The sequence below is a fragment of the Sarcophilus harrisii genome, chromosome 3, assembly GCF_902635505.1.
Source record: "Sarcophilus harrisii chromosome 3, mSarHar1.11, whole genome shotgun sequence".
NCBI lineage: Eukaryota > Metazoa > Chordata > Mammalia > Dasyuromorphia > Dasyuridae > Sarcophilus > Sarcophilus harrisii.
Genome location: NC_045428.1, coordinates 558,267,367 through 558,488,632, shown reverse-complemented (window position 1 = coordinate 558,488,632; position 221,266 = coordinate 558,267,367). Strand labels below are relative to the sequence as shown.

The 221,266-nt window shown below is 40.5% G+C and overlaps 2 protein-coding genes and 1 long non-coding RNA gene across 19 annotated transcripts; 2 read left to right on the top strand and 1 right to left on the bottom strand.

Moving 5' to 3' along the window:
• The first annotated feature begins 9,676 nt into the window (after positions 1–9,676).
• On the top strand, positions 9,677–96,395 carry NCMAP (non-compact myelin associated protein). Its single transcript, XM_031961533.1, has 6 exons — positions 9,677–9,748; positions 13,791–13,848; positions 58,873–59,031; positions 91,063–91,155; positions 92,799–92,883; positions 93,523–96,395. Exons 1-6 carry the CDS (start codon positions 9,677–9,679, stop codon positions 93,668–93,670), a joined length of 615 nt encoding a protein of 204 aa, XP_031817393.1. The 3' UTR covers positions 93,671–96,395.
• A 2,118-nt stretch (positions 96,396–98,513) lies between these two features.
• On the bottom strand, positions 98,514–102,092 carry LOC116422819. The gene is made up of 2 exons (XR_004233354.1): positions 99,477–102,092; positions 98,514–99,176 (listed from the first exon to the last, which is right to left on the bottom strand). It is a non-coding gene; the product is annotated as an uncharacterized LOC116422819 (long non-coding RNA).
• Positions 102,093–132,901: 30,809 nt separating this feature from the next.
• Positions 132,902–170,532, top strand: SRRM1 (serine and arginine repetitive matrix 1). Of its 17 annotated transcripts, XM_031962588.1 has the most exons (19): positions 132,903–133,549; positions 136,083–136,172; positions 136,818–136,940; positions 137,235–137,363; positions 139,070–139,240; positions 142,043–142,158; positions 143,393–143,596; positions 143,830–144,024; positions 144,363–144,482; positions 146,837–147,111; positions 155,736–155,816; positions 156,209–156,295; positions 157,778–157,922; positions 158,286–158,327; positions 162,088–162,207; positions 163,627–164,091; positions 165,488–165,683; positions 168,066–168,260; positions 169,569–170,532. In XM_031962588.1, the coding sequence occupies exons 4-19, from the start codon at positions 137,343–137,345 to the stop codon at positions 169,671–169,673; spliced, it is 2,538 nt and encodes an 845-aa protein (XP_031818448.1). In that variant the 5' UTR covers positions 132,903–133,549; positions 136,083–136,172; positions 136,818–136,940; positions 137,235–137,342; the 3' UTR covers positions 169,674–170,532. The 17 variants fall into 17 exon arrangements, with proteins under 17 accessions (XP_031818441.1, XP_031818448.1, XP_031818438.1 ...); XM_031962581.1 differs by lacking the exon at positions 137,235–137,363 and having other exon boundaries at positions 132,902–133,549; positions 144,378–144,482; positions 157,802–157,922; XM_031962578.1 differs by lacking the exon at positions 137,235–137,363 and having other exon boundaries at positions 144,378–144,482.
• Positions 170,533–221,266: the final 50,734 nt, after the last annotated feature.

Below are 221,266 nucleotides of genomic sequence, written 5' to 3'. Positions count from 1 at the left end.
CACCACTGTTGTCCTGAGGATTAAATGGGATCATGTATAAGAAGTATTATAAATATGAATCTGATGATTATGATGATGGTGTCGGTTGCTTCAATTCCAGAATTGTTGACTCTTAATGAAGTGGTATTTTTACATCTTGAAGAGAAACATGACCAAAGGGACAAATCTTGGCAGGAACCTTAGACCTGAGATCATAGAATGTATATTTGGAAGGAACCACAGTAATCATCTGGTTCAACCCATTCATTTTACAGATAGGGAAACTGAGGTCCACAGAGGTGGGATAATTTCCTAGGGTTACTTATGATCAACAAAGCCTGGCAGGAAATCTAAGACTTTTAATTGCAAATTTAGGCTTATTTCCACTCAATGCATTCATTTATGTACAAGGTAGCATTTGTGCTGAACTTTGAAGGAAATTTGGTGTTTTCAAACTAGACATGAAGGAAGAATTCATTCCAAGTACTTAGTAATGAGGAAAGGGAGAAAGTTGGGAGACCTGTGCAACAGTTTGGAGATGAGAGATAAGATATCACATATGAGGAACAGCCAAGAGGCCAATGTGACTGGACTGGGAAATGCATTAAAGGAAGTAATGTATAAGGCCAGAAAGTTAGGTTGGAGTCTCATTGTGAGGGTCCTTCAATGTTATGGGCCAGAACTCTGAAACAAGGATTCTTACAAGGTGTTAATTCAGTGGAATTGATGAGACAGTGGTTATCTAGTTTAGCATGGTGATTAATAGTTCTCTAAGTTCAGTATGATTGACTTAATCTTACAACAAATAATGGTTTCCTAGTGATATAATGATTGGTTTATATTCAGTGTAGAGCACATAAGCTCAGACTCAGAGCCAGAGACAGACTTAGAAGGGCTCAGAGAGAGACTCAGAAGGGCCACCACAGACTCGGAAGGGACGCAGAGATAGATTCATTCCATCTTCATCAGCCTTGTGGTGGCTGGCCTGTCCTTCTGCTCCCCCCACTGAGACCAAGGCCAGTCTGAAAGGCTCTCAAGACTTAAATGCCAAACAGAATTGTCTCAGCTTTCCTTAAGAAGTCTTTTCTCTTCTTTTGCATTTTTTTCCCTTTTTTAAGCTGATTTTTCTTGTGCAGCATGATACTCCTGGAAATATTTACAGAAGAATTATACATGTTTAACCTAGATTACTTGCCATTAAAGGGAGAGAGGAGAGGAAAGGGAGGGGAAAAAATTAGAACACAAGGTTTTGTAAGAGTGAATGTTGAAAATTATCCATGTATATATTTTGAAAATAAAAAGCTTTAATTTAAAAAAAGAAAAATAAAAAAAAAAAAGAAGCCTTTTCTAGGCCTCCTTAAGGACTGTGAACCCAGTTGATCTTGTTTGTATGTTTTTCCTCACTTAGATTGTGACTTCCCTTAAGTGGACTTTTCCTTAAAATAGTAGCATCTATTTAAAACCATCAGCAGGCATCATATGTAATGGGGATAAACTAGAACCATTCCCAATAAGATCAGCGGTGAAACAAGGTTGCCCATTATCACCATTGCTATTCAATATTGTATTAAAAATGCTAGCTTCAGCAATAAGAGAAAAAAAAGAGATTAAAGGAATTAGAGTAAGGTAATGAGGAAACTAAATTATCACTCTTTGCAGATGGTATGATGATATACTTTGAGAACCCCAGAGAATCAACTAAAAAGCTACTAGAAACAATTCACAACATTAGCAAAGTTTCAGGATACAAAATAAACTCACATAAATCATCAGTATTTTTATACATCACTAACAAAATCCAACAGCAAAAAATACAAAGAGAAATTCCATTTAAAATAATTGCTGATAGTATAAAATATTTGTTAATCTATCTTCCAAGGGAAAGTTAGGAACTATATAAGCAAAACTAAAAAACACTTTTCACAGATCTAAACAATTGGGAAAATATCAAATACTTATGGATAGGTCAAGCAAATATAATAAAGATGACAATACTCCCTAAACTAATCAATTTACTTAGTGCTATACCAATCAAACTCCCAAGAAACTATTTTACTGACCTAGAAAAAAATAACAAAATTCATCTGGAAGAACACAAGGTCAAGAATTTCAAGGGAATTAATGAAGAGAAAAGCACATGAAGGTAGCCTAGCTGTACCAGATCTAAAACTAGCAGGAGTCATCAAAACCATTTGGTATTGGCTAAGAAATAGATTAGTTGATTAGTGGAATAGGTTAGGTTCACAGGACAAAATAGTCAATAATTATAGCAATCTAGTGTTTGACAAACCCAAAGGCCCCAGCTTTGGGGATAAGAATTCACTATTTGACAAAAACTGCTGGGGAAATTGGAAACTAGTATGGCAGAAATTAGGCATTGACCCACACCTAACACCATATACCAAGATAAGATCAAAGTGGGTTCATGATCTAGACATAAAAAATGGTATTATAAACAAATCAGAAGAACAAAGGATAGTTAACCTCTCAGATTTGTGGAGGAAGAAGGAATTTGTGACCAAAGAAGAACTAGAGATCATTATTGATCACAAAATAGATAATTTTGATTATATTAAAAAGTTTTTGTACAAACAAAACTAATGCAGACAAGATTAGCAGGGAAGCCATAAACTTGGAAAACATTTTTACATCCAAAGTTCTAATAAAGTCCTCATTTCTAAAATATATAGAGAATTGACTCAAATTTTTAATAGTTCAAGCCATTCTGCAATTGATAAATAGTCAAAGGATATGAACAGACAATTTTCAGATGAAGAAATTGAAAGTGTTTGTAGCCACATGAAAAGGTGCTCCAAATCACTATTGATCAGAGAAATGCAAATTAAGACAACAACACTGAAATACCACTACACATCTACCAGATTGGCTAAGATGACAGGAAAAGATAATGACGAATGTTGGAGGGGATGTGAGAAAATTGGGATACAGATACATTGTTGGTGGAATAGTGAACAGATCCAGCCATTCTGGAGAGCAATTTGGAACTATGATCAAAAAGTTATCAAACTGTGCATACCCTTTGACCTAGCAGTGTTTTCTACTGGGCTTATATCCCAAAGAGATACTAAAGAAGGGAAAGGAACCACATGTGCAAAAACGTTTGTGGCAGCCCTGTTTGTAGTGGCCAGAAACTGGAAACTTAGTGGATGCCCATCAGTTGGAGAATGACTGAATAAATTGTGGTATATGAATATTATGGAATATTATTGGTCTATAAGAAATGAGCAGCAGGATGATTTCAGAGAAGCCTGGAGAGACTTACATGACCTGATGCTGAGTGAAACAAGAAGAACCAGGAGACCATTATACACAACAACAAGACTATCTGATGATCAATTCTGACAGATGTGGTGGCTCTTCAACAATGAGATGATTCAAACCAGTTCCAATTGTTCAGTGATAAAGAGAGCCATCTACACCCAGAGAGAGGACTATGGGAAATAAGTGTGGAACACAACATAGCATTCTCATTCTCTCACTCTCACTCACTCACATAGCAAGCAAGTTATTTGCTTGCATTTTATATTTTTTCTCAGTTTTTCTTTTTCTTCCTTCTTGATCTGATTTTTCTTGTGCAGTAAGATAACTATAAATATGTATACATAGATTGGCTCTAACATATATTTCAATATATTTAACATTTATGGGACTACCTGCCAGCTAGGGGAGAGAGTGGGGGGGGGAGGGGAAATTTGCAACAAAAAGTTATGCAAGAGTCAATGTTGGAAAAATTACCCATGCATATGCTTTGTAAATAAAAACTTTAATTAAAAAAAAAAAGATTGTGACCTCCTTGAGAGTTTGTTCAGTTCCTGTTCAGTCATGTCTAACTCTTTGTGACCCCATTTGGGTGGCAAAGATACTGGGGTGGGTTGCCATTTCCTTCCACAGATCATTTTACTAATGAGGAAACAAGTTAGCAGGGAAAGTGACTGGCGCAGGATCACACAGCAAGGAAATGTCTGGGGCTGGATTTGAACTTGGGAAGATCAGGGACTTTATGCATTATGTGTCCCCTAGCTGTCCTCCTTAATAGAAGGGGATAATGCTTTTGCCTTTCTCCGGATCCCCATCAATGATAGTCACTTAATAAATGTTTATTAACTAATGGATAGGTGCTAGTAGACTGACTGCTAATAAGGAGCTATTTGAGTTTAACAGTCCGACCCCTGCTTTTAAGAATTTGTCTTCTGATAACTGTGGAGATGGATTGGAGCTTGAGGCAGGAAGAGCAACTAAGAGGCCATGGTACTCGTCCTGGCGACAGGTGGTATGTTGGTGGAGATGCGAGATAACAGGAGGCACTGAGGGAAAGGAGAAGGGATGATTTGTTAACTGACAGGACCACAGGACTGGGAAGAGAGGGATCCTGGGTTCTGGCCCTTCAGAATTTGGAAGGCTATTATTGGCTTTAGAAGGGAAAGATAATAGAGTTGAGATACCTGCATCCTTGAAATGTCCGTTAGGAAGATGCTGGCACCAAACTGGATCAAAAGAAGGGACTAGGATTGAGACCATAGGGAGTCATCTGGGGGTTCTGTTATCATATAGATCCACGAATGCCGAAGAAGCCATGAAGGCAGAAAGAGAAAAGGGTTCCAGACAGAGCCCGGAGGGGTATCCACAGTTAGCTGATGGGATTGGGCAGTGAACAAGTAGAAGAAGAGGGAGTCCCATCAGGGAAAGCCAGAAGGGGAGAATACTGAGGGCCAGTTGTGTGAAGTGCTCCGGGCCCTGGCAATCAAGAATGGGTAAATGAAGACACTGCCAAAGAATCCCCGATAAAAGATGCTTTTCCTCCCCAAAGAGAGAGAACTAACAAACTCTGGATGCAGATTGAAGCACACTTCTTTTTAAAACTTTGTTTTCTTATTTGTGTATTTTCTTTTGCAATATGGCAAGTATGGAAATGTGTTTTGTATGACTTCACATATATAATCAATAATCTATTGTTTACCTTTGAAAGAGATGGGGGAAGGAGGGAATTTAGAATTCAAAAATTTTTTTAATTTATGTTAAAAAAAGGTTTTACATATAATATTTTGTTTAAATATATTTTACATATAATTAATAAAATTAAAATGAAATTTTGAAAAGTCACTGGATGAATAAATAAATGAAAAAGCATTTATTATGAAAAAAAAAGTTCCAGGCATTTCTGGAAATACAAATACACAAAAAAGATGGTCCTTTCTCTCAAGGATCTTACGTTATAAAGGGAAAAATAATATATATAGGAAGTTAGTAGCCAGAGAGGGATGTTGGGTCTGGCATGTTACTGCCCTCAAAGATCTTATGTTCTAAAGGGAAAAACAATATATATAGGAAGTTAGTAGCCAGAGAGGGATGTTGGTCTGAGATGTTACAGGGGAGGTGAGTGAAAGGGACAATTAACTGTCCTTACCAGGAATGGTAGGGAAATTACTATTTGAGAATTAGAGATAGAAAGAAACTCCAGGTGCCATCTCAGAAAAAAAGATTGAAGAGCAGGACTGGGAGTCTGGGATGGATGAAATATGGGGAACTCTTACCAGTTAGAAGTCAGCCCAGTGCAAGGCAAAAGGTAGAATACATTTACAGATGAAGATGAAAATCTAGCAGAGAAAACAGTCTCTAGGAGGTTTTCCCAATATTTTTTAAATATTCCCAATATTCTGGTGCTGATCAATTGACGACAGCAAAGTCAGTCTATAGGATGTAAGAAAAAAGCACTTCGTTCAATATGATGTGGGAGGTGTTCAAGAAATCAGTATTTCTTGGTTACTCATTAGTTGGACTTGGAAACAGACACATGGGGCAGCTTATCACTGTCCCTGGATTAGGATGGTTCTCCATGAAATGTTGATAGCTCATGGCCACAAGGGTGTTTTATCCTGGCCAGAGCCATGTCCATGTTGCCAGGAAAGCAGTCTTAGCTGAGTGGTGAAATGGCAAGGGAGAATCCGCAATTAGTGTGGGAGTGGCATCCATGAAAATAGGCAGCTGCCCATTCTAACTATTATTAGAATAATAATTATTAAAAGCTGTTTTAAATATATTAGACCAGATAGGTTCTTCTCCTTTTTCCGGGATCACCTTGGGAAATAGTCCTAATAGAGGTATTTCTGGATCAAGAGTTTTATAACTCTTTAAAACTCTATATTGCTCTTCAAAATGATTGAATCTGTTCATAATTCTGCCAACAGTGTATTAGTGTCTCAATTTTTCCACGTCCTCCAAAATTTTTGTCCTTTTCCCTGATTCAGGCCTGGCACTCTCTCCACTGTACCTTGCTGCCCAAAATTATTATTGATAAATTTGTCAAAACTAACATATTACAGTGGAAGAGGTTAAGTTCACAAGACACAATAGTCAATGACCATAGTAATCTAGTGTTTGATAAACCCAAAGACCCCAGCTTCTGGGACAAGAACTCACTATTTGATTAAAATTGCTGGGGATTGAATATGGATCACAACATAGTATTTCACCTTTTTGTTGTTGCTTTTTCTTTTCTTTCTGATTTTTTTTCCTTTTTGATCTGATTTTTCTTGTGCAGCATGACAATTGTGGAAATATGTATGGAAGAATTGCAGTTTAATATATTGGATTACTTGCTGTCTAGGGGAGGGATGGAGAGAAGGGAGGGAGAAAAATTTGGAACACAAGGTTTTGCAAGGGTGAATATTGAAAATAGCTTTGCATATATTTTGAAAATTAAAAAACTATTCTTAAAAATAAATAAATATTAATGAATTAAAGTGATTTTTCTTCAACAAATTCATCACCTTCAGAGTCTGTATGGGTTCATCTCTCAAAATGTTCTTAGGACATCACTTTTAAAATCGACTCTTTTAAGCCACGTGATATCTTATTACCTTATAGTCACAATCTGGTTGTTCATTTTTCCAGAAATGGTATTACACAGTTTTACTCTCCTTAATCACCAGACTGGGCTTCAGTTGATTTTGATTAATCCTCAAATCAATTCCATCTTCCCAAGGCAGACATTTTCAACTGGTCAATGTATTCAAAGTTCTGACAACATTTTAATCGATGGAAATGTAATGGGAACACAGGTGTGTCTTTCTAAGGTGCCTGATAAAGGAAGAAGACAAGTCAATTCAACAAACATTTATTAATTATGGAAGATGCTGTGTGCTAAATGCCGAGGACGTGAGGAGAGAACAAAATTACACCATCAGGGATGTCCAGGAGTTCCTATGGCATGGAGAGCAGATTTTTTTTTTTTCATTAAATGAGTCTTTAGAAAGAAGTAATATTTAAAAGTGTCCATCTCAGTCTAATTGTAGGGAACTTACCCATATATCCCACCTGAAAATAACAGTTAAAGAAAATATTAAGCTTTTAAGATGGAACATAGATGTTCTCAGAAATATAAGATTGTGAATTTAAATTCCTTTATGTTCTCTGAAAGGCAAAAGTACAAATTTAGAATAAGCCACTAGAGGGAGTAGCGCAATAACTGAATGATGCATGTTGCTCAGATCTGCATCACTTCAATTCTGCATTAAAGGCAATTTAAAATTAAATATTTCCCCCCTATTTTATTGCTCCAATCAGAAAAAATCTGAGATGTTCTTTTTAACTAAATTTACTTTTCCTTTTCAGAAGCTTTCCTCATAAAAGGAAGTGACCTTGAGTTCCCAAAAGGTCCAGTTTTCTGAGTGCTGGAGTAGATTTACTAGATAAGAAAACTTTTGAGGACAGGTTGCATTAACTCACCATGGACTTGCCATCTCTGAAGAAGGTCAAAGGCAAAAAGTTTGGCCACAAAAAAAGCACCACTGGATCAGCTTTCTTTGTTAATGTTTTTGCATATGATTTGATAGCAAGGCATTCAGCAGAAAATCTTCGATGCTGCATGTGCAAAGTAAATATTATTAAGAAAGGGACCTAGATTTCCCAGTAGATTTGGCCCTATAAAGATGAAAGGAAGATGACTATTTGCTTTTAAAGCATATCCTTTGGAAACAATTTATTTTGTTCTGCTTTGGTCCTATTTTTAATGTCATTAAAATAATAAGTTCACAATTTTAATTCGACACAGAATCAACCAAAAGTAGACATTTACATTCATCATACAAAGAGATGAACCAACTTTAAAGTGTCTACTGACACTTTTGAAATATTCTGTATGGTCTGACTTGCAACAGAATCCAGGTTTGTACCCTTTCTTTGTTTAAGTAATAGAAATATGGGCCATAGTTGACTATGAAAATAGCAACTAATAATAAGAGTAGAAAAGAGAGGAATATATATATATATATATATATATATATATATATATATATATAGAGAGAGAGAGAGAGAGAGAGAGAGAGAGAGAGAGAGAGAAATAGCCATTTTCTTTATATTATACACCCATGTTTAGGGAATATATATATATATATATACACATATATATATAGTCATTTTCTTTATATTATACACCCATGTTTGGGGAATAAAGATAACTACAAGGTCAGTATTCATAAAGTGATTTTCTAAGAGTGAACACCTTTTATTTTAGGAGGTATAATGTCTATCTTTACTTCCTTGTAATTCCCTCCCCCCACCCCACCTTCCAAATGACATTCTTCCTTGTGATGAAAAATGATTCAGTCAAAATATAAGCTATAGCAGCCATATCAATTTATACTACATCTTATCTTAATGGTCCCTCACCCCACGGCTATGAGAGATAATTATGTCGTATTATCTGTTCCCTAAAAACTAAAGTGATTTTTCCCCCTTATTCAAAGTCTGACTTTAGTGATCTTTTCACTTATATAATTGTAGTTATTGTGTACAGGGCAGCTAGGAGGCACCATAGAGCTGACAGTGCCATCTTTATGAGTTCAAATCTGGTTTCAGACACTTGCTAGCTGTGTAACCCATTTGTGTAAATTTCTTCATTTGTAAAAGGAAATGGCAAAAATATTCCAATATTTCTTTCAAGAAAACCCCAAATAGGGTCAGGAAGCCTCAGAACACCACTGAACGACAACAACTTCTGACTCCAAATCTTATCCACTCTTTCTACTACCTCTCCAATCCTAACATGTAATCTTTTGTCATCTTTGCCAATTTACACTGAGTAAAGTGAAACCTCAGCGTTGTTTTAATTTGCTTTTTCTTGCTATTGTGATTTGGAGCATGTTTTCATGTGATCATATTTAGTCTGAAATTCTTATGAAAATAGTTCATTGCCCTGGATCAATTATCTATTGGGAATACCTATTGCTGTTACATATTTGTACCAGTTCCTTGTTTATATTTAATATTGGACTTTGTGATATTTGATGCAAATATTTTCCTGTTCTCTTATTTCTTTTCTAATTGTGTTTTTTATGATCTTATACATGGAAAAGCATTTTAATTTTACAAATTGTCTTTTATTTCCTATGACCTCTATTTCTTATTTGGTTAAAAATTCTCTCCCTCATCAAAGCTACATTATAGTCATATGAAAAATGCTCTAACTCACTGATCTGAGAAAGACAAACTAAAACAACTCTGAATTACTATCTCACACTTATGAGAAATGACAAATGCTGAAGGAGGAGGAGGTACACTAGTGAATTTTAACAGGTGGAGTTGCAACTTGGAACAAGGCTATAAAAACCCTTTGATCTAGTAATATAACAGTAGGCCGATAGCTATAAATTATTTACCATCAGTGCAGGAACTGAACATGATGCTGTGTTCCTCTTCATTGAAGGTGTCTGACAACATGAAGGAAAACATCCTGCTAAAAACCATGGAGGTAAATACACAGCCCTCGTTGGTAATTGGGCAAGTACAAGAGCATCGTCCATTATCCAGGACCCAGGCAAGCAGGCTTTGGTGAAATTGATGTACAATATTGATGAACTTCTCTAGGCAACCAAATTTTGACGTAATTTTCACAACTTACAGTACCATCGGCTTTGGACAGATTGACAAACTTTGCGTGTAGAGCTCTGTTCTCCTGGATTTCTCCTGGAGTTGTCCAACAGCAAACACCATCTACCTGGTAGATGACCATCCTCCGGGTGAAGGGCCAGCCTGTAACAGGAGGACTCTGGCAAGCAGCAGTGATTAAAAGAGAGACTACCCTCTCCCCCTGCCCTTTCCCACCTTCCATCCCTCCATCATTACCCACTGCGATTATCACAGGACAATCTATTTCCTTTGCCTTTATAGAGATGAATGGAGACCAAAGTGGAGGGAGAATTAGAATGACTCTTTGTTAGGAGATGATTTTACACTCAATTTGTAAACTGAGTAAAAAATGTTTAAAAAACAAAACAAAACATGGGTGTAACAAAGTATGGGTTGATTCTCTACAGCTTGTGCTTATTTTAGTCTTACAATTAACACCAAGAAAGCAGCCCCATGTGTGGAACCATCAGTTACAGCAAATGGAGAAGTTTTCAATGCTGTGGGCAGAGTTTGCTTTCCAGGAATGTATTCATTGATAATGAGATTAATGCAGGTGTTGTCAGTGTTTGGGAGGCTCCAAAGGAAAGTGGGAGAGGAGAGGGATTAGACTGAGGACCTAAGAGAAAGGTCTACAGAACCATCTGCTGACTCTCCTGTCGAAACTTGTGAATCCAGGGCAGAATATCAGCGCCGTGCCAGGAAAATGAATCTCCTGGGAAGATTGGGAAGATCATTTGGCAGGATGAGATCCTAGATACTAAAGTCCTTTCTCCAATTAAGCTGCCCAGCATTCAAATTCTGCTTCTATGAGTTGGCCATATTGTTCAAACGCCTAAAAGAGTATTTTATGAAGAACTCACAATGAGCAAATGCTCATGTTGTGGTCAGAAAAAGCGATGAAAGGACACTCTCAGGAACTTAAAAACTTTGGAATTGATTGTATGACATGGGAGACACTGGCACAGGACTGCCCAGCATGGCGTGCCCTCATTAGTAAAACAAAAGTGAAATTCAAAAGAAAAATCTGGGGCAGCAGTGGATAGAGCACCAGCCCTGAAGTCAGCAGGACCTGACTTCAAATCAGGCCTCAGACACTTAACACTTCCTAGCTGTGTGACCCTGGGCAAGTCACTTAACCCCAACTGCCTCAGGGAAAAAAAAGAAAAACCTGATGCTCAGATTTAGAGAATCCCCAAATGTTCACATGAATTATTTGTGCCTGATTTGTGGTAGAGCCCTCTGAGCTCTTATGGTTGATCAGCCCCAGTCAGATACACTGTAACTCGACTCTAACATAGCAATGTCATTTTGGTCCTCTTTGAGAACGAAACGCAACTACTAGGTCTGTATTCTAAGGAGATCAAAAAAAGAAGAGGACCCATAGATATATAGCAAAATTTTTATAGCATCTCTGTGGTTGCAAATCACTGGGCATTTGAGGGATGCTCATTAATTGGTGAATTGCTGAACAAATTGTGATTTGTGATTATGATGTAATATTATTGTACTGTGAGAAATGATGATTTCAGAAAAACCTGGCAAAACTTATACGAACTGATGCAGAGTGAAATGAGAAGAAACAGAAGATTATGCACAGTAACAGTAATATTATAACAATAATCAACTGTGAGAGTTGGCTACTCTGATCAATACAGTGATCCAAAGGATTTGTGATTAAAAGAGAGAGAGAGAGAATTATGAACTCTAAATACAAATTAATTTTCTCACTTTCTTTTTTGGGGAAATTTGACTAATGATCAAAATATGTTTTTCAGGAATACACATTTATCATTGATAGCATATTGCTTGCTTTCTCAGTGGATGGGTGAAGGCTGAGAGAGAAGGGGAGAATTTGAGCCTCAGAATTTAAAAAGAAAAAATGTTAAAATATATAAATAATAAATTTAACAATAATTTTCCCCTGCCATAATCAGTTGAGAACTTTGAAAAAAAGAACTTTCCATCCTGAGTGATATGGCTATTTGCACATCTTTCTAGCATGTTATACAATAGACCAGATGCTCCTCAAGAGTCACTTTCAGTGATTCCTCTAGTATAGGCAATAAACATAGAAGTCTAGGAAATTTCCTCTAGATCCCTTATTCCAAAAGATCCTCAAGCTCCTTCTCTTTACCCCTATGGATCATTGCCACTGCCAGGGTAAATCTATTGGACCTGGAAACTCATCCATCAGAACAAAAAGGAAAGTAGAATCAGTTAGAAAAGATGCAAAGAATATTGCTTTTTATGGAGCTTAAGGCTCAGGTGTTTTCACCTAAGAAGTTAATAGACAATTTTATTTTCACAAAAGGCAAGTAATCCAAGTAATTTATTTAAATGTCCAAACAAAGCAAAACCCAACCCCAGTAGAAACCTCTCTACTAGATAGCAGCAAAACCCAGTGATTCCAAATTTCTCACAGCAAACTTGATACTTATACAGGACTCAACAATGGGCCTGCATAGAATGGCACAGTTTTTGTGCAGACCCCAGTTAGATGGCCTGATGAACTCAAGGAATCGTTAGATTTCCACTTAGGACAGGTGAGAAAGGGGCGAGACCAAATTGGCCCCAACTACCCAACTCTTGTAGGAAGAGCTCTATGGAGACCATGTTTCTGTGTGAGATGGAACCCAGGTGCAGCTTTTTCTTGTCTCTTTTGCTCATGGGTTGTAAAAGACTATTAAGCTAAAGCTATCTCAGAAACTTCTTCAGATTTGGGGGACTACTTTGGGGAATTTTGTGAAATGTCCCATGTTCTGTAAATATATAATAACTTTGCATTTGGAGAGAATTGATTTTCATCTGTACATATGGGATTGAATATGATATTTGTGCTGTGCTGTGCTGGCAAAACAAGTGATTAGAGGGAACTGTTCTGAATCTGGGATGGAAACTATGAAAAAAATACCCACCTCTGCCTGGTTGCTGGGGATGGCAGGTTTCAGACAAGAGGAAACATGCATCATAGGTTTCTCTCAAAATGCCCCCTTCTCTTAGTATGGAGATTTTTTTTGGGGGGGGGTTGTTTGTCCCTGGTTCTCAGAGAGAACCAAGACATCAAGACAGGCAAGTGAATTAGATCTAAGGGAGGGGGGGCTGTGCAAGGTCAGCTGTCTCACTTTCTCCCCCAGAGCCATCTGGGTCCAGTGACAAGATTTGGATCAGGAAGACTGAAAATGGCCTTGGATACAGTAAGAAACCTTGGTCCAAGGTTTCCTTGGTCCTTTTAAGTTAAGGTCTTTAATAAATCTCAGTTTGACTGAAGCAACACCTATTTAGTGATTCAGGATGGGGAGGAAATGAGGCTGAGAATGGCATAAATAATAGGGAATAAATAACGCACAGCAATAGGCTTCAATAGGCAGCCTTTCTTAACCCCTTTTAATTCCGGTGCCTTTCCTCTATTGTTTATTTATTCCATGTGTAGTTTTTATTTATTTATTCAATCATTCATTCATTTATTCATTCGTTTGTTTGTTTGCTTATTTATTTATTTATTTACATCTTGTCTTACCCATAAAATTGTAAGCATCTTGAAGGCAGGGAGTTTTTTTGTCTTTCTTTGTGTGCTTAATAAATGTTTATGCTCAGTTTGGTTAACATGGAGCCCTCTGTGTCCCCTACCACAAAGGAGGAGACCTGAACCTTTCAAATTTTTGAGACTGAGCCCTTCACTTTCTCTTTCCATTTTGCTCTCTTCAGAAACTCTTACCTGCTGCTCCCAGTCCCAGACTAGAGGCTATGAATTGAAGGATGAAAGGATGCACTGAAGGGTGAGAGGGAAAACCTTTCCCTTCCCCTTTTTCTTCTCCTTTACCCCGCCTGTGAGAAATGGGCCCAGAGATGTCTGTTTCTATTCTGTGTTGTTCTCCTCCTTTCAGGTGATCTTCATGAGACCTGAGAGTTTGAGCTGTGGTGGCCATGGAGCCAGGATTGCAGGTGGGTCGGTGCAGCCAGCCAGCTCTGCATGAGAAGCCCGGGCACCTGGGACAAGAGCCAGCACAGGTGGGGGTGAGGGTGAGGGTTTGGACTTGGAACCGGAGCTGGGTTCTCTGGGAACAGAGCTAAACTATGAACCTAATCCTCTTCCCTCCCCAAAGATTGAGGTGGTGAAAGGAAGGAGAAAGATTATATGTCTCCCATCTTTCAAACAGTAATTTTGAATACTTATGATTATACCTTCTAAAGTAAATATTTCTGTGTAAAAGCTATTTAAAAAAAAGAATCACTTCCAGCCCTTTGGTTCCATGAAATATTAAATCTCTTATAAAACATTGATTTATTGCTTACTTTCTGGACTGATAGTTACTTTCCAGTGATTCCTAATAGGCTTTGGGTTAAGAGGGAGGGTTGCCTTCAACATTGAACAGTTTATTCTTGTAGTTTGCTATATATTCATTGAGAAGCATAGTAAAAGGGTATTCAATTCCTTTCTGCTGCTGTTCAATTCAGGTCTTTAGTTTTCCTCAGCCAAGCAAATTAGTGTGAGACATTAGGAGATGTATATTATTTTCGTAATTGTTCTCAGAGGAGAAGAGGGACCATTTTAGGGAAATCCAAAGAAATTCCTAATTGGGAAGAAAGGAAGGAGGCTGGGAAATAGAATTTGTAAGTAGACAGAGGTGGCCATTTTGTAATACCTCTTTCCAGTGTACAAATGACTGAGTTAGTGGTTTTAGTTTCCAAGATTTCGTTTTCCAGTTTCCATTTTTAAATAGATGCTTTTGGACCCAGATCCCACTTCTCATCAGCTGTGCTAGTTTTGTTTTGTTTTTTTGTTTTGTTTCTAATCAAAGAGGTCTGTCTTCAGAGTGAGTAATGAATCTAAAGAAACTCTAACCTCTTACAGATTTATTCAAGCAAATATCTTTGCAGTTTAAGAGGACTTGTCCCTGAGATGACAACATATGTCAAGTCAAATCAATAAATATTTATTAAATACCTACCACTGTGTGGATTAGTGTAGATACAAAGAAAAGCAACAGACAGCCCCTGCCCTCAAGGAACTCATAGTCTAAAATTGGTTGCTCTTATAGCCTCCTATATACTGATGTATTGAAACTTCCCCAACCAGTTAGTTGATCAGCCAATGCTAACTTCAGGCAGATGCCTCAGTAGATCCATGATTTTTTTTTTAGATCCATGATTTTATCCCTGTGAGTAATTCCTATATTCATACAGCTCACAGTCCATGCACACCTGCTACTGCATAATCTCCCATCAATTTTTTTTCTTAAGTTTTCCAGGGATCTCCTACTTATCTTTAAAGGTAACTTGGACAAAAAGGGGAATAGCAAAGAAGGGAAGTGACTTGGTGTGGGATGGATGGAACAACAACCGACTGTGGGGAGGGTAAAGATGCTCAATACTTTTTTCTTCTGGATTTTTTGTTTCTGTTGTATTTTTTGCTTCTGCCAAGGAAGAGGCAAGAAAGGGCAGAACAAATATGACTAATAATAAGGAGTTGATATCTAGAATAAATAAGGATAGAAGTCATAGAGAATCCAGCTACTACTGGTGACTTCAAGTCATCAGCATCCAAATCCTTAGATCCTAGCTGTTAGGACTGTTTAGTTACTATCTAGGACCTTGAAAGGCTATGGAGACTAGAAGAGGAACTACAGGATTGGGAAAGAACCATTGTTGTTCTGAATTAAAAAAAAAAAAAAAAAAAAAGAATGGAATGGAGCCTGCAAAACTGGAGGTTCAATTCCTGGCAAAATTCTAGAACCCATTGATAAAGAAAGGGTTAATGAACACCTTAAAAAGGAAGTGGCAATTACAAAGTTCTGGCAGGGCTTTATCAGTAATGAGTCACGCCAAGGTCACTTCATTTCCTTTTATGACTGTACTAAACTGGTAGATAGGGAAATACTGTAGATTTCAATTACCTGAACTGTTTTCTTTTTTGTGTGTGCCAGAATTTTCTATTTTGAGTCTTCTCTCATTTGCCCAAACCAAATAAGAAGTCAGTGGTAATGCATTTTTGATTTCCTTCACAGGCTAATAGTACACTATTTCAAAGTCTGATTCTTTTTGTACAGCAAAATAACTGTTAGGATACATATACTTGTATTGTATTTAATTTATACTTTAACATATTTAACATGTATTGGTCAACCTGCCATCTGGGGGAGGAGGTGGGGAGAAGGAAGGGAAAAATTGGAACAAAAGGTTTGGCAATTGTCAATGCTGTAAAATTACCCATGCATATATTTTGTAAATAAAAAGTTATAATAAAATTAAAAAAAAAAAAACAAGTCAGCGGTAAGCCTTTGAGACATGCATATGAACACAACTCTAGCCCATATCCAGTTTGTGTTTATAAACACATTTATTGTCATAGAAGCTTACATGCATACAGCTCACACACTCATTCCCATACTTATCTGTTTAGATGTATTCTTATTCATTGTACCCCTGTCTGGCAGCTGGATGGCACCTTGGTGCCAGGCCCACCTTTTTGTGTAGCTTAAATTGGGGCGAGTGAATAGCTTGAAGGAGCAGTAGTGAGTGTGTGTGTGTGTGTGTGTGTGTGTGTGTGCACATGTTTGTAGAGGACATGGCTAAGAAGAGAAAGGTTTGTGACAGAACAGGTCACCTGCAAAAGGGCCTTTCTCTCACTAACCAGAATTTTATGGTGGGATTAGGGCTGAGGGAAGGCTGGCCTCCGCAGGTAAAAGGAAGAAGGGACAGAAGGTGAGTAGGAAGAGTTTCTCCCCTCACTAGAGTTATTCCCAGAATCCCAAGAGAATTGGAGTAGAAGCACAAGAAGGTGGTCCTTGTACCTGCCAGAGTGAGAATAAATGTGATTCAGTAGATTCCAAACACCTAGGTGAGAAGTATGAGACCTAAAGGGTGGGCTGTGCCCAGACACAACTAACATTTACATTATCCTTCTTCTTCTCATTTAATTTCCTTGAAAAAAGAAGTCCAAACTTGGCTCCCCCCATTTCCCTCATTCTCTTCTAAATCCTCTGCATGCTGGCTTCCTTCCTCATCATTCAGCTGAAGCTGTTTCCTCTAAAGTTACTAATGATCTCTCTCTCTCTCTCTCTCTCTCTCTCTCTCTCTCTCTCTCTTTCTGTCTCTGTCTCTCTCTGTCTCTCTGTCTCTGCAATGTTTTTCTCTCTCCTTTTTTTTTTTTTTTGAGACAATTGGGGTTAAATGACTTCCTTAGGGTCATACAACTAGTGAGTATTAAGTGTCTGAAGCTGGATTTGAACTCAGATCCTCCCGATTTCAGGGCCAGAGTCCACCCAGTGTGCCATCTAGCTGCCCCCAATGATATCTTAATTGCCAGATTGCATAGTTTTTCTCTATCTTTATAATAATCTTGATACCATTGACCATTATCCCCATTAGACTGTGAGTTCCTTGAAGGCAGGGACATTCCCCCCCTCCCAACTTAATAGCACTTTGTTTTTGTTGTTTTTTTCCCCTCAATTACATATAAAGATAGTTTTCAACATTCATTTTTTCTTTTCTTTTTTCTTTCTCCTCCCTCCTCCCCAAAGCAATTGGGGTTAATTGACTTGCCACAGTTAGGAAGTGTTAAGTGTCTGAGACCAGATCTGAACTCAGGTCCTCCTGACTTCAAAGCTTGTGCTCTATCCACTGCACCATCTAGCTGCTTTGGACATTCATTTTTATAAGATTTTGAACTCCAGATTTTTCTCCTTCTCTCCCTTCTCTCCCCCTCCCCAAGACAGCAAGCAATCTGATATTAGCTATACAAGTACAATCATGTTGAAGATATTTCCATATTAGTTGTGTTATGAAAGAAGAATAAGAACAAAAAGAAAAAACACAAGAAAAAAAACCAAATTTAAAAAGTGAAAATAGTATGTTCTAATCTGCTTTCAGACTCCATAGTTCTTTCTCTGCATATGGTCAGCATTTTCCATCACAAATCCCTTGGAACTGTCTTGGATCATTGCCTTGCTGAGAAAGGCTAAGTTTATTATAGTTGATCATTACACAATGTTGCTGTTACCGTTTAATGTTCTGGTTTTCAGAAAGGCACCACAACTTGTTTAGCCATTCCCCAATGAGTGGACATCCCTCAACGTCCAGTTCTTTGCCACCACAAAAAGAGCTGCTATAGTTTTGTACCTGTCCTTTTCCCTTTTTCATGATTCTTTGGGATAGTGACATTGCTGGATCAAAGGGTATACACAGTTTGATAGCCCTTTGGCTATAGTTCCAAATTGCTCTCCAGAATGTTTGGATCAGTTCACAACTCCACCAATAATGCATTATGGAACTTTTTTTGGACTTTTTTGTAACCCCAAAGCAGATCCATGACTTTATCCCTATGAGTACTTCTTACATTCATAAGCTCACAGTCATGTAAGCCTTCTACTGCATAATCTTCCACCATCTTTTTTCTTAAGTTTTTCAAAAATGATCTACTTATCTTCAAAAAATTAGCATAGTGTCTGTCACATACTAGGTGATTAATAAAAGTTTATCTTGATTGATTTTCCTCCTCATTTTCACAACATTGCTCTCTTTTGGTTCTCTTTCTGCTAATCTGACCACTCTTCTTTCTCTTTGTGGATCTTCACTCTGGTCGTGCCCATTAACTATTGGATCCCAAAATTTTGTCCTGGGTCCTCTTTAGAGAAGAAAACCCATCTTCCATGGGCTCAGTGATCATTTCTTCCCAGCTGACTCCTAGATCTATATGGCCAATGCTATAGTCTCCTTCCTAAGTTCCAGTCTTGAATCTTAAAATGCCTCAGACATTTTGAACATAGACATCTCAGATCCAAGAATGGTTCCTCCTTAGTCTGGGATATGAAATGACCAAACTATGTTGTCCCCAGAATCTAGAGTAGATACTCATTAGGAGGCAATTTGCCTTCCCTTGAATATCCTCAGAAAAGCTAGAGTCTGAGTTTCCATGCCCATCAACCAAAATCAAGGGAGATTCATTCCAGTGACTCATAACCTTCTCATTTGGCAAATTTGGGCGGTCTAAGCAGTTAGCGGGTGCCAAAATGCATAAAGTACCAGGCCTGGAATCAAGAAGACTCCTCTTCCTGAGTTCAAATCCAGCCTCAGATACTTCTTAGCTATATGATCCTAGTGTATGAAACACTTCACCCTGTTTGCCCCAGTTTCTTCATCTATAAAAAATTAACTGGAGAACGAAGTGGAAAACTACTCCAGTATTTTTGCCAAGAAAACCCCAAATGGATCACAAGCACCAGACACACTGAACAACAACAGAAAGGCCAGTGCAAGGGCTCATCAACTCTCAGAGGGTCTCTATAGAATGCAGAGAGCATGAGGAGCATGAAAGATAGAGGAAGGGAGGATGTAGAGAGTTCTTGTCCTTGTTGTGGCCTCATGTTTCAAAGTTTGGGCAAACTTCATGAAAAGCTGTCCTTTTTATTAATGGGTTCCCCCCAAACCAATCTTGTCCCCCTCCTCTTCCATGACTCAGTCACTCATGGTGGAGAGCAGCTCTAGAAAATGGTCCTCTTGGATGACTCATGAACCCTCCTCTTCCAAGCAGGTGAAAACATTCTAGGAAACATCCTGGGCATCAGTCTCCAAATATAGTCTAGGATGTGGTAAAACTTATAGGACAAGGACCTCAATCATCATTCTCTTCAGATATTTGTCTGTGGGGTTCTTCCTGAATCTTCCTGCCATGATTGCCTGGTTGATCCTGTTGAAGACTTCCTTGAAATCTGGGACCCATCTGGGACAGAAATATTGGCTGTGGCCTACTAAAAGCATTTCTTTCCAGTTTTGGTCCATTGGCTCAACATCTTGGCTTCTTGGAAGAAGTATGTCTGTCTGAGTTCCAGGATTTAGGTGGAGGGAGCAGAGAAGGTAGAAGCCTGGGTAGCTGGAGAAAAGAAGTCGGTTTATCTAGATTTTAGTTTAAAAAATTGATGAAATTTCTCACAATTAACATGGAAAAAAGAGAGAGAGAGATAAGCTAAACAGCAGTATAATTTGATGAATTCCTAACATTGAAATAGTCAGAATTGACAAATAGGTGATATTAATTCAATGTCATCTTAGAAGGTAATCTGTAATGGATTTCTCTCTCCCCTCCCCAGGAATCTGGACTTGACTCTGTACTCTTGAACTATTTATCAGTGATTTGTATAAAGTCATGGATAGCATATTTATCAAATGTACAGATGATACAAAGCTAGGAGAAACTGCCCAACTTCCCCCTTCTCCCTCAAGCCCTCCCTTCTTCATGATTTTCCTTGTCCTGTCCACCATCCTTTAGTCAATCAGTAAATACCTATTATGTGCCAGGCACTATGCCAAGTGCCAGGGCCACAAAGAAGGGCAAAAAGCAATATTTTCTTTCAAGGGGATCCTTTGCTCAAAGGACTCACACAATCTAGTGAGAGATAATATGTAAACCATGCACAAAGACGATAAATCCAAGGTAATTTGGAGCTAATCAGCAGAAGGAAGGCACTAGAATTAAGGGGATCAGCAAAGGCTTGTCATTAGCTAAGATTTGAAAGAAACCAAGGAGATGGAGAGATGGAGATGGTGAGGGAGAGAATTCCGAGCATGGGGGATACCCAGAGTCAGGAGATATCTTTTACCTAGAGCAGCAGTGAGGATATTGTTACCAGATCAGAGTCTGACATAGGGGAAGTACCTGGGAGCAAAACTTAAACAGACCAGAAAGGTAGGAGGGGGACCAGGTTGTAAAGAGCATTGCATACCATATAAAGTTTTATGTTTGATCCTGGAGGGAGTAGGGAGCCACTGGAATTTATTGACATAGTCAGAATTGCACTTTAGAGAAATCAGTTTGGCAGTCGCAGGGTAGGCGGACTAGTGTGGGGAGAGACTTGAGCAGGTGGACCCATCAACAGGCTCCTTGCAACAGTCCAGGTGAGAGGATCTGCCCTGGGATGGTGATGATGTCCAAGGAAATTCATCCCATCATTCAGGCTGGAATCTACTGTCCTGATCACCACCTTCGCCTCCACCTTCCCCCAGACCCACCCCATAACCAATCCATTGCCAAGACCTGTTGATTTTACCTTTCTGACTTCTCCTTTGGCACTCCCATGATCCCTGGCCACCACCTTCCTTTCTAGATTTGGCCTAACAATGCAATGCAGCCACTCCCCAGTGATATACACCTTCCTTAGAAATATCTTGTAGAGCAGGTTGGACCTTGTCTCTCCCTGCACCTCCCCCCAGCTCCCCACCAAGCTCTGGCCATCAGCTTTAGCTGTCCTAAGTAAATTATATCCTTTGTGGTCTCCACTGAGAATTCTCACCTACCCCACCCCCTTTCTGCAATCTTTCACTAATGTTAACTCAGTTATTTCTTCACAAATCTCTTTGTCATGAGCATATACATATTTCTCCTTTCACACCACCCACTTCTCCAGCTCCACACCTCTTTTAAACCCCAACACAAATCAATCTGCAGTTTTCCTTCATCATCCATCATTGCTCCATTAATTCTTCCTTGGACAAATTTTTTTTTAAAATAAATTCTCAGTAAGTCCCTCCTCACTCCTCCCCTACTCCTTCCCGACCCTATTCTGGTCCCCATTTGTTCCCCTTCTTTCACCAGCTATTATCCTCAAGAATCTGTTTTTGTTCCATCCATATGACAAAAAAAGTAATGATAATAGTATTCTAATCGTGATTGACAAGCAGAAGAGTAAATAACAACTCACATTTCTTTTTTTTTTTTTTAATTGTAACTTTTTATTGACAGAGCCCGTGCCTGGGTAATTTTTTACAACATTATCCCTTGCACTCACTTCTGTTCCGCCTTTTCCTTTCCCTCCTCCACTCCCTCCCCCAGATGGCAAGCAGTCCTATACATGTTAAATATGTCACAGTATAGCCTAGATACAATATATGTGTGCAGAACCAAACAGTTTTCTTGTTGCACAGGAAGAATTGGATTCAGAAGGTAAAAACAACCCGGGAAGAAAAACAAAAATGCAAACAGTTTATACTCATTTCTCAGTGTTTCTTCTCTGGGTGTAGCTGATTCTGTCAATCATTGATCAACTGGAACTGAACTGGATCTTCTCTTTGCTGAAGAAATCCACTTCCATCAGAATACATCCTCATACAGTATCGTTGTTGAGGTATATAATGATCTCCTGGTTCTGCTCATTTCACTCAGCATCAGTTCATATAAGTCTCTCCAAGCCTCTCTGTATTCATCCTGCTGGTCATTTCTTACAGAACAATAATATTCCATAACATTCATATACCACAATTTATTCAGCCATTCTCCAGTTGATGGGCATCCACTCAGTTTCCAGTTTCTGGCCACTACAAACAGGGCTGCCACAAACATTTGTGCACATGTGGGTCCCTTTCCCTTCTTTAATATCTCTTTGGGATATAAGCCCAATAGAAACACTGCTGGATCAAAGGGTATGCACAGTTTGATAACTTTTTGGGCATAATTCCAGATTGCTCTCCAGAATGGCTAGATTCATTCACAATTCCACCAACAATGCATCAGTGTCCCAGTTTTCCTGCATCCCCTCCAACATTCATCATTATTTTTTCCTGTCTGCCTGCTCCTCCCTGCCAATCTCACGGGTGTATAGTGGTATCTTATAATAACTCACATTTCTAAAGTCTTCTTCTTGTGTTCCAGACTTTTTCTCCATGATCCCTTTAGGGGTTTTCTTGACAAAATAACAGATGATTTACCCTTTCCTTCTTCAACTCATATTATAGATAAGGAAACTAAAGCGCACAGGGTAAAGTGACTTGCCCAGGTTCACATCTGGAGATGAAGATGGAACAAGATGGAGTATCTTGTTCCTGGAACAGTCAGGAGGCCAGTGTCACTGGATCAAAGAATACATGTTGGGGAGTAAGGCATAAGAAGAGTGGAAAGACAGGGCCAGGTTCTGAAAGGCTGAAATGTTGAAAATGAAGCTGCCTTCAGAAGCTTCATAAAAGTCTGCCTGCTTTTTTACCCTTTTCTACTTGAATCAATTTTTCCTCAAAAAAATGGCACTAAGTAGAAAGAGCATTGGATGCTGAGATTTGTTTTGCTTGATTATACATATTTGTTGTTAGTTTTCTTTTTCAATGAAGAATAGAGGTGGGAGAGAGAAAACAGATTTATTTTTTGTTCATTGAAAAAATAAAATAATGTTGTTTTGGGTTTTTTTTTAAGAGCATTGGACTGAGTGAGGGTTAAGAAACTAAGTTCAGACTCAGCTTTTTCATTTACTAAAGTGACTTTCAGTTTCATTATTTGTGAGATTTCAAGAGATGATTGCCAAAATTCTTCAAGCCCTCACATTATAAGATTTTTAAAAACCTCTTATTCAGTTTTGTTATTTTTCTGCTCTATTTAATAGTTTAATTTTCTATTATTTTGTTTTATATGTATATAGTATTTGCTTCCACTTTGTTTTATTAATGTGTAATAAATCAGTTACAGTATGGGTTAAGCAGTTCTTTGTAAGTAGCCAGGAAACCCTAGTTGATTGTATGGGAAAATACATTCTAATAGCTAGGCAAGCAAATTATAAACTTTTAAAAAGTTGAGTTGGGAATTTCCTATAATTATGTAACTTTAACTTTGTTTTCTCCTTCTTTGTAACTTATTTATCATCCTCAAGAGGCACGCAACTTCTGAGGTTCCAAAATTATTTATCTTTAATGTAGATTTATGATAACTCCTTTGTTCTATTTACCTTAGAATGCTTACACGGGTTTCTCATCCTACCTTTCTTCTGATTATCTCTAGTCTTTTCAAAAGGCTAATCAATTTTTTTTTAAATTTTGAGTAGGAAGGTGGAAAAATGATGTTCAGAACCCTGTGGTTTGAATGCTATGATATCACACAAACCACAAAGGGGATACCCAAATAAAATGGTAAAGTGCTGAGACCTCAACAAGAGACTCCTACCACTTTGAGCTCATCCTACCACACTTCTTACTCATGTGTTAGGTCCTGAGAGTTGATAATTACTCCAGATTCAAGGCATTTTGTTCTAAACCATAGCTCATGAGCCCCCACCAGTATTATTCATTTAGACAAGTCAGCCAGAGAGCACAATTAGCTCAAAGCAACTAACTGATGTGACACATAGTAATAACAGGAGCAACAAAATATCTTCTCCATAAACCAGAAAACAGTCTCCTACAAATAAACCCAGTTAGAAGGAAAAGAAGACATATATGGAGTTAACAAATGAACAAGTACACACTTAAAGAAATGAATATATCTGTGATATTCCAGTGGATGCTGCTTCATTGCCCACCTCCAACTTCTAGCTCATCTGAAATCCTTGATAGGATACTGCTGTGTTCTTTAAAAATGAAAGTCACATGATAACATTATATTAATAACTAATTACAAATGTGTTCCATTCTTTTTCCTTCTTTTAAGGACCCGTTTCCTAAAAAGGTCAGTCAGTTTCTTTAGACCATGACTGACATGAGATGGCTCCTAACACTCAAGGCACATGTTCAATAACTTTGGATGGTCTTCTACCCAACTGGAGACTTAATTTCTATAAACAGGATCCAGCCTGCATGAACCTGGAAAATGAACCTCCAGTCCATGGTTCCCTACATTAGGACAACTCAGCTTACAAAGGAGAAAACTAACTAGAGAATTCTGGATGGAAATGGCTTCCCCCGGCCCAGATGATTTGAAGCTGCTGAATTTGAAAATCAAACCAATTTAGCAGGAAGAACCAAAGACTTTTAGCCCATCTCCTCATTAAATATCCACCAATCAAGGTTGAGTTTTCACTTGTCAGCGAATTCCCTAATTTAGAAGATATTTAAGACATGTCAATGTGTTTAAGACATTTCCTTTGGTGTGTTTGACCATCAATTTATTGACTGCTGGCTAACCTAACTAATAAATTGATTATTAATTATCCAGAAACTCTCTCTGTAGGGGTTTTCATTTATCTCAATGTGTGGGACAACGTTGACCACAAAAACAGAGACTCTCAGAGTAAGAAAAAGCAAAAAGGGGTTTATTATGATCTCGTGAGAAAGGACATCTTCCATCTGACAAGGTGTTTGTCAGCAATGAAGGGCAGAGCACAACTTCCAAACACAAGATTAAATACCCTGAACTCAGAAGCCTCTACTCCCCCCAGCCTGACTTTCTCTCCCAGTCTACATTCTAATCCTGGAAATCTAACCCAGAAACAAAAGAGTATAAATCAATAATAATCTCTTAATTTAAATTTCCCTAGAGAAATGCTATACAAGCTATCATCACCTTTACAAGAAGTACTTAAATGCTAATTAAGAAATGGTGGGAAATAGCAGGGGACAACACCTGCTACTTTTTATGGCTCTATTTGTTATTATAAAGTCTCAAGTCATAATTATAGTATAGTTTAAGGCTATATTCCCATGAGAGCCTCTTCACTCAGTTAATTCCACACAATCCCTCTGCTTTTTTATTTATCCTTTGAAGACTTCTCATACCATTCTTGATACATTTCCTCAATCAGCTTGTTCTCAGTCTCCAGTCCTTATTATCCTAACCAGTAATGTCTGTACTCTCTTGGTGATAAACTGTCTCACAAAGGGGAATCAGACAGGGAGTAGGATAATTTCATTTAAAGCTATCAGCAGGAACCAAAGACCTATTTCCACCAGCTGCTTCTAAACCAAGACCACCAAAAGGTAGTCTGAGTGATTTAATCTGCTAATGAATCCAGTGCCTTTTGTGGTCTGACAGATCATGAATCTATTTGATGTAATATGATTTTGTGGTCCCCTGATTTTAGGGGGTGGGGCTTCTGTTCTAACAATAAATCAGTAAATCCTAAATCTTCTAGTTTTGGAGTCTGCCTCAGGATCTTCCCACAACTCCCAATCTAAGAACAACAATCTGTCTGATTCTGAATAGACCACTCCTCAGTTTACTGCTGACTGATAATCTTGTCAGTGAGAATCAAATTGTAGGTCTCAAATTGTAGAGACCACTCCTCATCCTTTCTCTGGGCCATAGAGCATGCTAATGATAGAAAACTGGATAAAATTGTCCTCTCCCTCTTTAGCTCTCTGCTACTCCCTTCTGGAACCTAGTCCACTATTTTCAGCGTTAATAAACCCTTTGCCACTTAACTTGGAGACTGGGTCTGCAAATTCTTTTGCCATCCTGTGCCAAGGAATATGAAGCTCCCAGGTAATACCCAAGGCCTTTGCCAGGAACTGGAGAACCTTAGAGGTAAAATGAGTCCCCTGGTCTGAGTCTATCCTCTCTATCATCCCATATCTGGGAATAATTTCTTCCAATAAGATCTAACAGCCCAAGCAGTAGTTTGGGTCACTGGGAAGGCCATGAGTCAGATGATCTATTATGACAAGCAGGGATCTGAGGCGACCCACTCAAGGCAGCCCAGAAAAGTTCGCCCGTATGCTCTGAAAAGGTCTGATTCCCAGGGGCCTCCCTCCTGCTGGTACCTGGCGCAGAGCAGACTTATTTGTCCTTTAACATATAAGAACCATCCACCAGGTGGTGGGCAAGAGTATACAGGCCAGGAGATAGGAACCGGGGCAAGACTGCATCAGACAGGCTTTAGACTTCCCAGTGACTGCCCTGTTGTAAAATCTGCCTCATACTTGCCTTAGTCAGCACTCTCTAGTCACCAGGGAGGTACCATTTATCATTACAGTCCTCCTGGACTTCCACCTCTCAGACTCATTGTTTCTCCTCTTCTGACAAAGGCGGAGCAGCTAGACTTAGGGAAAAGGAGGGGATCAAGACCAACAGCGTCAGGTTCCTCATACCCAGCCCTTCTTGCTTGCTCATCTACAAGATAGCTTCCTCTAGCTTCAAAGAACTGGGCAGGTAGATAACCATTCACATGTGCAATGGCAACAGTCTCAGGCTGTAAGAGGTTTTGCAAGACTTATAGTAACAATATAGTGTGGGCTAATTCCTTATCCTTATCAATCACTGTTCCCCTTTCTTCCCAAATTTTTCCAAATATGTGCAATACCCCCCCCAGGCATACTTAAAATCAGTATAAATATTCCTTTTCTTCTTTTCCAATAACTTCACAGCTTGATTGAGAGCATAAAGTTTATTCTTTTTGCTAATTAGGTGCCCCAAGTATCTTACATCCTTTTCTACAAATTGTGAGTTTCCTTTTGAGACTGAGCCCCTCTCTCCCTAGGTAATTTAGCAATTCAATGAAGATCTCACCAAGCTCCTCTTTTTCAACATTTTGTAAGATCTGGGTACCCAGGGGAGCTCTAAATTTCCCCAAAATGCTTTCTATACATACTTACATATATTCCTGGGGTAGAATACCACCTATACTGCTGATTTCTTTCAGTATCCAAGCCTTCCCATTCAAAGGCAAAGATATCTTTGCTTTCAGGGTCTAGTGGACAAGCCCAGGGGGAACAAACCTAACCCATTTACTGGTTTCAAAAATCTCTCCATTTACACCCAAAATTAAGAGAGTTTCTTTGGACAATCTAGACCCCTGGGGGCAATTGGATTGGGATCTAGTAACCCAGGTATCTATTAAGAAAACCAGTTCTCTGTGTCTAATCCTCCTCTTAAATTTATCAAGGGCTCTGAGTAAATTCTTTCAATGAACCCCTGACAACCCTTCTCCTTTTCTATCAGGGAATAGATCTTTTGTCCCCTCTTCTCCTGTGGGTTATCCCTCTTCATAGGTCCTTCTAGTCCATATTGAAATAAGTTATCAAGTTAGTCTTTGTTAGTCTTTATTTTAAAGTTTTCTTGATCCTTTATATGCTTAAGTTTCCTCCAAAGAGGGCCAGGAGGAGAGGAAATAGTTAAATTAATTGAGGTCCCTTCTTAGGATCCTCCCTGAGGTGGAATTGAGGAGGAGATTTCTGGAGCTGAAGCCTTAAGAGCAGTGGGCGGCTGGGGAATATAGTGGGGAGGCAGTGCCAATGATGTAATATAGCTTCTAGAAGAGACAGTAATAATGTTAAGGTCCTCTGACCTTAGGGGGCTTCTGTTCTAACAGTAAGTCAGTGATTCTAAGTCTTCTGGCTGAGAGTCCCAACCTGAGAATTCTCAAGTTTTCTGGCCTCAGAATAGTCCTACAAATCAAACTCCTGAGACAATAGTGAATAGACCACCCCTCAGTTCATTGCTGACTGTCAGATGGATAATCTGTTGGTCAGTAATAGTCAAATTCCAGAGAGCACTCCTCAGTTCTATCTCTGGGCCACAAAATTAGCATGTCTATAACATGAAGAATCAGATAAAGGTGTCTCCTTGCTTCTGTTTCTTTGCTAAATTCTCTTGGAACTTCAAAATAAACTTTGCCCCTGACTTGGAGATGGGTTCAAGCCTGCAAATTCTTTTCAGACACCTCGCGATACCAGTCTGTAACCCCAAACTTTTTGGAGTCCTTTCCCAACCTCAACACTGAGAGGGGATCCCAAGGATAGAATTTCTCTGGCTCCTCTTAATGTAGGGAACCCTGAAACTGTCTTTCTCTCTGACTTTGGGGGGAATGCTTGAGAAACTCCTTGAACTCTCAGAGAAGTTCTCCCTTGAGAGACCCACCCTAGGGAATCAAGATAAAATGCTTTTATTCTGTTTATCTTGATGGGAGTAGTTAGGTCCAGGATCACTCCTACTTAGCCTGAGCTGGAGATTTCCATCCAACTCCATTGAGTCGGAAATTAGTTTAGGGACATTCATTCAAACGGAAAATTTCTATTCAATTCCGAAAATTTCTGTCTGATTTCAATTCAAACTGCCCCCCAACCTCTAGCCAAAATTTCAATTATAAAAAGGGGCAACAGGGCTCAACTCCTTGCAGAGGGCCAAAGCAGGAATCATGCCAGGCCAAGACACCTCCCTTAGCATAGCTGCCTGTGAGGGACTCTCTGCCCGCTGAAAAGACATTCTCTTTTCAGCATTAACTTCTCTTTGTTACTCTCACACATCTCCCTATCAGGACCACACCCCTCTTTACCTTTCTGTTGGGATTTCTCTGATAGACCTTTACTTCTCTGTCAGGACCTTGCCACTAATGAAGTTAGCCTCCTAGCAAAGGCCGACTTCTCAGTGCCAATAAACTTCTTTTGCCAGTCTAACTTTTCGGGTTTGTAAATTCATTTACAAAGGATCTGCACTGACCAGAAAGGGGTTCCCACAACTCTCTGCCCTGCACTGAACTTCATCATTTTTGGTTCCCTGACCGGAAATCAAGGGTAGCCAAGCCTCATCACTCTCCTCCTCCTTCAAAACAGATTGTCCCACATTCGACAAGCACAAGGCTGCATGTTCAGTCTCCTCAGAATTAAAAAAAATGACTTTGAATTTCCATACTGATTCAATTTTTGGCACACCCAAACCTCAGAAGATCCATATCTTGGCTGGAAGACATTTCCTCCAAGTGGGGTGCCTGACCAAACAAAACAACAGTATTTAATCATTTTCTTTTTGTCCTATCCTGTACACTTTGGTTTTTTCTTCCAGTTCTTAAGTCCATTATCTAGAGGGCTATCTTCTGGTATACTATATAAGTTCTTAGAGCCAGCTACTTTAGATTGCTGCTTTTCCATGATTCACAGTTTCTTTTCCTTTCTAATAGAAGACTCACCTGATCTTATTAAAGAAAAATAAGAAAAGCCTTACAGACTGAACTGCCTAAAATTTCCCCATTATCAAAGAAAAATGGAAACCTTCTAACTGCCTAAATTCTCCCAAATCCGATCCCAATCATCCAAATACCTCATCAGTTTTTGGCAAAGTTTTTCTTCCCCTCATCCAAGTTACACTACTGATTGCAAAGTTTTCTCAGCTGGCTTATCTCCTGGGCCAAATTAATCCTCTGCCTTTGCTAGTCCACTTCCATTTTTGCTTTCTCTAAGTGTGTCTCTTCTGGAATTTATCTGATCAGAGTGGGAGTTCCTGACCTGAGTCCAAGGACCACTGAAGAATTCTCTGGAGTGTGCCTGCCCACAAATTCTATACAGGAGACACTCCTCACAAACAGAAAATATCCCGGATGAGCCCCCAAATTGTGGAGTATCTTCCACAAAAACAATCAGAGACTCTCAGAGTAAGAAAAAGCAAAAAAAAAAAATGGTTTATTACAATCTCACAAGAAAGGGCATCTTCCATCTGACAAGGTATTTGTTAGCAAAGACATGCAAAGCATAACTTCCAAACACAATATTAAATCCCTGAAGGCAGAAGCCCCCACTCCCCAGCCTGATCTTTTCTCCCATTGTTTGGGGGAGTCCAGGCTTACATTCTAGTCATGAAAATCATGGAAAAGAGTACAAGTTAATAATAATAAAATCTTAATTTAAATTTCTCTAGAGAACTACAATACAAGCAGATATAGAATTCAAAGCCATCATCATCTTTTTAAAAGTACTTAAATATTAATTAAGAAGTAGTGGAAAATAATAGGGAAATAACATCTGCAACTTTTTAGCTATTGCTCTATTTGTTATTATAAAGTCTCAAGTCACAATTAAAGTTAGTTTAAGGCTATATTCCCATGAAAGCATCTTCACTTAGTTAATTCCACACATCAAAAATTAGCAGGGACCTTTACTCTTCCTTCCTATTCTGTTCCCTCAGTCTCAGTTCTGAGGCAACCCATCTCTGGATAAGGAGATTCTCAGGCCCAGTCACTCCAGGTCTCTACAGAGACCTCTCCCAGGTCACTACAGAGTACAAAATCTGCCCAGAAACTTAAAACCCTCAGTCTTAATCTTTTAAAGACTATTCTCAAAACAGAACTGAAGCCCCTCAGTCAGCAGCGTCAACGTAATCTCTATTCAAAATACTTCCCAAATTTGTACATATGGAGACTGTCATATACTAAGAAATGGTGATTGACCCAATGATTACAACACAGATCTGATTTTCTCCAGTTATTTTAATTCTTTAAATTGCCCCCACTTGTTGATATAAATGATGGGATGGAGAAAAAATATAGAGGCAGTCTGTATTCAAGGAGCAAAGTCATTCTCTCAGCTAACTGCCAAACTTCAGTGCTGATATTTTCTTAAAAGGCAGCTAGATAGTTCAATGAATAGAATACTGTCCCTAGGGTGAGGAAGACCTGAGTTCAATTGCTGCTTCAGCTATTTTGTCTGTCAAGATTTTATTGCATTCTTAGTAATGTATTGACATGAGCAGTGCATATAGAGTTGAAGAGCTGGAGTGGCTCTAGAACTAGGCAGTCCTTACTCTTTCATTCCCCCCAGTTGCCACATCCTGTCACCTCTCTATTTATGTCTTTTATATGTACCCTCTCTTTCCTGTAACACTGCCACCAAGCTGGCAGCACTTCCTACCTGCCCTATTGCTTAGCTGGCTGGCCAGTTTCCCTAATACAAGGCTCAATTCCAGTCCATCCTGCACTCATCTCTCAAAGTGATCTTCCCAAAGGGCAGGTCTGATTGTGTCACCTCCCCTGTTCAATTAATCCTACTGGCTCCCTATTACCTCCAGGTTCAAATATATAGAATACTCTGCTCAACTTGTGAAGCCCTCAGTATTTTTACACCTTTACTCCCCTCCTCATACTCTGTGATGTCAGCATCTTTGCCAATTCTATCCTATAGTATGTCCCATTTCCTGACTCGAGACATTTCCCCTGTTGTCCTTCATCGAGTCTCCATCTTCAGACTTCTCAGCTTTATTTAGCCTTAGCCGAAGTCCAACCTTCTATCAGAAACCTTTCCCAGTTGTGAGAAATTGATGGGCATTTATTTGGTTTCTACAGTTATAAAAATTAAACTGAAGAAATGAAACAAATTAGAAAATTGAAACCCACAAGAACATCAAAGAATAATCAATGGTGGAAGTTATCTTCCCCCAAAAGAATGTAAACTCCTTGGGGGCAGGGAACTGGGTTTTATAATCAGGGATGGTCACTGAGAGTTGAAAAGGATCTTTAGTTCTTTGCCTAGACTTCCACTGTTATCTTTCCCCTTCTATCTGGGGCTGAGACTGTCTGTGTAATGAGGGGTGGAGATTTACATTGTACAACTTCTGGAACATCCAACTAGTGGGGGACTTGTGCTTCAGGATAGGAAATAAAATACTGCCTTTGGAGTTTCACAGGTGTGTCTACTAATCTGGGCATCCATTCTTACAAGAATGTAAAATAAATCTTTGCTGCATTCATCAGTGAGTCAGTGGTGTTCTTGGCAATATATTTTGTTTCTTACACAGTCATCCTTAATTTTAATATCTTCCCTCTAAGATTACTCCCAATTAGTTGTACATATAATTTGTATGTAGTCATTTGCACGGTATCTCTCCCATAAGACTGTAAGCTTCTAGAGCATAAGAACTGTTTTTTGTACTCCTAATGCTTACCATAGTGCTTGGCACATAGTCGTACATAATAATTACTTGTTGACCTGACATTGATTTGACTCTTAGATCCTGTCTCTTTACTTGTAAAATGGGGATAATATACTTTAAAAATTTACCTATGTCCTAGATTTTGAAAAAAGCCTTTTAGAAACTGTAGTGCTATATAAATGTGAATTTTTATTACAATCGTATCAAGTAGTAGCTAAATTTATCTAAGTATAAACTGAGTTTCAAAGGCTACTGGTGGAGACCAGTGTGTGAAGCAGAGTTGGCAAGAGCAGGACTTAGGAGGATTCCAGTCTCTTCAGACCTCTTGACTTTTTTCGGACTCTTCTTGTTTCTATCTTTAAGAGCAAAGATGGATAATAACCCCCTCTTCAAGAATAAGATTCTGGGAAGAAATTGACATGAGAGTGTTGAGGTTGGGAAAGGGGGACCCCCAAAAGTTTGGGGTCCCAGACCAGTGTCATGAGGTGTATCAAAAGAATTTGAACCCATTTTCTAGTCAAGTGACAAAGTTTTATTGCAATAGTAATGCCTATTATAGAGCAGGCTGAATTGTAAAAGAATTCATCAGAGAAACAGAAGCAAGGAGATGCTTTTATCCAGTTCTTAATCATAGATATGCTAATTATATGGCTCATAAGTAGGAAGGAGTGGTCTGCAGAAGGGGTGGTTCTCAGTGGATCATATTATCACTGACCAGATTACCAGTCAGCAGTGAATTGAGGAGTGGTCTTATTCACTATTGTCTCAAGAGTTTGATCTGTGGGAGTTTCCTGAGGCCAGAAGCTATCTGCCTAAGGAGTGGTCAGACATTGGGTGTGGGGGTTTCCTGAGGCAGATTCCAAAACTAGAAGATTTAGGACTAGTGACTTATTGTTAGAACAGAACCCTCCCAAGGTCAGGGGACCACAAAATCATATTACATCAAGAGGAGTTGGCAGTTTTCATTATGTCTCCATTTTACTATACTAGAGACTCTGGGGAATTTCCCCTTGGATGAGCTCTGGGAGTCTCTCTTGGTTGAGTTGAATTTCCTCACTCCCAATGGAACAGCTTCACTTTATATTGCCTGGTATACATTCTCCTATTTATGCTTCCTCTGATTTTTATTTCCCTATTCACTTGGATAAATGGGGTGTTTACAGGAAAAAGGAGAACTATAATTTGGTGGTAAGTCCCGCCCCAATTTGGTGGTGGGATACCCCATTGGTTTCCAGTTTTTTTTTGCCAATACCAACAAAGAGTGAGCTTCTCTTTGGCCTTTTTGGTGTATATTCCTAGGATATATTCCTAGTATTGCTGGTGATGAGGTCCTCCAGATAGTCTTGGGAGGAGAAGTTAGGAGAGAAACTAGAGAATTGATCCCTCAGGAAATAATTGACACATTTGTTTTACAGAGAATCTCCTCTCACCTCATTAAAAAGTGGGAGAGGAAAAGGGAAAAGGAAAAAGAGTAATAAGGGAAGGGTACAAGAAAGGGAAAGGGATTCAAAGGAAAGAGGGAGGGATACTAAAGAGGGAGAGCTGGGTGACGCAAGTGGGACCAATAAGTTTAATACTAAGGAAGGGGGGAAGAAGGGCAAGAAAAAGAAAAGCATAATCTGGGGATATTAGGATGGCAGGAAATACAGAATTAGTAATTTTAACCGTAAATGTGAATGGGATGAACTTCCCCATAAAGAGGAGGCGGATAACAGACTGGATCAAAAGTCAGAACCCTACAATATGTTGTTTACAGGAAACACATTTAAAACAGGATGATACATACAGAGTAAAGGTAAAAGGCTGGAGCAGAATCTGTTATGCTTCAGATGAAGTCAAAAAAGCAGGGGTAGCCATCCTTATCTCAGATCAAGCAAAAGCAAAAATTGATCTAATTAAAAGAGATAAGGAAGAGAACTATATCTTGCTAAAAGGTACTATAGACAATGAAGCAATATCAGTATTAAACATATATGCACCAAGTGGTATAGCATCTAACTTCCTAAAGGAGAAGTTAAGAGAGTTGCGAGAAGAAATAGACAGCAAAACTATAATAGCCGGAGATCTCAATCTTGCACTCTCAGATTTAGATAAATCAAACCACAAAACAAATAAGAAAGAGAATTGATCCCTCAGGCAAGTAGGGAGAAGGCACTGATAAAGATCAATTTAGATTCAGGGTCCTACCCTGTAGGAAGACCCAGTCAGAAATTCAACTTATGTCAAACCCCTGAGACCCACTCTCAGTAGAGGTCTCCAGTAGTCTGACTTTGCCATGCCCTGTCAGAAATCCCAGTCAAGTCCCTGAGCTTAAATTTTCCCAATAAAATCTACATTTGGGCCATCCCATGGCTGCTGCCGCCCTTTGGGTCAGTCTGCCACAGCACTCTGCCTTGTGATGTTTTTCTCCTTGCATCCCCTCTCCACAATGGCTCATGGTATCCCTTGTAACTCCACTCTGCTTCCCAACCCCACTTCTCCTCCTTACAGCTAACTCTTTTAGGGAGCTAAGTCCGTTTCAAGATTTAGTTTGCCAGCTAAAGGCACGTCCCAACCTCATGCTGATTTTGAGTTCCACTGAGAAACTTGTCTTTATATGCTCTCCAACTCTATTTCATTCTTATGGTTTCTGGTGTCTATGTATCCCATCATTTTGTCTGTAATTTCTTCCCTAAATAAATCTACCTTTTGCCAAAGAGAATGGCCATTGTGAATTCTTCACATGACTGAACCCCAACTTTTGGTGCCCTCCATCATCTGGTGACTACATCATCCACATCACTAGGGCAAAGGGGTATATAAAGTTCAGCCATTTGGGTGACATGATTCCAAAGTGCACTATAGAGTGGCCTGAATGGGAAGGAGAAAAAAGGAAAGGCAAAGGGGTCTCATTCTACAAAGCTATTCCTTGACTCAAAAGTGCTTTGATTGCCTCTGGGGCTGACAGTTAGCTTTTTAAAGGTCACCTGAGGCACTATCTTCAGGCTACCAGAGGCCAGAATCTCTTTCAAATGCAAAAGAAAAATGTCTTCACACTTAATTAAAGGATAACAAGATATAGACTCTTCTTTGTGCTTTCTTTTAACATATTAATACTTCACCTTTCCATTACCTTTCCCTTTCTGCTATTTCATCTGCTAAAGTTTGTGGGATCAGGTAGAGAGGAAGTAGGGTCAGAAAACCGACTTCTCATCTATATAACATACAGATAGATCTTGATTAGTTCAAGTAATGAATCCTCTGATGTGGTTCATGTATTTGAATTTACTCTATTCAAAGTTATCACTGTTCAGAATATGATAATTAGTTCTAGCCCAATGGAAATGAATAGTTTGAATCTGTATGATGTGACCATTTGGGGGATTCATTATTCATGCTTCTCCAAATTTAGCTGTAGATATTATAGAATGGCTGAGCTGGCAAGAGTTCTAGGGGTCATCAAACCCAGCCCCTTCATTTGTAGATGAAAAAGTAGCCGATGAGAGGAAGGAAGTGGCTTGCCAAGGTCATCCAGCAAGCTAATGATAGACCAGGACTAGAAATTAGGCTTTCTGCCTTCCAGTCCAGTGTTCTCTCTGCCATGCCAGATATTGTTTGTATTATTCCTAGCTCTATCAGTTCTCTTGGCCTCTTCATAGCTCTTCCCTAACTCTTCCCTAATTCTTCCTTAATTCCCTAGAAACTAATCTTACTTCCTCCTCCCATCTCTGACTTCAAAAGTCCACAGCTCTCAAAGTTTCCTGCTTAAACATATATGGTGTAGTCTTGCTTAATCATATTTGATTTACCCATGAGTCATTTCACATTAATAAATGGCATTCTTTGTTTCTATGATAAATATGTCATGAGTTTTTTACAGTGTGAACTGCTCTCCCACCACCTTGTACCCGGACATTTTGTTTATCTGATATTTCTTCAGTTCTCCTTTGCTTTTCTCTGATTTAGTTATTAGGACTATATTTGTCTAGAAAAAAGAGAGTTTAATAGAGTGTTTTCTTTTTCAATTTTTTTGAGATGAATGTGTGTAGCATTAATATTATTTGTTCCTTTAAATTTTGGTAGAACTCTCAAGTGAATTCATCAATACCAGGTGTTGTTTTCCTTTGATAGCTCCTTTACAAATCTATTTCCTTTCTAAGATTGTAGTTTCTTGTTTTTCTTGAAGATCTCCATCTAGTGTTCTGTTAGTTTAAGTATTTTATGGTTTTGAAGATTTTTTGTGTGTCCTTAGCTTGATTAGCATATAACTATGTAGTAGGTTCTAATAATTCTGATAGCTTTATTGTGATTTTTTTACCCCAATTTGATTTTTTCCCTCATTTTAATTGGACTAAAAGCTTGTCAGTTTTGATAATCTTTTCAAAGAAAGAGTCTTTGGTTTTATTTATTATTTCTACAGTCTTTTTGGTTTCTGATTAATCTATTTTTCCTCTAATTTTCAATTTCTTCTTTTTTATGTTTGTTGGGGATTTGTTGAGTCTTGGGCTTTTAATTTCTTAAACATATATTGAGTTCATTAATCCTTTCCTTTTCTATTCTGCTATTCTGTTTTTAGGGATAGAATTTTTCCAGTGAGGCCTGCTTTCAACAGTATATCAGGAATTTTGTTAGGCCATTTAATCAATATCACTGCTTTTTTGAGGTTGAGAAGGGGGACCCCAAAATAGTTGCTGTTTTCTTTTGGGGGGGGGTGGTGAGGGGTTTCGCCAGTCAGAAGGAAGAAGATGAGTGTTGTTTGCCCTCTTTCTGTTTTGGTGCCCTGACACAAAGCCCTAGTGGCCCTGCCCTAGTTTCAGATCTGCTTTGGATAATACTTGTCTGTACTTAGGGAGTGTGTGTATTATAGTTGCCTCTCAGCAATCTTATAGTATTGGAGAGATCAAAAGTCACTGAGAACAAGGATAACTCACTGAAGTTCTGTAGGGGAAAGTACCTGGTATATAGAGAAGGCTTTGGGAAACAAAATTCAATGATTTCAACCAATCCAGTGCCCGTTTTTGTCTGGCCCTTTCTCACAGTGCTGAGCAAACAGGGCCTCACAGGTGGTTCCAGGGGCCCAGATGTATCCTGGCCTAGACCACAGGAGGCCCCTACACATGGAACAATTGGGCCTTTTAGGGTCTTTTGGGTATTTTAGGAATCAATCAGATTTTAGTCAACAGCTATTTTAATCAACAAATAGTCCTGGAATGACTATTTGCTAACAAGATCAAACCAGAGCTAACAAAAATGTTATTTGCCTAAAATCTGGCAAGTCTTATCAGAAGGGCTTTAAACTAAAAGGAAAGGGGAAGGAGAAAAGCTTGTCCAGCAAAAGAGGTACAATCAAAGGTAGCTATTGGGTAGGAAGATAAATGGCATTTTTGCCACATTGGTGTTTGCAGGAACCAGTACTAATGGCTAATAAAAATAGCAATAATAATAATGTGCATGATCCCCATCAGCTGGGGAATGGATGAATAAGTTATAATATATGAATGTTACAGAACATTATTGTTCTGTAAGAAACGACCAGCAGGATGAATTCAGAGAGGCCTGGAGAGACATGAACTGATGGTGAATGAAGTGAGTAGAGCCAGGAAATCATTGTACAGCAACAAGATTGTGTGATGATCAGTTCTGATGGACGTAGCTCTTTTCAACAATGAGATGATCCAGGCCAGTTCCAATGATCTTGTGATGGAGAGATCTGTGGCCAGAGAGGGAACTGTGGGAAGTGAATGTAGACCATAACATAACATTTTCACTCTTTTTGTTGTTGTTTGCTTACATTTTGTTTTCTTTCTATTTTTTTTATCCTTTTTGATTTTTTTGTGCAGCAAGATAATTGTATAAATATGTATATCTATATCTGATTTATATGTATTTTACCATGTTTAACATATTGGATTACTTGCCATCTAGGGGAGAGGAAGGGGGGAAAGGAGGAAAATTGAAACACAAGGTTTTGCAAAGGTTAATGTTGAAAAATCATCCATGCTTATCTTTTGAAAATTAAAAATATTTAATAAAATAAATAATAATAATAATATGCATGCATGGCTTCTAATATAATGATATTTACTTACATGGATTTAAGATTTACAAAGTACTTTACAAATATCATTTTATCTTCATAACAATTCTGGAAGGTAGGTACTATTATTATTCCCATTTTGCAGATGAGGAAGCTGAGGCATCTAGACCACATAGTAGATAGGATACCAGGTCTGGAGATAGGAAGATACAATTTCAAATCCAGAATTAGATACATACTACCTGTTTATCTCCAAGCAAGTCATTTAATCTCTGTTGTTCAGTTTCCCCATCTGTAAAATGTGGTTAATAATAGCCTCTATCACTGTTATTGTGAAGATCAAAGGAGAGAGTATTTGCAAAGTGCTTACTATGTGCTGGGCACATAGCTGTTTTTATTATTGTTGTTGTTTATAAATAGTAATGTATTATTATTAATATTATTGTATTATAATAATATTATTATATTAAGTGACTTTCCCAAGATCAAGCAGCTAGTAATTGTCTGAGGCTAGATTTAAATTCAGATTTTCTGACTACAGGCCCGGTGTTCCATGGTGTGAGCCCCCTGTGATGAGGCAAGGCCTGGATAAAAGTTGAGCAGGCTGAGGAGTAATGGATGGATTGTGATCTGTATTGTGGCCAGGAATATTCACATTGATGAGATTCATTCATGTATTTGAATAGTGAATGATGGGTAACATAACCAGGAAGTTTAAGACACGGTCCCTTAGGTATTACAATTGAGCTGGAGAAGCAAGACATAGACTTATTAAAAGTCATCTCTTATTCTTATCTCTAGAGAGGGAGGGATGGTACAGTGAGCTGAGAGCTCACCTCAGAATCAGAGGGACTATTTAACAGAGAAGAGACCGACCTGCACTGTTGGATGGAGTTTTCCCAACAGTAGTGTTCTCTACCAATAAAATTACAGGTCTAGAGCAAGAAAAAAGAGTGTCTTAGATACTGTTCAAGATATATTTGTGCTAATTATGTTAATGTGAGAGATGGTAGAGGAATTCAAAGGAGAGAACCATTTACTGGAATGGCTAAGGGAAGGCACTCGGAATATGAGGAAGACCTAGAAGAATGGATAGAAGTGGGGAAAGACGTAAATAAAACTCTACTGAAGAGACAAGCTGATTGGAACAGAGAGTTCATATAGGGAGTATTGGGAATTAAAGCTGGAGAATCACATGATGCTACAGAGCACCTTGTCTATCACGCTAAGGAATTTGGACATTAGCCTATAGTCAATTGGGAACCATTGAAAGTTCCTGGCAGAGCCAAGTTGGGGAGATAGGATGAAAGTGGTATTTCGGAAAATTGATCTTGGCAGGATCATACAGGATGAATTGGAACAGCTTTGATGTCATGCCATGACCCTTCATTTGTCCACCAATTCCCTTTCCTTTTTTATGTTTGCCAAACTCTCAAGGACACAGGCTCTTCTGAAGAGATGAAAAAAATAAATTTCCTGTTTATGGCTAATGTTGTATTTGGGGTAACACCATCTCCCTCCCCCCCAAAACTGGCCACTGTCCCCTGGATCAGTAACACTACTGACCAGCCAACTTCTAGGTTGAGAAGTTATTCTCTCTCTTGGTGATCTGCCCAATGATTTATAAAATTAATCCCCACCCCACCCTTCACCGACCCACCCTCTCCCAAAAAAACAGGCTCCAGGCTTCCTGACCTTGAAAAATTGTGCCAAATTTTACTTAAAATTTAGAATGGAACATCAAGTAGTCACAGAAGCAAGAACATGGCTGGTTGCCTGGAGGTTGACAAAGTGATTTACTTCCTGGACAATTTCTCAGGATCAAAGCTGTCTTAGGTTGATACCATTAGCATAAATCTGACATGGTCGTCTGCGTTGAAGAAAGGGCTCTTCCACCTTTTTTTTTTTCTTTTTTTTTTTTTTTTTTTGCTCTTTACTTTGAGATTAACAAAGGGTAACTGACTCCTCGGTATGACTTTACTGGGTCTCACCGCTGGAGGGTCACTTAATTCAGTCTGTATCTCTTCTTGATTGCCTGCATCCTTAAAAAGTGATTGTTGCCTAGTTTCTGATTCAAAACCAACAAAGACATTCAGTTCAAATAAACCTACATTGATTTGTATCATCCTCCTTTCTCCTTGTCTCTACATAAGGATATGTATGTGAATGAGAGAAGACAACGTATGGAATAATAACAGGAAAAGAACTCCAGTGAAAGGTGATACCTGAGATTTGTTTGGAAGACAGGTAGGGATTCTCCAAGATGGAGCTGGGAAGGAACATGTTGATCTTCCTATAATCCCATTCACTATACCCATTTTATAGATGAGGAAGGTTTAGTTACTTTTCTGTAGCTATATAGATGATAAGGTGAGATTTATACTCAGGACTTCCTGCCTCCAAGTCCAGTCAACCCAGTCAACACAATACCCCATTGCTTGAATCCATGGATGATGAAGTGTGTAAAATTTAATAATTTCCTCTCTTCTGGCTGCTTCTCTACTGCACATGACTCACCCATCAAAAAATCCTCATTTTGCCTAACTGTACCTGCTAGCTATCACCATATGTCCCTCCTCCCTGCCATCTGTACTTAAATTCTCTGAGAAGATCATCTATAATATGGCACCTTCGCTTCCTTTTCTCTCATTTTCTTCTTAATTCTTTGTAATCTGGCTTCAGACTTCATTATTCAACTGAAACTGCTCTCACTGACTTACATGAACTGATGCTGAGTGAAATGAGCAGAACCAGGAGATCATTGTAAACAGCAACAAGAAGATTATACGATGATCAATTCTGATGGATGTGGTTCTTTCCAACAATGAGATGATTCAAACCAGTTCCAATGATCTTGTGGTGGAGAGAGCCATCTACACCCAGAAGGAGGATTGGGGGAACTGAGGTAGATCACAACATAGCATTCTCACTCTTTTTGTTGTTTGCTTGCTTTTTGTTTTCTTACTCCTTTTTTTTTTCTTTTAAATCTGATATTTCTTGTGCAGCACAATAATTTAAAAATATGTATAGAAGAATTGCATATGTTTAAGCCATATTGGATTACTTGCCATCCAGGAGAGGGGGGAGGGGGAAAAAAGGGAAAATTTGGAACACAAGGTTTTGCAAGGGTGAACATTGAAAAATTATCCATGCATATGGTCTGAAAATAAAAAGCTTTAATAAATAATTTTTAAAATATTGTACATGTTAAAAAAAAAAAAGAAAAGAAAAAGAAAGAAACTGCTCTCACCAAAGTTTCTAATGATCTCTGAATTGCCAAATCCAGTGGCCTTTTCTCGGACCTCATTCTTCCCTCCTCTTTGATACTCTCTTCTTTCTAAGTTTTTGGGACACTACTCCCTCCTGCTTCTCCTTCTACCCATCTGACCACTCCTCTGTTTTCTTTGATGGCTCCTTATCCAAACGACATACACTGATAGAAGTGATATCCCCAAGGCTCCATCCTGGGTTTTCTCTCCCTCTGTAATATATCATTTGTTAATATTGTTGAGGTTGGGAAAAGGAGGATCCCAAAAGTCCCAGGCTAGTGTCCCAAGTTGTCTTAAAAAAAACCATCTCCTAGTCAAGGGGCAAAGTTTACTGAAAGCAACGTGATTCCATTACCGAGATAACTGAATTGTAAGTGAATTCAGTAAAGAAACCGAAGCAAGGAAAAATATATATATAGCTTTCAATCATATGTTAATTCAGTGGTCTGAGGGTAAGGTTAGGGAGTAATCTCCAGATAAATTGAGGGTGTTTTCTAAAATTTGATTATTACTGACCAGATCATCAGTCAGCAATGAACTGAGAAATAGTCTTATTTGTCACTATTATTCACTATTCAAATTCCAGAGGCACAAAAGATCTAGTTTTTCTCTTGTCTCTTGTGTGATCTTGGGTACAACTGTGATCTCTAAGTCTCATGTGCTTATTCTAGAGCCTTAGTTTTCTCCTCAATAAAAGGAAGCTCTTAATACCTCACAGACTGATTATTTAAAAAGGTTTTACACTAAAGATGATTTATTACTAAATTATTATCTTTTCAGCCCAAATAAAAGAATCTTAGTGTTCTCCCAAAAGAAACAGCATGGCATAGTTAATAACTAATGTTTCTATAGTGCTGAGATTTAAGATTTGCAAAACAATTCACATCTAGTATTTTATTTCATCTTCTTCACAATAAGCCTGTTAGGTAAGCGTAACTATCTTCATTTCACAGATAAGAAAACTGAGACTGAAAGAACTTAAATGACTGTCTTGGTCTCAAGTCTAGAATAAATATATGAGGTAATATTTGAACCCAGACCTTCCCAACTCCAGTATCCTATAATATCCTGCTTCAGAGGGGAAAGAGATCTAGCACTGAAATCAGAAGGACTTTCTTCCTAGACATCTCCAGACCTGTACTCCAACCATCAGTCTCATGTTCCTATCACCACAACTTTGGACTCATCTAAGGAATCCTCCATGTTTTATTAGTGAGCTCTCAAATCATCTTGCCCCAACCAAGCTTTTAAGTCCCTTCCCTCAGATCTTGATAACTATCTTCACACTTCCTCCCTTTCCAGTTCTTTTATAACTTGTCTTTCCTCATTCAAATGTAAGCTTCTTGAGGTGTGTATAGCTGGCTTTTATTTGTGTCCCAGGCACTTAGCCCAGTTCCTGGAGAACAGGAAGTACTTAAGAAATGCTTCATCTATTTACCTACCTCTTTGTCCATCGATTATCTATCTATACAACCAATCCATCATCTATCCCCTTCCTAAGTAGCTAAACCTCTTAGCCACCAATCCCCTTTTTTCAAAAAAAAAGTCTTTTTTTAAAGAACTTTCAAATCTTTTCTACATACATACATTTTATTGAATTAACATTCTTTTTAAGTATCATTTTTATTTTGTTTTTACATAATATGAACTTTAAAAATTTTTATTTACAGTTCCAAAAGAAAAATTCCTAATGACAAAATCCTCTGGTGACTTGGTTGTACAGGCCTAGGTTGGAGCACTGATAATATAATCATGTAGGCCTTCCATGCTCATGTGAAAGGATTGGATCTTTTCCATTTCTGATTTTTCTAGGCTCCAGATAAGCAGAACCCCAGAACAAAGACTTGGTAAATAGCCTGAAATCTTCGGGATTTTTTTTTTCTTAACAAATGAGACTTCTTTTACTAGATGGGACCGTAGGGCATTAACAACTAGAGATATGATTTAGAAAGGTTTTCTTTCTACAAGTGGACAGATAGTCTGGCAAGAGCTTGTTTTCAAATCAAATCTCTAGGTTTTTAGTTTGTAACTAAATGTGTACAAAGCACACAGTTTTCCTCCTCCTCCTCCTCCTCCTCCTCCTCCTCCTCCTCCTCCTCCTCAACACCTGTATTCCATCAACAACAAAATCTGCACATCTGCTCTTCATCTTTCTATCTCCTCAGCCTCCCCCTTCCCCTTACATTTCCCTTCAGTCCCCAATCCTGTCCAGCTCACTTGCATCTATTGTTTTCCCCCATTAGAATATAAATGCCTTTGGGATACTATCTTTTGATTATATTGGTATTCCCAGGACTTTGCATAGTTCCTGGCACAATTAATAAAAGTTCTATCTGTCTATCTGTCTGTCCTCTATCCATCTAACTATCTACTTTCTCAACATTTCTCACATCTCTCCCCTTTTCTTCCACTCATATATAGTTCAGGCCTTCATCTCCTTTTGCCTGAATCATTGCAATAACTTGTTTTCCCTACATCCAATCTCTCCATGACTGATACTACTGCTGTTCTGTAAGGTATATTTACATGGGAACAAATATATCTATGAAGATGCACTTAGACAAACCCTTGTGAACATAAGCATATCCATGAAGATTATGCTTATGTTCACAAGGGTTTGTCTAAGTGCAGCTCACAGATAAGACCTAGGTACCTCTGGAACATTAACTGCCCTTCTTAAAGGGGGATTTTGATCACTGCCTGAAGAGAAATGAGAAATTAGGATCAGAAGCCTAGCTTGCTCCGATCTCTTCAGAGAAGAAATATGAAATTAGAATTATAGTTATCTGAAGCACCCCAAATTTTTTTAATTTATGTGTGTGTATATGTATATATATATGTATATACATACATATATATGTATATACTCACATACATATACAAACATATGTATGCATATGTGTGTATGCATAAATTTTTTGTGGTTCAGTTATTTTCAGTCATTTCTGACTCTCTGTGACACTGTTTGGAGTTTTCTTGACAAAGATACTGGAGTGGTTGTCCTTTCCTTCTCCAGATCATTTTTCAGATGAGGAAACTGAGGCAAACAACAAAGGGCTCAAAGTCACAGAACTAATAAATGTCTGAGGCTGGATTTGAACTCACAGTCTTCCTGATTCCAGGTCCTGTGCTCTATCTACTGCCACCTAGCTGCCTACAGATATATATAGGTATATACACATGTGTGTATGTGTACAACCTACACACAACAAAACATATACAGAGAGAAAGTTGGCACTTATCTAGGAGAAATTATTTTTAGATTCAAACTGCTTTCCTGATATCTATCCCCTTATCCGGGAAGGAAGATCTCAAGCTATATATTCCAGAGCTTTGACTTTCTTCCCAACAAATACTAGTTACCCAAAGACCATCACAAATAATGACTAGTGAATAAATCCATTGACCCAAGGCAATAGCAAACAGAAATCAAAAAAGTTATAGAGATGGAAATGTACTGGGCAAGTGAATGAGAATGGAATTGAAGAGTGGAAGAGAATGGAATCTCTTCCATTAGGAGAAAGCTCGGCTCAGTTGAAAAAGTCCCCAGTCTCACTTAAGAGGAAATCACCTCAACGTTTAGCGTGTGGTACCCTGAAAATCAAAGGGATGTCAAGGTACTGGCTCTTCTATATGTCAGCTTTTCCCCCGTATTTTTTCCTCCCTCCAGAGACCTCTCCCTGAATAGAACTTAGAACCAAGGACACTTTCTCAGAGGGGAGCAAATAGAGCTCCCCTCTCCTCCCCAACTCTGCTCCTCATTCAGGAACCATAGAATAACCAAGGAGCACACCAGTATTTTTGCCAAGAGAACCCCAAATGAGGTCATGAAGAGTCTGGACTGAACACTTCCACCAATGAGGAGCCTTATGCAAATATGGCAGGGATTCACATTCCTAAGCACAGATCTGATCTGAGAGTCAGTTTCCTGTGCAAAAATTTCAGTGACATTTTATTGCCTTTAGGATACAATGTAAACTCCCCAGCCTAGTATTTAAAGCTCTCCACAATTCAGATCTCACTTACTTCTGGAAGTCTTACTTCATATTACTGTAACTCATACAATTACAGTATATACTGCATATATATATATATACAAAATATATAGGGCTTCTCTCCAAAGCTCTGTATTCACACGGACAAACATAATCTTAGGGTTTAAACCATAATAAAGGTCATTTTCTTCCTTTTGACTCATGCCCTCAGAAAATTTCTCTTATCTAGCTCATCTGTAGTCCATGTCAAGATTTCTGTAAATGTGGGTTAAAGGATGTCACTTCCCATATAAGGTAACATATATTATCCTATTTCACCCCATAGAAAATAGAAAAGATTCAGAAGACTCACCAAAATTCATAAACAGATAGGAAAAAACATATGACACTTCAAAGGACTCATAACAGCTCACATGCAAGTCCAGAAAACTAATTCAATGGGGCATTTGGACACCAGTTTCTGCATGCATAAGGTTTCCCTCCAGAGACTGTCTTCAAGAGCTTCTGAAAATAGTAAAGCTGTCACTACCCCCCGGGAAAGATATATCAAGATCCCCTTGTCCTGAGCCAGGGAAAGAGAAAAGTGCTTAAAGAGAAATTAACAAATACATGGAAGTGTTGGCCTGAGAGACTCTAACAAGCTGGCAGTTCAGTTTCATTTTTGGTTTGGCAAATCAACTGAGGCAGAGAGCCTGGGCAAGTTGAGTAATGAAAGGTTGAGAAATTATAAAAGGGAAAGTGATGTGCAAGGAGAGGGGTGGTATTTACCAGGACTCCAGGGAGTTAGTTACCTTCAAGTGCTCAAGTAAGATGAGGTTTGGGGCAAGAGGCAGGTCTGATTGTGTTGCACTTTCTCCTTGGAAAGAATTTATCTAGCCAGTAAAGTAACTTTTCCCTTCTTCCTTTCTCTAAGAGGGCAGAGGTTGATTCCAAAGTTTTCCTTTTTTAAAGATTTATATATAGTAATCACTCCCATGGCTAGTTTAGATATAGTTTTGACCAATCTTTACTCTAATTTTTATACTTCATCATTTGTATATGGGGAGTTCCAAAAGAAGCAAAAATGGTATATATTATAGGAAGGGTAGAAAGAGACAGGAACAGACACTGTCTTCATTGTCCAAGGCAGATAGAGTTTTCTTACCTACCTCCAAACTCAGGATCTCCAAAAGAGTTTTTTATTAATTATTATTTTTATAAACTTCCCAAAGAAAGCAAAGAAAAATCATGTGGACCTAGTTCTTTTTTCCCCTCTAGGCCAAAATTTGAATGTGTCATGGCCCTTTTGGCAATCCAGTGAAGTCTTTGGATCCCTTCTCAAAATATTTTTGAGTGAATTCAAAAAATAGGATTATAAAAGAAGCCAATTACATTGAAATACAGTTAAGTAAGTATTAAGAATAAACAAGTTCACAGACCCCAGGTTAAGAACCCCTGCTCCAGGCTAAAATCTTAAAAATAGAAGTGTGGCTATCTGGTGGGGCTGGCTTCTCACACTGGTCATGCTTTTGTCCATTGTTCTTTTTTACACGCTCCTACAGATCTTTGTTGCAAAAAGAACAGTTGCTAAAGAGTGGGCCATGCCAGGTGGGAGTAGAAAAGGGCAGGATGAAAAAGACCACGTTCCAAGGGTGGGAGCCCCTCGAGATGGAGTAGTTTCCCTCTTCACCTTATATAACCCAACTCACCCAGGCATCCTGCTCCCTAACCTATAAATATCCCACAAAACAAAACAAAATTAAAAAACCATTCTATATCCAGGGACTGCTGGACAAGCAATATCTCCTTGAACCTGTACCATCTAAATCACTCCTTGTAATAGGAACAAATGACACAGTTTGGATCCCTTGCTTTCTCAAGTTACAAGCCCGTGCCAGTCCTCTCCCAGCCACAGGGACCATATAAGCAATCCCCTTCTTTTATTTTTAAATTTATTTTTACTTATTCTTAATTTTTTTATTTTACATTATTACTAAGTAATTTGAGCATTTTCAGACATAAAATAGAAGTACACAAAACCATGAACTCTATATGTAAAGTTTTTTAAAGTATATATTAAATTTAACATGTAGCTTTCAACTCTATCTTGGTCACCTGTGTTTCCTTCTATCCTTTTCTGAGCATTTTAAAAATACTTGAATGACCCTATTTTCTTTCCAGTTTTAGTTTTGGGTTTTTTTATTTGCTTGTTTGTTTGTTTGCAGTTTTACTCTAACCCTCTTCTTTCCTTCAAATATCTCTTCATCACCCTTCCCCATCCAAATTGGAACCTAAGGCAAACAAAACCCTCATAATATATATGCTTAGTCCAATAAAACAAGTTCTCTCATTAACCATGTCCAAAAATGTAAGTCTCGTTGTGCATGTTGAGTCTATTTCTGTCAAGAAATGTCTCTAGGATAAAATGCTTCATCACTGATCCTCTGCAATTGTGGTTGGTCATTACATTGACCACGGTTTTTAAGTTTTCTGAAGTGAGGTTGTGTGTGTACATATTTCTATCTATCTCTTCCATTTTCTCATTGAACATAAAATAAATGAAAATAAAATCCCTCATAACGTACATGTTTATATACATGTAAGCATATGTATGCATGCACAGAGATGAATGTATCTAAATGTGCATATACACATGCATAAACACATATATGGAGGTATGTACATAGATACTTGTATATGGATATGTATATGTTGTATATAGAGTCGTGCAGCATTGTATATGCAGATTGTGTATAGAGCCGTGAATTGATATGCACACAACAGGTTTATGTCACACATGTATGCATGTATATGTATGCCCTCTCTGACATCCTGTGTTCTAAGGGCCCTCACAGCCCTGACATCCTGGGTTCTAAGGGCTCTCCCAGCTCTAACATCCTCCCAAGGATGACATCATCCTAAGGGCCCTCCCAAATCTAACATTCTGTGTTATTCATTTCTCTCCTTCCCTAAATTCTATGATCCTCTATTAATCTTAGAAGATGTTACTCCATTTATGGATTCAGGTCAAGATCTCTCCCTAAGTCTTCTCTTCCTTTGGCTCAACATCCCTCAGTTCTTCAGGACAAAGAATAAAATCTAGTGTTCACATGAGGAATAATGTTCCTTTTGATGAGATGGAGTTGAGAAAAGTGAAGAGAAGAGCTGAAGAAAAAAGAAATATGGATGATGAGACTACTTGTGATGACATAGAATAATCTCAATAGCTGGAGAAAAGCCAGGTAGTTTGTGAATGTGTATAGGAAAGGAAATAAAAGAAATGAATAATAGCTTACTTTTTGATAGAGCTAGAAAAAGGCACTGTGATTTCATGTGTCTTGTTTAGTTGTGTCTGACTGTGATTCCATTTGGGGTTTTTGGGCAATGATATTGAATCTGTTTGCCACTTCCTTCTCCAAATCATTTTACAGATGAGCAAACGGAGGCAAACAAGGCAAAGTGCTTTTCCAGGGTCAGACAGCTAGTAAGTAGTAAGTACTCAGGTCCTCCTGACTCCAGACCCGGTACTCTATCCACTATGAGACCTCGCTGTCCCTTTCATGTGTCTAGGAAACTCCAGTGAGGAATTTCTTCTAGTAGTGAAGTCAGTTTACAGCTTGGGGCTCTGAGAGAACATAACCAGTATGTATCAGAAGTGGGACTTGGTAATGAAGCTAATACAACTATTATGCCCCTTGCACAGAGGACTAAACTAAGGTTCCAAAAAAGTGATTCTCCAGGAATCATAGAGCAGTGACAGTAACAAGATCACCATAGCTGATGTTAGAGGACTTGGGTTCAGATTTCTATGATGTCACTGATTTGATCCCTTTGGAAATAATCCCCTTCCAGGTCCTCAGTTTTCTCTTCTGTACCAAGAAGGGGTTGTACTTAATGCTCCCAACCAACTCTGGATCTTTGAATTAGAACCCAAACCAGGACCTCTGTATCAGCTTCCTTTTATGTGTCTTTTCCCATTCAAATGTAAGTTCCCTTGAATGGATGTCCATCAGTTGGAGAATGGCTGAATAAATTGTGGTATATGAATATTATGGAATATTACTGTTCTGTAAGAAATGACCAACAGGATGATTTCAGAAAGGCCTGGAGAGACTTACACGAACTGATGCTGAGTGAAATGAGTGGGACCAGGAGATCATTATATACTTCAACAACAATACTATATGATGACCAGTTCTGATGGACCAGGCCATCCTCAGCAACGAGATCAACCAAATCATTTCCAATGAAGCAGTAATGAACTGAACCAGCTACGCCCAGAAAAATAACTCTGGGAGATTACTAAAAACCATTACATTGAATTCCCAATCCCTATATTTATGCCCACCTGCATTTTTGATTTCCTTCACAAGCTAATGGTACAATATTTCAGAGTCTGATTCTTTTTGTACAGCAAAATAATGTTTTGGTCATGTATACTTATTGTGTATCTAATTTATATTTTAATGTATTTAACATCTACTGGTCATCCTGCCATCTAGGGGAGGGTGTGGGGGGTAAGAGGTGAAAAATTGGAACAAGAGGTTTGGCAATTGTTAATGCTGTAAAGTTACCCATGTATATATCCTGTAAATAAAAGGCTATTAAATTAAAAAAAAAAATGTAAGTTCCTTGAAGGCTCTTTGCTATATTTGTATTCCTCAGCACAGTGCCCCTAACTTATCATAAAATATTTAATAAATGGTTGATGCTGATAATACATTTCCCCTCAAGGATTAGAGATTTACTTCATTGTTATCTGAAGTCATATACCTTTTAGGAGAATATTCCTTTTTTTTTTTTTTGGAACTGTGCCTAAAATACTTTTTTTTTTTTTTTTAATTTAATAGCCTTTTATTTACAGGATATATACATGGGTAACTTTACAGCATTAACAATTGCCAAACCTCTTGTTCCAATTTTTCACCTCTTACCCCCCCCCCCCCTCCCCTAGATGGCAGGATGAAAAGTAGATGTTAAATATATTAAAATATAACTTAGATACACAATAAGTATACATGACCAAAACATTATTTTGCTGTACAAAAAGAATCAGACTCTGAATTATTGTACAATTAGCTTGTGAAGGAAATCAAATGCAGGTGTGCATAAATATAGGGATTGGGAATTCAATGTAATGGTTTTTAGTCATATAGGAGAATATTCCTTGAGGGCAGTTTGGGGATACCATGGTGGACAGAGCCTGGAGTTAGCAAAACTCTTCATGAGTTCAAATCCAGCCTCAGACACTTCCTAACTGCTTGACTGTGGACAAGTCACTTAATCCCTATTTGCCTCAGTTTCCCCTTCTGTCAAATGAGCTGGAGAAAAAAAATGGCCAACCACTTCATTATCTTTACTAAGAAAATCCCAAATGGGGTCATGAAGAGTAAAACATGACTGAATAACAACAACAATGCTATTCTGTTCCACTGATTGACCTTTCTCTTTCTTAGTACCAGAGAGTTTTGATAATTACTGCTTTATAATATTGTTTGAAGTCTGGTAATGCTGAACCTCCTTCCTTTGCATTTTTTTTCATTAGTTTCATTGAAATTCTTGACCTTTTGTTCTTCCAAATGAATTTCATTATTTTCTCTAACTCAGTAAAATAATTTTTAGTAATTCACTTGGGATGGCATTGAATAAACAGATTAGTTGGACAACATTGTTATTTTTAGAGCACTGGCTTTGTCGACCCATGAACAACTAATATTTCTCCAATTATTTAAACCTGAATTTATTTGTAAAGGAGTATTTTATAATTATGGTCCTGCATCTATTTAGACAGGCATAGTCTCAGATATTTTATATTGTTTACAGTTACTTTAAATAGGGTATTATCTCTTGTTGTCTCTTCCTGTAAGGTTTTGATGGGGATAAATAAAAATGCTGGATTTATTTTATATCCTACCTGTTTGCTAAAACTAATTTTCAACTAATTTTTAGTAACTTTAAGATTTTCCAAATATATTGTATCATTTGCAAAAAGAGTTCATTTATTATTACATTTCCCATTATGGTTCCTTCAATTTCTTTTTCTTTTCTTATTGCTATTCCTAGCATTTCTAAAACAGTTTTGAATAATATTAGTGACACATAGTGTAGTTTCCCCATTTATCTCTTTTAATTAGATCTATTTCAGCTTTAACTTTGTCTGAGATCATAATTACCACCCCTGCTTTTTGTTTTACAACATCTGAAGCCTAATAAATTGTACTTCAGCCCTTTATTTCCACACTATATTTCTCCTTTTTAACTTTGTTTCTTGTAAATGGCATATTATTATATTCTGCTTTTTTAATACATTGTACTATCCATTTCCATATTAAGGGTAAATTTGTTCCATTCACAATTAAAATTATATTTACTAGTTGTTCATTTCCCTCCATCCTATTTTCCTCACATTTATCCTTCTCACTCTCTTACCCCATGCCTATTTAAGTGTCTCACTTACTTTTAACTGCCACCTTGCCTTCCACTTTCTTAATCTACATACCCTTCTAAGAGTCCTTCCCTTATCCTCTCTAAACAGCCTCCTAATTCTTAATTTACACACCCTTCTAAAAATCCCTCCCTCATCCTGTCCCCTTGCCCTCTTTGTTCTTTGCAAATTCAGAAGAATTTTATAGGCTTCTAGATATATCTGATGTTCCTTCTTAAATATGTTTCAGTAAGATTAAGGTTGCAGCAGTACTAGTCCAGTTGCTTCCAGTCTTATCAGTTCTTCCTTTCATGTTTTCTTTGTATGAAATAATTGCTCTTTTTTACTTCTCCCTACTCAATTTTATTTTTTAGGTTCAGCTCAACCTGAGCCTTTCTTTCAAACCAACAAAGTAATGATGATAATCTTAAGAGTGCTGATAATATTTTCAACATAAGAAATAAACATTTTGGCTTTATTAAGTCCCCTAAAATTGGTCTTTAATATTTCACCTTATATAGAGAGTTTTCCTTTGACTTCTGGTCACAAATACCAAAAGTCTTTCAGTTTATTGAATGGTTTTTTGTTTTGTTTTGTTTTTTCATTCAGGATCATACTCAACTTTGCTAAATGGGTTATTTTTGGCCACAATCCTAGTTCTTTTGCTCTTTGAAATATTATGTTCCAAATATTACAGTCTTTTATTGTAGAAATTGCTAGGTCTTGTAGGATCCTGGTTGTAACTGTACAGTATTTAAATTGTTTTTTTCTTCTTGTTTGAAGCATTTTCTCCTTAACCTTGGAGCTTTGAAACTATGATATTCCTATAGGTTTTTATCCTGGGATCTCTTTATAGGTAATGGTCAGTGGATTTTTTTTTTTATTTCTATTTTACCCTCTCCTTTTAAAACTTGGGGTAAATTTCCTTAATAATTTCTTGTAATAGTGTATCAAGTCTCTTTTAAAAAAAAAATTCATGACTTTTAGGTGATCCAGCAATTCTTATATTATCTCTCCTCAATTTGTTTTCTAGATCAGTTGTTTTTCTAATGTTTCACGTTCTCTTCTATTTTTTTCATTCTTTTGATTTTGTTTCATTATTTCTTGGTGTCTTATAATGTCATTGACTTCCCTTGTCCAATTCTAATTTTCAAGGCATTATTTTTTTCCTTAAGCTTTTGAATTTTCTTTTCCAAAGGATTGACTTGCTCTTCATAATTTTCTTTATGTTCTTGGACGTTCTTATTTTTTTCCTACTTCTTCACTTCCAGATCTGTCCTCTGGAATTTCTGGTAATTAATTGGGGAGGGAGGAAAGTGAGGTGAGAAAACAGATCCGGAACATTCCCTGCTTTGCTCAAAATTGTCTTATTTATGATGCTATATACTATGGAATCTAATGGGTACTTTATCTATCAGATTATTATTAGGCAAAGAGAAGATTTTTTATCTAGTTTTATCTGAAGGGGTGAAAGCAAAAAAGTAAGGAACAACAAACTTGCATTTTACCTGTCAGTTATCTGGCAAGTATCAAGAGAGTGCCCTTGAATTATTATCTCAAGTGAGAAATCAAAGGTCTCATAAAAGTCCTTCTGTTTTATTTTTTGTTTATTTTCACTTCTTGGAAATCTACATGTGAAACGCTAACTCAGATTCCAAAAGGAGAGGTAATGAATTTATAACACAGAAAGGTGCTAATGAGACAGAAAGACTTTTATTACTATAGCTATAATTAATTTGCATATACATATATTTTTATAGCAAGCAGTGTTGCTCACCCCCAAATCTCTATTTGGCAGACCCCCAAAGGGATAGGTACCTAGACTTCCCCTCAATCTTCCTGCCTAAGTGGAAACTCTGGGTTCTCTCCCAAAGGGCTGAGAGCAGGGAGGGAGTAATGTCCAGCCAGACGGGCAAAAGAGCCTCTTTTTGTGCTGTAGCACAAATTATCTTTCAGCCCTCTTCCCCAGCATCTGATCAGCCAATGCTCCTTAAGGATCCCTGAGTCTTGCCATTCTTTCTCTAGCAGCACCCTTGGGATCTTGAAGTCCTTCAACTGGCATGATATGAGTTGTCTCCTCTACTCAGAAAATGAGCTCGTTAAGAGTAGGGACTGTCTCTTGCTTTTCTATTTATGTCCCCAGCACTTAGCACAGTGCTTGGTACATTATAAATGCTTAATAAATAAATGCTACAAGTTTGAGCTTTTCTTAGCATAGAAGAAATGATAACTAATTTATCTTTGATACCAGATGCCAAATAGAATCCATGAGGGCTGAGCCAATAGGTATTGAGATCCAATACACCATCAAATTATGCGCCAGGGTTGCTAAGTGTGGACAATGGGACCAAGGGAGCCACTTCCCCGCCCTTCTGCCTCTGTCTCCAGTTTTCCCCAATTTGGTTTTTGTTTGGGGTTAATCCAGACAAGTATTGGGTTCCCCAGCCTTTCTCCTCTCAATGCTGCTTCTATTCACCTGAAACTGCCTTCTAATCCTACGTGACATTTAGCTGGTTTCCCCAGCAACCTCCCCAGAAAGGAGGCAAAAAGTGGATTGAAGCTTCAGGTGGAGGGAATGGGCAGCCAGAATTGAGCTCCCAACACCGAATGAGAGCAAGCTAATAAGAGAAGAGGTCAAAAAAACCCAATCCCCAGCATGAAGTTGAACACTTTCCATGAAGACTTGGGAACTCTTTCATCTCCCGACATCTGGGACCCAACGTGGCAGATTTGGATATGAAAAAGTATTTGGGTAAGGGCTTCATTTCAGACATGTACAACTTTTCACAATAATAAACAATTCTATCTATGATGGCTTTCTTAGTTTTGGGAAAGTTTTTTGGGTCTTGTTCTATTTTTTCCCCTAAATCTCAGAAAGAGTGAGTTTGGTCATAAAGAAAACTGAGAAATCTGAAAATCTTAGGTCTAATTCTAACTCAGCCCTCCGTTTTTGGATTAGTCATTTCTTCTGGCTTCAGTTTCTTTAGCTGTAAACTGGGAATAATCCTTGCCTATCTACTTTACAGAATCACGGTGAAGGTCAGATCATCCTAGTAAATATTTCTATTGTGTTTTAAGTTTTTAAATACATCATGTATATTTGTACAGAGTACATAGATGTACCTTACCCACTTCTGTTGTCCATGTGAGAGCTCTAATCGTTAAATATATATTATTTTACACACACACACACACACACACACGGCAGCAGAAAGAATTAGGTGATGCAGTGTATACGGTGCCAGGTCCGGAGTCAAGAGGGCAAGAGTTCAAATTCAGCCTCAGATACCTACTAACTGTGTGATCCTGGGCAAGTCACGTGACTCTATTTGCCTCAGTTTCCTCATCTGTAAAATGAGCTGGATAAGGACATGGCAAACCATCTTTGCCAAGAAATCCCCAGAGTCACAAAGAGTTGAACATGACAGAAACAAGTGAACAATAAAAATACACATATTCACATATATACATAGCCATATGCACATATACATAATTGTTGCTCTTTTTTATTTTTTACATTACCAGTGGTACTCCCCCCCTTCTCAGAAGACCATACCATATAATAAATATTATAATTTTTTTTAAAGAAAAAGGGGAAGAAGAGAAAAACACAAAATCAACCAATATATAGTAAAATTCGGAATATCTCTACAAAAGGGGCAAGGGAGGTACGTTCTCATATCTCTTTTTTGGGGCATATATACATTATTAACTTCCCTACTCTTGGTCTGTGTCCTCATTTATAAAGGAAGGAGGTGGGCTAAAAGATCTCTGATATCCCTTCTAATTCCAAAGCTGTGATCCTACTTGTTTCTCACAACAGTCCTATGAATGATCCACTCCTGGTAAGGTTATTTATGCGCCCTGCAGAGAGGAGCAAACTGAGGCTCTTCATCATTTTACAGCTGATCAGTATCATAATTGGGATTAGAATCTCCGCCTCTTCTCACTCTAGGTCTAATTGTCTACTGTCCTCAGCTGCCTTTCCACATAACATTTGAAAAAGAGCTTTAGAAGAGATGGATTATTCCTTAAGTGTTTGCATATATTTATTCTTGCCATATCTTTGAGGGAAATATCCCTTTCTAAAAGCTAACATGTTGCTAAATGATTAAATAGCACTGGCATGCTAATCACAAGACCCCTAAAGTGGGGGGACTTGCTCAAGGGGAGTTCTAGTCAATGGCAGAGAAAAAGGACTCCCTGATCCTCTGGATGTTAATGAATTGTGTTTGGATATATGAGGGTGACTGCTACAAAATGTAACAGATTTAGCCCCAGAGAGTGGGCTCAACCCATAAGATACATAGATGCTTTGCAAATCTGATCCTTGCCCTCAGGTACCTAAAAGTCTAGGGGGGAAATGGGGAATGAGATGAGTCCATACCTAACAAAAGTTAGGTAATTATTTACCTAATGAGGTTAAGACATAGTCTTTGCTATTTTTATAATGAGATAGCTGAGGTGACTCAGTGGAAAGACCATTCAATCTGGAATCGGGAAGACTCCTCTTCTTGAGTTCAACTCTGTTCTCAGACACTAATTGTGTGACTTCCGGCAAGTCATTTGTTTATCTCAGTTTCCTCATCTGTAAAATGAGCTGGATAATCAAATGGCAAACCATTCCAGTATCTCTTGCCTAGGAAAACCCACACAAAGAATCAGATTCTGAATTGACACTGACTAAAATTTAATAATGCTTTCATGGTAAAACAGGTAGAATTAGGAAGACCTGGGCTCTTTTTTTTTTTTTTTTAATCTCTGACACCACGTAATCATAATTTTACATTCCAATGTCCCAGGGAACTCTCTAGGACATTTGAATAAGAGAAGGTTTTAGGGCCAATATCCCCACATTAAGGGAGATCCACCTCCTTATTTTGCAAGGTAAGAAGTACAAGGTTAATTATTCCCTCTTCACAGATCAGAAAACTGAAGCTTTGAGAAATCAAATGAAGAGGGGCAGGGGGATTTACTGACAAGAGAATTAGCTCTGGCATAAAAAGCTCTGAATTCAAAACCTGACCCACTACTTACTACTTCCTCCTCTTTGTGTTTTTGCTTCCTCATCTATAAAATAAAGGGCTTGGAGCAGCAGACCTTTGTCATCCCTTACAATTCTATTTCTTTTCTTTTAAAACTAATATTTCATTGAAAAATTTTAATTATATTTTGTTTAACCTATTACAAGTAAAAGCAATTTTAACATCCTTTGTTTTCTTATAAGTTTTGAGTTTTAAATTCTATCTCCCTCCCTCTCCACCATTCTCCCTGAGATTGTAACCAATCACTACAATTCTTTTTCCAATTAAATTTGTTTTAGTAGCTTTTGTTTTTTATGTTGTCTAAACATCTCTCCGTATCCCAGAGGATACAGTTCCTTATAACAAAGAATTTGTTTTTTAATTCTCAAAATTGGTCAACATGTCAGAAGCAATCATTGTATGCAATGTTCTACATTCATGGATCCCCCCTCCCCTCCCCACACACTTTGATAAGTGTCTTTTCATAGTTTTTGTCATGTTGCCACATTAAATTTCCACTGCCTAGTGATGTTCTTTCCATTTCTATTTTTGGAGTAATTGGATAACTTCAGAGAAATGGAGAAGACCTCTATGTACTGATGAGGAGAGAATTGAGTTAGAATTAGGAAAATAACTCACAATAATAATATTATAGAGAAAAACAACATTGACAGACTTTAGAACTCTGATCAATTCAATGACGAACCACAAATCCAAAGAATGGAGATTAAACACTCAGAGATATACATTTTGGGACATGGCCAATGTGGAAATTACGTGTAGCTATGTACTGAGGGCTTTAGTATTGTTTGTTTGGTGGTTTTTTTAATAAGTCTCAGTTAACATCTCAATCCTACCCAAAGCCTTCTCTGGTCCTTCATAGAGGGATTTATCACCAAATTGTTTATCCTGTGTTTATTTTGTTTTGTACATAGTTGTGTTCCAGTGTTGTCTCTATATCCCCTTTTCTCTCCAACCCACCTTAGACTGAGCTAGTTAACAGCATGTGTATGTGTGTGTGTCCAGTGTTGAGCATTGTGCCTAGCACATAGTAGGTGCTTCATAAATATTTATTGACTGACTATATTAGGGATAGCTTTCCTGTTATTTCAGGTGAAATAGTCGAGCTTATCGTTTGTTCTGTTCTCGTTCGATAATGCCCCGGTTCTCAGGATCAGAGATTTAGAGCAGGAGGAGACAGGGGTCATCTCGGGCTAGTTCTCATTTTACAGAAGAAGAAACAGTCTGAGAACGGCCGAGTGACTTGCTCAAAAGTCATTCTCAAAACAAGTAGAAATAGGCTTTGAATCCAGGCCCCCTGGCTCCCACATCCATCCCTTCTTTCCGGGCTGAGATCCTTACACACGTAACACTGGGAGCTCCGATCCATTTTCTCCTAGGCCCCTTTCAGAGAGGTACATCCTTACTCTCTTGGGCTGGATTTGGAGATAAAGGATCCGAGCGTCTCAGCTCTTCCTCCCCCTGTGACCTTCACTTCCTGAGCTCAGTTTCCTCTGCAAACTGGGGGATCCAACCTAAAAAGGGAGGTTGGATTAGCTGATCCCTGAAGGTTCCTCCGAGCTCTGAGACCCACGATCCCTGTGTTTAAGGCAGGACGGAGTCAGAGATACTTTGCCTGAGCTGGAGGACTCGAACCTCAAGCTGAGGATTTAGAGGTGGAGAGACCCCCGCACTCTGAGCAAGCTGGGACGGACTCGCTGAGAGTCGTCAGGGGACCACGGGGAGGCGCCACGGCTCCGCGGACTGCGGACCCCCGGGCACCTGGCGCAGCCGGGCAGCCCGGGACTGCCCCTCTCCCAGCCGGGGGCCGGAGTGGGGGCGCGGTCCCAGTGCGCCCGCCCCTTAGGGGATCACCTGCGCCCAGACCCGGCTAACGGACAAGACCATCGGGCTGGGGGCTGGGAGCTGGTGCGCCGCGCTGAGCGCGAAGCTCGAGACCTAGCAGTGCCAAGCCCGGAGCGCTCGAGCCCAGGACCCCGAGCCCAGAGGCTCGGAGGCGGAGCCGGGAGCGCCTGCGGCGGCCGCGGAGCGGCGATGACTGCCGGGCCCCAGAGCTTGTGAGCGGGGCCGCGGCCGGACAAGGTAAGGGGAGCGAGCGCCCGTGCGTCTCTGCCAGCGGCCGCGGCACGAAGAGTCTCGGCCAGCTGGCCCCGGTGCGCGTCGGTGCCCGTGCCCCCGCGAGCTGCCCGACTCCCTTGGGATCTGCAGGGGCGGAGAGCGGTCCCAGCGCAGCCCGAGCGAGCCCACCCAGAACAGCCATCACCGGCCAGGGATCGGGGCCAGGAGCCAGGGCAGAGGACTTAGAAAGGGGGGAGAGGGGAAGGGGGCAATCCCTTCTTTCTTCAGGATTTCGAGCCTTTTTTTTTTAGACATGTCCTGTCCTCTTCCCTTATCCTGGATCTCCGCCCTTAACCCCCCGAAAGAAATCTCCAAAGATCTGATTGGGAGATCCCGCTCGCAATCCTGCTGCTGGAGGGCCGGGACTGTTTCATTCCTGCCTTTGTCTTGTACGGAGGCCTTGGACCTAGTAATCATTTAAAAAGCATTTGCCAAATCGAGGCCCCCTAGGATCGCCCGTCCCTCTTCCCAGGACCGTGGCAGAGTTCCAGATCTCCGGAAGGCACCGTGATCTGGTCCAATCCCTCATTTTCCAAATGTGGAGATGGGTCCTCAAAGGGGCAGTGATCGATCCCAAACACCTGGATAGGAAATAGCCAAATGTTCGGTGTATCAATAATTTCTGGTGTTTGTGCTCCTGGTAGCAGGCCCTTGAGGTGTGTAAGGCAGGTAGGATTCTCAGTTTGTTGTTGAGGAAACTGTAGTAGTCTGGAAGATAGGGGTTCAAGTACCCTTCCACCTCTTCATTTCTCGGGGCTTCATTTGCTTCTGTAAAATGGGCGGAAAGACACTTTATTTCCCTTCCTTAATGTTTCCGTGGTGTCCAGCTCCAAACCCCATGTGTGTTTTCTTGGCAAAGATACTGGAATAGTTTGCCATTTCCTTCTCCAGCTCCTTTTACAGAGGAGAAAACTGAGGCAGACGGGGTTAAATGACTTGCCTAGGGCTACACTGCTAATAAGTATCTGAGGCTGCATTCAAACTCAGGAAGATAGATGAGTCTTTCTGACTTTTAAGTCCGGTGTTCTGACCACTGAACCGCTCCTTCCATCTAATAAAACACTTGTGAAGTCAGTTCTCCAGGATAGAAGAAAGAATCCTGGTGGCAAAGTCTGGGTCCTTCTTGTACCTGGATTCTACCTAATTCTAGGTAGTTGGACTAGTGGTTCTAGTTAGTTGGACCAGATTACAACTCTTAATTTCTATCTTATAAATTTTTCCCCCCAACACATTCTACATTCTAAGGTCCATTTCCAGCTCTGACATCCTGCGTTCTAACGTTTCTTTCCAACTCTTGATATCCTGTGTTCTGACAGTCTATTTTTTTTAAAGTTCCTTCTAGCCCTAACTTTCAATGTTCTAAGACTATCTTCTAGCTCTGATATTCTGTTCTGAAACCACTTCCAGCTCTGATAATCTGCTCTGGGGTCTGTTGCAGCTCAGAAGACCTGAGAATAACATCAAAAAGCTCATATTCTAATACAGGGACTAGTGACCAGAGAAGAGCGTTTTAACCTGGAAGTCAGTAGGTACAGGGAAGGAAGAGCAAAAGATAACTGACTGACCTGCCCCTTTATTGCTTTTAACTACAGGAACCCAGCTTGCAAAGTGATAGCAGAACTTAGAATCCAGTCTAGTGGGAAAGCCTTTGATATTTGGGGAGAGAGAGAGAGAGAGTATAAAAGAAGAAGAGAGAGAGGGAGACAGGGAAAGGAAGACTAATAGCAATGGGGGAGGTAGCATATCAAGACAGGGAATCAGTCTGGGAAGGAGGAAGATCTTCATGTGAATTCTACTTTCCTTAAAGATTTCCTGGGTGATCTTGGGCCAGTGTGAGCTTGCAAACTTTGGTACCCTAGGCAATATTTTTAAATTATAGACAGCAGTGGGAATTCTTCCATTAGAAGTTGTGCATGACAAGGAAATAAAAGTGTAAAACTCAAATTACTTAAAAGGAAGAAATTTGGGGAAAGATGGAAATTAACAACTGCTCATTTGGTCCCTGGAGAGTTCCCCATCATTAGAAGTAGTTACATTCTAACATTTTGAGTGGGAAAAGTCCTTATAAGTTCATCAGGCCTGAACTCTCCTGTCTACCCCCCATTTTTACAGAAGAGTAAACTGGGAATGCTGGGTGTGGAGGCAGCAAAGACCTGAATTCAAATATAATTTAGCTGGGTGATCCTGGGCAAATCACTTCACTCTGCCTCAGTTTCTTCATCTGTCAAATGAGCGGAAGAAAATAGCAAAACTGCTCCAGTATCTCTGCCAAGAAAACCCCAAATGGGGTCATGAAGAATTGGACAAGACTGAAATGACTAAACAAACTGAGGGTAAGGGAAACTGAGACTTTTTTAAATGCCTTACCCAAAATCACCCAGGTAAAAACCAGAGGATGTTCTGTCCCCAAATCCAGTGTTCTTCAGACCACAACCAAAACTGTCTGTTTGCCTGGGATGTTAAAGAGAAGATTTCTGGGTAGGATATGGGGTAGGAATAGAAAAGACTTAGGTCCTACTGGCTTTAACATTTTAGGAGTCAGAGACAGATTGCCTATAAGAGAGGAGAGCCCTAAGATTCTCATTGTTGGCTGCCAATCTCCCCTTCTGCCTACTTCCTCACTCCATTCTCATACTTTCTCTCTTTAGCAACCCCCCAGCCCAGCTAGTATGTAACTGTGTTGGAAATCACTCAGATACTGAGGGAGATACAGGGAATGTGCTTTCTACTTGTCTCTCCCCAATCTGGGAGCATCTCTCTCTCTCTCTCTCTCTCTCTCTCTCTCTCTCTCTCTCTCTCTCTCCCTCTCTGTCTCTCTCTCTCTCTGTCTCTCTCTGTCTCTCTCTCTCTCTCTGTCTGTCTGTCTCTCTCTCTGTCTGTCTCTCTCTCTCTGTCTCTTTCTGTCTCTCTCTTTCATCTTCTTTTCTTCTTGTCTCTTCTTCTCTTTTATCTCTCCTCTCTTTCTCTTTGTGTATCCCTTTCTCACTCTATTTCTATCTTTTTCTTTCTGATTTTCTCTTTTTTCTTCTCCTTCTCTTCCTCCTCCTCCTCTTCCTTCTTCATTTTCTTTTCTCTCTCCTCTTTGTCTCTCTTTCGCTCTTTCCCTGTCTCCCTCTCTCTCTTCTTCTTTTACTTTTTTCTTATCTTATTATCTCTCTCTCTATTTCTCTCTCTCTCTCTCTCTCTATTTCTCTCTCTCTCTCTCCCCCCCCCCCCAAATCAAAGGCTTTCCCACTAGACTGGATTCTAAGCTCTGCTATCACTTTGCAATCTGGGTTCTTGTAGTTAAAAGCTATAAAAGGGCAGATCAGTCATTTTTCTTTTGCTCTTCCCTCCCTGTACCTACTGACTTCCAGGTTAAAACGCTCTTCTCTGGTCACTAGTCCCTGTATTAGAATATGAGCTTTTTGATGTTAGGGATTGTCTTCAGTTTGTATTTGTAAGCCCACACCTAATGCTTAGCATATAATAAACACTTAATAAATGCTTGTTCACTCATTCATTCAATATATAGTAAGTGCCTACTGTGTACAGAGATATATATAGTTTCTGAGGAAGTTGACGTACCAAAAGTCCCTGACTTCCTGCAGCTTACAGTCTAGTAAAGGAATATGAAACCTGTTCCAGGAACTATAAATACACAGTGATACATGATACAAAAGGTACACATGCAAGGCCAAGGTATCCACAGCCCTCCCATTCTCACTCTTTCCCTGGGTAAGATGCTTCCTTGGGGTCATCTAACCCCAGGGAGTATTCGGGAGGCTTTAATCATTATTAAGTTCTTGAGGGCTCATTAGAGGGACCACTTCACTTAGAATTGGAGAACAGACTTTGGAGGTGGAAGGGAACTTGAGATCATCTAGGCCTAATCAGCAATCAATCAAAAGCCTGATACAGAGTAGATATAAATCTTTATTGACTGATTGCCAGACATTGTGATTTTAAACACTGGTGATACAAAGACAAAAATGACAGATCCACATCTGTTCTTTTACAAGATGATAAAATTAGGTCCAGAGAAGAAAGAATGACTTGTCCAAGATCACATAGCAGCTTGAATTCGTGAGGAGCAGAGTTTAGAAGAGGAAAAGGGGTGGATGACTTGAAGGGAAAACCAAAGAGAAAGGGAAGGCAGTATTTCTTAGGTATTTGGGGGACATTCCATTACTAGTTTGCCTGGTAAACTATTTTCCCTCTTTGATTGCTCATCTCCAAAAGGAGATTGGGATAAATGATCTCCAAATGATCTCTTTCCAACACTGTGAATCTCTGGAAACTCCATGACTGGGAATCAGGACTCCTGAGTTTGACAGGGAAGTAGTATTTGACAAACAAGCCTCTCTTTTCAGTGATCATTTATCACCTTTTCTGTCTCATCTTAAGTGAATTTGAAATCTCTGCAGATTAAGAATTACAGAGGAAGCATCTTGGGACACTTGTCATTAGAGAGGGGGCTCCTGGGTAGTTCTAAAGTTAGCTCTAGCTTACTCCTTTGGGCCTTAATCCTGGGCACCACAGACAAGTTTTATATTCAATCTTCCCTCAAGAAATTGTTTAGTGTTAACTCTTTGGGATAAAGCAAATATTAAGCTAAATGCTTTATGGCCAGGCCAGAGAAGTATCCCACGTATAAAAAGGAATCACTGGATTTGAAGGATGAAGAATACTTGGAAGTGACTTCTTGAGAAACTGAGGCTCAGAAATGAAAAGTGACTTGGCCAGGATTACCCATTTGGAGCAGTTTCGCTCTGGGGGAGAGGTTAAAAAGGGAGCAAGGCGCCCGAGGCAGTGCTGAGGTACCTGCCAAGCAACATACATGAATTCCCGAGCTTTAGCTGGGTAACTGGTACAAATGGGGCCCCACAGCCCAGCCCAGCCCTCTGCAGCAGAAGGGGAGAGAAGGCTGGGGAAGCTGAGCCTTCCATGCGGTTTCCATGGTCCCCAAGGGAAGCTAGCTGCTGTTTTGCCTGAGGAAGAAGCAGGAGACTTTGCCAATCCCAAAGACAGAGGGGTCTGTTCTTTTTTGCAGTCCTTCCTGGCTGCCCCTATGTGGCCTCTTTGGCTGGGCTGTGCACACCTGGTTTGTTGAGCAATCTGGGGAATGGCTGCTTTCCCTGGCACCTGTTGTGCTGCTGGAGGGAAGCAAGGGGCCCGTGGAGGTGTGGGAGCTTCTGCAGGAGATCGAGCCCTACTTGGGAGAGCGGGCATCCACTGGGATAAGGACTGGAGGCGATGGGATAATGTCTATTTGGAGACAGGAGAACTGCTTTTGAATCCCAGCTCTATTTAGTACTTGTGACCCTTGATCCCATCCCTTCCATGTCCAGTCCAGAAACCATAATCAAATCAAGGCCACCAGAATTTCTTCTAAGAATATGCTAACTGACTTTCCTGTGGCCCTATTCACCATCTTCCTGTTTTCCAAACCCCAACATCCCTTTCTAGCCACCACTACCCTTATATGTCTGTCTCTCCCTTTTAGAGGGCAGGCTTCTTAAGGACAGAAATGATCTTACTTTTCTCTTCATATTTCCAGACACTTAGCCTCATGCTGGAACTATAGTAAACCTTTTTTATTTGTTCCTGACGACCTTTCCAGACATTTCATATTATTCCTCCTTGAGCCCTAATTCACTCATCTATAAAATGAAGGAGTTTACCTAGATAAACTCTGAGATCCCTTTCAGTTCAAAACCTATGATCAAATAATAATAACAACAATTCACATAGCTTTTTAAAATAAAGCTTTTTATTTTTAAAACATGCATGGGACAATTTGACAACATTGACCCTTGCATTGCCTTGTGTTTCAGATTTTCTTCTCCTTCCCCCAATCCCCTCCCCTAGATGGCAAGCAATCCAATATATATGTTAAACATGTTAAAATGTATGTTAAATCCAATATGTATAAACATATTTATACAATTCACATAGCTTTCTATTTATTTATTTTGCATTTAATTTTTTCTCAATTACATACAAACAAAATTTTTAAAACATTTTTTGATATTATAATAGCTTTTTATTTTTTTAAATGCATGCAAAAAGAGAATTGTATAAATATGTTTATACATATATGGATTTAACCTATATTTTAACATGTTTAATATATTGGATTGCTTGCCATCTAGAGGAAAGGGTGGGGGAAAAGAGAAGAAACTGAAACACAAGGCTAAGCAAGGGTCAGTGTTGTCAAATTATCTGTGCATATGTTTTGAAAATAAAAGACTTTAAAATTTAAAAAAAAGGACTAGAATTACAAAATAGAGCAATAGCCAATACATCAATAAACAAAAATAAAATAAAATGCATGCAAAGATAATTTTCAGCATTCATCCTTGCAAAATCTTGTGTTTTAAATGTTTCTCCCTCCCTCCCCCTCTCCTAGACTTCAAGTAATCCAGTATAGGTTAAAAATGTGCAGTTCCTCTAAACCCATTTCCACATTTATCATGCTGCACATAGCTATTTAGCATCAAAAACTGTTTCAAGTTTTGTTGTCATTCAGTTGTTTTCACAGTCACAGCTCCCTGTGACTCTACCTGGGGTTTTCATGGCAGAGATATTGGAGCGGTTTGCCATTTCCTTCAATTCATTTGGCAGATGGGGAAACTGAGGCAACTGATTGAGTTAAGTGACTTCCCAGGACCACACTGTTGTTGTAAGTGCCTGTATTTGAACACAGCCTGGGACTTCCTGACATCAAGCCCAGTGTTGTATCCACTGCGTCCATATATGCAGGATAAATTAGAGAGAATCAGCAGAGAAAAGATGCTAATATTTAGGGGATTGGCAAAGAAGGTGAGATTTTTAGCAGAAACTTGAAGGAATCCTGGGAAAACAGGAGATAAATGGGATAGAGGGAATCCCAGGGATGGGGGCAGCCCTGAAAGTGCCTGAAGATGGGAGGTGGAACAAAGAGCCAGTGTCCCTGGCATGACAAGCATGTGTGTGGGGGTCAGAAGGAGGGGGAGTGTGTAAGGAGCCTGCGAGGGTGGGAGGGGGCCAGATTCTCCAGCCGTGGCCTCTTTCCTGAGCTCTGTTCTAGCAACACTTGCTGCCTTCGGGATATCTCCAATAGGATGCTTCAGACTCAACACATCCAAAAAAGAACGCATTGTCTTTCTTCTCAAACCCTTCCTCTTCGAGCTGATATCTTCCCTTTGTTGACTATTTACAGTTTATCCAGTATATGTCTTGTTTGTCCATAGTTGTTTGCATATTGTCTCTCCTTTTATACTGTGAGCTACTGGGGGCTTGTTTGCCTTTCTTTTGTGTCCCCATGTTTGGTATAGTACCTCGTATACAGTAAGTGCTTAATAATTGCTATTTGACTCACTCTAGAGCCTGTGTTCCTTCTCTGCAGTATACCAACATCCCCCTCTCTGGGTCCTTACCTCTGCTTCCAGAATCTCTAGTTTCCTTCCAGGCTCAGCTCATCTTGCCTTCTCTGGAAAGCCTTCTCTTCTCTCTCCATCTTGACCCTCCTCATTTATTAACACTTTCCCCCCTCACAATATTGTACCTTGTATTTACGTACGTGTGTCTATGTTGCATCCCACTTGGTATAAATAAGCTTTCAAACAGTTCTGATGGTTAAAACACTTGTTCAGACAACAAGCCTAAGTTTAACTCTGCAGCTTCCACCCAATGATGTTGTTTCTTTCCTCTGGAGCCAAACATGACAAATCTTCAAATCCTTTTTTTTTCCAAGTCAAGGGGCAAAGTTTATTATAATTGTGGGCTAAGTTCCAAAAAAACTTAGCAGAGAATCAGGAGCAAGAAGATATATTTATAGGAAAAAAGTAGAGAGACCAGGTGCTTCATGGCCCTGATAAGCTAATTTTAAGGCTTCTAGGTGGAATTGGAGAGTGGTCTTAGGTGGGATTGAGGAGTGGTCCGGTAAGCACCTTATTATTGAATTTTGTGATTTAGAGGTGAGTTGAGGAGTAAATTTTCACATACTTGATGACAATCATGTTCCCTCCCCCAACCCCTGAATCTTTATTGTTCCGGGTTAATCATGTAGGGTTTCTTCAAAAAATGCTCATATATCATGAACTCAAGAACCTTTGCTGTACTGATTACCCTGCCCTGGACACTCTCAGCTTATCGATGGTCTTCTTAAACTGTGGTGCCCAGAACTGAACACCGCATTCTGAAAGTGTGATCTGCCAAGTACAGAATACAATGGGGTTAGTATCTTCCTGTTCCTGGGAGACTATGATCTGCTACCCACTGTGGCCTAGGATTACACACCTATCACACAGCTGACTCCTAATGGTCTGCTGAGCCATCCCCCCTCCCAGCTTCTTTTTAGAACAGCTATCCCTACCGGAGCTATTTTATATTTGGGGAACTGGTTTTTTTGGGGGTTTTTTTTTGTACCTAAGTGCAAGATATTATTTTCTTTTTGAATTTCATCTTGATTTCAGCCCAGCCTTCCAGCCTGTTAAGAACCTTTTGCATTTTAGCTGTCATACATATTATCTATCCCTCTCAGCCTTGTTCCACTGATCTGCAATTCTAAGAGCCGACTGTGACCTCCTGGGTTCTAAGGTTCCTCCCAGCTCTGACCTCCTGGGTTCTAAGGTTCCTCCCAGCTCTGACCTCCTGGGTTCTAAGGGCCCTCCCAGCTCTTAGATCTGCAATTTTGATGAGTGTGCCTTCTTCCATTTCATTGATCAAGTAGTAAAAAACCACTAGACCAAACACAAATCCTTGGAATACTCTACTGGATACTTCCTATGGCATTGCCATCACATACTCAACCATTCACTACTCTTTGAGTCTAAATCTCTCTGACTGGCTAAGTGTCTAGTCCATATTCTCTTTCTTCTCCAGAAAAATAAGATATTTGGTAAAAAAAAAAAAAAATTAAAGTCTAGGTAAACTATATCTGTGCATCCTCTTTATCTACTGTCTCAATAATCCTGTCAAAAAAGAAAATGAGGTTACTCTGGTGTGACTTGGAATTGATTTCTAGTTACTATTTTTTTCCTAGACATTTTCCAACCATCTCTTTAATGACTCTTCCTAGAATTTTCCCAGGAATTGAAGTCAGGCTTATAGTTGGCAAATGTTCTCTCTGTGTGTCTCTGTCTATCTGTCTGTCTATCTCTGTCTCTGTCTCTGTCTCTCTTTAATCATGTACATACTCTCAGTCTTTTTCTCTCTGTCTTTTTCTCTCAGTCACACACTCTCTCTCAATCTCTCTGTCTCTGTCTCTCTCTGTGTCTGTCTGTCTTTGTCTCTGTTTCTCTCTCTCTCTCTCTCTCTCTCTCTCTCCCATCCCCTCTCACTGTCTCTATGTCTCTGTCTCTCTCTCTCAGTCTCTGTCTGTCTCCGTCTCTCTTCCTTCCCCTGTCTCTGTCTCTTTCTCTGTCTCTCTCCCTTCCCTTCTCTTTCTCTCACTTCCTTTCCCTTCCCTTCTCTCCCCTGTTCCCCATCCCCCAAATCAGGACATTGGTCCCCTTCAATCTTCTGGCCGCTCTCCCGTTTCCCATGATCTTTCACAGATCGCTAAGGTTGCCTTGGCAGTCCCACCCACCAATTCTTTCACACCTGGAGGAAGTAGCTAACCTAGACCAGGTGAGCCGAATTCATGAAGGTTAGCCCCTCCCTTGCCACGTGCGAGATGGGGCAGCTCCTTCTAAGTCAGAGAGAAGCGGGGCTCAGGCCCAGTGGGGCTTCCTGCGAGAAGCCTGTGTTGACAACCCACTCCGTGCTCCTTCCCCACCCTCACCCCCCTTGGAAATGACTTTCTATCTACTGTGTGTATGTTTTGTATTTATTTTTCTGCGGTTTTCCCCAGCGGATCGAGGGCTACATGAAGGCAGGGACTGTTTGGCTCCGGTGTTTTCGCCTCCAGTGCCTGACCTCGAGAGCACCTTTACTCCCTTCTCGCTGAATGAATGACTTCAACAATGTAAACAGAAAAAGTAATAACACAAGGCAGAATGTGGAGTGTAACACTGACCAAGTGTGGCCCCGAAGGAGCAAGGAAAAAACTCACCTTCCTCCTTTTTTGCTGGAGAGTCAGGGCTGGGGATGTGAAGTGTTTCATGTACTGTTTGCTACCTGGTCAGTGGATTTTGCTGAAAATTTGGTTTTTCAAAAATTTTCTGGGGAGAGGAAAAGTGAGGGGGGGGGGGACCTTGGGAAAAGAGCAGGCTATAAAAGCAAAAGGCATCAATAAAGCTTATTTTTTAAAGGACCAAGGAGTGTATCTGGGAAGTGGAGGTGGGGATGGGGAGCTATTTCCCAGCCAAAACCAATTTTTGATTTGAGGAAGAGTTTAGACAATATGGTATTTCCCAACCCAGACATTCAGTATTCTAAGGACCCCTCCAGATCTGAAATTCTGTGTTCTAAGGGCCCTCCCAGCTCTAACATCCTGGGTTCTAAGGGCCCTCCCAGCCCTGACCTCCTGGGTTCTAAGGGCCCTCCCAGCTCTGACATCCTGGTTTCTTAGCACCTTCTAGCTCTAACATTTGATGATTCTCGGACTCTCCTAGGTCTGGGAGGATAAGTGAGTGACCCCAAGGGAGAAACTTTGACATGCTTTGCAGTTGGGAATACTTCCCAGAGCCAGGAGTAACATAAGGCTCTTCCTGCCTCTTCCTCTGGGTCCTTCATCTCCCTTGGATCCGGTGATTTTGTCCTGGTCCATCTTTCCCCCTCCCCCTTTCCCTCCTTACTCCCACGCTTCCCTTAAGGAGCCTGAGCCAGCTCTTTCTTGCTTTTTGTTTTGATGAAAGTGCTGAGTTCTGTTCCCAGGCCCCTGAAGCCCCCATAATAGATATCAGGGCTCAGCTGTCTACCCTAAAGCCCCAGGAAACGGGTTTGAACAGAGGCGCGCCAGCTGGAAACTGGGGGCTGACAGCCCCTCTCCCCACTCCACCCCCATGACTGAATGACTGTCTTTTCCATTGGTGATCAAATGAACAAATGTCTTTTTTTATCCTCCATCTCAGCTCCTTCTTCTTCTCCATCCAGAGTCTGATCAAATGTCTATTACCCCTAGAGATTAAATTTGTTTCTTCGTGAGTGGGTGAGATCTTAAAATCATCTTGGTGGTTAGAACTAGGAGGGACTCAGAAGTCCCTAGGCCAACCCCCTCCTTGTACACAGGGAGAAATTAAAATCAAAACAAAACAAAACAAAAAAACTCAAATAAGAATCATCCATGTGAAGACTTTTATAGTAAGCATCTCAGCCCTGGATCGGAAGCAATGTCTCCAGAGTTATCAGAGCTGCAATCTCCAGGATGAGCCTTCCTGTTCTGACAACTCTTCGGATATCCGGGGTTCTAAGGGCCCTCCCAGCTCTGACCTCCTGGGTTCTAAGGGCCCTCCCAGCTCTGACATTCTGTATTGCTAGATTCCTTTTTAGCTTTCTCCTTCTCTCTTCTAAGTTCTTTTCTAGCTTTGATATTTTATGTTCTAAGGCCCTGCCAAGCTGTTTCACTCTGTGTTCTAAGGGCCCTTCTCAAGTCCCTTATATAACTGACACTCTGTGTTTTCAGGTTCTTTCCAGAAATCATGTCATAAAACTTCCTAATTTTATAAGTCAAGAAATGATTCCAGAGGGATTGATTCCTCAAGACACACAAACTAACTGGTTGGTTCTGATATTCGGGATAAAGCCTGCCATTTCTGCTCAATCCCAGAGGAGAATCACCAGAGTAGAGAACTAAGCTTCATTTGCCTGGAGGTACTTACCCTGATTTTCAGGCAGTTCTAAAATTTTGAAATGTTCTAAAATTTCTATATATTAATAAGATGAAACTACCCCCAGTGTCCCACAGATTCACAGCTAGGATTTGTAGAGTCCCCTGTGCACTAGAGGAAGGTCTGAGGATGGATGTTTAGAGTGGAGAGAACACAAAACTTGAGATCAGAAGCTCTGGGTTTGAATCTGCTGCTTATTTGCTCTGGGATCCAGGTCAAATCATTTAGCCACTCTGAGCCTCAGTTTCCTCCTCTGTAAAATCAAGATGTTAGATGAGGTGATTTCTAAGGCCCTTTTCAATTCTCGCCTTGGTGATGCTATGATTAGTCTCAGGATAGAGGTGTGTATTGACCAAGCCCCTTCATCCCAGCTTTGCCCAGTTCTTTGGGGTAGCCCCTCAGGAAATGTAACAGGGGGAGAAAATGAGCTGGGAAGAGGCAGCTAGGGGGCACAGGGATTAGAGCATCAGCCCTGAAGTCAGGAGGACCTGAGTTCAAATATAGTTTCAGACACTTAAACTTCCTAGCTGTGTGACCTTGGGCAAGTCACTTAACCCCAATTACCTCAGGGGAAAAAAGAAATTAAAAAAAAGTGAAGTGGGAAAAGTAAGTAATGTAGAGCTCATTCACTCCTCCGTGAATACACCTTGCATTTTACAGCCTTTCCATCCTCTTGAGTGTTAGACCTGCCAGATTGATGTAGCATGAATAATTAATTAGTCCTGTTTTATAGATGAGTAAACTCAAAGAGATTGGCTGACCAGAGCTTTCCCAAGGAGTTCTTAGCAGAGCCAGAGCTCAACTCTAAAGTCCAGATAGCATTCTTTTTCTTCCTTTTTTTTTTTTTTAAATTAAAGATTTTTTCTTGATATCTTTTCTATTGCGTTCATTTCCACACAGCACCATCATCATGGACTCATGATCTCTTTTGGTGCAATTATGCCACATTACCCACCACCTCCCTAAGAGATGGTGAAATAGTGACATTGAAAGGAGAATAATTGGACCTTGGTACCTGAGCTTTCTTCTCTCAGGAGCCATTTATACCATCACCCCTTTCCTATAACTGCTGCCCAGTCCTGGGAAATGAGGTCTTTTTATACAGCAGGATGATGGCAAGGGAAATTTTGGAGCTCCTGAGTAGAAACTATGGGACTCCTTGAGATATGCTCTTTTCCTTCCTCTTCCTCCCCTGGTCTCCTTCCCGCAATGTTTATTTGGTCTGCAATTCTTTATTCAATCATAAGCTGCCTCTCCCCGGTCTGACTGTAAGCTCCTTGAGGGCAGGACTAGGGTATATTTATCCCGGATTACATGGTCTCCCTGTACAGGTCAGAGCATAGTTATCTTTCAATAAATGCTTCTGTATAATATGTTGTATTTAACATATACTTTAACAGATTTAACATGTATTGGTCTACCTGCCATCTGGGGGAGGGCGTGGGGGGAAGGAGTTTTTGCAACGGTCAATGTTGAAAAATTACCCATGAATATATTTTATTAATAAAAAGCTATAATAACAAAATAAATAAATAAATGAATAGATTGATAAATAAATAAATGAATGAAAAGGAAGGAAGGAAGGAAGGAAGGAAGGAAGGAAGGAAGGAGGAAGGAAGGAAGGAAGGAAGGAAGGAAGGAAGGAAGGAAGGAAGGAAAGAAGGAAGGAAGGAAGGAAGGAAGGAAGGAAGGAAGGAAGGAAGGAAGGAAGGAAAGAAGGAAGGAAGGAATTCCAGAGAGAGCCAGAGAATGAATAACAAAATTGGAGAGGGGAAGGAAACCTTAATTCATCCACCTCCTCATTTCACAGATAAAGAAACTAAAGTCAAGAAAAGTCAAAGAATCAGGTTATTGCTAAAGCTTCATAAGATCATAGGTTCAAAGGTAGCCGAGAGCTTTCATTTCATTGTCTCCCTCTCCTTATTTTATAAACTGAGGTCTAGAAATTTGCACTTGTTCAAGTTCACATAGGGAATAAGTAGAAAAGGCAGGTTGGCACCCAGATCCAGCTTCAAAAAGCAATTAGCCATCCATCCCCAGTTGCCTCTGAACTCAACCAGATATGGGATCTGGGGGCTGCAGCTCACGCTGAATGAGGACCATGGGAAGGAAACTAGGGTAGTCAGCTTGGAGAAGAAGCTTGGGGGGGGGGGCAGCTATTTTTTTTTTTTTTTTTTAGTATTTTTGGAGCTGTCATGTGAATGAGGAATTATTAGATTACCTTTGCCTGGCCCTCTGCCCCAGAGGCCAGGGCAGCTAGGTTGTGCAGTGAATAGAGTGCCATGCCTGAAGTCAGGAAGACTTGTCTTCCTAAGTTATATCTGATCTCAGATACTTACTGGCTGTGTGATCCTGGACAAGTCACTTAACCCTGCCTGCCTCAGTTCCCTCATCTGTAAAATGAGCTGGGGAAGGAAATGGCAAATCATTCCAGTTCTTCTGCCAAGAAAACCTCAAATGGGGTCAGAAAGAGTCAGACATGACTAAAAACAAAACTCAGAGGTCTCTTGGTTTCCCTGGAGAATGGCCCTAGCTATGGACAGTACAGTTGACCTGTGGAGCTCTGGGAGAGCAGGTACTTTTAGTTACTGGTTGGCATTTTATCTATTACTTTATAGATGACCCCCACATTTTAATTTTTTTCTAAAAATATTTTGTTTTATATTTTCTACATTATATCTTTAGTGAATTTCTCCCTGTCTCTCTGTGTCCCTGGGTGTCTGTCTCTGTCTCTGTCTCTCTTTGTGTGTGTCGCTCTGTGTCTCTCTGTTTCTGTATCTCTGTCTCTGTGTCTTTATGTTTCTATGTCTGTCTCTGTCTCTGTGTTTCTATGTCTATCCTCTCTGTCTTTGTCTCTCTGTATCTGTCTATGTCTGTGTGTGTCTCTCTCCCCCTCCTTCTCTACAGAGCCATCCCCTATAATAAAATGTAAAAGAAGGAAAAATTCCCCAAAATATTGAAAAAAATCTGCCATTATATGGCGTGTTCCCTGCAGGGCAGGGGGTATCCTCTCATCTCTGGGGATTAAGTTTGCTCATTATAATTAGACAACATTCAGCTTTGATTATTTTGTTGTTTTTCTTTCTGTTTACACTGCAGTCACAATGGCTCTTTTTTTCCTGGCTCTCCTTCCTTCACTTTGCATCTGTACACGTCTTCCTTGCTTCTCTATATTCTTCATATTCCTGTAACGTTCCGCTACTTTTATGTCCCGGAACTTGTTTAGTAGTTCCCTAATAGATGCTTTCCTCCCCTTTGAGGGGTCCCTGAGCTCCCCAAAGGACCCCTTTGGGGGCTCCCGGGAGAGCAGGCAGGAAGCAGGGGAAGGGAGGGCCGGTGCCTCCGGCCTGCAGAGACATGACAGGAGCCAGGAGGCAAGCCAGTGCCCTGTGACATCCCCATGGTCAAGCCCCAAAGCAGGGACAGCCAGAGTCGGCATCTCGACATGGGACTCCACCTCCTTTCCCCAAACCCCAGGAGAGAGATGTCCCGGGAATGTTATGGGCTGTGGTGTTTGCTCAGGCCGGGAATGTGGAGCCCTGGGCAGAGAGCAGAATAATATTTATCTATGTCACCACCGGGCTCTGCCTTCTGGAGGCCCCCAAGGGGTACCTCCCAAAGAAGCAGTTACATAACCAGGAGCTGACAAGGCAGGAACGAGAAGGGAAGAAATCATCCTTCCTCTTGTTTTTTTAAGTCTTTTGACACATGTTGAAAAAGCAGGTGCCAGCAAAGTCCTCCAGTTTCTTCTCCAAGGCGGCTTCCCATCCTCAGAGCTCCCTGAGAAGCTGCTTTATCCCTCTTACATTATGGGATTTGATCTTCCATCTCTGAGCATCCATCTGGCCTCAGAGAAGAAACTTTAAAAAACAAGAGAAACAAAACCAAAGGATGAGAAGTCTGAGGCGGAAGGAGAAGGAAGCAGGGGGAGGAGGACAGAGAGCAACCAGTCAGTCTGTCCATAAACATTTCTTAAATGCACTCTATGTACCAGCACTGTTCTGGTCTCTGGGAATTCAAAGACAAAAGGGAGACAGTCTCTGGCTGAGAGAAGGCCTAATATAAGTCCTAATATAAGGACAAGGAGGCGGCGGAGGCAAAGAATGGCAGAACCGGACCCTAAAGAAATGTTTTTTATTGTTCAGTCATTTCCATCATCTTCATGTCCCCATTGGGGTTTCCTTGGCAAAGATACTGGAAGGGTTTGCCATCTCTTTCTCCCAGTTTATTTTGCAAAGTAGGAAACTGAGGCAGACAGAGTTAAGTGACTGGCCCAGGGTCACACAGCTAGTAAGTGTTTGAGACCAGATTTGCACTCAGGGAGTGAAGGCTTCAGGCTTCAGACCCACTGTTCTATCCACCTCAAAGCTTCCAAACAGGGTTGGCTGGAAACTTATTATCTCAGGGGTCAAGTGACTGTAAGGCCATTTAGCCCCAGCCAGACTGAAAAAGAATTCTCTCTATGATACACCCGATAAATGGTCAGCCAATCTCCACCTGAAGACCTTCAGAGACAGGGAACTCACTATCTCCCAAGGTAACCACTTTGGGATGGACAGCTCTTCATTAGAAAATTCTTATGATGATCAAGCCCCATATTGGAGACCCTTCCCTAACCTTGCCTCCATTGGGGATGCTGTTATTGCTGGAAGGGCCCTCTCTAACAAGCTGGGGTTTCTCACCATTTTCCAAGATAGCATTGCTGAAAATGGGTCTTGCAAAGGCTAAGCACTGGTGCCCCTTATGGAAGAAATTCAGTACCTGGTCAGGGCCTGGATTCACCACAGCAGCTACCCTGTTGCAGCTGCCTTATCCCCCTTCACTTTCCCCCCTACCCCAAGTGATGAGTTCCTACCTAGGATCACCATTTAAGGAAATGTCCAGGCCATCCACAAACACTTTTCTCTCAACTCCACTCCTGATTCTTCAGACTTTTCCACTTTACCTCACACTGATCATACCCTTTTCAGCATCCTTCCACCCCTCCCAGTGGAATGTAAGCTCCTTGGTGGTAGCAACCATCTATTTTTCCCCTTTTAGTTGTACTTTGAGTGCTCATTATAGTACCCGGTACATAGTGAATACCTAATTAATATTCTTCCTTTCTTCTTTCCTCTCTCCCTCCCTCCCTCCTTCTCTCTCTCTCTCTTTCTTCTCTCTTTCTGTCTTCTCTTTCTTTCTCTCTCTTCCTTCCTTTCATCTTTCCTTCCATCCTTCCTTCCTTCCTTCCTCCCTTCCCCCCCCCCTTTCTCTTTCTTCTATGAGCTAGACCAGGGCTTTTTAAACTTTTTCTACTCATGACCCCTTTTTAACCAAGAACTTTTTACATGACCCCAAGTATAGATATATAAAACAGGTATACAAGTCAGACATCTACTGATAATAACTCATAATTTTGTGACCTCCCACATTCAATTATGAGAACCTATATGAGATTGACAGCCACAGTTTAAGAATCTTAGGGCTAATCTAGGGGAGAACATGGGGAAAGTGGAGGGGAATGTTGAAGAATGGTCCACACATGTTTTGAAAAATAAAAAGCTTTAATAAAAATAAATAAATTCACAATTAAAAAAAAGAATCTTAGGGCTAGACAATATTGTGACTGGTCAGAATTAATTCAAATGGCTAGATTCACACAATAGGGTAAATGAATACTATCTTGGAAGGAGGGAGAATGCTTCAAGGATCTGTATGTGACTCTGCTCTAACCAAAGTTTTGCCTGACTCAGATAATAGCAAATGACCCCAAACTGGAAAAGATAGCTCAAGATCTTTGCAGGACCAAATCAAATGAGGTAAAATTTAATAGGGCTCAATGTAAGGAGTTACAGTTGAATTCAAAAAATCAATTTCTCCTACATAAATAGAAGAGACATAGCAGGATTTCTGCTTGACTGAGAAAGCTCTGGGAATTTTAGTGGGTTGAAAGTTTAATGAGTCAGTAGTGGCAACCAGTAAAACACTAATTTGTTCTTGGGCTTTACTAAGAGATGCCAACTTTAGGTAGAAATAAGAGATATTAGTCCTACTCTGATCTGTCTTATTAGACCACAGTTAGAGAGCACTGTGTTCAGTTCTAGATGCTGTGTCATAGGGAGTCAGAATCAAGAAACGTTTATTAAGAACCTTCTCTGTGAGGACTGTGGGAACTGAGTGTGGATCACAACATAACATTCTCACTCTTTTTGTTGTTGTTCGCTTGCATTTTGTTTTCTTACTCATTTACTTTCTTTTTTGGATCTGACTTCTCTTATGCAGCAAGAGAATTGTATAAATATATTTATACATATTGGATTTAACATATATTTTAACATGTTTAACATATATTGGATTGTTTGCCATCTAGGGGAGGAGGTGGGGGGAAGGAGGGGAAAATCTGAAACACAAGGCTATGCAAGTGTCAATGTTGTCAAATTATCCATGTATATGTTTTGAAAATAAAAAGCTTTATTAAAAAAAAGAAGAAGAAGAACCCTGTCTGTGTCAGGAATTGTGCTAAGTGCTGTGTATACCAAAAAAAGGCATTCACTTGAAGGAGACCACCTAGAAAGTGATCAGGTTTATTTTGCATGACATAAAATGACAGACCAATGGGTAGCTGTTTCAGCCAGGAAAACTTAGGCCTGACTTAATGAAAATCTTTTTAACGAAGCTATTTTTGAAATATCAAAGCTGTCTGAAAGTATAATGGGCTCCCTGAGAAGGCTGTGGGTTCCTCATCACTGGAGGCCTTCATGTAGAGAGAAGCTAGGTGACCATTTGTTGGGGATGTTGTAGGGAGGAATCCTGTTGAGGTTAAGGTTGGACCAGATGGCTACTAAGCCAGCAAACTTTCTACTTGAAAGTTTCTGTGCTTTTTTCACACTTTCTTTTTTTTAGCCTTTGATTCTCACTCCAAGGCTCACATTTACTTTATCTCACATACATAACTTGTCCTTTTCTTCAGGATTTTACTGGTTCTACTACATTTTAGTTCAATTTAATGCAAGTCTACAATCCTATTAATTTTATTACAATCACTCATACTGGATTGGGGGAATGTAGCAGATAGTGAGTAACTATGATACCCTGCATTGGACTAAGTAGTTCATAAAGTCCATTCTCTTGCACCTGAAAGGCCTAGGTTCAAAACCTGACTGACACTACCTGTTATACTTTTAGGTAAATCACATCCTTAAGCTTTAATTTCCTATTATAAGGAATGGGATGAGTCTAATAAATGAATAGATTAGACTAGATGAGCTCCCTTGGTACCTCTCAGTTCTAAGTGAATGATAAATGAATAAATGAGAAAGCATTTATCAGGTGCTTACTAAGTGCTCCACAAGGAAAGACAGTTCTTGCCCTCAACCAACTTATTTCTAACAATGGGAGACAACATATAAAGGAGTGTGTTTGGAATGTCCATGATAATTCTCCAGCCGATGCTTAAATTTAATTAGCTTTCCCATCTCCACTCTGCCCCCTCCCCAACTTCCAATATGGAGCCACTGCTGAACTTGAGAGCAGTTGGTGCTCCTGAGTTGGAAGGGGAATTCCATCCCGTTTCTCTTCCTGATCACTAGCTCATCAATGATGTTCCAGGCCTCCTTGAGATTGTACACTGAAATGTAGGAAAATGTAAAATTCATTAGGTATAGAAATTTGGGTTTTTGTTAACATTGTTAGTTGGAAAATTAAGGGCTTTCTCCAGGCCCAGAGTCCAACCATTTTTAGCTTTCAACCAAAGACAGTGAAAAACATGGTGGTTTGAAGTCACAGGAGAAAAGAAAAGAAAAAGAGGAGAGAGAAAGAAAGAGAGAGAGAGAGAGAGAGAGAGAGAGAGAGAGAGATTGGAGAAAAGGAGAGGGAGAAAATGGGGGAAGGGAAGGGGATGGTGGGGGAAGGGCAGGGCAAGGGGAAGAGGGAAGAGGAGAGCATGAGGGGGGAGAGAGTTTTTAAATGGAACTTAGTCACCCAAACAAGCATCCCAGTGTGTCTTTGGAGCTATTGTGACTGGCTGAGAGCCAGCTGTGGCTCCTGGCTGCTGGAACTTGCCCCCAGCTCTCTTGAGCAGCTGTGGTTGTTTCCCCCAACTCCCATCTCCTCTGGAGTCTGGGGTCTTGGAGCAGGAAGATGGGATGGGCAGGACGGGGAAAGGGGATGTTGTTACTTCTGGGATAAGGGGCGTGTAAGGCACTCCCTAGAGAGGCTCAGGGCCACGTCCCAAACAGGAAGACTGGAAAAATCACAAGATAGCTGCCCTTGGAGGTTGTTAGAGCTAGCAGGGACCTTAAAGCAAATTGAATCCACATGCCCTTATTCTGTACTGGAGAAAACTGAGGCCCATGAGAGAAAATGGCTTTATGAAGGTCACACGGCAGTCTGCCCAGTGTTCTGACTCTCAGACCCAGATGGTCTCACTGTCCCCTACATACATCTTGTATCTTTCTGATTCCAGATTTGGGTTCACAATTCTCCCTGTAATTAAATGAGTCAAGGGATCAAAGGTTTTGTGCATAAAGAGACCTAATGTTATTACATTTTGACCTCTACTGAGACCTAAGCAAATTAAGTTCTTTAAGTTCTCCAGCTAGTAAGTGATTTTTATCTGGCCACCGGACCAGTGGCTCTGGAGGGGAAAGTGAGGCAGGTGCCCTTGCCCAGCCCTCCCTCACTTAAATCCAGCTCGCCTGCATGTCGCGGTATCACCTCCCTGATGTCAGGGTCCTCTGTGAAAACCAGGGACCAATAGCCACAGTCAGGATTCCAGTGGGGTCCTCTGGCTAAATCTAAGTACATTAACCAAGCCAGCGCTACTCTTCTGCCCTGTATTCCCCTTCTCCATTTGGCTGGCCTTTTGGAGGCCTTTAGGGTCCAGCTCAGTTAGCTCCTCTTCTTCCTCCTCCTCCTCCTCCGAGAAGCCTTCTCTGACCAGCCCAGGGCAAAGGGATTTCTCATCTCTGACACTGTCCAGGGGTCCTCAAACTACGGCTTTGGTCAGATGCTGCAGCTGAGACTGTTTATCCCCCTCACCCGGGGCTATGAAGTTTTTTTATTTAAAGGCCCACAAAACAAAATTTTTTTTTTATTATAGTCTGGCCGTCCAACAGTCTGAGGGACAGTGAACTGGCCCCCTATTTAAAAAGTTTGAGGACCCCTGGATACCGATCACTAGGTAGTTAATCACAGAGCACCTTCTGATTTGTTTTCTGAACTTTTACTCATCTCTTACACAGAATTCATTTGACTTCTAATGTATTTATCTCTTGCTCCCCAGCTAAACTGTAAGCCACTTGAGGGCAGGGACAATGACCTCTTCTTTGTATCTGGGGCTGGCTGGATATCATGGGCTCTCACCAATCAGGGGAGTTCTAGTTCTAGCACCATCAGCAGCAGGGCAGCGTGGGCTGGTATGTGGCCAAGGACATGTCCGGCCTCCATTTAGCTAACGTAAAGGACAGAAATTCCTCTCAGAAAAGTTTTTGAGTAATAGAATACATAACCCAGGCTGGTTGAATTGGACCTTGACTCATTAGAGTTCCCCCCACCCCCAATAACCCTGTAGAATTCAGATAGAAAAACAAGAAAAATGGATGAGAGGCCATGTATTACCATGGAGGAATCCCAGCTGTGACATTGACTACAAGTATGACTTTGGGTGGGTCCTTTTGGTTCTCAAGATTTATTACATCATCTGTTAAATCTGACTATGGTTTTATGCCCATTACTTGGAACAAATTAAAATAGTTAAACTTATGGAGGTACACAATCAACTGAAATCTTTTACACCTTGACAAAAATTTTTTTTATATATAACATGTTGTCTTTCTCTGTACTTATTTTGCACAATTTGCTATTGAGATCAGAAGAATTTGATCCATAGTCTTTAAACTTTTCATTGGGCAATCCATACTTTTATCATGCAGGGTATAAAGTTTACTTTTGACAAGCATTTCATGTTTGCAGGTCTAGTCTTGATTACCCAGCCTTTAAGTTTTCAGTGGGGTTTCAATAAGTTGAGCTCCAAAGCTATTAAAGCATTGTTTATCTCCATCTCTTGGATACATTTCTAATCTTTCATGTTGTATGGCATGGGATAAGGGCAGATTCCATCTCCGTTTTGGAATATCTGCAACTTCAGAATAATTTTATTTCTCATTGTATTAATATATTTATCAAAATTCATCATCATTTAATAAGGATAAAACTTCCAGGCACTTTAGAAGCTAAAAACAAAAACATTTTTGAGTGTTCTATGAAGCTTTATGAAGATGCTTAGGTCTTATGAGCCTACTTGGACTTCTGATAATGTGTGTGTGTGTGTATATATATATATATATATATGATAATGATTTGGGGAATGAAAAAGTGAGTTTCTCCAATAAAAATTATCTTTTTTCCAATTCTCAGTCATCTAGTACTTTTATTGTCTTGCCATGAAAAATGTTTTTTTTTTCTTTTTAGTAATATTTAGATAGCTTTTTTTTTTTAGCTAGTCCTCCAAATAAACTTCCAATTTCAAGAAGACTATATACCACATTGTAGATGAATAAATTTCAACCCCTCTAGCTGCAAAGTTGCTCTGAAAATCTTTGCTTGTTTTCTGAGGATTAATTAGGCTATTTAGCAGCGGTACTTTGTTGCTTCTTTTTTGCTTTTCACAGCAAACTGGGGTTAAGTGATTTGTCCAGGGTCATAAGCTAGTAAATTTCAAATATCTGAAACCATATTTGGACTCCATTCCTCCTGAGTGTGCACCACTGCACCACCTAGCTGCCCCAGTTTGTTGGTTCTTATTGGGGTTTTTGTTTTTTCCTGAACTTTCCTTTTCAGTTAGGTGTAATCGATCCTGCTTCATCATGAGCTTGAATCATCCTTTAAAGGTGAGTATTTAATGCTTACATTAATACCCTGAGTGATAACAGTGATTGAAATGTGCTCTTTTTAAAAGAGTTACAACTTTGGCTGCTTCTTTGTAGTAATATCCATCCATTCCCCAAAACCACAAAATTAAACAAACAACAAAAGAGAGCAGTGGAACACGTGTATGGCACGAAATCCAGCACTGGACTAACAGAAACTTAACTAAACATTGAGAAACCAGCGTGGTCCAGTTTCATCTGGTCAGGACCAGATCTTCCAGCCAGCCTAGTGTTAGTAGAAACACAAACCTTATCATTGCTGATTGAAAATGAAATCGTATCAAAACTCTTGCTTGTTCTGCATAATCACACACCTCTCTACATGACCCACCTTTAGGGTTTCTTTCAGCTTTAGATCCTATGGGCAGTGCAAGAAATTATTGGGTAGCGAGTGAATCCATGATTTTATTCTCAGAGGGAGCCTCCTGGAAGAGAGAATTCCCTCTAACAATGCAGGTCAGCACCAGCTATAATATTTCCAGATGCAGAAAGTTGCCTAGAGCATGGAAAGCTTATGTGACTCTCCCGGAGTCACTTGGGCGATATGTCTCAGAGATGAGACTTGACTCCAGGTCTTTCTCATTCCAAGCCAAACTCTCTGCCCACTCTTTGGTTTTAGTTTTTTGTGTGTTTTTTTTTTTCCGAAGAATATAAAAAGTTCTAAAATATAATACTTATCCTTGAAATGTTTGTAAACTAGCTAAGAAATCAAAACACATGAACACTCAGATAGGGTTATGAAGAGTCAGACATGATTGAAAAATGACTCAATAACAGTATGTCATGGGTTTTACAGCTTCTGATTGAACTCCTTAACCACCAACCATCCTTAAACTATAAAGAAACAGTCCCAATATTGACTTATAATATTGGCTTAAAAACAGAAAGCTACTTTAAAGATCAATCCAGTACAATATTCTTAGAGCCCTGGGTAATGGCAACAACCGATCAATGAGCAAACCTATATTAAGTGCGCAATGTATGTTGGGAATTTGGAGGAGGGGAATATGTGGAAAGACAAACGGGAAACAGTGAGCCTGTGATCCAGTTTGAGTGATGGAAGGTGGTATGAGTTGGAGGAAGTCAAAGAGTGTAGTTTTACTAATATTGCCTAGAGCCAGCATCCCTGAGAAATTTTAAAGTGTCCTTTAACTGGGGGCAGTTAACTGACACAATGGATAGAGCATGAGGGCTGCTGTTGGGAGGACCTGAATTCAAATGTGACCTCAGACACTGAACATTTACTAGTGGTGTTATCTAGGGCAAGTCACTTAACTATAATTGCCTTGGGGGTGGGGAAATGCCTAAGCAACTGGTGGATGTCTCCCACCTAGAATTCTCAGAACAATTAGGGGAGCGTGGAGATGGTGAGAGAAGATGGTGAGGTAGAGTTCTATGGTGTCTCCCCATGGATTCCCAGAAGGCTCCATGCTCGCCTCTGAGGACAACTTTGAGAAGCCATCCCTGATCTTGTCTCTGGCTTATGCCCAAGTTTCCAGTGGTCTCCACCTGGGAAAAAAAGAATACCCAAGATAAGGTTGGGACCAAATAGCTCCAGTGTTCATGATTTGTGATGGAGAACACTCAATGTTTGAATGGGAGAGCTGGGATTGAGGGAAGCAAAGAGTGTTTTTTAAAGTGAAGGAAAGTTGTCCTAGGACTGTGGGTTCTCAGGACCAGAAGAGATAAGAGAACCAAGAGAGTTAGGGCTGGAAGGATCCTTGGAGAAAATCTCTAAAAAGCCCTGCTTGTATAAAGAAGGTAGGCTGAGGCCCAGAAAAAGGAAATCACTTAGCCCAAGTCCCTGAACGAGTTCGTGGTAGATGAAAGATCCCCATTCTAGGGCTGTTTCTGTACCATGCAGCCCAGGCTACAGTGAGGGGGTGGGGAGGGGGAATGAAACATTCTCCTATGTTACCTGGGCTCCAGAAGCTTCGATTCAGTGTTTTTTTTCTCTAGGGTACCAGGCCCCCACTCGAGATGGGAGGGTCATGTTACCGTAACCAGGCCAGGGTTAAACAAAGAAGGCATTCAGTGGGGGCAGACCGGCCCACATGCCAGGTTTCTCCATGCTATATTGTTTTCATCAGTCTCTTTCACTACGGAGGAGGATGGCCGTCCAGTCTGGTACATATTTAGTGGGGCGGGCTCCGAGGGACTAGGGATTCTTGGGAGCAGGAATGTTGACACGTGGCCAAAAGACAAACAGGCTACTGGAAGCTCTAGGTCACATTCCAGTTCTGGTTGGGCATGGGCAGCCCCGGCCCACGGACCTGGCCTCCTCCTACGGACCTGAGGGCCCTTGGTCTCTATTCCACTCATTTGGCATTTACTCTATGAGGCCTCCTGGCTGCTTATATTTGTACCTTACAAGGTTATTCAGACTGCTATAGGATTTATCAAGCTCTCCTCAGATCAGCAAATTAGAGCCAGAAAGGGCCTTGTCCAATGCCTTTATTTCACAGATAAGGGAATTAAAGCCCAGAGGGGTTAAGGGGCTTGCCTAATATCACATAGCACATCAGTAAAAATTTGAACCTGGGTCTTCTGTCTCAAATTTGAGGCTCCTTCCATGGTTTTTATTATTTGTCCTTCATTCTCAGAGGTCCATGACATCAGAAAGATGATGCTGAGACATGCAAGCTCAAAGTTACCAGCCTCACTCTCTCCTCCAGAGCCATCTGGATTCAGGCCCAAGATATAGCTCAGGATGACTGGAGATGGCCCTGGATGAACTCCCTGGATGCAGTGGCAGTTCTTGGCCTTTGGAAGCCAAGATTTTTAACAAGCCTCAGTTTGACTGGGGCAGCTGCCCAGTTAGTTAGTGACCACTTCGTTGGATGGGCCCTTTTCAGCAAACTATAGAGAGCAGTCCATCTGTACCTCATGCTTGATTTGTGATGGGGATTGGCTTGTTGGTCAATCGTTTTTCAGTCACATGTGACTCTTTTATTTTTCCCTGAGGCAGTTGGGGTTAAGTGACTTGCCCAGGGTCACACAGCCAGGAAATGTTAAGTGTCTGAGGCCAGATTTGAACTCAGGTCCTCCTGACTTCAGGACTGGTGCTCTATCCACTGTTCCCACCTAACTGCCCACATCTGACTCTTTATGACCCCATTTTGGGTTTTTCTGGCAGAACTATTAGAATGCTTTGCCATTTCCTTCTCCAGCTCATTTAACAGATGAGGAAAGTGAGGTAAGCATGGTTAAGTGATGTGCCCAGGATCATACAGCTAGGAAGTATCTGAACCTGCATTTTAACTCATAAAGATGAGTCTTCCTATCTCCAGGTCCAGCGCTCTATCCACTACATCACCTAGCTTCTGGTTAGTCCTGGGAAAGCCTCTAGTGTGTTTAGGACAATATCAAATGCTTTATAGAAATACCAATCAATAAGAATTTGCTAAGTGCCTGCTGTGTGCTGGACAGTGGAGATATAAAAATGAAAAAAGCCCTGTCCTCAAAGAGCTGGGAGATCAATCCACTGGAAGAGACAGCAGGTGCATGAAAAATATTCACAGTATTTGTATTATGATCAAATTTGTGACTTCATCAGAGCCAGGAGTCCCAGACAAGATCATTGCCAACTTGGAAAGTCTCCTGTGGAGTGCCCCAGGGATCTGCGTTTGGCCAGATGCTCTATCAGTTTTCTTGCACAGCTTAGTGAATATGGAAATATGTTTAGAGGAACTGCACATATTTAACCTATATCAGATTGCTTACTGTCTTGGAGAGGAGAGGAGAGAGGGAGAAAATTTTTAAACATAAGGTTTTGCAGAGGTGAATGTTAAAACCTATCTTTGCATATATTTAGAAAAATGAAATACTATTAAAATGTGAAAAAAAATATTTATCAATGGGCCGAGTAAAGACATGGGTGTCCTGCATATCAAAGATAGCTGGTACATAGTCAGGATTACAAAATATTGACAGTCTAAAATAATAACATGAAATTCAGTATATATAAATGTAAGAGTCTTAGATTTAATTTTTTAAATTGCACTCATGAGGATTTAAAAAAAATATGGGAGGCATGGCAAGGCCATCTGAAGAGGTTTGAGTGTAAGGCAAGTTCCCTATGAGTCAATGGTTCCATATGACAGCCAAGAAAATGAGTGTGATCTGAGGTTGCCTTAAGAAGAGATCTGGGGTCATAGCTAAGGAGGTGAATGTCCTTCTATTTTCCCTGCCTTAGACAAGTTCTAGAATATTGGGTTCAGTTTTTAGCACATCTGTGGTGCACGCAGAGACTGGGCCTGGAATCAGGAAGAGCTGAATTTAAATCCACTCTCAGACACTTGCTACACTTACCTATGTAATCACTTCCCCATCTGTAAAATAGAGATAATAACAGCACCTACCTCTTAAGGGTGGTATGAGGATGAAAAGGGAATAATTGTAAAGTGCTTAGCATGGTTCCTGGCACTTAGTTGGCACCTTATGAACATTCATTTCCTTCCTGCCTTTGTTCTGGGAGAGGCGACTGGGACATTATAGAAACACCAGAGGAACAGAACTCAGAGGCTGTCTGCCCATCATTTTACAAATGAGGGAACTGAGGCCGGGAAAGACTAAGCGCCCTGTCCAAGACCACACAGGTTGTTACAGGGAAATCCAAGAGAAATAGCAGAACATAAGTTTCCCTTCGCCAGAGGACTTTAAACAAAATTTAACAGCCAGCTCTGAGAGCCTCAGGCTGGAGTTCTACCTCTGCCTCTAAGTCATTGACTATGGGCAGATCCCTTCCCCACTGACTATGGGCAGACTAGGCTCAATTTTCTCCTCTGTAAAACAAACAAACAAATAAATAAACAAATAAGGAGGAAAAAGTGGCCCAGATAATTTTTTTTTTTTTTAGAAATGAAATCTTTATTAAAGCTTTTGAATATTCAAAAGATATGCATGGATATTTTTTCCACATTAACCCTTTTTTTTTTTTTTTTTTTTTTAATAGCCTTTTATTTACAAGATTTATACATGGGTAACTTTACAGCATTAACAATTAAGTGGCCCAGATAATTGATAAGATCGTTCTCAGCTCTGACCTCCTGGGTTCTAAGGGCCCTTCCAGCTCTGACATCCCAGGTTCTAAGGGCCCTTCCAGCTCTGACCTCCTGGGTTCTAAGGGCCCTCCCAGCTCTGACCTCCTGGGTTCTAAGGGTCCTCCCAGCTCTGACATTCTGGGTTCTAAGGGCCCTCTCAGCTCTGATCTCCTGGGTTCTAAGACCCTCCCAGCTCTGATATTTTATGACTTTGAATCTATATGGCTTAGTCTTTAATCAATCAGAAAATTGATGTAATCCGACAAACACCTGTTCAGGAATGCCACCTGGCACATTCTATGCCTTTGAGGCTCCCCAGGCATCCCCTCGACCCCTCTGTGCTGGTGGGGGGGCTTCCATTGCTGCCTTTCCTCTCCATGTGGTTCCATATACATTCCCACAGAGTTGAACCATTCCTGCTGAAGTTACCTTCCCACTTAGGTCCATCCAGCCTCTTATACACCCTCCAAGATGGAGTGACGGGATTGTGGGTGTGATGAGATTTTGCAGCGACTGACCAGTAGGACCCTTGGAATCTTGCTATGTTCAGCAAAGGCCCTATTCCCCTTGACACTTATATGTCCACACCAGAGAAGCCACTGGATCCAAACTTGTTTTCCCTTTTCTTGTTGTTTTTTAAATCATCCAGAACAATTCTTTGCATTTTTGTGTAAAATTACTTGGAAAGAACCTTGGACAAGACAGGAGACCCAAGTTGATTATTCTAAGACAAAATTCTTTTTTTTTTTTTTTTTTAAGGCATTTTATAGAGGCCTTTTGTCTTGATAACACATTCATTTCCCACCCCCACCTCCTCCAGACTGAACCCTCCTTATTACAAAGAAAACCAATTAAGCAAACTAACTAACATAGAGGCCACTTTCTGCCCTGGTGACCCCCCATCTTTCTACCAGGAAAGAAAAGATATCTTTTATTATCTCTTTTCAAGAACCTTTTTTTTTATTTTTAAGTTTTTCTGTTGCTTTTCATTCAACTTCCTTTTAGTGATCGGTTCAGGTAATGGTGCTCACTATATGACTGCACTATTTACTTCCCCTTTTCAGGTCTCAGTTTCCCCTTTTGGAAAGTAGGGAGAATAATATTTGTACCACATACTTCATAGCACAATTATGAGGGAAAGACTTGGTAATACTTGAAATACAGCACAAATATTGGTTTCTTGTAGATTCAATGTGGTACCAGCCTGGATTTATACCAAAAATATGGATTTATATCAGAAGACCCAGGTGCAAATTCTTTCTCCACCATTTTCTTCCTGTGTGGCTTTAGATGAATCTCTGATCTCATAATGAGGGTATTTGGACTAGATGATTTCTGAGATCTCTTTTAACCCTAAATAGGTGACGTTCTGGGGAATATCTGAAAATCCTGAAAATTACTGAAAAACTAGGAAACTCTAAAGTTCTTTTCAGATAGAGTCAAAACAAGTCAACAAGTATTAGTAAGCACCCACTATGTGCGAGGCCCAAAGTGTGTTAAGCACTAGATAAGGAAATGTCCCTGGGTTATACAATAGGAGGAATTGAGGTAGGAATAAAAATCTAGGATTCTGAGTCTTAATTTTATATCTTTTTTTATTTAACTGTTTATTCAGTTTGGGAAGGATTTATTATCTTTCCTCCAACTGAACAGTTTGTTTGTTTTTGGGGTGGGGTGGGAAGATATCCTTATAACAAATACACAAAGTCCAGCAAAATAAAATCACCACAAATGCCATGGCCAGAAATGGACTGTCTCATTTTGCATTTTAAATCTTTAGCAGGATGTGGCAAGATGATTTATCATCATATTGGCCAAAGTTCTGAAGTTTTCCAACTAGTTTTCTTTTTCATTTAGTTTGTCTCTGAGATTCTGAGATTTATTTAGGTTCATCATGGATGCAAACCTGTGGAGGTAAAAGCATTGCCATTGGCATTCAAAGTCCATCACAGTCTGATATCATCACTTGTCTTTGCCAACCTTTACTTATATTATTACATTTAATATATTATTCTATCCAGTGGCTGAATAAATTATGGTATATGAATGCAATAGGATACTATTGTTCTATAAGAAATGACAAACGGGCTGATTTCAAACAAGCCTAGAAAGACTGACATGAACTGATGCTAAATGAAATGAGCAGAACCAAGAGGACATTGTACACAACAACAACAAGACTATGTGATGATCAGCTGTGATGGACTCGACTCTTTTCAACAATGAGGTGATCCATGGCAATTGTGATAGACTTATGATGGAGAGAGCCATCCACGTTCAAAAAGAGAGCTATGGACAGCGAATATGGATCAAAGCATAGTATTTTCACCTTTTGTTATTGTTATTGTTGTTTGCTTGTTTTTTTTCTTTCTCATGTTTTTTTCCCCTTTTGACCTGATATTTCTTTTTTTAAAGCTTTTTCTTTTCTTTTTTCCCTTTTTTATTAAAGTTTTTTATTTTTAAAACATATGTGCAGATAATTTTTCAACATTGACCCTTGCATAGCTCTGTGTTCCAAATTTTCCCCCCTTTACCCCACCCTCTCCTCTAGATGGCAAGCAATCAATATATGTTATACAATGTTAAAATATATGTTAAATCCATTATATGTAAATATATTTATAAAATGATTTTGCTGCACAAGAAAAATCTAATCAAAAAGGAAGAAAAATGAGAAAGAAAATAAAATGTAAGCAAACAACAAAAAGAGTGAAAATGCTATGTTGTGATCCAGACTCAGTTCCCACAATTCTCTCTCTGGGTGTAGATGACTCTCCTCATCATAAGATCATTGAAAGTGGCCTCAATCATATGATGGTCAATTCTGACGGGCAATGAGATGATTGAGACTCACTCTTTTTGTTGTTGTTCACTTGCATTTTGTTTTCTTACTCATTTTCTTTCCTTTTTGATCTGATTTTTCTTGTGCAGCAAGAGAATTGTATAAATTGGTTTACATATGTTGGATTTATATAACATATATAACATGTATTGGATTGCTTGCCATCTATGGGGGAGAAGAGGGAAAAATTTGGAACACAGAGTTGAAAAATTATCTGTGCATATGTTTTGAAAATAAAAAACTTGAATAAAAAAAGAATTGATCATCGTATAATCTTGTTGTTGCCGTGTACAATGATCTCCCGGTTCTGCTTATTTCACTTAGCCTCAGTTCATGTAATTCTCTCCAGGCCTCTCTGAAATCATCCTGCTGTTGATCTGATATTTCTTGTGTATTATGATGAATCTGGAAATATGTTTGAAAGAATTGCACATGTTTAATCTATATTAGGATTGCTTACTATCTTAAGGAGGGGGAAGATAGGGAGAGAGAGAGAAAAGTTTGGAATACAAAGTTTTGTGAAGATGAATATGGAAAACCATCTTTGCATTTATTTAGAAAAATAAAAAGTTATTATAATTAAAAGAAAAAGAAAAATATTATTCCATTCAATATGCAATAAGTTATAGCCATAATGGATGGTAGTCTGCTCCCTGAACATAACCTGTGCTTTTCTACTTCTGTGTCTTTGTTCAAACTGTACCTCTTACCTGGAATGCTATCCCTTTCTCTTTTTGCTTGTTGAATTTCTTCTGGGCCTTTAAAGCCCAGCTGGATTGTAGTGAGTAGAAATAACATGGCTTCTTCTTCTTCTTCTTCTACGAGTCTGTCCTTGAGCGAGTAATTTCCTTTCTGTGAGCTTCAATTTCCTCCTAAAAATAAATTGAATTTTAAAATCACAGATTCAGGTAAAGGGTATCTAAGCTCCCCTTTACAAATCCAGTGACAAATCCACGATGCCATGAAATGGCACTGCCTCCAGAAAGCCCTCCTGGATTCCTACGCTCAGTGACAATCCCCAGACTTCTGTCTTAGTTGTATGTTGTAGTTGCCACCTTGAGGATGACTTGTCCATATCACAGAGGGCCCAAGGTGGCTCAGTAGATAGACCACCAGACCTTGAGGCAGGAAGATGAGTTCAAATCCAGCTCCAGACTTAATAGCTGTGTGACCCTGGGCAAGGGTCCCTTACTTAATCCTGTTTGCCTCAAATCTTTGTACTCCTGGCATATTGTGGGTTACTAAATGCTTGTTGATTGATGGATTGCTCTCCCCAGTGCTCAGCACATAGTAGGCGCTTAATGAGTGTTGAACTTAAAATACCTACCATGTAAGAAACACTGAGTAAATATTTGTTGAGAAATTGAATTTGTTTTCATGGGTGTTTGTGGGAAAGGAAAGAGATGGGCAATGGAGCTTAGACTTAAGGGGAAATCTGATTTTTTTAATCCAATTATTTTTCTTTGTAGACAAGACCAAGATGACCACGGTGGCCCCTCTGGGAGGTGCCAGCTTTCCAGGGAATGAGACCGCGATGTCCACAGAAGACTTCCTTTATAAGAGTAAGGGCGACTGAGTGAGGTGCCAGGGACTGGGCCAGGTGCTGGGAGAGAGGCTCACTCAATCAGATTTGCTGGGGGTTCTCTAGAGAGGTAGCCATGGGCTAGGCCAAGAGGCAAGTCACTCCAAACGTGTATTTGGTCATTCATTCATTCATTCATTCTTTGAATGATCATTTATTGAGCACCTACAGTATGTAGAGTCAAGTATTTAGTACTAAGGGAACTATCAAGTTTATATCATGGAGCTTATAGTCTGGTAGCAGGATCAGTCATTCACTTTTGGCTGCACTGCATCATATTATATGATAAGGGTTCAGGGATGTGCTGGAGCCATTATAGGAGAGACTTTTGGGCAAATTCTGTCTAAATATAAGAAAGTAGGGGCAGCTAGGGGATAGATACAGTGGATAGAGCACTGTCCCTGAAATCAGGAGGATCTGATTTAAATCCAGCAGTGTGACCCTGAGCAAGCTAAGTAATTAAGTAAATTAAGTATTAGAATTAAGTAAATTAAGTATTAAATTAAGTAAAAATTAAGTATTTAGAATTAAGTAAAAAAGAAAAGAAAAGTGATGGGAAAGTATTAATTATACAAACTTATATGGCATGTATTGGGGAGAGCCAGCTATTAACATTGACTAGTATATATATATACATACTATATATGTATAATATAGATAAATGTATATGTACATATATATATATATATATATATATATATGTATAAAGAGAAGCAGCTTTGAAGTCAGGAAAACCTGAGTTCCTATCTGACACATATTAGTGGGAACATGTTTGTTCTGTCCATTCAGTCTGTCCAATTATAAAATGTGCAGAGAAAATTGTGGGAAAAGATGAGTTGGGAAATTCTACTTCCTCTCCCTTGAACCTTATCCCATATACCTCTGAGCATTGATTTTGTCACATTATCTTATCTTCCTTCCCCTTTCCCCTTCAACATATCTGCGGATAACCACTAGCCTTCTGGGTTGCTCTTGGCAGTTACCACAGTCTCAGGTCCTTCTGGGATAGCGCTTTCCTGAGCGTGCTCCCTGTAAGAATTCCTCCTCACTTGGCTGTCCTTGTTTCTATATGAGATTTACATCTTTATAACCAGATTGTATATTTGAGCAAAAAGATGAATTTCCCTGAGTCCACAGTGGCCTGGAGAAAACAGATGTCATGAATGACCACCTTCAGACTTTTTGAAAAGGCTGTGAAGATGGATTTCCTGGAATACCTGAAATTTTGCCCCATAACCCCTTTGGATGAACCTTACCCAAGCTTGGGAGGTTATCTTAAAGAGAAGGAGTTAGTTCCATTATGGAGTCAGTAGCCAGTGGCTTCAGGAAGGTACATTTCAACTCCTAGGTAGGAATCAAGTTTTATTTATCTTCCAGTCTTCTCTAGCCCTGAGTATAAGGATTTATGATTAGTAGTTATTGAACAACAACAAAGATAAGAGTGACTATAGCAGGGAACAGCATGAATAAGGCATAAAGGTGGGCAAGTTCAGGGTATGTTTGAGGGGCAGAAACCACCCTGGTTTGGCCAGAGCTTTGAGCGTGTGGGAACAAGGCTGGATTCTAGCCCTGATTTTGCCAGTCACTGGCTTCTCATTGCCTTCTCTCCCCGCTTTGAGGCAGGTTCGGGAGCCATCGTAGCAGCCATTGTGGTTGGAGTCATTATCATCTTCACCGTGGTGCTCATCTTGCTAAAAATGTACAACAGGTACCAGTGGGGATGTCACAGAATGGAGGAGGCCTTAAGGACCCTCTAATCTGCCCATCGTTGAAAAGTCTGTACAGTAATCCCAAGAAGGAGCCATTCATTATTTGTTTGAGGGGATCCATGAGGGAAAAGTCACTCCCTCCTGAGGCTGGCAGTTGGGGGTATCTGATGTGGGATTGGGGGAAATGGTTTTAAGGTCTGGAAGTCAGAATCAGGGCCAACAGATGAATGAGGGTTGACTTGGACTCTTCTACAAAATGGAGGTCCCAGATGGATCTCTTCAGTAGGGAAGGGGGTGGGCCTTAGGTTGGGAAGTGGTTGGATATTCTAGGGTGAGGGAGGCTCTAGGCCCTAAGGGAAGTTCCAGAATTAGATAGAAACAGAGACAGGTTTTAAGTCAAGGATATGGTTGGGAGGGAAGTAAAAGCTTACTTACTTTAGCCCCTCCACAAATTCCAGAAGGAATTCACCAATGAGAAAAATTGAAAATTTGAACCAAAAGATGATTTAAATCTAGTTCTGCTAACTCTATAGAACAATTAATGATTTTTTTATAAGTTTTTAATAATCATGCGCATTTATGTCCTCCTGGTGCCAACTGTAGTCTCTCTTGTGAATCTCCAATGTTATTTGTTACAGAAAAATGAGAATGAGACGGGAATTGGAACCTAAGAGCCCCAAGCCCACCGCCCCAGCATCTCCCACGGGCCAGCCCAGCAACAACAGCGTCAGTCAGCCCACCACCGTCACATTTATTCCAGTCGACATCCACATGGAGAATCGGTGACCAGAGAAAGTCCCTCCGGGGTCCTCAGCCAGATCTCCAGCTCCATCCAGATGGGCCCTCGCTGATAAGGGGGAAATGGAGAGCCAGATTTCTGGCAGAGCTTGTGTCAAGCCTTTCTATATTTGATTGGAGCTGGGGACAAGCCCTGACAACCTCTTTTTTCCCCTAGTTACAAACCTAACTCTTGTGACACTCCCTCCCCTAACACTGAAGCAGTGGCAAGCTATGTCGGATATGTATTAACATTTATGTTCTACTTTTCTCCCTGATCTCGTAGCTAATTCAAAGGGATAATGAATCCCAAAAGGCTGGAGGCAGATGGGACTTTATAATGTACAGTGATAGCATGTAGAATATCTGTTCCACTTCTTGGATGATAAACCACCAGAACCAAAAAAAGCATTTGACCATAGAATATTCAATTTGGAAAAGCAGAGCTGGGCAGGGAGGGGACCTTGTGAACAATCTCAGAGTTGGAAGAGAACTAAAAAGGAGAAATTTAGAACAATGATAGAACTGACTGTATCCTTGGGAACTATCTAGCCCAATCTTCTTCTTTACACAGGAGGGCTGTGGGATCATAGACCCCCTAGGGCTGAGAAGAACCTCAATAGATTGTCTAATCCATCCGTCTCTTGTTACAGATGAGAAAACTGAAGCAGAGGGAAGATAAATGCCTTGTCTCACAGGAAAATGAGGTCTAGAGAAGGTCACATGATGAGTTTGAGTTTCTGACTGAGCTGGGACAAGAACAATTAAATTATTTCAAATACTGAATGCAAGATAATGAGAGCCCTCAAAAGGGCATCTGTCCAAATGGTTCACCAGGCATTTTTCCCCAGGAGCTCTGTGCTCAGGGAATGGGCTGTGGGCCTGGGCTAATTAAATATAACTAACTCCATAGGTAAATTATGTCAGTGGCCAGAAGGCAGCAAATCCAAACACCTCTAATTTTGAATCTAGAGAAAACATCAAGAGAAACAAATTGATAAAAGAGCTTTCTCTTGAGTAGTATGTGTCTTTGTTAGACAGAGCTAAAGAACTGAGACAGACATTCATTTTCTCCATTCTTTTGTTCCAGCTGCCATGTAGATACTTCTCTACCCATTCCCGCATTTCCCCCTACCCCTCTGACCTATAATAATAGCTCATTTTTGTGTAGCATTTTATGGTTTACAGAGAGTATTCCTCATACTGCTGTCAAAACAAGTGGTATAAGTTTTACTATTTCCATTTTACAGGTACAGAAACTGAGGCTCAAAGAGCTATATAGTAAATCTAGTAAATGATTGATCTGGGATTTCACCATTAGTCACCTGATTCTGGAGTCAAGGCTTTCCTACTCTCCCCTATAACCTTCCCAAGGCTCTTGTTGATCTTTCACTGATTATACAACTTGGAGGGGAGGGCTGCTCCCTGATGCAACCTAGAATAAGTTATTATGAGGGGGAAAGTACTGTAGTTTGATGGTTCAATAAACCAACAGCAGCCTCGAGATATTTCCTCCTTTCCACAAATTTTATACAAGAACAAAAACCCAAGATGCAGAATGGCTGCTTCTAGTTCAGAAGTGCCAGCCTCTCAAGAAAGTGGGGGGCAGTGTTTCCTTTGTCACCTCACAAGTGAGAGGAGTGAAGGTTTCCATTTGGGTCTTGGGCATCCTATCCCACCCATTCTCCAAAGTTGTTACTCTGGAAAACAGAACCTACCACGTACTGGCTCTTGAATTCAATCTCAGGTACTCTTTTCAGCCCATTACAAATGCAAAGATTCATTGTTCTCCAATCCCATTGGCTCTGATCTTGGTGTTCTGGAGTGAGATTAGACTTAAAATCAGAAAGATCTGAGTTCATATCCTTACTCCGATACTTACTAATTATGTGACAATGTACTTAAACACTCTGACCCTTGGTTTACTCATCTGTAAAATGGAGAGATATCACCTATAACCTGCTTTAGAGAATTGATTGTTAATAGGGTCAGATGAAGTTTTTCATGTAACATGCAGAGCTCTAAATTTTCTATAAATATTTGTATTTTCAGAAATCAGTATGTTCAGAAAAGGGCTTTGGTGTAGGAATAATTCTAATGTGGAACCCTTCTTAGTCACACCCCCCTGCATCTCAGCCTTGATTGTTCTAGGAGGATAAGTCACTTTACTTCCAAGTGCTGAGAAGATGCTATCTTACAAGGGTAAAGGGAATTTTCTCTCTGGGAGTTCATTTTTGTCACTGAAATCCTAGGTCCTCTCTCTGTCCCATTATTGATCAAAAGAGTGAGTAGAGGGGACAAGAGAAATCAGGTGGTGAGGGTGATGATGGGGAAGGCTGGGGTAGTGTTTCCTAATTTCATTGTCTTTGATCTTCACAAAGCTCCTGTGAGATAGGTAGGGCAAGTATTAGTGTTATATAGAGTAGGAAACTGAGCATGGAAAGGCACTTGATCAGATCTACATGATCAAGTGGCAGAACTGGGATGGGACCCCAAGTCCTCTGGCTCTTGAATCCAATTCTCATTGAGCTGTACTGCCTCTTGTACATCAGAAGGACCTGGAGGGAGAAACAGAATTTTTACAATTTGTTTTAGGTTTTATGTTTAATAAATAAACAACCCAACCCAATAACCAATTTATTTTTAGTTTAAAATTGTAGGGCTTAGTCTGGGAAGGAGAGGAGCCCTTGACTTTTTAAATGCCCTTTCTAAATATACCCCAAATTGTCATTTTTGTCCTGCTATAAAAAACAGCTATTTGTGGGAGTACAGTAATCCTACAGCCATGTCCCCAGGATATTTGAGGGGCCTTTGAACAGTGGGATCATTGTTGCCCTCTCTCTGGGCTCTTTTTGTGAAGGGCATCCCCCTCAGTGAGGGAGGGAGTAGAAAGCCTTGACTCAGCAGTCCTGGGGCCAGCCCAAGGCATCTGGCCTGGGAGGAAAAGTGACTTCAAACGAAATGCCCCTGGACAGGCCTGGGAGTCAGGAGACTTGAACTCTGCTGGCCCCAGCCCCAGCCCAGCTTCAGTGCCGATTAAACCTTGGCCAACCTCGGAAGGGAACTCTGGGGCCACTCCACCTGAGCCAAGAATTCCTCTCTAACGTTCCTAATACAAGCTTATCACGAGTCTGCTTGAAGACCTCCAGGGGTAGGGTAGCTCCAGCAAATGGACATTTGGGGACAGATGGAACTGTCTTAGAAAGCTTTTCTTATGTTGGATTTCAATCTGCCTCTCTGTGGTTTCCACCCATTTCTTCGGGCAATGACTGAGGTCCATCAGAGCAAGTCTAAGGATGACATAGAAAAGTAGCTGATTTTAAGTCAGAAAGCTTTTGTCTGGCCCTTTGGACAAGCCAGTCCCCTCTCTGGGCCGCAATTCTCTCATCTGTAAAATGAAGTTAGACTAGATGATCTCTAAGGTCCTTCTGAGATCCCACAAGAAAGCCTTTTTTCCAATAATGGAAGCCAGCCTTCAGGGAGAGCCCCCTCCCCCTGTCTTTTGTTCTCTGGGCTAACGTGACCCCATTCCTTCCATCCTCACTTGGCCTGGCCTCCAATTTTCTCTCCATAATAACAGATTTTGTTTATAGAACATTTTAAGGTTTTCAAAGCACTTTACACACCTTACTCCCATTTTTAAAATAAAGATAGTAGGACTCAGAGAGGCTCTGATTGCCCGAGGTCCCATAGCTGGAAGCTGAAACCTAGGAATCGGCTACTCCAAGTATGAGACTTTCCAGTATATTACTGTGACCTTGATAGTTTTTTCTTCCAGAATTTGTCTCTCTGATCCCGTTTCCTCACAAAACGAGGTGGTTAAACTAGATTGAACTAAGGTCCCTTCTCACTCTATACCTGAAATCCTGTTATCATTCAGATTCAGTCAGATCGTCTAAGCAAATTTCACTTTGCCTAGATTCTTAATTGTTTTTTGTGTGATACTAATATGTTTTAATTTACCCTGGGGGACTTAAGAACAAATGTCTTACTTTTTAATCATGTGTACTCTCTTTCACCCTCCCCACATATAATCTGGTCAAGTGAGGGCAGCAGCCTTCATATAATCATTGCCCTGGGCCAGTGGGTATTTGCAAGGCTAGTTTGATCCTGGCTGGGATCAGCTTAGATCTCCAGCTGGATATTGTTGAGTGGAGAGCTCAATGCTGGCCTTGATGGTTCATCAGGTCAACTATGTCTCCTCCCCATGACAGGGCATTTCCAATAGGGAGGGTGACAGAATCTTGGTTGTAGGGAAACCAGCACTTCCAGGGCCAGTACCTCCCACTGACCACTGGACTTACCATGTGAGTTCCTTCCCCTGTTCTTGCTTGCTTATAGCCCTGCTATAAGGGTCTTAAAGTCTGGGGAATATGAAAGTCTTTCTGTCTCTCTGTCTCTCTTTCTCTCTCTCTCTCTCTCTCTCTCTCTCTCTCTCTCTCTCTCTCTCTCTCTCTTTCTGTTTCTCTGTTTCTGTCCCTGCTTCTCTGTTTCTCTGTCTCTGTCTCTCCTCTGTCTCTATCTCTCTCTATTTCTTGTCCCTTTTCCCTGTCTCTCTGTCTCTCTGTCTCTCTCTCTCTCTCTCTCTCTCTCTTTCAATTTCCCTCCTTCCTCCCTCATCTTTTACCAAAGGGATCAACTAAGGCAACATGCAGTTTCTATATGATAGAGTGGGAGGAAGGAGGAAAAACTTCTACAATTTATTTTAAAACCAACAACAGGGCAAGGAACAACTAATTTTATTTAATTTTTTCTAATAAATATTCATTGGTATGTTTTGTTTTTACATTACCTATATTTCCCACTACATCCCACCCTACATTCTCTCTCAGAGAACTTTTCTTTATTACAAAGAATAAAAAAGTGAAAAATGATTCATCACAACCAAATAATATCTCCAAAAAAAGTCTGATGCTATATACAGTGTTCCACATATAGTCCCCACACCTCTGCAAAGAAATAGAGGAAGGTATCTTCTCATGGGATATCTGCTTTTCATCTTTGTCTGAGACACCCAAATGTATTAACTTTGATACTTCCATGTGATGCTCCCTTCCCCAGTGCAGGTCATTGATTTACATCCTCCTCACCTGTGAATTTTATCTATGTCCACTACATGGAAGATCTACTCAGCATATTGGAGGCCTCTGGATTTTGCAGTAATTCTTGGGTATTCGTGCAGCACTCGGGTGGTTCAACAGTTATCCAATTCCAATCTAGTCCAACCCCACAAACATCATTAAGCCCAACCTGTGTTAGGTACCAAGGATACAGAGACAAACTGGAAATCACTCTCTGCTTTGGAGAAACGCCTGTTTCTGCTGGAAAGCTACAAAATGTGAACAACTAAATAAATAAATACCTGATCATTTGAAGGGGGTTCAGGGGCCCCAAACCACTAGGGGAATCAGGAATTGCTTCCTGGAGGAAGTTGCAGATGGCCTGAATCTTGCCACAATTTAGGCAATGGAAATGAAAAGAGTATATTCCAGGAATCGAGACAGCTACGCAAAGGCTAAAAGGTGGGAGATGAATGAATAAGGCATTTATTAAGCATTTGCAAGCAAGCACTGAAGACAAACAGAAAAGTGAAGTGTTCTGTTCTATCAAGTATCTCTAGCTCTAATGTGGCAAATAACACATCTGGAAGGTTTCAGCTTCCAGTCAGATGGAAATATTCCATACCTTAGGGTATAGCAGCAAAGCAGATGGTAACACTTCATTTTTTAAAAAATTTATATATTTGTGTTTATTTTGCTATTTCTTAATTACTTATAAAAATTTTTAACATTTGCTTTTTAAATTTTTGAATTACCAACTCTCCATTCCTCCCATCTTTCCCCAGCTTCTTGAGAAGGCAGGCAATAACGATATTCATTATACATGTGAAGTCATGCAAAACATTTCCATATTAGCCTTGCTGCAAAAGAAAAAACACACACACGAAGAAAAATAAGGTAGTTAAAAAGGGTGTTTCAATCTGCATTCAGAGTTCGTCACTTCTCTCTCTCTCTCTCTCAATCTCTCCAGATGTGGAGAATATTTTTTACACGGGTTCTTTGGAATTGTCTTGGATCATTGTTTTGATCAGAGCAGCTGTCTTTTACAGTTGATCATTGATCCAATGTACAATGTTCTGGTTCTGCTCACTTCACTTTGCATCAGTTAATCTATTTTCCTGGGTTTCTCTGAACTCATCTCCCTCAACATACAATAGTATTCCATCACAATAATATACCACAGTTGGTTCAGCAATTCCCCTAATTGATGGGAACCCTATCAATTTCTGATTCTTTGCCACCTCAAAAAGAGCTGCCATTAATATTTTTGAACACATGGGTTCTTTTCCATTTTCTTTGATCTCCTTGGGATGGTAAGGCCTCTTCTTTTAAACACTTTTCTGCTGCTAAAATCTCATCCACTTGTGGTGTTAAACCATTTGAGACGGCCAAGATTTTGGTGGCAAGAACTTTCTTTGCTGACTCTTCAGTAGTTGGGGGTGAAGTACATCCACAATGTGCCCTATGGCTTCGGGGACTGAGCTGGAAGGATTTCTATTACCCAGGCTCTCTCCATTACCATTTGAGGGGAGATGGTTATCAAGCTCAATGATGGTTTGATCTCCCTGCCTCCTGTCTCTCTCTCAGGGTACCTACTGTAGCTTAACTCTGTAGATAGCAGGTGCTAGACCCCTTAGCAGCCTAATTCGATCAAAAGGCTCAATTAAAAATTCAATCCCTCCCTTTCTGGTCATGTACATCCTCAATACTGCTTTTTGGGCCATGTCTCATGTGCCAGATGGTACAGTTTGCTTATACCTACTCATGACTCTTGAGGGTCTGTCTCCCTTACACATAACAATTCACTGGGTAAAATTTAGTGAAGGAAAAAAAAGGAAAGAAAACTTTTTTAAATTTCTTGTTTTTCTATTATTAGTAAATGTTGGAGGGGAAGGGGGAAAAGCCACACTGACATGAAGCTGAAATTCATGTGAGACAAGACTCCACTTCAGCTAGAAAGGAGGCTCACAATGTCTTACTCATGCTGGGACCAGAATGAACCCTTTTCCTCCCTGGAAGATCAAGGTGATTGCTTCATGTCTGGGAGTTTCTGGATTGACAAGAGCATACTAAGACATAAAAAAGCCACGGCTGAGGGACAAGGAGGTGGTTCCCCAGTTGCTGAGGGAAAGCTCAAGACTCATATAGCTATCCCATTGACTCCCAAAACAAGCAATAGAGAGAGACAGCATGGTTAAGTGTCAACTTTCAAATCAGGAAAATCTGAGTCCGAATCCTGTCCTAAATACTTATTAGGATATGATCTTGGGTAAGTAATTTACCAGATGATTTTATCATTAATATGATCAGTAATACCTGCAATATGAGAAAATTCTATAAACCCTAGGGAAATGTTTTTTAGAAATAGAAGTCAGTAAACTAAACAAGTCTGGATTTGGAATCAGAAGGACCGGATTTGAATAAAAAGTCTGTTTTTTAACTGTCTCCACAGCTTTAAACAAGTCTCTGTGAGTCTCAGTTTCTTTATCAAAACAATATATAAACTGCAAAGAAGGTACCTGGAGGTGGTCATTTAACTGGGGAGTTCTATGGCATAGAAATCACAAGTCCCTCATCAGTAACACAGGGTTGGACTAGAGAGTCCCTAAGCTCCCATTCAATTATAAATCCATAATCTGCAGGTATTATGTAAATGTGCCTTAATGGCTTAAAAACTGACCTCTGAATCTGACCTGAGTTGGTTCTTACTTCTAAAGCATCCTGACTGTGTATCTCTGGACAAAATCACCTAATTTCCCAGTACCCTAGACTCCTCTCTAAACTATAAGTTATTGACGATGGCCTTAGTTTCTATGTGCCAGGTACACAGTAAGAGCTTAATAGATGCTTTCCCAAGCTAGTTTTGGAACAACATGCTAGAATTTCCCCATTAAGCCAACAAGTCCAGAATTGACTTGCACGGTAAGTACTCTGTGTGAGAAGTCACCCTAAGAATGGACAGAGGGCAATATCTGGAGCCCCAAAGTCTGAGATTTAGTGCCTTCAGGGAGTCAGGAGGTCTAATCTCTTAACTACTCCAAGAAATTCTATTAACAACCCTAGAAATTGCCAGTGAGTGAATGGAAGTACAACTCAGCCCAATTTATTGCAAATATTTTTTGACCTTTTAGGTGTTAGTCACTGTGCTGAGGACCAGGGATACAAAGACAAGATGGAGCAGCCCCTGTCTTCAAGGAGCTTGCCGGGGAGACAAGAAGTACTGGGAAATAGGAGGCGGACCTGGGGTTTCATTGTCAAATAGAATTCCTTAGTGAGGCAGCCCCCTCTCCCCAAGAGGTAGAGTTTAGTCCAAGGGTCTTCAAACTATGGGCCAGATGCGGCAGATTTGGACGTTTATCCCCCTCACCCAGGGCTATGAAGTTTCTTTATTTAAAGGCCCACAAAACAAAGTTTTTGTTTTTACTATGGTCTGGCCCTCAAACAGTCTGAGGGACAGTGAACTGGCCCCCTATTTTAAAAGTTTGAGGACCCCTGGAGACTTTCTGGTTCAATTGTGTCTGACTCAATCTTATTTGGGTTTTCCCAGCAAAGATAATGGAGGATTTGCCATCTCCTCCTCCAGGTCATTTTCTGTATGAGGAAACTGAGGCAAACAGAGTGAGTGACTTGTACAGGGTCACACAGATAATAACTTTCTGAGGTCAGATATAAGTTTGGGAATATATATGTCTCCCTAATGTCAGGCTCAGCACTCTATAGACTTAAAGGTCTAATGCCCTTGTTTAAGGCTTTGAGAATTGCCTGCCAGTTCTATCCATAACATTACATATAGAAGGAGAGAGGGAGAAAGGAGGAGGAGGAAGAGGAGAAGAAGAAGAAAAAGTAGAAGGAAGAAGAAGAGGAGGAAGAGGAGGGGAGGAGGAGGAGGAAAAGGAGCAGGGGGAAGAACAGGAGGGGAGGAGGAGGAGGAGGGGAGGAGGAAGAGGAGGAAAAGGAGGAACAGGAAGAGGAGGAGGAAGAGGAGGAGGAGAAGAAGAAGAAGAAGAAGAAGAAGAAGAAGAAGAAGAAGAAGAAGAAGAAGAAGAAGAAGAAGAAGAAGAAGAAGAAGAAGAAGAGTATGAGGAGAGGCAGAGAGGCATATACAAAACACAAACAAACACAAGATGACACTGAAGGGGCCGGCTTGGCCCCGGGACTTCCCTGCTCAGAGGAAAGCCAGCTCCTGAACGCCCTTCTCCTGAGCCCCAAGTGCGCAGAGAGCCCCGTGCCAGAGACTTCTAGGCCCCGAGCACTATTTCTTGAGTCAGTGTAGACAGGGATAAGTTCTTGTTAATGTTTCACCTCTGACCCTGAGTAGGGACCCCCCGGAGGAGGTGTCCCTGCTAGACAGGCCGCTTTCTCCCTCCTCCTGCTCTTCTCAGCCCCACCCGACACCACCAGTGCCCTCCAGAGTGGTTCAGCCCAGTCCGAGGGCCTTTTTAGAGCCCTCCGGCCCCCAGCCCGACCCGCGGTCGCCTTCTTCCCGGGTCCCGCCTCCGGTTTTGGGCATGGCTCGCCTGCAGGAGGCGGGAAGGCCAGTCAGTCATTAAGCACCTACTATGTGCCAGTCCTTGTGCTAAGTGCTGGGGACACAGAAAGGCAAAAGACAGTTCTTGCTCCCTGTCTAATGGGCGAACCTCATGCAGACAACTAACAGACAGAATAAACGGAGACACTGATTGGAGAGAAGGCTGAAGGAGCAGAGACCAGGAGGGAGCAGATTGAAGACATGGAGTCAGAGAAGATGCTCTGAGCCGGAGATGGAACTCCTTGGTTACAGCCAGGGGCCGGTCATGTTGCCGGTACCCAGGGGAGAGGAAGGTGTAAGGAGACTGGGAAGGTTGGGGAAAGGGAGAGGCAAGGCTATGAGGGCTTTGAAAAACAGTGTCCTGGAGGTAATAGGGAGCCACTGAGGGTTGTTGAATGGGAGTGGTTTGGAAAGTCAGACGGTTTTTGGGGGTTGGACCAGGCCCGTCCCTTCCCCCACCAATGAGCCTCACAGCTGGTCAACTGGTGTCAGCGTTGGGATTCTTTCCTGACTTTCAAGAACAACACTCTGTCCACTAAAAGGAACTTCGGAGACCATCTGGTCCAATCCACGTTTGAAGAAGAATTCTCTCTACAGTTTTTCCTGGGAAGATTTCTGATTGGGAGGAAGACACACCATCCCTAGACAGTTGACTTTTCTGGGGATAGGTGTGATTCCGAGGGAGTTCTTCCCATCTTTTATCAAATCTAAATCTCTCTGCAGCTATTACTCTTCCTTTTGCTTCCAGGACTATATAAAATAGTCTGATCTCACATTTCAGCCCTTCAGATACTTGGAGAGAGTTATCACATTCATATCATAACTTTGGAGAGAGTTATCCTCTCTCTCTCTCTCTCTCTCTCTCTCTCTCTTTCCTCTCTCTCTCTCTCTCTCTCTCTCTCTCTCTCTCTCTCTCCTCTGTCTCTCTCCTCCCTCTCTCTCTCTCTCTCTCTCTCTGTCTCTGTCTCTCTCTCTTTCTCTGTCTCTCTGTCTCTGTCTCTCTCTGTCTCTGTCTCTGTCTCTTTCTCAGTCAATTGAGGCTAAGTAACTTGCCCAGGGTCACACAGCTAGTAAGTGTTTGAGACTAGAGTTGAATCCAAGTCCTTCTGCCTCCAGGACCATTGCTCTATACACTTTTCCACCCAACTGCTTCCATCCACCATTCTTTCAACAAATCCAAACATGAGCTCCAGACCCTTCACCACTCTGATCAATATCCTTTCCCTTCCTGAAGCATGGAACTTAGTACCCCAGACGTGCTTATACCAGGGCAGAAGGGCTCTCACCACCCTGGTGCTGGACCCAAAAATTCTGGATAGAGCCCAGGAGCCATTAAATTCACTTTGAGGTTTTGGCTCTTGTATCACACTCCTGACTCACATTGAGTTTGCAGACCTAAGAATCTTTGGTCTTTTTCAAAAACGTTGTGAGCTAGTCCCTCTTTCCCTGTACTTGGAAAATGGATTTTTAAAAACCTATGCAAAACTTCACATTTATCTATATTATACTTCAATTTGTTAGATTTATCCCAGATGCTCTAATATTTTTGTATCCTGGTTTTCTCATCCATATATTAGCTCTATGTCCTAGCTTTGTGACAGATTTGAGAAATGTGCCAACCAATGCCATGGACAAAACTGATAGATAGTATAGGGCCGAAGATGAAGCACAAATCCCTTGGGCACATCACTGGAGACTATCTCTTTATATAGCACTCCCAGCCCCAACATCCTGTGTCCTAAGGGCCCTCTCAGTTCTGACCTCCTGGTTCTAAGGGCCCTCCCAGCTCTGACTTCCTGGGTTCTAAGGGTCCTCCCAGCTCTGACACCCTGGGTTCTAAGGGTCCTCCCAGCTCTGACACCCTGGGTTCTAAGGGCCCTCCCAGCTCTGACTTCCCGGGTTCTAAGGGCCCTCCCGGCTCTGACACCCTGTGTTCTAAGGGCCCTCCTGGCTCTGACATTCTGTTCTAAGACACAATCATCTCTCCTTCCTTCCAATTTCTCCCAAAACTTCTTTAATCAATCAACAAATGTTAATTAAGTGCCTGTTTCATGCCATACAACCTTGGAGATACAAGAGGCAGAAGGCAAGTCCTTCCTTCAAGGAGCTTGCAGTCTAATGAGGAAGACAGCATACAAACACCTCCACAAACAATCCCTATGCAGGATAAATAGGAAATCACATCAACTGAGGGAAGGCACCTGAATTCAGAGGAGTTGGGAAAGACTTCCTGTAGTCAGTGGGATTTTAGTTGGGACTTAAAGGAAGCCATTGTTTAATAGGCAGAGATAAAGAGGGATGCAATTTAGGCATGAGGGACAGTCAGAGAAAATCCCCTGATCTGAAGGATGGACTGTCTTCTTGGAACATCAGGTCAGTGTTACTGGGTGGAAGAGTACGTGGGGAGGACCATCATACTGGGAAAGGGAGCTAGGTTAGGAGGGCTTGGAGCACCACAGTATTTAGTATCATTGAAAATGGTCCTGGAGGTTCTGGGGAGCCCTTTGGGGGGAGTGGGGAGCTGACTCCTGTTAGTGACTAAATGGAGGGTGGACTGGAGAGACTTGAGGCAAGCAGTGCTCCTGCAGGTTATCACACTGGTCCAAGTGTGAGGGGATAGGGGGCTGCACCAGGGTGGGGGCCCTGTCACAGGACAGAGGGGTGGACTCAAAACTTGTTGCAAAGGTGAATTCCACAAGTCTGACAACAGCTTAGATATGGGGAGTGGGATTCAGGGTGGAGGATCCAGGACAACTCTTAGGTTGAGAGCCTGAGGGTCTCAGGCCATGATGGAGTGGTCTACAGTAACAGGGAAGGTAGGAGGGTGGGGAGGGCTTGGGAGGAAACACAGTGAGTTCTGTTCTGGACAAGTTGTGTTTAAGATGTCCACTGGAATCCAGTTAAAGATATCTGAAAGGCAGCTCTGGTTCTAATTTTCAACAATAGCAAAAATGCTCCTCCAACCCTCACAGATTTTCTTTTTCTCTTTTGAATAATTGGAGGATTGGGGGATGTGGGAATTGGTGGGTGGGAGAATCCTGTGGCTTCAACTTAATTAATTCAACATTTATTAAGTGCCTACTAGTTACCAGGAGCTGTGCTAAATTTCACTGGAGAGGATTTTTTCCCTGAGGCAACTGGAGTTAACTGATTTGCCCAGGGTCACACAGCTAGGAAGTGTTAAGTGTCAGAGGTCAAATTTGAACTCAGGTCCTCCTGACTTCAGAGCTGGTGCTCAGAGTGGATTTGTTTTGAGAAGAAATTCCCTTTCTCCATCCAAATCGATAACTCCTCTGCAATTTACAGCCTCGGTTTCCTGAGATGCTGAAAAGTAAAGTCACCTGGCCAGGTTCATATAACCAGACTGCCAGAGACAGGAATTAATCTGGCTTTCTTATCTCAAGGCTGCCTCTATCTCTGTGTCTCTGTTTCTTTCTCTCTGTTTCTCTGACTTTATCTCTCCCACCTATAGAGATAATGTATCTATAGGATTTAAAAGAAAATACAAATATTTAATGTGTGTTCTTTCTGCTTCCAGCTGTTTCTGGACTCCCTCCATCACTTCTATAATCATTCTGTCTCTTTCTCTGTCTCTGTTCCTCTCTCTGGTTCTGTTTGTCTCTATCTCTCTCTGTTTTTGTCTCTCTCTGTCTCTCTCTGTCTCTCTCTGTCTCTCTCTCTTTCTCTTCCCCCACCATATAGATATAATGCATTTATAGGATTTTACAAGAAAATACAACTATTCAATGTGTGTTCTTTCTGCTTCTGGATGTTTCTGGGTTCCCACCATCCCTTCCATCACCCAAAGTCCTCCATTTTGCTACAGCAATCATTTGAGAGCCATTTAACTTGGTAAATTAATCTATAGCATGAAAAAAATGACAAACACCACCACTAGGTGGGGATAAAGGCCTTTAGAGAGCCCAGGTAGTTCTTATGCCTCTTGTTTTCACTTCATAACAGCTGATGCTTATATGGAATTTTAAGGTTTATGTTATGGGCCGGAACTCTGAACTGAAGGATTCTTACAAGGTGCTAAGTCAGTGGAATTGATAGAGACAATGGTTATCTAATTTAGCCTGGTTCAGTATGATGGATTTAATCCTATAAGGAGATGTTAGGGGCCAGAACTTGGAACAAGGTACCAAGTGGAATTGAGGAGACAACGGTTAAATCTAGTTTAGCACTGATTTAATCCTACAACAAATAATGGTTTCCTAGTGATGTAATGACCGGTGTATACTCAGTGTGGGGCACATAAGCTAGGAGCCTCAGCCAGGGAGATTCAGAGACATTCGGGGAAATTCAGAAGCCAGAGAAGGAGGTGGGAGCTCAAGCTCTCGGAACCAAGGAGAGAGAAAGGCCTCCAGAAAACTAGCCGAGCCCCAAGTGAAGGAGATAGGACTTTGAAGGAGACATTAAAGGATTTGGGCTTTAACCCCTGGCTGCATTTGTGGTGATTACTGAACTGAAATGAAGGCTGCCTCCAGAGACCCCAAGGGAACCTCAACAGAGAACATTAAATTTTAGAGAGAATATTATAGGTTTATCAAATGCTTTGCATATATGATTTTATTTGATCCTAAGTGGGAATTCAATTCCCCTAACGGAGAATTGTAATCCCATTCATCAGAGCTTCCTCTGATTAAGTGATTCTCACCCCTCCCACTTTTGTCTTTAACATCATTAATAATTAGGGTTAGTAATAATCTTATGATATTGAATGGGACTCTGGGAGGAAAAGGGGAATGAATACTGGAGAAAACTGTGGTGATGTAACAAACAAAAACCTATTTTTAAAAATAACCGAGGAAATGTGGGATACCAGTACACAGATAGTTATCAGATATATGTAGTTTACTTCATTATAAGCAAAGAGTGAAAATTTGATTACTATTATGTGGTGATTTTCAGAGAGGACCCAGAATCTGAACCCAGAAAGAGAGTTATGAAAGGAGAGATTTCAAAACTATGTTGAAGAGAAATTGGAAACTCTCTCTGTATATTGCTGAGACAAGGAATATAGAAAACATTCTCTGTTCTCTTAATGACTTGTTAACAAGAAGCAGAGAGAATATATTCTTCCCTCTATTATGACTTTCTTTCAAGAAGAAAAGAAGAAATTTGTTGTTTAGAAGTAGAGGGAAAGAATCCAACAGAGAAAAAGAGTTGAAGAGGCTTTTGGCCACTGGAAGGTAAAAGTCATCATCACCTTTTCCTGTCCAACTGTAGGCATAAGTAGGTCTGAAGCTTGAAGTGATGGATACTACAGCTGCTATTGAGTAAGTCTGAGTGAGCAGAGGAATAGCTTGGAAATAGAGATCAGTGGATCAATTAGTTTAAGACAATATGCCGGATGGGACATTAGTCAAACACAGGATAAGTCAATTCAGCTTATAGGTGGAAGCATCTTTTCAACACAGAAACTATTTTTGTCAAAGGAACACTCATATACAGTTCCTAAGCCAGGGAGACCCTGAATTTACAACTCCAGAATAATGAGTGAATTATGGGTTTTGCTCACTCAGTGTGCTTTGCAGTCGAGCTTCTGTTAATATATGTCCACACTTCCCCATAGATATATTGGTTAGAAAATATGACACAAGTTTATAAAGACTAGAGAGAGAAAAAAAAAAGAAAAAAGTGAAAATTAGCATAGCAAGGAGGGTTCCCTGCTTTCTATGGAATTTGTAGATCTTAAGTGGAAAGGGTCTTAATCTTAAGTGAAACTTAAAAAGAACGTTGCTATGCATTCTAGTAACCCTGAGTTTTTCCTAAAATAGTAGAGACTGTCTAAATTGGTGCTGGGATAGATTGTACAGAACATATTTATCTAATTCATGGAGCCCCAACATCCACAAGTACAGCCAAACCAAATTAAAGTGTATTTGGGAAATATTTAACAAAATACATAAAAATACAACAAAATATAATATTAGTGTAGTTCTCTAAATCGATATGTAGCCCAAGGATTCCTATGTACAGTTTAGTGGTCCCTGTTTCTATTTCAATTTGACACCACTGGTGTAGACTCTGACATATTTATTATTTTTGCATTTATCTTAAATGATATTATCTGTGATGCTTTGTTTATTATTATTGCTTTTATTATATTATTAAGTAAATGGTTAGATTTAAGATCCAATGTGTTACATGCTAATGTGAAAACATGTTTAACATGATTGCGTATGTATAATCTAAAAAATTTAAAAATTAAAAAAATGAAGACATTACTCCATTATTACACTGAGTTTTATTATGTTAAGGTAGGTTTTAATTATAATGTGTTAGGGTTGTTATTAACCATTATCCAGGATGCCTTTGTGGGGGCTAAGCCCCTATCTGAGTCACTCTTGTTTCATAAATCTCTCATCGCTCCTGTGTAAGGAAAATAGATCATTGTCTCTGTTTTTCACTCCAAGGTGAAAATTTCCAATCTGATCAAATAAACAAATCTAATTAGCAAAAGAAAAAAAAAACCCAATGTGTCATCATTGTAAACAGCTGGATTTGTGTGAATAGAAGCATACCTGTAGGAGCTTGAGAGCTGTAACCATGAGCTGTTTGTGTCTGAATCTTCATGACCCTAATCGGATTTTTCTTGACAAAGATACCTGAGTGGTTTTTCATTTCCTTCTCCAGTTCATTTTGCAGATGAAAAAACTCAGACGAGCAAGGTTAAATGATTCGTCCAGAATCATAGAGCTAGCAAGTGTCTGAGTCCAGATTTGAACTCTGGAACATGAGTTTTCCCAATTCCAGGCCCAGTGAATTTAGGATTATCTCTAGCCACAGGGCCACCTAATTGCCCTTAATGATGAATATAGAGATATGTACAACAGAGTCAACCCATAACCCTGGGAAAGTTTAAGTGGCCATATGGTGGGTGGTGCTTCTTGGCTTGGAACCCAGACCCATCAGTGTGAGTGAGGATGGACTAGAATGAGTGAGTCAGCCCAGAGAATGAATGGTATGGACGGGGGGAGGAAGGACCCATGCATGTTAGGGCCAACTCTGTCATATTTTTTTTTATTATAATAACTTTTTATTGACAGAGCCCATGCCAGGATAATTTTTTACAACATTATCCCTTGCACTCACTTCTGTTCCGATTTTTCCCCTCACTCCCTCCACCTCCTCCCCTAGATGGCAAGCAGTCCTATACATGTTATAGTATATCCTAGATACAATATATGTGTGCAGAACCAAACCAACTCTGTCATATAAAAAGTCTGAGAGACATGGGTAATTAATCATCTTATTAATCATGCTAGCAATAACCAATAAAAGCGGTCACTGGCACTCTCAAATGCCAAAAGAACTCTCATGGAACCCACTCAAATGTTTATAAGCCCTTGGAGGAGGGGGTATTCCTGTAGGTGGTAATCGTATCTGATTGATTAACAAGTAATGAGAGAGAATAGATATTATGAGAAGTGCACCTGTTTTAATGAGGGGCTAGGGAATGTGACTTTGATCTCTCAGACCTGAAGGACTAGAACACAGTGGGCCAGATTTTACTCAAATTAGATTAAATTCTTTGTAAAGTTTTCACAGTTGGGTGAGGTCTCCCACCCAGATCAAAGGCATACATCCTGGAAATCTCTATGTACATATTTTGTTTTGTTTTGTTTTTTCCCAGTGAGCTGGCTTCTCTCCTGGGAACTGAATGTTATAGCCCCTGTTCCTTGCCTCCCACCTTTATTCTCTCTCTCTGTCTCTGTGTGTGTGTGTGTGTCTCTTTCTCTTTTTCTCTCTGTCTCTCTCTCTCTCTCTGTCTCTGTGTCTCTGTCTCTGTCTCTGTCTCTCTCTCTCCACCCTCTCCCTCCCTCCCTTCCTCTCTCTCCCTCTCCTCTCTCTCCCCATCTAGCCCTCTGTTGGGCCTATATATATATATATATATATATATATATATATATATTCCAGACTTGTAGTACTACCACCTTAGAGTGGTAGTACTCTTCCATTTTAGAGAGAATTTGGGGTTGTTAGGATCAATAGCGACCCTCCCCTGTTTAAGTTGCACCCCTCCACCTTAAGACCTCCATATAACCAGTCAAGGAATAAGTCCAAATTCCTTAATCTTTCTTCTTTTTTTCTCCATCTAAAAGACAATTCTTTCTCTCCTCGGATGCAATGGCCTTGCCTAGGTCCTGGTGGGACTCTTTTAAGATTCCCTGTAGCTCTGTATATGTATCTATGTACAAGGTCCTCCAGTGGGATGGCTTCTCTCCTGGGAACTGAATGGTTCTTTATAACCCCTGTTCCCCTCTCTTTTTCTCTTTTTTCCTCTCTCTTCAGTCATCTCTTTAAAAAACCAAGGCCATGGACATAGCTCAGGTGCTAGGACTAGAAAGATAAAGATGTAAAGCAGTCCCTTAAAATGTATATTCTAACAAGGGGAAATAACACATAGATATGATTAGCACCTGGGGGGTCAGACAAGGCTTTACACAGAAGCTGACAAATGATTTGAAACTAAGGATTCAAAGAGTCTAAGAGTAGGGAGACATCCAAGGTATGGGGGAGAGGGGCACAATGATATAGAAAGAAAGGGAGGAGGGCTGCATAGGAAGGATCCCAAGGCCATTTTGTGTGCGAGAAGGCTCGAAAGGTAAGCTGGGTCAGGTTGTAAAGAGCTAAAGGATGACGGCTGTGGGAGTAGAACATGAGAAGGGTTTGGGGAGATTTTGTGAAGGCAGAAATGACAAGATTTTGGTCACTGGCAGGAAGAGCGAGTGGTGGAGGGGGACACTTTGGCTAAAAGCCCAAGTGATTGGAAGGACAGCGGGCCCTTCAACAAGAACAGGGAAGTTTGGAAGAAGTGTGGATTTGGGGAGGAGAGATGGTTTTTAGCCATGTTGTCTTTGTGACTCCAATACAGTCTGAAACCTCCAATGAGCAGTTGGTGGTTCAGGACTCAGAAAGAAGCCAGCCTGAGAACCATCTGCTAAAAATGATGATTAAATCCATAGGAACTGACGAGGTCATTGAATGAGAAAAAGTAAAGCTAGAGGGCCCAGGACAGAGCCATGAGGGATACCCAGTCAGAAGATATGACATAAAGTTTCCAGCAAAGGAGATAGCGAAAGAGCAATCAGACAGGGAGGAGAACCACAACAGATTAGTGTCCCCCCAAAAAAACAACCCTGAAGGATTGAGTAGCCAGAGGAGAGGGAGGTCAGGCTGGAAAATGATCTCTAAGGTCCAGAGTGTTAGTGCTAGAAAGGCCTTCAAACATTTTAAAGATGAAAAAGGCTTTAGAACATAGAACATCAGCTGAAGCTGGCAGGGACCTTAGAACAGAAGATAGTCAGAGCTGGGAGGGCCCTTAGAACCCAGGATGTCAGAGATGGGAGGGCCCTTAGAACACAGTTTGTCAGAGCTAAAAAAAAAAAAATTGTTAGCCAAACCAGAAATCAGAGAAAGTATCCATAAAAGAATATATACCAGATAATACAGAGAGAAGAATCTCTCATATTGGGAGCTCAACTCAACGAAGAGAGGGTCCTAGATCTCAAGAAGGAGACATCCCCGGAAGTCTCTGGTGACTGGGTTTGGGGACAAAGGAGTGGAGACAGCCAGCTCTTTTCATGTCAGCTTCTACCCAGACTTTTAATCTTCCTTCAGCAGCCTGAAGTGACATCGGCAGGATCCACTTTCTGTCTCAAAGCTGCAGGCCAAAAGTACCCAAAGTGATGGCAAAGCCTGAGGAGGCTGAGGAGGCTGAAGAGGCTGGAGTTCTCTGCTCTCCCTCAGCCTCACTCTGGCATATGTTCAGGGCGCTGACCTCCCCCAGTGAGGAGAAAGTCTCGTGTCAATCGGCTTGGACACTCAGATTATAATTCTCAGGTTTATTTATCCAGCCCTAACCTCTCTCCTGGCCTTCAGTCTGAAATTTCCAACTTTCCCCTGATGATCTCAGGCTGGTTATCTCATAAGCATCAAGTTATTAAAATTAAACTTTAAAGTCCAAAACTCAACTCATTATCTTCTCTTTCCTCCCAAACCTTTTCCTCTTCCTAACTTCACTGTTATGGATGAAGATACTACAGTGCTATCTACTCCATTACCCAGGCTTACCACTTAGAGTTCATCTTTGATTTTTCACTCTCACTCACCGTGTCCAATATATTGCCAGGTTCTATTGATTTTACTTTCCCAACAGCTCTTGCATACACTCCCTTCCCTCTGTACTGTTGCTTCCCTTCATCTCTTCACACCTGTACTATGGACAAAGCCTTTGAATTGGTCTCTTCCTCAAGGATCTCTCCAGTCCAATCCATCCTCCATTTAGCTGTTGAATTAATCTTCCTGTAGCACAGAACAGGCTATGTCGCACATTCCCCCATTCCATTCAATAAATTCCCATTGGCTCCATATCACTGCCAAAATCAAAAATAAAATCCCATTTGACTTTTCATAACTCAGCTTCTTATACTATATATAGTATAGTATAGGATAGTACATATAGTATATAGAATATAGCATATATTCTATATATTACTTTCTTATACTTCTTGGAAATAACATTCTATTTCCCAATACTGCATGTTTTTGCTTGCTATTCCTCCTGCCTGTAACACTCTCCCTCCTCAACTCTACTCCCTATCTTTTTTGGCCTGTGACAAATTAAAACTCTACCCGTATTAAGTCTTTTCTAGTTACCCTTAAGCTAGGTGGTGCCACAGCAAAAGGATGTCAGATCTGGAGTCACCAAGACTCATCTTCCTGAGTTCAAATCCAGCTTCAGATACTTCCTAATGTGTGACCCTGCGTAAGCCTTTTTACTCTGTCTCAGTTTCCTCATCTGTAAAATGAGTTGGAGGAATGGCAAACCGTTCCAGTACTTCACCAGGAAAACCCCAAGTGGAATCATGAAGTTGAACATCATTGCAACAACTGAGGAGCAAGTCCCCCTTACTGTTGGTGCCTTCCCTCTGAGATTATCTTCAGTTTATCTTATGTCATCTTTATGCAGGGTGGTTTGCATGTTGACTCCTCTGAGACTGTAAGTTCCCTAAGGTCAGGGACTGTTTTTTACCTTTCTTTATATCTCTAGCACTTAGCACAGAACCTGGCACATCAAAGGTGTCTAGTGGATACTTCTTGGTTGGCTTGACTCCTTGTTTCAGTTCCTTCATTTGGTAGCAAATGTCTCTAGAAATAAATGACCCAAGACTCTTCCCTTGGAAGAAAAAAAGGTAACCCAAACAGAAGACATATGTTCTCAAAGGAGATTTTTTAAAAGATATTCTTGGGGCAGCTAAGTGTCACGGTGGATAGAACACTAGTCATGGAGTTAGGAGGACCTGAGTTCAAATAAGTGGTAGACACCTACCACTTATTAGTTATGTGACCCTGGACATGTTACAATTTCCCAAAAAAAAAAAAAGATATTCTTTTTCCTCACTAACAAAAGAAATGGAAAGCTGTGGACCTCCAAAGCTTCCCTAAGAAAGTGACAATTCCCAGACTGGATTAATATGGCAGTTCCAAAGATGGCTTCCCTTTTGGTGTAGAAGCCCCATCTCTGAAGCGTGTTGGAGAATCTCTCTTCTTTCCAATGATTCCAAAATGATGGATAATGAAAAGCAAGTTTTATCTCCTATCTAGTTTCCATGCAATGGGGAATGAGAAGATAAGACTGGAATGTTCCCTGATTGACTCTGGGTAACTAGCAAGGAGGGGTATAAAAATCTGAACATGGGTCTTCTTGGCTTCAAAGCTAGCAAGCAGCACTAGCTAGTATCTGAGATAGCACTTTAAGGTTTGCAAAGCAACTTTCAAATATTATTTCATTTGATTCTAGCAATCTTATTAATTTTGTTTTAGTTATTGCTTTACTTGTGAATCCAACTTTATTTAAATGCCTATAGAGAAACAGAGATTGGACCTGTCATTTCATGAACATGGAAAACTCTCAGAAAAGGCAATACTATTATACCCACCATATAGATGAGGAAACTGAGGCAAACAGCAATTGAGTGACTTGTCCAGGGTCCTACAGCTAGTAAGTGAGACCAGATTTGAACTGGGGTCATTCTTATTTGAGACACTGATTTCTACAATCGTTTCTCTATTCACTGTGCCAGTATGTTTCTTATTAAATGTGATGTGCACATATATGTTCTATAATAAGTAATATTGAATCATTTATATTGTTTTGGATGAGGAAGGAGAGCACTTGATGTCACGAAATTCTGAGAAGCAGTCATATTTTTATGCAATATAATAAAGAAAGGGGGTCTGCCTATTTGACTAAAAAATAAAGTACATTTGGTTAGGACTCGTGTATTATATTTATAATACTAGGCACATGGTAGGTAAGTAATAATGTCTCCCAAGGCATGGCAGTCATAGCTACCAGGACAGGGGGACCCTTGCAATATGGATTTTATTCAGAGCATATAGCACCATCTAGTGTCACCCTTTATTAATTTAGGAAAATTGGTGTCCCTGGATTTGTGATTTCTCATGTTTGTCTTTGGCCACTGCTACACAGATATTTTCTCATCCTGTGTCCTTTAAAAACAAATAAACAATACCGCAGATCCCAATAGAAGGAGGCAAGGACATTAGAAGCTGAGATCTAGCTTAATTTACATTCCTTTATAAAGCAAAAATCTCTGAGGAGGGGGACTTAGGGTGTGGTTCACTTCAACCTAATCAAAAGTAAATATCTTAACAGGAGGAATGTAAAGACCTTAAGGGAGTGGAAGTCCTCATTACATTTGGTTGCCATTTCTGTCATTATTTATGAATTCAACCCATGGATACAGCCCAGAGGTGGGCCAGCAAACCCCTCAGTGGGACGTGGATTCAACATTTAGGCACTGATCAGGGGTCTTCTTTCTGCTTTGAATCTGAAACTCCAGAGCCTTCTAGCTAACTGATAGGGGTTAGAGTCAGTAACTACCTACTGGTATTATATCCAGGGGTAAATCTGAAGCTGTACAGACCCAAACTGTGGGTCCAAGAAGACAGTAATCAAACCATATCTTAGATCAGATTACTTCAGGCACACTGAAAGTTTGCGGCTCCCTATTCTGAACCGCCGAGACACTTGAAGAACACTTAAAATACCCGATGCTTGAAGGATGATTCAGCAACAAGCTTTGAGGCAGGACTTTCAAGGCTGAAACACTCCTTCCCTAGGTGTGCATAGTCTAGCCCTAAAGCAAAATCACAATCAAGGAGAAAAGCTGGAAGAATGAATAAAGAGAAACCGATGTCTATGATAAAGATCCATAATGGAATGTGAGAATTTAAATTATCCCACCTACAATAAATGAGACTGAGACAGAGCTCTAAGTCAATGGCACTTTATTAGATTCATGGTCCCCTCCACTGAAGTGGACCTCAGAGCTTCCTTGTTATCTGAGATGTCCCCTCCTTCCAGGACCCTATTTTTATAGAGCTAGATGTCCAGTCATTCCGAAACAGCTATACCGAAAAAGGATAATTCCACTGATTAACTTGTGACGCATAAGCTAAAATAAGCAAAATAATACACCAACAGGGTCACAAGTTGGGCGAAATAAGAAATATCTCCACATAAGATGGACCGGTTTCTCCTTAGGTTAGGTACAAGGAAATGCTAAAAGTTATCACAGTTGGTGACCTAAGTGGTTGTAAGATGGCCATCTGCTCCTATTGGACAAGTCATTGGTTTGGAGGTCCAAAATTATTTTAAGGGACATTCCATGTAATTGTCATTTCTACCACATTAAACTTGGTCATCATGACAAGGAAAAACAAGGGTAGAGGACCTTTAGTTAACTTCCTATAGTTGAGCAAGTAAACTTAGAATCTGTAGCTCAAACACTAGGACCTTACATACAGAACTTGGATATAATTCTAACAAATTGATTAATATGGATTGGAATAGAGTAGGGCTCTAGAGAAACCCAATAGAAAACAGCTCCAAAATATCTACAAGTAATGTTTCAAAGGAAAACAAGATCAACAAGAATTCCTGGAAGAACTGAGACCATAGTTTTTTTTTTTTGTTTGTTTGTTTTTTTTGTTTTTTTGTTTGTTTTAACAATTTAAAATTATATTATAAATGAAACACTGATTATCCTCTAGGATTACCTTCTTCCTCTATGCTGTTTCACTTGGTGATCTATAAACTTTCATTGATTCAGTTACCATCTCTGTGCTGATGATTCTCAGATGTCTCTCCTCCCGTTCAGCCTCATATCTTCAACTGCTATTTGACAGCTCAAATAAGTTCTCTCTTATGCTTCTTAAATTCAACATGGTCGAAATTCAATTTATCACCTTTCCTCTCTTTTAAACTTCCCTGTTACTGTCCGGGGAACACTTTTCCTTTTGGTCATAACTAAGTTAGAAAATTAGATATTGTCCTTGATTTTTCCCTCTCTCTTACCCTCTCCTCATATCCAATCTATTGGCAATTCCTGCAAAGATTTTGCCTTATAACATCTCTTATATGTGTCCCTTTCCCTGTCACCGATGAAGTCCAGGGTATTCAGGTAGGCTTTAGCAAAGAAAACCTGATAGGATTATAATACTTCCAGAGACAAGTCAGGAAGAGATCGTCTCAGCCTTAAGTAGATCTTTTGTTCAAGTGGACTGTTCATTTTAGTCTCACTCCCGGTGGAGGTCTCTATTAACCCCACATTTACTTATCTAGCCAAGTTCCGCCAAACTCCTGAAGTTATATTTTCCTTATAAAAGGTCTCAAACTGTAAATCCTAGTTAGACTTCTTTAGAAATTTAAATATACTCGCCTGTGTTTCTCCTTGTTATGGTATCTTCGCTTTTAATGGGATCTTCCTCCTAGTTGATTGTAAATTCATTAGGGGACTTGCGTTTCCCCCTTTGTGAGACAGTCTCACAAAATGTCTAAGACTGCCTGCCATCTAGGGGAGGGGGTGGAGGGAGGGAAGGGAAAAACTGAAACAGAAGTGAGGGCAAAGGACAATGTTGTAAAAAATTACCCATGCATATGTTCTGTCAATAAAAAGCTATAATTTTTAAAAAGTATATGTTAAATATATTTGTACATATTTTTACAGTTCTCTTGTTGCACAAGAAAAATCAGATTTAGAGAAAAGGTAAAAATAACCTGGGAAGAAAAACAAAAATGCAAGCAAAGAACAACAGAAAGAGTGGAAATGCTATGAAAAACCCCTTTTTCTTACTAAAAACTGTTACATGTTTGGCCTGCTTTTAGCAGCATAATAAAGCTTTGCCCCTTGATTTGGAAGATGTCTAAGCCTATACCAGCCTTTAACCCTGATATACTTTTGGGGTATCCCCCCATACCCTATCAAATAGTGGCTAACCCCAACATTTTGGTGGCCAGGTATGGGGAGAGTCTAACCTCATTGGTAGCCTCAATACTACTCTCTTGGTGCAAGTCTTCAGCAACTCAAACCTAGATTATTATAATTAATCCTGACTTCCACTCAAGTGTCAAATTAATCTTTATAAAGCACAAGTTTTACCATCCCTCTCTCTGTCTCTGTCTCTCTCCCTCTGTCTTTCTGTCTCTGTCTGTCTCTGCCTCTGTTTCTGTCTGTCTGTCTCTTTCTGTCTCTCCCACTGTCTCTCTGTCTCTGTCTTTTTCTTTCTCTCTCTGTATCTCTGTCTCTCTCCCTGTCTCCTTCTCTTTCTCTGTCTCTGTCTCTTTCTTTCCTACGCACCATTCAATAAATCCCAGTGACTCCCTATCACCTCCAGTATCAAAAATAAAAAGCTCTTTTTCCAAGCCCTTCACAACCTGGCCCCTGACTACTCCTCTAGACTTCTTACCCCTTCCAGTGACCCTGGTCTCTGCTGCTCCTTGGATGAGGTACTCCATCTCCTGATACTGAGAATTTTCTCTAGCTGTCCCTTGTACCTGGAATTCTTTTCCTCTTCCTGGTTTCCTTGGCTTCCTCCAAATCCCAGCCAAAATCCCACCTTTTACAGGAAGTTCATCCTGAATTCCAGGCTGGATGTTGCAGCCAGCCAGCCCAACAGGAAAGCCTTGAGAAGCCATAATGTCTTGGACTTGGGCCCAGAAAAGATTGGGCTTGATATTTGGGGCTGTCCTCCATAGGAACTGAACTAAGCCATGAATCTAATTCTCTCCCACCCCTTGAGGTGGTAGGGGGGGTTTTGCCTCTCAGGTTTGGGGGGAAATAGGTTTGTATATTTGTGATTCTATCTATTGTTCAATTGTTATTTGGTAGTTTTCAATTGTTCCCAACTCTTGGTGATCTCATTTAGGATTTTCTTGGCAAAGATACTGGAGTGGTTTGCCATTTCCTTCTCTAATTCATTTTAGAGTTGAGCAAATCAAAGTAAATAGTGTTAAATGATTTGCCTAGAGTCACAAAGCTAGTAAGTAAATGAGGCCAGATCTTTCTGATTCCAAGCCTGGCACTCTATCCATTGCTCCACCCACCTGCTTATTATACCAGTTGGGAGAGTTAAGTTTGTATATCTGGGATATACCTTTTTTTTTCCCTGAGGCAATTGGGGTTAAGTGACTTGCCCAGGGTCACACAGCCAGAAAATGTTCAGGGCTGATGCTCTATCCACTGCACCACCTAGCTGCCCTAATCCTTTTTAAGTATTTTTTTGTAAAAGTCAATCCAACTTTTAGAGGTTGAATGGAACTGGAATGCAGGGGACTCTGCCCCTACATTTGAGAAAACATCATTGGTAGAGGATGGAGCTAATGGCAGAGACACTGAGTGCTCTAAATACCCTTAAATGTACTAGAGAATCCTGAGGAGGAATGAAGATGTAATGTCCCTAGTATTTAGGCAGTGAAAGGCAGGAGAGTCAATGCTATGGGTATTATCTGTCCCATATATAAGTGCTAATGGAAACAGGTTGTCCATCCAACTGTATGTCATAATTTGAATATTTCTCATCCACCTGTCTGTCTCTATGTGGATGGTCAAGTCAAATTACAGATCTCAGAGGTTCAGAAATGTTCTGGAGCTTGAAGCAGACAATACAATGTCAGCTAAAAACAGGAGCATTTTGAGGACCACACCACTCATGGGAAGTTTCTCTTGAATTTGAATTTTACATTGGCTCTCCTCCATCACATAGTGAACACCTTTGAGGAAAAAAATATTTGTTTTATATGTTATGAAACACCATGTGGTATATGGTCTCCCAAGAGTAGCACTGGACATCTCTAGACTCTTCTCTCTCCAGCCTTCTCAAAGGAGACTTTAATTGCTTCCAGAAGGGGAAGTCAGAAATGGAGGCCATAGTCCACTTTGTTTTCTTCAAAGGAAGGGGATACCAGATTAGAACTATATCTATCTATTCCCTTATTGTTAGTTTAAAGGATGTGATTTTCAAGTTCAAACTAACTTTGATCACTGTTTCATTAATGGTGGAAAGATTTCCCCACCACTCTCCAAGCTTTAGATCCAAGGCTTAATTGCCAGCTCCTCTTCCCAGAAATTGTTCCTTCAGCAATTGGAAGGGGAATTGGTCTCCTCTACCTTCCCTCTCCAAGCTGGAAACTGAGAGAATCCAAAGCAACTATAGGGCCTGAAGAAACTCAAAACTAACTCTGCCCTGCCCCTAATATAGGGCAAAGCATTAATCTCCCCCAAATGGGCCAGAGTTTCATACCTATGGTCTTTGAGACTGGGGCTACATATACTTTATCTGGTGCTTAAAATCAGAATGTCACTGAATAAGGTTCTCTCTGTTTTATCTTTCAAGGAATTTTAAGTGATTTAAGGATGAAGCACACCTCATTGGAGGAAAAGCTTTAAGACAGCATTTTGTTCTGCCTAATGAAATGCTTTTGGAAATATCAACAAACAATAAATAAATGGGATTTTGGCTTCTCTTCATCTTTCAGTTACTTTTGTAATTGTAAATATGTGGACTATTGCTTAAAAGTCTGCCTTTTCCCTGCCAATATCCTTAATTTAAGATGTCTTTCCAAGATTAGAAGGGAAGCAATAAACTGGGAAAATATTTTTACAGTCAAAGGTTCTGATAAAGGCCTCATTTCCAAAATATATAGAGAATTAACTCTAATTTATAAAAAATCAAGCCATTCTCCAATTGAAAAATGGTCAAAGGATATGAACAGACAATTCTCAGATGAAGAAATTGAAACTATTTCTAGTCATATGAAAAGATGCTCCAAGTCATTATTAATCAGAGAAATGCAAATTAAGACAACTCTAAGATACCACTACACACCCTGTCAGATTGGCTAAGATGACAAGAAAAATAATGATGATTGTTGGAGGGGATGTGGGAAAACTGGGACATTGATTCATTGTTGGTGGAGTTGTGAACGAATCCAACCATTTTGGAGAGTAGTTTGGAACTATGCTCAAAAAGTTATCAAACTGTGCATACCCTTTGATCCAGCAGTGTTACTACTGGGATTATATCCCAAAGAGATTATAAAGAAGGGAAAGGGACCTGTATGTGCACGAATGTTTGTGGCAGCCCTTTTTGTAGTGGCTAGAAACTGGAAACTGAATGGATGTCCATCAGTTGGAGAATGGCTGAATAAATTGTGGTATATGAATATTATGGAATATTACTGTTCTGTAAGAAATGACCAACAGGATGATTTCAGAAAGGCCTGGAGAGACTTACACGAACTGATGCTGAGTGAAATGAGCAGGACCAGGAGATCATTATATACTTCAACAACAATACTATATGATGACCAGTTCTGATGGACCAGGCCATCCTCACAGCAGATCAACCAAATCATTTCTAATGGAGCAGTAATGAACTGAACTAGCTATACCAGAAAAGAACTCTGGAGATGACTAAAAACCATTACATTGAATTCCCAATCCCTATATTTATGCACACCTGCATTTTATTTCCTTCACAAGCTAATTGTACAATAATTCAGAGTCTGATTCTTTTTTACAGCAAAATAACGTTTTGGTCATGTATACTTATTGTGTATCTAATTTATATTTTAATATATTTAACATCTACTGGTCATCCTGCCATCTAGGGGAGGGGGTGGGGGGGTAAGAGGTGAAATTGGAACAAGAGGTTTGGCAATTGTTAATGCTGTAAAGTTACCCATGTATATATCCTGTAAATAAAAGGCTATTAAATTTAAAAAAAAAAAAATTTAAGATGTCTTTCTCTCCTTTCCCACAACTCCTACTTCCCTGTAAAGGCAAGCAATTTGATTTCATTTATACATGTGAAGTCATATAAAACATATTTCCATATTAGTCATATTGCCAAAAACACACTAAAAAAAAAACAATAAAAATAAAGAAAAAATTAAAAGTATGCTTCAATCTGCATTCAGAGTTCCTCAGATCACTCTCTCTGGAAGTGACTTTTTCATCAAGGGTCCTTTGGAATTATGAGATCTGCATACTTATATCCACATTGTTAAGATTACAGATGCACTGAACTGTTAATGTAAGGAAAATCTAACAATTAAAGCCATCCCTAAACAGCTACTTTGGATTGTAGCAAGTTCCTTCTCCTTTCCCTCTCCCCCACTAAATTTTTTCAAGCAAAGGCTAGAAGACCAGTTGTCTTCCATACCATTGAGAGAATTCAAATACAACTTGAGTTAAAGATACTCTTTCCAGCTCTGAAATTCTGTATCTGTGAAATATTAAACGACTAAGAGGAAAAACCTCATGCACACAGCATAGATACTCTATGACTTGAAAGATAAGATAGAGAGAAATTGCACAAGAGCATATGGCATTTAATTCAATTCAGCAAACTTTAATTAACCCCCTCCTGTGGGCAAATCCCAGGAGCTAGGTTGTGAGAATACAATGACAAAAGCGAAAGTTTCCAGCCGTTCCAAATCAGGCTACCTGATTCCAGCCATTAGCTTCTATCTACTTATCCCCTCCTACCAGAAACTTGGACCTTGTCCGTGTTACCACCCTGGGCTTTTAGAGGTGAGCTTTCACCTTTTGTGTTTTGGAACCTGGCTTCCACTTAACTTTCCTTTGGTTTCCAAACCACCCTCTGCCCTTTTAAACTTTCTTTGTAATTGTCTTCCCCTTTTAAGAATGTAAGCTTCCCAAAGGCAGGGCTGTCTTGCTCAGAATTCTGGTTTTTGTATCCATCCATAGGCACATAGAAAGCACTTACTAAGTGTTTTACCTTTTATTCATATCCAAGTAATACAAAGCCATTTCTAGAGGGAAAGAGTGTTAATAAATGGGAGCATCCAAAAGGCCTTCTACAAGAAGTCTTGCCAAGCTGTGCTTTGAAACGTTTGTAATCAATTAAAAAGGCAATGAGACCTCAATAAGGTGTAAATAAAAATGGAGATAGGATGCAAACTCAAACTATCCTAATGATATCCATTAGACTGTGAGCTCCTTGAAGAACCGTCTTTTAGGCAACAATGCCTGGCATATAGTAAGTGTTTAATAAATATTCATTGACTATAGACCATTGATTAGAAAGAGAAACAGGAATGGGGGGCAGGAGTTACCTAAGTGAATATTTAAGATTCATCCAATTAAATGTCACTCTTCAGGAAGCCTTCGACTTTCCCCATCGGATCCCTTTTAGCACTTCCCTCCTAACGTGCAGAAAAATAATTTTCTGTATTACCATTAATTGTATTTGTTTCTTATCTCCCCCCATTGGACTCTGAATTTCCACTGGCAGAAGGAGTTTGAGTTTGAAACCAGGACAGAAATGTAACTGGAAACACTCATGCACACAGCAGGGTTAAATACATACATATATACTACAGGAAGACACTTTTGGTGTCCTCAAAGTAAGGGGGATGCTGGAGTCAGCTGCTATTAGCCTTAATGTTACATTTTCAGTGTGAGCATTTATATCTCAGAAACAGCACACCAAGATTTATTGTTATATTGATTAACTAGACTTAAGAAAGTGATGCAGAAAATATTGCTAATGCAGATTAAATTTTAAAATGTCTAATGTTTTACTTGTTTACCTTTTTTTTTTTTTTTTTTTCCTGGAGAGCTCTTTGTTAAATATTTACCCGCACACTACTGCCTCAAAGTTTCATGGCCTATGGCAAAGCTGCCTTTATCTCATTCTAATTATGACTCTGAAGTAGAAAGACTTCAGATCGATCTAATTCAACAAACAATCAATCAATTCAATAAACAATTAAGTGAAAAGAGGAATGTATGAACTTGATGGAGTACTACAGAAGAAACAAATAGAATCCTACTACCCCCTGACAGATTTGACTCTGCACTTTCTCCCATGGTTCAAAGGCACTGGAAACCACTAAGCTCTTTCTCTCTTATCTATTACTTTTTGAGCCACTAGTCCTAAGGGCAGGCAGACTTCCTTTCTCAGTCAGTTCCAAACTCCCAGGATTGGGATTCAACAATTAATTGTCTATAGCCATGTATTTGCTTAAACTAATTGGGTGAACAACAGATGCTGGAATTTTTCCCAGAAAAAAACATTCTGAGACATCTGGGAGAAAACAAATAGATGTGAATTGTCTTGAGCAACTGAAGCTGTTAGCCAGACCTGGTTTGTTTTCACTGTCTCTAGGGGACTCTGCCACTCTCGGACCTGTAACTAGCTTCAGGTCACTTATATCTCTTATGTTCTTATGGCTTAGAGCACTAAGTCTGGAGGCAGGAAGGCCTGAGTTCAAATGTGACCTCAGACACTTAGTAGTTATATGACTCTGGGTAAGACACTTAATCCCCGTTTGCCTCAGTTTCTACATCTATAAAATTAGAAACAATAATAGCACCTTTGTTTTGAGAATTGGTAATGTATTTAGCTAGGGCCCAGCACATATTATACAATATATGAATGTTTATTCCCTTCTCTCATCTGCTTTCTACTTTTCCCATGTCTTAGCCCATTGAGAAATATATCTGCCAGTAGGTAAGGTATAGGTAAGGTAAGATAAGGTAAGGGTTCTTATGGTATCCACCAAGTTGGAAGGAAGCAAGGAAAAGATGAAAGAAAGAAGGAAGGAAGGAAGGAAGGAAGGAAGGAAGGAAGGAAGGAAGGAAGGAAGGAAGGAAGGAAGGAAGGAAGGAAGGGAGAGAGGGAGGAAAGGAAAAAGGGAGGACGGGAAAAAAAAGGGAGGGAAGGAGGAAAGAAAAGAGGGAGGGAGGAAGGGAAGGAAGGACAGAAGGAGGGAGGGAGGAAGCAAGGAAGGAAGGAAAGAAGGAAGGAAGGAAGGAAGGAAGGAAGGAAGGAAGGAAGGAAGGAAGGAAGGAAGGAAGGAAGGAAGAAAGGAAGGAAGGAAGGAAAGAAGGAAGGAAGGAAAAAAGGAAGGAAGGAAGGGCTGATTATGTCACGTTATGGGAATGGGGCTGTTGGGAGAGACACTGAGGCTTTGTTACTCTGTTGCCATCCTTTGCTATTATAGTGAGATATTCATACAGTTCTGATGCACTGAATAAGTGATTGCCTGTATAACAGCCCCACAATATCATTGCTTAGGTGGGAGGTCTAAAACACTGGGCACTGCAATCTGGGACGGGCTCTGAAGGCTGGCCCTACCATTTAGGGGATTAGTGTTGCAGGACTCATGATGGGTGAGGTTCTCCCTAAAGCTCTCATTGAGCCCAGGCTGGGGAACTTCCACAACTCTTGATTGAATGTTTGCCTAAGACATTAAAATATGGGATACCCTTTACTCCCATTTATGGAAAATTAGACACAAATATGTTTGGATATTTTCCTGGAGTAAATACCAATCTCGTGTATAACAAAGTGTTTGAAATGATGATGTAGATCTCCCTTTCTGTATGACACTTGTCCATGCCCACCTCCCTACTACTGTTTCCCCTCTGATGTGACCAAGATTACTTCCCCCTGACATTGTAGGAATGTTCTACATACACGGTTGTTTCTGCCCTGTCTCCTCCATTAGAATGTGAGCTCTTTAAGATTAGAAACCTTGATTTTGTCCCTTTTTGTATCTCTGGCACCTATCATAGTTCCATCCACTTACTAAGTACTTAATAAATGATTGTTGACTGATTGATGGAATGGAGTGGAGATGAGAAGGTGCTAAGAATTACACAATTTTAGGCCCTCTTCATATAACTAATAACTACTGCTTTTGGTATTCTAAAGATCTTGTCCAGTGACCACTGAGTGGATAGACTGCCAGGGGAATAGAACTGCTTCATTGTGACATTTTTATTATCAATAAATACCAGATGATTGAGGTAGTTTGATAAAAAGATGGTTCACAGATTCTCCTTAGATGCAAATAAAAGAATTGGTTTTATTGTACATCCAAGGGTCAACAAGGAACACCATTCCATGGGAATGAGTCAACTCATATTTCAATACTCTTGCTAAATAAATGCAACTGCTAAAAATCTGCCATAGAAAAAATTGCAGTGTATGTAGCAATATCTAATGGAGAGGATGAAAAATGAGTTAAATTAAGGAGTCTCTAAGACCTCCATATTAAAGTAGTATGTACTCTAACTTTCAGTGCCTGAACTGCAAAGATGGAAATGATTGAGAAATGTATTAGAAAATATATCAGAAATAAAGAATGATAGAGGACAATTACTTTTGATTGTGTCTTTCCTGAATCCTTCACATCTCTTACTGTTATGGGCCAGAACTTGAAACAAGGTGCTAAGCAAGTGGAATTGAGGAGACGGTGGTTAAATGTAGTTTAGCATTGATTTAATCCTACAACAAATAATGGTTTCCTAGTGATATACTCAGTGTGGGGCATATAAGGAGGAACTCTCAGAGCTAGGGAGGACAAGCACACTAGAAGCTCTTGGAGACTGAGACAAATTCATTCCATCTTCCATCTTTGTTGTGGCTGGAGGTTCAAGCACAAACTTTTGGATTTGGAGACATTTGGAGGAAGCTAGAGGCAGAAGCTGGCAAAGGCAAAGGACTAGTGATAGGAGCTCTTGGGAACTAAAGAGAGACATAGGCCTCTAAGAAAACTAACTAGGCCCCAGGAAAGGAGACAAGACTCTTTAGGAGACAATAAAGGATTTGAACTTTTAACTCCTGGCTGTATTTGGGGGGATTACTGAACTGAAATGAAGGCTGCCTCCAGAAGCCCCCCAAGAAACCTGCTCCCAGAGAACATTATATTTTAGAGAAGACTCACCCATTTACCATGAATACTCTATTAGAGAAAGGAATTGATGGGCACCTTGCATGATGAGTGCTAAATAATTTCACACAAAAACAAAACTGATCATATTTTTATAAAGGAAGTATCTGGTAAAGGCTATAGGAATCATTGCTAAAATCACTTTGTTAAATCAACTAGTTAGAGCAAATAAATCATTGTACAAAGCTAGAAGAAAAAATAAAAATGAGATTTTTTAAAAAGGCACACAATGGAAATAAATCAGTTTTGAAGAATTCACAGTTTGACTGATATTCAAACAAATTATTGATAATAAAAATAGGATATAATGGAAGAAAGATAATAGACACAGGCACTATAATTTCATAAATATACTTAACAGATGTAAATCAACTGTCATAAAAAAGGGACTAAAAGTCCACAAACACTTGACTGACTTGCCAGGAAGAGAGAAAGGTCAGCCAAAAGCAATACTGAATGAGACTATAAAGTTCTTTGTAAAATCTTGCCCAGAAAGATGAGGGAAGATTATGAGCAGTCTCACTTCATAAAACTAAGAGAAGCAATAGCGGGTAAAACCAGTTTGAAACTGGGTTAAAGACCCAACAAACTCATAATTCCAAAGACACTGAAGGGTGAAAATGGAAAGATAATATCCTGTAAAGGAAAAAAGGAGGTATTGTGGAAAGAGTAGTTTCCTTAGAAAAACCTGGGTTCAAGTGCTGCTCTAATATCACCTGTGGACTTAAAAGTCTTTTTAACTACTTTGGGTCTTAAGTTTCTTTTTTTAAAATTTGTTTGTTTTTTGGAGGTAATGGGGAGAAGGTGACTGGCCCAGGATCACCCAACTGCTCAGTGTCTGAGCCTAGATTTGAACTCTGGGCTTCTTGAATTCACGACTGTGCTCACTAGCTGCCCCTCTTATCTATAAAAATATCTATATCTATAAAATGAGATTGTGGTCCCTTTCAGCTTTAAGTTTATAATCCTGGGGAAGAAGTACAAAATTTTTACACAAACTTTTTTCACTCCCAAGGCCAGGCAGAACCACCACCTCTAACAACAGATGTCCTCAAAAAGGAAAAAGAAATGGCACAAATGAAAAAATGACCTTAGCCAAGGGACACTTAACATCTTCTGCCTTATCATCTACACAGGAAAAACCAAGTGGATAAAGAATATCTGTCCAGTTTGAACCTTGCCAATTATTATACATCAGGTAATACAAGTAGAAAATGAGTTGGGTCCAGAATTAAACTGGAAGTAGGCTTTAAGAAATTACAAAGCTCCTTAAATGACCCCAAACTTCACCTAGGAATAAAGGTTCATCTTAATATCAATATTCTTTCACTGTTGTGTAGTTATGAGTCATGAACAGTATACTTAGCTGAAGAATTAATGAGTGAGTTAGTGTATATACACAGGATAAATAGGAAACCAAAGAAGTCAAAAGTTAGATTTAGGAGTGAAGAATATTCCATGAAGGAGATTTTAAGAGTCCAGGTATGAGGTGATACACTTGAGTCTGCACTGGGCTAACAGAAGTGTCAAAAAAGATAAGGGAACACATAAGAGATGTCTGCAAACATAAAATTGAAAAGCCTTCTTTGGATACAGGGGAAGAGAAGTGAGGAACCCAACATACATCTGGATTGTGAACCTGGGAAGAGAGTAATAAAGAAGTTTTATAATGGAGAAATGATGTGGTATAACTCCTAGGGATGATATAGCCTTAACCTTAAGGCCTATGGCCTTATTTGTGGGAATGCCACAAACACTGCAGACTGTCAGATAACAATCTGCTGGTCATAATTTTTTTTTTTATTAAAAGTTTTTTGTTTTCAAAACATATGCATGGATAATTTTTCGGCATTGACCCTTGTGTTCCAAATTTCCCCCTCCTTCTCCCCAGATGGCAAGTAATCCAATATATATTAAATCCAATATAGACATACATATTTATACAATTATCTTGCTGCACAAAGAAAATCAGATCAAAAAAGGAAAAAAAAAGGAGAAAGAAAACAAAATGCAAGCAAACAACAAAAAGAGTAAAAATGTTATGAATAATAAAGTTTCTGAGACAATCTAAGCCAAGGAATTCAATAATCCTCAAAAGCTGCCATTAATTAATTAATTAATCCTCAATGCCAGCTCTAAGACTATTCCTCAATTCTACCTCTAAGCCATGGAATTCAATAATGGGTGTAATCCACCTTTACTAATTCTCAGTTCTATCTCTAAGCCATAAAATTAGTATTTCTTTCTATCTTTTCCTATAAATTCATTATCTTATTTCTGGTTTTTGGCTAAATTCTCTTGGAACTCAGCCCGCTGTTTGCAGCTTTTGCCCCCTTAACTTGGAGACAAATTGAGTTTGTGAATTCTTTCACCAAACCTGTGACACTGATCTGGGGATCCTAACATTATTAGGGTATCTTCTGCCTCACCAGGAGGATTTAGGGTAAGGATAAGGAATTCAATTTTGGATATTTTGAGTTTAAAATTTCTATAGGACATCCAGAGAGGTTAGGACTGGATAAGTAGAGCTAAGTGAGAATCATTAGAGTAGAGACGGTATTGAGGTAATTGAATCTCAAAGAGGTTAGTCGCAAAAGGCAGGAAAGATATGGGAGAATAGTTAATAGGGATAGATGGATGGACCAGGTAAGACTTTTTTGAGGATGAGAGAGACATGGGCATGTTTTAGGCAGCAAGGAAGGAACCAACAGAGATCGAAAATAAGTGTTATCCTGGGGATGACAGAAGGGGCAATCTGTTGGAGGAGAGATGGAATAGCATCACTTGTGAGTGGAGAGAGATTGCCTTAGCAAGAATAGCCACCTTTTCATGGTGCTGATGTTGTCTGTCCATCCAATGATGAACCAGTAACATCAGGAGGGTGATGTCCTGACTTGCAAGTGAATTGGATTTATGTGACAGAGATGTGCAAAATCATCAGCCCCACTCTCTCCTCCAGTCATCAGAGTCCTGTGGCAAGGTAGAGGTATGGACAACACATCAACTGCCTGAACAACTGCCCAGGAAGCAGTAGGAGATATTGGCCTTTTATAGCTGACGTCTTTCCCAGGTCTCAGTTTGTCTGAGGCAACACTTTTTCAGTAAATGAAAACTAGGTAAGAATTGAGATAAAGGAGATGGTCTATTCTGCCTTCCCCAAAGAATCAGTCAGGGAGGGGAAGACCCTCAGAATTTCTGGCCGGATCAAAATTGCCATTTATACTCACTCTAAGCCATCAAACCCAAACAGTGAACTGGTGAGACGTGGACTGGAGCCTATTATTGACCAGTCAGTGAGAGTTAGTGATTTGAGTTGAAAGGTGTATTTGAATTCCATTGGGTTTTATCAAAGCTTGATTTTTCGGAGCTATTATTTCAAGAACTCATAAATGAAAATTACAAGAGACAAGAGTTAATTGTCCCAGTTTTACACCTCTTCACAAAAGACAGAAATGAAGAAGATAGTAAGTAGCAGAAGACATCTAGGTGATGAGATAAGGAGTGAAGAATTAATTATTAGTATCATAAAAGGGCAATGTAGGATGGTTGAAAAGGGGTAGTTATTGTTGTTTGCCCTTTTTTCTGGAAGAGGATCGTGACATCAGGGAGGGGATGCCATGATATGCAAATGAATTGGATTTAGGAGGGAGGGCTGTGCAAGGTCATCTGCCTCACTTTGCCCTCCAGAGTCATCTAGATCCAGTGACCAGATAAAGATTTAGATTACTGGAAATGGTCCTGGATGCAGTGGGAGACCCTGGTTTTTATTAAGCTAAGGTGTTCAACAAGTCTCAGTTTGGCTGAGGCTGGTAGGCTAGATAGCAATTGAGCCAAAGAATCTCCTCTTTCACCTAGGTCCCCTTTTCAAATAAACTTTTTTTTTCTTTTTTTGCTGAGGCAATTGGGGTTAAGTGACTTGCCCAGAGTCACACAGCCAGGAAGTGTTAAGTGTCTGAGACCAGATTTGAACTCAGGTCCTCTTGACGTCAGGGCTGGTGTTCTATCCACTGCACCACCTAGCTGCCCCCAAATAAACCTTAATAAATAAATAAATTTGAGAGGGGAAGACTTTCAGGGTTTCTAGCCAAAGCAGAAATAATTGCTATTCCATTCAATCTGAGTCAGTCAGGACCCAAATAATGATTAAATGGGGCTCGGTCTGGGAGCTATTGGTGGCTAATCCACAAGAATCAGAGTGGTTTTGGTTTAAGTCTTGAATCTTAAAAAGAAATCTAGCCCTCAAACCCCAAAATATCTTGGGAGGGTTCAGAGAGTCAACAGGTCCAAAAAAAAAAAAAAAAAAAAAAGCAGCTTTGAAAAGCAGGTGTGATGCGATTTTAAGGCAGGGTACGGTACCGAGGGGAGAGGGTAACAGCATTCATGGGCACAGAGCTAAGCGCTTTGTGGCCCTCTCATCTGCTCCTCAATACAGACGCACAAGAATTGGAGTGTAGCACTGGTGGAATATAGCTTCTCGAGGTGTCAGTACAAGGGAGGTCTCCCTGGCCTTGGGGTGCTTCTGCTCTAACAAGGTCACTGATTCTGAAACCGGGGACCGCGAGGTTCCCCCACCCCCGCCCTTGGAGTGCTACTGTTCTGACAATGTCAACGATTGTAGGAACATAGTGTTTTTTCCCTTGAACTTCAGGCAAGGCATAATAGTGATCCCGAGACTCTCTGACCTTAGGATGCTACTGCTCTGACCATCCGTCAGTCAATGCTTCCAGAACGGGGGTTCTCAAGCGTTTGTTTTCAGCATCTCTGTCCTAGTGGAACGACCGGGGCTCTGCCCAAAGCGGTCCTGCTTACCTGGGTCACGTTTAGAGGCATTTACCCGATGGGAAACGAAAGCTGTCTTGGACTCTGTAGACCCTCTCTCTAAAAGGCTCTCAGAGGCCCCCAGCAGGCCCTACCTCGAGAAGCTTTATGTCAGTCAGGGACAGCCAGTTCTCAGACCACTGCTCGGTTCCGCCTGTGGAGGGCGCAACTTCGGGGTCTCTGCTAAACTCTTTGGGAACAACTACAGGGACTCGGTCCCTTGACTTGGCAGACTCTTCTGCGGCACCTCACAAGCCCTTGGGGCCCCTTCCCAACTTCGGCAGGAAGCTTTGGAGCACAGAAGTAGAAAAGGAAATGGATGCCCAGGGTCCCCGATCTCTTTATTACGGACCCGCTGCGGGCCGGGCATCCTAAGGAGGCGTGTTACAGTTCGGCTTTTTCCTCCTGTATGCCTCCAGATTCAATTCACAGAGCACTTATTAAGTGCCTGCTGTATGCCAACGGCGCAGAGCGGCGCGATACGAAGCAACCTGACACGGGAAGTTTCCAGTTACCGACAAGGGCTCCGTGCGTGCATCGGGAAACAAAGGCTGAGCGCGACAGAACACAGCGACGCCCGGCCGAGAACGGACGAGGGCTAGGAACGAGAGCCCGCCCGGGCAGGCACGTTTGCGGGCGCGGCGCGGGCGGCTACCCCGGCCGGGTCCCTGCCGGCTTCCGTACGGAGGCTAACGGGGGTGGGGGTGGGGGTGGGGGGGGCAGCGCGCGGCTCCTCCAGGCACGCCCCCGCCTCGCGGCCCGGAAGGCTGGAGAAATACGAAGCGGGCCGCTGCTTTTACGTGTTTGTATGCTTGTTTACTTAAGTGGAACGGCAGAGGAGGGCGGCTGAAGGACTCGGCTGCACTGCGCTCCCCCAACCGCCGCCGCCTCGCTAACTGCTGACGCGCCCCAGACGAAAGCCTCCCGACCAATCTCTCCCCACATTACACGTCCAGGACGGTCACGGCCTTCGCCTACGGGTCGGCGGACGGGCCCTTCAGCTAAGAGCGAAGTCACGAGCGAGTACCGTCACGTGCTACTAACAGGAAAAAAAAATTTCTTCGCTTCAGTCGAAGCAAAGAGGAAAAAGAAAAGGGGCGGAGCTCCCTAGGTCCGTCCTTTCCATTGGTCGCGAGCCGCCTCCTCTACTGGCTCCCTTGCGCTTCGCCGAGCTGGCCCGGAAACGCCGACGAGAAAGGAGCGTGCCAGCTGGGCAGGCCCGGAAGCGAGGGGGCGGGTCGGACCTTCAGCGCGCGCGCCCCGGCGCTCGGGTTTCCTTTCCCCAGTCCCGCCTTCCGTCGGCGTCGGCGTCGGCGTCGACAGTGGCGGCGCGGTGCACTGTGGGATAGGGAGCGATCGCCGTGCGAGGCAGCAAGATGGACGCGGGATTCTTCCGCGTAAGTCGGGGGCGCCGGGGATTGGGCCGGACCGGACCGGACCGAGCGGGGAGGGCTGACGCAGCCTGGCCGGGATGGCCCCAGGTTGGGGTCCGGGAGGCGAGGGAAGCCAGGCAGCAGGAGCCGAGCGAAGCGGAGGCGGGCCTGCGGCGTCCCGCCAGCCGCGCCAGGGGCCCGGGCCGCCCCTGCGCACTGCCCCGCTCGCCCTCCCCGGCTCGGCCCCAGCGCGGCCCGGGTGGCGGGGGGGGGGAAGATGGCGGCGGGGGCGCGCGCCCGGGCTCTGCCTCCCTCGCTGGCCGGACGCGGGAGCAGGCCGCGGTCTCCGGGGCGGCAGCGTGCATGGGGACTGAGGGCTCTTGGCGAGTGCCCCCGGGGGAGGAGCGGCTCCGGATTTCCCGGCCAGGACGACCAACTCGGGCGACACTCTCTCCCGCCAGGGTCGGGCACCTGGGCTGCTCGGCGGGCCCGGGCCATGCCGGGGGTGTCGCCGGCGGCAGCTTCCGCCTTGGCCGCGCGTCCCGGGCCTTCCTCTTTCGTGGAGGGGCCGAGGGGGCTCCAGGACCGCTCTGCCGGCGGGGCTTCAGGAGCAGCGACCCTCGCAGTCCGAGCTGGCCTGCGCCGAGCGACGGACGGGAGGGAGAAGACCCGGACGGCGGGCAAACTTTGTAGGCGGCAAAGAGTTCTTGGTAGTGCGGGTCAGCCGGCAGAAAGAGCGCGTCCGCCGGCAGAAAGAGCGCGTCCAGCCCGCCCGGCGCGGGAGAGACGTGCCCCACTCCCGCTGTGCAGGCTCCGGGGCTCCTGACTTGGCCAAGGTCATACGGCAAGTGGCGGCGCCGGGACCGGAACCCGAGCCGAGGCGTATCTGGGACCTCCGGTCCCGTCCCCGAGGCCGGGGGTGGGGGGAGAGAGCGGCTCACGGGCGCCGGCCCGCACCCGAGGTTACTTTGGCCTCGGACACTTCCCAGCCGAGTGAGTGGGACTCGTCGCTACAGCCGGCTTCCTGCCCCGAGTGTTATGAGGGTCAATAACGTTTGTAAAAAGGGTGAGAAGGGCCGTAAAGGCTCGTCCCCTCCACCCCCCTGGCTGCAGCTCCGATTTCTCGGTCCTCGGTAGCATCCAGGGACCTCCCGATGGCAGACTAGCTGGCGAGGCAAAGCCACGCTTCTCCCTCCGCTTAACTAAATTTACCCACGCATTGTCCCAGCTCACCCAAGGCCCTGGAAGGCATATTCTAACACTGTGCGGAATTTTTAAGTGGAGCCTTTTCTTTTGGAGTTGACGGAGCAAATAAATACCATTACATATGAATCCAAGATGCTAGATTTGGATAATTGGTCATTAAATTGGTGCACCTTTATATTTCAAAATAAGTTGGTGAATAAATTGTAGTAAGTGAGAAATCGGACCGACTTGTGTGTTTTAGCTCTCATGGGAAAGTAGTTTAATTAACCACAGTAGAAAATACTCATTAGTTAATGGTTTGAGATTAAGCAAAAAAAAAAAAAAAACAAATGAATTTTCCCTTCCTTTTTGATTTATAAAGAATGGTCTGCCAGGAAAAAAAAGTTTGATCCTAAAGTTTAATGCCATTTATTTCCAGTATTGTGAAAACCTAGAAAAGGTGGAGCAGTAATCTATTACTTCCCCCCCCCATTACAAACGCTAGCCTCTGCATGTGTGTCCTAGATTATTTGATAATTTGGGGTGTTTGAAGCATTGTGCCACAAATATTTGGCAAATACTATGTGCATCATTCTATTTAGATTAATAGTTACCTGAATATTTTTACTAGAATTGTGTGTGTTTTTTTCTTCATATTTTATAAACCAGAGTCTTCAGAATCACTATCTGGAACTGCATGTTAGGACTGTTACTGGCATGGATTTGGATTATTTATTTTTAGTTTTATTGTAAGGAAATAGGGCTTGCTGTTAACAAATGGTAAAATTGTGTAGAAAATGAAATTGACATAACTTTAGTCTACTGGGAACTTATAAACTTTTAGTGTCCATAATCAAAGGAAAGAATCACATTTTGAATGATGCAAAGTGTAATGGAAAGGCAGTATCTGTGACATTTCCCTCAACTGAGGAATTTGTTTCATTTTTTCCAAATAATTGGCTGAAAATGAGGATATTAATTATGCCAGTGTACTTTTCAATCCACTGCTTGGGATTATAGAATCTGATCCTAGTTATGTGGTTTAAAAAAAATCTTTTCCTCATTAAAGAGTGAAAGACTGAAAGCAGTAAACACAAATAGTTTTAGATCTGGGTTTTTAAAAATTTCTTGTCGTACTTCCCGTTGGAATGTTGTGTTTCACAGTTTGCCAGTGCTGTCCCATAATCATTTGGCAAGCATGGTAATGGAGTTTTCAGAAGAGTGAAACCATGCAGGGGCACAGTGTGCACCTGTGATCTATGCTAATGTTTGTGTACTGAGCTTTTGAGTAAAGAGGCCAGAATCAAGCATCATTTGTTAGGATGGGAAGGCCATTTTTGTATTCTAGTTAAGATGTGTTCTTTTCTCATAGGGAACAAGTGCAGAACAGGACAATCGTTTCAGCAATAAACAGAAGAAGCTACTGAAGCAATTGAAGTTTGCAGAATGTCTAGAAAAAAAGGTAGGCATGTTGACCAATAGTTTGGGAAAGCAGTATAAAATAAAGACTGAGGAAAGAATGAATGTAGAAACATTTGCTAACTGTCCTTGATGCAAATTATCAGAATAGCTCACATTTGCATTTTACCTTAAAATGATCATAAGACCTCTGGTAAGTGGACAATTTATCTCCTTATTTAACAGGTGAGAGAAATCAGCTCATAACTTAAATTTTGGTACCAATATCAAAACATAGAATCTGGGGTTGGGAATAACCTTAGATTATTATGTGGTCCTGAGGTTTCTAACCATTTGTGGTGTCCTGTACACCTTTGGCAGGTTGTTAAAAGTCTGTGGGCCCTGTCTCAAAATCATGGGTTTTTTTTATTCATTGAAGGAAATGCTAAATTTTAATTAGAATTTAGTAAAGCAATAGATTCCCCCTCCTTCCCTTCCAGGTTTACCAACACTTTTCCCCTCCACCTCCAAATTAAGAATACCTCAAGTCTAATCCTCTTGTAGATAAGAAAATTGAGGATGAAAGAGTGCACATTTTGCAATACTTAAGTCCTTCGATACATAGCATCTTAGCCTCCAAAGAAGCAAGACTCACACCCAAGGGTATGAATGGTGACCTTAATTAATTCTTGTTGGTTTTCTTCAACAGGTAGACATGGGCAAAGTAAATTTGGAGGTGATAAAGCCTTGGATTACAAAACGAGTAACAGAAATTCTTGGATTTGAGGATGATGTAGTAATTGAATTCATTTTCAACCAGCTGGAAGTGAAGGTAATAATAATAGAAGTGGCTGTTGTTTCTGAATGTGTATAATTTTGTGAAATCTATGGAAAACTGTGAATTTTTCTATGGAATACAAATGAGACAATTAGGGCTTTGTTACAAATGTTTGTTGTGAAATTCACTTTATAAACAGCTTTTAAGGCTGGAAGTTTAGTGAAGGTGCATAGTTTTGAAAAATACACAGGTGAAAAAAATCAAACTTACTGTTTGTAATTTTGCTGTTACATGTTAAGTTACTTTGACAGCAATTTTCTAATGATGATGTGATTTATGATTTAAAAGGCCTGAACCAAAATGGAAGTTATTCCTTGCGTCTGAAGTATAGCACCATCACCTTATTAGGTCACAGCAGAGTGAGTGTCCCAATGTCGCTCTGACCCAACTCCCTTGATGATGCAGTGTGTGCTGGAGGTGAGTTGTGTAAAGTGGCCGAACAACAAAAACAAAGCACAGAGGAAAGAGCAATTGGGTAAAGCTTTACACTGCTCTTTGAGGTTATTCTAATGTAGACAGTTTGATGTGAAGCATGAGGGGCAATTCTGCATTGGTTTGATGCTGTTTTTAATTGAGAAAAATTGAAAACCATATATATATATATATGGCTCTCATGTATAGCTGCATGTCAGCTAGGCCTTGATAGATTAAATACAGGTTTATATTTTCGTTGATGTTACAGTTTAGTTTCAGATTGAAATAAATTGGCAGCATTGTTAGATTCCCAACAGTGCAATTGTTCCTCCTTATACATCCAAGCTAATCTGAGTTGATGGTTTTTTTTTTTTTTTCTTAATAGTTAAGATAGTTTGCCACTAATGCCACTGCAACCCAAGGGACAATAAAATGTACTGTATGTTCTATTGGCAAACATATTCTCATGTGAATGTACTTTAAAATAATTCTTTTTCCAAAGAGTTCACCCTTGTGCTTTGACAGAACAGTTGGCATTCAACTGATGAGGTATTTGTTTTTAAAATAATTCAGAAGTTATGTTTTGTTATAAATATTTAATTTGTAAAAGTACTTCCTTTTAGAAGTTTATACACTTTACATAGGGAAAATCCCATCAACTTGGGAGCACATTGTATTTTTAAAAATAGTTGAATAGAAATAGATTTTATTTGACGAAAATGCTTTGCTGATTTTTATAGTAGTGCATTAAAGCCTAAAATACCTGGGGTAATTCCCTTTATACTGAGCATGAGATTAACGTTTAGAACTTTTTTTAAAAAACAATCTTTTCTTTTTTTGTGGTTGTGTACTCATTATTGCTTGTTCGTCTTTTGCAATTTAGATAAATGATATAACATTAAACTCAAGGTGGTTGAGTTGCAGTAGGGAGTCGGAAGCAAGCCAAGGGAACATCTTTCTCTACAGGGGACTTGGCGATTCCAAACCCCCCCCAAGGTTCCAAGAAGAAACTGAAGACACCTGGGATCTGTACTTGCTTTGTGCTATTGAGCTGTGCTTGTTATACGGACCTTGTTGCTTGACCAACACATTGAGCATTTAAGAGCCCTCTTGACCTCTTAGCCCTTTGTGGACTGTGCAGAATGGGATCAAGACGTTGTTACAATAGATTTTTCTTATATAGTAGAAGTCAGACTTTCTGTCTAGTCTTGGAGAGACAGTAAGAAAATGCATGCATAAATATTTGTTAACTTTCATAAGAGAACATAAGGTACTTTGCAGAAAGCCACATATCAGTTAGAAAAGTGTATTGTTTCTGCACATTTTCCATATTGCATTAAAGCAAATTTTCCAAGCAAAGGGAACCAAGGAAATATTTTCTCTAGGAATTATGAAAGAATTTGTAGCAGTTGGTTGTTGTTGGTGGTTGTGTTAATAAATTCAAAGCCCAAGAACAGCTACACAGTCCAAAAAAATCCACAAAGGATTAACAGGCTGCTCTGAAGTTTTCGGTAAAGAGCAAGACAGAAATTGGTAATGTGTGCTAGAGTTTATAATGCTGGAAAATCAGTAGCAAAAAATTTTTTTAAATAGTTGTGAGTGTATACGTATCTTAGCCCCTATGGTAGACTTGTTTTTAAACTAATTTTAGTGAATGTTAGGGGTTTTTCCAAGTAACCTGGTTTTCTTCCTGTCGTATCTCTTTCCAGAATCCAGATTCCAAAATGATGCAGATTAACCTGACTGGATTCTTGAATGGGAAAAATGCTAGAGAATTTATGGGAGAGCTGTGGCCCTTGTTGTTGAGCGCACAGGAAAACATTGCTGGGATCCCTTCTGCTTTCTTGGAACTGAAAAAGGAAGAAATAAAACAAAGACAGGTAACCACTCTTGGTTTTTAGAGCATTCCTGGCTGATTGTGTGATCAGTAAGCTCTTTGTGTCCAACCTCCTATGTTTGAACATTCAGTTTTGGTCAGTAATTCCCAACCTGTTTACATTTGTGGTCATATTAGAAGTCCCTCTTGATTGAAAAACTGCAAAATGAAAAGGCTACTGTGAAATCTGTTGCATCGCAAAATGGGTTTCTTAAATATACTGTCTCCATACATTTAAAAATGTTTGCTTCATCTTTGTATGAGAACAATTTGGTCTACAGAAGGTATATTTGTTACTGAATCATTTCATGAATGGATCCCTTGTAATAACACTGACCCATACTTGAGTTTTCTTTTCTTACTTCATGATGTGAACATAATTAAATGTTCTTAGATTCCAGTAATTTTGTCATGAGTGTACATGCTTCAGATACAGTTCAGTTGTATTTTAGTAAAGCATTAATTGGCAATATCTCATGGTGTTCTTGAGAACGTAATGATAGAGGGATAGTTTTAAATGGATTCAGTTAGTTGACCAGGCTCAGAGAGTCATTAACAGGTCAACATACCAACTTTTAGAGGATTCTGTAATGGCTACCCTCAGGATCTTTGTGGTCTAAGGTGGTGGTTATAGCAGGTGAGCTTCTAGTGACTATTGGTTAGAGTCTTGGAAAAAGCCATAGGTAATGTGCACATCAAAACTGGCTGCTAACACACTAGAGCAGGGGTCCTCAAACTTTTTAAATAGGGGACCAGTTCACTGTCCCTCAGACTGTTGGAGGGCCAGACTATAGTACAAACAAAAACTTTGTTCTGTGGGCCTTAAATAAAGAAACTTCATAGCCCTGGGTGAGGGGGATAAACGTCCTCAGCTGCTGCATCTGGCCCACAGGCTGTAGTTTGAGGACCCCTGCACTAGAGCAAGATACAATATATTGAGTATCAGGATCCAGAAAAATCTTGAATGTTCCCTTAATAAGATGAGATTGAATATAGTTCAAACATTAACCTTTATAAGCAGGTGGTGTGGAGGAAAATGAGATTGTGTAGTTTCATTAAAACAATCTAAATCTTCGTAAATTGTAAGCTTAATTATGATTGTATCATACAAAGTGATATGGAGTAGATTTAGGAACATGAGTGGTTGTTACAGAAAAAAATAGATTTAGCTTTGTAAGGGGGGTGGGGTGGGGGAGAAACTATTAACAATTTGGAGTTATCCTAAAGTGGAATAGGCTTATTTAAAAAAGTTTCTCTTCACTAAAAATCTCTTAAGCAGAAGTAGGATGATCCTGTATTGTAGGGACAGCAAGATAGCTCAGTGAATAGAGTACAGGATCTGCACTTGAGAATCCAATTTGAGACACAGGTTACCACCCATGACTCTCTGGGACAAGTTCCTTGACCTCTAAAATAATCATTTTCCACATAGGGTGATTGTGAGGATCCAATGAGTTAACATGTGAAGTACTTGGAAAACCTTCAGTGGTGTATAAAATATTGGCTATTACTAGAGGGGGTCCTTATTCAGGTACTGATAATAGGCGGCTAGATTTAAAGTTAGAAGGGATTCCAGATGGCCACCTCTTCTTTTTACAGATGAGACAATGAGTGGCTGGTCAGAGGTATCAGTGCCAGTCTGCCCCTCAGTCACCCTGTGTCTTGGGCAGGTCACAAAAGCTCATTTTCCTCATCTGGAAGATAAATGAATTGGACTAGACCAGGGCTTCTTAAACTTTTTCCCTTTTTGTAATCCTTTTTTGCCTAAGAAATTTTTATGTGATCCTGGGTACATGGTACATGAAAGGTTTGCAAATCAAACATTGACTGATAACAAACAGATCATGATTTCGTAACCCCCACATTCAGTTACACAACACTATATGGGGTTACTTTGGACTAGATGACTTCTAAGGTCCTTTCCACTCCTGAAGGCACTATCTTATGATAGTTGTCTCAATTACTCTTATCTGTTAATTGAAAGTAAACATAAAATTTTCTGGACTAGGTCTGTGGAAAGTGCCCTGTAAAAATGTTAAATATTATTTGTTACCTTTCTATACCTTGACAAAGTTGTTGGAAGATTAAATTAGGTGATGCACTTTAAATCATTTTTTAAAATGGAAGACTGCTTTGTAAATCTATGAGTTAGAATATTCTCCGATTACCTATATGTCCTGGAGTCTGAGATCTAGAGCTGGAAAGAAGCTATCTTAGTCTAAGCCTTCTTCATTTATAAATGAGGAAACAAGGGCTTCAAAAAGTTGTGACCTTTCCAGGATCACACAGCTCATCTGAGTCAGGATTCCTGACTCTCTCAAGTTCAGTGCCACATCCCCATAACAATTCTGAATCATAAAAATAATCACGGGCCTTGCAACTTGATGGTATTGTAGAGAATTATGTATGTCATTAGTGATCATTCATGCAAACCTTTCTTTGGACTAAATCAACTTGAAAAACAGTAGCAATTCTCATTTCAAAAGTAAAGGGTTAGTCTGTACATATATAATATAAAGATAATAAACCAAATTTCTCAAGTCCTTTAGATTTATAAAGTACCTTTCTCACAACTCTTGAGATAGAGTACAAATTTTTTTTATTCTGATTTTTACATATATCAACTAGAAATTATAGAGTAAATTTAAAAATAAGAGATTTGTTTTATAAACGGGAAACAGAAGAATAGACATGGTAACATTTGTATTTTTCAGTTGCGGTTTTTAAAAGAAGTGGTTTTAAAATTATGTGCTTATTAACTTTAAAATGTTCAAATCTGATTGTAACATGAACCAATTGTTCAAAGATTGAACAAGAAAAACTTGCATCTATGAAGAAACAAGATGAAGACAAAGATAAGAGGGACAAAGAAGAAAAGGAGAGCAGCAGAGAAAAAAGGGAACGATCTAGAAGCCCCAGAAGGTACATTGAATAAATATTTGTGTTTGAGGACTGTCCTGATTCTATTAAGGGTTTGGGTGTGATAAGAGATGTTGAGCAATTTAGTTTATCTGTGATTTTCTAACAAGTTATTATAGCTAATTTTTTTTGGTCCTACAAAATTCGTTAATTTAGCATTGAATAAGCCATAACTTCTAGGTAACAAAAATTCAGCATTTAAAAAATAAATTTTTTTCTTCGTGTTTTATAAAGCAAAATAACAACATTCTGATTCATTGCCCTCTCTACATTATTTTGTCATTCTTCATCAGAAACTTACTACCTTTATCTTTAGGATTCTTTGAGCTCAGGCTTTAAATACTCATTTCTATATTCTTTTGAATTGGATTCTTGGTAGTGTCACATTTTTATTTCAGGCCTCTTTCTCTTTTATGGAGAAGACTTTGTAGTCTGAGGGTGCTTATTTATTCCTTTCCTCTGTTTGGTTTATAAAAATAGGCAGGGAGATACTAAGTACCTAATCCCTTTCACTTAAGTATTTAACACTGAAACCTATTTGTAGGTGAAGTAAAGCTTCACTATAAGTAGTGCTTGCAATTTAAAGGTACCCATCATCAATGACTTCACTGTTACTTCATAGGCAAGTACCCCAGTCTTCCTTTAGTGTATATGGAAAAAAAGCCTCCCTAATGAACACTCCCTTTAAAAATTAATTATTTCTCTCACTTTAGTAATGAATTTTGATTGTAGAATGTGTTAAGAATACTGTCAGTCAATAAACATTAAATATCTTCAGGACACTTACAAAAAGGCAAAGCCAGTCATTGCCTCCTCTCAAGGGAAGTTGAAGTTTAATGAATGTGGTGGGTTACTCTGTTATCAGATTTAAGCTGACCGTATCTTAAAACCTTTAGCTTGCTTTGCTTTTAAGATTGAATCTAGTGTTTTGTATTTAAATTTTACTTTTCCTTTAAGGTCTTAAAGCTGGCTTTCTGTCTCCTGAAATAATTGTTTGATTCTTTGCCTTTCATACAGAGAGCGAAATTATCTGTTATCCTATAACTGACATGTTCAATAATTAAACTTCTCTTGTCCTTTTTTGGTTTTCTCATCTCCCTCAGTGGGAAAGAAACAATGTCTAATTTCTGTGTGATATTCCTTAATTATGAACTACTAATGCATTCTTTTATTAAACCAACAAAAAGAAAGTCTCATTTTGGACAAAGACCTGAAATAAAAACTGCTTTCTTCCTAGACGCAAGTCCAGATCTCCTTCCCCCAGAAGACGAGCCTCCCCTGTCCGACGAGAGAGAAAGCGAAGTCATTCTCGATCTCCTCGTCATAGAACCAAGAGCCGAAGCCCTTCCCCTGCTCCAGAAAAGAAAGAAGAAATCCCAGAACTTCCAGAACCTTCAGTGAAAGCCAAGGAACCTTCAATACAAGAGGCAACCTCTACAAGGCAAGTACTCTAGAAAGCTTTTTGTTGGATATTTATGGAGTTCCATTGTAATTAAGTTCTTATCAGGGTGCGTATTGGTCACATGCTATCACTGGAAGTGATTGATAGATTTTAAAGTTAGGAAGGAGTTTCTACTGGCTGTGCAGATCCTTTCTTGAAGGATTTTAATACATCATTTTATCTAATTTATTCATTTAAATGGGGAAAAAACAAAGCATCTTGTTTCTATACAGTGACATTCTGAAAGCTCCCAAACCTGAACCTATACCAGAACCGAAGGAACCTTCACCAGAAAAAAATTCAAAAAAGGAAAAAGAAAAGGAGAAAACCCGCCCAAGGTCTCGATCACGATCCAAATCGAGATCACGAACACGTTCCCGATCCCCTTCTCATACTCGACCTAGACGACGTCATAGAACACGATCGAGGTGAGTTTGGGTAACTTGAGCTCCATCATTTATTAAATCTCAAAACAGAATGTGGAAAATTAAGGCTATCCACCTAGAGGTTGAAATAATGAACTTTGAGAATTATTTAGGAACATTTCTCTCTAGCACCTCTTAAGTTTACTTTTGTTGTTGTGTGTGTGTATGTGTTTTGTTTTTATTTTTAAGTATTTGGTCCTTAGAAATGTTAAGTATGATTTAAAAGTGCTACTGATATCATCTCCATCTAGATTTTGTGTAGTTCATTTTCTGAGGTTGGGGAGATTTGTAAACCTTTTATGCATTGTGACTGTGAGCTGGTATCATTCTGTTAACGATAGGTCATATTCACCTAGAAGACGTCCAAGTCCAAGAAGGCGGCCATCTCCTCGACGAAGAACCCCACCAAGACGAATGCCTCCTCCACCAAGGCATAGAAGAAGTCGATCTCCTGTGAGACGGTGAGTGGCTTTATTGGAAAACTCAAAATATTTGAAGAGCCATCAGCATTTGTAAAGAATTTGTTTGGTTTACATGGGATAAGCAGGCTAATCTTATAAAGCTACTCCATACCGTCATATGCTTGATAGAGGGACTAGAAGCTGTCCACTAGGTAGAGGAGTGTGTCTGAGCAAATTAGAAACTGCTGATTTTCAAAGGATGGGCCAGGTTAGTGAGTTAGGCATCTGAATTGGATCAATCAGTGGTTTTCTTCTCTCCTACCATGTTCAGTCACCAGCGTAAATAAGTTCAGTGAAACCTGTTGTCTTCCACCATTGCTCACAATTGTAATTCTCTTGTTTCTGATAAGCAAAAATGTTTGCAAGACTGACCACATATTAAAAGGGTACCGGGTACCAAGTAAGACCGATAATAATGAACAGATTGACTTTTCCTGTAGGTAATTTTTACTTGGACCATCATGAACTTACAAAAAAGGAAACAGTTTAGATTTTTTTCATTTCAGCAAACAAATTAGAAATATTACAGTGTAAAAGGGAAGCTAAACAATGCCATGGGAAGAGCACTCCACCTGATGTCAGTGAGACTCTTGTCCCTAGATTCAAATCTTGTCTCAAGACACATACTTGCCATGTGACCCTGACCAAGTCACTTTAACCCTGGTTGTCTCAATTTCTTTGTCTATAAAAAGAGCTGGAGAAGGAAATGGCAAACCTGTCCAGTATCTCTGCCAAGAAAAGCCCAAATGAGTTCACAGAAAATCTGATATTACTTAAGTGACTCAACAAAACAATATTGTAGTTGAACTGTTTGATGAAAGGGTAGATTAGCCTGAACACTAGAGTGTTGACCTTTTTTTTGTTCTTGTCTAGGTAGCCCTTCATTTTATTATTTCCTGCTATTTGTGGATATTTCCAATTAATGGTTTTAGTTATGCATTGGTTCTTGGGAAACTGAAGAAGGTTTTAAGACCACCCGAAATGCAAAAACATAACTCTTCTTGGTTGAATTTGTAAAAAGAATTGTCTTATTACCTGCGACTTAGAAGGTGATCTCACATGGACTAGAAAGGAACTTGAAATGTTTCCTGGAACAGTGTCCTTGTTTTGTAGAAAAAGGAGGCTTGAGGCCTAGGGACGGAATCTCTCATTTTAGTTCTCTCTGACCCCTTGTGGGTTTTTTTTTTTTCTTGGCAAAGATCCTAGAGTGGTTTGCCTTTTCCTTCTCGTTTTGTAAATTAGGAAACTGAGGCAAACAAGGTTAAGTACCTTGCTCAGGGTCACACAGCTAGTGTATGTCTGAACTGGATTTGAACTCAAAAAGTTGGGTCTTTCTGACTCCAGGTCTGATGATCTATGCACTGTATAACTTAGCTGCCCGTAAGCAGAAGTCTGAGGGCAGATTGGTGAAATAGACTCAGCTGCATTGACCCTCGGCCCACAGCCCAGACCAGAATATGTAGTAGTTCCTTACCCAGCACTCTTTCTACGCTGATCAATATGACTGTATTCTGTGATACATAAAAATTCTTGCAGTTTTTGAAAAATTCACCATTCTATCAGGCCAAAGATGACTCTGGGAGCTCCAAGTTGGAAAATCCATGGAAACAGCGATTTTTCATGTCATTGTTTGTGGACAGTATGTTTGTTGTACTTTCTGAGCAGCCAATTTTCAATCAAAATATTTTGGACTTTGTGTAAGATTCCCTTTCAGCTGGTATTTCCCTCACACTTAGGGTAGGGTTTCTTTTTTTCCAGATTCTCAAGAATTCTGCCATCAGAGGTGGATTCTGCAGGTACACATAATTGGAGCAGAACACAAATTTTGTTGCAGAATTTAAGACATCCTTGGCTTAGAAGTTTATGTAGTTAAAACAATTTCCCAATTCTTTCTCCTTCATGAGACAAATTGATGAAATTGTTTAAATATCCCAACTTTAGGAGACATTAAACATTTAAAATAAAACCACTTGTGCACACCTTTTTTGTTGTTGTTGTTGTTTTTAATGCATCCTTAAAGGTTCAGGAAAATTGAATGTTCTACAAATGAAAAGCTTTGCCATGTCTGCAACTCCAACACTGATGTACAAAGGATCTTTGACATTGGACTCCTTGTAATTTCTAATAGAGCAAAAACTGCTACGTTTGTCAAAAAAATTTTTTTTAATCAGAAATGGCTGTTTCCTGACTTAATAGAGTTTGATTTTCCACTTCAATTAAAAAACTCTTTCCTGGCTACATAAAACTATAAAAATTAGAAAATCAAAAACTGCCTTTATGCAAATTCTATCTAAAAAGCTGATATTTATTTAATCATTATACTTAAAAATTAGTTAATGTCCCTTGATCCACAGAAGGCGGCGCTCATCAGCATCTCTCTCTGGCAGCAGCTCGTCATCATCATCTTCCCGTTCCCGGTCACCTCCAAAGAAGCCACCCAAAAGAATCTCCAGCCCCCCTAGAAAAACTCGTAGGCTTTCTCCATCTTCAAGTCCTCCACGGCGAAGACATCGGCCATCTCCTCCAGCAAGCCCACCGCCAAAAACCCGTCGGTCACCAACGCCCCAGCAGTCAAATCGTACAAGGAAAAGTCGTGGCTCTGTTTCTCCAGGGAGAACCTCAGGTAAAGGTAAAGCCAGTCTCTTGCACTCATTCTTTTTCTCTGTTTATCAAAATGGGTTTTTTGATAGTGAAAGCAGCTTAGGTGGGATGTGTATGTTGACTGTCCCTTTTTTTGAGGAAAGCACATTTTTGTCCTTTAGAATTTTAATAAGTTTTAAAACTAAGGCTTCCCTTATAGTTCTGAGGCGTTATGTTTTAAGTGGGTTAGGGAAGTAATGTTAGCAGGAGCTGGATTTGAACTTTATTTTTTGAAATTCAGGTCATCATAAAACACAAACCTTCAGTTTAGGGGTGTATTTCATTACTTCTGGATCAGCTAGCATTTCTTATGAAGATCTTTCTTTTTGATAATCTTACCTGAGAACTTTGTATTCTAGTTTAATTCTTGGTTGACCACATTGTTCCCTTGAAAGGAATAACGTGGTATACGCTGAAGTAATTTTTTAAAAATTATTTCCCTTTAAATGCAGACTAGTCATTGCTTTTATCCTTGCCATTTTATTCTTAAAGAATTTATGTTCTGTGATCATTCCAGGAAGTAGAATGTTTTGTGTAAGTTGGAATGTAAGTTTTGTGGGTGATGGGGCTTTTTTCTTCAGTATAAGTGGAAATATTCATGAAAAGAGTTTTGAGTTCCATTAGTATGGCATTTAGAAAGACCCCCTTTTGACCATCAAGGTTTCAGGATCTGGTGCCTGGTGTATGTTTAGTTAGAAAAGTGATAGGGGAGGTACTTTTTTAGATTCCTTGGAACTCAAGGAACAATGTAGTCCTTTCTGCTTTATGCTGGGATCAATTTAAAAGCTTACAATACTAGTAGAATCTTTGTCTGATCAGAATGTCCATCTTGTGGCTAAATTTCTTTAAATGAGGCTGGAGCTACAGCACATAGAAGATGTCCATTTCTATATTGTTTTAGTTCACATGAAGTGTTTGGTGTATGTTGTATTTGTACATTTGATAGGAAGTGAAGGTGTCCAGTAGTGGTTTTTTTTGTTTGTTTGTTTTTTTAATTATAATAACTTTTTATTGACAGAACCCATTCCTGGGTAATTTTTTACATTATCCCTTGCACTCATTTCTGTTCCGATTTTCCTCCTCTCTCCCTTCACCCTCTCCCCTAGATGGCAAGCATTCCTATATATGCTAAATAAGTCGCAGTATATCCTAGATACAATATATGTGTGCAGAACCGAACGGTTCTCTTGTTGCACAGGGAAAATTGGATTCAGAAGGTAGAAATAACCCGGGAAGAAAAACAAAAATGCATACAGTTTACATTCATTTCCCAGTGTTCTTTCTTTGAGTGTAGCTGCTTCTGCTCATAATTGATCAATTGAAACTGAGTTAGGTCTCTGTCAAAGAAATCCACTTCCATCAGAATACATCCTCAAACAGTATTGTTGTTGAAGTATATATATAATAATCTCCTGGTTCTGCTCATTTCACTCAGCATCAGTTCATGTAAGTCTCTCCTCCAAGCCTCTCTGTATTCATCCTGCTGGTCATTTCTTACAAAACAATAATATTCTATAACATTCATATATCACAATTTACCCAACCAATTGGAGAATTGATGGGCATCCATTTTTTCCAGTTTCTAGCCACTACAAACAGTGCTGCCACAAACATTTTGGCACATACAGGTCCCTTTCCCTTCTTTAGTATCTCCTTGGGGTTATAAGCCCAATAGTAGCACTTCTGGATCAAAGGGTATGCACAGTTTGATAACTTTTTGGGGCATAGTTCCAGATTGTTCTCCAGAATGGTTGGATTTGTTCACAACTCCAGCAATGCATCAGTGTCCCAGTTTTCCCACATCCCCTCCAACATTCATCATTATTTTTTCCCGTCATCTTAGCCAATCTGATAGGTGTGTAGTGGTATCTCAGAGTTGTCTTAATTTGCATTTCTCTGATCAATAGTCATTTGGAACACTCTTTCATATGAGTGGTAATAGTTTCAATTTCATCATCTGAAAATTGTTCTTATCCTTTGACCATTTATCAATTGGAGAATGGCTTGATTTCTTATAAATTAGAGTCAGTTCTCTATATGTCCAGTAGTTTTTGAAAAGGGAAGTTACCTTTATTTAAAAAAAATAATAAAATAAAGGGAAACCCTATTCTATGTAAATTTATCTGTTACAATACCTATCTAAATACACTTTAGAACTGTAATGTTGGGGGGGGGGGTTGTTTTAAAACATGAGAGTATCTTTTTCTTAATAAATGGAACATTTTTGGTACACAATCCTTTTTAGGTGTTGATGTGTGAATTCCAGCAGCATCCAAATAACTAAGGGAACCCTTTAAGACTGCTATTGCATTCATACACTGCAGATTAAAGAGAAACCTGTATGGGAGATGGGGTGTGAAGTATTCTGGGTGGCTCTAGGAATGGCAGTCTGAACACTGAGCTGGTGGATGTTGTAGCAGGCTGTCAAAGGATTGCTTCATTTTTAGGGGTAGAGGGCATTGTGTTGTAAAATCACCAATAGAGAAAGGGGGGAATAGCTAATGTACAATACAGCTCCTCAGTTGTTAATGGATATCAAAAAGGGGGCATCCTCAATAAATGGGTTGACTCCTAAGTTAATGGAAATGTTGGTGCCAATTTCACAAGTTTTCTATTTGAATAGAATATTTGAATGAATATTGATGGCGTCTTAGGGAGGATTTTAATTGTTGGAATAAACTCTCAAGAATATGGAAGATCTCTTAATATTTTATTTGAGGTAGCAGCTGCCAGTCTTTATTCTCTTCCACCCCATTTAATAATATTTTATTTTTTCTAATTACATATGAAGATAGTTTTCAACATTTACCTTTATAAGATTTTTGAGTTTAGTATTTTTCTTCCTCTCCTCTCCACCCTACCCCCCAAGATGGCAAGCAATTTGATATAGATTATACATGTACAATTATATTAAACATATTTCCCCATTAATCATGTAGCCACCAGTCTTAACCAGGCCTCCAGGGATTGAGTTAGGGCTCTTTCTTTTAACAATGGCAAGCTGCCATGGTTAGAGATTAAGTGAAGAAGGGAGGAAAAAAGCCAATTTTATTTAGTTCTCAGAATTCATCAGGGATAGGCGGGAGGAGGAAAAGCAGGGTGTTTTGGGAAAATTATAGGTTAATTGTCCTTTTGGGACACTATGCATATTCCATCAGAACAAGTTCCTGAGTCAACTTCAGAGATAGTTTTTTCCTTTCCAGATTGTTAACTGTGTCATAAGGAACAAGAAAAAAGAAAAGGTAGTGTTGGTTTTGCCAGCCTTGCTTTGATCTATTTAAAAGACGGACCTAGGAGCCAGTAGCTAGTTGGTGCAGTGGATAGAACACCAGCCCTGAAGTCAAGAAAGCCTGAGTTCAAGTTTGATCACAGACACTTAACACTTCTTAGTTGTGTGACCTTGAGCAAGTCATTTAACCCCAATTGCCTCACCAAAAAATAAAATAAAATACAGACCTTGGCGGGTATTTTGTTGTCCCATCTCCTTCTTGCCTTTCAAGGGCTCAAAAGATGTAATCTATCAGATCACAGAAAATTGTGGACTTGATCCATTACTTAATAAACAACAGTAGTTTTTTGTATATGCTTTTTCCCATTTATTTACATTAAATTCATATGTTCTGCTAGAAAAATACCTCTTCACCATAGTAAAATCTCTTGTTGCCCTAATTTTAAAATCATACAAGGAGGCAGAAATTTTTTTCTCATTGTTTTATTATTTGTAAAAATCAGTAACAATCACTAGCATTTTTTCTTTTGGGGGGGGGGCGGTTTAAGGTCTTTATTTTTTAAATATGCAGATAGCTTTCAACATTTACCCTTGCAAAACCTTTGTGTTGCAAAATTTTTTCTCCTTTCCCCCACTCCGTCCCCTAGACGGCAAGTAATCTAGTAGATTTTAAACATGTGTAATTCTTCTATGTATATTTCCACAATTAGCTGTTGACACACAACACAAGAAAAAACAGATCAGAAAGGGAAAAAATAAAAAGCAAACAACACTCATTCTCCACAGTCCTCTCTGAGTCCAGATGGCTCTCTCCATCCAAGTCCATTGTAATTTGAGGCAGAAAATTTTGATGAATAATTAATACTTCTAAAAAGTAGTAACAGTGATAACTATGATTCAACTCAAAACACTGAAAGAGGAAGTAGTAACATATTGTGTTAGGAAAAGTACAAGTGTGCCTTAATGTACCACGTGTTCACCAGGAGCTTTCTCTCCCAATGAAATAGTTCAATAAGGACTTCTGTTCATAAATTTGATTTTCTGGTTAGTAAACTTTAATTTCCAGTTCTTTCATAACATATAAAAGATAGGCTTTCCTGATTTTCTTCAACTTCTTAATTTGAATTGATTTCAAAGGAAGAAGAACTAGAGCCAATTGAAACTGTAAATCAGCATTAATGAAGTCCCTACTATGTGTCTAGCACTGTGCTAAGTTCTGAGGTTGTAAAGAAAGGAAAAAATAGTTTAGCCACCTTGTAGAGTGCCTGACATAAAGCTGTCAATCATCTTAGATTCTAACAGGAGACAATCTCCAAATTCCTTTGTGCATTACAAGTATGTACAGGGGAAGTGATAGGAAGAACTATGGGGGTAAGAGGAGAGGTATTTCCTATGCAAGGTTGGATTTGAGCAGATTTTTCAAGATGGCCGGGAAACCAAGGAGGGGAGAATCTGCAAGGTGCCAGGGACAGCCATGGCAGAGGCGTGACGGCAAGAGAGAAAGCCTCTGAAGCACAGGAAATAGGCTGTTGTAGCCAATTTGTAGTGTTCTTGAAGGGCAATAAATGCAGGAAAAGTGAAATGATAGGCTGTTTAACACCAGAGGACTTTATATTGAATCTGAAAAGTAAGAGGAAGCCCCTATGTTTTATTGAGGTGGGGGAAGAGGATTGGTAATAGACCTGCGCTTGGGCAAGGTCACTTGGGTCTCTGAACAGGGAAGTTACTTAAAGTAGCGAAATAAACTAGGATATGAAAGTCTGCATCAGAGTAGTAGCAGTTTCAGAGGAGAAAAGAATATGAGAAATACTAAGGTAGAAATGACAGTATTTTATAACATTGTATATATGGGATGAGTGAGATTTAAAAATTGAGATTACATGGATATTGCAAGGTTGACTGACTTGAAGAATAGTGGTATTCACTAGCAGCAACAGAAAGGAAAAAGGGAGAGTAGATGAGCCAGGAGAAGATTTTTTGGACATAATCATTTTGAGATAAACACTTCATCCAGATTTGTCCAATAGGTTCTTGGTGATGCAAGTTGAAGCTCAAAAGAAACATTGGGACTGGATTGGATATATAGATCTGAGAATCATGCATAGAGATGATAGTTGAAAAATGTTTAATAAACCATTTTATTAATTTGACTTTTTTTTTTTAAATCTTTTTATTAAACATTTTTGTTTAAATAGCCCTGAAATCCTTCTTATGGCTATGGGTAGTCTGGCCTTATTGTACTGACTTTCCTGGCTCTTTCCCCTTGGTTGGTAATTGTGGGTACTGGAAACTGACTCATTACTGATGATAAAACTGGAGCCTTTTAAATCTTAGACCCCATTTTGAAAAATGGGAGGATGTTTTCCTTGCAAATGAATTTATGACTTGATAGTTTGTTTTCTAATTATAGAATTCTGTTGTGGATCTTTCTGGTAAGTGTTTATTTTTTGTTCTCATCCTGAAATGGAGCACTTGGACAGGAAGTAAAATCCCTGGAAGTTGAGGACATTGTTAAATTCCCTCCAAGATCATAGAAACTGGTGTGTGATTCTTTGGCTGAGCTGTTAAACCAGTGTGGATGTACATAGGAATTTACTTGCCAGCTTAGATGTTTTAAAATGTGTATGAAATGGACAATGACAAACAAATAATGCTAGGAATAAATAAAGTATGGCACAGTAGCATCAGAATAGTCTTAGTTAGAGCTGAGATTGGAGTAGATGGTCCTAGTGGGGAAAAAGTTGGAGCAGAGAGAGCACATTCAATCTTACTGAAGTCTGGATGCCTTCTGGAAGAAAGCAGAGCTGCATATTCTCATCTTGCTTGTTTTCTCTGTTGGGCTAGGAAGGAGAAAACAGAATTGAAGTGGCTCATGGTGGTTAATTTCTGAGATAAGTAAGGAGGGAGAGCATTTAGCAACTTGATTAGACTATTCCAAATCACATAGTTACTAAAAGAATGGGTGTTGAATGTTGAGACACTGTCGAGCAATTTGAGAGATCCTGGGATCTGAGGGACACTGAGGCGTCTGTTCCTAACAAAATATTTAAACTTTCCATTAAAGAGATGGTGAGTGAAATCGTATAAAAGGAGGCTAGTGATCAAAGAATGCTTCAGCGAGGAACAAACTGTTCCAGACTAATCTTACTTCTATTTTACTAAATTGGTAGACGGGAATAAAGGAATAGGACAACTCTTATTTTCACAAATCTTTGGATTAAATCATGTCTCATTCTGTACATATGGGAAAGATGAATGATCAGCCTAGTTGATAGGAAAAGCAGATGGATTCAGACAAGTTGGATCCACAGCGTAGTTTGTTTTTTGACGTCAATTTGGAAGGAGTTCTTCATATAGTGTTCTGGGGAATCTGTTCTTGTGAACATAGTGATTTATATAAAGGCAGGCCTTAATGCTTGTCAAGATTTACATAGGGTACAAATCTAGTAGGCAGTGGAGTTAGGATTCAGAAAGATTTTTGACAAGCTAGAACATTGAGGGAATCCAGGAAGATGGAAAGTAATAATAGGGCAATATTGTTTTTAACTTGGGTTGAAAAAGTCTACTGCACAAACATAACATAAGTTACCATCCTTGGACAACAGCTTGTGTAAAGATGTGGCTGTGGTGATGGACTTAAGAGTTAACGTCGTTTTATGGCAAAGCCAAATCTAATGAGATTTTGGGGTGTATTAAGACTTTTTGGAATGAGATGATTGTCCCACTCACTGACTTCTGTCATGGTCAGGCTTATCTGGCTTAAATGATTGTCTCTTTTTTATTCCTCCATGTCTGAAAGTCTCTAGAGAGGGAGGGCAGCAGGCATAGTAAAGGTCTGTTTGAATTGGTTGGAGGGACAGGCTTTTCTTTTTTTTATAGTAGGCTGGCCACTGGTACCTGGAAGAAGGATGGGGCTGATTCTATTTAGCTTCAGAGATGAGAGTTAGGAGCAATAGTTAAAAGTTGCCCCCAAAAAGTTGGAGACTTAGTAAGAAGTGTCTGTCAGCAGAATGAACTACCTCAGGAGGTGAGTTTTCCTTCCATTGGGCGTCTTTATGGAATGAGGCGCCTATTTTTTAGCTGTGTTATGGAAAGGCTGATGGAGGATGGTATTAAAGTACAACTGTTACAGCTGTTCATTTTGGGGAATGCTCTTTGAAGTTGTGGAGTTTTTTTATCTTGTCAGTATGAGAATTACAGCTTTACTCAGCCTTCTTGTGGTTTATCTCACATACATAGAGCTGTTTTAAGCTAATTGAGTTAGAATGTTTAGTTAGAGAGTTTAAGAGGACTTGAGATTTTAGTCCTACCCTGGAAAGGTTAATTGGCCCATTGGCCCACTTCAGCATTTAACATTTATAAACCTCTGGAGAGTTCTTCCTAATTTCTCACTTAAATTTTGATGTTTTGAAGTCATCCTTTATGTACTGATCCAAAACTTCTAGTTGAAGATAGTGTTCTTTAGACAGCCCATTTTCATTAATTTTCTCTCACTTCTTGTGGACCCTTTAACTTTCTGTATTGCTTGTCCTCTGAACACACACAATTCAGATAGTATTGAGTCCTTCCCTAAATTCTCCACATCTTTTAAGATATGAAGCCCCAAAAGACTGTCTCAAGTACACTTATGATGAGATGATGGTTTTCTTTTTCATTTGATTATTACTTACTATTAAATGTGGCCAGCTCCCCATGGGCTCTAGTTGGTTTGCAAGGAAAAATCTTAGCACTAGAAGTATTTAGAGTCCTGTCAGTCCTTTTTTAGGCTTATTCAACAGATAGGTACTTCCATAGGCTTAGTTGCATTCCCAACCCTTTAAGGCTACTGAAAGATTTAACACTTCCCATTAATCTATTCGAGGCACATGTTTGGAGCATCTGTAGGAAATAATGCAGGCTGCTGTACTAGCCTAGCCAGATTATGTGTATTGCCCACATTCATTGCTGTACATGTTGGTGTATAGCACACCAATAGAGTTCTGTTCTTGGGAAACAGGAACATTTGCTTTCACTACAGACAAGTTTCCCTGGCCAGTAACTGAAGCTGCTGTGTATGTTTCAGAGTACTTGATGAAGTTTCTTTCTGAAAAGTATCTTTTTTTTAAAAGTCACATTATATAAGTTTCTTATAGGCTAATTAAAATCTATAAAGAATCTGATTAGGTCTTATCTAGTCATTTGACAGGAGAAAACTGAGGCCCCATCTCACACAAGTGCATAATAAAAAGCCAAGGTTCCAAATTCTCTAAACAGATTCTGTGCTCTCCTCACGCTGCCATGTATGTAGTCTCCTGATCTCTTCTAGTATGATTTCATTTGGGATCCTAGTATGTACAGCATCCTTTCATGAGAACATCTTTTGTTTTGTTTCCCCTCTTCTCTAGCAACAAAACATAAAGGTACCGAGAAAAGAGAGTCACCTTCACCAGCACCAAAACCTCGGAAAGTAGAGTTATCCGAATCGGGTAAGTTTTGTTAATATTGTACTAATATTTATGACCTTCAACAGCGGGTCATAGTAGTGCACGGAGGAAGAAGACTGCTATTACTAGATTTGCATGAAATGAATGAGTCATTTCACCTCTGAGCCAGAGTCTGTAAAATGGGGATCATTATTACATTAGCTCCTGGCCAGGAGTTGTCAAATGAGAGATTGGATACCAAGTATTTTATGAACATGAAGCACTGGAGATGTTCCGAAGCTTTGTTTAATGAGGACTTGAAATCCTTGGTCATCTCCAAAAGTTCTGGCAAACCATACTGACAGCCAGGCAAGAAGGCTTACCTAGTCTTAGACAAACAGGAGGTTTTGGGGTCTCTTAAGTGTAAGTACTTTCTAAACACACATATGTTTCAGAAGAAGACAAAGGTGGCAAAATGGCAGCAGCAGATTCCGTGCAACAGAGGCGACAGTACCGGAGACAGAACCAGCAGTCTTCTTCTGGTATAGACACTGGGATTTTTCTTACCTGGGTTAAAAAGGGAGGGCATGGAGCAGCTAGGGTGGCGCAATGTATAGAACACCAGCCCTGAAGTCAGGAGGGCCGAGTTCCAATGTGACCTCAGATACTTAACACTTCCTAGCTGTGTGACCCTGGGCAAGTCACTTAACCCCAGTTGCTTCAACAAAAAAAGAAAAGGGGGAGGGTTCCTGAAGAAACTAAATTGAGAGGCCATCTTCCTCCCATTATAGCAGGAATTCTTGTTCATCTTTGTATTTTCAGGCCCAGAACTAGGTCTTTACTCCTTTACTATTAAGTCTTTTAAGAAATGGCATGTGATTATAGTTATTGGACTTTATGTTATATGTCAAGTAGCATGTTTGTTCAGTTGAGTTTGAGAAATAATGGTTTCTAAATTCAATTTTACTATTATCTCTTGGTATGTGTTAGCTTTTAGGGCAAGTTCCTAAAGTACTCACCTCTCATACCAGTTATAAAATAGCAACCTTTCAGTCATTAGAGCTTTTGGAAGACTGGTACATGAAAAATACTATTTAGAAATTTGTGGTAGAAAATGTGGTATTTTCAAAATTAGCATTATAAAATGCCTGTTGTGTGCATAGTACTATGCTGTGTTCTGAGATTTAAAAAAAAAGTTGTTAACCCTCACTCAGGCTTACAGTTTGAGAATTTTCTTTATATATGCTCAAAGAACTATATCAAAAGAGATAGAATAAATATAACAAATACAAAGGGTTATATGTTACAGCTTAATTAATGTTAATGGTTAATGTGGATTTTTGTGGTTTTTATTGGGAAGTTGTAATTGTTTTGTATTTCAGTCATGTGGAAGAGAGTCATTTAATTAAGGAATTTAGCATGTCCTAAGGATAATCTGAACTTGTGTACTTTCAGGACAAAGTTTATAATAAGTAACATGGGTTTATAGATGTATGGTGTTGGGGTGGAAATACTGTACTACAGGGGAAACAGTCTTAAAAATGGATTATGATTTATCAGTTTTAGATTATCATGAGTAAAGATGATCATGAATTAGTTTATTTATGATAACATTCAACTCCATTCTCTTGCGTCAAGATTAAACTATTACAATTAAATGCCCAGAAGCAAAAATTTATAATTGTTAGAGCAATCAGTGACTTCCCAGATAAATCAGTAGCTTTCTTCTTCATAGATAATGCTATTGAAATAATGTGTTTTCTACTTTTGTATTTGATTTCAAAATCAGCATTTCTTTATCACCTATAGATTCCAAAAGGACAGGCTATCCACACTAGGTATTTAAGATGCTTTATTGTACATAGGCTTAATTCTAGCAACTTGCCCATGTTGTCATTTTGCTTTTAAACACATTCATCTGGTGGGTTGAATAAAAAGTCAAATGCCAGCCTGGCTACAGCCAGCCATTGCACAGGAGCATAAAGTGTTAACTCAATTTTCCGTGGCCAATTGTGTGATTGTAGACTCTGGCTCCTCCTCCTCCTCAGAAGACGAACGACCGAAGAGATCAAACGTGAAAAATGGAGAAGTGGGAAGACGTCGACGACATTCGGCCTCTCGGAGTGCATCCCCATCACCACGGAAACGCCAGAAAGAGTCCTCTCCTCGGTAATTTTCTTTATTAAGTTTTAGTGCCATTGCTACAAACTTTGAGAATTTACTTGCTAGTCTGAGCTCTTCTCAAAGAATAGTGTTGCTTAGAGTTAGTGCTTCTTGGAGGGAATCTTCAGTAGATTCTGTCTTGGGGTTTGGTTTTCATTTTATAAATGTTAATATGTGGCATGAAGTTAATGTGAATTGTATACTCATGTTTTGTCATGTGTGCATGACTATAAGGAACTTGAAGTATAGCCCAAGCAATTCTATTTAGTGGGTTTTCAGTTTTGATTTCCTCAGTGTTGCGTATTGCATCAAAGTTATTGTGTGTGGTAAATTAAGTTTTTGACATTTGTTTTTCTCCACTGCTCTCAGGATGCAGATGGGAAAGAGATGGCAATCGCCAATGATTAAAAGGTTGGTTAGAAATTACTTTGTAAACTAGGGTTAAGTATCAAAGCTTTAGTGTTTTAGTTATCTCCCTTCCAGGTGAATTTTCTACATTCTGAATCAGGGTGGGTGACAATATGGAAGCGTACCTTGATTCTCTGAGAAGCCCATTTAAGGGGTCAAGAAAACTCACACCCAGGTGCTGACTTAAAGCTGTATTCATATTATGTTTTTGGTTTTTAGTTACCTTAGTTTTGGATAATATTTACAATTCTATATCAGGTATATAATTTACAGCTACTCTGTAAAAGGCTTTTTTTTTTTTTTTTTTTTTTTTTTGAACTCGGAACATTGGAGGTGAGCAAGATTTTGATTTCAGTCATCTAGTAGAACCCCCAGTATACCAGTAAGGAAACTGAGACCTAGTTACTAGCCCACGCTCCACACTGGAAATTCCTAATGGAATTAGGACCAAAACCTGGATATGCTACAATTGTCTAGGGAAGGGGGCTCCTAGAAGCTCTAGAAGAAACATAATTTTAAGCTGATAATGACTAGTGGCATAATGATAGTAGATTACCTTGTATGACAACTTAATTTCTTCATGCTACATAATAAATTTATGTGTATATAATACAGCTCTATACACACACAAATATGATCTTTCCTCAAAAACACTTAACTAAATGTAACATTTTATATTTGTTTAAAATAAAACATTAAATCTTGCATATAAATGTTTACATGTTTATGATAATGAACCTTTAGAATGTAAGAATACTCAAGTCAGCCAATTTTTATATTTATATGGGGGGAAAATTAACCCTTTTAAAAAAAGATTATGGGCAGCATTTTTATGTGGAAATAAAGTAAATGAAAGTGTTAATGTCAAAACTTAGAAAACCTGTTAGAATTTAACTGGATTGTTGTCTAATCAAACAAAAGTTGCTTATTAACATTTTCAAGTGGCACATTTAGGTATTGTGTGGAATCTTAGGTTCCCTAAACAGTTTGTTTATGACATGAGTAAACTGACCATTTCAATGATGATATTTAGAAGTGTTTGGTTTCATCCAGAAGCATGAGTCTGGTGCATCATAATAAACGTAATAGACTCCTCATAGGCTGTGCACTACTTCAGTCAAGATTTCATTTGGAAAAATCAGAATCTTTAAAAGATAGAATATAGGTCTAAAGATGTTCTTCTTTCACCATAGTTAATCCATAATACTAGTCTTTCTCTGGGGAATCCATGTTACAACTGTAACATAACAGTCTGTGGCTCTGAGACAATCCTGTTGAGTTAGTCCACTTGCCGTCATGTTTGACATTAGTGAGTTTGAATGTGGGATCTACTTCTGCAACTAGATTACACATCTTATTTTGTCCTCACTTCAGCTCACATTGTTCAATATTGTCTTCCCAATAGATATTCTAGCCTAACTTTAAATGTCATTGAAAAAAATTGTCAGAATTTTGCAGTTTAAGTCTGCCTAATATTTTTAGGTTAAAAAAAAAGTGAAAAGACAGTATTCTACTGTGGTCTTTAAATTTACTTTATTAGAAGAAATATTAGATGTAGGTAGGTAGATAATAGAGGTTAAAATAGATCTTAAATATAAATTTTTTATAAATATAAGATATTAATAATAAAAAGAGGTTTAAAATATGATATAAGCATTGGTTACACAAAAGCTGAAAAACAAAATGACTAGCCCTTCATTGTACCTTTGACCAAGCTATCTGTCTTATTCCCCCCAGGACATTTAAAGCTAGGGTAACTGCCCAAGCTAAGGTAAGAAATCATAGGGACAAGAGGATTTTAGAATTGCCAGAGGCTTTAAGTATATTTGTTTTCCAGATGAAGAGACTGAATTTCTAAGACTTTTACGTCACTTCTACCAGGTCAAGTAGTATTGAAAGTAGTAGCTGGGATTTGTCCATTTTTTCCTTAGTTCAATGAGTTCTTAGGGTCTTTTGTTTATCTCATTGTCTTTGCTTTCACACATAGTTGCTGGAGCTTTCTTATATCCCACAAGGCTGATCATGGACATTTATTTCTTGAGTGATTGTCAGGGTATTGTCCTCTTGGTGCATAAACCTGTCTAAATTCTCTGCAATTCTTGTGGACCATGAAGCCATGTGTTCTTTGGTTTTTGTGTTCCTTTATTTTCTTTTTAATTTAGAGACTATATAGTTTGTTTCCATGTTCAATTTTATTCTGATTTTTAGTATATCCAAGATAGCAGATTCTGGTTTTAAATTTACAAATGTATTTCAGAAAGTCTCATCCCCCCTCAAGAGTCTTTCAGGTATTCATTAACAGAATTAAACAGGTATGGATTTTTGTCTTAATCCCTGAGTGATTCAAATCTTGTTTGGACATTAAGTTTGTCATCCTGAGTTTGACAATTCCCATCATTATTAGTTTGTCCCACCCAAAAACCAGAACCTCTTAGCCACTGCAACTCCCCTCTCTCTGCTAGTTTAGAAGGGCTTGTCAAGTGTTTTGGGTTTATTGTTACTGTTGTTTTGGCTTCCCTTTGATGTTCCCTATATCTTTAAACATCAGTTCTTTCTATTCAGAAGAGAGGCAAATCCCACTGTAATGGTATCTAGTAGTGAAGCAGCTTGCATGTCTTTTAAGAAATGTGGTCCCTCAAGAGTTTATGTATATGATGGATAACTGGCCCCACAGGCAGAAAGACCTGAGTTCAACTCTTGGTTTTTTTCTTATATAAAGTGACCAGGAACCTGGTCAAATCACTTAATTTCTCTGTCCCAAGCAATTCTCTAGGGTATTCTTTTTATAGGGAATTTTCTTATGTCAACGAAATCTTGGGTCCAATTCAAAATTTTTAGGTTATGGAACACTTTATAAATACTATTTGATTTGCTCCTCTACCACCTTGTGAAGCAGGCAGTATGCATTTTGCAGGTGAGAAAACTGAGCAAGGATCCAAATTTGGTCTTCTGTAAATAGTCTTGACAATTTTTCTGACTTGAAACATTAATACTTCCACACCCCAGCTGGATTAAAGCAATAATGCAGTCTTCAAATTTTATTTGTCCCAATGATAATTCTCTTTGCCTTTGTATTGGGGAGCCCATTTAGTTAAAGGTAACAGACCCAATCTAAACACGGATTCCAGTGGACACTTGCCAAATAGATGTCTGACTAAGGAGAGTAATCCTCTTTGGCAGATGGCAGGCAGGAGCTAGTGACCTTTAGCATTTGTTATGACTGCCAAGTTGACCTAGTCTTCTTAACCTTCCCAAGCAGTATCTGGGGCATAATCATGTTTTTACAGTAGTTCACAATGAAATTATTCAGGATACTCAGGTTTTTTCTTGTTTTTAAAAAAAAAAAAACTTGCATTAAATTAGGTTGGTTTCATTTTTACACATACATACTACAACTTGAACTAAGATAATGTCAGATTCAAAAGAGAAAAACCTTAGTATATTATTCAGACTACAACTTACAAGCTTTCTTGTGTAGCATCCTTGACATTTAGAAATTAAATAAACTATGAACTCTGTCACTTGTTTAGTTTGATTCCCTTCTCTTGTCTGGTAAAGAAAGTGAGGCCCAAAGCAATGAAAGTTGTTCAACTAGTGAATGGCTGAGTTGGAACTAAAGCTAGGTCTTGGCTCCATTCCTGGTACTTTGCTGGGGTATACATGAACCTTTTTCAGATTTCTATATTACTTGACAAATTGGTATTATAGTTGACTCTAGCGCCTACAGAAGCCACAGTTAATAGTGCTTTTTCTTTTGATTTAGTAGTAGGCGGAGAAGAAGTCCATCACCTCCACCGGCTAGACGACGGCGTTCCCCTTCTCCGGCCCCTCCACCCCGGCGGCGGCGATCTCCCACACCACCACCTCCACCACCACGGCGCAGGTACTCTCTAATGTGGGGGGAGTGGGGCTCATGGCTTCTGCTTAGAGGGGAAGTGTACTTCTGTTGCTACATGACATAAATGGTCTGGCATACCACAGACTGTGAGATTTCTGATAGACTGAAAGAATATGGGGGCTTGACCCTGAATTTATATGCTAATTAAAATTGAATATTAGTTTCAAGATGGGATTAGCCTTTTGCACCCAGGAAGATGAAAGGAGAGAAAAGCATTTTAAGAATTATTTATTTAGAAGTAAACTAGAAAATTTGATGATGCTATATGAAGGGATGGGATTGCAGGGAGAGGGGTGGTCTTCATTCTACTTGGATTATAGGGATATAACCCAAAGAGTACCTGAATTCTGGTTTGGTTTTGCCATCAACTAGATGTGTTATTAGATAAGTCTCTTTTCTGTGGGCCTCTGCTTCCAATGATGGGTTCAATAAGGAGATTTCTAAGACTCCTTTGGTCTTTAAAAGTAATATCATTTATGCTAAACTAAAGTTCTAGATCTTTTATATCTTAGAATTCCTGTATAATACGTTTAAATTATTACTAATTACTAAGAAGTAGATCCCAAGATTGTTGAGGGCCTTCTGAATCATCTTCAAAAGAAAATTATATTCATTATAGTTTATGTTGAGTATGTTTAGTTTCCTTAACTATAAAGTGAGGATATTGAGCTGTTGTCTTCAAAGGTAACTTTTAGTGCTATAATCCTAATCTATCCTAGATGATTTTTTATGAGAATTTGAAATCTCAACTAGCTATGCCCAGAAAAAGAACTCTGGGAGATGACTAAAAACCATTACATTGAATTCCCAATCCCTATATTTATGCCCACCTGCATTTTTGATTAAGCTAATTGTACAATATTTCAGAGTCTGATTCTTTTTCTACAGCAAAATAACGTTTTGGTCAGGTATACTTATTGTGTATCTAATTTATATTTTAATGTATTTAACATCTACTGGTCATCCTGCCATCTAGGGGAGAGGGTGGGGGGCGGTAAGAGGTGAAAAATTGGAACAAGAGGTTTGGCAATTGTTAATGCTGTAAAGTTACCCATGTATATATCCTGTAAATAAAAGGCTATTAAATAAAAATAAATAAATAAATATTAAAAACAGCTAAAAATAAAATAAAATAAATAAATAAATAAATAAAAGCTGGGAAAAAAAAAAAGAGAGAGAGAATTTGAAATCTCTGTGTTACTTGAAGACCCTCTCTTCTGGCCAAATCAGAATTTTCTGGAAAATGAATCCTCAGATACTTTTTGGCATGAAATTTTTGAAATCCAAACCTGGCTCTTTGAGAGCCAGTAGCAGATATAGACTATATGTCTTCTCATCTAGATTTTCTTTGTGATTGATTCCCCTGATGTAGTTTTTCTCTTCGTGTCTATATATTTGTTCTAGGACTCCTTCTCCTCCCCCACGTCGACGCTCACCTTCTCCAAGAAGATACTCTCCTCCAATACAGAGAAGATACTCTCCTTCCCCGCCTCCTAAGAGAAGAACGGCTTCCCCACCACCACCTCCCAAGCGAAGGGCATCACCTTCGCCTCCCCCAAAGCGACGGGTCTCCCATTCTCCACCTCCGAAGCCAAGAAGTTCCCCTGTTACAAAGAGACGTTCCCCTTCCTTATCTTCTAAGCATAGGAAAGGGTCCCCCCCTAGCCGATCCACCCGAGAAACCCGGTCTCCTCTACCAAACAAACGGCATTCACCTTCACCACGGCCTCGAGTTCCTCATACCTCTGCAAGTCCTACCCCACTCCGAAGAGGAGCTTCATCTTCACCCCAAAGAAGGCAGTCCCCATCACCAAGCACTAGGCCTATCAGGAGAGTCTCCAGAACCCCAGAGCCCAGAAAAGCAAAAAAGTGGGTGCTTTTAGAATTGTTAAATTTTTCACGTTGTCAACAAATTTTATTAAAGGACATTATTTTACCCCACCCTGAAATACAAATATTCAAGGTTCTTTCCATCTGATGAGTATTAATATAGTCTTTGCTTGAGTCGCCACCCATTCTGTTTTTTTATTAGAAAATTGTCATTCTTTGAAAAGCTCTGCCTTTGGTAGTTGTATGAGGTGGTCGTACTTATCTTCTGATTCCATGTAGAAGTCTAGAATGCCGTATTACTCTAAGAGGACGTAATGTGGTGGAGTGAGAAGAATGTTGACCTTAGAATCCAAAGAACTGTATAGGAATCCCAGGTTTCTGTCTCTGCTCATGGAACCATGGGCAAAACTGGGCATCCATTCCCTTATCTATAAAATGAGTTCCTTGGATTTAAACTCTGGGAATCCCTTCTATCCTTACAGCATATAATCCTTTGGGTTTATTGTAAGCTTATTTAAGTTATTTCTTGGCTGCCTCAAGGAAGCTTAACAGCAAGCCCTTAGCCTTCAGAGGCTCGATATAAGAACACAAGGATCACGATATTGGAGAGGTCTCATCTGTGGATAGTGAACCACCTTTGAGATGGAAGGACTGACCTAGTCTAGTAAAACAAAGATTCAGCAACTGGACCTTGACTGCTGTGTTTTTGTTTTGTTTTGTTTTGTTAGACTTAGAAGAAGACTTTTGTTAAACTTAGAAGGGTTTCCCCATCTCCCCTCTAGAACTGGTGAAATCAGGGCCTCATTGAAGAAAAAAACAATAGAAATACCAACCATTTGAAGCATTTTCAGTCTTTTAGTTTTCAAGATGTCTTTATATCTAATGGAGTCCTTCCCAAATCTTGATTGTGGGTATCCTGTGTTATTCCTGTTAACTGGAAAGGATTCTCAAAGAAAAAAGAACAGCATATCAGTTGAGAAATAATAAAAGTTCTTTGAATTAGCTTTTTTCTATCCCCAAGGAGGAATCTAGATTGATATCATTAGCTTGTTTTAGTCAACTTTTGTGACCAGATACTCCTTTGAGTAAGAAATCCTTTGATTTCTGTAGCACCTTTCCACCTAGGGGTATAAATATTTTTTGAACTCCAAGTGATTGGCATTATCTTTGCCCCTTCAGAGGTGGTCATATTACAACTTTCCTGCGTCTTGTGGGTCTTTCTTTGTACTATGGTAAAAGTGGCCTGGTGCATGTAATATGAAGGAACAGTTTAAGAGACTGGTAAGTTGTATATATAAAGAAAGTGTTGATAAGATTTTTTAAACCTTTGCTTTCCCACTCAATGGAGAATCAAAATTAGGCAACAAAATTTGATTACGATGCTTAATGTGAATTGACAATATATTCAGGAGACTAATTTTTTTCTTGTTTCCAGGGCTGCCTCACCAAGTCCCCAGTCTGTAAGAAGGGTCTCATCCTCCAGATCTGCCTCCAGATCTCCTGAGCCAGCAGCTAAGAAACACCAAGCACCTCCATCCCCCACCCAGTCTCAATCCCCATCCACGAATTGGTCGCCAGCAGCACCTGTCAAGAAGGCTAAAAGCCCCACACCAAGCCCATCCCCTGCCAGGGTAGGAGTCTCTTCTATCATTCAGCAACAGCTATTTATTAAATGTTCTGCATAGTACTTGGTTCAGGAAGTGTGAGAGAAAAATAAATCAGATGCTATCTATGTCTTCTGTTAGAAGGGTAATAAGATTTATCTAATTTAGTTTGATTCAAGTCATCAAATAATTATTAAAGACTACTTTGTGCAAGGCATCATGCTTGGTATTAGGGGTACCCAGATGAAAGAGAAGAAAAGTAAACACATGTCTGTGATGGATGCAAAGAATAGACTAGAACATCCGAGTAAGAGATTCCTTTAATCTGGGAAGATTGTGCCCGAGTTGGAAGGGGTGGCATTTTCGGGTTGGCTAGGATATATAGATCTCTTACAAACTTAAGTCCAGGTCTGTTTGTAGCTACTGGAAAACTGGGAGTGCAAGACCACTATTGGGAAACCAGGTCATCTGGCCACTTCTGCAAGGAAATGAACAGGCTGGCTTTTTCCTCAGGCCCCAGGAGAAAATTTTGCAACAGGTTACAGTGAATGGGGATGACAAATGTCAAGGAGGCTTCAAAGCTGGGTGACTAGGGAAATGGTGGGGTGGCAAGGGAAAGGGCTGCAGTGAAGAGAATGAAATGCATAAAAAGGAGCCTCCAAAGTGGGAGAAGCAGAAGGCCTGTGCTCAGATCTGTCTCTACCCTGGGCAACTGGATGACCGGGGCAGGCTTTTTTACTTCTCATTTGCTTCTCCTTAATGTGCTTTGGGAGTGGGGTGAGAGCATACCTCAGAGTATCTTTTACACCAGTCACAGGTCTAAATGAGGAAAACACTAAAAACAATCACAAAGATTACATGAGTGGGAAATGTCATATTAGTCATCTTTTTTCATATTTGATCTTTTAAATCATTTTCACTCTTAAATTTCACAGATAAGGGTTTCTAGAATGCTTGTATTTTGTTGGAAGCATTTCACTATTGCTTAACTAGATTGCAGATTAGTAGATTTATTGGCCCACAGACAGATTCTGTCAATGAGCATTTGTCCTAAACCTTTAGTTTGTCATAAACCAGATACTTAATGTTTTTTTCAAGACATTTTGTTCATTGGAATATTTTGGATTACAGCTCCAAATTGAATATTTGATGTATATGCCGTAGAGACAGGGAAAAGGGAATAAACTAAAGTCACTGTGTTCTCTTACATAGTGCTTCTGATAATGGAGGAAGGCTCAAATTTTTTTTGATGGTAATGATGCATTTTACATTAGGAAAATGGGAGTAGTATTAATTGTAGAAATAGTAACTCAAGTTAGAAGAAAAGAAGTTGTTGCAAATTAAGCAGTCCATTCTACTGAATTAACTTGGACTTGGAATTCAAAGTCATTAAACATAGTTGAATATGAATTTTATTCTTAGTTTTCCTATGAGAGAAGTTTTGTTCCTACATGCCTAAATTTTGCACTTTGGATTTGTTTTAAAATAAAACAACAAACTAGTTTTTATTCTTTATTGCCATCTGGTAAGGTTTTGTTTTTACAAAACGTGGGATGAAATTTTAGAGGAACTAACCAAAAATGCTCTATCAAGGAAAAATACTAGAAAAATGGTTAATTCTTTATGGTTCTATATATGTTGGCTTGGAGAATTTGTTTTGTATACGTTTTCATAGAAATATGTAGAACATTCTAAATAAAAAATTTGCAGCTTTGAAAGAATGGTAGTAGTTTAAGCAGAAATGAGGAGTTTCGATGGGGGGGGGCACGGGGACAGAAGATGACCTCAGTCTCAGGTATGAGACTGGTTTTTAAGAACTTTACAGACAATCCCATAGATACTTGAAAATGTAGGTCTGGAAGGACCCAGATAAATCAGTTTTTTAGAAGAAGTCATAGGGGAGTAATGGGGGAAGCCATAGCATAGATGGAGCTTTGGGAAGTTTGCTCTGGAGGCAGAAGGAAGAAGAGAGGGTCAGACTTCCTAAGGAGAAGATGAATCACCAGGCAGGAAGGGAATATAAATGGAGGCAGTTATCTCGATAAAACAGAATCTTAATCTTGTAGGCAGAGTGAAAAGAACAGTATGGTAATCAAGTGCTATAGAACAAAGTCTGTCTCTGTGACAGGCAAGCCTTTTTCATCTCTGGATCTCTGTTCCTTCTTTGTAAAATGATGGAATTGGTCTAGATGGCTTTTAAAGTCTGAATTCCAAGTCCTGTAAACTCGTGAAGCAATCATGAATGAAAATTAATGTGGAACCTTGGTCTCCCTGTATCCTGTTCTCAGGCTGGTGATTTCTTAGGCTTCCCCAAGGCAGCTTTGAAGATCAGGCCTGTATTTACGGCATCAGTCCTGATGAGGCCACTGAGGATAATTGGTACAACTGATTTTTTTCATGGTTTTACAGAATTCAGACCAGGAGGGTGGTGGGAAGAAAAAGAAGAAAAAGAAGGACAAGAAACACAAAAAGGACAAGAAGCACAAAAAACACAAAAAACATAAGAAGGAGAAGGCTGCAGCGGCTGCCGCTGCTGCTGCTGCCGTAGCATCCACCACCACATCAGCCCAGGAAGAGCCTGAAGCAGAGACAGAGCCCAAAAAGGTAATGTGGGCACTGCAGCTGGGTCATGGAGTTACTTTGCTGTTTCTTTGTGCTGAGGTCAGAAGTAAATCTTCTACTAAGAAAAGTTTTCCCCCTCATTCCACCCCCAAATTAAGAAGGTAGATTGTTTTCCAGATAGATAGGGAACTTTTGCTCTTTCATTCACTCAGTATCATTGGGTCCCATTTTCTTTCAGGAGCATTAGTGTTTCTAGATGGGCAAGATAAATCGATTCTCTGATACAAAGCACAGAAGAACCAGAGGCCTTAGAATTCATTCTCCAGCCAAGCTCTCTCATTTATCAGATAAGGAATCGGGATAAAGCCCAGAGCAGTTAGCCCTTAGGTTGTAGAGGTCACTGAGGGGGCCACCAGGGTTCCATACACTTGGGCCAGAGCCTCTTTCTGCTGTCACTTTTGGCCCTGGAGCCACATGAATTTTGTGAACAAAAGGGTAAATCTTAGACTTGGGTCTCCAGGCTCAGCTCTAATAAATAAGAAGCAAGTCTTCATATAGACGTTGGCAACAATTCAGCAGATAGTGGTGAGGGAAACATGATTGTCGCTACTGTCCCTCTTCTAAGAGTTTAATCTGGTAGTAATATGTGAAAGAGCTCATTGTTGAAAGTAATAATCTGTTTGCAAAAGATGGTTGTGAAAGAGTTGGGTATTGAAAGGGTGTATTCTTCTTGAATAGTAAGGGGGACTTGGTACTTTCTGAAGCCACACTTCAATTGCATGTTATCTTAATACTCTTTCCCTGTTGTTTGGAAAGCCAAGCCACAGAAAAGGTTATTTTCTTCTGCCTTTAAGTTGAATAACAAAAGTCATTATTAGAACACACACTCTTGGAGTTACTGTATAGTCAATCACATTTTTCCTGTGTGATTCAGATCGACTCAGGACCTTCCATTCCCAGGATCTGATTATCTGACGAGTATTGAAGTGCATTGCACTCAGCTGTCAGCTCTGGTTGAGGCAAAGACAAATGGAATAAAGGAATAAAATGCATGTATTTTTGCTGTAAGATGCAGTATTTTATAGTTAATTACTTCTTTGACAGTGTGTTCCACTCAGCTTAGTTTGAATTGAAGCTAGATTCAGTATTTGCCCCCTGAGAGGCATCCTGGAGTATAAAGGACTTTGCTTTGATTGGGAGGGAGTTAGGGCCTGAGGTCCAGTTCTGACATTCCCCTTGATATGACCAGGGACAAGGTCCTCCATGTCATGTGAGCTTTCAAGCTCGGGTGAGAGGGAGGGCCGCTTGTCAGTGCTTAGAAAAGTGAAATTGTGGAATTTTTCTCTGCAGGAGACTGAGAGCGAAGCTGAAGACAACCTGGATGATCTAGAGAAACACCTTCGGGAAAAGGCGCTGAGGTCGATGAGAAAGGCGCAAGTGTCCCCACAGTCCTAGATAGGGCTGTTTGTTATAATGTACATTTGATTGGGTTTGTACTCAGATTCCATTTCACAATTGCTAAAATGTGTTTGAGCTTTAGGCTATAACATTTGTTGTCATAATTGCTAGGTTGAGGTTCACCATGTAAAAACAAAAGGGCATGGATTTACATTACAAAAGGTGTCCACAGTGTACTAGTGACATTCATTGACAGCCAACATAACTTCATTTAGAGTGAAACATTTTTAAGGGGAAAAAATTTTTTAAAAGGGGTTTAAGTACAGCTGACAACCGGCTGCTTCCTTTAAATCCTCTCCCACCCCTGGCCGTACACAGAGATTATCTTTTAAGTTCTTGTTCACTTCTTGGCCCCCATTTAAGTTATGAGGCTTTGACCTTGAAGCTGCCCGGAAGAGAGACCACTGTTCACCAGAAGGCGACAGAAGCGCTTTTAATGCACACTTTCCTGTTGCTGTCGTCTCTGCTGAAGTGAATCCAGATAAGAACTCTTAGGATGGTCCTGAAAATGAGGACATGTCATTTGCCAGGACACTGTGGGCTTACACTGATGTAACTTGTTGATTTGGAACACTGGAATTCCATTTTTTCCTGTCTTGTTCCCCTACCCCCATCCCCATCCCCCATTTGCTTGTAAGGACAGTTATGCCCCAGAAAGGTTCCTTCAGTTACATACAATTCTGTTTGTGAAATGACATCATTGCCCCATTCATAATTCTTGTCTTTGTTAGCGTTCTTCCAGTTGGTAGACTGAACTTTCAGAGCTCTTGCTTTTGAAAAGTGGAAGGATCTCAATTTTGGATATTGTCATGTTTTCACTGTTTTATTTTATTTTATTTTATTTTTTGTTTTTTTTTTTTTGTTTGTTTTTGTTTTTTTTTTTTGTTTTGTTTTTTTGTTTTTGTCTTTTTTTTGTTTGTTTTTTAAAATAAAGCTATATAAAGCTTGTGGATTAAACAGAATAAATTTCTAAATTTAAAAACGTTTGTCCTTTGTGTTCTGATTGAACAATAAATGATTTAGAAAAGGCCTTTAAAGACCATATGATTCCCACTTGCCCAAACCCTTGTTTCAACCCCTTGGAACTTTTTTCAGAGAATGGGGAAAGAAAAATGGGGCTACTCACCTTTGCTTTCTGATCCAGGACAGAGCTTCATGGTCAGCTCTTGCTTAACAGATCCTTCCCAATAGGTTTTGCCTATGTACTAGCTGTCTCTGAAGTTGACAGCCTGTAAAGTAATAGTAACAGTTTTTCTTTGCAATGAGAAGACTGTTTTTCCTTATCTTCATTCCGTAGAATTTCCCATTCCTTCTAGAAGGACTCAAACACACTTTTATTAGGAATGTGAGAGAGTAAGGAAGAGCCTGAAAGAAGGGCTTGAAAGACTGACCACATTGTGGTTAATGTCTGGGTATGGTTCAGAATAAGGGAATGCCAGCCAATCAAGTGTCAAGTGCCCCACGATTTAACAGACAAGCCCCCAAATTCCACACTGTGGAGCTTATTTTCTAGTGACTAAGTCAACAGACACACAGATAGGTTTATACTAGGTAAAATACAAGCTCGGCTTAATGGGAGTGATGGGCAAGGAAGAAATGAGCAAAGGTTCCATGTAGTGGGGTTCCTCAAACAGAAGGAAATGCTTCCAAGGGGGCAGCAATAAGACAACAATGTAGACAGCCAGCAGGTGGTAGAGCCTTTAGTAAAAAGGGAACAAACAGCCAAGTTCATATTAGCTCCGTAAGTCTAAGTATCCCCACAGACCACAAAAGTGCTGATGATAGTTACCGTCCTTTGTGAGCTTGTTAGGCCTGTGGTACCCCAGGTCCACCTCATGAGCAGTTAGGTGGGTGCTGCTAGTTTTCTCTTGGATTTCATTCTCCCAACACTTTATATAAATGCCTTTTGATTACAACCCGTTGTAAGTGTACAGGTCATCTCCCTCTCTGAGGGCCCCACCTCCCTAATCACAATGTTAAGATGGGAAAGGATCTCTAGACACTGATGCTCTCTCTGGCTCTGTTCCATGTTAAAAGTAAACCTTGAGTAGGGCAGGACTCCTTAGGACTGGAGATTTGACAGCCTGGGGCCTTCACTTAGAACCAGAAAACCTGAGACCTCCCTTCACCATTTTATAAAAGAATTTGAATACCAAGTTATCTTTCTCAAGTACTTCTTCCCTATGGCAGCAAGTCAAACAACTCATGGAAAAGCTTTTTATAAGATAAGTTGCAATATAGACTTAAGATACAAATACAAACATGCTGTGGGGCATTTCCCCCAAGAATGCAAAAAGTACTTACTTTCCTTGGCTTTTAGCATAGAATGTCCCCAATCATTGTTGACACAAATGTCCCAAACAGCAGGAATTATTTTTTCAGTGTGAACACTTAACCAGATGCATGGCCACAGCCTGCCACTTTTGTGTGGATTCTATCATGATTTTAATCCTGAAAAGCCCAGTCCTGCCTGAGTTAAATTGCACCCTGTTTTTGCCTGGTTACTGAATCTGAGGTCTTTGTATTTGGAAAGCTCTGTACCCATCATTGCACTTGGACTTGGGAATTCTCTTCTTGAACTGCTTTCAGTTCGTTAAGAGTTGGAGAATCCAGTGTGGTCTGAGACTGGTATGGAGGTATCTATATATGGCCTTGAACCAGGTTAAAAAAGTCATTGGGAAATAGCTTACAAGATAAAAGAACACGAAAACAAACACGAACATGCATTTTTCTAAGTTCACTCTGTGCCCTGTAGGGATACTTCATGTATGGCTTAGCAGTTCCCATTACTGTCTGAGACCAGAACCTTTGCTATGTAAAGTATGTCACCTCTTTCCCCAAGTTTTTTGTGTACAAAACTCCAGATTTGTTTTTAGCCCTTTGCTGGCGTTCTAAAGAAATGGTATGTGACCTCTTCTTTTTGAATGCCATAGGTGGGGAGTGGCAGCTTTTAGCAGCAGGGAGATGGGGGTAATATGGCAGCATCTGGCCCAAGAAGTCACTAGTTGCTAGTCCCCTGACATGAGAACATCTGTTGGCGTAGGAGAAATAAGTGGGAGAAGTCAGGGGTTATTGTAACAGAAATATCACTTAGAATGGCATCCTGAAACAATTATTAGAGCTTGAGGATCAACCAATTTGACCTCATTGGGACACTGAGACAGTAAGTGGAAGAATTAGGACCAGCACCAGGAACCAGGTCCTCTCCAACAGTGGTGTCACATGGAAACAACTCTCTGTAGTTAGATTGACTCAGAAAACCTCAACATCTATGCTACATTTTTATTTTGTTAAATATTTTCCAATTATATCTTAATCTAGTTTGGGGACTGCCTTTAGGAAGTATATTTATGGGCTGTTGTGATCTGGATGCACCAGCAACACCACCCAAAAAACCTCAAACCAAAGCTGTGCTGGAACATGCAATCTCCAAAAAAGATCCAAGATTTTTAATGGACTCCATTCTAGCTGAACAGGATGACTCGGCCAAGAAAGTGAATATGATGCCATGTGGCAGGTATGGGTCAGGATGGGACAGGATAGGCAGGTGGTGAGACTCGTGTGGAGAGGACAGCCAGGGTACTGGGTTATTGATGGGTAGGGGGAGAGCTGGAGAGCATCCAGAAGACAGCCAGTCTAGTGCCCGAGGTACCTCAGTAGTCCATTTTTTGAAGAGGACAGTTACGGGGCAATGTCTTGACTCTTGCATAAATTGGATTTGAGGAAGGCGGGCTTGCACAAAGTCGTCAGCCTCACCCTCTCTCCCAGAAGTCATTGCAGTTGGAGGGCAGGACAAAAACATGGCTGGTGACAGCTTGGGATGCAGTTAGATGATCTTGACGTCTGTTTGACCAAGTCTACACAGCACCTGGTTCAGCTGGCCACTGGAACAAATGGTTCTCATTTGCTCATTCTGCTGGGGAAGCTTCTACAAACTGGGAGCCGACTTCCAGCTCCCTCACCAGTGGGTTTGAGGCCTGTTGGCTCCCTCAGTCTGGGTTAGCCAATTGGATTGTGGCCACTGCGCAGGGTGCAGCGTCTTGGAGCCATAGGTGGGAGTTGTGTGACAGGTGGACACTAAAGGGGGGTGAACAGCCCCAAAAAGGACTCAGCAACCCTCACTCCAGAGGTGCTTCATAATAGGGAGGTAGGGAAGTAATGAGAGAGAAGGGGGATGAATAGATTGATAGGTTAAGATAGATAATGGATGGATGGGATAGACATGTGTGTGCCTGTCTTCTGTTTACACATTCTTACACATACATGTAAATGTTTCTATAAACACCTCATCACAAGATAGTGCCATTAAGGGGCAGCTGAGCAGGTTTCAGTATGAAGAAGGGTATATACCAAAGACAGGGCTGCAAGTTTCAGATATTTCAAAGTGTATTAGAATAGGGATTAGGTTTCTTGACCCTAGAGCGTAAACTCTAAGGAAATAATATATATCTAAAAGTGTAGATTGATAGATACAAGTATAAGGAACTTTTCCAGCTGAGCAATTCCCCCTGGCCACCAGCTGGTCTGCATCTTCTAGGGAGAGGATTACTTGGGATGCTGAGGGGTTTTTTGTCTTTCCCAGAGCCGTGGCTGGTCTGTCAGACTGGACTGGATCTTACTGGTTTTCTCTTCACCATTCTATATTTAAGCCTTTATTCTAAAACGAACATTCTCTCTCCACAAGCACACACACACACGTGTGTGTGTGTGTGTGTGTGTGTGTGTGCATATAGATAGATATAGGTAGACATATCCTAGATAGAGATCTTCCTAGAAGGTTTTTGAAGCAATCCTGGCAGATCCTAACACTCGGTGGGGGGGGGCATTGAAGCTGAGCAGAGACGGAGGCACATGGGAACATATGTGAAGGCCAGTGACCGAAACTGCCTCCAAAGTCGACTTCTCTCCTAATTATATAGACAAAGCAGAGTGGGCCTTGTGTTGTCATTTTGGTATAAATTCTGTGATCATACAACCAAAGAAAGCAGGCCCAGCTAACTTAATTGGGATGGGAGGTGAGCCGGCTTTGTCTTGGAGCTGAAAGTTATTTACTTCCTAGCCCCAAAGCAGAGGGAAGGGCTCATCCTTCAGCATTGGTGATTTTTGGTTAGAATCAAGATTTTAAAAGCTAGAAAGGCCTTGATAACAGAAGCTGGAACTGGGGAAAAATTTAGAAATTATTTAGTCCAACTTCATATTTAGCAGTAGAGAAACTGCAAGAAAGAAGCTCCATTTCTCAGTATCCTTCAAAGCTCCCAGGGCTTGTAGAACAAAGCTGCTTAAACTGTGAGTCCAGTTCAATAGTGAACAAGTATTTTATTAGGTGTCTAACTAAGCTCTGTGCTAAGCACCAAGGTACAAGTAGAACAAAAAGGAAAGACAGTCCTTGCCCTTAAAGAGTTTACAGCCTAATGGAGAAGCCAGGATATAAAAGGAAGCTGAAAGGGGGAATAGCCGAGGAAGGAAGGCGTCCAATATGGAGACACGGTAGAATCCCAAGCCAGCCAGCTGAGAAGTTGGAGCTGAGCTCCTCAAATAGAAGGTTGCAGTCCAAGAGGCAATGGGGGAGTGATAGTGGAGTTGGTGACCAAGGTCATGGATAATGATGGTGATGAAGACAAAACTCTGGCTCTAAGTCCCTCCCCTCCTCCCAGAGTCTGGGCCACATGTGGAAAGCCTCCCTTTAGGCCAGCCTTGTTCTGAGAATCAGATTGTAACCAGTCTGGGAAGCATTATGGTGAATGACAGAGGGCCCAGGTTCAAATCTCACCTCCGACGCTTACAGCCTATGTCACCTGAGATGTTTCATCTCAGTTTAGATTCTTCTTCTCCAGAAATGATAAGAGTTGGATTAAAAGTTCTGGGTCCCCAGGCCCTGGACATTGGGTCCTGTGCCTCTGCAAGACAGCCAGGCAATCTGTCTTTCCTATGGCGCCCTCATCCCCAGGGACCTGAATCAGCATCATAGTAGCTGCCTCTAGGGACCAAATCAAACCAGACCACCCATCTTAGTAAGGGAAGGCTCTTCTAGGGCTGGGTGGCGAAGGGAGGGCAGAATCATGGCCTCCTGGGCAGGTGAGTTAAATGCCAAGAAAAGTATTTTGACCTTTATCATTGCTTTTTTATTCCATTAATTCTGATTCCCCTAATATAGGTAAGGGACATTGCTTGTAAGGAGAGTTGAATCACAAGTTCTGTCCGGATTTAGCCTTGCGTCAGGTACTATGGGGAGACAAGAAAAAGAGGGAATGACTTGAGCTCATGTTCATGGTCTAATTGAGTCCAGAAAGTACAAACCCCCAAATTGGGAGGAAAAGGCTTTGTGATATCTGATTTATAGTCATTTTCCTTGGGGGGGAAAAACAGACAAAAAGATCATTTTTCCTCCTTTCTTCATCTTTACCATATTGAAGTGGAAGGAGCTGAGGATCTAAGAAGGATTCCCTCTTCCTTACCCTCCTGCCCTCCATCATATTCCCTAATGCAACTAGAACCAGATTAAAACCTAATTGGGAAATATTTAAGAGAATAAATAAAAATACGCTAAAACATTACATTTTAAAACTAATCCAACAGGAGGACAGAGTTCCTTGTGCATGGATTAGTGGCTCACTTCTGTTTGAGTCTGGCCCCACTGGTCCATTTTCCACTGGGCCAGTCATGGGGATGTCTGAGGGTCTGGCTTTGACCACCAATGGCACAAATGACATTCAAAGAACACTTATTGGGCACTCACTATCTACAGGCATGGTGAGTGGAAAGGACTTCATGTTGTCATTGAAAACAGGCACCAAAGAAGTGCGTGGCACTGGAGGAAAAGTCCTGATTTGGGGCCAAAGACCCTAAGTTCAAACCATAATTATGTGATCCTTCTCTGGGCCTCAGTTTCTCTGCAAAATGAGTGGGTTGAACTAAATGATCTCTGGAACTCTGATTGACCAGAAAAGAATGTGAGGGACATAGCAGGAGAAAGAACTGACAGATGAGACAAAGCAAGTGTTTTGTTGGATTTATTTTTATATCAGAGCTATGATTTCATTTTTTTGCCCTTTTATTTTTTAAATAATAGCCTTTCATTTTCAAAATACATGCAAAGATAGTTTTCAACATTCACCCTTGCAAAACCTTGAGTTCCAAATTTTTTCCCTCCCTTCACCCTCCCCTGACAGCAAGTCATCCAGTACATGTTAAACATGTGCAGTTCTTCTAAACATATTTCCACATTTGTCAGTTGCATAAGAAAAATCAGATCAAAAGGGGGAAAATGAGGGGAAAAAACAAGCAAACAAAAAACAAGGGCGCTGTAGGAAAAGCAAAACAACAAAAAAGGTGAAAACACTAGATTGTGATTCACATTCAGTCCCATAATCCTCCTTCTGGATGCAGATGGCTCTCTCCATCACAAGTTTCTTGGAATTGGCCTGAATCACCTCATTGCTGAGAATATCCACGTCCTTATTTCATTTTTATAAGAAACTCCTACATCTCCCAATGCAGATTGGCGCCCACCCTGTAATTTATAGTTTTAGGGATTATCAAGGTTGGAAACACTTAGAAGCTCAGTGGCCATGGGAGCACTGAGATGTTAGGTTACTTCTCTGGGGTCACCACAGCTTATTTGGGTCAGAATAAGGACAAGAACTTGGGTTTTCCTGGATCCAAAGCTGGCTCTATTCACTTTTTTGCCCTTCACTGGTATCCAGAAAATCACAGAAGACCCCCCCCAGCAGACCCCTAGCATATTGGGTGAATTCTCTAGGATTAAGTTTTATGGGAAAGAATCTCAAAGGATAAAAAGGTACCAGTGGGTTCTAATCCACTCCAACAAACATTTGTCAAGCATCTCCTTTGTGGCTGAAGTGTCATGTGGATGACATCCCTGTGTCGAAGGAATAGGAGATGCTTCCCTGAGCCTTGAAAACAGATGGGATTGGTGCTGCTAATCCCTTCCCTTGGAGATTACCTTCTAGGTAAGAAAGTAGGGAGAAAGTCGCTTACTTACAAAGCTGTCCCTTAGAAAGACCTTTCTTGGTGCAGTGGCTGCAAGTTGTCTCCCCCATTAGGCAAGTCAGCCAGCATTTATTAAGCACCTATACCGCTGGGGACTGAGTTAAATGCTCAGAATTCGGACAAAAATAATCCTTGCTCTCCAGGGATTCATAGTCTAATAGAGGAACAACACGCAAAGGATTCTGCTCCAAAAAAGACACACAGGAGGCGATCATCTCAGAGGTAAGGCTGGTTAAGAGTAGGAAAGCCGTGAAAGCGAAGCATGGGACATGAAGGTAGTTGGACAAGATGATTATGAAGAATTTGGGAATTTGGGAATTTATACTTAGGAGGACTCATAGAAACTGATACAGAACAAAGCAAGCAAACCCGTTTCAGCAATTTAGCTAATGATCATAGTATCTAAAGAGGAGAAGTGTAGAAAGACTCTTAATTTTGATAACACAGCCATGGATCCTCCCTTCATAAGACTGGCAAGGAACTCCTTGTTGAAAGTGGAATTGTAGCAGATTTGGATTTGAGGGAACCAGAGAGGGAAAGACATAGAAGATAGTTGATGAAAAAGCAGGGAATCAAGGAATGAAGTCTTGTGCAATGAAGAGTAGATAGTAGGCACTTAATAAATGCTCATGGAAATTTTTTTTAGATTTTTCTGAACTAAAACATTTAATATCTTCCTTGTCATCCTCACTGATCTCCTGTTTTCTTCTCTCTCTTCCACAATTCTCCTCCCTCCTTCCTTCTCCTCTCCCTCTCTTCCTCTGTCTACTTCAATCACTCTGATCTCGATCAATGCACCGGGCATCAGCCACGAGGTGGCGCTGAGCGCTAAGGCCACGGCAGCGGGGCTGGGGACCGCCCTGTGGGAGAGCCCCGCGGAGCTTTGGTCCCTGCTCCGGAGCTGGAGAGTCCGTCCTTTGGGAGCAGCCTTCTACCCTCCCTCATCCAGGCCGCCCCTGCTCGGGATAAAGACACTCATTTTCTGTCATGTTTCAGTCACATGTATTTCTTTGTTTCAAGGGAAGATGGAGGGGGTTTGGGGAAGAGACTGATAGTAATATTAAAAAGGGAGGAGAAGTATTAATAAAAACATTTAAAAGGGGAAAATAGGCTAGATGGGGCTAGCAAGATAACTGCTTTAGCCAAGAAAGCTAAGATGATCATAAACTACATTAATAGAAGCATAGTATCAAATCGAGTCCCAAGAAGCATTTATTAAGCACCTTCTATGTGCCAAATCCTGTGCTGAACAATGGAGATACAAATAAAATTGAAATATGGTCCTTACTCTTAAGGAACTCACGCTCTAATGGAGGAGGGACAATATTCAACTAACTATGCACAAATAAGTTATAGACAGAATGAATTGAAAGTCATCTCAAGGGAAGACAAAAAGAAAATTGAGAAGCAGCAGAACTGATGCAAAGTGAGCAGAACCAGGAGATTGTGGTACACAGTAAGAGTAACATTGTGCCGTGATCAACTTTGATAGACTTGGGTCTTCTCAGCAACACAGTGATCAAAGACAATCTCCAAAGGACTCATGATGGGAAGCAGATGCTATCTGCTTCAGAGAAAGAACTGATATTGTCTGAATACTGACTGAAGCTTGTCGTTTTCACTTTCTGAATCAGATGGGAGTTGAAAAGTCAGGTTTGGGCTCATGGAAGCGGAAACTCCCTAAAAATTGGAGCTCATCGGAGAGTCTCCACTGGGCTTATATCCTAAAGAGATCATAAAAGAGGGAAAAGGACCCACCCACATGTGCAAAAGTGTTTGTAGCAGCTCTTTCTATAATAGTAAGGAGCTGGAAACTGAGTGGATGCCCATCAGTTGGAGAATGGCTAAGTTATGTTCTATGAAAGCAGTGGAATTTTATAATTCTATAAAAAATGATGGACACGTGATTTTAGAAAAGCCTGGAAAGATTTATATGAACTAATGCTGAGTGAAGCCAGCAGAACCAGGAAAACATTGTACAAATAACAACAAGCTTGTGTGAAGATTGACTGTGATAATCAGACTTGGTTCTTCTGGAAATTCAGTGATCCATGAAATCCCAATAAACTTTGAGTGGCAAATGCCATCTGCATCCAGAGAGAGACCTAGGGAGACTGAATTGGACCAATGCATATTATTTTCAATTTTTTTCTTCTTTTTTGTGGTTTTCCCCTTTTGTTCTGATTTTTCTCTCCCAACATGATTCAGCTGGAAATGTAACAAATAAATGTACATGTATAATCTAAAAAAATTTTTTTTAGATGGAGCTTATCCATAATGGCACGGACAGTCTCAGCAAGTGGTGAGTTCTTTTTCACTGGGAATGTCCAAGCAAAGGCTACATGAGTATTATGTGGAAATATGACCAAAAGGATTCCTTTTCAAATTGGGATATTGAATCAGACTGATGAAGGGCCTTTTGAGATTCGGGATCCTGCCTATAGAGGTGGGGTCAGACTGAGCACTTAGGAAAGAATCCTTCTGGCTAACAAGTAAATCAATTCTGAACAACTTCTGATGATGTTACAACCCAACCCCTCTAATAACAGCACTCCTAAGTCATTTTTCTGTAGGCAAAGCAAAAGGCTTTCTTCATAACAGCCCTATTAAGAGGCAGGGAAGTAGGAGAGTACCAGAATTATTCCCAGGATATAGGATAAGGACCCCAGAGAAGCACCCCTAACATCAGCAGATTCCAGGCAATAATGTTTACGTGTAGCTTTGGTTTCTTGGCAGTTTGTTTCAATGGCAAGTGCCATGTGTGATAAACTGAATGAAAGATTAATGAAAACTATTTATGAAGGGTTTACTTTGTGCTAGGCAATGTAAGTGCTAGGTATACAAATAGTAAGTCAAACAATCTCTACTCCCAAAGAGACTATATTCTAATGGGAAAGAAGATAATTAGATTATATTTTTTTAAATTATTTTTATTACAACTTTTTATTTTCAAAACCTATGCATGGTTTATTTTTCAACATCGACCCTTGCAAAACTGTTCCAAATTTTTCCCTCCCTTCCCCTCACCCTCTCCCTTAGATGGCAAATACTCCAATATATGTTAAACATGTTAAAAATATATGTTAAATCCAATACATGCATACATATTTAGACAATTATCTTGCTGCCCAAGAAAAATCAGATCAAAAAGGAAAAAAAAAACGAGAAAGAAAAAATGCAAGCAAACCCAACAAAAAGAGTGAAAATGCTATGTTGTGATTCACACTCAGTCCCCAAAGTTCTCTTATTGAGTATAGATGGCTCTTCATCACAACATCATTGGAACTGGTCTAAATCAATTTAGATTATATTCGAATGGGAGCTACTGTATAGGAGATTTCAGCTTCAAGACAGCTGGAAGGGTTCCATGATCCCTTAGGATACAGAACATTGGTTGAGGGTTTTTGCTTTCACACAATTTTTATTGATAAAACGATCTCCGTTTCTGACACTAGGATGCCAGACAGAGCCAAGAATTTTAGGCAAAATATTTCTTTCCTGGTTGTCGTGGCTGTTGAGGAAGCCGTCTCCCCACAGTGATGGTTGAAGGTGCTGGTGGAGAGGTGATGACTTCTGCTCCCTTGGCTGCCTCTCCCTTAGGGAGCCCTGTTGGCTTGCCCTGGGTGACATGGCTGGCCCCTTCTTCCCAGATAGAAGCAGGAACAGTGTTCTGGGGATCAGAGGTAGACAGCTCTCCCTGCAACTCTCTGGTTTTCCCCATTGGTCAGTCACTAGGTAACGGGCTCTTTTTCCCACAGGGCTTGCTCCTCTGATTAATGGCTGCAGGGGACTGTCTAGAACAGTGGTTCTCAAAATATGGTCTAGAATCCTAGGGATCTCTGAAACCCTTTTAGAGGGTCTACAAATTTTAAAATAGTTTTTATTTCCAATATGGTAAATGTCTATAAATATAATCCAGGTAAACAAAACCGCTTTGGAGAGATCCTCAATAATTTTTAATAGGATAAAGATACTGAAAACAAAAGTTTGAGAACCACTGGAAGTAGGGTGAGTGGGCTAGGCTGGGCTTCTGGTACTCCCCGGGCTCTCTCCATCAGAATCTGAGGGGAGGTAGGTTGGGTCACTTGGCAAATACCTGCTCCCACCCCTCTCCCAGGGTACCTTGCTGCTTCAGCTGGGCTGACTTGCCGGCCTGACAGGTGGCAGTTGGGAAAGAAAGCCACAGAGACCGTTGTAGATCTCTGGGTTTTTTTTAAAGAGCCAGAAATAGTCTGGGCTTATGACTAATTAAGGGCTTTGTTAATCCTTATGACTCAAGAGAAGGGGGAAAATAGCCAGCACAAATCCGCCTGCGTGTCACCTTTAGGGAGCTAGTCACTAGTCTTCAGCCCTGACACGGTGTATTTGTTATGGTGACAAATCAATAGAAGGCTAAGGGAGGAATCTCTAAAGAGAAGAAAATAACTAGGGGGTAGCAGAAGTCAGGGGAATAGTGTAGTGGAGAAACTAATTCCAACCCAATAACCTTGAGAAGAATGTTCAGTTAGTAGAATCCTAGAATGTAGGATGGAACAACTGGAAGGGACCTAAAAGACTCAAGTCCCAATCTAAACTCATCTTACAGATGAGGATACCGAGGCACTCCTGAGGAAATCGTATCTACCTCACCGTACCATAGTGAAATACTATTATATATACCAGCCAAAAAAATGAGGTTTTTTTTTTAATGTGAGAATTTTGTTGCTCTGTAAACTCAGCATTAATCCACGGCATGATATAGTAGCCAAGAAAGCTAAAATGATCTTTAAATTCATGGGAATAAGGAGTTAAGGCAACCGGGTGGCCCAATGGATAGAGCACCCAGCAGACCTGAATTCAAATCCAAACTCGGATATTTACTGTGACTCTGGGGAAGTCACTAAAATCTGTCTCAGTTTCTCCAATTGTAAAATGAGAATTAAGAAAATCTACCTCAAAGAACTGGTGAGAGATTCAAATGAGATAATATTTGTAAAATTCTTTGCAGACATAAATGCAAGCTTTTATTGTTATTGTTGATAGGCCCACTGTATACTGACCTAGTCAGAATACTTTTAGAGTGGTCTATTAGGTTTTGGATGCCATACCTCAGGAAAAATATTTATAAATGTGAGAATATCCAGAGGATAGTCACAATGTTAAAGAGCCTTGAGCTTCTGCCATTTGGGTATTGATCGAAAGAACTAGGAATATTTAACCTGGAGTAGAGAATGCTGGTGGGGAGAGAGAGTGGGGGCACCAGGAAATGACATTTTAGCATTTTAAAGGGCTGTTACCTGGAAAACAAGATCAGCATCTGTTCTAATTGGTATTAGGATGGACTTTTTAACCATTGGAAGTGTCTGCAGGAGGGAATGGAGCCCCCTGTTTTAGAGATCTGCAATCAGAGGCTGGAGGAACCTGTGTTAGGTATATTATGGTGGGAATTCTTTTTTTCAAACATAAGGTGGTCTTAATGGCCTCTAAAGGTCCTTTCAGTTCTGAAAGTTTGTGATTCTGAGATATCACACTATTACAGCTTGTACTTCTGACACAGATTTTTTTTTTTTAATCCAAATGTAAGGTTTTCCATTTATCCTAATTACTACTAAACCATACATAAGGATTCCTGTGTGTGCATATTGTCTTAGAAAACCACCCATTAAAATCATCTATGTTTTACTGTATTTTTCTACCTTTGGTTTAATATTTCCCAATTATATTTTCAGCTGGTTTGGGCCACATTTGAGAATGTTGCAGGCCTGAAACCACATGGCATAGATACTGATAAAAAGTCTGAGAGATGATGACTCTCTGTCACAAGGTCAGTCACAGCTAAATTTATGTGACATCATCCTGAGATCTTCTCGATTCAGCCAACAGACTTGTGTCGGGGGCCATAGACACCATCTCTGTCAAAGTTCAACAATCAAACAAGAAGCATTAATTAGGCAGATTTTATATTTAATAGGCAATATTTAGATAAATATCATATAATAATCTATATTAGGCAAATTTTATATTCTGGGCACTGGCATATGAAGAAAGGAAAAAGGACAAACATAAGATCTGCCCTTACATGCAGCTCATAAATAAAAAACTGTATTTAGCCTTAGAGAGAGAAAGTCACTGACTGGGGTGGAAGGAGGAGGTCTCCTGGATTGTAATCTCAGACTCATTCTTAGCCAATCATGAGGTATCCTGACTGACTGGGGCTCTGGTGATCTAATCATACTTCCCTACATGGTGACATATTTAGTCATTTCTGTCCTGTCTGATTCTTCATGACCTCATTTGGGGGTTTCTGGTAAAGATACTGGAGAAAGGGAGAGGAGGAGAAGGAGCCCAGATGGGGAGTTATAACCTATATTGCTCACCACTAACACTACACCATCCTCTAGCAAGCTGGAAAGTCCTTAAAAAAGCTACCTTTCATTGCCTCCACTTCCTAGTTAGCCTTTTGCAATCTGGCTTCTGAATCTGTACTCTCAAGGGAACCAAAGATTTCTCTCTCTCTTTTTTAATTGTTCTCATTTTAAATGATGAATTTGAAAATTATAAACAAAATTTTAACATACAAAACACAAGAAGACTGAATATGAAACTGAATTCTGTTACATTATTTTTCAAAGTGTATGCTAAACCCCCAATTAAATAACAAATTTGAAATTCTGAAAATAAAAGGAGAGATTAATAAATTTGAAAGAAAACTATTGAACTAATAAACAAAACTAAAAGTTTGTTTTATGAAAAAAAAAACCCAAAATAGGTGAACCTTTAATAAATTTGATTAGAAAAAGGAAAGAAGAAAATCAAATATCGAAAAATCAAAAGTGAAAAGGGTGAGCTTTCCACCGATGAAGAGGAAATTAGAGTAATAATTAGGAATTATTTTGCCCATCTGTTTGTCAGTAAATCTGATAATCTAAGTGAAATGGGTGAATACCTACAAGAATATAGATTGCCCAGATTAATAGAGGAGGAAATAAATTAATTAAATAGTCCCACTTTAGAATTTGACACAATTCTTTATATATTTAAGAAATGAGCCCTTTATCAGAAACACTGGTTGTAAAAAAAAATTTCCCCACCTTTTTGCTTCCCTTTTAATATAGTTTGTGCTGGTTTTGCTTGTCCAAAACCTTTATAATTTAATAATCAAAGTTGTGCATTTTGCATTTCATAATGTTCTCTAGTTCTTCTTTGGTCATAAATTCCTCTCCTCTAAAGATTGATAGGTAAACTACTCCTTGCTCTCCTAATTTGCTGATGATATCACCTTTTATGCCCAAATCATGTACCAATTTTGACCTTTTGGTATGGGGTGTGAGATGTAGGTCTATGCCGAATTTTCTGGCTTATTATTTCCCGGTTTCCCTAGAAATTTTTATGAAATTGTAAGTTCTTAACCAGAAGCTGGAATTTGGGGGCTTATCAAAGTATTTGACCTTTCAGTGAATAGTCTGATTTAGTTTAAGTATTGACTGATTTGATCTCCTTGCTGTCTAAGGGAGTCTCAAAAGTCTTCTCAAAAGTAGCACAATTCAAAAGCATCCATTTTGGCACTCAGCTTTTCTTATAGTTCCACTCTCATAGCCATACATTACTAATGGAAAAACCATAGCTTTGATTATATGGACCTTCGGCAGCAAGACCATAGCTTTGTTAGCAAGGTGATGTCTCTGCTTTCTTTCCAAGGATCAAGCATCTCTTAATTTCATGGTAATTATCTTTGAGCCCAAGAACATAAAATCTGATCCTGCTTCTATTTCTACTCCTATTTGCCAGGAAGTGATGGGACTAGGTGCCAAAATCTTAGGGTTTTTTTTTTTTTTCATGTCACTCTTCAAGTCAGCTTTTACACTTTCTTCTTTCTTCCTTATCAAGAGGCCTCATAGTTCTTCATTTTCTCACTTTCTGTCATGAGTAATTATTGTCTATATATCTGAGACTGTTGATATTTCTCCTGGCAACCTTTATTTCAGCTTTTGCATTGTCCAACATGCATTTCACATGACATACTCTGCATATAAGTTAAATAAATAAGGTGACAATACACAGCATTGTCATGTTCCTTTCTCAATCTTAATCAAATTGGTTGTTCCATGTTTGTTTCTAACTATTGCTTCTTGACCCACATTTAGGTTCCTCAAGAGACAAGTAAGATGATCTGGTACTCCCATCACTTTGAGGACTTGGAACATTTTGTTGTGATCCACATAATCAAAGGCTGTAAAAAAAGTAGATATTTTTCTGGGAACTCCCTTGCTTTCTCCATAACCCAGCAAATGTTGGCAATTTGGTCTCTAATTCCTCCTCCCATTCAAAAACCAGCCTACTCTTCTTGTAATTCTCAGTCTAGTTTGCAGAATCTTAAGTAGAACCTTGCTGGTGTGTGAAATGAGCACAATTGTTTAGTAATTCAAACATTCCTTGGCTTTGCCTTTCTGTGGGACTGGGACACAAACTGATCTTTTCTAATCCAGTGACCACTGCTGAGTTTTTAAAATTTGCTGGCATATGGAGTGCAGCATTTTAATGATGTCACCTTTTTAGATTTTAAATATCTCATCTGGAGTCCATCACTTCTACTGGCCTTTTTGTTTAGCAATGCTCCCTATGGCCCACTCGATTTCATTCCCTAGGATGTCTGATTCTAGATCAGTAACCACATCACTGCTGTTTTCAATGATGTTAAGATCTTCCTTGTATATTCTTTTGTGTGTTCTTGCCACCTCTTCTCAATCTCTTCTGCTTCTGTTAAGTTTCTACCATTTTTATCTTTTATCATGCCCATTTTTGCATGAAACATTCCCTCAATAGCTCTAATTAGCTCTAATATAAGCAGCAGTTTTCAATATTGTACAGGAGGCAATAACAAAAAAATCTGAAAGAAATAAAAAGGAGCAAGAAAGCAAAATGGCTTTCAGATGAGGCTTTACAAATAGTTGATGAATGAGAAAAGGAAAAGGGAAAGGAGAAAGAGAAAGATACCCCCTTATGAATACAGAATTCCAGAGACCAGGAAGGAGATCAAGAAGGTTTTTCTTAAATGAGCAATGCAAAGAAATAGAAGAAAACAATAGAATGGAAAAGACAAGAGATCTCTCTTCAGGGAAATTAGAGATCACTGACTACTGGTTCTACTCTGGAGTAGTAATCCCCCAAGACAGCCCTTCAATGACATGAAGGAAGCTCTCCTAGCCAAGCTAAAGATGCTCATACCTTTTAACCAACTCTCACAGAACACAGACTATTACTACTACTACTATAATTGCTGCTGTTGCTGCAACAACAACTACTACTACTGCTACAACAACTACTACTACAACTGTTACTATTACTACTACTACTGCTACAATAACAACTACTACTACTGCTACTTCTACTACTACTGCTACAACAACTACTACTACTGCTACAACAACTACTACTACTGCAACAACTACTACTACTATTGCTACTACTGCAACAACAACTATTACTACTGATACTATTGCTGCTACTACTACTACTACTGCAACAACAACTACTACTACTACTGCTACTACTACTACAACTGCTACTACTACTATTATTACTACTACTAAGGAGTATTATTACTCCTACTACTACCATTCCTTCGGTATGATCCTTGAGGGCTGGGCTTGGGTCTTAAACATCTCTGTGTCCTGCTCAGTGGCAGTCACAGGGGCTTTGCCCAAGGGAGGTGCTCAGGAAATGTTTATGAATGATACAGGGTTGCTAGTGCCCCAGGAACCCTCAGGAACAGAATCAAAGAGCTTTGAGTGGGGAGCCTGATAAGGCAGCAGGGCTTCTTTGTTCCCTCAAGGCAGTCACAGGTAGCCTTCAGGGTCCCCACTCTTGGTTCTGGCTGTGAATTTATGGCTTTCTGTTAGCTTAATTTCTTAGTTGCTTTGGTTCAAACAAAGGCCTGCGGGATGCCTAGCCTTGGGGGAGACAGGGGAGAAACAGAAGCCTGCGGGGAGTCAGCAGGAAGGCAGCTGCTGTGAATCTCTGGTGCCTCATGAAAAATTTCTATATCCCTTGATTCACGCAGGTGGAGTCCAGCCTTGAGATCTCTTAGTATTAACTAAGTCAAATGGCTCAGCACACACACACAGACTTCCAGCCCCTCCGATTGGCTGAATTTTGCTTTGTATTTCCAAGGCCTCTGGCCCCGCTTTTTCCTGCAAGCTGTAAGTCTTACTAACACTTACCAAAGACCGGTTGGGGGCAAGGGGAGAGGAAATAACTCCCTTCACCTGGAGCTCTCAAGCCTGCAATGTCCCAGAGCCATAACCTTATCATTCCCAACTCCTCACTCTCTCATCCCCCATACTCAAGCCGGTGGATTTCACCTTCGCACCTTCTCTCCAGTCCGTCCCCTTCTCTTCTCTGACCTGCCACCCTTCCCACAGGGGCTCTCCTCACTATCCACCTGGGCTACTGCAGTGGCTGCTGGCGGGTCTGTGTGCCTCAAATCTCTCCCTACTGTTTGTAGCCATTAAAGTAACCAGGTCAAACAGTTCCACATTGCCTCTAGGATCAAATACAAAACCCTCTGTCAACTAAAGCCCTTCCTAACCTAGTCCCATCCTACCTTTCCAGTTTCCTTACATCTTACTCCCCCACACAAACCCTTTGCCCCAGTCTCCTTCCTGGTTGTTCCTGGAACAAGATGGATGCACTCCATCTCTCAGCTCCCAGCATTCTTTCTGCTCTCCCCCATTCCAAGAAGCTCTTCCTTCTTATCTCTGTCCCAACTAAAATCCCATTTTCTCATGAAGTCCTCCTTTCCCAATCCCTTTATTAAAAAAAAAATTACACTATAATATATATATATATATATATATATTTTTTTTTTTGCTGAGGCAATTGGGGTTAAGTGACTTGCCCAGGGTCACACAGCTAGTTAGTGTTAAGTGTCTGAGGCTGGATTTGAACTCAGGTCCTCCTAACTTCAGGGCTGGTGCTCTATCCACTGTGCCACCTAACTGCCCCGAAATACACATTTCTTTATAAATCATGTGAGAGAAAAAACAGAACAGCAGGGAAAAACCACAGGAGGAGGCGGGGAAAGAAAAAACGAAAAAAGAAGCGACCATCACATGTGTCGGTTTGTGGTCAGTCTCCATAGTTCTCTTTCTGGATGCAGATGGTGTTTTCTATCCAAAGTTTATTGGGATTGCCTTGGACTGGTCCCTCTTAATTCCATGATTTCTTATTTATCCTCCTTAAAGCCTTATTTTTTTCAGTATACAGTTTTTCAGAAACGGTGCTGACTAACTCAGAATCCCCCTGAGTCCCGGGCTATCTCTGAGTCTCCGGAAAGCGGCCCTCCCGGGGCGCCTGCCTCTCAGCCGGACCCACTGGCCCGCTCCCTCTCGGCCCGCGGCACCGGGATGCTCGGCGAGGACGGGTGCGTCTCCCGGACCATCCCTGGTCAGTTTTCCCAGGCCGGCGCCCACTTCTTGTCAGTGCCAGTGCCACGTGGCTCTCTCGCCTTCCACCGGGGCTCTGTGCCCCTGGAGCTCCCCTCTGCCTCGGAAGCCCCCCTTTCCCCGAAAGGGGTCCCCTGAGACCCTCCGCCGAGGAGGACAAAACCCCCTCCCGGGCTCTCTTTCCCCCTGAGCCAAAGGCAGCCATGTGCAGCTGCAGTTGTTCCTGAGGGCAGGTGGTGGGAGGGGGGAAATCCCTGTTCCCACACCCAGGTATGCACAGAACTCCTCTTCCCATCTCCCAGCAAAGCGCCCTTCTTTGGCAGAGTCCCCCAGTCCTCCCTCGCTATTCCCTAAGGGCTTCACTGGTAAAGGGGTAACCCTCCTAGAAAGTGGGCGTCCTCTTCGGAAAATAAAACTGCAAACGCTGCTCAGGGACGGGTTCGGGGTCGCCGTACTCTGGCTCACCGGGATGAAAAAGAGCCTTTCGCTTCCAGTATCTTCCCTCTGTTAACTATTTCTTATTTATCCTAAGTCAAGCTTTTTCTTTTTTTAGTATATAGTTATTTGTTGTTTTCCCCCAGTTTCCTGGGACTTGGAGTTTAGGATACTCTTAAGGGTTCAAATCCCCGCTCTCTTGCTAAGGCAAAGCTTTCCTCATCCCTCTAAATTCTTCTCTATAGATTATGTCCAATTTATCCTGTCTAGAACTTGTTTATACACAGTTAATTACATGTTCTCTCCCCTATAGCTCCCCAGGAGCAGAAATTCTATCTTACTTTTCTTTTTATCCCATATAATTCACACCGTGCCTGGCATACAGTCGGCACTTAATAAATGCATGTCGAAGGACCTGAATAGAACCCGTACCTATAATTTGATTGATTCATTAGAAAGCTACCCCAAAGATGAGGAAACTCCTTTTACCAAAGAAGATTCGGGCTTTTTCAACTGAGTCCTGAACGTTGAGAGATTCAGTTATTTGCTCTGGATTATACAGCTGGATTTGAATTCCTGATCTCTCTCTCCACTATTTTATACTGAACTGAATTGAATTAAAATGAACTGGAAAGGGGGCAGCTAGATGGTGCAGTGGATGGAGCCCTGGAGTCAGGAGGACCTGAATTCAAAATCCACCTTACACACTTGCTAGCTATGTGTCTGGGCAAGTCACTAACCCCAATTCCACTCACCCCTCCTCCAAAAAATGAATTGGGAAAAAAGGCCCTGGGATTAGAATCAGAAAAATTCTTCTTCCTGAGTTCAAATCTGGTGTCAGACTTTAACTGTGTGAGCCCGGGCAAGCCACTTCTCTCCATTTGCCTCAATTTCCTCATCTGCAAAATGGGAAGGAAATGACAAACCATTCCTGTGTCTCTGTCGAGAAAATCTCAAAATAAAATCACAGAGAATAGGACATGAGTGAAATAAGCCAACAGCAACCACTTATATCCCCGCTGGCCCTGGAGTCAGGAGGAGCTGAGTTCAAATTCTATTTCAGGCAGTAGTTGTATGACCTTGGGCAAACCACTTAATCCCAAGTGCTCCCCCCACAAAAAAAAAACCCCAACAATACAATGCCCTACTGTAGAAATCCATGATAGTGTTATTTCATGTGTTACTTTTCCCCAGTTTAAGGCAAGAAGTTTATTGGAGGAAAAAAAGAAATTTATTGGGGTGGGGGAGTGAGATATGAATGAAAAGGAGGGGCAGGACAAAGAGGCATAGGAAAACAAGACCAAAGTTACTCCAGAGGCAGCGAGCCCTCCCCCAGCTCCTTCTATAGATCCCCAGGGATGAGGGAAACAATGGCTTCATTGAACAATGAACTTGTTGCTGGCAAACGAGGCTTTCCTGCAGACAGAAGGCCTGGCGGGCACAGTGAGCTCATTGAGGAGGCTGCTGGGACTCGGGCAGGCTAAAGCCTACAGGCCCACGGGGGTGATGAACGGCTGGCTGCGCAGGGCGGGGTGCGGCTGATGCAGCCATATAAGGATGCCATCTTGAACAGAGGCTTTGTACTGGGCGGCAGCTCCCCTTTGCCAATGTCTTGTACTTCACTTGCCAACGTTCCTAAAGCATTTAGACAGCTGCTTCTGGTTTGTGTTTCCCAGCTGCTGCTCAGACCTCTGGCTTTGGATACCAGGGCGGGCTCTTTTGGAAATCAGTTTAAATTTTCAAATCACATCTTGGACCATCAGCTCCCCTTTACTCTCCACCTGACCCCCCCACCCCCCAATCTCTTGCCTCTGGGTTCTTTTTTTCTCATAGACTGTTACTTATTCCTGATTGGGGGCCAGGGACTCTAGAATATTTCCAATTAGTATCTGCTACTCAGGTCAGTCTCTGAAGCCTTCCTTAATCTTGAGTCTTAACTAAAGACTTTAACTCTCTATCCTCCCCCAATTCCAAGCACAGTCTCTTGTACTTAGATGTTTTAAAGTGCTGAATGATGTTTTTTTTTTTTTAAATAATAACTTTTTATTTTCAAAACATATGCAAGGATAATTTTTGACATTCACCCTTATAACACCTTATGTTCCAATTTTTTCCCTCCTTTCCCCCCAACCCCCTCACCCAGATAATCCAATATATGTTAAACATTTCCATGAATAATGGTTTTATAATAATTCATGTAGAAATAACGTTTTGGTCATGTATACTTATTGTGTATCTGATTTATATTTTAATGTATTTAACATCTACTGGTCAACCTGCCATCTTGGGGGGGGAGGTAAGAGGTGAAAAATTGGAACAAGAGGTTTGGCAATTGTTAATGCTGTAAAGTTACCCATGCATATAACCTGTAAATAAAAGGCTATTAAATAAAAAAATAAAAAATAAAAAAAAATAATTCATGTAGATGTCACAGTAGATAAGAGTGCTGGGCCAGGAACCAGAAAGACCTGAATTCAAATCCAGCCTCAGACTCTTACTAGCTGTGTGATTCTGGGCAAGGCATTTAACCTGTTTGCCTCAGTTTCCTCCTCTGTAAAAATTTGCTGGAGAAGGAATAGGCACACCACTCCAGTATTTCTGGCTAAGAAAACCCCAAATGAGGACACGAAGAGGTGATTATGACTGAAAATGTTAGTTCTTTAGAATGTTAGCTCTACATATTTAACCTATATTAGATTGCTTGATGTCTTGGAGAGGGGAAAGGTAAAGAAGGGAGAGAGAAAAATTTAGAATACAAAGTTTTACAAAAATGAACGTTGAAAACTATCTTTATGTGTATTTGGAAAAATAAAACGCTATTAAGAAAAAAAATTTCTTTCTGTTTGTATTTGTATTCCCATTGGTTAGCATAGTGCCTGGCACGCATTAAGCACTTAATAAATGCTTGCTAACATTACTTCTTAGTCTCTACTGGATTATCTTCCTCCTCCTATCCACTGTCTAGGAATTCTCTAAGTCCTCCTTGCCTTTTTCTATACTATCACCATCTCTGTCTCAGTGATCTCATAATTCCTATGGAATCAATAATCATTTAGATGAAGATGACTCCCAAATCGATAGAACCAGCCAGAGTCTCTTTCCCAAGTTCCAGTGCCACATCATCAAGAATCTGTAAGCACCTCAAACTCATTACATTCAAAAGGGAGCTTATTATACTTTCTAAACTTTCCCTTTCCGTAGAGGGTACCACCGTCCTAATTTCCAGCCATCCAGGTTTACAACTCCAGCAGCATCCTTGACTTTTCTTCCTCCTTCATTCACCATAGCCAATCAGCTGCCAGGTCTTATTTGTCCTACCTTCACATCTCTTGCTTATGTACCTTGCTTTATACTCCTAATACCATCATTTTTGTTTAGATGCTCATCCCCTCTGTTATTGCAATAATTCATGGGTTTCCCTTTCCTCTAGTCCCTTCTCTCTCTAATCCATTGTGCTATGTGCCAAAATAATATTCATAAAACACAGATCTGACCCTTCTCCCGTTGAAAAAAAAATCTTTATTGGACCTTTATTGCCTCAAGGATCAAATATGAAATTTGTCTTGGCATTTGAAGACCTTCATATTCCAACGAGCTTTCTAGTCTCCTTTCATTTAATTCCCTTTTACACTTTCTCCATTCAAAGTAGCCTGGACTGCCAGCTGTTAACCCATACATGATAATTCACTTCCCACTTTCGTACTTTGGTACAATGGTCTTCCATATCTGAAATACACTTCTTCCTCACCATGGCCTCTACAGAGTTCTTAGCTTCTGTCAAAGTACAATTCAGGTGCTCCTTCCTACCTAATGCTTTTTTTTTTTCTTTAATACTTAGAACTCCCTCTCCTTGAAATTATTATGTATTTGTTTATTTGCACATTTGTGGTATGGGGTATTCCACCATTATTCGATCCCTAGAATTTAAGCTTCTAGATCATTACATTCCTGCCTTTGTATTGCCCTTGCTGAATATAATGACTTGGATGCAGTAAGTGCTTAATCAGTGCATGTTTAAATTTCACAAAAGTACTGAGGGGAACAGCTTGCCACTCTCCCTATAATACAGTCTCCCGTCTTTGGTTTCTTCAACAGGTTGAATAATCCCTGATATTCAAACCTATGTACAATTCAAAGGTGAGATGGGGACCTCTTGCTGGCCCCGTGTATGAGTGGGACGTGATGTGTTCTTGTATCCCAGGATACAGAGATCAGAGGAAATATATATTTGACTTTCTATAGACTAATAGCTGACAGCAAGTTAATTAGGCTATCTGATGACTCAATCACTTTGCTAGGCCCAGAGAGAACAAGGTCAAGTGTATGTTGGGGACTGGTGGGAGGAGGTTAGAGGGAGGAGTTGGGAAAGTCCTGAGCACTGTCAGAGAGAGGGCAAGGAAGAGGGAAGGGGGAGAAGGAGGTTCAGAGAACAGCAGAATTTCAGGCTTGAAAAAACCCTCAGAGGCTGGACAATCCAACTGGTACCTGACAAAGGATGTCCTGTACAACATACTCCAGGGTTTACTCGAAAACATCCAGCAAAGGGGATGTTTGCCCCAGGCAACCCATCTTACTTGGGATATGAGCTGATTTCTGTCCTAGAGAATTTCCAGTGAGGGTATTTCCTGTACCAGTGTAGGTTGCCCCCTGGTCACAGAGCCAATATGCTTCAGAGGCAAGACTTGAACTCAGTACTTTCTAGCTCTAAGATCAGATCTCTTGTCCGCTTTGCCACAGTGCCTCTCTCATTGTTCTAATTCCCAGAAAACTTCCTCTTGAAATCAAACCTAAAATTGCCTCCTCATGGCCTGTGAGATTCTCAAGAGCAGGTTTTGTCCTTTGCCTTTCTTTATATCCCCAGTGCTTAAGCAAAGAGCATGGAACAAAGTTAGGTGCTTAATTAATGCTTGTTTTCTGGTACACAAGAAATACTTAATAAATGCTTGTTTCCTTCCTTAGCACAATGCTTGCACATAGTAAAGGCTTAATAAATGCTTGTTGATCCTATCAAGGGCCTGGGTATATACAGACTTGGATTCTATCCTAAATTAAGAGAATATACATTTTTTAATACCTCCTATGCACTTAACAATTATCTCAATTCATCCTCATAAGAATCCTGGAAAGCAGGTGCTGTTATTGTCCCCATGTTACAATTGAGAAAACTGAGGCAAGTACAGGTTTGATGACTTGCTCAGAGTCACAAAGCTAATAAATATATGAGACCAAATTTGGACTTCCAAATTAGCTCTTCCTAATTCCAGATCAGGACTCTCTCTATCTGCTATACCACCTAATTACCTCTAAGTTGGAAAGGAAAATCGAAGTCACACTAAGCTCTACCCCATAGAAGCCTTTGTTTTATTTTTTAAATTTTCAAATTATTTTTTTAAAAATACAGATTTAGTAGATTTTTAAAAAAACAATTTTATTAATATATTTTGTTTGTCTATCACTTGCATTTCCCATCCCACTCCCCTTCCCAGAGAGCCATTCCTTATAATGAAGAAAAAACAATAACCAACATATCCAATAAGTTGATGTTCCATTCAGTGTTCCATAACCACGACCTCTGACTGCCATAAAGAAGCAAGAGGAGGTGTCTTCTCATGTTGCTGGGGCCAACCTTGGTCACTGCAAATTCACAACATTCTATTGGGATTATTTGGTCATTCTTTCCCCCATTTCACTGTCTTTATTCTTTTCCTGGATCTATTTATTTCATTGTGCATCAGGTCACTAAGTCCCCTTATGCTTCTTTGTATTTATATTCATCATTTCTTACAGAACAATAATATTCCACGAGATTTATGACTGACAATTTGTTTACTTGTGCCTGAAACAGTGGACATTTCTCCTTTGTTTCCAGTTCTTGGCTACTCCCCAGAAAGTGCTGCTATAAATATTTTGTTATATATGGGGCCTTTATTTTCGTCACTGACCTTCTCTGAGTATGTTACAGGGATTGGCCCATCAGATGGAGTCTTCCCATGTGCAAGAGCTAGAGAGCCTAGGAGAAATATGATTAAAATTATATATATATAATATATAATAAAATATATAAAAATATAAATATGTATCAATATATAAAATGTAATATAAAAATATCTTGGATACATTTAGAGAGAAACATATATGTAGATATAGATATTCTGCAACTGATAACAATCTATTCACTTTATGGTTAGGGAGAAGCTTTGTTAGTTTCTGGCTTAGCCAAAAGTGACAGGGCCTTCAAAGGGACACTAGTGACCAGCGACACATCCCTTTTGGGGGGAGGTTGCTGTCCCTGAAGGCATCCAATGCAGGATAATGTCTAAGGGAAGAGATCTTGGGTCCTCTCCAGGGTCTAGGATGTAGCTGAGCCAGAATGAACCCACTGCATCTAGCTCTCATGGTTCTAGGGGTAACCAGAGAAGTTGTTGGGGTTCTCTTCTTCACTGCTATTGATTTGAACCCCCCCATGTTGTGTTTCTTTCCAATAATTAGCTAGCATCAGAATTCCATTTAACCTCAACATCTATTAGCTTTTTTTTTTTAACTTTTTTTTTTCATTATAGCTTTTTATTTACAAGTTATATGCATGGGTAATTTTACAGCATTGACAACTGCCATACCTTTTGTTCCAATTTTTCCCCTCCTTACCCCCATCCCCTCCCCACCATGGCAGGTTGACCAATACATGTTAAATATCATCAATTAGCTTTTACAAAAAGTTTTTTCCTTTAAATACACAGCAATAACAAAAGTACAATGGCTTTTGTTCCTCCAGAAGTTCACTGCAGTCTCTGAGAAGAGTGAGTTATTTTTAGCAATTTCTACATAAGATTGTGCCAAGTACAAGTTCAGATATGGTGTGATTCCAGATGAATTTTTATCTCAGACTTGATGGAGTCTTGGATGTACATTGTAAAGGGAATCCTTTGCTCTTTGGGGTTGCCTGTAAATCCACCAGGTGCCGGAATTCATGGTCTGCTGCTCTTTAGAAACTCCCAAGCCTGGAGTCCCCAGTCCTTTCATTCTGAATGGAGATGCACAAGTGGAGAGACCATGAGTGAGAGCTGGTTCATGTTGGTCTCGGTGGGAAGACATCAAGAGAAGAGCAGCCATGAGAGGAGGAAGGAGGTCTGTCTGGTCAGTCAGGACTTTGGGAAGGCACGTCTAGTCCCGCTACCACGCCAGTCAAAAAGGCTTCTCCTAATCACTTACAGACCCCCATCGGGCACAGAAAATGGGCTCTCCTCTCCCTGCATCAGAGGAACTCGGCCAGTCTCCTCCTCAGGCATAGGAAGAAATCCTCTCTTTCTCATATCCAGATCTTGAATAAAGGTCTCTCTGTCTTTGCTGTGACTAGGCCCTCCCTGGCCCCAGGGGCACCAGGATCCAGGGGTGGTTCTATCCTGGTGAAAAGCCTTAGATCATTGTCATGGATGGAAGAGTGCTTGGTGGGTCTGGGAAGGTGGAAGGGGGACATTTTTGAAGCATTTTATATTTGATTCTGGAGGCAATAAGAAACCCCTGTAGTTTATTGAATTGCAGAGAGTGACAGGGGGCTTTGAGACAAGACCTCCTGAGACTTCATAAAGATCAGAGAGGAAGATGTCCAAGAATGGGGGTCCATATCAGAGTATCCCAGCAGCTGAGCCAGGGACACTCTTCCCGCAATTTGATTCATCCAGCCTAGTTCCAAACCCTGGAAGTGATCTTGGGGACTCAAAAGCTTTGTAGCATCTGATTAAGTTTGAGCCCACTCTCTCTAGGTATCTCCCTGATAGAGGAGAGATGGAATACTCTGTTTGGGAAGACATTTTTATACGATGGCTCTCATACATTTTCAGTAAGCATCCCTTTGTGATAATAAATGTCATTAACTAATTGCTAATCAGTAATATAAGGGAGATGATAAATATAATTGGGATATTGGGAAGGATATATTGGAATGGAGGCTCAAACCCATAGTTTTGGAAAAATCTCCAAAACTGTGTGAGGTTACTGCTATAACCTTAAAGGGCCAAGGTTGGGGAACCTGCCAGCACTATTATGAGCATAAAATGGAATAAAGACCCCCAAACCATTTATTATACACATACACACATGTGCAGACACACACATACATACATGTATATATGTATGTGTATATGTATACATATACATACTTAAATATATATACACACATATATGTATCTTTCCATGGAACACACACACACACACACACACACACGCTGATTCTTTCCATAGAACATAAGATTTTTGAGAGTAAAGACTGTTTTCTTTTTCTATCTGTATTCTTAGCACTTAGCTTCTCCCTAACCATGAAGTGAATAGATTATCAGTTGCAGAATATCTATAGCTACATAGATATAGAAATAGGGAAGGGCACCATAGTTTCTGGTACATAATAAGAGCTTAATAATTAATTTGTTGATTGATTTATTCAAATCCCAGTTTTTCTGCCCAACTGACCTTGGAAACCTTTTAGGACTTCAATGTCCTCATCTACAAAATGAAAGGACTTTTGGGATTTCATTTGTTCTAACTCCACAATCGTACAAACTCTTGAAGATCCCCATGTAGGGAAGAAGGGAGTAGAAAGAACACGCACATGAAAGAAATCACAGATCTTGGGAGTATTGAACCATAGCAGCCAGATTAATTCTAGTATCAAACTGACTCTGCCCAGGGTCATGGGAGCAGTACAGAGAAAAGTACGCTCAGGATTCAGAGGATAAATCACGACTGCTCACTTCCACCTAAGAGAATTAGGGAAGGGGTAATTTTTCCCCTCTAGGCCTTAAAAAGTGGATTTCTATGGAGAGAGAATAGAAGAAAGGAACGGGGAAATCAAACACTGGGGAAGATAGATCCTTAAATCCAAGTTTAACTTTTCCACTTTTTCCAACTTTTTGATCCTAATTATTTTTTCTAGTGACAGTCTCTTGAACACATCTTGCATCTTTGCTCAAGGATAGAATTCCCTCCAAATACTTGTTGCCTAAGTAAATTTAAGTTCAAAGTCCTCCTCCAGGAAGCTTTCCTTGCCTTCCCTGTCCACACTGATCTCTTCTTCCCTCAACTGAATTCCAATAGCACTTAATGTTTGCCTCACTCTCTTGGCAAGGCTCCATGTACTGCCCGGTGATATCTCTTGAATTGTTGCATGGAATCATTATTCATTGTGTACAGTTCTACGATTTAATCAGCCTTGTGTTTCATGTCTTGTGTCTCTCCAATTAGACAACTACAAAGGGGCTTGGAGGCTAAGACCCTATCTTGGACTTTTGTGTAACACGGTGCATAATAGGCATTCAAAAGCTATCAGAGGGCCAAAGAGTTTAGCATTAGAATGGACTGCGAAGGTCACCCTCCCCTTTCTCATCTACAAAGGAGAAAATTGAGACCCAGAGTGTGGGAATTTGTCTGGAGTCACACAGGTGACTTACCTGCTGTAAGGCCTGGATTTGAACATGGCTCCTCTGAGCTCCACATCCATCCCCCTGATCTTTTTCTCTTAATTCTGGTATAGCACCGCCCCCCCCCCCCCCCCCCCCCCCCCCCCCCCCAACCCCCAGGACTATTTTCCCGGCTTTCTCTGGCACTGATAGAACAAGTGCTCCTAATTTCAGTTCTATGAGATCTGAGGAGATGAAGTTTCTAGCACTGTCCTTCACAAGCCCCTATATGTGTATTTTCCATTTTAATCAGCCAATAGACATTACTTAGCTTTTTTTTAGCAAAGGACATTTATGTACTAGAGTGGTATTATTAGAAGGGTAGTTATAAAAACTTTGCCTTCAAAAGTCTCCTGTAAATGCAAACAGGGTTCATTGTACCCAGGGAAATGAGGAAAATTTTAAGTACAAAGATAATGAGTCACACATTTAGAGAAAATGTGTCATAGTGACAACTTATAACTCCTAGTTACCTGAAATCCTTTACTCCCTAGATTCCCATGAAACTCCTTTAAGGGAGAGCTCTTTGTTGGGGTCCAATGATCCGTGCATGTTTAGAATTCATAGGCAGCTTATCTCTTTATCATGAGGGGTCATGTGCCCTAAGCTATTTCCTCCTTCAGGTAGCCATCTCTTTATAGTTAGATTTGTTTTTAGAGAATCCCTGATATATTTGTTTCTCATATTGTAAAGATGCTTATCTCTGACAGGTATAGTCTCCAATATTATGATTATGGGAGTGAGATAGAGAACGACTTTCTCCTCTGTCCCCCTAGGGTCTCATTCCCTGTATCTTAATGATCTGATCTCTCAAAGCATTCTAGAGCCTGAGGTCCTCCAGCAATTGATTTCTTTGATGTTGGACTAAGGAAAGGTTAAAATCTACAATTCAAAATCCCTGCAGAGGTCTGGTCAGTTTATTTGGCTAGCCAATCATATTCATCTCTTCTTAATTCAATCAAATAGATTTGTATTTCTCTTTTCAAGCTTTTTATTTTCAAAACATATGGAATAGTTTTCAATATTCACCCTTACAAAACCTTGTGTTCCAAATTTTTTTTTTCCTTGCCTTCCCCTCACCTCCTCCCCTATGTTAAACATGTGGAATTCTTCTATACATATTTTCACAATTATCATGCTGCAAAAGAAAAATCGGATCAAAAACGGGAAAAATGAGAAAGAAAACAAAATGTAAGCAAACAACAAAAAAGTGAAAATACTATGTTGTGATCTATACTCAGAGGTCCCCATAGACCTTCTCTACATGCAGATGGCTCTCTCCATCACAAGACCATTGGAAGTGGCCTGTAGATTCATATTTCATAAAGGGAAAACAAGGTATACAAACTATCCTGTTCACATATTTAAACCTTTATTAGAAATGCATTACATTAGATGGCCATCAGTTGGGGGAATGGCTGAATAAGGTATGATATATGAAAGTAATGGGATATTATTGCTCTATAAAAAATGATGAACAGATGATTTTAGAAAAGTCTGGAAAGATTTACATGAACTGATGCTCAGTGAAAGGAACAGAACCTGTAAAACATTGTGCATAGCAACAACAGAATTGTGTAATAAACAAATGTAATAGACTTGGTTCTTTTCAGCAGTTCAGTGATCCAAGGCAATCCCAATAAACTTTGGATGGAAAATACCATCTGTATTCAGAAAGAGACCTATGGAGACTGAATGTGGATCAATGCACATGATTTTCACCTTTTATTTTGTTTCCTATGTTTTTTTCCTTTTGTTCTGAATTTTCTCTCCCAACATGACTCATAGGGAAATATGTAAAAAATGAACACGTATAACTTAATAAAATAAAATAAAGAAAAAGAAAAAAAACATTAAAAAATGCATTATATAAATGAGGTGGGAGACTGGGATGGTGGAAAGGAGTGAAACTGCATCCTTGATAGTAGAAATAAAAAGAATCATAAAAGTCAGAGCTTGAAGGAATCTTAATAAAAGCTGACATTTATATACCATAATGCTTTTGAGGTTTGTAATTTCTCATTTAATCCTCTCAGTAATCTAATGGACAGCTACATGGCTCAGTGGATAAACTGTCAACCCTGGACTTAGGAGAACTTAAGTTCAAATCATGCCTCAGACATTCCCTAGCTATGTAACCCTGGATAGATCACTCATTTTCCTTATATATCAAATGTGCTAGAAAAGGAAATGGTAAACCACTTTAGTATCTTTGCCAAAAAAAATCCAAATGGGGCCATGATGACAGAAAGGACCCAACAACAAAAGTCATTTAGCGCTTTCATAACAATGATATAGCATAAGTTCCGTAGACATCATCATACCTATTTACAGATGGGGAGACTGAATTTTACATTAAATGACTTGTCCAGGATCAAACAAGTGTCAAGAGGGGTCTTTGATACATCTCTCTCCTGACTCCATGCCCATCGCCACCCTAAGATATACTTCCTCTAGAATGTTCGAGAGGAGGCAAAGTTCAGAGAAGGAATCCCAGATTCTCCCATAATAAATACCTTTTTACAATTGTTTTTGGTTTACAAAGCAATCTCACTTATGTAGCATCCTGATGCACGGGCTTGGGCAGATTCCTGAGGGACACTCTATGACTTTCCATTCTGCAAAGGGGCACATGACTCCTGACTGGCTGAGAGACTTTTTATGTCTAATAGGAGCTGTTAGAGATGTAGGGAAAGCTGGGCCCTCACATGTCCCTTGGGGCCCAATGCCTGTGCCCCCAAGGAACATTAAGAGGAGATCTCAGAAGTCATTCTCTCCTGGTTGAGCTGAGCTTTCATCTCTCCTGTCCCATAACTTCCAACTTTTGTGTACCTCAATAACCAACCTAATCTATGTAATTTCCCCACTTACTGCTGCTTTGATCAATGTTTGCTGGTTACCTGTGATTCTCTTTTGTGTAATAAACGCTAGCAGGGAGCCAAGATGGCCAAGTTTAATGTGTTCCCCCTTATGGTAGTGGGCTACTTTCCACCCCCAGTGATCAAGAAGAGCGCCATATATCCTGGATTCTCCAAAGGCATATCTCTAGACTACAAATATTTGTTTTGTTACAGATAAAATTCTAACCCAATTCTATGCCTGAAAATAGAATTTCTCAGTTGCAGCCATCTTCCTACTCTCCACAAAGGTGGATGGAGCACTAAGTCTAGGACTCCAAGGCCACTAGTTCAAATCTGACCTCAGACACTTATTAGTTGTGTGACTCTTGGGCAAATCCCTTCACCTCTGCCTGCCTCAGTTTCCTTAATTGGAGATTAAAAGAGCACCTACTTCCCGGGATTGATCTGAAGTCCAAAGGAGCCGATATATTTAAAGCAATCAGCACTGGAACACAGGGGACATTTAATAAATGTTTCTTTCTTTCTTTTTTAATAATTATAACTTTTTATTGATAGAGCCCATGCCTGGGTAATTTTTTACAACATTATCCCTTGCACTCACTTCTGTTCTGATTTTTCCCCTCCCTCCCTCCACCCCCTCCCCCAGATGGCAAGCAGTCCTATACATGTTAAATAGGTTACAGTAGATCTTGGATACAATGTATGTGTGCAGAACCGAACAGTTCTCTTGTTGCACAGGAAGAATTGGATTCAGAAGGTAAAAATAACCTGGGAAGAAAAACAAAAATGCAAACAGTTTACATTCATTTCCCAGTGTTCTTTCTTTGGTTGTAGCTGCTTCTGTCCATCATTGAGCAATTGAAACTGAGTTAGATCTTGTCTTTGTTGAAGAAATCCACTTCCATCAGAATACATCCTCATACAGTATCGTTGTTGAGGTATACAATGATCTCCTGGTCCTGCTTATTTCACTTAGCATCAGTTCATGTAAGTCTCTCCAAGCCTCTCTGTATTCATCCTGTTGGTCATTTCTTATAGAACAATAATCTTCTATAACATTCACATACCACAATTTACTCAACCATTCTCCAATTGAAGGGCATCTGTTTTTTTTTTTTTTTTTAGAATGACAGCAATTTATTGATATATTCTGATAATACCATGTTAGATACTATTTTCCAGAAAAAGGTAATAATACTAACCAACTACAAATTTAGGATTCACTCCTAAGGGGGGAAAAATATAGATACAGATACAGTTTCACGATAATCATGTGATACTGAAACTATTCCTTTTTTTTTTTTGTCCTTCATTCTCTTTTTTTTTATTTAATAGTAACTTTATAGCACTGACAATTGCCAAACCTCTTGTTCCAATTTTTCACCTCTTACCCCCCACCCCCCCTCCCCCAGATGGCAGGATGACCAGTAAATGTTAAATATATTAAAATATAAATTAGATACATAATAAGTATACATGGCCAAACTGTTATTTTGCTGTACAAAAAGAATCAGACTCTGAATTATTGTACAATTAGCTTGTGAAGGAAATCCAAAATGCAGGTGGCATAAATATAGGGATTAAAATTCAATGTAATGGTTTTTAGTCATCTCCCAGAGTTCTTTCTCTGGTGTAGCTGTTCAGTTCATTACTGCTCCCTGGAAATGTTTGGTTGATCTCCTTGCTGAGGGTCATGGGTCCATCAGAACTGGTCATCATCTAGTATTGTTGTTGAAGCATATAATGATCTCCTGGTCCTGCTCATTTCACTCAGCATCAGTTGTGTAAGTCTCTCCAGGCCTTTCTGGAAATCATCCTGTTGGTCATTTCTTACAAAAATATTTCCATAAATTTCATATACCACAATTTATTAGCCATTCTCAACTGATGGGCATCCACTCAGTTTTCAGTTTTTACCTACAAAAGGGCTGCCACAAACATTGTGCACATACAGGTCCCTTTCCTTCTTTATAATCTCTTTTGGGTATAAGCCCAGTAGAACACTGCTGGATCAAAGGGTATCAGTTTGATAACTTTTTGGAGCATAGTTCCAAACTACTTCCAAAATGGTTGGATTCTTCCTCCAACAATGCATCAATGTCCCAGTTTTCCGGCATCCCCTCCAACAATCATCATTATTTTTTCCTGTCATAGGGCATCTGTTCTTAATGTTTATTTTTGGGCCTTCTGTGGAATCACAGGACTTGGGCTCGTATTCCTGACTCATGCTTACTACGAGTGTGCATTTCATTGCTTCGTTTTCCTGGGCCTCAGTTTCCTCGCACTGTGAATGGGGGGATGAGGGGTTTCGTATTGGGTTGGGTAGCAGGTCCCGAACTCTTTCCATGGAGAACGGCGCTCGGGAAAGCCGGGGTCGTGTGTGGGAGGGGGGCCGGCGGGTCTGAAGGGAGGATCACGTCACAGGATCGCTATGAGGATTGCCTCAGAGAGCGTGGGCCGAGGGGCACCAGCTCACTCATCACTCCCAACCCGTGACTAACCCCTTCCCATCCCCCCGCCCCCAAAGCCGGCCAGGAGTCTCCCCCGGCCATTCGCTGCCATTCCGCCCGGCCCCCGGCTTTCCTCCCAAGGAAACCGGAGTTTTCTCTCGTTCTTTTCTCCAGGTCTGGGCAAGAGACCCTGGGAAGCTATTTGTCCCTCCCCCGGCCCTTCCTCCTCTCTCTCCCCTCCCGGCGGAGGTCCTGGGCAATACCATTCCGGCCCGGGGAAGGCTGGGATCTTTCCTGGTGAATCGGGCTATTGTGAGATCAGCGGGGCGGGAGCGCCCGCCGGGCCAGGGAGCAGCGGCCAGGCTGCCGGGCCGGCCTGAATGGGCTCCAAGGGGACGCGCGGAAAGTCTGAGGCCCTCGGGCCGAGGCTGCGGGGGGGCGGGGGGGGGAAGGGGCTGCCCCGGGGGGGGGGAAGGGGGGCTGCTCCCGCGTCCGGCACGACTGCGGTCCCGGGGGTCGCCTACCTGGCCCCCGAGGCGGAAGCGGGCTTCTCTTTTTCTGCCCACCACGGCCCTCCGCCTGCCCCCTTTCTCTTCTTTTCTTCTCTCCTGCTTTGCTCATCTCTCTCTTCTTCTCATGGTCACTAAGTCCATACCCATTCTTTCCCTTTCCTATTCCTTCAAAAAACATTCTTTTTCCCTCCCTCTATATTGCTATTTCGATATTCTTATCTCTCCTCTGTATCTTTTCTATGTTTCTCTCTGCCTCTTTTTGTAAATCTTGGCTCTTTGTTAGTGTAATTTTCTCTTTGTTTCTATGTCTCTGTGTCTCTTTGTCTCTGTCTCTTTCAGCTTCTGTCTCTCTCCTCTCTCTGGCTTTGTCTCTCTCTCTTTCTCTGTTTCTCTCTGTCTCTGTCTGTCTCTCTCCTCTTCATCTTTCTCCTTCTAATTTCTACATATCCATCTCTCTATCTCTTCCCTCCCCGCATTCTCTTCCTCCTGTCTCCCTTTTTCTGTATCCTTTGAGCCACTAAAAACCACCAGCCTTATGGGAAGCAGAGGGAGGGGGCTGAGCCAGGACTTGGGGTGAAGTGATTCTGCTCCTTGGCCTGGGGGGAGAGAAGCAGACAGACAGACACCTTCCCCCACCCTTCACATCTCCTGCCTTGGAGCCTGCTGAGCGATGGAGAAGGGCCAGAATCTCCTGGGCCCTGAATCCAGCCGAAGTTGGCAGCCCCCCAACCCTGGGTAGCTTACTGCTGGCCAGCGGCCATCAGAAGGTGTCCCATGACCTTATGCAGCCTGCTAGAGCCCTTTGGAGCCTAAGCCCGTTTCCAGGCTTCCCCTCGGAGGGGAGTTGAAAAGTGGATCTTGGAATAAAGAAGCAGGGAGGAGGGGATGGGATTGTTTACAGCTGGGAAACTCTTGACTTTTTCCCGTAAGCCAGATGAAGTTCTCTTGGAGGAGGCACAGTCCTCAAAAAGTCCCCTTTCTTTTCCTTCCTTCCTTCCTTCCTCCTCCTCCTTCCAGTCCCTCTCTCCTCCTTCTCCCCTTCCCCCAGGCTTCCAGTACTCTCTGGTCTTTCTGTTCCTTCTTTCTAGGAGAAAAAGTGGTTTGAGTGGAAAAAGAAATGGGATCCTGACACCCTGGAAGCCAGGAGGCCTGGGTTCTATACCTGTTTGAGCCACTGACTTAAAAGGTGACCCCAGGCCTGTGCCTTCCCTCATGGGATCTGGGAGCCAAAAGGGACCTCGGGGACATTCCAGCTCCAGAGATAATTGAGCCTTTGGGAGGAAAGGGACCTCTACCTGGGGATATTTGGTGATGGGTAACTTACTTTCTCTAAGAATAAGTAGCCATCAGTTACAGGTAGCTAGGAGGTGCACTGAACAGAGTGGGACAAAAAGGCACATGTTCAAATCCGGCTACATGACCTTGGGAAAGGTCACTTAACTTATGGGGCTTCTTGGGGGTCATCAATTGGGAATTGAGTGTCATAACAGCACCAGGGTTATGAGATGATGTTTGAGATAACTATCTTATTTTACTAAATGAGATAATATTTTTAAAATGCTTGACAATCCTTAAAGTGCTCTAAATGCTGAATATTATTATTATTATTATTAGCCCTCATTGAGGGAAAAATTGAGACACTAATGAACTGCTGGAGGTCTGAACTAGTCTAATCATTCTGGGAAACAAATTGGAACTCTGTCCATACCCTTTGATATGGAAGTGTCACTGGATCTATATTCCAAAGAGATCATAAAAGGAAAAGGACCTACATGTACAAAAATACTTATAGCAGTTCTTTTTGTGGTAGCAAGATTTGGATGACCATCAGTTGGGGAATATGAATGTAATGGAATACTATGGTGCTGTAAGAAATGATGAGGGGTATGTTTTTGGAAAACTCCCATGAAATGATGAAAAGTGAAGTGAAAAGAATTAGGAAAATATGGTAACATATAATCAACTGGGGAATACTTGGGTACCCTGATCAATACAATGATACAAGACAATTGATAAAATGCTATCCACTTCGAAAAATAGAACTAATACTCTGAAAATTGAATTGAAATATAACATTCTTGTTTTCTTTATTTCTTGCTTTTAAAAAATGGCTAATATGGAAATGTTTTGTATGATTTCATATGTATAATTGATATCATATTGTTTGCTTTCTTATTGGTTGTGGATGGGGGGGATGAGAGGGAAGGAGAGAATATGAAACTCAAAATTGAAAAAAAAAGAATGTTAAGAATAAATCAAAATGTTAAAAAAAAAAAGCACTCATTGTTAAATTTTTCCATGGGTCAGATCATTTTTCTGTCATTTTTATTCATGAATAGATGAATGAATTTTTAAAATTCTTATGCTCTTACAATGTGCCAAACACTTGCTAAGTTCTAGAGATAGAAATTCAAAATCCAAAGAATAATTGCTGTCAAGGAAATTTTGTTCCAAAGGAAGAAATTATATATACACACACATATGTACATATATAGATGTTACATTTATAAGTATACATATTATATATGTTATATATACTATATATATAGTATACATGTGTGTATGTATATATATACAAAATATACATTGCATACATATATATGTGTATATCTATATACATACACATATATATATATATATATATACACACACACACATATACTGTTTAGGGAGGAAAGTTTTGCTTTGGGGAAACATAAGGGAGCTACAGAGGAGAGCAATCCAGCCGCTGATTAATGCTCCTTTACTAGAAACAAAGGTATAATTGTTCCTTTGATTACTGCTCACAATCTGTCAACATTTCAGGAGCACCTACTATGTGCCAGGTACTCTGTTAAGCTGTGGAAAGGAGATATAAAGGAGACTGGGTAGAGAGAGTGGACGTGGTGGATGGAACATGGAAATGTAGCCAGGGGGTTAGATCCGGGACTAGCCTCAGGGAGGAAGTTATAAAGCTGTGTGGCTTAGTTACTCGAGGACATTGTCTCTGGACTGGTTTGAAGGGTAGAGCGGCAACAGATTCCAGCAAGAAGACGGTTGATGTGAAGAGATCTGGTTCCAGTTCTGCTTCTTGGGATCCACTGAACAAGTGCAATCCCTTATTCTGCAAATCCCATTTCCACAACATTTTAGCATCTTGCATTGGTTTTTCTCCCCCCACTCTCCCTTTGTATGACTCCTCGTTCCCTATATTATTGCAATGGCTTCCTGACAGGTCCGATAGCCAGCCAGAATAATTGTTCTTACCCGTATGTAGATCTGTTCCTGCCATTCCCCTGGCTGGAGTCTAATCACTTTTTCCCATTGCCCAATGGGAGTCTTAGGTGTAATCATCCTGGGGCAGGAGCAGGAGTGTTCTGAATCTCAAAAGAATGAATCTCTAAGGGTAGAATGGGGTGGAGATTTGGCCAGGGACTTCTAGCCCAAAGGTGTTCTACCCTGTACCAGGAGCTATGCTCTCTGTTGAGTAGGGGGAGGATGAGAAAGTCCAATGCTTGCACTGGGAGTTTTCCTGGGAACAAAGCCTGGGGAGCTCCTAGGGGAGCCAGCAGGTGGACCAAGGAGACTTAGGAAAGAGGGAAATGCAGGAACCAGGACTGAGTCAGGATGTCAGTGCAGATGGTGCTGGTGGACACATCAGCCAGCTGTGAAAGCAGCTTCAAACAATACAAGGAAACAGCTCTTGATTCTCACCTCCACAGGGGCCCAGACTCACTGTGGGCACTGGGGGGAAGGGAGGCCCGAGTCCAGAGCCAGGCCATGCTCCCCTCTTCCCGCATTCACCAACAGAAGTCCCTGGCCTTTGGGGAGGAGCCCCTTTCCTTGGGGAGCTTTTGCCTGCTCTGCTGGGGTTTGCAAGAAGAACCAGCGCCCAGGATAGCCCCTGGCCATGCTGGAAAGGAAGGGGCTCTATCTTCTGGCCCTCCTCCTTGGTTGGGGTCAGCATCTCTGAGCTGGGCCTGGAGCCACAGCCCAGAATGAGCAGGGCCCATGGGCTGAGGACTCTCGGTCTCCACAGGGCTCATGGGAGGAGGGAAGGAAAAGCAGAAACCTTCAGCTTTGTCCTTGCTGGTCCAAACCTTTGCTTCTCAGATCACCCAGAGGGTGTGCAGGAGGCTGGATCTGAAGCCAGGACATCAGATACTTGTCAGCTCTGTGATTTTCTTAGTTTTTTTTTTTTTTTTAAATCTCCAAATGGTGATAAGAACACCTGTTCTACTTACCTCTAAGAGCTATTGTAAGAATTTGCGAATCATAAAGCGCTATAAAAATGTCACTGTTATTACCAGTCCTCCCCCACTCTTTTCTCCTCCTCCCCCCAATAGACCTCACCTCATCCTTTAGAGAGAAAATCGAGCCTATAATTTCCCCCCAGATCTACATGTAATATTCCCTTATCTTTCGTTCCCTCTTATGTGCTAGTCTCTGAGGAAGTGGCTCCCCTGCTCCTCGCCAAGACCAGCTCTTCTCCAAGTAACCCTAATTCTGCCCCTCTCACTGATTTTTTAGGATGAGATCATCCTTTTTTTTAGAACAGACTCATCCCTTCCCTGAATTCCCACTTCCCCATTGGGTCTCCACCTCTCTATGCCTCTCTGTCTCTGTCTCTTTCTGTGTCTCTCTTTCTCTGTCTCTCTCTCTCTCTCTGTGTCTCTCTGTCTCTCTCTGTGTGTCTCTCTTGTCTCTGTCTCTCTGTCTCTCTCTGTCTCTGTGTCTCCCTCTGTCTCTCTCTGTCTCTGTGTCTCTCTCTGTCTCTGTCTGTCTCTTTCTCTCTGTCTCTCTGTCTCTTCCCTCCCCCCTCTCCCCCTTTCCTCCCTTGAGAGAGTGGCAGTGTTCGGATTCCCATGGCCTAGTCTTGGTCCCCGTCCTTCTTGACCATGGAAACAGCTGGCCAACCCGTTCCCCTGAATATTTTCTCTTCTGGATGCTTCCATGCTCCTCCTACACATCTATCGTACATCATTCTCTTTTCATCATTTTCCACCTCCTAGTGCATCCCCAGAACCCCATCATGGCTCCTGCCCACTCCCTTCTTCTCCTTTTTTTCTTTTCATAATCCTGCAGGGATCCCATAAAATCCCGTGACTTCAGCTCTCATGGGCTTGGTCTCAGAAAGACCCAGATTCAAATTCTACCTTTGAAACGTAATACCTCCTGGTCACAAGTAAGTCAGTGTCCCCAGGAAGCAGCTTCCTCCTTTGTAAAGTGGCCTCTGAGGTCCCTCCAGTGCCAGATGGAAGATCCCTGATGTTTGTCCATGACTTCCAGATCAGCCCACGCTACCTGCCTCAGTGCTGGACCAGCTGCCTGAGGAGCATCTCAATGTGACTCTCGCCTCCTCCTTCCAAGCTTGGCCACCCTGGGGCCCAGCTCCAGATCTCCCATCTCTCTCCATCCTCCCCCCAGCTGAAAGGCCTGACAATGACTCCCCTGTTCAGGAGGCTCCCTATTATTTCTAGGACAAGGCTTCCTAATCCGGGATCCATAGGAAGATTTCAGGGGATCCTAAAATAAGGAAAGAAAATCACAGCTTTATTTTCACTAAGCTGCACCTGAGATAGAACATTTCCTTCAATTATGAACTGAGGCAGTCAAGCACAATAAGGTTTTTCCGAAGGGCCAAAGGCACCTGTGTCCCACACAAAAGCTGCCCTAGGATCAGACGCAGAGTCCTCTGTGTGACATTTAAAGCCCTTCACAGTCTAGCTCCAAACTGTCTTTCCAGACTGACTCTACAATCCCGTACTTCCTAAAGCTCTTGATCCTCACAGAGCTGGTCGGCTGATGCTTCCGGGTGCCTTTCCTCTCCAGATTGTCTTGCAGGGGCCTTCATTGTCCCCCTTCTTCCCTCTGGTCCCTGACAAGCCCTTCGAGGCTGGGATCATGTTACCTCCTACAGGAAGCCTTTCCAGATCCCCTCAGCTCTTAGTCACACCACCTGCTAATTACTATATTATAATAGTAGTGAGCCTGGCAGGGGATGCTGCTTCTGGCTGGGGCCAGCCTTCGCCAAGGAGTGGGGAGAAGAAGGGGGGAATGGGGGGGGGCTGCCCTGCCCCCTCCCTCCGCCCTCCAGCTGGAGTCTCTGTGGCATCTGGCAGGCAGTGCCTCTCTGCTCCGGGGCAGGCAGCCGGCCTTCAGCAGAGCTCCTCCGGACCCCCTCTGATGCTCGCAGAAGGCCAGAGACACAGAAAATGGTGTCAGGTTGGTTCAGGAACTGACTGCAGGAAGATGTGAGGAGAGCCGGAGGAGAGACCCTTCTGTGAGCAGCCTTTCACTCCAAAGAATGGACCTTAGATTACAGAGCAAACCTCAACGTTCTACAGAAATGCTAGCTATTAATACCACTGATAATAATTTTATTCCTATTAATATTGATTAAGTACAATAATAGTAGTCCTACGTATTCTAGACTCAAGTCAGAGAGGGACGAGTTTAAATCCTACAAATGCTTACTATCTGTGCGACTCTGGGCAATCATGTAACCTCTCTGGGTTCAATTTCTTCATTAGTAAAATAAGTATATTGTAGTATCCCTCCCAGCTCTGACCTCCTGGGTTCTAAGGGCCCTCCCAGCTCTGACCTCCCGGGTTCTAAGGGCCCTTCAAGCTCTGACATTCTCTGTTCTAAGAGCCCTCTCAATTACAATGTTCTCTCTTCCAAAGTCTGACTTTCTGACTAACATCTTCTTGTCCCAACATTTTACCTTTTTCAGTTGAAGATCTGTCATGGAGTCACTAGTTCTAGGGGATGGCTAAAACCTCAGGGTACACTAGTCCAATTTATGGCTGAACACAAGCATCCTTTCCACAGCATCTCTGACAAATAGTCGTCCAGCTTCTGCTTATATTTCCTCAGTCAGTTAGCAAGAATTAAGTACCTACTAGGTACCAGACTACTGTAGTAAGTAATGAGGCTGCAAAGAAGAGAAATACACATTCTGATGGAGGAGACAACATGAAAACAACTATGTACAAACAAGAAATCTCCACAAATTGGAACTGGTCCCATCAAGAAGGCTCTAGGTGTAAGGGGGGTTGGAGAATGCTTCTTGCAGAAGGTTGGATTTTAGCTGGGACTGAAAGAAGCTGGAAGGTGAAGATGAGAACAGGGAGCCCTCGGGAATGCCCAGAGTCAGACACAAACGGAGTGTCTTGTACAAGGGTCAGCAATGGGACTGCAGAGTTCTGGACCGGAGTAACGTAGAGAGGAAGACTCAAAAGGTAGAATGATGGCCTTTAACACCAGAGGATTTTCTATTTGATTGTGGAGATGATTGAAGCAGGATGAGATGGTCATCCCTGGGCTTTAAGAGAACTTTGACAGCTGAGTGGGGAGAGGCTTGAGGCAGGGAGACCACTGCAATAATCCACGTATGAGGTCATGTACTGGGCTGGTACAGTATCAGAAGGCAGAAGGAGGCAAAATCAAGACACTGGTAACAGCTGTGAAATGGGCAGAGAGGGAGAGTAATTAGGGATGGTGACCACGGTGGAACGGATAGTGATGCCCTCAGCAGTAATAGGGAATACAGGAAGAGAGAAATGTTTGGGAGGAAAGATAATGAACTCAGTGTAGGACCTACTGAGTTTGAGATATCCATGGAATATCCAATTCTAGTTTTTATTCAACAGTTGAGATGTCAGGAGAGAATTTAGGGTTAGATTAAGTGGATTTGAGAAGTGAGGTACCATGAGAACTGGTGAGATCAAGTGAAATATATGGAAGGAGAAGGGGGTCCAAGACAAAATATGGAGGAAGCCCCAAGGGATGAGCCAAATGAAAATCCAGACCAGGAGATTGAGAAGGAGTAGTCAGACAGGTAAAAGGAGAACCAGGGGAGAGTCATGTCATGAAAACCTAGAAAGAAGCAAGTAACCAGGAAAACCAGGCGATCACCAACATCAAAGGCCAGTGAGAGTAAGAAAGAAGAGTGCTAGATTAGGCAAGTAAGACACTACTAGTTACTTTGGAAAAAGCAGTCTGTAAAGAAGGAAGTGAAAAGATGTGGAGATTGACCATAAATGGCCTTTTGCAAGGACTTTTGCCACACCTTTCCTTTGGTAAAAAATGACAGGAGCAGGCTAAACTTCCTGATATTGCGCAAAGCCATGAAGATGAAAGGTGCTATGAACCTCCTGATTCATTCCATCAAACAATTATGGAGGTCCTGCTTAATGTAAAGGTGATGCAGGGTGGGAGGGGAGAGAAATGGCTTTGTCTCTTGGTTCAGATCCCATCTCAGACACATTCCAAGGTAAGTCAGCACCTCTGGGTGTTCCCCACCCCTCTGAGCCCCCAGGCAACTGAGAGCACTCTACAGAGAGGTCTAGCTATGTTAGTGCCTGGAGTTTCCTGCATGGGTGAAATCACCAGGAAAAAACACAGACTAAATCTCATTGTTTTGTATTTATCTTCATCCCCAGTGCAGTCCCAAAAATTAAGGGACACACCTTCTCCTGGGAAGATACAAAATGTACTCTGATAAGTAAAAATACATGATTTTAAGGACAAAATCCTAATAACTGAGAGGGTGGGTGGAGAGGGAATCAGAAAAGGCCTCGTATAAGAGGAAGCACTGAAAGGGTTACAACTCCCTCCACTTTAGGGGAATAGTAGGTCAGCTGTGGTCTGTCCAGGGGCGTCTTGAAAACCATGATTCTCTCAATGAAGCTAAGAATAGTTTTCTTGGCTGATTATGAAATCATAATCCACTAAGGCACCAAAATCTTTTTCAAAGCACTCTTATGTCCTCCTCACTTTCATCTTATACTTGTGAAATTTTAAACCCAAGTATATGAGCTACAACTCATCCACTATTAAATTTCATTGTTAGATGTGGCTGCTTGTTCTAGTCTGTCCAGATTGTTATGAAACCCTACTTACCCTCTCAGATTTGGGTCCTCCCTTTCAATTTGACTATCATGCTGTTTCTTCCTTTGACCAAATCATTGATACAGGCCTAAGTATTGATGGAGATATGACCCATTTAATATCTGTTTTTCTAAGCCTTACTATATAACCAGTTCCAGCACTTAGTACAGTGGCTGGCACAGAGTAGGTGCTTAATAAATGCTTATTATTTTATTGAATGAATTCATCTAATAGCTTACTTCTTTCCACCTTTTCTACAAGAATAGAATAAGAGATCCTATTGAATGAATGACTAAGATCTTGGATAGATTGGATCTAGAATGTTCCCCTGATCAACCAGTTTTGTAACCTTGTTAAATAAAGAAATAAACTTAGTATGTCATCCTGGATAATGTTAAGTTGACTCTGTGTGACCACCAGTTTGCAAAGTACTTTCTGAGTGTTATCCCCTCTGGTCCTCACAATAACATTTTGTTTTTATTATGTCCACTTAAAAAGATAAGGAAATTCAGATCCTGAACTACATAGTTTGCCCAGCTAGTAAAAGTCAGAGGCAGGAAGCTAGCCCTGGTTTCTTGACTGTTTTACTAGTCCATATGGCTTAGAAGTTTGCTAATCACCCCTTTAATTACATATTTTAGATTTTACTACCCATCAACATTAAGCTTATCAGCCTAAAGTTTATCGGACCACATTTTGCTCCCATTTGGAAAGCCAAAACATCGAGAGCCCTTTTCCAGTGCCCATTATCTTCCTGTTCTCCCGGATCCTGACAGTGGCTTAGCAACTAAATCTGTCAGAGCTTTCGGTCTCCAAAGATGCCATTTACCTGAGCCAGGTGACTTGGATTCATCCAGGGCTTAGGTCTTAGGCTTTTCAGAATCTAAGGAAACCCAAGATATTTAAGACCCAAAGTTTCACCAGCCGATGTTTTCATTTCACAGATCAGGCCACTTTGGGAGCTGTTTTGTAGAGACAATTTTCAGTTTAAACATTAGTCAAACTTTCATTAGGCCACAATTAGCACAGTGAAAAAAGAAAACTAATTCATGCCTCCTATTGCCAAAAAAAAAAAACATAGGGCACAGCTGCAAGGGCAAGGGAACACCTCCTATTGGGGAGGTCCTGGAGAACACAGAGAATGAAACAACTCCTTTTTGCTTCCTAAATAAAGCCCAAGCTTATTAGTCTGTCATTCAAGGCTCTCCATGTGTCCTCCCAGTCTTAGCTCTTATTACTCCTCTTCTGGGACTTTGTACTTCAGCCAAATGGAGATGTTACACACATTACACCTGGCAGGCCTCCCCACCACCTGACACTTGTTTAATTAATTAACGAATTAAGCAAATCATTTATTTACCAGGCATTTATCAAGTGCCTACTATAGTCAAGTACTGGGGATAGAAAGATGAACTGTACCAGTCTGCCCTCTGGGAGCTAGCATTCTGTAAGGGACGGGGAACCAGGATTCACAAGATGAACAAGTCAAAATATACAAAAAGTAAATAATAAAGTCATTTTATGGCAGGGGAAAGCATTGTGTAGAAGGAAAGCAGGGATTCCAGGAGGAACTCTAGGATTTGACTGTCTAACTGGGGATACAGGGAAGCAGTCACTTGGAGCTATAACTAGGGGGGCTTTGCCCAGGCCAGTAAGTGGTCACACTTCTTCCTTATTGTGATTCTAAGGTCCTTATGCCTTGAAACCTTGCACCTGCCTGTACCCTGCTGCCCTCCCACTTCCTCTGTAGGTGTAGAGGAGGAAAAACCAGAGACAGGAACAGGTAGAAATTAAGGAATGGGACAAGTTACCTGTGCTGTCATGTCACCTAACCCACCTTCTGCCATCCTTCCTCCCACCTCAGGACTTCCAAGGCCTTAGCTGCTCTCTCATCTTGGAACTTCCCTGCCTGAGCCCTTCTTGCCAGGGGAAGACTATCCCTGCCTTCTTCTGTTAATGAGTTCTTTCCCAGGCCTCCATTTTGGGGACTGTTCATTCTCCTCCTGGCTCTGTTTCTGACACTGAAGACATTGCTTCCATGTCCCTTTCCTTTCAGCTCCCTTTTTTACTTTTATTTTTCCCTCCTAGAATATGTTTCTTGAAGGCAACCAGGCATACTGAAGTGTTTAATAAATGTTTCTTTCCTTTCCTTTTTAAACCCAAGTGAAAAAATTTTGATTTACCCTGCCATTTAGATAGATATTGTCTCCTGGATGTGAATCCTTCCACTAGTGCAGCCTACAACCTTTCCTCTCCCCATCTGTGTGATTCTAGATGTATAACTTTCTAAAAATCTTTTGTATGTACAGTCTAAGGTAGTTTAATATATAAGAGGCTGATGGGTCTGGTGGAAAGAATGCTGAATCTGGAGACAAACTTTAAAATAGGTTTTGCATGTTTTTTTTTTTTTTTTTTCCTCCTAGATAAGTGGTTATTAAACCCTGGTTTAATCTTCACTCTGATACTTCTTGTGTGATCTCAGAATGTCAAATTATTTATTTTATTCTCATCTATAAAGCTAAAGTGATGCTTTGAAGTGATCCTCAGGAGATCAATGACAGGAAAAAAGAAAGAAAAGAAAGAAAAGCTCCATACTCATACCTGAATATTTATGGCAGCACTTTTTATAGTAGCAAAGAACTGGAAATAAAGAGGATGCTCACAGATTAGAGAACAGCTAAACATGTATATGAATATAATGTGATCAATACAAAAAAGTGACTATATCAATGGAAAGAACAACTAAAACATTGAAAATAAATAATGCCAAATTATAAATAAGTTTGGTCTCAGAGAAGAGCTGTGAGAAGACATTCTCCATTCTTTTGCAGAGGTGGCAGATTCACACAGGGATGTGTGGGTAAATGTTTAATAACCACTTATCTGGGAGAAAAAAACATGCAAAACATATTTTAAAGTCTAATTTAAGTTATTAACATTTTCTCCATCATTTTCTTAAATCTAAATAATCAACAAAAAATAATTCAAGTCCTATTTGGTAGGTTGTAGAATTCCAACGTATAAATACTCTTACTGAATATTTAACAATTTACTCTTTTTATTTGGTAAGAGCTGGCTCCAGAACACCCCCAAGGCCATGGGCACAGAACATTGCATATAATGTTATATTTTTTCCAATATTGATTTGTTTGATTGTTCCCCCCCACTCCTTTATTCTTCCTCTTTAATTTTGAAAAAAATTATTTTTCGTTATATAGGGTAATTCTTTGGGAGAAAGGAAATGTAAGTTATTTGTGGAAATCTAGGTGATGCTAAAAACAAAAGATATTAATAAAATTTACTTTAAAAAACCGTAGATATTGGATTAGATTGGCAACTGGTTGTTGGACTACATTTCAACAAGCACTTATGATATGTTAGTTGGTATTGTGTTCAGCTCTGGGGATATAAAGATGAAAAGATCCCTGAGAAAGTCCCTGCCTCAATTGTAAGGAGTGGGAGAGATGGAAAGGGGGAAAACTTGATTTCTGAGGCTCCTATTAACCTCAAGTATCAGGGGAGCTTGCAAGTAATAATAGACAGATAGTTAGACAAGTAGATGAGACAAGCAGTCTTTTTCAGATACAAAGAGAGCAGTATAAATTGAGGTTTTCAGGGAAGGTTTCCCAGAAGCCGTAGCACACCCAGAATCTGGTAAACTTGGCTCTGGGCAAAACTTCATCATCTCAAAAGCCCTAAACCAATTTGTGCCAGGCTTTCTACCTCCCGGTGGGGGACTCTGACTGAGACTGGTAGATTCCAGTCTGGCTCTGGGTCCCCTCCTGCCAGTTGGGTCCTCTGGAAGCCAACAGCCCCCTGGGGGCTCTCTGAAGCAAATCTGCAGGATGTGAGAGGAGGGAAACTGTTTCTGGAGGGGAATGACAGGGCATCCCTTGCATTCCTGTGATTGTTTCATAGATAAGGTACCTTTGAGTAACCTCTCTAGACTCATTTGCCATGAGCCTCCAGGCACATCTGGGCCAATCAAGCCTCCCCCTTCCCTCCTAACCCTCCCCCATCGCTTTCAAATTAAGACAATAGAAGATGCATCATTTAGGTTCAGGTCAACTAGAAAGCACTCTATACTTGTTGATTCATTAGCTTAAGAAAATAGAAAGGTTTGTTCCTATTGGATATGGTTTGCCCATTTTTTTTTTAAACTTTAGCTCAGTTAAAAAAAATTAACATTTGGGGTCAATTCAGGGCTTAGTCAATTAGGGCAGTTTATTCTGAGATTTTTTTTTTTTTTTGTTGGTGGCTTGTTTTTGTTCCCAGTTCACTTTGGTTCATGGCTTTGTCTGAAAAGCATTTTGCCTTCACTTGGTGTCCTGGTTTAATTGAACACTCTGTAGTGCTTCCTGGAAACTGAAGTGAGGTGAGGATGGCTGTGGAATCCAAGATGGGCCCTCCTAGAGGGCTACTTAGTAGGAAAAGCAAGAAGTCGAGTATAGAAAGAAGAGTGCCAAGAGACAGGAAGTTACCTCTTCCTGAGAAGGGTCTGAAGAATCATAGAATAATATCAGCCCTGGGCCATACCTTAGAACACTGAATGACAAAGCCCAGAGGGATCTTAGAACACAAAATGTCAGAGCTGGATGAGATCTACAATATAGAATATCAGAGGAACTGGGAGAGGCCTTAGAATACAGAATATTAAAGATGGAAGGGACCTTAGAACACAGAACATTAGAGATGGAAGGGACTTAGAACATATAATATTAGAAATAGGAGGGACCTTGGAACACAAAATGTCAGAGCTGGGTAAGATTTACAATATGGAATATCAGAGGAACTGGGAGGGGCCTTAGAATACAGAATATTAAAGATGGAAGGGACCTTAGAACACAGAACATTAGAGATGGAAGGGACTTAGAACATATAATATTAGAAATAGGAGGGACCTTGGAACACAAAATGTCAGAGCTGGATGAGATCTACAATATAGTATATCAGAGGAACCGGGAGGGGCCTTAGAATACAGAATATTAAAGATGGAAGGGACCTTAGAACATAGAAACATTAGAGATGGAAGGGACTTAGAACATATAATATTAGAAATAGGAGGGACCTTGGAACACAAAATGTCAGAGCTGGATGAGATCTACAATATAGAATATCAGAGGAACTGGGAGGGGCCTTAGAATACAGAATATTAAAGATGGAAGGGACCTTAGAACACAGAACATTAGAGATGGAAGGGACTTAGAACATATAATATTAGAAATAGGAGGGACCTTGGAACACAAAATGTCAGAGCTGGGTAAGATTTACAATATGGAATATCAGAGGAACTGGGAGGGGCCTTAGAATACAGAATATTAAAGATGGAAGGGACCTTAGAACACAGAACATTAGAGATGGAAGGGACTTAGAACATATAATATTAGAAATAGGAGGGACCTTGGAACACAAAATGTCAGAGCTGGATGAGATCTACAATATAGAATATCAGAGGAACTGGGAGGGGCCTTAGAATACAGAATATTGAAGATGGAAGGGACCTTAGAACATAGAAACATTAGAGATGGAAGGGACTTAGAACATATAATATTAGAAATAGGAGGGACCTTGGAACACAAAATGTCAGAGCTGGGTAAGATCTACAATATAGAATATCAGAGGAACTGGGAGGGGCCTTAGAATACAGAATATTAAAGATGGAAGGGACCTTAGAACACAGAACATTAGAGATGGAAGGGACTTAGAACATATAATATTAGAAATAGGAGGGACCTTGGAACACAAAATGTCAGAGCTGGGTAAGATTTACAATATAGAATATCAGAGGAACTGGGAGGGGCCTTAGAATACAGAATATTGAAGATGGAAGGGACCTTAGAACATAGAATTATCAGAATTGAAAGAGACCTTAGAATATTAGAAATGGAAAGGCTCTTAGAATGGGGAACCGCAGAGGTGACAAGTGCCTTAGAATATGGAATATTAGAGATGGAAGGTACTTTAGAATATAGAATATTAGAGATGGAAAGAGCCTTAGAACACCAGAATGTCAGAGGTGGGAGAGATTTACTGCTCTTTCCCTTTCTTAGACTTAGTTGTATTCTTATCCCAATTCCCAAGAGCAAAGGATCAGTCTTTTCCCTAATTCAGTGAGCATTGATTAAACAACTATTTCACAAGGCTGGGGGTACAGAGATGAAAACCAAACCCGGATAGTTCCAATTCTCAAGGACATTTTAGGAAAGGAATTGGGGGGGGGGGGATGGAGACAGGAGCGGAATTTGACGAGGGAGAGAGCGCGAACAGCTAGGGCAATCCAGCAAGGCTTCCCAGAGGAGGTGATGCCTGAGCTGAGCCTTGCCAAAATCCAGCTGTTCCATGCGGCCGAGATGCGGAGCTGGGGCATTTCAGGCCGGGGAGGTGACAGCCTGTGTCGGATCGGGCTTGTTTTCTCCTGCCCCAGGATGCCCCTGTCCATCCCAGGGAGGATGCCCTGCCGAGGGCAGTGCTGGCTGGACCAGGGCGATACTTTCTAAAAAAAGGAAGGGTGGAGAAGGCAAGATGACTTCGCAGCAAAAAGCCACAGACAGGAAGGGGCTGGGAGTTAGCGGGCTTAAAGCATTCCTAGGGTCTCGGGTCCAGCGGGCGGCGGCGGAAGGAAAGGTGGAGAAAGGAGGGCGAACTGTTTCTTCTTCCTCGGACAGGAGGGGCCTCCTCAGACATGAGGTCACCGGGCACAGCCCCAGCAGCAGCTGCCGAAGGAAGGGCGGGCGTTGCAGCTGAGGGCAGAGTTAGGCACCGGGCCGTTTGGGGAATTTCCCTTCCACTCCCCGGGGAGACACCGCAGGAGAACTCCCAGAACTGGCTCCAAGACTGCCCCCCACCCCCAAAGCATCGCCCACCCCTCAGTTAGGGAGCGGCCGCTCCCCAAAGGAAGGAGAAGGGGAGCAGATGCGCAGGGAAGCGCCTGCGAGCCAGATTGGCCCCGAGGAACAATAGAGCCCGAGCGCCGGCCCCACCCCTTCCTCTCTTCTAACGGGGATGGGGATGGGGAGGAGAGGGACCAGCGCTGGCTCCCGGCTCCACTTGGGGAGGCCACGCCCCTTCTAGGGGAGAAGGGAGCTGGGAAAGAAAGAAAGGAGAGGGGGCTTAAGGAACAGAGGCAATATCCCCCAGAGCCCCACCTAAAAGTGCTCTTTCCCTTTGGGGGACGTTTTGTCCTCATCTCTCCCATCCTGCTCTACTTACATTGTACTTAGCTGTGTACAAATTGTATCAGTCAACAAAAATGTATGAAGTCTACTACGTACCAGGCGACCGTGCTAAAGAAGGAGGGAAGCGGGCTTTATTAAGTGCCTACTAAGAGCAAAGCGATGGGGCTACAAAGGCGAAAAATGGCCCCTGCATTCAAGGAGCTCCCAATCTATTGCGGGAAACAAGATAAATTGGAAGTAGTGTAAGAGGGAAGGCGCTAAAATTGAGATATGGGAAAACCTTGCAGAAGGTAGGAGTTAGAGGAGGAACAGGTCTGAGAAGGGAAGGAGAAAGTGGAGAGACAGACAGAGACAGAGACACACAGAGAGACAGAGAGAGACGTAGAGAGCGAGAGAGAGAG

Excerpts from the sequence above, each read along its gene's own strand:
- NCMAP (XM_031961533.1), top strand. The coding sequence starts at position 9,677 with ATGATGCTGTGTTCCTCTTCATTGAAGGTGTCTGACAACATGAAGGAA. Across the intron at positions 59,032-91,062 it reads CGGGGCCGCGGCCGGACAAG|ACAAGACCAAGATGACCACG; the intron begins GTAAGGGGAGCG and ends TTTTCTTTGTAG. Across the intron at positions 91,156-92,798 it reads AGAAGACTTCCTTTATAAGA|GTTCGGGAGCCATCGTAGCA; the intron begins GTAAGGGCGACT and ends GCTTTGAGGCAG.
- SRRM1 (XM_031962572.1), top strand. The coding sequence starts at position 133,529 with ATGGACGCGGGATTCTTCCGC. Across the intron at positions 147,112-155,735 it reads AGGGAGAACCTCAGGTAAAG|CAACAAAACATAAAGGTACC; the intron begins GTAAAGCCAGTC and ends CCTCTTCTCTAG. Across the intron at positions 165,684-168,065 it reads CAAGCCCATCCCCTGCCAGG|AATTCAGACCAGGAGGGTGG; the intron begins GTAGGAGTCTCT and ends ATGGTTTTACAG.